Genomic DNA, 224,567 nt, shown 5'->3' on the forward strand with positions numbered 1-224,567 from the left:
AAGAATTCACGTTGCTAGCTGGCCTTCAACAGAGAGGCTCTGTCATATGAAGGGGCCTGGGGCTGTCTTATGACTTTTAAGGTGTGGCCAGGGGGGCCTCTTGACACAGTTCTGCATGACGGGGCACCCAGGCATGGTTATTCATATTTTGGAAGCTAAAGGACTCCATTGTGAAGTCCCAGGTAGCCAAACGAAGTGAGGTTCCATAGAGAGATTGCATGTGACAAGGCGATTAACTGTTGAGTGGTGTCATCAAGGAGAGAAAATGACCACGGGAGCTGCTTGAAGCTCCTCCTCTCTTTCCCAACTGGATTTTGTTTCTGACTGATACATGGTTATTGTATATTCATTGGATAGTAATTAGCTACTGATTACTGATTGTCCATCAGGACAATGGTCTGTTTGGCATGCTCTCAGCATACTGAGAAACAACCCCCTTTCTGCTTTCTGTCCTGAGAGCTAGTCCCCGAGGACTAGGAGTCCAGATTGACCCAAATTCTCAAATGACCTAGCCAAGGCCACTTAGAGTATCGGTGGCCAAGTCAGAAATAGAAGCCAGGGCTTCCTGTGACAAAGGATGTGCTGCTCTAAGGCAGCTGGGCTCTTGCCACTGGCCACATCGCTCAAGTGTCCCTAGTTTTGCCATGAAAGCAGTGGTCTGGGGAATCTGGTTCAAAGACAGGGACATTAGGAAGATAAACCAGCCACAGTTGGCTTCCAGTGCTGACAGCTAATAGTCTGGGCTTGGGTCCTAAGTTTCTACAGTCCTTACAAGTTCCCAAATGATTCTTTTTTGGTCTGGGATTGCTCTTGGAGCAGCGAGCAGCTAGAGCATGGCTCAGTAAACAGCTGAGTAAATGACCTAGATAAAGACAGGACTCACTGGCAAGCAGAGCGACGACATTTTAAATGCAGAGCGACTGAAAAGGGTGTTCCCGATAGTGGTGAGTCTTAAAGGTCATATCCTGCTTCTGCTAGAAACACCAGGACATGGGCTCACTCAACTGGCCGGAGGAAGGCTCTTCAGACACACTCTTTTAACAGTACAATTGGCTCCTTTATTGTATGGAAGAAGCCGAAGCAAGGCAGCCAGAATAGAGGCTTTAATATTCCAAAGGCGCTTCCAGTGTCCCCCAGGATCCTAATTAATCACCTGGAGAAAGACCAAAGAGTCTGGGATGTGAGGAGAGCCTCACGCCACTGCAGCGTCAGCCCTCAGCACTTAACGGGGAAAGGAGTGAAACAGAACCTGGACACTGGCGCACAACCTCGTCCTGCAAAGTGTCGGCGTTACCCGCTTGGCTTGCTGGCTCCCAAGTACAGGCAGAAGAAGTCAGCATTATTCAGGGACTGGGCATGCAGCTTCAGTAGTTGTTATTAACAGTTTTCAGGGCAAGGGGGTGGGGTTGAGGGGTGGTAGGTTGATTGGCACCATGGAGGGATGAACACAGCAGGCTCAGCAGAGCCAGTCCTGTGGCCAGAGTTGGAGGGTTGAGCCGGCTTATTATGTCTTCAGATTTAGAACCCTGAAATGCCATCATCAAAGCTAGAATATGAATCATAGGCAAGGATGGAGAGGTTGGGGAACCTGGTGTTTTTGAAACTACGCTCCCTGGATCTCCAAAGAGTTTATGGGAAGACGTGTCCGGGGCCACCGCCAGTGTTGTGTGTAGAGGAATGTGGTCCTTCATCAAGAGTTTTACATGTTTGGATTCTGAATATGATGTCTTTCTGTAGCAGGGCTTATACTTAAAAATCTTTTTATTTGACAGCTCAGAGGAGGAATGCAATTTCTCAGAGATTTATAGCCAGCTTGTGACATAGCATGGAGGTACGTGCTCTGAGGGTGTGGATGACCACAGCACTATAGGTTAAACAGGACTTTAAATGCCCTCAATACTGACATCTTTTCCTTTAGGGCAGCCTATCCATTTCCCTCCATTTCACCCAAACTCCAAATCAGTGCCATTTATACCATGATCTTGGAAGAGAACCAGCTTATACCACCTCAGAAAGGTTATCTGTGTGGTGTGATACGTGTGTCCCTCAGTCAACCCCTAATAGTTGCCCATTTAACTGGAATTCCCACGGTGGGTGGGACAAGTTTTCAGATGAATTTGTGTCAGTGCACCTGGGAAATGGTGGACTGATGTCTGATTGTCCATTACACTAAGGAGGAGCAAGTCACCAACACCGACTCTGGTTGTGTTGTAAGCATGCTGTATAACGTAGACCATACATGACTTCCTGGGACTGGTCACTCAGTTTCTGGTGGTCTTCCTTGATAAGACCAAGTACAAAGGACTTCGAGGAGACACTTTCTGAATCAGTTTAGGAGTCTCTTTGCTTCCTTCCTTGTTCTTGTATTTGTGGCGGTCTCCACCAGGCATGGCTTATGCTTACCTAGTCCTGGGTCTGAGCCACTGCAACATCAAAGGCTATCTACATCTTACCATTTTACTGTGGAGAAGACAACGGCTTAAAGGAAAAGTACCATACCTTCCGCCTGCCCACTTCAAGGCTGTACGGTTCACTGTTTAAGACAGCAATATTCTAGAATTTTATTATTGTATCATGCATGTAGCCTATCCTAACTGATATAGGTAATTTTATGAAGAATAAAACAAGAAGAGGTTACATTGGGCATTGCTGACTTAACTTTTCTGTTCATTTCATGATTAATCTCCAAGTTGGTGGTCTGCTCTGCTATTACAGAGCCATGGGATTAAAAGATTCATATTGGAAGGTATGTGTAAACTTATATCAAATAGATAATGGTTATAGATGAATTGACAAACATTAGTGAATTCTAGTTCATTAAATCACAAAGAAAGAAAGCTCAATAAACAATGACCAAAAATAAATGCCATCTGGTGCATGTGACATTCATGATCAGTGGGGTCTGGAACATCCTTGACCATCGCCCCTCACTCAGAAGACCCTCATAAGCATTATTTTCCTTAACAGTCCAGTCCTGTATTTCAGGACGGTGTCTTTCTGACTTAATGACAAAAATGTGGTTGCTATTCATCTCCCTTACGTTTCCCCTGGCACCAGAAAACTAAAATAATTAGGAGATCTAAAGCAGAAATAGTTTTGTAAAAAATCATATTTAATTTTCCTTTCAAGCTGTTTTGTAAGCATAAAATCCCAACCGTGGTCATGTCACACTTGGCTTCTAGGTGAATTTTAAATAACTTACTACCAATTTGAGTTCCAATTTCATAAAACAAGATGGTACGAATGATTGACTCAGCTTCTAAGTCTTTGAAATATTTTTTCTTGCCCAATCCTTCTTGAGGTCAGAGATCAACTTGAAGGCATTGGCTCTCTCCTATCATGTGGGCCCCAGGGATCAAAATCAGGTCAACAGGTTTTGTGCTTAGTACCCTCTGACTCTTTGCTGACCTGGCTCTAAAGTCTGTATTCTTCACTGAATCCACTGTAGTCGGCAGAGATCACATGACACGGAGACGGACTTTTCCCAGCTAAAAGGACCTTGTGGCTGACAACCTTATAGAAGCAAACTACATATTCTAGAATTCCACGAGAGATTTGGTGACAGTTTTGTTTCATTTCTTGTTTGTTTACTTCTTTGAAAGCTAGTAATCATGAGTGGAGATGAATAGCAGATGCCAAAACAGAAAACTTTGCTAAATAACTTAAAATTAAGTAAAATCATATCTGCTGCATCCATACGTGTAATGTCCAGTTAGTCAGATGTCAAAAGCAGAAGTCATATTCATGTGTCCCATGACACAAAGAGGACATGGATAAAGCTGAGATTCTGGTTCCTTCTGTTCACTGGTACCCTTCCCCCTTTTGTCTGAGGATTTCATGAGCAGTCTCTCTCTCTCTCTCTCTCTCTCTCTCTCTCTCTCTCTCTCTCTCTCTCTCTCTCTCTCTCTCTCTCTCTCTCTCTGTTTGAGACAGGGTTTCCCTGTGTAGCCCTGGCTGCCCTGGAACTCACTCTGTAGACAAGGAGTCTGCCTCTCTTTAGCTACCTTGGATGTCATCCATAACATGTGGGCTTTGTAGAGGCTTCCAATATGAAGATAGCTTGGGGTAGTGTAGTGTAGGAACAGCTTGGCTGCAGGGTTAATATGTGTGAGTGGCACCTCTCCAGTTTGCCCATCGCTGATGAGTACTGTGCAGGCTGGGCATCAGCTCTAAGAAATGACTGAGCCATGGACCATCAGTTTGCCCTCATAGGATGCTCATAAGGGCATGGTGGTGTCTCCTGGGAGCACATAAAAGATTTGTGACCTGTTACACTAGCTGGAGCAGTGATTTGGCCAAGGGTAGGACTCTCTCTTCTATGGTTCAGATACTGTGTTAGAATCAAATGTGAGAAAGAGTCTTGGATCATTCATTATGTCTGTGCACATGGTCTTCTCTCAGTGTCTAAGCTATTTTACAGAACCCAAGGATGTCTTTGGGTAGGTGAGGACAGAGGGAAGACTGGGACATCCACAGCCCAATGGCTCTGCTGATTTACTGCAATATTTAAATACTGGAATTCTGTGGGCAGATATTTGAAACTTTTTAATTCATTTACATGTGTGTTTATGTGTGTATTTGTATGCAAACACATCCACACACATGTACATGTGTGGAGACTAGAGGACAACTTTAGGGACTCTGTTCTCTTCTTCCACTATGTGGGTCCTGGGTTTGAACTCAAGTCATCAGGATTGGTGGCAAGAATCTATCTGCTGAACCATCATGCTTACATTGGAAAGGTATTGTAACCATGGTTTCCATGACTAGAATTGTTTGATGCCTCTTGACCTACTGCAAACTTCAGTTACTTTTCTTAGTGCTATGACAGAACAACACCTTTCAAGAAATTAAAGGAGGGAAAGGTTTATTACAGCTTAAAGTTTGAGCAGATTTATCCCACCATTGCAGGGAAGCTATGGTGGAAGGAACCAGAAGCTAACTGGTTAACCCTGCATCCCCAGTCAGGACACAGAGGACAAATGGGAAGTGGAGATGGGCTACAAAATCTGAAAGCCTGCTCCCAGTGAAAGCCTGCTCTCAGTGAAAGCCTGCTCCCAGTGACTCAGTTTCTTCAGCAAGGTTCCACCTACTAAAAGATGCATAGCCTTTCAAACAACTGTGACAGCTGGGGACCAAGTATTGAAACCCGTGAGCCTGTGGGGCGAGATTTCACACTCAAAACACAACAATGTCCCCTACGACTAATGTCAATCAGTGTTATCATTTTTAACTTCATTAAATGTGATCCCAAAGCCTTCCTAAGTAATCTGTGTTTAGAAAAAAATGTGCTTTATATAAGACTGGAATTCCTGGTGTGTGTGTGTGTGTGTGTGTGTGTGTGTGTGTGTGTGTGTGTGTGTGCAGTTTAAGTGTGTTCTGAAAATCTCCAAAATTGTAAGTAAAACAAGGGAGTAGTTGATGATAAAGCCAGCCCTGAGTGAACACTGTTTTCCATGTTACCAGCTGCCCTACTACCACCCCTGTGCTTCAGCTGCTGCTCCTCATCCTGAGCCCTGCCTGGACACCCTTTGAGGTCAAGGCCGTTTCCTTCACTACTGCAGAACAGTGTTGGGAGATGACATTCCTCATCTTTGAATAGCCGAAGTGCATTATTAGGAAGGAATATAAATGCAGATACATCTTCATCTATTTTTTTTTTTAAAGACTTTTACTCAGGATACCACTCCACAGTCCCCTATCTCATGTGGCAAGTTCCTGCTTGAACCATTGAAACATCTTCCTAATAGTTGGACCATTGGACTATTTGCTTTTATTCTTCCACCCTGGGAGTGAGGGCAGATTTGCGGTCCCTGATCTCCGAGAAGGATGCTTTTGCAAATTCTTTCTTTCCCTCTTCTGGCTGCCTTTTTCTAGAACTCTGCATATAAAGTGGGAGGGATGAAGGGAGCTTTGGCAAGACCTGGAGAGAAGCTCCCAGACCTTCCAGCTTAATGGAGGAACCACTCATTGATTTTTAAGTCTGCTGCAAGGTGATTTGTTCTGTTAATGTTCTATCGCTATGACAAAAATACTTGAGGAACTTATAGGAAGAAAGATTTATTTGGGTTCCTATTTCGGAGGTTTCAGTCCATGGTCCTGTGGTTTATTATTCTGAGGAAGGGTGTCGTGGTGTGAGGGTGTGGTGGAGCAAAGCCATCCACCCGTTCACAGTGGTCAGGAAAGGAGGGCAGCTACAAACCAAGTGTAGCCTTCAAGGACATACCTCAGTGACTTCCTTCCTTCAGCTGGCGTCACCTCCTACAGCTTCCAGTACCTCTCTATTTCCCATAAATCTCTGAACCCTTCATGGGATCAATCCATCAATGAGATTAGAGCCCCTGTGATTGAATTACCTGCCGAAAGTCCCCTCTGAACATGATTGCTCTGGGGTCCAAGCTTTCAGTGTTGGGGATAACGTCAGATCCAAACCACAACGCTTGCTATCTCCAAACCTCTGGGCACGATAGAGGCTGGCATCTATCTATTGTACAACTCCACTTCTCCACCTACTCCCCGACAAAACAGATCCAAACAGGTGTTAACAGCCCTCGGTGACTCACTGTGTTGGAGCTTGGGTACTCTCGCTTTTCTGCCATTTCTGCTTAGAACTTCCCTGTTTTCAGACCTGGACTCCAAGCCTTTCTCTCCCAGAAACGCTTTCCCCTCCACCCATGCTTCCAAGTTCTCCAAGCTGTCAGAGGTGGCTCAGAAACCCTCCCTTCCACCCTGCCCTTCCATCACACTTAAGTTGAAAGTCACTAAGCAAGGTCCTCTTCTTCGCCTTCCAGCCCTATTCTTTGCCTGGGTTGGGTGCTTTGCACTTCCGTGGCTGACCTGGCTTGTTGGCTGCCTGGTGAATTACTTCTGTACCCTGGAGAGTCAGTTTGGGGCTTTGTGTCTGGACTCTCCTCAGTAAAAGGAGGATGATATTAGGTCTTTGCCTTCTGTTTATTGTGAAGCCTACATGGGCTAACTCTTCCCTGGCATATAAAAAGTCAGATGTTCATTCTATACATACTTATTGTGTGCCAGACTCTGAAGTTCTTATGTCACACAGACCAAGTCATTGCCTTTCTATTTTAATGAGGAAGAAACACAATAAGCTACAAATTAATCCTAAAACCATCACACACAATGTCTGTCCATCACTGTTCGAAGTATTTCAATGGGTTTCTAGATCTTTTCCTTCACAGAAGCCCTCTGAGTTATACACAGCCATTGTCCACTTACTGATACAGAATGAAACAATGTTTCACACCAAATCCACCAGCTAGGAAGTGGTGCTGTAAGAAGAATGGCCCTGATGTGTCAAGCTGCACAGAACTCGGAGGGAGGAAAGGAAGCTAGGGATCTAGCACAGGGGCAACGGAGGTTGAAGGGCCCTGAGAAGGTCACTGCAGTTGAGGGAGGTCATGCAAGGCAGAGGGTGCAGAGGCAGAGGCAGCGAATGCAGATGCAGAGGCAGGAATGAGATAGATTGTAGGAAGCAGCACGATAGCCTAGTCCATGAAAGGCCACCACATGAATCTGAATAGCTATGAATGCTGACTATTATGAATGCTGTCTGTTCTGGACATTAAAAACACACAGCTTGTTCTTCCCACCAGCCTGTGAGGCCAGGATTGTGTTTCTTGTTTAGACTTGAATGTATCTATAGGACTTGCTAGGACTTTTTAAGATACTGGTTAGTCTTAAGAGACCAGATCTTGCAGCCTGAAGAGATCAAGCCACGAACGCATGCAGTTCTTTCTGGGTCAGAGTTAACACACAGCTTGTAATTTATGCTGCCTGGCTCTTCCATGCTCTTTGATATGTGTGCTGTGTTTTACACACACACACACACACACACACACACACACACACACACACACACACACACATCCAGTGATGAGAAATTTCCTGCTAGCTCAGTCCCCAACTTCTAAAGATCTGATATTTTCTTTGTTCTTGGGACGACTCATGGGCTTGCTCCCAGGGATTTTTTTTCTACAAAGTCTCTTCTGCCTGCACCCTTCTCTCTTTGACAGTTCTGTACACCATGCAGGCCTTGAACTTACAGAGATCAGCTTGCCTTTGCCTCTGGAATGCTGGAATTAAAGACACGCCTCCTTTTAAAGCACTCGTCATGTTTGAATCTCAAGTATGTTCTATAACTCTCTGTCTGGGGCTCTCCCGCCTACCTTGAGGCCTGATAATGGCCTGGGGGCCCTTTCTTCTAATTACCCTCCTTTCCTGGAGGGGAATTGTGTTACAAGTTTTTCTTCCCTGGACCAACCACTGCTGCTCATTTCTAGTGTTATTGTATTTAATATGACTCCATTCTATGACTTTGTTAGTAGATATTTAATCTTCTTATTGCTTTGGAGTTAGAATTTCAATTTAATTGGGCAAACCTTGGGCTGGAAAGAACCTGCTTTTCAGCCTGCCTCTGCCACTTATTAGCACCTGTGGGTAGCTGGGTTTTGTTCTTTGAGTCTGTTCCCACATTTGTCAACTGCAAAGAGGAACATTCCCTTCACGGAAGGTTGTCAGCATTGTGAGAAATACCGCATATAAAGTAGCATGGCAGACATTGCCGTGTGTGTGTGTGTGTGTGTGTGTGTGTGTGTGTGTGCGTGCGCGCGTGTGTGTATACTTTGTCTTTGAAATTTCTCTAACACTCTGATTTCTTGCCCTTAAGACTGCATAAACTGACAACTCGACCACTCCACGATATGATTAAGGGGGAAGATTTTTATTGTAGATATGAGAGAGAGAGAACAGCCAGAGGCATCTGGCAGTGTCCAGAGCAGAGGGAGAAAGGAGTAGACTGAACTCCACCAGTGGACTGGACCTGGCCATGAGAGAATCCAGAGCAGAGAGAGGGCAGGGAGAGAGGGAGAGCGTGAGACAGACAGGGAACATACGGAAACTGCAGGATTATAAGGAGAGTGAGTAGCTGGTGTGTGTGTGTGTGTGTGTGTGTGTGTGTGTGTGAGCTGGAGGGAGTTTAAAGTAGGGGAGGAGGTAAGAAGGGCTAGCATGTTAGCATAGACTGTGAAATGTCTACCAGCCACTTGTGATACTGAGGGAGCCTAGAGGCTAGCCTGGGCTTAGGTATGTTATTAGGCACCACAGTTAGCCATTTGTCCCTTCTGCCTTTTGGAATTTGGGAATAACAGAGTTTCCTTTGGGACCCACATAGACCTATCCACCAATAACTTCCCAGAAAATTTTATTTCCATTTCCCAATTCTTTAGGTGGTGTCTGCAGGCAAAATGCCCTCAAACTATGTCTGGGCCCCATGAAAGCTTAGATTAGCAGGCCCGTGACCTGTCAACACTTTCAGATTCCTTTGCAGGAAATAACCTTGTTAATGAGCCATGGTTACAGTACATTGGCACTTGGGAGATGTCACTCTCAGCTCATGGGTACAATCCTTTCAGGCTGTGTTTGTGTGTTATCCCCCCAACCTCCACCCTACTAGATTTTTCTGACAACTCAACACACTCTAGACTCACATGGGCAGAAAGAACCTCATTTGAAGAATTATCTCCCCAAATTAGCCCATGGGGAATATCTATGAGAGGCTGTCTTGAATGACCACTGATATGGGAAAGCCTAGTCCACCATCCCCAGGCAGGTGGTCCTGGGCTGTATAAGAAAGCTGGGAGAAAGCCAGTAAGTAGCATTTCTTCATAGTTTCTGCTTGAGTTTAGTTCCTGTCATGACAATTTCTTTAATTTTTTGAGATTATAATATAGTCACATCATTTCTCCTCTTTCCTTTTCTCCCCCCCCATCCCACCCATATACCATTCCTTGCTCTCTTTCAAATTTATGACCCCTTTTTAATAAGTTAATTATTATTACATATGTACACACAATACTAAATACAGGAGTACAACCTGCTCAGCCTGTATCATGCTCCTTGTATGTTTTCATGGCTGATCATTTGGTACTAGATAAGCAATTGGTGTGGTTTTCCTTGGGGAGGTTATTTTTTTTCCACTCTCAGTAATTTTTAGTTGCCTGTGGTTCTGTGTGTAGGGTTGAGGCCTCCTGGGCTTCCCACAATAGCATGTCTGTTGTTTTTGTTAACTCATGTGTAGTGGTCATGTTGATGAGGCTTTATGGGTGTGGCTTCTCACACTCCTAGTAAATATAATCTCAACACAGACTCCATCTTACTCTGGCTCTTAGAAGTTTTCTGCGCCCATTTTTCTGAAATGACCCCACTAGTTGTAGGTATTGTATTATAGATGTATCCATTGGGACTAGGCTCCACACATGTGCATTTTTACTGGTTGTGGCTTTCTGTAATGACCTCCATCTGTTGCAAAGACACATTTTCTTGCTGCCTAGGGAGGACTATTCTTATCTGTAGTTGTAAGGACAAATGTTTAGAGTGTACTTAGGGGTTATGCTGGCTTAGTAAAGTGGCAGTTGTAGGTTCTCCTCCAAGATCAATGACTTCACTAGGCCTGGCTAGTTGGCTAAGTTTCCAGTACCAGGAATGGTTACCTTCTTGTTGACCAGGTATTATGCCCAATAAGAGGGATGTTGGTTGCTGCCAAGGTATGTGTTCCACACATCATGCCATGTTGGTGGTCCATAGATATCATAGTGGGTAGGACCGCTGGTTGTCCCACTGCTTTGGAAGCTTACCTAGTGCCTTCTGGTACCATCAGAGCTAGTCCTCAGGCCAGTTCCAGCTCTGAGGCCTCTGGGCTCTGGTTCTGAAGTGCATGGTATCTTCAGCAATAGGGACTTACCTTCCTCCTCTGGGGACGGGGCACCCGAGGACAATAGCGAAAGTTTGTACTGTTTTGGGAGCCTTCTCAACAACCTAGTCAGACTGTTTTATAATAGCAACTGAAACCAAACTAGAACACTGGCCAACTCGAGACCACGGGCAAATCAGTAGTACCCACCAATCAAAAGAGAGCTGGGCTACAGCTTTTCCTGTGCTCAGAGGGAGCCCACTGAACCATGCAGTGTGATCTAACCTGCTCCCGCCAAGAGATCTTAGGATCCCTCTAGTAGATGAATGATTGTTTTAATCCTTGGTTAGCTCTTCAGTGATGGCCTTACTGGGATACTCTCTAAGGGGAGGTTCCCTAAATCTTTCACACTGGTCAGTAGTATTGTTTGGATGTGGAATTTTCTCTAACATCCCACATGTTAAAGGTTTGGTCGTATGGTGACATTATTAGGAGCTGGCAGAATGTTGAAGATGTGGGGCTTAGTGGAAGGTCTTTGGGTCGTTGGGCGTATGTCCTTGAAAGGGAGAAGATGACTCTGGTCACCTTCACTTCTTTAGCCACAAGGGACTGGTTTTGCTTTGTTAAAGTTCTTGCCATGGTAGGCTACTTTGGCTCGCACCCAAAAGCAATGAGACCAGTTGGTCATGGACTGAAACCTCCAAAATCTTTAGTCCATAAACTGGTTATCTCTGGTATTTGTTATGGTGATATGAAGTTAACCAATGATCCTACTTCTAACCTCCAAAGGAACTTGGACATTTTTTTTAGCTAGTGACCTAAATCCTAAGACTCTTTCCTTGCCTGTTCTTTCTTAACCCTGGTGGTGAATCATTCGGAGCAAATGACACCCCCTCCCACTCTCTTATCCCCCAGCTAAGCTTTGCTAGCCTGTGAGGAATTTCAGCGTGCATGTGAAATGCAGAAATGCAATTTGCAGGGATGCTCCAGGTCTCAGAGCCCAGGTTGGCCAGCGTACAAGCATTCCATTTATTTCCAAGCCTGGCCAGTAAGTTTGCCTAGCACCAGCACTGGAGAGAAACTGAGGCCAAGTCCTCTGCAGCCACTGAGTTTCACTGACTCTTTCTGGATCCACACTTGGAAACATGTGGGACTCAGAGCCAGGGACATCGGTGGGCAGGCTTTCTCTCATTTGCCTGCAAAGACATGTCTTTCCCTTGGAGCATTCTTTGACTTCTCTTTCCCATTAAAAAAAATAGTGTTCCAGTCTTTACAAAAATAGGGAAAGCCCACAATATTAATTGATTGTGAGTGCTCAGCTGGCTGCAGAGAAGTTGCCCTGTAAACATCTGTAGGCCTGAAGTTTTGTTGAACCCACTGAGCCATTTACTTCTCAGAGGTGCAGCCCAGGCTTCCTTAAGTATAACTACCTCACGGAAGACACATTCAGCCTTACTAGTAATTCTGTGGAGAGGTAGGGGACTGCTCTCTATCATCCTTCCAAAGGAGATAAAAGCTGGACTCTGATTTGACAAAGCTGTGACCAAATTTATGGCCAGATCTGTCACCTGTGAGATTAATTGTGATAGGAGGAGTGGGCTTTGACAGTGTCCCATACCAACTGGCCCTTCTGCCGTTATAATTGTGGGCCCTGGGATACTGGCAACTGTGACATTTACCAAGCAGACCAGGATAGAATGCTCTGGTTTGGCGGCTGCTGGGGGCTTGTCACTCACTTAAATTTACATCCCCTGTGCCTGAAGGATAGACAGTGTTCAGTAAACACTTGCTCAATCAGTGAGTCAATGAAAGTTAGGAAAACATGTGCAGACACCCTAGGGATTTCGGAGAGAAACATTATCGGACTTTGTCTCTCTTGGAAGGATGGACATGAGAGGACTGTGTAGTAAGTTTAGAAAACCTAAAACCATCACAGCTCAAGGAGGCTCTGAGGGGATGGACTCAGCTGGCTGCCTTGGGTCATGAAGATTCAGTCTTACATAAGCAAATATAAGCCTGGGAGACAACGGTCATTGAGAATTCTTTTATTTCAGGGCTTAGTAGCTGCTGCTTCTTCCCTGGATATGCAGAACCTTGAAGTATCACAGTCCTTACAGGGTCCCAGTTGCCCCATATCCTGTACGACACAGAGGTAAAGAGCAGCATTTCTTACATGCCAGGCTAGTTATCAGAATTTACTCTAAAGATGCATCTTGCAATTATCCCGGAGGAAGATGGGACTTAAGAGGCACTTCCCTACCATGTATCACCATGGAGCCCCTGGGAGGGAGACTCCATGGGGCTGCTTTTCCACAAAATGCCACCCCAGCAATGGCAGACTCAGGAGATCTCAGAATGGGTAGACAACAGCATCATGTGCTCAGAAAAATCCAGCCCTTTCTCTCCTACCACACTAAGAACGAGTTAGGTTTTTGTGGCCATAAAATCTAAGGGAATTTGGAAGAAGCTTCTCTGAGAATGGTTGCAAGCCCCAATTTACCGATTTCTTAGCTTCCTTTCAACCCTCAAGTTCTGTGACGCTTGTATAAATGAATGGATTCACCTCTATGTGTTGAACAGAACTCCTTCACCCTGCCCTTAAATAAAGCGTGCACACATACACACACACACACACACACACACACACACACACACCTCTAGTCAGTTCCAGAGTGAATTATTTAAAATAACTGACTGACTGAATCTCTGCTCAGTGGGTTCAGCATTTAAGTCTCACTTAGGCCCTGGCTATCTTTCTTTTATTTCAGTTTAAAAAGACATCTCCAACAGAGAAACGGCTTGAGGGCAGCGTTAGAATTCTTTTCTTTCTCTGCAGTCAGTGACAGGGCAGACGAATAGACCATCACAGAAGCGTATACCCACTCCAGATGGGGAACATGTTCCTGTTGCTTTTCCTGACTTGAGGCTAAATTTGGCTTTCACACCCAAACCACTTCAGCCTCAAAAAGAAAAAGAAATAGTGACAGCTCTCCACTTAAGTGAGGAAACTGATAATTATCTCCCAGGATGGTGTGACAGTTATGCAGACCTAAGGACTTAGCGGACAGTGGAGTTCTGTGCGAGGGAATGGATCTCAGCAGGTTTTTGCCCTCATGTTGCAGGTTGTTAAAATTACCCATCAATGTGAGGGTGTCCGTGATTGGCAGTGTCTCATTCTAAACTCGGGGTGGTGGACATTCTCGGTCTGTGGCATCTCTCTTTGTTGGAAAGCACTCTCCATCTCTGCTCCAAAGCCCAAGCCTCATGTCTCTCTGCACCAGCTATTCCTCTTTCGTTAAGAGTATTATTATGCTGTTCGGTGTAGATGGTCAACTCAGAAACTCCCTAAGTGTCTAAGATGGCAGCAGCCAAACCAGAATGTGTTGAGAAGCCCATCCAGGGCCAGGATGGCCAGATCAGTGGACTTTCAATGTAGGGCAAGGGCTGTTGTGTATGCCTTGTTATAGGACAAAGAGGAAGTCTGATCAATCAAAGTGAAATTAAAAATTAACATGCTTCTGTTTGCTCACTTATAATCTTTGAAGAGGTCAATACCCAGGGACCCGCGCCAGCAACCTGGTTTGAGGCTGGCCACAGAATATGCTTGAAGACCAGTTTGGGTAAACAGGACCGAGAGCAGCTGGGCAGGATTGGGGTTAATTACAGTGAGGATATGGATACTCACAAAGAGCTTAAACATTTCCTTCTGAGGGCTGGCGTTTGTGCTGATGGCATGGAGGGTTGGAGAGGACCTGGAGTCTTTGGATGGCATGTACTCCAGTGGTTCGCTCCAAGGAAGACCAAGGACACCAAGTGGTCTCTCTTTCTCTCTCCCCTCTCTCTCTCTCTCTCTCTCTCTCTCTCTCTCTCTCTCTCTCTCTCTCTCTCTCTCTCTCCTTTCTCTCTCCCCAGGGCAATATGTCAGTTAGAGGTGTAATGAAGCCAGCTAGAGATGAGACTGGTGTGTTATAGGAGACATATGTAACCAGACAAAATCTAGGAGTGGCTTGTTCCCATTACCCCTTTCCTTTTTTAGTGTGTGTGTGTGTGTGTGTATACCTGGGAGGTAGATATTCCCATTATAATTATTGACTTAAATATACCTATTAATGTTGTCTTAGGGTTTCTATTGCTGTGATAAAACACTATGATCAAAAATAACTCGGTGAGGAAAGGGTTTATTTCAGGTTATAGTTGCCATCCATCATCCAGGAAGGAAGGGCAGGGATGTGGAAGCAGGAACTCAATTAGTAGACATGGAAGAATAATGCTAACTGACTTGCTCCGCATGGCTTGCTTAGTCTGTTTTCTTATATCATCCAAGATCATCTTCCCAGAGATGGCACAACCCACTGTGATCTGTGCCCGAATTCCCCATCAATCATCAATCAAGAAAATGCCCCACAAGTTTGATCACAGGCACTCTGGTGAGGACCATTTTCTCAGTAGAGGTTTCCTCTTCCTAGATGACTGTAGATGGAGTCAAGTTGACATAAAACTAGCCAGCATAGCTATAAACTGAACTTCCCAGAAAAAAGAAAATTGCTCCAGTGTTGAAAACTCTACAGGCCCAAGTGACTGAATTATCCTGGAGACAATTTATCCTGGGCTATTTTTAGTCCCTCTTGAAAGCAACTCATCACTATCCTGTACCAAACCCAACACCCTTGTAGCTACCAAAGCTTTAAACGTATTTTTAGCAGACCTCTAGCCTCCACCAATCCAAAAGCTAAGAAATCATCAGACCTATAGCAGAATTTTCTCCATTCTGCGATTACACATCAGTCTGTGGCACTACCAATGTATTTAGTAAATTATTGATCTATGACTTTCTTTGTTATATAACCAATAGGCTCTCTTATAAGCACTTCCTCATGGGAGCAAGTTTTCCACAGCAGCCTGAACCCAGGTTCCAGGGCCAGGACCGTAACATCTGCATTTGGCTCTAGCATCTGTTTTTACTCCCTTTGAGGTGAAAGTTGTGGAAGTTTTTGTTTGTTTGTTTTGCATTGACAGCACAGTTACTAGTCTATAGTTACTTAATAAACATTGGATGGCTGAAGTTAAAAAAAAAAAAGCAAGTGACTGGACAAAGCTCATGTAAGACTAGGAACTGAAGAATGTGAATTTTAATTTATAGTCATTGATCCTTGTCTCTCCCTGTGTGTGTGTGTGCGCACACACACACACAGACACACAGACACAGACACAGACACAGACACAGGCACGTATGATATTTGAACCCTAGAGATAATTGACAATGTTTCAAGCTGCTTGGGGTATGCTACTGGTTTTTAGTGAATAGAGACCAGATATACAGCCAATCATACACACACACACACACACACACACACACACACACACATGCACACATGATATTTGAACCCTAGAGATAATTGACAATGTTTCAAGCTGCTTGGGGTATGCTACTGGTTTTTAGTGAATAGAGACCAAGTATACAGCCAACCATCCTACAACACTAAAATATCTTGGCCAAAGTGTCCATAGTAAAAGACTAAGAAATATTTGTATAAATGCTGTATAAGAGAACATTGCCAAATTGTTCATAGTGATAACTTATTCAGAGGAAGATGGAATAGAGTTCTGGAACACTATCTACTCACTGAATTTAATAATTTATTTATTGTTAGGATTCTTTTTTGGAGAGAGTCTGTGTATGGTCTAGAACTTAGCATCTGCCTGCTTCAACTTCCAGAGGGTTGGAATTGCAGGAACACATCATTATGCCCAGCTTCTGGAATGTATTAGTTTTTATTTTATGTGCATGTGTAGTTTAAACAAGAATGGCCAACCATAGGCCCATGTATTTGAAAGCTTACTTACCAGGGAGTAGAACTATTTATTAGGATTAGAGAGATTAGGAGGTATGGCCTTGTTGGAGAAATTTTTTCACTAGGGGTGGGCTTTGAGGTTTCTAAAGCCCATGCCAGACTCAGACTCTGTTTGCTGTCTTCAGATAAGGACATAGCTCTCAGCTAATGCTCCAACACCATGCCTGCCTGTGTGCTGCCATGCTTGCACACGGCAATGATGATAATGGACTAAACCTCTGAAACTGCAAGTATGTGGCCAATTAAATACACTCTTTTATAAGAGATGCCTTGGTCATGGTGTCTCTTCACTGCAACAGAACAGACCCTAAGCCAGTGTATGAGTGTTTGTCTACATAGATGTATCTGCAATATGTGCATGCAGTGTCCGTGGAGGCCAGAAGGGGGTGTCATATCCCCTGGAGTTAGAGATGGTTGTAAGACACTGTGTGGACCCATTGGAAGAACAGCTCTAACATTCAGGTTCTAGAATTAAAAACAAACAAACAAACAAAAATAACAAAAAGCATCAGTGAAATTACATTCATAGTCAGAAACAACTAGAAAGATGTCAAACACTTAAGCTGGACACTTAGAAAAGAGGTATTATCTAGATCCTGGCATAGAGTAATGAAGAATCAGTGGGTGTGGCCCACAACTACAGAGATGAGCGGACAAGGTCTTATTCAGCAGAGTGGAAAGCTGTCAGAGTTTCCTGAGTGTTGCTTCTCTTTTTTAATTGAAAAGAAAAAGCACTTGGGTTTCCTCAGATACAAATTACTGTTTACGTTGGTTCCAAAGCAATGTTGATAACACTTTCTGTCTTGAAAGAAGGAAGTTCAAACGGTTCTCAACCTGTGGGTCACAACCCCTTTGTGTGTGTGTGTGTGTGTGTGTGTGAAACTACCCTTTCACAGGAGTTGCTTAAGACCATCTGCATATCAAACATTACATTACAATCTGTAACAGTAGCAGAATTACAGTTATGTAGCAGCAATAAAAGTAACTTTTATGGTTGGGGGTCACTACATCATGAGGAACTGTATTAAAGGGTCGGCATTAGGAATGCTGAAAACCACTGCTTTAGACAAAAGAAACTCTAGTCTACGTCTGGCCTCTCAGGTAGCCCTCCCTCTCTACCTCGACTAATCTGGTCCAGCCTCTGCCCTCGGGGAGTGAGTTTCAGAGGAGAAAGTGATGTCAGGGAACAGACACCAGTGGAACCCTGTGCTTGTGCTGAAATTGCTCTAGAAACATCTCTGTTCACCCTTCACCTTATGGAAGAGGATGTGAGGCCCGGGAAGGTTAGGTTTGCGTGAGACTATGCAAAGGGCAAATGTCAGAGTGGTGCTGGAGCCCAGGCTTCTGCCCTTGATGCTCTGGGATATGGTGTAGCTCCAGGACACTCCTTGCTTCTCCTTTGCCACCAGAACAGCTATCAGATTGACAGGCCCTGAACTTGATCCATATTCTCAACCTGGAGATCCAAATGGGGACCCACGACATCCCAGCAGCAGGGTGCACAGCAGCACAGCCTGGGCAGAGCAGGCTACATTTGGCCACATTTGGCAAGCCAGTGAGATCTAAAGGTGACTGTGAGGGGGAAACCATACAGAAGCAAACTCATGTTTGGCAGGCTGAATTCATGAATGGGCACAGCACCAGTATGAGTTGCCTTCTGAATAAAATGGTGCGGGATGGATAAAGTATCTGTGTGTATGCATACATGTCGTGCTAGTGTACACAGATGAAGGTTACATGTGTTAACGTGACTTTGCCTCGGGAGATGAGAAGCATCATCTATTCACTTCCCAAAGGGCACCTACAGACCTAGGGAACGATTCCATTCAACCAGCAGGGTGGACCAATGAGTTTATTGGGTTTATTTATAGGGACATGAATAAGGATTACTAATAGGGAGTACTAGGGATTCATGTGGATGGAAGGTACTAGAGGAAAACTTCATCTCTCTGAAGCATCTACAAGGCTGAATGACTGACTAAGACTTTGTGGTTGTGGGGTGTTAGAATGTTGATGACCCAGCTGAAGTATCTCCATCTTTAGTACCTTTGAAAGCCATTCATACTCCACCTTTGTGTCTGACGTAATATCCTAAGACCATCACAACCCTTAACTGGGTTGAAGGGATCTTGGGATGCATGCTGCTGCTCATCTTACTTTTTCCTTCTTATTCAGTCTGTAACCCCAGCCTAGGGGATGGTGCCGCTCATATCCAAGGTGGCGTGTCTCTCCTCAGTTAAACATTTCTCCAAAACACACCAAGCTATGTGTTTCCACCCACATCAAGTTGACAATGAAGATGTCACTGGGCTACTGTCTGTTTGCCTGTATCTTTCCTATTCTCTTTCCTTTCCCCACCATTGCCTCTTGACAAACCAGTTATTCTGCATCCTTAGTCAAGCCTAGCTAAAGTAAAGACGTTCAAGACTTAGTTGTAAGATTTGAAACTTTAGAGAAACTCATTATGTAAGGAACTGATCTTAGGCCTGATGAAAATGCAGATATTAAAATTAAAGTGATAATTTGTTTATCTTGTGAAGATTTAGGTTGATTTTTATTCATGTGTGTGTGTTGTATGTGTGTGTATGTGTGTGCATATGTGTGTGCATGGATGTGTGATAACCTGCCACATTTGTGTGGGTACCAGAGGAGGCCAGTGAAGGGCATTTGATATCTTAGAGCTGGAGTTACAGGCAGTTGTGAACTGTCTGATGTTGGTGCTGGAACACCAACTCGGGTCCTCTGGAAGAACAGCGAGAAGGGATGATTTAGTAAAAGTGTTTGTTGTTCTTAGACAGGGTCTGAGTTTGCTTCCCAAGAACCCCCATGGTGGCTCACAACCATCTGTAATTCCGCTTGTGGGAGTCTGATGCTCTCTGTTTCCTTAGGCACCAGGCATGCACACAGTACACATATACACATGTACCAAACACCTTTACACATAAGATAAAAATAAAAATGTTTAAAAAGAGGAAAAAACAACCCTTCTTCACTGAGCTGTGTCTTCAGGTCTAAAACATTCACTTTGAGCTTTCTAGTGGAGTGATTGTAGTGTAAATTCTATTGGCAAACTGTCGTGTGCTGTTTGTGCTTATTGAGAGATGACTGCAAAGAACAGATGAGCTTTCTTGGCTCAGATACAAGCATGTTTGTCTCAGTGTCATGTGTTTCATGAGGCAGACTTGCCCCTTGCCTCTGTGAAAGGGAGTAAGATCTGCAAAGAAAGGTTCCTATAAGCCTTGCATTCCTGAGAGTGGCTGCATGTAAGCCCTTCCCAGCAGAGGTTGCTGACTATCCCACGGACCATTCTAGTGCAGTGCGAGTGGAAGGAAGACCTTCATCCTGGAGGATGCTCTGCTTGGCCTGGATGCTGCCCATCAGAAGCCTCAGCAAGACTGTTTTCAGCAGAAATTCCCCAGGTTTGATGACATCATTCTGCTCGCTGTCCCAGGTGGGTGACTCAGTTGGGTTTTTGCTGGATGTTGTAAGTGCTTGATTCGATTACACTTGTTCTCCATCTGCCTAGTTTTATCAGTGTATACAATGTTCTGCCTGCTTATATCTAATAATCTCACATGAGTGGGCATGGCTGTTGTGGATCATATTTCATGTATGGCAATAGTTTATATTTGGTATTTTTAAATATTATTTTTTGAAGCTATAGCAAAAAAAAACCAACCCCAGAAAACAAATAAACAAAACAACAATAACAACAACAACAAAACAAAACAAAACTCCCCATTCCAGGTTTATAAGACAAATAACTAACTTCTTACATTTAAAAGGAAACTAAATTGTTAAGATATAATCTTGTTAAATGCTCATGAAATGTCTAAACTGATTTTTGCTGGGAAGAAAAAAACATCAATTTTAAGAGTCAAGAGAACAGGCTAAGGCAACACCAGTTAGAGGAATGGATGAGTGACTTACTTGCTAACACAACTGCCCTGATCCCTAGGTTTGGTTCCCAAAGACCCACTTTACTGCCCCCACTACCACCAGTTCCACTAGCAGGACCCTCCACCAAAGGCCAAGCTAGTTGCCAGAAGTCCAGCCCCCAACCTGGTTAGATACTCCCTACTAGATGAGAGATCACCGTGGCTATCAGAAATCTAGGCCATAAAGATCAGAAGACCAAGTGGGAAACAGAAACCAAGGAACACCCATTCAACAAAGATGAAGTCAGAAATCAGCACCGAGACCTATAATTATCCCAAATCTAGATGCCTAAAGGGCAGTGTAAAACACTATCAACAATAACCAGGGCAATGTGGCACCACCACAACTCAACCATCCTATGACAGCAATATCCAAATAGTCCAGTACAGCTGACACACAATAAAATGACCTTAAAATCAACTTTATGAAGACCATAGAGGTCCTTCAAGAGAAAATGAAAAAGTTCCACATAGAAATAGAGGAAAGGACAAAAACATTGGAGGAAATCAATCCCTTAAAGAAAGGCAACAAAAAATATTTGAAAGAAATGAATAGAACTGTTCAAGACCTGACAATGGAAATAGAAATAATAAATTTAAAAAAACCCACAAACTGAAGAAATTCTGGAAATGGAAAATCTGTGTAAGTAAACAGAAACTACAAACACAAGCATCATCAACAAGAATACAAGACATGGAAGAGAGAATCTCAGGTGTTGAAGATATGATAGAAGAAATGGATTCATTGGAAAATGTTAAACCTTTAAAAAATCCTCACACAAAACATCCAGGAAAATTTGGGACACTATGAAAAGACCAAACCTAAAAATAATAGGGATAGAAGAAGGAGAAGAATTCCAGCTGGAAAGCCCAGAAAATATATTTAACAAATTCATAGAAGGAAATTTTCCTAACCTAAAGAAGGATGTGCCTATAAGGCTACAAGAAACACTAAGGGTTTATCTATCTTGTTGATTTTCTCAAAGAACCAACTCCGAGTTTGGTTAATTCTTTGAATAGTTCTTCTTGTTTCCACTTGGTTGATTTCACCCCTGAGTTTGATCATTTCCTGCCATCTACTCCTCTTGGGTGAATTTTCTTCCTTTTTTTGCTAGGGCTTTTAGATGTGCTGTCAGGCTGCTAGTGTGTGCTCTCTCCAGTTTCTTTTTGGAGGCACTCAGAGCTATGAGTTTCCCTCTTAGAAATGCTTTCATTGTGTCCCATAGGTTTGGGTATGTTGTGGCTTCATTTTCATTAAACTCTAAAAAGTCTTTAATTTCTTTCTTTATTCCTTCCTTGAACAAGGTATCATTGAGAAGTGTGTTGTTCAGTTTCCACGTGAATGTTGACTTTCCATTATTTATGTTGTTATTGAAGATCAGTCTTAGTCCATGGTGGTCTGATAGGATGCATGGGACAATTTCAATATTTTTGTATCTGTTGAGGCCTGTTTTGTGACCAAATAACCCCATTAAAAAATGGGGCTCAGAACTGAACAAAGAATTCTCACCTGAGGAATACCGAATGGCAGAGAAGCACCTGAAAAAATGTTCAACATCCTTAATCATCAGGGAAATGTAAATCAAAACAACCCTGAGATTCCACCTCACACCAGTCAGAATGGCTAAGATCAAAAATTCAGGTGACAGCAGATGCTGGTGAGGATGTGGAGAAAGAGGAACACTCCTCCATTGTTGGTGGGATTGCAAGCTTGTACAACCACTCTGGAAATCAGTCTGGCGGTTCCTTAGAAAATTGGACATAGTACTACCGGAGGATCCAGCAATACCTCTCCTGGGCATATATCCAGAAGATGTCCCAACAGGTAAGAAGGACACATGCTCCACTATGTTCATAGCAGCCTTATTTATAATAGCCAGAAGCTGGAAAGAACCCAGATGCCCCTCAACAGAGGAATGGATACAGAAAATGTGGTACATTTACACAATGGAGTACTACTCAGCTATTAAAAAGAATGAATTTATGAAATTCTTAGGCAAATGGATGGACCTGGAGGGCATCATCCTGAGTGAGGTAACACAATCACAAAGGAACTCACACAATATGTACTCAGTGATAAGTGGATATTAGCCCAAAACTTAGGATACCCAAGATATAAGATACAATTTGCTAAACGCATGAAACTCAAGAAGAATGAAGACCAAAGTGGGGACACTGTGCCCCTTCTTAGAATTGGGAACAAAACACCCATGGAAGGAGTTACAGAGACAAAGTTTGGAGCTGTGATGAAAGAATGAACCATCTAGAGACTGCCATATCCAGGGATCCACCCCATAATCAGCTTCCAAACGCTGACACCATTGCATACACTAGCAAGATTTTGCTGAAAGGTCCCAGATATAGCTGTCTCTTGTGAGACTATGCCGGGGCCTAGAAAACACAGAAGTGGATGCTCACAGTCAGCTATTGGATGGATCACAGGGCTCCCAATGGAGGAGCTAGAGAAAGTACCCAAGGAGCTAAAGGGATGCAACCCTATAGGTGGAACAACATTCTTAACTAACCAGAACCCCGGAGCTCTTGACTCTAGCTGCATATGTATCAAAAGATGGCCTAGTCGGCCATCACTGGAAAGAGAGGCCCATTGGACACACAAACTTTATATGCCCCAGTACAGGGGGAATGCCAGGGCCAAAAAATGGGAATGGGTGGGTAGGGAAGTGGGGGGGAGCGTATGGGGGACTTTTGGGAGAGCATTGGAAATGTAATTGAGGAAAATACATAAAAAAAAAAAAAGAAAAGAAACACTAAATACACTGGACCAGAAAGTTTCCATGCCACATAACAATCAAAACACTAAGCATCTAGAATGAAGAAAGAATAAAGCAACAAGGAAAAAAGGCCAAGTAGCATACATAGACAGACCTATTAGAATTGTACCTGACTTCTTAATGGAGACTCTAAAAGCCAGAAGAGCCTGGGCAGATGTCTTTCAGACTAAGAGGGCAGAGATGCCAGCCTGAACTCTACCTAGCAAATCTTTAAATAGCCATAGAAGGAGGAAAAAAAAGATATTTCATAACAAAGTTAAATTTGAACAATAACTATCCACAAATCTATCTCTACATAAAGTACTAGAAGGAAAACTCCAATCCAAGGAGGTTAACTACACTCAAGAAAACACAGGCAATAAATAATCTCACACCAGCAAGACACAGGCTAACAGAATGGATATAGAAACAGGATCTGGACCAGAAAAGAAATTCCTCCTGACACATACTAATCAAAACACCAAATGCACTAAACAAAGACAGAATATTAAAAGCAGTAAGGGAAAAAAGTCAAGTAACGTATAAAGGCAGGCCTATCAGAATTACACCAGACTTCTCACCAGAGACTATGAAAGCCAGAGGATCCTGGCCAGATGTCATACAGACCCTAAGAGAACACAAATGCCAACCCAGGCTACTATACCCAGCAAAACTCTCAATCACCATAGACAGAGAAAACAAGATATTCCATGAAAAAACCAAATCCACACAGTATCTTTCCACAAATCCAGCCCTACAAAGGATAATGGATGGAAAACACCAACACAAGGAGTGAAACTACATCCTAGAAGAAGCAAGAAAGTAATCTTTCAACAAAACCACACAAACATAATTCCATCTCTAACAAGAAAATTGACAGGGAGTAACAATCACTTTTCCTTAATATCTCTTAATATGAAAATTAATATTACCAACAAATCCTAATTGATTGAAATTCAGAAATATGAGGAATTAGAAATTTGTCAGCTGTCATCCCCCGGGCTCTCTAATTAGGTAATGGGAGAAATAGGTCCAATATTGTACAATCCATATACACTTTCTGCTTGTTTGCACATGACAGGGTCTTTCTGTGTGCCACATAATGGTCTTGAAATCATGCTTCTCCTATCTCAGCCTCTCTATTAGTAGGAGTGTTTATTTAATGTTTTTATACTATACAATGGTTTTCAGAATAGCTTCCATATTTCAAAATTATTTATACAGCCAAAAGAAAGAAACTGTCTACATTAAATGTAGACAATTAATTTGGGAGGTGGCTTGTAAGAGAACAGCAAAGAGTAAGACTGAAGGCTTTGCTTGATACTTATAATTATTGTAACAATTTTGAAGAAGAGGACTTTATAAGTTACTCTTATTCTGAGATGAATGCTTTTCAAAATCATCACAGCCAATGAACCAAACAAAATCTTACCCTCACCTAATGTCTGTGCCACCCTCCAAGCAGAACCAATGTTCATTAAAACAGTTGATGAATGACTTCATGGATAGACCATCTTAATACACACACCATTTCTTAAATGAAAGTGACCTGTTCCCTATCGGCTGAGAATGATGACAATCACTCAAGTTAAATAGCTTTGACCATAGCAGGAAATCTGTATCCAAAAATCGTGCCTACAATTCATTCCTTGGTTCAACACAACTGTCAACTCTTAGCTTATCTACTTTGGAGGTAACATCCTTTGGTGATGTGAGGGACATTCAAGTACAGCCTTATTACAATGAACTCCAATGTCTAAAAACTGTTCTTATTTTGTGTTTGTACCACAGTAAGAGCCAAGATTTTAAGCTCTACTAAAAACAAAATAAACAAAACAAAAGACTTTATCTATTTATGTTCATTAAAAACTAATAATGATATATTATTTTAAAATATCATATAGTTAATATATTTGGAGTTATTTAAAAGTTATATTGAGAAAAATGTATGTATTTTCAGTATTGCTGTATACAACTATCTACATAAGACTGTTGAATTGATTGTTGTTTTATATCAAACAACTTTTATAATACTCATTTTTATTGTTACAATATTTTATAAATTTTAAGGAATATGATAAAAAATGAAAGGTATTGTAGGTTTTGAAGGGGGGCTCTCCAGGAGGAGTTGGGGTACAAAAGGGAAAGAAAACTGTGATGTAAGTCTACTTACTCAAAGTATGTTTTTAAATGTTAACAAATTCAGATAAATTGAAATTATGAATCTTTTATCATCATAATGCAATAAAACTTAAATCAAAGGGAAAAAAAGGAAATAATCAACATCCTTAGCCATTAAGGAAATGCATATCAAGACAACTTTGAGATTCCATTTTACACCTGTTGGAATGGCTAAGATCAAAAACACACCTCCACTGTTGGTGGGAGTGCAAACTTGATCGCAGCACTTGGAAGGCAGAGTCAGGCAACAGAGTCAGAGACAGCCTCTGCTCCAATTGTTACGGGACCCACATGAAGAGCAAGTTGCACATGTGTTACAAATGTGTATGTAGGGGGCCTATGTGCAGCTCCTGCATGCTCTGTGGTTGGTGGTTCAGTCTCTGTGATCCCCCACAGGCCAAGGTTAGTTGACTCTGTGGTGTTTTTGACCCCTCAGAATCCCTCAGTCCTTCCCCCATTCTTCTACAAGTCTCCCCAAGCTCCACCTGATGTTTGGCTGTGGTCTCTGCATCTGTTTCCATTAGCTGCTGGATGAAGCCTCCCAGGAGACATTTCTGCTAGGCTCCTGTCTGCAAGTATAGCAGGCTATTGTTAGTAGTGTCAGGGGTTAGCTCTTTCACATGGGATGGGTCTCAAGTTGGGCCAGTCATTGGTTGGCCATTGCCTCAATCTCTGCTCCATCTTTATCCCTGTGCATCTTCTAATTTGGGGGTCACAGGTTTTGTGGGTGGATTGATGTCCCCCTCCTTCCACGGGCTACAGGAGGTAGCCACTTCAGTCTCCATAACCCCCACTGGTAGGGGTCTCAGCTAGGGGCACCCCCATGGACTCCCTGGAACCTCCGATTCCAGGTCTCCAGGTAATCTCAGAGATGCCCATCTGGACTGCTCTTCTCACTCCCAGCTCTCTCCCACACCTCCTCATGATAAATAGGATACTTTTATTTAGATTTTCAAGAATATTAAGAGCAGGATTGAAGTCTATCACTTTCATTTTCTTTACTTTTTGAGTCACCTGTTTATGTTTTTAGTGAGGACATCAGTCGTTTAGCAAGTATCTTACCAAAATGATCTTTATCCTGCTTTAGACCAGAGGATGCAGAGACAAGTTACTATCTCCATACACTGCAAAATACAAATGATATGAATAACATAGTAGAGCACACTAGGATCATCTTAGATGACTTCGTCTGCTTTTAAGTTAGTTAAATACGTTTTAAAATGACCATCTGTGTTAATTTAAAAATTTTAGAGTTGTATCTTGGAATTGGCTAAGATAATAACCTCGAAAAATTTTTTTTCTAAAGAATAAATAGCAATAAAAATATTCCCTAATGTTTACACACACACACACACACACACAGTGGTCACAGTTAGCTTCTTAGGACAGCTAAGTAGAAACCTTATATGTTTATATTTTAAGCCCCAGGAAGGCTTGGTGGAAGGACGGAAGGTTAAGCTTGCTGTGTAGAGTCAGACTGTTCCATCTAGAGACAGACTCAACAGAGACGCAATGTACTCTGGGGGGAAAATGGGAATTTTGATATATAATGCAGGGTCTCTCTTTCCCCTCTGGGATTTTATCCTAAAACAGCCCATAGCTGTCTTTTTCTTCGATACAGTTTTGTTCTTTCTAAAAGGAGATGGGGGGGGGGGTTGAAGTGGGGTTGGGAGCCCTTAGCTCTCAGAATGTATCTTTAGTTTATACACAACCGATAACATTGTTAAGTAGTTTCCTATCCAGTATTTCCTTTTCACTTAGACTTAATTTATTAATACATTATTAATTTGTTTCCTTTCTTTGCACATTTCTTGACTTTTTTTTGTTTGTTTTCTGTTTTTCTAATACAGTGTATCTCTGCCTAGTCCTGGCTGTCCTCAAACTCACAGAAACCCTCCTGCCTCTGGCTCTCAAGTAGTAGGATTAAAGGCATGCACCAGCACACCTGGGATGTTTTTTTAAATTCTTTATCCTAGTCTGATGTGATGGTGCATAATCTCAAGTCTTGGGAGGCAGGGGCAGGGGGATCAGGAGTTCACTTTCATCTTTAGCTATATAATGCTCACCCTATAGGTTTTAAATTTCCTAGGCTCCTCTCATGGTGTTGTAGTCTCTCACCTCATAGCATTGGGGGAGGGATTTGAATAACATTCCCAAGAAGGACCATTATGACTTATATTTCTGATTTGTGATAAAAACTTTATCATCCTTGGAATGAGTTGGAAGTCTATGGTTGTAAGAAACAAAAGCCCTACCCATATCCACAGGTATCTTGTTCTTATGATGAACGTAGCTGATTGAAGAATCAGTGTGTCTGGTGTATACTGGTATCCTGACTCAAAGCCTTTCTAATCGTCTCCATCAACAGCACTCCATGTGACTCTGGGTAGGGGGTCCTCTGACGTCCGCATCCTGTGTGCGACGTGGGTGGCTTTTCCCTTTAGGTTTCCATTGACCACGGGTCCTCTTGGTCCTCTTAGATGAAACCAGGATAAGAAGGAACCCAGCCAATGTCACTTCATTTCCTCTGAGACAGATTTAATAGTTGAACTGTTCCCAAGCCATAAAGCAGAGCCAGTGGTGGTTGCTGGGATGTAGTCAGTGGAGTCTTGGAGCACATAGCTGCTCAGTATCCAGCTTGGTTTAAACAAGGTGGGATTTAGGAAGCCAATCTGCTGAGGGTGAAACTAGGAAGAACTCATCACTCTCAGATCACAGATTCATCTGTTTGCTTATTTGTTTATGGAAGGCTTGCATAATGGTTCAGATAGGCCCTGTGAACATTCCTGCAGGCTGCACTGTGTGTACAGCACACACGATGCTATGTGCAAGGACCATATATGGTGCTCCAGGAAAGGCACGGCTTAGATTCCAGTTTGTCCTGACAATTTTCAGTTGTGTGATCTTGGGGAAGAGCTTTCATGTCTTTGTGACTCAGTAGTCAACTGGGTAGGGGTAATCCTTGCCTTAGAAGCTTGCTGGTGAACACCCTGGGGCACTTAATGATTATAATAGCTGTTCTGTTAAATGAAACGGTTGGTAGAACACTCCTGGGAAGCTATTGGGTGGAGGATGTGTGCATGCACGTGTTCTTGTTTGTGTGTGTTTGTGCACACACTTGCATGCCTGGGTGTTTGTGTGCATTTCTTGAGCATTTTAAAGTCAAAGCCCAGATAGCATATTTTTTGCACCCATAAATGCTTTTCAGTTTATACACGAAGCTGAAAGGAACGTAAACATTAAAATGAGGATTAAAAACCCAGAGAAAGCATTTGACAAAATCCAACACCCATTCATGATAAAAGTCTTGGAAAGATCAGGAATTCAAGGCCCATACCTAAACATGATAAAAGCAATCTACAGCAAACCAGTAGCCAACATCAAAGTAAATGGTGAGAAGCTTGAAGCAATCCCTCTAAAATCAGGGACTAGACAAGGCTGTCCACTTTCTCCATACCTATTCAACATTGTACTTGAAGTCCTAGCCAGAGCAATTCGACAACAAAGGAGATCAAAGGGATACAAATTGGAAAAGATGAAGTCAAAATATCACTTTTTGCAGATGATATGATAGTATATATAAGTGACCCTAAAAATTCCACCAGAGAACTCCTAAACCTGATAAACAGCTTCGGTGAAGTAGCTGGATATAAAATTAACTCAAACAAATCAATGGCCTTTCTCTACACAAAGAATAAACAGGCTTTGAAAGAAATTAGGGAAACAACACCCTTCTCAATAGTCACAAATAATATAAAATATCTTGGCGTGACTCTAACTAAGGAAGTGAAAGATCTGTATAATAAAAACTTCAAGTCTCTGAAGAAAGAAATTCTAGAAGATCTCAGAAGATGGAAAGATCTCCCATGCTCATGGATTGGCAGGATCAACATTGTAAAAATGGCTATCTTGCCAAAAGCAATCTACAGATTCAATGCAATCCCCATCAAAATTCCAAATCAATTCTTCAACGAATTAGAAAGTGCAATCTGCAAATTCATCTGGAATAACAAAAAACCTAGGATAGCAAAAACTCTTCTCAAGGATAAAAGAACCTCTGGTGGAATCACCATGCCGGACCTAAAGCTTTACTACAGAGCAATTGTGATAAAAACTGCATGGTACTGGTATAGTGACAGACAAATAGACCAATGGAATAGAATTGAAGACCCAGAAATGAATCACACACCTACGGTCACTTGATCTTCGACAAGGGAGCTAAAAACATCCAGTGGAAGAAAGACAGCATTTTCAACAAATGGTGCTGGCACAACTGGTTGTTAACATGTAGAAGAATGCGAATCGATCCATTCCTATCTCCATGTACTAAGGTCAAGTCTAAGTGGATCAAGGAACTCCACATAAAACCAGAGACACTGAAACTTATAGAGGAGAAAGTAGGGAAAAGCCTCGAAGATATGGGTACAGGGGAAAAATTCCTGAATAGAACAGTAATGGCTTGTGCTGTAAGATCAAGAATCGACAAATGGGACCTCATAAAACTGCAAAGCTTCTGCAAGGCTAAAGACACCATCAATAAGACAAAAAAACCACCAACAGATTGGGAAAGGATCTTTACCTATCCTAAATCAGATAGGGGACTAATATCCAATATATATAAAGAACTCAAGAAGGTGGACTCCAGAAAGTCAAATAACCCCATTAAAAAATGGGGCTCAGAACTGAACAAAGAATTCTCACCTGAGGAATACCGAATGGCAGAGAAGCACCTGAAAAAATGTTCAACATCCTTAATCATCAGGGAAATGCAAATCAAAACAACCCTGAGATTCCACCTCACACCAGTCAGAATGGCTAAGATCAAAAATTCAGGTGACAGCAGATGCTGGCAAGGATGTGGAGAAAGAGGAACACTCCTCCATTGTTGGTGGGATTGCAAGCTTGTACAACCACTCTGGAAATCAGTCTGGCAGTTCCTCAGAAAATTGGACATAGTACTACCGGAAGATCCAGCAATACCTCTCCTGGGCATATATCCAGAAGATGTCCCAACCGGTAAAAAGGACACATGCTCCACTATGTTCATAGCAGCCCTATTTATAATAGCCAGAAGCTGGAAAGAACCCAGATGTCCCTCAACAGAGGAATGGATACAGAAATTATGGTACATTTACACAATGGAGTACTACTCAGCTATTAAAAAGAATGAATTTATGAAATTCCTAGCCAAATGGATGGACCTGGAGGGCATCATCTTGAGTGAGGTAACACAATCACAAAAGAACTCACACAATATGTATTCACTGATAAGTGGATATTAGCCCAAAATTCAGGATACCCAAGATATAAGATACAATTTGCTAAACGCATGAAACTCAAGAAGAATGAAGACCAAAGTGTGGACACTGTGCCCCTTCTTAGAATTGGGAACAAAACACCCAGGGAAGGAGTTACAGAGACAAAGTTCGTAGCTGTGATGAAAGGATAGACCATTTAGAGACTGCCGTATCCAGGGATCCATCCCATAATCAGCTTCTAAACGCTGACACCATTGCATACACTAGCAAGATTTTGCTGAAAGGACCCAAATATAGCTGTCTCTTGTGAGACGATGCCAGGGCCTAGCAAACACAGGAGTGGATGCTCACAGTCAGCTATTGGATGTATCACAGGGCTCCCAATGGAGAAGCTAGAGAAAGTACCCAAGGAGCTAAAGAGATCTGCAACCCTATTGTTGGAACAACATGATGTACTAACCAGTACCCCGGAGCTCTTGTCTCTAGCTGCATATGTATGGAAAGATGGCCTACTCGGCCATCACTGGAAAGAGAGGCCCATTGGACTTGCAAACTTTATATGTCCCAATATAGGGGAATGCCAGGGCCAAAAGAATGGGAATGGGTGGGTAGGGAAGTGGGGGGCGCTATGGGGGACTTTTGGGATAGCATTGGAAATGTAATTGAGGAAAATATGTAATAAAAATATTAAAAATAAAAAAAATAAAAAAAAATTAACTCAAATAAGTCAATGGCCTTTCTGTACACAAAGGATAAACAGGCTGAGAAAGAAATTAGGGAAACAACACCCTTCTCAATAGTCACAAATAATATAAAATACCTTGGCATGACTCTCACTAAGGAAGTGAAAGATCTGTATGATAAGAACTTCAAGTCTCTGAAGAAAGAAATTAAAGAAGATCTCGGAAGATGGAAAGATCTCCCATGTTCATGGATTGGCAGGATCAACATTGTAAAAATGGCTATCTTGCCAAAAGCAATCTACAGATTCAATGCAATCCCCATCAAAATTCTAACTCAATTCTTCAATGAATTAGAAAGTGCAATCTGCAAATTCATCTGGAATAACAAAAAACCTAGGATAGCAAAAACTCTGCTCAAGGATAAAAAAAACCTCCAGTGGAATCACCATGCCTGACCTAAAGCTGTACTACAGAGCAATTGTGATAAAAACTGCATGGTACTGGTATAGTGACAGACAAATAGACCAATGGAATAGAATTGAAGACCCAGAAATGAACCCACACATCTATGGCCACTTGATCTTTGACAAGGAAGCAAAACCCATCCAGTGGAAAAAAGACAACATTTTCAACAAATGGTGCTGGCACAACTGGCGGTTATCATGTAGAAGAATGCGAATTGATCCATTCCTATCTCCTTGCACTAAGGTCAAATCTAAGTGGATTAAGGAACTCCATATAAAACCAGAGACACTGAAACTTATAGAGGAGAAAGTAGGGAAAAGCCTCGAAGATATGGGTACAGGGGAAAAATTCCTGAATAGAACAGTAATGGCTTGTGCTGTAAGATCAAGAATTGACAAATGGGACCTCATAAAACTGCAAAGCTTCTGCAAGGCAAAAGACACTGTCAATAAGACAAAAATGCCACCAACAGATTGGGAAAGTATCTTTACCTATCCTAAATCAGATAGGGGACTAATATCCAATATATATAAAGAATTCAAGAAGGTGGACTCCAGAAAATCAAATAACCCCATTAAAAATGGGGCTCAGAGCTAAACAAAGAATTCTCACCTGAGGAATAACGAATGGCTGAGAAGCACCTGACAAAATGTTCAACATCCTTAATCATCAGGGAGAAGCAAATCAAAACAACCCTGAGATTCCACCTCACACCAGTCAGAATGGCTAAGATCAAAAATTCAGGTGACAGCAGATGCTGGTGAGGATGTGGAGAAAGAGGAACACTCCTCCATGGTTGGTGGGATTGCAAGCTTGCACAACCACTCTGGAAATCAGTCTGGCGGTTCCTTAGAAAATTGGACATAGTATTACCGGAGGATCCCACAATACCTCTCTTGGACATATAAACAGAAGATGTTCCAACCAGTAAGGACGACACATGCTCCACTAGATTCATAGCAGCCTTATTTATAATAGCCAGAAGCTGGAAAGAACCCAGATGCCCCTCAACAGAGGAATGGATACAGAAAATGTGGTACATTTACACAATGGAGTACTACTCAGCTATTAAAAAGAATGAATTTATGAAATTCCTAGCCAAATGGATGGACCTGGAGGGCATCATCCTGAATGAGGTAACCCAATCACAAAAGAACTCACACAATATGTACTCAGTGATAAGTGGATAGTAGCTCAGAAACTTAGAATACCCAAGATATAAGATACAATTTGCTAAACACATGAAACTCAAGAAGAATGAAGACCAAAGTGGGGACACTGTGCCCCTTCTTAGAATTGGGAACAAAACACCCATGGAAGGAGTTACAGAGACAAAGTTTGGAGCTGAGACGAAAGCATGGACCATCTAGAGACTGCCATATCCAGGGATCCCCCCCATAATCAGCTTCCAAACGCTGACATCATTGCATACACTAGCAAGATTTTGCTGAAAGGTCCCAGATATAGCTGTCTCTTGTGAGACTATGCCGGGGCCTAGCAAACACAGAAGTGGATGCTCACTCTCAGCTATTGGATGGACCACAGGGCCCCCAATGGAGGAGCTAGAGAAAGTACCCAAGAAGCTAAAGGGATCTGCAACCCTATAGGTGGAACAACATTATGAACTAACCAGTACCCCCCCAACCCCGGAGCTCGTGTCTCTAGCTGCATATGAATCAGAAGATGGCCTAGTTGGCCATCAGTGGAAAGAGAGGCCCTTTGGTCTTGCAAATTTTACATGCCTCAGTACAGGGGAATGCCAGGGCCAAGAAGTGGGAGTGGGTGGGTGGGGGAGTGGGTGGGGGAGCGTGTGGGGGACTTTTGGGTTAGCATTGGAAATATAAATGAAATAAATACCCCCCCAAAAAAGAAAAAACCCAACTCTAGGCAATGCTATTATCAAACATACATACTTAATAATTCATACGTGTCACTGTATCCTAGTCACACTCAAACTTCCCTTTTCTTCTTACTTTGTAATTCTGGATGCTTCAGTACTGAGCATCCTGGAAGCCTCTTTTCCTCCTGCGGTCTGGCAGAGAATGGTGGCATCACCCCAGAGCTAGGATTTGAGTGAAGGCGGTAGTGATTGCACAGCACCCTGGCATTGCCACCAGCGATGAGGGAACTGGGGCTTTGGCCCCCTGCTCCCTGTGTCCCCTGGCTTCTACAGAGAAGGGAAGCATCCTTTGACACACATACTCTTGCCAAGAGTTCATCAGCACCAGGACGCTCAATTACTCTTTACAGCTGCTTTTCCAATCAGAATCCAAAGTCCACAAAGTGTTTACTTTATATTTTACGTAATTTGCTTTTAATCTACGTTTGTTTCCTTAATCTCTGATCTGGTCTATGAATCATTTATCCTAGACTTTTCTCTACCTTCTCAACTTTCATGATTGTTCTTCACAGGGTTCACTTTTCCTCTATCCACTTTATTTCCTGGAAAATGGTCCATTAGATCCAGAATCTTGATACTTTTAGAAGAATACTTCAAAAGCAGTGCTGAGTTACATCAGGAGGCACCTAGTGTCTCCTTGTTCTGTTTTTTTTTTTTTTTTTTTTTTGTGATGAATCAGTGGGTTCAGACATTGCCAACTTGAAAGCACTATTTCTAAAGTTGCTCCAAAAACACTCAGCCATGGACAATTGTTCCTGGATCAATCACTATTAGTTAAGTGGGGATTTTGTGTGTTTCCGTACATTTGTAATAGCTTACATTGTACATATTATTTAACTTTGTTACTGTAGCTTAGCTTAATGTGCTTGATCTAGTGCCAGGTGAGTAAAATATAAGGTAACTGAGGAAAACCACCACTGTGTCTCCTGCTTGCCGGGGCTGCCCTTTTGACGTTGAGGATCCTTGAAGCCTCGGTTGGGCCGTTCTTGCTATATCTGAAACTCTAACATGAGGACATTCTCTTCCATGTGTGCATTAAGGAAAGGTCTGCATCCCACAAAAGACCTGGTGTCAATATAATAACACTCGCACCGTGGCTTTACATCACTTCCTTTTGCAGGGATCATGTGAAGGAAAATTTTAAAAAGATGAGCTAACCTACCATGATTTGGGAATTTGAGAGACCAAAAAAAAAAAAAAAAAAAAAAGGCAACCTTAGTCCATGATTTTGTCATATGTGTCACAAATACTCATAAAATCTTGAAGATCCACGATGCAGAATCTAGTAGGGTGCCTATCATGGGTCAGTGCACCCGAAGCTCTCTTTGGAGTGTTTGCTCTGCTTAAGTTGGTTACATGCCCTTTGACTAACTTCTTTTTGTTGAGAAGAAACCTATAACAGACTTCCTATTTGTTTATAGAGTATCTTTTAATTTCCTTACATAAATAACAGTAAAACCAATGTCTTCTTTTTCTTTTGTAAGTTCCCTATTTCCTTTCCCCAGATAATTTTAGCTAATATTATTCTCCCTACTTTTCAACCTTGTTTCTTAATATTGGTTTTAAGTGTGTTACTATATTGTCATCTGGCATTAAAATTACCTTGCTTGAGCCTAGTTTTCCCCCCTTGTGTAAGTGACTTGATCTTTTCCCCTCATGGGTTTCCTAAAGAGTCTTTACCATATCTTTGAACTCAGTAGATTTACCAGGTTGAACTCAATTCTAGTTTTCTGGGTCAGGTTTTCCTGGATTACGGTGTGCCCTCTTAAGTAATATATTTAGTTTTATTTATGCAGTATAATATTTTATACTGCATCTTCCCAGTCAGAGGAGGCAGGTAATTGATGCCTTCTCACCCTACCACATTTTTCTCCAATTCTAAGAATTCCTTCTTCTGCCCTGATAGCAACAGCTTTCTGCAAGACTGGCTTTTCTGTGTGATATGTAATTTAGTCATATTCTGCTACAACTAAAAAGAAAATCAGTGTCTTTTTGTTTAATTGCAGCGTTTCTCGGCTTGCTCTTCACAGTTCCTGAAGGATTTTGTTAGTTCTCCATTACTTTTGTTACCTGAGACCCTTCTTTTCATCCTTGCTCCTCCTCTTCCTGGACAACCTGGGATGTTTCCACACCGAGACAAAGAGGAAGAGACACAGACTATCCATGACCTAAGCAATTCTCTACAGATAGTCTCACTCATCTCTGTCCTGAGTTCTCCTTGGTCTTATTTAGCTAATATCTGATGCTTGGATAGGCATGCTCCCCAAGTGCTTACACGCAGTGATGGTTTACTTCAAGGAACACACGGTGCCCCAGGACAAACTATGTAACCTAGGTATCAGCTGCATGGATGTCCTTGTCTGTTTTACCTCAGATACCACCACGATTTGTTTCCATCTATAGAGTTCTCAAACCCTTGTCCATGTACTGTGGGAAGCCCCGTGTCCTCACTCCTTCCCTAGGCATTCTCACCTCTTAGGCCAGCTCTTGCCTTTTCAAAGTCTCAACCCTGGCTTCTGAAAACGACTTTCTCCCTTTTTTGCCCACAATGGATCATTCCCATGTGCTGTATTTGTACACACCACTTTAGACATGTATTATGTATGGTGGAGTGCTGTGCAGGAACAGGGATGGTGTGGGAGAAGAACTTTCCAGGTCCTGCCTCAACATTCAGGTATGGAGCTGATGACTTCTGGCTATTTAATTCTCTCTTGCTATTCTATACCAAAGGCTGATGGCTTCTGGCAATGAACTCTCTCTTTCTATTCTGGGGGCCAGAGTGGATGGGTCTTGGCATTTAGGCTCTCTTTAGTTCTCCTAGGCTCAAAGTTGATGCCTTCTGGCTGTTGACTCTTGCTGATAGCAGTAGGGGATTAGAAAAAGAAACTTAGTTACTTGGGCTCTTTACTTTTTAACTCAGGGGTCACTGGCTCCCTGGTCTGATGAGAGGCTAGGAGTTTATTAACTCATTAGCCAGAGAGAAAGGAAAAGAAAGAGAGAGAAAGAGAGAGAGAGAGAGAGAGAGAGAGAGAGAGAGAGAGAGAGAGAGAGAGAGAGAGAGAGAGAGAGGAAGGAAGGAAGGAAGGAAGGAAGGAAGGATGAAAGAAAGAAAGAAAGAAAGAAAGAAAGAAAGAAAGAAAGAAAGAAAGGAAGGAAGGAAGGAAGGAAGGAAGGAAGGAAGGAAGGAAGGAAGGAAGGAAGGAAGGAAAGATGTCAGGCACAGACACAGACATACACACTGGATGAAACAGAAAAGGGTTACACTGCCACTTTATTTTTGTCTTTAGTCTTTATACCTTCTCAGACAAAAATTTTCTCATGGCAATTATCAGGTAGAACCGTTATAGCAGGACAATTGGTCACATGGTCTTCTAAACACTTTTACATCCACAAGTTCATAGTGAGTTTAAAGCATGCCATAGGTTGATAAGGTTTAAGGAGTTACAGCAGAATTGTTTACATGTCTTTTCATTAAGACCAATACCTGGTTAAACAATTCTTTATCTACTTCCTAGCTCCACAAGTTCATTATAAGTTTAAAGCAATAGTTTTTCTGTCACAAGTTAGCAAGATTTTGTCAAGAGACAAATCATCTGCCTTGTGTAATTATTTTGAAGTCTTGTATAGATAAACTAGTCAGTCATTTATTTTTCTGTCCTTGCACTTACAATAAACTGTTCATCCTCATTTTATGACCTTTTTATTCTACAAGGGGCTTAAAATTACTTAAATCAATTCAGGAATTCTATAAAAACATTATCAGGAATTATGAAATCATCAATTTGTTTAAACAGCATTATTACATTCATATTGATCTGCAGGAAATTTGCCCAATAAGGTGGACTGATGCTCAGGATTCATTAGGCTATGTAAAATTGGCAGGAAAGGCCTATCAGCAGTGAGAAGCAATCCTGGCATGAAGTCTCTGGGGTTGTGCCTCTCAGAGCATACACTTAGCAGCCATGCAAAAATGATGGGCCATCTCCAGACAATTCACTTGCTTGCCATAGTTTTTCTATGTGGCTCTTGTCAAAGAACTCATTAAACTGTCCAGCATGAAAGTACATCTAAGTTCTTAAACACACCTTCCCTCAGCCTAGCATCTGAAACTTCTCACTGGCTTTTGCTTTCCCAGGAATTCTGGAATTCTAGCCCCTGCCCATCTTGCTGGACACTGCTCCCAATCTTGCTGGGCCCCTCTCCATCACTCTCTGTCTTCTTCCTGTTCCCTTGCAGCAATGCTACCTATACTTGTGTCTCCTCTCTGCCCTCTTCTGAGTTGACCCTTGGGAACTCCAGTGTCTCTTTATAGTGTTAGGCCAGGGTTTCTTAGCAGTGATTCTCAAACTTTCTAGCGCTGTACTCCTTTAATACAGTTTCTATGCTGTGGTGATCCCAAACCTGCCACACCCACTCCAATGGAGTCTGTGTGACAAGTCCAAAAGCTTGGCCGCAGTCCTGAGGCAAAAAGTTTCATGGAAACTGGTATCTTGGAGTCTTTGGCGTCCCATAACACGATGTGGTCCAGATGTGTCCTGGCAATAGTCATGAAGGGTTTAGTGTGCTTTCTTTCAGTATTGTTTTAAGTGCCTCCAAGGAATGATTTGACAAATAGCTAAGTTAGATTGAACATTGCTTCCTGGACTCTACCAGTGTTCCAAAATCCTAGGAAATTGTTGAGCTGAACTTGGGCTTTGAATTTCGTAAGAATGTTACTTATTCAGACAAAATGCCTCCAGTGTTGAAAGAGAGATAGTGAAAGAAATCAGGCATTGTGGTTTACTGGTTAAGAGTAGAAATCTCAGAACAAGTTCTACAAAATAAACTTGGAATGCTCATTACAGTCAGATATGGCAGACTACATTACATATTAAAGAAAGTTGGTGGGCTCCTCTGTTAAATGGAGGTTCCCTATGGATACTTAGAATAACAACCAAGTCACACCCATATGCAGGAATTTACAATGGTCTAGGAAAAAGGAGGGTTGTGGTTTAAGAAGGAACTAGAGTAAATACTTAGAATAACAGCCGAGTCACTTCCATATACAGAAATTTACAATGGCCTAGGGAGAAGGTGGATTATACAATTGACTAGAATTGGAACTATAGCTAGGGCATGAAGCCCTTGCTCCTGGCTTCTAAGAATAAACTGACCTTAGGTAGGTATGATTTTTATCTCAGTTGCAAACACTGCCTGGTTCTTGCTAGCTTTTATGTATACATTTCTCTGTTTTGTGTCATTATGCATCAGATGACTTCAATGTATCTTGGCTGATGTGTCACCTGACTTCCTTGTTTTCTTCTGCAATATAAGTCTAATGCTTGCTTTGAGACATTACATTCAGATTCAACACTCTCTTGTGTTCGTGTCTGTTTGTCACTCGCTGACTCCTTGCCCACCTGAGTACTGGGACCCTGATTTCTCCCTTGGGTTGAAGAACCGACTGAGTCTAGCCCATGGCACCAACCATAAAATTATTTCATTGATACATCATAACCATAGTTTTGCTACTGTAATGAGTCATAATGTAAATATCTGATAGTCACCCTTGTGGGGGTCTTGACCCTCAGGTTGAGAACCACTGATGCAGCGTGCCTTCTCTGTCTCAGCAACATACCCTGGGACATCCTGTGGCCATGAAAAGACTTGTTAAAATGTTTTGCTGAACAAAAGCCAACCTTACCGCCTCTATCACCTCTGCCACTGCACTAGACCAGATCAGCGTGAGAGTTGCTTGGACTCCGGTGTCTGTCTGTCTCCAAGATGGCATTCTTGACCTTTTCCAGTTCACATTTACCCTGTACCCAGAGTGTTATTTACAAATTATAGTGTGACTACATGGCTTCTCTTCTTAAAATGCACCCTTGCACCCCACTGTCTCTCAGAGGACACCCCAGCTCCTCCAGATCCTTGCTATGTTAGATGCACCTGTGGCACCCCACTGCTTTTCAGAGAACACTTCAGCTCCCTCCTGTGTTTGATGGCTGTACAGGTCCAGCCTGGCTGCTCCTCCTCATCACATGCTGTCCTCTCTCCTCCTCTTAACAGTCACTCTGGTCTTCTGCCATTTCCTCATCCCGTTCTCTCTAGTGATTGGGTGTGGTCACTTCCTTCCCTGATATTTCTCTACTCCCTTCTCCCATGCCCATCTGCTTAGAAAAGACACCAGAGGCCTCCCCCTGTCTCCCTTTTATGCCTATCACAGTAAACAACTTTTGTCTAGCATCCATTTTTCTTTAACTTCTAGCTGGAGTATGGGCTAAGAGCAGGAGGAACGTTACTGTATCATTCATTGTTCTCTCCAACACTGTCGGGCAGAACTCCTTAATAAATGATCATAAGTTGAACTGGGCAGCCTCAAGAATACTAGGAGTGATTGCTAGTGGCATGGGGACCATGGTAAATAAAAACCTCAGTAACTAAAAAAACATGGGATCCTCGCACTTTTGAGAAAATCAGTTATGCTGTACGACATTCGTATGCAGGCATTGAGACTCACCCTCTAAAGCAGAAGGGAGGGCCACTGTATTCAGAGGTGCCCAGCTTTGTTTTCAGAATTATTCAGTTACATACGAAACTCCTCATCTCCTGCTGACAAAGTGATATCTGCAGAAATCTGGCTGCCTTCCAAGAGGAAGGAAGGACTCCTCAGATACTTCCCAAAGAGATGAAAGAATTTCCGAAATAGCAGCTTAATGTTGTGCCACATATGGGCTTTTCAAACTCACAGCTGGTCAAACAAACATTTCTGGCTTCAACCCATTTGAGTTACTGTCTCTGTGGCTTCAAACACCCCAAATGTTAACTCCTAGTTGTCAGGGATTTTCTGCCTTGGCCCAGCCGCTTCTTCCAGTTCAATACAGTATTTCTAGTGCACGAAATCAGCCTTATACCAAGTATCCACATAGGATGTAGGCTCCATGGGTGGAGGGATGTAGCTCAGTCAGCAGAATGCTTACCTAGCATACATGAAGTCTCTAGGTTTGGTCTCCGATATGGGAACACATGCCCATAATCTAAGCAGTGATATAAAGGGTTTAAGGCCATTTCCTCCACACACAAAAAAGTTCAAGGACAGCCTAGCTTACCTGACCTGGGTTCCATGGAGGTGGTGCCCTACCTGTCCTTTGTCTCTTCAGTTTTTCAACTAGTTAGGCTTTTCCTACACGGTGTTGAATGCATGAGTCACCTGTCAACCATCAATTAATATAAAGAGACATTGACACTAACTTGGACACTCCCTTTAAACGTGCTCATCCCTGCTCATATGACCCACCCTCTCCCTCTTCAGTTACTATCACCATGTAACAGTCATCCCAAGGTATACTGGCTTAAAGCAACCTTTCCTACTAGTTTTAAAGATAGAAATTTAAACAGAGAAGAACATGGCATATGTCTCGTCTCTTCATATGACACAGTTGTGTGGGCACTAAGGTGAGGGAGGTTTTGGCAGGTGGTATAGTCACACTGAGGCTCCTCCATCCACATCGCTCACATTAGGCTGCTTTGACTTGGCCTCGGTGTAGTCTTTCCATATGGTTTGAACTTCTGCACAGTGTGGCAGCATCAGGCTAATCAGGTTTCCTACATGACTGGAAGGTTAATGTCTCACGTAAGGCAAAGCGCATTATGTGGAGAACACTAAGATGCATTATGAGGGCAAGGCAGAAGCCGTGTAACTTGGAATGACTCAGTTCCAGAAACCACGGAGTCGTTCTGCTGTCCTTCATTAGCAAAAGACACAGAATACTGAGACTTAGGGGAGGGGGAAGTCATCTCCATGTGCCGATGGGACCATGAACTGCACTGTAGAGAGGAATATGGGCTGGGAGAGATCTCTGCACTCATCTTTGGAAAACACAATCTGCTGTACTCTGTATCTTTACCTACTGATAAGGAGTAATCAACTTTCATCAGTGAAGGCTGAAAGATGATTTTCAGTCAAGGTGGCCCTTTAATCATCATGGGCCTTTCAGGTTTTACTGTTTCAATAATCTGTCTGTCTGTCTGTCTGTCTGTCTGTCTACCCATCCATCTATTTCATTTTTTAAAATTACATTTATTTACTTTGTATGTATGCATGTGCATGTATGTATTTATATAGTATGTATGTATGTATGTATGTATGTATGTATGTATGTATGTATGTAGTGTGTATATGGAGGTCAGAGGACAACTTGACAAGAACTGGTTAACCTTCCACTGTATAGGTACTTGGGATTTTAATAAACTCAGGCCATCAGACTTGGCAGTATGCACCACCTGACAAGCCCCTGGGTTTGTTATCATTTAATCATGATAATTTTTGGCTTAGAAGATTATGTTTTTGGTGTAAATGTATAGGCAAGATGAAAGACTATTTTTGTTTAGTTTTTAAAAAATCAAGATATTAATAAATACGCCTTGGGGGAAATAAGAACTGAAGAGCTTGGGAAAGCTTGTAGGAATAATTTTCTTCTTAGAAATTAATGTGAGTTATTAGCATGAAGCCCAAGAAGTCTTACATCAAAGAAATCTTCTGCAGGGTTCATGAGAGGGGAAAGGAAGCTCTGAGGTACGGCAGTGGGGAGATAATAGGGCGTGTGAGAGCTGAAAACAGACACAGGGAATTCAGGGCAGGGGTGTGTCTAGAAAGGCTTACGAGGGGTGTGGGGCCCAGTGGTATAGAAGAGGGGGAGTTGCCAGGGGAGTGAATGGGGTGGCGGGGTGGGGGGAGCATCAAACTAAAATTGCAAGGTAACCTGCTACAGTGCCTGGGAGCAGCCTAAGGCCAACATAGTCGAGTTAGAGTAGATGAGCATTTGTAAGGTAATGAAAATAAAATTTAAACAGAGGGGCTTAGCCAATAAAGAACTTCTGCACAGACAGGTGGATGTGACTTGGGATCCCCAGCGCCCACATAAAAGCTGGGCAGGGCAGTACACAACTGCAACTCCAGTGCGGGAGGTTGGGGAAGCAGACAAGAGGATTCCTAGAACTCATCGACTGGCCAACCTTGTCAAACCGTTGAGTCCTAGGTTCAGTGAGAATGGAGGTACTCTGCAGGTACGTGTGTAGGTAAAGCTGCTCCTAGGCGCCATGATTAAATGAAAATCCCAGTGCCACGGGTGGGCTACTTCTCTATGAGTTCCTGGCTAGGCACCAGAGACCCCCTAAACAATGCAGGCTATTGCAGTGTGCCATGTAGGCTGCTGTGGGGACGGGGAGGGGAGGGTCATTTAAAAAAATCTTACTCAGTTGTGAGCTTATTTTCTATACTACCAATCTAATAGGCAAGGGGTGGCCACTGGTGTGGGGGGCAAGACTGTTTGGAGGAGTTGTGAATTTGAAGTCTGTCCCCCAGAAGGGAATTCACATCTGGTTCTGCAAGCCTGCTCAAAAGCCTGTGGTTGGGGAAAAGCTTGGAAGTTGTATTGCTAAACGGACATGATATGCTTGTCACGTTGTCTTCTGAGCATTTATATTGACGCCAGAGATTAGCGCTGCTGTCTGGTGTGATTAGTGTAGTGGTTATTCCTGGCTGTGAACTCGACTAATACAATTAGCAAATGTTAATATAGACACCTCACAACTCACCTAAGTGCTGAGAATAAGAGGCTGGTCAGTGCTCAGCCCTAGCAGAGGCATCTATGTCACCCCTCTGAGGCTCAGGGAACAGCAAAGAAGAAGGTACAGAAAGAATATAAAGTCCAAAGGAGACAGAATACAGTGAAAGTCAGACACGTGGTTGCAGTCTTGACCTTTCAACACACCATGACTAACTAACTACGCAGGATTGACTCTGTCTGTGTGGGTGTGGTGTCCCATGCCCTTGCCCCTAGCACCTCAGAGGCATGTGCAGGCAGATCTCTGAGTTTGAGGCTACCCTGGTCTCGATAATGAATTTCAGGTCATCCATGGCTGCATATCGAGAGCCTGTCTCAACGAATCAATCCAGTGGGTCAATGATTAAACCTATTGGCATTCTGTCTTGAATGGGGGAAGGGCTTGTAGGCCCCACTCCTCCTGAGGAGCTATAGGTATTTAATAATTGCTGGTATCCGGGAGGGTGGGGCCATTTTTTTTTCAGTGGTCTGGGAAAGTCGCCCCATGCTCCAGCAGATAGTCTCTCCCCCATGTTTCTGTAACTAACCTTGATTAAGCTTACCAGGACACCAGAACCAAACCAAAGCAAGACATGAAAGTCTGTAGAAGTGGAATAGTTAGGAAGGAGATCAGAGGGAGTCGGAGGGGACAAGAGAGGGTAATAGAGCATGAATTTGATCAAAATACATTATATACATGGATGAACACGCTATGATGAAACCCATGCTTAACAATAAAAGGGTAAAATTTTCAAATAGAGAAGAAAAAAGAAATCAAGTCTTCAGGTTCTGGAGGTAGAGGTGGAGAAGAAACCAACAAGAAAAGAATTCTCCCGTTCGATGAGTTTGGGCATCTGTTCATGACTATATTTCCAGCCCTGCTGGGATCTCTTAAAATTTACATTTATTTATTTTGGTGTATGTGTGGAAGTCAGGACAATCTGACAGAGTCTGTGGGTTTTGAGTATTGAACTCAGGTTGGTCAGGCTTGTTGGCAAGTCCTCTCCTGTGGAGCCATCTTGTCGTCCCCCCCTGCTGTGAATGTTAATGAATCAGCATTTATCAGGCCTTGATTTCTTCACCTGTGAGGTGGTGATTTCAATGTGAACTTCACAATAATGTCAGCCCATAAATGGCACCAGACAGAAAACAACTGCTATTAGCATCATTAAGCTCTTCCTGCCTCACCCTGTTCTCTCTCTCTCTCTCATTCTTCCCTAGACCTCTACAAGGGACAGAACCACACAGTTCACTTCAGTCTGTTCTTCCCCACCCTGCTCACCTCAGGGACTACACCAAATGGAATGCCCCTCTCACATAGCTGGACTTGTTTTCACAAAGACAGGTGCCTTGCTGAAAGGAAGTTGGAGGAGAAAGCTGTAAATTCCCTCTGCTTCACCTTATCCAGCCCTGCTGCCTCAGGAGCTGTGGGGCACTTTATTCTATCAATCACCCTTAGAGGACACAGCGCTCACAAACACTCATGGCTTTATATCAACCATGTTGACTTAATTCTTGTACCAAAAGATTGTCACAGAATCCAGGGGGAATGGGAGGAGGCTAGTCAGGGCACAAGTAAAGCAGAGCTTTGAGGCTCAGGCTAGGAAACAGGCTCTGTCTTTAGGCAGGGATGGAACTAGAGAGAGTGCAAAAATCTGGCATTGAAGGACCAAGGTGCCTGTCCAGCTTTGCCTTACCAGTCTGTAAGGCCTGGGAAAGTCACTTGCCTTCACAACTTTGGGTTTCCTTACCTGAAAACAGAGCTTGGGTAGAGTTCTACATGCAGATAGGGGTGAATTTGGTCTGAGCTCCTAGTGGTTAAAATATGCATACTTTATGACTGCCAAGGACACAAACAAGAGTGTTTATGGCATTTTTATAGTAGCCCAGACTGAGAATTACCTGAATATCGATTCACAGTCAAATGGATAAATATATTGAGATACATAGTGAAATCAATGAGGAAGGCAAGAGGTACATACTATAGTACATGAAAAAGAATGGATTAATCTCTCAGATATGAGGTAAAGCCCTAAAAAGCACAAATATGAATCCAGATGATGCCATTTATTTGAACATGGAAAATCTCCATTTAAGATTTTAGAAATGACAGCAGTGATGCCTAGTCTAAGTGTCTCAAGGGACTGCCCTGCACAGGACACTCTAGAGTCATGTTCTGCCTCTAGACCTGGATGTTGGTGTCTTAAACCTTATTAAAAATATACCAGACCGGGGGTGGTGGTGGAGAGATAGCACAGCAGTTAACAGCACTGACTGCTGATTTAGAGGACTTGGAGTCAACTTCTAACACCCACGTGGCAGCTCTCAACCATATGTAAGTCTAGTTCCAGAGGGTCTGTGCCCTCTCCTTCCTCATGGGCACCAGGCACACACGTGGTAAAATACTAATACACATAAATTTTAAGCTAAAATAATATATAGCAAATAAAACATTCTGAGAAGTTGGTGGAAGTGGGAGAATCTAATGGCACTTATGGACCAGAGTTCCACTCCCAACTCTGACCATCTGTGGTGGTTTGAATGACAATAGCCCCCCTAGGCATGTATGTTTGAAGCTTGGTCCCCAGTTAGTAAAACTGGGAAAGATCAGGCATGTGGCCTTGTTGGAGGAGGAGGTATGTCACTAGCAATGTGCTTTGAGGGCCAGTCCCAGTTTCTGCTCTCTGCCTGCAGATCAGGATGTAAAGCTCTCAGCTACTGCTCTAGCACCAGGCCTGTCTGCTTCCCACAATGATGATTATGGAGTCGCTCTCTAAAACTGTGAACAAGCCCTCATTAAATACTTTCCTTTATAAGAGTTGTCACGGTTGTGGTGTCTCTTCACAGCAATAGAACAGTAACTAAGACATCATCCCGTGCCCTTGATCCGTCAGGTCCCCGCTGTGGTTCATATCTTCTTCCACTCACTGAGCAAATCCCTGAATGGGATGAGAGGAAGTCTGATATTCTCTCGCACAGCCCTTACCCTCTAGCTGCTGCAAAATCCTTCCCATGCACACTGTACATCAAGACAGCCCCTTCTCCATCACTGACCCTAAACAACACCAGGTCAGAAGGCCCCAGGTGGACACCCAAAATCTGTTGGTGTTTACCACACCGGGACAATCTCTGAAATCCAGCCTCACAGGGAAGCCTGGAGGATCAAGATGCTGTGCCAGTCTGGTAGAGATTACTTATACTGTCATCATGACAGCTCAAAGGCAAGAGGCTGTCGTCTAACTGGCAGTGTGACTGAACTGAAGTGTGTGGACTATTGATGAGGCCATTGATTACTCAAAGCTGAGTGTTGAAACTGGTTATGCAAGTGAATAGCCACAAAGTCTTGGCAAAACTGGGCAGAGGCACCTCATGACGAAAGACCTCTTCAGTTGTCCTGTCTGCAGTTCCTGTGAAAGCTCTTATGCTGTGCCCCAACATATGTCTCCCATCTAAGTCTGGACCAGAGAAGCCCAGGCTACTCGAGCTACTGAGCTGGGATTGTTCCCGCATCGTGCCCGGTGTTAATCATGCTGTAAGCTTATTCTGGTCAGTCCTCCCAATAGCCTTGTCGGTTGGTTCCTGTTAACATTCTGATGGCATGGGCAAGGAGAGGTGACAGGAGAGGTGACAGGGTTCTGACAATGTCTGAGCTCTTACTATAGTCACTGGTCTCAGAGTTTATACTGTTGCTATCCCCATTGGAATGACGATAGTGTTGACTGGGCATCCACAAGAAGGCCATCACTCAATGCACAGTCCTCAGGTGTCCCACTGCCCTTAACTGGCCCTCATCATTGTTACTTTATAGGTGGGTTGATGTCTGCAGGTGTTCACATAATTCTGTCATCCAGCATGAAGAAGGTTTAAACTTGGTTGAACCAATCCAAGAGCCTTTATTCTTCTCTGTTCTCTGATCCCTTTGAGCCTTTGATCATAAAAATGACCACTCCCAACTCTACCTGATGCTCTACACACTTGGCCATGAGCTTTAGGTGAACTAGTACGTGGTCCCAGCTCCAAAAGGGTAGGACTCTGGTCATTATCTCATCTCTGTTTTCTGCATCTCTAGGCCAAGGGAGCAGAGAGGTCACCCAGAGCTGCATGGGACTCCAAGCTAAACTGGGGGAGCTGAGATTATCTGAGATTGATCCTGGGAGCTTGTTGGCTGGGGGTGTGAACTGGAAGAAACATCTTAGTTGGAGAGGGTGGTACATATTCTAATGCTTTGGAAATTAACTGCCTGAGCAAGGACTTAGAAAGGAATAGGGGAGGGGAGGAGCAAAGTTAGAGGCTCTGACTGCTTGCTGCTAACCAATAGTCATGATTTTAGCTGCTTAATAGAGGATGCTACACAAACACATGCACACACACACACACACACACACACACACACACACTATACATACATACCCCACATACCACAAACCACACACACATAGTACACACACAGCACACATACCATATACCACATACATACACACATCATACACGCAGACCACAAACACACTATATACCACACATACCACACCTCACCATACCACACACCCACAGACAGCATATACCACATGCACACACACACCCACACACACACACACACCTGTTAGGTTGCTCTTTCATAAATGTCATAAAGCTCATGGCCTCACACCACTACCACTGGTCTGTCCATATGGAAACTTGAACAGAGGCATCAAGCCAGTGAGCAGATGAAGAAGCAGAAACAGAAAGAGAACCACAGGGGAGGAAGGGCAGGGCAGTTTCCATCCTGATCACTTGAGGCATTGCCAGGTCACCCTGTCTGGGGTGCCAGGATGCCCAGCCCTCGTACAAACTCTCCGGGTGACAACTGCAGGCTTTGCTGAGAGTTGACCCCAGGAAATCTTGACAAGAGGAAGATCAGTTTGGTAAAGGCCAATGTACCTGGAGAACCAGCATGGAGCCATTGTCGGCCTGGCCAGCTGTGTGATGATGGGCAGGCCAGTCTCCTCCCCTCCCCATGCCTGGATTCCTGGAAAGCTGCACATTGACCAGGCCAATTTGATCAGTGATTTTCTTTTCTATTTCATAGAGATTTGGAGGCTCCATGAGCCTATACAGGGACCCAAGGCAAACCTGCAAGTCAGAGAGCAGGTGACTCTGAGCCCCTCACCCCCACTCCAAAGGTAGCATTCTGAGCTCACTGAGTTTTCTGAGCTGTGTGTACCACTGAAAAAATGGGACAAGTGGCCTGCCTTTCTGTTCTGTCCTTCCACAGGATGGGAACCAGCCCTCTTTCCAGTGTGTCCACCCTGTATACACTATCTGCTTGTTGTTACACAGTGGTCGGACCCTTCTGTTGTTACACCCAGTGCTGCAGTACATGGTGCTAGCATTCATTATTTTACTTAAGAATGAGCCCAAGTTGCACACACATTGCTGCTGACAACTTGGTTACGCCAAAGAGAAGCTCTTAATTTTTATTTAAAAAGTTTTATAAATGTTTCTAACCAGCTAAAAGCTGAAAGTCCTTATTTTGTTAAAGAAAAAAAAAAAAAACAATATAAAGTTGGGCACTTCATTTGAAGTTTTAGACATCCACCAGAACAGGGCTTCTTAATTTTTCCACTCATAGCCCTTTTTGGCCTAAGAAAGGTTTATACATTCCCAAGCATATGGGGACATAGAATAGGTATTAGAATTAAACATTTACTGATAATAAATCATGTGCATATTAATGGGATGAATGTCATTATTTATTTTATATAAAAATGAAGTCCTGCCTGTACTTGGTGCTGTAGGACGTACAATAGCTTCAATAGTTTTCAGTCAACATATTTTATTTCTAATTGTCAATGCTGAGAAGTCTAATTTATGCAATGTAGTCATAAACCTGGGAGAAGGATGTTTAGCGCCATTTCAGAAAGTGTTGACCATTGTATCTTAAGATAAAATGTATTTAATGAGCCGGGCATGGTGGCGCACGCCTTTAATCCCAGCACTCAGGAGGCAGAGGCAGGAGGATTTCTGAGTTCGAGGCCAGCCTGGTCTACAAAGTGAGTTCCAGGAGAGCCAGGGCAATACAGAGAAACCCTGTCTCGAAAAACCAAAAAAAAAAAAAAAAAAAAAAAAGTATTTAATAGTTTTAAAATGGAAATTAAGTTAACAATTCAAACATCAATTTAAAACTGGAACAAGATGTGGTGGGGGCAGTGAGGGGAAGGAGGGGCCAGAAGCAGAGAAGGATGGGGGCAGGGTGAGTTAGAGCAAGGTTTGTATAAAAAAGCCTTGGTGAAGTCCATTCGTCCTCAAGCTAACCTAAAAGCCAGGAAAATATTATAGGATGCTTTCCGAGGAAACTAGAAAACATTACTAAGCCAGGTGTGGAGGCGCACACCTTTAATCCCAGCACTCGGGAGGCAGAGGCAGGTGGATTTCTGAGTTTCAGGACAGCTAGGGCTATACAGGGAAACCCTGTCTCGAAAAACAAAAAGAACAAAAAACAAACAGACAAAAAAACCCCAAACCCCCCCCCCCAAAAAAAAGAAAGAACCTCCCCAAAAGAAAACATTACTAAAATAATTTGGTGTGTGTGTGAACGCGTGTGTGTTTGTGGGGGGGTCATAAACTATGAAACAAGTGTGGGGGTCAATTCTTTCCTTCCACCAAGTGGGTTCTGGGGATCCACTGAAGGTCACCAGGCTTCGTGGCAAATGCCTTCACCCAGTGAGACATCTTGCTGGTCCAATAAAAAGTTGTACCACAATGGGCTCCAAAGAGATGCTAACTTGATACACATCAAGGAACGATGGCAGAAAACATAAAAAAAAAAAAAAAAAAAAAACTTTGTTTTCTGTAATTACACCATTTTGTTTCTGCGGGAGCAGAAAACTTCCCACATGCACTGAAAACGCAGCAGCTCCTGACATGCTATAATCTTGCAGCTGAGCCCAGGTGCTCCCGGCATCTGTTGGCACCCTGTGGTCTGTTGGTACTCTGTGATTTGACGCATGTGCGGTGCAAAGTGTGTGCTCAGAGGCAAGCCTGCCGTGGAGTCACGGGACAAACACCTCAGACTCAGCACACCTTTGATTTTGAAGTTTTGGTCATTATACCCTCAGAAAACTTTAATAATGTCAAATCCCCCCCACCCCCCAATCAGTGACATGGTCCCATATGGAGTGGTGGCCCACAGTTTCAGAAACTGGGCATTAGATCCCTTGCATATTTTCCATGGATTCATTCAGACTGTAGACATTAAAAACCCAGACTTCAAAAGGGAACCTAAGTGTCAGACTCTAAGCCCTTCACCTAGATGCCCTTTGAGAGCAGCTCCATTGGCTTGGGCTCTCTGTCCAGCCCACTGGGATGCCCCAAGTGAACTAGCTGTGCCAGTTTCTCTGGGTCCCTCTTCTCCCTCACATATGTACCCTCAGGTGTTCTTACCTAGAATCCTGGACTAGTTTAGCTCCTGCCAAGATCCATGGAGAGGACCTCAAGCAGGTGTGAGGAAGACAGCGATATACACAAAGTATGATGGTTTGAGTTTGAATCCCTGGCCCCAACTCATGTGTTGGAGGCTCAATTACTAACACAGCTTGATTCAAAGTAGGGATTCAAGGGAAGTGATTGGATCCTGAGGGCGCTGACTTCATCACGGATTAGTTTCTTGATGGATTCATAACTTGGTGTACTACTGAGAGATGGTACGAGCTTGGGGGTGTGCCCTGACATACTTTGTTCCAGATATCTCCCTGTCCCTTTGCTTCCTGGATGCCACAAGGGAGAGCAGCTTTCCTCTACTGTGCACTTCTGATGTGAAGTTTCTGCCTTAGCACAGGCTTAAAATCAATGGAGCCAAATGGCCGTGGACTGAGACTCCAAAACCACCAGCCCAAATAACCCCTTCCTCCCTGAAGTAGGACTGTTCACGCATTTTGTCACAGCACTGAGAAGTGACTGACACGGGAGATGATGGCCTAACGCCTTGTGGCTGGTGACATTGAAAATGTGATGCTGCAAATGCAGTCATTCCCCTAAGAAGCCATCCAGAGTGCCTTGGACCTTTGTGGCTTTGAGATCACCTTTGTCCTTTGTGAACTTCTGCATGAAGTCCTCAATGCTCACAGGAACTCATTAGTGACAGCTTAATGACTTCTGGGCTCAGGCTTTGCTGCTAAGTCTGTGCTTGACACATGGGCCCTCGGGGTGTCACACAGCAGCATGCTGGACTCCTCACTAGAGCTGGGTTACCCACCCTTCTCTGCTGGATGTCTGTCCTAGTTGGGTGAGAGTATGAAGACCGGAGTAACTACAGAGGGGTCTAAGCAGAAGAGGCCATTAGTATCTACAGTCTCAGCACTGGCTGAGCCACCTTTCTGGGCATGCTTCTGCTCTCTGGTGAGTACTGGGGCAGTGCCTGAATCTTCCTGTCCTGAGCTGTATGGACCTCAGGCTTCTCTGCATGTGTGTCCCTGCATGGTGGGTGAGACTACTCCTGGTGATTTTGGAAGACGCTCACACTTGTCTTTCCTGGGGTTCATAAGTCATATCACCTTCTGTTGAAAGAAGAGTCTGATTACATGAGGCTGCACTGGAGGCTGTCTAACAAATTTCCCAGGAGACTGCTAACACAGATGGCACAGGGCTTCATAATAGGAGAGCCCTAGTGGTCATCAGTGTCCCAGGCCAAAGTAAAGTGGGGCCTGGGTGTGGCTGTTATTGTCATCTGGGCTTCGGTGCTCTCTCAGGAGCTCAGGTCAGGATCTTAGGAATGACAACCATGCTCCTCCCTTGGCCATGTGCAGCCTGGTAGAAGAACATGGCTTTAGGAGTCCCACCTTGGCTTTAATGGCAATCCCGTTGTTTACAGTTCAGTGACCCAGCTCTGGGCCTGAGGAATCTCCAGTCGGGGAGGGGTTTATTTGCCTTTCTCTTTTGAAAGCTCTGAATTCAACCCTGAGAAATAGGAACTGTCCTATTTTCTTTTGTTAAATGTACTGAGGATTTCCTAAAGTAAACAAACACTGGTTACTGAATAATTGACCTACATTTCTCTAGACTGCTGTGGCAGGTGCTCTGCAAAGATGGTGCTAGGAAGCAGTGATGGGGGAGAATCCCAATCCTTCAGCAAAAATCAAGAGTTTAGATGAGTCTCCCAGTCTCAAACAAACAAGCACCATCCTCACAGAGAGATATCTTCTCTTCCCAGTATCATTTCTGCTATATCTGGGGATAGAGGAACCTCAGAAATTAGTTTTCAAGAACTTTCAGATACCATTTAATTAAAAGGCCACCACATATTCATGTGGATAATACTGTAGGAAGGCTGTGGATAATTGGAAAGATTTGGTATGGCACTATGGGCACTCCTTATTACAATGTCCACTGTATCTTCAGTGGGACTGTGGGAATGACAATACTTTTGGGGATAGGCACAGCAATAAATCCTGAATATGACCAGGTATTATTCTGTAGATTCTTTGACCATTGCTTACATGGAAAGTGTAACTTTCTGAATGTAATTGAGTTTAGGATTTTGATTGAGTAACCATCCTGGATTATCTGGGTGTTGCCAGTGGTAGCCGAGAGGTTCTTATGAATCAGAGCAGAAGCAGAAGAGTTCATGCTACATGGCTGCTTTTGAAGGTGACAGACGGGGCCATGAACCAAGCAATGTAGGCAACTTTTATGACCTAAACAAGGAGAGGAATTAGAGTCTCTGTACAGCTTCCATTAGCCCCTTTCAAGACTCTGATTTTAGCTCCATAAGACAAATTTTGCATTTATGATCTCCAGAGCTCTATGCCAGGAAATAGGTGTTGTTTTAAGCCGTGTCATAATTTATTAGAGTGGCAATAGGGAACTGATATGCCTTCATTCATTTGTCTCGTGTAGAGGAGTTTTAATCAAGCAGCACGGCTGTTCTGGCAAGGAATCATATCCAAAGACTTATATGATAGCTTATATCCAAAAGTATATATGATCCTGGGGAATGCAGACATGCTCTAGATTACAGTATGATCTGTTTGGAATACTGACATGCCCTTAGTACACAACTTTAATCCCAAACAATGAAAGGAAAGTTAGTTTGTAGAAGGAAGCTGCCATGTTTGAAAGTGATGTTTAATTGAGGGTCAGACAAAGTGATGAATCAGAGAAAGATTTGACAGAACAAGTCAGAGATAGGATATACCCAGCTCTCATGAGAACAGTACATGAAAGAAGGCTACTTTGAAGAGCAGCAGGGGAGGACAGACAGACAGACAGACAGAAAGACACACACAGAGAGAGAGAGAGAGAGAGAGAGAGAGAGAGAGACAGAGACAGAGACAGAGATAGAGAGAGACACAGAGAGAGGCAGAGAGAGACAGAGAGACAGAGACAGAGAGATAGAGATGACAGAGACAGAGACAGGGGGAGCAAGCAGTTTTACTAGGACAGTTTTGCTAGGACAGGTTTACAGAGACAGGTTGTAGGTGAAAACAGAATGAGCCAGTGCAAAGGCAGTTGAAACCAGAGAATAAGAAGGAGGCAGAAGATTAGAGCAGATTGCCAGGGTTAGTTTGAGGCCAAGCAGAGCAATTCAGACAGAAGCCAACAGATGTTGGATTGAATCAGCTAGGTTGGAAGGTTAAATTCTATGGATGCTAGAAATTTCCAGGCTTAGGCCTAGGAATAGTTAGACCAGAGAAAGAAACACTCTGGGTTCAGCCCACACTGTGTATTAGCACAGCTTGGGTACAGCTCTCATCTTTTCCCATCATCTGGGGAAATAAAATGGTGATCATCATCTTGCATGTGGAGATGTCCTTTGATTGCCCTTCCCCAAACCCAGATCTAAATTCAAATGGTCTGCCTGGAGCCATGACAGCTTTTCAGTTCTTGATGGCCGGGAACTAAACTAACACTCTTGGTAACCAACACTCTTGGCCTTCTGGGTGACCTGCCACCCTGTGGGACTCTCCTTAGGTCCTTTGAATCAAGAAGAAAAATGACAGGCACATCTTCCTGACCTCCAGAATGTATTCAAGGACCTCAGAGCTCATAGACTCCAGGCTTTTAGCATTTGCCAGGGAGGTAGGTAAAGATGATGCTCTTGTCTCTCACAAGGCCCTGGAAGTCACTTGCCTAAGTTCATAGAGTAGGCTAGGACCTGAGCATGACCGGGATGGCCGTTATTCCTAGTTCTTAGCCAGCTTGTAAGGGGGAAATGATCTGGAACCTTCCACAGGGTCATCATCACACTCAGTGGAGAATCTCCCCAACCAGGACTTGACTCTGGGCCCCACTGCAGGTGGTGGTGGCAGAAGCCAGGATGGGGTCATTCTCTTCAACATGTATGTCCTGGATCAATACAGGCTGCGATGTGCCATGTTCCTTGCTGAGGGTCATCAGCAGGCAGGGGGAACACCCTCACCCTGGTCTTCAGGGTGGTCAGGACTTCGTGTGTGTTTAGGATTTCTCAATGCTTTTGTAGGAGGACCAACAGGGGGTGGAGTTGGGAACACTGGCAGCTGTATCCTAAGTTTTGCCACGCAAAGAACTTCCCAAGTGATCCTTTGACCGCCAGGCTAGTGTTTCAGAGGTGAAAGTCAAAGCAGAAAGGTAGGTCACTTGGTACAAAGTAGGGCATTCATTTAAAAGTTTCCAGATTTTTCTCTTGACTCAAGAAAGATCATAGCCTCTGAGAACCTTGGAGGTCTCTTCCCCTTCTCAGATTTAACTCCCAGATGAGCACTAGGAAGCTGGGCTTTGGCTGGAGCTGTTCATACACTCAAAAAAAAATCTTAACAACAAAACTGAAGATGGAAACTGCATTGATTAGGCAGACCTCATTGAATGAATGGGCAGGTCACAGATGTTACTGCTAGGTTTAAGTTGCTGATCCCCATCTCTCTGGCCTACTGAGCATCCTCACAGAGGAGAGGCAGTAAACGAAGGTGTCTACATGAGGACCCAAGTAACTTCTAGATCAGTGGTTCTCACCCTTGCTGCAATTGCTACAGTTCCTCATGTTGTGGTGACCACCAACAATAAGATTATTTTGTTGCTGTTTTATAACTGTAATTTTGCTACTGTCTTACATCATAATATAAATATCTGATAAGTAAGGTATTTGATACGTGGCCCCAAAGAGGTTTTCACTCATAGGTTTAGAACTGTTCTAAGATCATTGGAACTCCAAGTACAGGACCTTTGTAAAATCAGTTTTGGGGATATGGCTGAGATTCTGATTTCTAGTTGTCATCAAACTCTACTTCTTCCTCAAGTTACATGTACAGCTAGACAACATTTTGACTCCTTCACAGCCATGTATGCTATGCCTGGGAGATGTGCACAGGTGCATCCAAGGCACCCTTCAAGGAAGTCTTGCTTAGAGCTGGCCCCATCCTTTGCTGGCTGCAACTCTTGGGAGAAGAGGCCCTGCACTTTGTCTGGGCAGCACAGCAGAACTGTGGCATGGGTGAGGAAAAGCCAGCCCCAGATGGCATGAGAAAGGGAGAGCTGGCCCTGCCCCTTGTTGGGGCAGTGCTGGAGAGCTGGGGCAGTACCGGAGAGCTGGCTCTGGTGTCAATGGCACAGGAAAGCTGGTGAGCTGACCAACTTAGCTTCCATCCAGGTACAGATCCAGGGCTTTGAGTTGGCCCACCCCAACATCTACCCCATCTATAATTTGTAGGAGTGCACGAAGGGACCAGTCCTGCAGGATCTCCATGACACAGGGCAACGATAGTCCTGTGAGTCCTGGTGAGGATCCAGTATTGATAGGGTAGCAGAAGCCAGAGGCCTTGAAGCAGATCAGACTCATTGCAATGGACATTTGCAAGTAAAGCTGTTTGGGCAAAGGTCTGTGTGACACACCGTGACAGAGCACTTCCTAGGGAGAGATTTTGTTGCTGTTGCTGTTGTTTTGGTTTGTTTGCTTTGTTGTCTGCTTTTATTTTTGTTGTTTTCTTTCAGGGATGGGGGAGTCTGCAAGGGTAGAGGGTGGATATAAAGAATGGGGAGATGAGTGGGACTGGGGTGCACGATGTGAAGTTCACAAAGAATCGATATAAAGTTATTTTTTAAAAGTGCTCTCATAGGTGTGTGGTATCAGGCAGCCTTGTCATGGTCTTCAGCTGTGGAGTCTCAGCTCCTAACCATGTCAGCCTTGCAAGGGCTGCCTTATTCTTTTATCGCCGTCTTTTCACAGACCTTGATATCTATTACCTTTGTGTCTCCCCAGACCAACTGGAGTGTCTCCTTCCTGAGCATTCAGCCTACAATCCCAAGGGACTGAGTTGGCTCCAGTGCAGTGGACATGGAAGTGGTACTTGCTCTTTGGGGCTTGGCCTCAGAACTCTCCTGGGTAGGTGGATTATGCCTTCTCCTTTCGTTTCCTGGATATGGACTTCAATGATGCTCTACACCATGGTAGGCCCATAGGATGGAGGTAGCTGGAGACTAAGGACAGCCTGCTAACCTGAGCATCCTTCCAGAATTCTTTCTGAGTTAGAAATGAGCATATATTGTACACAGTCACTGAGTTTTGGCCATGTGTTTGCTAGTTCCGCTGATCTGTCCTGACTACTCCTCCTTTCTCATCTATCTCTTTAGGCACAAATGGAGGAGTTAGAGAAATATGTATCTCTAAATATGAGTGATCATTGGCAGGTATGAGTGGACACTCAAGTGCTGACTATGGCTAGACTTAGGCTTAATTAGAGAGCCTTGGATCAGATGGTTAGGCAGAAGAACAAGTCCTGGGACAGCTTTCTTGTGTGGAGATCTAAACTCCCTTAAAATGTAGTCCAATGCTACTATGTTGTTATCAATAACAAGCACCAGCCCTGATATGGGCAGCGATCATAAAGGAAGAAATTAAGTTCTCATTCTAACAAAGAGGAGACTAAAATCGTCCCTCCTCCTTTTAATAATAGACCAGGTTTGGGATGTAACATAGTCAATACCCTTGACTATGGAATTATCCATGCCTTTCAGTAGTGCACAGTGATGGATGGCAGACACATTGTATATCGTTGTATATAGGTAGGTGAGGAATGGTAGATATGTGGAGATAGAGAAGGCAGTGCCATCTGGGTGGCTGGCTGCTGGTGGGTACAGAAGCCACGGAGGCTAGAGACACTGAGATCTGTTCTCGTGGTTATGTAACTAGGATCTGGGGTGGGGGTGGGTATGTGGCTCTAGTGAGACATGGAACTCAAAACCTATCTTCACACTCTGGCCCAATAGTGGACAGCTACCAGGAGAAGACCATTCCATTGGTCCCAGACAAGGTTTTCTTTGTCTTTCAATGGTTTTACTTTTCTTTATTATGTTTAGAATTCATATACTCAAAATTTTGTCATGTAGTGGGATGGAGGAAGAGGGCACATTTAATGCTTTATTCTCAAGGTTCTGGCATGCTCAAGCATAGGCTTTTTTTTTTTCTTAACACTTTCATTGTAACACAAGTTGAGTCAGAGCATAGTTTTTAAATATTTTTTTGTAATTCTTTAATTTTTAAAATTTGTATATATCCCATATGTCATGGGATATGATATGCCCCTGGAGACCAGAGGGTGTCTAATCCCTTGGGAGTTCAAGTGACAGGAACTTGTGAACTGCCTGACATGGGTGCTAGAAATGGAGTTTGGGTCCTTTGAAGGGGCAGCAAACTGTCTTAACCACTGAGCCCTCTCCCCATCTTGCCTTTTTGAGCTCTTAGTATGGCTTTATGGATTTAGCATTGTTTGGGAGGACTGAAGGATATCATAGGAGCCAAAGTTGGACAAGTTAGACTGAACAATGAGAAGCCTTTAATGCAATGCAGTGGTAGGGTCCACAAACAGACTTGAGATGGCTTTCACAGAGATCAGATTAGAACCAGCACAGGGGTCAAGGCCTAGACTGGGACAGTGGCAGTGTAAATAGATCCACAATGGATGCCCAATTGCTGGGCCCTGGTAAGGTTATGAAAGGGGCAGGATGAAGGAGAAGGAACCATTAAATAGAATGCTTTAGATTAAGCTACTGGGGAGATGGTACCATTATACAGACAAAGGAAGAAGGAAAGGAGGGACAGGGGGAGGAAATGGGGGAAGGAGATGGTGGTGATGTTGAGTGTGTGGAATCAGTGGGAAATTCGGATGTTGAAGCCTAGGAGTGGAGTTTAGAGAAAGCAGCATGCAGGGCAGAGCAGAAGTGGGGGTTCCTAAGAGTGATGAAGATGCCCACCCTGAGCTTCTTTCCAAACATAAATCTTTACTTGCTCCTGGAAGACATGAAAATAGCCCTCCAACCTCTGTATTCTGTGCGCTGGGCGTGGTGGCGCACGCCTTTAATCCCAGCACTTGGGAGGCAGAGGCATTTCTGAGTTCAAGGCCAGCCTGGTCTACAGAGTGACAGAGAAACCCTGTCTAGATTCTGTGCATCAAGGTGGATGGGTTCTATCTAAGTGAATCATTAGGGGAATATCTAGAAAAGATAGTATTGAGTAAAAAAAAAAAAAATGTAGGAAGACCCAGAGTATCAGCAGACTATGACTAGCATCCAGTGTACAGACACACATACACACATTCCACACATAAAGGTGATGTAGGATGATTCTCAGAAACTATAGGTTAAAAGGGGAACAAAGATGAAGACTATTAGGAACAGACTAGGGCATGGCTTCATGAGCTGGCAAGACAGTGACCTGAGCTTGTCCACCTGAAACCCAGAAAGGTGGAAGGAGAGCATCTACTTATAACATTGTTCTCTGACCGCCACATGTGTTCTGTGTGCATACATACCTATACACACATGCGTGCATGAGCGCGCGCACACACGCGCGCGCACACACACACACACTATAATAATAAACAAACAAGTATTAAAGGGAGGTGCAGTTTCACCTGTACATTTTTTTTAAGATTTTATTTATTTTATGTATATGAGTACACTGTAGCTGTCTTCAGACACACCAGAAGAGGGCATCAGGTCCCATTACAGATGGTTGTGAGTCACCATGTGGTTGCTGGGACTTGAACTCAGGACCTCTGGAAGAGCACTCGGTGCTCTTAACCACCGAGGCATCTCTCTAGCCCCCAATTTTTTTTTTCACATCTTCTTTCATTTATTGAAAAAAATTTTAGAAAATGGCAGTTAATAAAGGGCACAAATCAACAGGAACATACAAGTGGAAAACAGAGAATATAAAACTAAAAATGCCACTGGCTTCTTTAATTGGTTAAGAGCACAAAAAGTAACAGGCAGGTCTATTTTAAACAAATTAAAAAGCTATTTTGTATTTTTGTAAAAAATAATTCTCCCCAAGTCAAATATATATATACACCCACAAAAATGGTGTGTAAAGGAAAGCTGTCACACTTAACAAGTTGTATCCTGGATTTAAGGAAATAGTTGCTGATGCAGGGGTCAACACAAAGTCAGCAACAAGTTAACAATGCCCACTCCCCAAGCCAGGACCTGGCTCTACTGCCCAGGATCAAATCATTCCCCCTTCCTCAGCCTGGGAAGTGCTGGGATTCTGGGTGAACACTACTGTGCCCCAGCAAGGTTAGTAGTTCTTAAGAACTGAGCATTCAAACGCTGCATGGCACAAAGCTAGACTGCATAAAGTACTATTAAGCACAAAGGAAAAAGTATGCTTAGCTCTTACAAAAGCGCTTCTTAAGGAAAGCAACAGAAAACCACTCAGCAGACCAGGGAGGCTACAGCCATCAAAGGGACAACTGCATATCTGAACTAGGAAACTCTATTCATCCAGGGTGGATTAGACAGGGGCATCTTTAACATTTTTTACTTGACCAAGCTTAAGCTTTCTGTCTCCTCCCCTACCTACCAGTGAGTCGTATGATCCAGCAGAAGGAGAGCTTTTACAAGTGGCTATTTTATTTTTCTTTCTGTGGCGAGACTGTCATGGAGCCTGGATATTTCTGGTTCATATGCATCCATGACCAATGTCCCGCTGTGGTCAAAGAATTTAGCAATGGACTTGGTGAACTCAGCTTCCCGCTGCTGCTTTGTCCTCCCACTGATGAAGGTCAACTTCAGGGTGTATTTGTCATCAAACCTTTTGAGGCTGGAGGACAGCTGCCAAATATCATCAGGATCCATTCCTGTGGGGTCTTTTCTGTGGGCCACAAGAAAGATGCTCTTCTCTTTATATGAGGTATAAATGGTCAGAATCCCCATCATCACAAAATAGGATATGACGCACAAAGCCAAAACTGGCTTGGACTCAGGAAAGGGATGCATGTAATCCCAAATCAAAGCCACGATGGCAAAAAAGCAGGAGATGGTACAGATGGTGAGGTGACCGTCAATGAGACCAAAGTTCTCCACATACTTGTACTTTTCCAGAAGTACCTTTTTGGCAGAGTCATCCAGAGAGTTCTTCACGGCTGATCCATCCCACTTATCAATTTTTACAGGCTTATCATCAATCTTCCACTTATCCAACAAACCACTGCGGCTGCTGCTTGTCCCGCAGCTGGGGCCGCCGCCAGCCCCACTACTGCCTCCGCCACCGCCGCTTCTCCCGCCCTGCGATGCCGACGCCGCCCTAAATTTTTTTTTTTTTTATTTTAAAAGTACATGGCAAAACATAAGAGCAGCTAAACAGAAGTATAGAGATGTGTTGTTTTAGTGTAGAGATGTGTTTGGTAAAATTGTTAAATCTCTATAGTTTTTTTCTGTATTTTAAAAATTTCATTAAACTGCTTAGTTTTAAATTTTTAAATACCTTGTTGCACTTGCTTAAGATCCCATAAAACGTTTGTGTAGTATGACATCAATATATATTCTTAAGCTTTGTGTCTAGAGTAAGAGTCTCCTTTTGTATGTTTCAATAGTTGCTTGTGTTCTTTAAACTCTGGGTGAACCCAGCATGTGAGAGAGATGGTTGAGAAGCCATGGGTTAGGACAGTATATGCCATACCATCTTACCTCCTTTCCAGTTGGGTTAGGACAGTATATGCCATACCATCTTACCTCCTTTCCAGTTGGCCACCATATGCCGGGCACTATGTGTCTCACACATTAACCCACTTAATCCTCCCAAAAAACCTCAGGTTGATTGAATATTTCCATCTTACAAATTATTTCTCTTTTTTGCAATTGAGGCATAGGGCAGTTAAACTGCCTCTGATTCAGAGCACTGTAGCCCTGAGGATGGATGACCAAGGTCACACAGTCACTTGTCAGATCTAGGTTCAAACTGTAGCAACAAGGTAACTTAACCCAAGGGTAGAAAATCCCCAGTAGGGCTGGGGAGAAGGCTCAGTGGGTAAAATGCTTACTGTGCAAACATGAAGACTTAAGTTTGGTTCACAGTAAAAACATCAGAGTGGAGGGCCAACTGTAATCCCAGTATTGGGAGTCAAGGGGGATTCCAGGGACTCCCTAGCCAACCAGCCTCCTGGAAGCTGTGAATTCCAGGTTCAGTCTCTCTGTGCCTCACTCTTCCCTCAGCCATAATACATAACTCCTACAGGTTATTTACAAGGAGTCAAACCCTTTAATGTTAGAAGTACATTTATTTGCATACCGATCATAACATTCTTCATTATCTCTTCTCTATCTTAAGCTCAGGCAATGTGGGCAGGAGAGAAAAGGCCAAAGGGATGATTCTCAGGAGAACACAGTATGAAGTTGCTTACCTGCAGTCAACAAAATGTCCTCAGACATCCACTGCGGGGTGTATTCCACTGCTCCTGTGTATGCATTCAGCGAGACATCTTATCTATGTGACCATTCAGGTATTGTACACAGGTTCATACCAAGAATATGCTAAGACAACTGACGATATATACTGTGTCAACTACATAGCTCTTGAAAGTGTATGATTTAGTAATTTCCTAATCACGATATCTTATAAAGAGCAGTGTGATTTTAAATTTACTGTTTTAATTAATTGTCCAGTGTTTAAAAAAATGAACTGAAGCCTGACTGATTGTATAATTTTAATATTTGAAAATGTACACAAATAAACTCAACACAATACAGATTTATACAAAAGGACTTCTAAAAACTTATACAGAAAAAATAAATAATAGGTTTTTTAAAAAAGGACAAGACATTTTATAAATACTAATAAATACTGTGCAATGCTTTAATTTACTATGGCAGATAGAAAAACTCAAGAAATCATTAATAGGTTGTATATTTAAAAAGCTACATGAATTTTCTAGCTGATTAAAATAAAATGTAACAGTAGTAGTTTTTACTTTTAAAATGAGGTATTATTACATTGTAAACCAAAACAGAGCATAAATATATGGTTTAGCAATTAATGGTTATCAACTTCAACTTAATAAAAGACAACAAAAATTCCCATTATTTATGGACTTTTGTCACCTAAAATTTGGCTTGCCTGTGTACTTGCAAAAGTGACATAGCTATCAATACACACACATCGTTAGACATGCAGACCAAACCAATACTATTTCCATGAGTCATCCCTAACAAATAAAAACTTTGTTTACATTTTACTGAAAACACTTAATTTCCTATACATAATTCTTTGTGCTTGTTAGTAGGAACCTACATTAAACATTTCTACGCAGTGCAAGAGAGAAGCAGTTTTATTTGCATTATGGATTAAAGACAATATACACACCAAACCAACTGTACCTTTAGCTGTCTTAGGCTTTCCAGATGTAAAGAAGAACTATCCTTTTGGTATACTCAAATGGGAAAGTAGTCATTTGCAGTCTCAAGCATTACAGGAAGGGAAGCTGGGTTTTCTAACACGTGTGGGTGGGCTTCGGAACTATGGGACGCTGATGAGTTACTGCACCCTTGAATTCTGCTGGTTGGGTGCAGAAAGCACAGCGACAAGGAAATGCCTAGCTCAGGGGAGCCTCAGGCCAAGTATGATTTGCACATGGGCCATATGCTGGTACTAAATGCTGGTTTCATTCTTATTGCAAATGTCACTTCAGAGTTTTCTGAAGAAAAGCTATCAAAGAATAAGTCTTGAGATGAAAATATTTGTGACATGCTAATAAAACTGCTTCACTATAAATTAAAACAAAACAAAACAAAACAAAACAAAAATCCCTGGGGCTTAAAAATACAGTTTTTACATGCTATTTTATTATAAATAGAAAACAAGGGTACTTTTGGATTTACTATATTTAGAATCCAGTGAAAAACAAACATTTTAGCCAAAATGTCAAACTACTTTTTTATATCAAGCTACATCATTTTGACATAAATGTTTTTAATTGTATTTCACTTTTGTCAAATATCCTACATTTTCCAAAAATTAGTGTTTTTATATAACTGGTGATCAAAAATTGTAGATATAAGCAGTACATCAAAATATATAAAATAGCAGGGCTTCTTTTGTGCTTGTAATTATTTTAAGTAATCAATGACTAGTTTGGTCTAGTTTGCTCTACTATATTGATTTTTAAGAAGAAATAACCATTATACAAACATTACAGAATACTCAAGTAACCAATTTACTGTCAGTGGGCATGCAGACTAACAATACTTAAAAGAATATAACCTTGAATCCAATTGGTCTGAAAATACTCTTGTACAATCATCTTTGTTGATTTGTAAAAGCTGTACACACATCTAAAACCCTAAATTTACTTTGTAAAAATAAATCTTTAGCAGTAAATGGCACTATCAAAATCCCATGATTCTTCGGCTGCTGTGCAGTGTTATTTACATGCTTTTCAGCAACGGATGGAAAGATCTTATAGGACCCCAATACCAATATATCAAAAGACCCTGTACACTGCATTGGCAGTGATACTGTTGTTACCTCTGTATGAAAATATGGCTACATGCATTATGGTAAAGATAATGTAGCTCTCTGCTTTGCTACAGTGTGCTGCCAGCACACGTCTGCCACTGGGCTCCATCATGTCAGAGATGCATTCTCACTGCACTTGTCTTTCCCAGTGGACACCTGTGACAAACTACATATGGAAAACAACAAAATGCTATAAAAAAGACTGCCGGACTCAGACCTGTTTCTGCCATAGGCTCTCACTCAATAAATTTTTGATTTATATATATATATGTATATATATTTTAAATCATGCCTTCACTATACATATTTTGTATCGGAGTAAATAAAAAAGACCCTCATTGTTTGAAAAGTGGTGAGCGTGGAGAAAGTGTCACAGAAAGTGACACAGAAGCATGAAAGTGTTAAAGGCACAGTAAGAGGGAGCTGAGTGCTACATACAGATACTGTATTTCAAGTCTTCCAGGTTACTCAAGTCCAAAACCTTCTGAATTTGAAATTCCAATAATCAGTTTCTGTTTCAGATCTTTTTTGCTCTTGTATGGAGGAAGGCAGAGTTGATTGAAACAAGTGTGTGCCACAGGTAACCTAAGGGGAAAAATAACTTTTTAAGGGTTACTAGGTCTTAAAAACAGACATGAAATGACTAAGAAACTTAAAAAACTGCATACATTGAGATCTACTTTCCTGTTCTATGATGACTCTTCTTTAGGATCAAGTGCCGTTCTAGATAACAGGAACATGTTTACAGACAAGACAACCAACACACCTGTCTTCATTAAACTCTAAGTTGAAAAGCATTTTGTTTGGAGTCAGACAGATCTGAATTTAAATACTGCTTCCCTCACTTCTATAGGATTTTGAATTGCTCAGTGTTTCCAATCTCCGTTTCCTCACTGGTATGTTAAACTGTGTAAGACTGTAATCTATGCAAAATACCTAGTAGATAGAATATTGTTATAGTTCAGTCTCGACTGTCAGAAAGTTGTAACAAGTCATTTTGGGCCTGTTTTCAAAGCTGTTGTCCTCTATGCACACTGAACATCCAGTCCTTGAATCCGTCTGTCCAGTTCCCTCCAGATCATTCTACCAGATAACACTGTTGTCTTCATCCAGAGTCTCTAGAGGCATTGCAGAGCCTTCTCTTCAGTTTTTATGAATTCCCCAGCATCATAATAGCTTTCAGCAAAGCCAGTATGTATGAGTGGAGAATAAGCCAGAGAACAGGTAAAAAGAATTCTGTACGATCAGAGTTTATACTGCAAGACCATACAAAAAGATTTACAAATACTAGGTCAGTTACCATTTATGGAGTCTCTGGATTATGATAAGAACTGTAGCATATGCTCTGATATGCATTGCTTCATTTAAGAACCAAGGCAACCTAAAAGTGGTTATTATTCCCACTGTATGGATGAGGAAAATTAGACGTGGGAATAAACAGATCAAGCATCCAAAGCTGGAAAGGAGTAAAGTTCAAATCCAGTCCGGTCTGACCCTAAAACCCGTGCATTTGCTAAGACGTAAAAAAGCATCGCCACTCACATTCAACAAAACCTATTAATCTTCAATAGTGTGCCTTACAGAAGGGATGACAGTTCTTACTTCAGACGGAATACTGTCCTTGTCTTTTGAGGAACACTGTCACTGTAGTGGGATGTCATGTGCCTTTGACAGTTATATTTAATCTTATACTTAATAAATGTGAGGTCCCTGCTGGGAATCTAGAGTCATTCCAGATTCAGAACTAAGCTATATTAGCTCCTGAAATCATCTCTGAAGTAAAAATAATTGGAGGCATTTATTTGTCACTTTTGTATTAAAATTACTTATATTACCTTTTAATTCAATCATATTTTTGCTATAAATATTCCAAAAAATTCTGTTGAGCAAATAACCCTGCAAATGCAAACCTTCTCTTGACATTTTCTCATTCTTTTAATTATGACTCATGTAGAAATTTCTTAATTACATAAAAATATTCATTTATGTTTTAAAATATAATTTTTATTTGTTGTGTGGTATATGCTCATGTGCATATATGTGTGGTGGTACACACATTCATGTGTACACATAGAGACCAGAGGAAGATATTGGGTGTCTATCCTATCACTCCCTGCCTTTACTTCATTGCAACAGGGTCTCTGACTGAACCGAAAACTTGCCTTTTCTTTGAACTTGGCTGGCAAGCCCCAGTGATCCTCATGTGTTTCCGCATCCTTACTGCAGTTCAGGGGTCACAGGCTAATGCAGCTACACCTGGCGTCTTATATGAACGGTAGGGATCTGGATTCAGGTATTTGTGCTTAACCAAAGAACAACACTATTCTGGTCCCTAAAGTATAACGCTGACATCAGTTTACATAGTCACTCAGGAAACAGTTATTCCACGTGTGCTTACATGGAGTATAAGATGCATAAGGCCTACCCTCTCTGTCCTGAAGAGAGTGCAATAACTGCAATATAAGGTGGAACGAAATTTATTAAAAAAATGAATTTTTGGCGTCACAGGAAAAGTCAACATTAAAAAAGATCTTCATGAGAGTTAGCAAGCACATACATGAAAAATGAACAAATCAAAAGAATGGAGGAAGGCAGGCAAAGTGTTTTAAGGATGAACCAAAATACTATGTGGCTGTAAAATGAAATGATGGACTCTAGGAACGGAACTGATGAGACACAAGAAAGCTACTAATGCCCAACGCGTCAGGGCCAGGTCAGCGTCATGGAGAAGGAGCTGTATAGGAGCCTGGACAGGAAAGTGGCCTTAACTCAGCTAGGCGTGAGTCGAAAAGTTACAGCACCAGGGTGGGAGCAACTGGGAAAGCACAGAACCAATTCAAGTTTGGAAATGAAAGGCCTGGAACAGGATCTGAGAAACGTTCAGTGTGTGAGCCGTAGGGCAAGGGTGATCATAATGAAAGCTGTGCCTTCTCAAAGTACTTTTTTGAAGCCACAGAATAGTGGAATAGGAGTAATGAAGACAAGAATTAATTACCCTAACACTACTAGAAAACTGTTTAACATCATGGTCTTTATCACCTCAGATGTGAGGAGCACGAGACTTGAACTTAAAAGTATTAATACAGTAGTTACCTCTGCTCCTTTCAAAAGCCCCAAGCTCATATGATTTCCTAATTATAAAAATCATTTACAGAGGGCTAGAAAATACACTACTATAAGACAGGCTGGGCTCTAAAGAAGACCACAAAGCAAATACTTGACACAGGCATTTAAAAGGAGACAGAAGGGTGTCTTAGTACTGAGATGTGTCAACACTCCAGGAACTCTCAGCCACAGTCTCCTGTTACAAGGTCATATTGACCCTGAAGAATTTTACATGAAAATGACTTCAGACTGAAAGACTCTTTTGATTCCAAAATCACTAATAAGCTACACATTAAAAATAAAGTTAGTCGGGCAGTGGGGTACAATGCCTTTAATCTCAGTACTTGGGATAGAGAGGGAGGCGGATCTCTGAGTTTGAAGCCAGCTGCCAGCCTGGTCTACAGAGTGAGTTCCAGGACAGCCAGGATTGCACAGAGAAACCCCATCTCAAAAAATCAAACCAACCATCAGACCGACCGACCGACCGACCAACCAACCAACCAACCAAATTAAATAAGTTATAACCCAGACTTTACCAGTTAGTAGAAGTTTCATTCTTTGAAATTTTAAAATTCAAATCAGCCATCCCTCCAACAGGTACTCTGTCGCTTCCTGTAGTAAAGTGTAGCAGCTTTTTCTGAAGTTCAAGTGGAAATCCAAGCACAACATCCCAAAAGTATCTACAGAAGGAAATTCACATATGATGCAATCCTTAGAGACTCTACTAAACTAAGCTCTGACAAAAATTTCTCTAATACAAATGTGTTTGATAGTAGAATAAAATAACATTTTATAACATTTTTAACATTATTTAACTAGTCTAACAATGGATAACATAGAACTCATTTTTTTTGTTTTCTATAAAATGTAAAAGTCTTTTTTTTTTTTTTAAACACGGTGCCAGTAAAATGGTATTTATGAATTTAGCATCTTTGGAAAAAATCTCTATACTTTGATAGAAAGAAACTGATATAGCTTTTTCCCAATGGGATTCTAAATTCATTCCTATTTTAGTACTCTTTTATTTTTAGAAATAAATGAAGACAGAGTGGGGCTGCAGTATATTTAACTTAAGTGATTAAAGAATTCTAAGTCGAGTTACAGAGACAAAGTTTGGCGCTGAGATGAAAGGATGGACTATCCAGAGACTGCCCCACCTGGGGATCCATCCCATAATCAGCCACCAAACGCAGACACTATTGCATATGCCAGAAAGATTTTGCTGAAGGGACCCTGATATCGCTGTCTCTTGTGAGGCTATGCCAGGGCCTAGCAAACACAGAAGTGGATGCTCACAGTCAGCTATTGGATGTAACACAGGGTCCCCAATGGAGGAGCTAGAGAAAGCACCCAAGGAGCTGAAGGGGTCTGCAACCCTATAGGTAAAACAACATTATGAACTAACCAGTACCCCCGGAGCTCGTGTCTCTAGCTGCATATGTAGCAGAAGAAGGCCTAGTCAGCCATCATTGGGAAGAGAGGCCCCTTGGTCTTGCAAACTTTATATGCCTCAGTACATGGGAACACCAGAGCCAAGAAGTGGGAGTGGGGAGTAGGAGAGCAGGGTGGGGAGAGGGTATAGGGGACTTTCAGGATAGCATTTGAAATGTAAAGGAAGAAAATAACTAATAAAAAATTGAAAAGAAAAAAGAATTCTAAGTCATATGAACAAGCAAGCCACATTCTCTTCTGTTCTGCTACAGATGGAGGTCAGAGCTTACCGTATGGTCAGGTCTGTCTTCGCATAGCCATCGTACTGTGTACTCCTCTGCAGTGCATGCATATCCAGTTCAGGACTGCCACAAACCAGGATTTCTACTTCTTCTGGACGAAGCAGCTATCAATAATCACAAAAACCATAATTCAAAACGATAGTCTTGCCGGGCTGTGGTGGTGCACTCCTTTAATCCCAGCACTCGGGAGGCAGAGGCAGGTGGATTTCTGAGTTCGAGGCCAGCCTGGTCTACAGAGTGAGTTCCAGGATCAGCCAGGGCTACACTGATAAACCCTGTCTTGAAAAACCAAATTTAAAAAAATGATAGTCTTAAATGAACTTGAACTGTTTTTTTTTTGTTTTGTTTTGTTTTGTTTTGTTTTGTTTTGTTTTTTTGGTTTTTCGAGACAGGGTTTCTCTGTGTAGCCCTGGCTGATCCTGGAACTCACTCTGTAGACTAGGCTGGCCTCGAACTCAGAAATCCACCTGCCTCTGCTTCCCGAGTGCTGGGATTAAAGGTGTGCACCACCACGCCCGGCTTGAACTGTTTTTATTGCAGAATCAAATCATAGAAATTATGACACTGTCTCAGTAAATAAAATTACTTTTTTGTTGAAGAAAATGCTTTCCATTTATGTTTTTCTGCTACAATATGTATTGTTTCAAAAGGTTTGTATCTTACAACAGTAATCAGTAGTTTGCTAGAAAACCAAGTAAACAACTCAGCATGAAGCAAACTCATTCTTCTCCAATCAGCAGGAAGCACTGATGTGTCTTGAGCTGGCTGTCCTACCACCTCTGCTGTGCTCTGTGCACTGCAGCCTGGGTAGTCTGCTAGTCTAGACATAGTCTAGACAAAGTCTGGGTCACTCACTAGCTTTCTACCTTTGAGCTCAGTGAGTTAGTTCTCATTTAAGATTAGATCTGAAAAATAGGCAATACTATGCCATGTATTTTTATTTTCCCTTTCTCCATCCTCCCACTACCAGAGTCATAAAACTTAGATACAGCTCAACAGTACATCTTTTTCAAAGGTACTTATCAGTAAACATATTACAAAGGGTATTCTAAAAGATTGATTATCGACCTTTCTAATGCCACGACTCTTTAATACAATTTCTCATGTTGTGGTGACCCTCAAACACAAAATTATATTTGTTACTACTTCATAACTGTTTGCTACTGTTATGAATCATAATCTGACATATAAGACATCTGATATGTTATTCCTGTGAAAGGGTTGTTAGACCCCCAACAGGATCATGACCTACAGGTTGAGAACCACTGCTCTGTAACAAGCCAGAAAGAAAGCTACTTGCTCCTGCCACCAATGGAACTTTGATAGTCCATTTCTTTCTTCTTTAAAAACAATTCAAAAGAAAGGCTACTCCAGACTCTCATGATAAAACAGAAGGGACATATGACAAGCATGATGGCATGTGCCTGGTTATTTAAGGTAAAAGAATCAGGACTGGAAAGATGGCTCAGTGGTGAAGAGCACTGACTGTTTTTCCAGAGGTCCTGAGTTCAAATCCCAGCAACCACATGGTGGCTCACAATCATCTGTAATGGGATCTGACCCCCTCTTCTGGTGTGTCTGAAGACAGCTACAGTGTACTCAATACATAAAATAAATAGATTTTTAAAAAAGAAAGAAATATACAATATTTACAAAATGGTATTCTAACTCCAAGTTATATGGCCAACACAAGTCAAAGCACCATAAAAGTCTACCAGGCTCTTGGAGATGAACTATAGGCTCCAGGTTGCTGGTAGACCCTTGAGTAGGCAGGGCAATGACACAGCATGCTCCCATGTCCCCCAACCCCTGGAGCTAGGCATTAACTCTCCTGCTATACTTTGCTCCTAAGTCGCAATATCCTCAGAGAGCTTTTAATGCCCTAACTTAAGGCATAGCAGAAGAGAGAAAGAGCTAAAGTCACATATTTCTCTATATATAGTAGAAAGGCTGAAAGAAGAGCACTACTGTTATTTATATTTTTAAAAACTTTTTATTGATCCTTTGTAAGGTTCCCATCATGCACCCCGTCCACCCATCTCCCCATCCTCTTGTGTCTGCCCAATGCCCCTTGAAACCTCCTCCCAAAGGAAAATAAAAAACACACAAGCAACCAAAATAAACAAACAAGGCATTTATTTCTAAAAGTAGAAAACATTTTCTACTTTTAAAAGCTTATCTACTATGATACTTAAGGAATTATCTTCTATACCATTATAAAACCTAATTGAAAGCTTAAAAATTTAAACTCACCATTAGGGCATTTGAAGCACACACACTATGAAATCCACAGTAAAATGCAGCAAATTGCTTATAGATAGATTTGTTCAACAGGAAGTCAGTATAAAGCTGTACATACTCTGGAAAGCAATTTCACATCTGTTACAGAGTCATAGTAATAAAATGGTACTAACTCACTGCAGTTTACAATGGTATCTAACTTACCTCTTCTATTCTGATTGGTAACTGGAATCTTATCACCCCCTGGTTTTAAGTTATAGGATTTAATTACTCCAAATTCTTCTTGAAAAACCTGGTGGGCGATACCATATGTTAATTGGTATTGTTGACATACCCGGAGGCTTCAGTGTTGACATACACAGTGGCTAGATCTGTAGATCAGTTCTGTCTCTCCCTTAACACACAACTGCCCAAAGCTTCAATTTTCCAGTGACAATTATACTAAGAAGAGGTGTCATTCTGAAGTAAAATAGCAGGTCTTTGATCCTTCCTGTTAAATATAGTTAATACTTTAATAAAGCCCACAAAACTTGTATGGCAAGTGAGCAAGGTGGACATGAGTGTTTCTTTTTTTGTTTTTAATCGGACTCATCACCTTCTCCTAAACTTCCCGTGTTGGGGCAATGTACGAGGTTAGCTAGCTTTTGGTAAAAGGCAAATCAGTTAGGGGAAGATGCAACTGCCTGGGGAGTACCGTGCCCTTGATGAACTCATGTTCCCATTCACTTTCAGTGCCGCAGGAGTCTGCGGCACCATCTCTATTACACCACTTGCTTTGATACTTTAAACATTAGTTAAGTGAGAAAGGGTCTTGCTGCACAGCTCAAATCACAATTCTTGTGTCTGAGACTCCCGAGTGCCAGGACCCCTAATACACTGCTACACTCAGACTTAAGATTCTTTTCTTAAGACCTTACATGTTGATTAGTTCTTGCTCATCTAACAAGTACTTAGGAACAAATGACATCTTCATATTTAAGATGTACAGCTCATTCACAGTGGAATGCTTTCATCAGTACCTGAAATGTTGAATAGAAATCTTCTTCAACGTTGCCTTCATATGATAAAAGTTCCTTTAATCCATGGGCCAGTTCCTGTAAAAATAAATCTGTGATCTGTCTTTTACAATCAACTAGCATTACTTCAAACTGTAAGGTTACAGACTGTGGGTCTCTTACCTGTGAGAATAAAAAGTAAACTCATATTTTAAAACAAATATTTGAGATGTACTTTCCAAGATCCGTGATACCTGTTAATGATTTCTACCATCCTTGGCTTGGAAAAATTGAAGTCCATGCAGGAGGGAATTATCCAGTTTATTCTACAGAGATTTAACTCTACAGCCTACTCTTAAGAAAACAGGTGTTATAGCTCTACTGTGATTTCCAGTTTAATTCCTGTTCTCGGTCGTATTACTGCTATGGATTTATAGTGCTTCTCATTTTCAAATCACATATATATTTTAAATGTGCTACTATTTTATGATGCAGTGTTTAAACATCAGACATACAGTTCACATGTTAAGGGGCTTATACATTTTAGTTTTCCTCTTCCAAGAAAAGCCTGAGAGTGCTGGGAGAAATATTTTCTTACAACTTCAGTTATGTATGAACCAAAACTTAAAAGTAGAACTGGCTCAATATTTCATTTTTTAAATCAAGCTTCATGAAAAAATACTCTTAATTTATATTAAATTGTTTGAAGAGATAAGTAATGTCTGGGTTGGAATAATCTTACTTTACATAATAAATTTTACTTTCATTAAAAGCACAGGGACCAGGGCCTCAGATCTGGCAGGGTGATGGTAATTTTATCATGATTACTGTGATTCCCCACGACCACCATCTGTAAGAAAGTCACACTTCAGTGTAGGAGCCACATAAAGAATGTGAAAGTCTGTCATCAGAACTGGATGGAAGAGCAGGCTCCGAGCCTCACTGATAAACAACAGCTGCATTTCAACATAGGATGATACCTCCAGCTCCATTCTTTGCTACTTCTCTTGGAGGGGAAATGAGCCTATCTCTTCTCCACAGTCTCCTGGGTCCTCCTCATCTGGTATGATGCCCAAACCACATATGGGAGGCCCTCCCATGATGCCCTTCTCCTAGGATGATGTCTGTGGAACTTGCTCTTAGAGGAGGCCACATGTCCAAGATGCCTGAACTTCCCATGATTAGACCTTCTGCTTGCCCTATGATGGTAGATGGTACCCTAGTATGACTCAGCTGAAGAGATAAGCAAGTTTGTATTACTTGGTCTGTTTTATCAGATCATGGTGCTGTGCCTGTGTGTTTTCTGTTAGTACAATAAAAGAAGACGTCTCCCTGTTTCTAGCAAAGAGAATAGTCTCGGATGGGAGAAGTGGGATAAAAAAGTACCGTCGTCACTTATACTGTGAAATGTGAAAATAAAATTGGCAGCTGGGTTTTCTTTTTTTAAAGCACCTATTTTATACAAATCTAGGCTGGTAGAGATTTGATATGGCTATTACCATAAACATTTATTTTAACTTATGTTTATTTGTGTCTGTGTATAAGTATGTATATAAGATTGTAGAGGCCAGAAGTGTTGGATTCCCTGGAGCTGGAGTTAGAAGTAGATGTCAGCACTCTACTATGGGCACCAAGAACTGAACTCTGAGCGTTCTACCAAAGCAGTAAGAGCTCTTAACTGCTGAGTCATCTTTCCAGCCCATTATTTGCTTTTCATTATTATTTTTAAAACAACCTAGTATTGCCATAAGGACATTCAGGCTCAGAGAGGTTAAATAACTCACCCAAGTTTACAAAGCCCATAAATGGCATGGCCGGCATTCAAATCAATGGCTATCAGACCTAAAAACCTGTACTGTTCTGTAAGAGCTCAGGCACATCGCAGAATAGGTCTCTGCAAGGAAGGGACTTTTTAAAAGTAAGACAGAGAAGAGTTCTAGAAGGAGAGCCTGCTTTTAAAGAAAGAATAGCATTAGAAGACTACAAATAAGGAAGCAGTTAGCATAACATGACCACAAGGTGGTAATAACATACTTACAGGCATAATCTGGCACAAGTCGTCAATGGTAACACTGCAGATGCCTACTGGTGTACTCTGATCACTTGGTACGACGGGAGGGCTCAGTAATTTTTTGTAACAGCAGGGAGGAAAACGAATATCCAAGGTGATGCTGTTATAAACAGCTAGTCCCATGAGCTATGAATACTAAATGTTAAGTATTAACATAAAATCCATGACAACAAATGAGTTCTGAATTATGCACCAGTCTGCTTTCAGATCTAACACCGGCTTTCAACATACCTTTTAGTCCAACATAGCTTTCTTTTTGAATTTCATTTTATTTACATACTATAAATATTTTGATTAATAAAAGCCATGGAAAGAGGTATTCATTTGATAGGATTTAATGATGTCAGGCATTCCTATAAATTATTTAATATATAAAAATTACTAAGTTTAACCAAGTATGTTGGTGGTTTTGTTAGAAGTATTTGGCTGCAGAATACAGCACTGATTTAGAAATTGCCATTTTTAGTTATTTAAAGCTTAAGTAAGACTGTGTTAAAGGAGTTGGTGTGAATAAGCATATGGATGTACAAATACTGCTAATGAGATACTAGTGTAAGCAGACTCATATATTAAAACTTGAGGGGCTAGAGTTCAGCTATCTCACTTACTTGTAAAATTCGTCTACTTCCACAGCAGCACGTAACTTATCAATTTGCCAAAGAGGACGTTCAGATCAATTTCCTAGTATTGAAAGGTCAGTTATTAAGGGTACTTAAAGAGTAATCTATTTTATAGATCCAAAAGGAAACCTAAACAGATAGGCCTAGCAAATTGGAATACTGTCAATTTAATTTGCAAAGGCTAAATGAGGGCTGAAGACATAAGAAAGAGTTATACTGTTTTCTAAGTAACTGCACAGGCTGACCAGTGTGTGTAAGAAGATAGATACCACAAATACACTCAAATACATGATCAGGATAGTAGCAAGATGGTAATCATAATATTACAGTGCTATAATTCATAATTCTCCACAATGGTGATAGCCTCTCAACATTTTTCATTTAAAAAATGTTAATGCTAAAACCTAAAAGCAGGATGTCTATAGTAAGGAAGTAGGTTATGTTGTAGGCTTATGCTACAGAGCCTCTCACAGAGAAATACTTTACTTCACACTAAATTAACCTGGTCTAGTTGAAACAGGGATGGAGTAATTTTTCTGCCAGTGTCACTGAATGCTTTGTGCTGTGGACAGTCTGAAAACCTGTATTGTACTATACTGTCTCTATACAGTTTCAATATCCTTTTGGTATAGGTATTTCTACTTTTAAAATAACAGTTATTAATACTCTATAACATTTTACCATTATTATTTTGTTTTATGGCTCTACTTCTTGAAAACACTAAAATCTTACCATATTTAAAAATAACTGTAGCCAAACACTAATTGTGTGAGTTTAATTTTAGACATACTTGTTTAACATGAAATATACACATAAGAACATGCTTAGTAAGATCTTTTAGGTACTGAGTGAGTAAAACCACCAATATTATGGAAGACAATGACTGACAAGTCACAATTTTATGAAAAGCATTATTTCAAAAGTTCAATAGCTAACTTCATTAGTGATACCAGGAAGTCAAAATATCACAACGCTAAGCTGTGACAGAGTATTGTAAAGCAAGATAACCACATGCATGAGGAAGTTCAAATAGGTCAAAGTTAGTAAAAAAGTACCCAGAAGTTGGACACACTCAAGTGAGACCTGTAAATGACAGGAAAACAGGACTGCATGGCTTGCTCATCCTTCTTGGAGAGTGTGGAACTAGTCACTCTGGCCCTTAGATAGGACAATCTAAAAGCATTTCAAATTAACCTGGCTATTTCAATGTGCAGTTTTATTTCCTGCTTTTTCTTTCATTTACTCTTTCAAATTCCATCTACACCCTCAGGATTTAACCATAGTAAATGTGACATGGCCTTATATAGATGGATGCTCAGCACTTCCCACAGTCCCAGGGTGATCACTGCTTTGTGTAACAGCTCAGCCTTTCATTCGAACCCAATCACCCTCTCAGTTAAAATCCCTACCTTCTCTGGGAAGAATACATATCACATCTCTCTACCTTACAACCTCACCACACTTATGTTATGCTAATCTTGGTTTTAACGAAGCCCCAAGCCCTCTAGTACTGATTATTAACGCATGTTACCTGGTCACCTGACTGAGGATAAACTCCCTGCATGGATGCTCATGAACAGATTTCAATGCTGAACTTGTCAATGCTGGAACTTCCCTCTGTTCTACACAGCTTCAGTTCTTGCTCATCTTTTTACTCTACTTTTATTTCCCACAATTATATTTCTGTAATTTAAAAAGCTAATATACAAGGCATCTTTGTCTAAAATCTAACCTCTCTTTGCTCCACCAGTGTAGGAATAAATTACATAACATACCTGAGATAGGGATGAGAAACAGCAAGTTGAATTTATGAAATTAAAAAAGCTTTAAAATAATTATGTACATTTTACATATTCCCCACTGCATTACCTTTTAAATTTTTAGGGTTACCTCCTTCATGTCTCAGTATTTCAGGGTACACTAAAAAAGCTAAATCTAATTCTTAAGATTTCAACTTAGTAAATTGAGTAAATTATCAGAGTGCAAGGACAGAAAGTATTCTATAACAAATGGAAAATACTCTAGATTTTAAAAACTTTTATTAAATTTGTGATAATTCTGATATATAAATAATCATTTTGAGATAAGAAAGACGTAAAAGTCAGACATTTTCTCTAAATGTATTGAGACTATGGAGGTTTGATATTGCATATATATGAATTAGAGAAAATCTAATAAATCTGATGTTTAATTTTCTAAAACAAAATTTTTCTAAACTATAGATTGGGGGAAAAAAAAAAAAACCTTTAAAAAATCCCTAGTCTAGTAGCACCTCCTAGTGGAAAGTTTAAAGGATACAATTCCAACCAATCGGAATTCAGAATAGTTATCACATTTAAAGCTGCTAAACCAATGGCAGTGTGAATCCTTGTGGTATGTAAACATGCCTGCAGAGAAAACACACGGTGTCCACAGATGAAGAGAGCAGTAAATACATATGAAATCTACCAAAGGCAAATTACTAACAACAATTCTGTTACAAATCACCTTTCATGTTAAAAATTTCACAGAATACATTTACAAATCTTAGTAAAATATTTATAGAAGGCATATTTATATCTGAGCTTTTACAAGGATGTACAAGATTTTACACATCCATCTATTTTATCCATAATATGTATGATATGTATACTCTGTAAACATAGAAATTCTCCTTTGAAGGAAACATTTAATAGATGCTAATAACTATGTAAGCATTTTCTTTAAATAAAATAAAATTGAAGATTTTTGTCTTTTTTTGAGAAGGAAAATGTTTATTTCAATTTTTTATTTTTAATTTAATTTTATTTGTAATTCATTTTTTACACTCCATATTCTATTCCCCGCCCCTTCCCATCCACCCTCTGACTGCTTCACATCCTATACCTCCTCCTCACCCCACCCCGCCTTCACGTGGATGACCCCAGCCCCCACCTGACTCTAAACTCCCTGGGGCCTCCAGTGTCTTGAGGGTTAGGTGCATCATCTCTGAATGAACACAGACGTGGAAGTCCTCTACTGTATGTGTGTTGGGGGCCTCATATCAGTTGGTGTATACTGTCTGTTTGGTGGCCCAGTGTTTGAAAGATCTTGGGGGTCCAGATTAATTAAGACTGTTGGTACTCCTGGAGGATCACCCTTCTCCTCAGCTTCTTTCAGCCTTCCCTAATTCAACAACAGGGGTCAGCTGTTTCTGTCGATTGGTTGGGTGCCAACATCTGCATCTGACTCTTTAAACCCTGAGAGCCAGCAGAAAGAATGGAACCAGGCAACCTCAGGAAATAGGAGGTTGGAGGAAACCCCCCCCCCCCTGCCCCAGAATGCTCCAGAGACCTGGGAGGTGAGAGACTCCCAGGACTCACAGGGAGAGAGACCTTTGATGAAATGCCAGACAGTAGAGAGAGGGAACTTATAGAGCAGGAAGACAGGACATCAAGTGAGGGATGGAGTTGCCATTCCACAGTCACACCTCTGACCCATAATTGTTCCTGTTTGAAAGAATTACAGGGATGGAAATGGAGAGGAACCTGAGGAAAAGAAGGTCCAGTGACAGGTCCAAAGTGGGATACAGCTCCAGGGGAGGTCCCAAGGCCTGACACTATTACTGAAGCTATGTAGCGCTCACAGTGATCTATCATGACTGCCCTCCAAAAGACCCAACAAGCAGCTGAAAGACTTTTGTCCTTAAAAAAATAACACAAATTTCTATTTCCTTTGTCTGTGGTTTATGCATGTATACATGTTTGTATGTTCACATGTTCATCTGCATGTGTGTGAATCCACAGGTTAATGTCAGGTGTCTTCCTCAGTCATGGTCCATCGTATTTTTGAAAGAGTCTCCCACTGAATCTAGAACTGACCAATTAAATTAGACTAGTCGGCCAACAAGCTCTAGGGATCTACCTGTCTCTGTCTCCATGCCGCTGTGCTGTTACAGGAGCGCTGGCAGTACCTGGCTTTACACATGGATACTTGGAACCTAAGTTGACCCTCAGGTTTACACAGCCAGCTGTTCACTGACTAAACCATCTCCCAAGACCACAGACTTCTATTTCGTAAAATGACTATTTAATGAAAGGAGCTTCACATATTAGTACAGGAAAACCCTACAGACTTGCTTCCAAATTCTCAATGTCCTTTGTTTCAATGGGACACTTCCATGCATTTCATCGACTCAAGAGAAATCTGGCTATTTCTGTACAAATTTTACATTTACAGCTGATAAAAATGTCAGGGCTACGACTGAGCTCCTACAAGTCTAGAGTGTCGATGATCACAAACAAACACTCACCATAATCTGGATGGAAAATCTGGCGAATTAGAAGAAGGAACCATTCTTTAGTCAAGCCGCCCATATCCAAACCAGCTTCACCTACAAATGTAACTTTCAACTTCTTCTTCAAGTCAGCTCTCTTCCGGGTTAACTATTTGGAGAAGTTATGTAGTACGACAGAATGAAGAGCAATGAAAAGGGAATTTATTTATTTTTTTAGGGAACAATATTATACAGACTTTAGTTTATTTTTACTTCCATAAACATCTATCCATTCATACATCTATCCATCCAATTTGCCAGACAATATAAGCTAGGTGTTATTATTCATTTTTATAGGTTATAAAAAAGAATTAAGGGGTCAGATGCCTTGACAAAGGGTATTGCCCCCAAGAATCATACTGTGTCCAAAATTTTAATTCAGTAGACTATAATATAAAATAACTTTTTATGGCCCTTTCTCTTTCAACACTAAATAAAAACCCCACATAGATAAAATAGCCATTATCTCTTAACTACATGATGGTCTGATTGCAGCAGTGTACATGCAAGAAACTTTGCAATATACATCCCCGAGTCAATGTTTGTGTGAATCCTAATAGGTCCTATATACCCTATACCCTATAGGTCCTATATACCCTATACCCTACAGGTCAGACTGGGAAGTTTAGACATGAGCAACCTGAGGAGTGGAGAACTAAACTGACTTGTTCTACACCTAATCACAAGAAAGATGGCGGGCGGGTCTAGAGTCCAGGTAGCACACTAAGAAACATGAATTACATATGTAAGCATTGTACATCAACTCCTCTGAGGAATTAACCAACTACTAATAAACTTAGAATGTTATAAAGCTTATTTATATGAAATTTATGTTAACTATATCAGAATTTATGCAAGTATACATATTTGCACAAAGAAATAATAGTTTAAAAATTTAAAGAATAAAACTAAACCATTTTGGAATAAATTATACCTCATCAAGTGAGTCGCTAACCAGATGTGTCCTCCTTACTTTCATATTTAGGAATAACATATTCATATCAGGTCTTTGTCTTCGAGATACTTTATCCACCAGACTTTGCTAATAAAATAAGAAAGCAGATATTTTTCATTTTTACTTAAAGTATAATTACATTTAAAACACTTAAGACAGTTAAAATAGCTTAATTCTTTTTATGCTTTTTCTCACATAAATAATTTCATAAATCAATTACATATATTTTAACCTGCAAAACATCTTATTTTTACTTTATTTTGGAACCCTAGTAGCCAGTAGGTACCAAAATCTTGCTCAACTTTTATAGTGAAAAGGCTGAACTGCAATTTCCACAGGCCTCAGACCTTCAATAGCAAAGTTTCCAATGCATGCATTCCTAATGCTAAGCTCAGGCTTAAACTATTGTGGATACTTAATTTGTTCTAAAAGAATAGTGTATTTATAGAAAGTAAAAAATTAATGTGTTTATTGATTCAAAGACATTATCAATGTTCAGATCTTTAAATCTAATAGTTCTACTTTGGAAAAATTTAAAGATTAGAAATAAATTTATTCCACAAGATATTTATAAAAATATTATCAATAAACTCAAAGCTTAAACTATCCTAAGTATATCTAATAAATGGGACATAATTCAGCTACTAAAAATGGGTAGGAAAACTATGCAAACAGTTCAAGCAGGGACTAAATTATGTATACAACATTGCATTACCTCTGTTGATTAAAGAGTACCAAAAGAAAATTTACCAAAATGTTAACATATATGCTGGACAATACATATATAAAAGATTTGAGAAATGCAGTTTTCATGTTCCTCCAAAAATAAGCACTGAGTATATAAAAACCAACATATTAGAATTGTAAGAAATATGTAAATGCCATTTATTATTCAAAATCAATATGCTTATATATTTACTTATCTAGATAATGATTATTAGACTACTTCATTGTCTTTGGTGACAATGAAAATGAATTCTGTGCAATTAAGGATCAGTATTTCAGACAGCTGAAGTACACTAATGTGCTATAACATAACATCTCATGCCCCAAATTGAGTTTGAGACTTAAGATTTTGTAGATTACTGGAATAGATGCCAAGTCATAGCCTCTCCCAGGCCTCCAGTCTCCAGTGTGAAGAGTCTTAGTAGAGTTTTGCTTTTCTGGGTCCTTGGGTCCTAGCTTACCAAGGAAGTCTGTATTTCTGGACAGTGTCTTGTGTAACAGATCTTTGTCTTATCTTTTCTTTCTCATCTTCTGATCCTGTTCTTGACCCTAGGTGGCTGTCACATGGTGACAGTATATTTATTTACCCCTGGATGCTAATGGAGACAAGCTCTGAGGTCCTTTTCACTGGAAATGTGTTTGCCACAAGAATGCTTCAAATGAAAGAGGCTATCAAAAGCAGAATTTTAGGCAGTCTTATGGAACTTATTTACTTAATTTTGCGATTTCAGACTATAGCAATAAGCTGTGTCACAGAGTCACCAATCATGAATTCAAGTGTCACGGCAGCTGGGAAGCAGAACCAGCGAGAACTAACTATGCTGCAGTCTTTAGTCTGTGAAAGGACAGCAGGGGCTCTCCTTTCCTGTAGGAGAATTGCTGCATCTGACACATTATGCATGAGTGGCAGCACACTGCTAGGGATTCTAGATAAACAGTGCTGTCTACTTTATTTAAACTGTAACAAACCACATAGCCAAAGTGAAAAAAATTACTTTAAAGACACATGACACAGAAATGCAACCAAGTCAAAATGTCAAGATGACTGTCTATTACAGATTAACTTTTAAGCCAGTATCTGGTGTCAAATATGCCAGTTTAATGTCATTCTTTAAGGGCAGCATGGCTTTGGAATTCTTTTTGGACCACAGGCAATAAAATTTCTTCTAATATTCCCATATTCAATGCAAGATGATTTGGGGAACTTTTCAGGCACCCAAACCTTTGTCTTTTTCTTTAACAGGAAAAAAAAATATACCCAGGAACTGAGCTGCTGAGAAATAAAATATTCTTATTTTTATATTTTGAAATATCATAATTTATATTTTGTTGTACTCTTGAACAAGACGTGGGAATAATTTCTGTCTACTCCTGTTTTTCTTTCAGTTTTAAGAAGTTAAGCAGCTCTCTCATCTTTAACACCAGACATACTCTCCTTATGCAGTAGGCACTGGATATGCACAAACATGTAGAGGAACTGTGTGAGCGCTCACTCCTGTGCTGTGCTGTTCTCAACACTGGTAGGCAGCGCAGAGGCCCAGGGAGAAACTCCACCTTGCGCTACATTTTCCTAGTCTACTACTGTCTGTGCATTTTCCATGTACTGAGAAACAATTATAAAAACTTTCACTTTCCTTGAGCACATTTCTTAGTTCTATAGACATATATTAGTGTCAACACCTAATGTCTTGGTTATTTTTGATTTTCATGAACTCCAGAAAGTGCTATAGTGTGAATGATCTGTGTTAACGCACTCCTGGTCTCATCATGGTTACACAATGAAGTCCCAACAAACTCCTCAAATTTGGGTTTATCAGAAACATTTCTGTTGCATTTATAATATACTGGGAGGCTAACTAGATGAGGAGTGTTCTATCTTCCATACTGTGAACAGGGTTACCTTGTGGGGGTAATAACACAAATGATATTTTTAACATTTCCTGATTACACTAAAACAATTCACAAGACATTTAACTTATTTATTATTTACTATATTGATTACAGTCAGCATAAACATGTTTCGTAGCTGGCTTACCCTTGCGATGCTTATCATCTGTTGTTCTGAGTCTCTTTGAATAATGATTTTTTTTGCAGCTATAGAAATAACGAATGGGTACTGACAGAAGGAAAACCTGCTTTATAAGCAAACAGAAAAAGCAAAATGGTGCATTTTTAGCAAAAGTACACTAAGGGATTCTAAGGTACCCTCCTTGCAATATAAAACATTACTTTTGTATGGTGTTTTACTATTCACAAAAGATTTTATGTGCATAAGTTCATTTCTACAAACCTATGAAAAATGTATCATCTCTTGAAGTACAGTATTTTAATTCTCTATAGGAAGCCACAACTAGTTTTCTAAATATGTGCTAGTCACTTACATTGTTCACACAAATCATTTCCATTTTCATAGTCACCTATATTATCACCTGTGATAACATGGCCATCAGCAAGACCAGGAAGCAAGTGTTGATGGTCCAGAAATAGGTCAGAATATGTACATGTTCAAATGAATATGCAATTTATTAATCAAGTACTTTTTCTGATGTGTGAGCTTCAGAAATGAATAAACACAGTGGTAATTATAGCATAAAAAGCAATCATAAATTTAAGAGCAATATGATAAAAATGAGAAAACTGTAAAATATGAAATGTACTTACTTACGAAGATATAACAGTATTATCAAAGGGCATGGAAATAACTTGTCTCCCAGATCAGAGCTAAGTCGTACACTATGTATAAAAACCACATACTACTCAGACATAAATGCATATGGAAAGAATGAATACAGCAGCAGTAACACTTTGAGAGGTTAGACTCCCATCACAAGCAGCTGCAGTGTAGGTGGGATATAGCTCAGTGGAAATAATTGCAACAAATCCATCAATTTAAGCTGTATTCCATCTGAACCTAGTAGGTGGTATATTTGTGGCCACTAGTTGTAAAGAAGACAAGGGAAAGAAGAGGTAGCCCTATATACCGAGCATTCTGATTCAAACCTGGTAATAAATACAACTTGCTCAGTACTAGTAACTAAGAATGAGTTACTAAAGCCAGCTAAAGGTTTGAAAATAAAAGAAATGCAGCAAACCTAAAAGGACATATGTTGGTTTCATTATATACTTTAAAACAGTGCTTCTCAATCTTTGCCATTTTGGTTTCATAAAAAAATAAAATACATAAAAATTACTATGTGCATGAAGTACCCAGGCAAACGCCCCACAGTCAGTGGTGACTTCCCCTGAGTTCCAGATGCCATTCTGACTCCAGCTGACCTCCCATGGCAGATGGGACCAAATGGAACACCCATGACGTGAGCTGTTGCTGTGTTGCATTGTGACTGGATGGAGCTCGTTAAAAGTTGACAATGAAATGGTCAAACTATTTGCTGACTTATGGCAAATAAGTCTACTAAAACAGGGATGAGAGCATCTTTGTAAAAGAAACTCTACCAAGAAAATATTCCTCAGACTGACTAGAGTCCTTAGAGGAAACCGTTTTTCAGTTTTGACTGTTCATATGCACACTGAGATGTGAACAGAGGGCCATTATACATTTTTGGTCAAGTCTGGTAGAATTACTGGAAAATTTTAAGTAGAAGAGACGCCATTAATTAAAACAAAACTATATTAACGTGTATAAACTGAAAATGTAGCAAAAGTTAAACCTCTTGATAGCCACAGTGACATTTTAAAGCTACACATCTAAATGACATGTTTATATAGAGAAATTATGTACATATTATTTACATAAACTTCAAATCCAGTTATTATATTAATTGCATCTGTGAGCTATTGGTCATACCTGTGAGAGTTTCCAAAGCTCTGCCAAGTGTGATACTCTTCCATGAGATCAATGTGATCCAGGGTAGAATTATAGAAATCAGTGTAAGGAACGAGGGGAGGGTGAACCAAATTGTTGGCAGTGTCTGTGAAGAGAAGGTCTCATATAGTGCTCTTTTCCACCATGCACACGATTTATTCTAATAATAAACATATTATTTAATATTTCCTGGCTAGCCTTAACTTAAACTTCTAGTTTAAATAACTACAGTTCCAATGAAAAGGCAATTTTAAACTCTGTGGTAAAAAAATATTATTTCTTGTTTTACAAAAAAGTGATGATGATCATAAAAATATTTAGAGAAAGGAGGCAATGGTCATCTACTCATCATTTCTCCACTGGTGTCATCTCTTGTAGGAGTGCCCAGTAATTAGTGGGAACTCATGTTTTCTCAGGAATGAATACTTAGTGAATCATGTGCACTTAAGACTACAATACAAACAGAAACAAAACTCTCCCCAGCTTTGTAAAACATTTATAAATAAAAATTTATAGTTTGTAAAATACATAAAATGGTAAGTTACTTTGTTTTCTTCAAAATAATGGTTTAAAAGTTAAAGCTATCTCTCTAGTATTCCACGACCCTTAAAATATGTCCCTAATACTTATCAAGAGAAAAGGAAGAATGAGTGAATGATCAAAACCTACTAAGTAAAGCCAGAACTTTAGCGGCTGATGGAATCCACCAGGAACACTTTGTTAGAGGCGGGAATTCTTCAGGTTTTGCTGGAAACAGGCGTAAAGAAACAAATTGCAGCAATCTCTCTACCAGTTGCTTGAATTTCTTCTGGGATAATCTGGTAAGTATTTTGAAAGAATTCCAATCAAAACTTTCATTTTTTTTGTCAATATATTTGTTAGAGATCAAACTACATCCTATACATGAGAAGATAGACTATTCATTCTCACAAATTATATTAAGTTGAAAACATTTCAAAAGATGTAAGATCCTACCAATACTATTTCTCAAATAAAAAATAAACACCAAAATTACTGCAGTGTCATTAATATAGTTGATAAGGCTTTCAGGATTTAGTCAGTTTCATTATTTACAGATTCTGTCTTGAAAGCTAAGATTTCTTCCTTACTCCCCAGTCAGCACTTGTGCTTTCATGGCCCCTTGTGGACAGAGAACAGTGGAGGAACCCCCGAGGCCTCGGCATGCATGAGTGAGATTCGGCAGGGTTGTGCTTTGCTCATGCTGTGCTCCTTTCCAACATGTATGTGATTTATTCTAATAATAAACACATTATTTTAATATCTACTGGCTAGCCTTAACTTAAACTTCTGTTTTAAACAACTACAGTTCCAATGAAATGTCTCTATAGTCTTCTCATAATCTAATGTCATATTTTTAATATTTTATGCTTTTTTTAATGATTCTGATATTTTAAAATGGCCCTCCAGCCAGGCATGGCATGTCCACCTGTAATCCCTATAACTGGGAGACTGAGAGAGGAGGATTGTGAGTTAGAAGTCCCCTGCGATACATGGTAAGTTCCAGGCTAGCCTGAGGTACAGACTCTCACCTGTCTCAAAACCCAAAGATCTTACACTGTAATAATTAAGTGCTGGCTAGTTCCAATGAAGAAGAAAGTTGTGATGTTATACAGTGAACAAGAAGGACGTGGTGTGTTGTACTCACAAAGTGTGTGTGTGTTATGGTTATATTGGCATTGCGTATAGTGCAACCATTATGATTTCAATTTAACTAATCAATTTCCATGGAATAAGGCATCAAGCATGAGCACTCATAGAGTGGAAGCCTGGTGAGCGGATAGGACTGCAATCAGAGGCTCCTAGTAATCCAGCCCAGCAAAGCTCAGTGATGTTAGGAGTTCAGCACTGATGGTGACTTCACAGATATTTAGTATTTGAATACTACTACCAAGAACAGGAATTATTACTACTATAATTAACAGTAATAGTAACTATTATTATAGTCATCGTGAGAACTGACAGTATTTAAAGTTTATTTTGGAATTATTTTGCCCTTTTAGTTTTTTCCCACCTTGGAGAAATGTCTATTAATGGAAATATAGTCCTGAGGGGAAGAAGTAGTGTGCTTTCATACTCTAGTATTATTAATAAGCAGAAAGTATCACATGCGCAGTAAGATATGTTAACAGAGAGAGACATAAAAAATAAATAAAAAGACACATAATAAGACAATAGCTGAGCAACTCCACTTGAAATGTATAAAAAACCAGAAATGTGCTGTATAAAAACTGCAAGTGGTCGATATTTTCAATAATTTTCACAAGAACATGCTTAATTACTTAGATTAAAAATAGATATTTATGTATCTTTTATGTATTACTAATGTATGCATTTTATAACTGGCTTTTGAAGCACTTCAGAGTATAAACATCATTCCTAAAAATCTTAAAAACATGTAAATATTATAAAGGTTTACAATAGTTTATCATAAAAGTAATAATATCACAGTTAAAATGAGAGACTATGAAAAATTCTTGTTTACTTTTTAAGCCAGTGAACTAGGAAGTGATGGTCAGCTTCCACTAAGGTAGCTATCTGTCGTAGCAAATGAGCATAGATGACATATGTAGATGTGATATTAAATTGAGGATTCTGAAAAAGATATTAAAGATAACTGTGTTAAAATTGTGTTAACAAGGAAAACACAAAGCTTAATGAATTTTAAGCGGCAAATTCAGGAAGCTACATCTGAGTATGTGTAGTTCTTTAAAAACAACTTGTCATTTAAGCAAAACTGGTTTCTGTCATAGGCGATGGAGTTAGGACAGACGTGGGTATGGGGGTGATCCTGCCACCTATATTAGCTGTGCACCATTAGGCATGGCTTTAAAGTTGAATTCTCAATTTTCTCAGTGTAACATACAAATAATATCGATCTCAGGGGTCATTTTGAGTTTAAAAAAGAAAACATATAGAGCACCTTGTTCCATTTTTCATAAATGCTGGCAATCGTTATTATCCAAGTAAATGGCAAGACAATAATGTGGGTTGTTTTCTTGATTTAAAAAAAACAAAAGGAAAACCAGGTAAATGTAAATTGTAAAACTTCTGCACTGGGAAATAAGTTGGCTTCATTTGTCACAGAGAACAACAAGCATGAACTCTGACAATTTTTAAATGTTAAAGAACTGAAAGAACGCTCCTAAGCTAAGCAAACCCCATATTTATCTTTCAAAAGCTGAAGCTCTTTTACAGTATACATTTCATAAATTTCCATAAAAGTCATACTATTAAAAATCAGGTGCCAGGTGGAGAGATGGCCCAGTGGTTTAGAGCGCCTGCTGCCCTTCCAGAGTTCGTAAGTTTGGTTCTAGCACTGAGAACTGTGTGCAATGTTAGTCCCAAGGTTTCTGACTTTAACCTTCCTGGGTACTCCACACAAGTAGCTCACACATAGACACACAAATACAAAGTAGAAATAATATTTTAGAAATTAACCCAATTGTGATAAAAAAGAGAACACTGTTTTCCCAACCTGACCAAGTACTTCATCCAGGCACAGCTCTGGGAGAGGGTGATGCGTGAGCAGGACTTACAGCTGACTAATACATGCCTTAAGACATCTAAGTGGATGCTCACAGTCAGCTATTGGATGGATCACAGGGCTCCCAATGGAGGAACTAGAGAAAGTACCCAAGGAGCTGAAGGGGTCTGCAACCCTATAGGTGGAACAACATTATGAACTAACCAGTAACTCCCAGAGCTCGTGTCTCTAGCTGCATACGAATCAGAAGATGGCCTAGTCAGCCATCACTGGAAAGAGAGGCCTATTGGTCGTGCAAACTTTATCTGCCTCAGTACAGGGGAACAACAGGGCCAAGAAGTGGGAGTGGGTGGGTGGAGGAGTGGGTGGGGGACTTTTGGGATAGCATTGGAAATGTAATTGAAATAAACACCCAATTAAAAAAAAAGAAAAAAAAGGCATCTGAGCTTTATGGGGGCATTTTATAGCTTTTCTTTATCTACACGTTTTCTACTCTATAGCTTCATATTTTTACCTTCAAGTGAGTTAATATACCTGAACAACTTTGGTAAACTATAAAGAATGATGTAAATGTAGTGTTAGCTAAGATAATATAAAATTTTTTAAAATAAAAATTTGCTTTTACTTAATACCTTAATATATTTTCATATTTTTGAATCCATCTCTCTCTCATGAGAAAGCTAGTATTAGTTTGCTTTGTAACAAATAGTAACAACTTTTATGCTTCTATCAGAATTCTAATGACCATTAGTAAAAACATAAACCTAGTATGTGAAGAAATTCTGTAGCCTATGGCAATTAGCTCAAAGGAAGGGTCTGAGTGGAAAGGGAAGAACGCCCATCTGTTCCAAACACTGGAAGCCAGGTAAGAACTCACTTAGAATTTAATCCCTCAGATAATTTAGCTTCTAAATGTTTGTTACAATGTTAGTCTCTGTGTTCCAAGTAAATATTATTCTAAAGAGTATTAATACTATCGCCATGTAATAGTTATGATATAATTTTATTTGCACATGCAGATTAACATATGAATTCAATAACTCTTAACTTACCTGCAACAGTATAAAATATGCTCTAAGATCATCTTTTGTTCGTGGACTGAAAAAGGAACATGCATGATTGATTACAGATGAGTGTTTAACTCCACAGAATCTAACAAAACAGAGCATTATGTGTTTGTAAGAACTGAGAAGCCAAAGTTAATTTAGGGCTACATGCATTACTTTTACTGAGATATGAACATGTCTCCAGTGTGGTTGGAAAATAGTAGGCTGGTTTTGAGTATCACTTAAAGGGTAAGTTACTGAGGAAAACTGTAGCATTTTAAGGTAACAGGCAGACTATGGGAATGGTTAAAAGTCTAATAAATCATCAGTAATTTAAAAACATTTTCTTTTAACAAGGATTATTTTACTTAATATTTATTTAGACATTAGAGAAAGAAACTATACTTCAGCTTATAGTCCACTCCTGAAGTGACAGAAATATCTGTAAACTGGCAACAAGCAGGTTGACAGTGGCCCCTCCTCACTCCTGCTCCTTCAGATCCAACACCTCCAGTCTTATCTCCAGCTCGGAAGCAGAAAACCTGCTCTGGTCTCTTTCCTTTTCTGGTCCAACCTCCAAACTGACACAATTTTCTCCTCCAACTCAACCCATTATCCAAGCCTCTAAAACCAGCAGGCACACCCTGGGCAAACATCAGCTGAACAGGCCATGGAAGCAGGTCCACAGAAAATTTCCTATCAGGCAGCGTACAGCAATCACACTCTGAAAAGCCAAAGAATAAACAGAAACCAAGAAACAAAACTCCCATTCAACAAAGACAAACCCAGTACAGCACCTAGACCAGTAGTGCTTGTTCTTAATCTGTGACAGGTCATGACCCCCACACAGGGATTACATATCAGATCTCTTGAATATCAGATATTTACATTGTGATTCATAACAGTAGCCAAATCATAAAAATAATTTATGGTTGGGGTCACCACATCATGAGGAACTGCATTAAAAGGTCATAGCATTAGGAAGGCCAAGAATCACTAAACTAGACCTACACTCATCCCAACTCCAGATACCTAGATGCTAAAAACACCATTAATAACACTGGGGCATTGTGTCTCCAATGGAGGCCTGCTATCCTACCACAGCAGGCCCTTTTAACATAGCTGAAATATAAGAAAAAGACTTTAAAGCCACCTGAATGAAGATAACAGAGATCCTTAAAGAGGAGATTAATAAATTGCTTAAGGAAATCTATAAAAACACAGGGGGTGGAAGGAAATGAATAAAACTGTTCAATACTTGAAAAATGGAAACAGAATCAATAAAGAAAACCCAAACTGAGGGAATTCTGAAAATGAAAAAAATTTAGAAATTGAAACAGTAACTACAGAGGCAAGCTTCACCAATAAAATATAAAAGATGGAAAAAAGAATCTCAGATGTTGTAGATACAATAGAAGAAATAAACACACCTCAAAGAAAATGTTAAATCTAAAAAGCTCCTGACACAAAACAACCAGGAAATTTGAAGCACCATGAAAAGACCAAATCTAGAGAAAAATAGGAATAGAGGAAGGAGAATTCCAGCTCAAAAGCCAGAAACTATTTTCAAAATAATGATAGGAGAAAAATTTCCTAACCTAAAGGATGAGATGCCTATAAAGGTACAAGAAGCATACAGAACACTAAGTAGATTGAACCAGAAAAGAAAGCCCCCTCAGCATTTAATAATAGAAATATTAAATGTACAGAACAAAGGGAGAATATTAAAAGCTACAAGGGGAAAAGAACAAGTAACATACAAAGACAGACCTATGAGAATTACACCTGACTTCTCAATGGACTCTAAAAGCAAGAAGATCCTGGACAGATGTGCTGCAGACTCTAAGAAACCACAGATGTCAGCCCACACTACTAAACCGAGCAAGACTCTCAATCACTACAGATGGAGGAAATAAGATATTCCATTACAAACATTTTAAGCAATATTTATCATCTACAAATCCAGTCCTGCAGAGGGTGCTGGAAGGAAAACTATAACCACAAAAACATAGGAAAAAAACAATCTCAACAACCAAAATCTAAGGAAGCGAAACACAAGCATGAACGCACACATGCACACATGAATGCACATGTGTGTATACACAATCACCACCACCACCAATAATAACAACAAAACAACAGGAATCAACATTTATTGGGCACTGATATCTCTCAATGTCAATGGTCATAATTCCCCAATAAAAAGACACATTCTAATAGAAAGGATGCCAAAACAGGACTCATCCTTTTGCTGCATCCAAGAAACATACTTCAACATCAAAGATAGAAATTCCCTAAGGGTAAAGGGTTACAAAAAAAAAAAAAAGATATTCTAAACAAATGGACCTAAGAAAAACAAGTTAGTGTAGCTATTTTGATATCAAACAAAACAGACTTCAGACCAAAACTAATTAGAAGAGACAGGGAAGGACACTACATACTCATCAAAGGAAAAATCCACCAAGATGATATTTCTATTATTAACATCTATGCCCAAACAAGGGCACCCACCTCTGTAAAAGAAACACTACTTACCCTCACACACTGACGGTGGGAGACTTCAATATACCACTATCACCAATAGACAAGTCATCTAGATAAAAGCTAAATATAGAAGTGCTAGAGCTAATAGATGCTATAAACCAAATGGACCTAATATATATTACAGAACATCTCACCCAAACACAAAAGGATATACACATTCTTCTCTATACCTTATGAGACGCTCTCTAAAATTGATCATATACTTAGAACAAAGCAAGTCTCAACAGATCAAGAACATTGAACTAACTCACTTTATTCTCTCAGGCCACCATGGATTAAAGATGGATATCAACAACAAAAGAAATAATAGAAAGTTTACAAAATCATTGGAAACTAAACAACTCTCTACTGAAAAAATGTGTCAAAACAGAAATAAAACAATTAAAGACTTTCTAAAACTGAATGGTAATGAATATACATCATACCCAAACTTAAGGAATACATGAAAGTTGTTCTGAGAGGCAAATGAAATAAGATACAGACATAAACCTGCACACCCATGGACACCTGATATTTGATAAAGAGGCCAGAAATATATACTGGTAAAAAGATAGCATCTCCACCAAATGGTGCTGATCAAACTGAAAAGTTGAATGTAGAATAATGCAAATTGATACAGACTTAACACCCTGCATAACACCCAATTCCAAATGGATCAAAGACCTCAACATAAAATAGGGTAAACTGAACCTGATAAAAGAGAAAGTGGAGGATAGCCTTGAACTCACTAGCATGAGAGAAGACTTGCTGATCAAAACACTGATAGTGCTGAAACTAATACCAACAATTAATAAATAGGACCTCATGAAAAATAGGAATAGAGGAAGGAGAATTCCAGCTCAAAAGCCAGAAACTATTTTCAAAATAATGATAGGAGAAAAATTTCCTAACCTAAAGGATGAGATGCCTATAAAGGTACAAGAAGCATACAGAACACTAAGTAGATTGAACCAGAAAAGAAAGCCCCCTCAGCATTTAATAATAGAAATATTAAATGTACAGAACAAAGGGAGAATATTAAAAGCTACAAGGGGAAAAGAACAAGTAACATACAAAGACAGACCTATGAGAATTACACCTGACTTCTCAATGGACTCTAAAAGCAAGAAGATCCTGGACAGATGTGCTGCAGACTCTAAGAAACCACAGATGTCAGCCCACACAAAAGAATGGATAAAGAAAATATGGTATGTTTACATAATCAGGTATTTTAAAAAATGGCATCATCGCCGGGCGTGGTGGCGCACGCCTTTAATCCCAGCACTTGGGAGGCAGAGGCAGGCGGATTTCTGAGTTTGAGGCCAGCCTGGTCTACAAAGTGAGTTCTAGGACAGCCAGGACTATACAGAGAAACCCTGTCTCGAAAAACCAAAAAAAAAAAAAAAAAAAAAAAAAAGGCATCATGAAATTTGCAGGCAAATAAATGGAACTAGAAAGAAAGAAGAAACCACACCCTCATCCTCAGGACGGAAACTCAGAGCCCAGAAAGATAAGTGTGCTATGTTTTCCCTTCTATCTGCATATGAACCACTGAGTAAATGGTAACCAAGATACACTCTATAGAGCTCGAAGGGAGAAAGGAACTGGGGAGGAGGAGGAGGCACAGGACCTCCCTGGGAAGGAAAACAGAATGATTTTATGGATGGACTGGAGTAGGGGCAGGGAACAATGCGAGGGTCAGGTGAGAACTGGGAGGTGAGATGAGGCTGAGGAAGGGAATGAGACAGCTGGAACTGAAGGGCATTTGAGGGGCACCATGGAAACCTGGTATAAGATAGGAAGGTGATCCTAACAAAGTCTCCAAATAATGAAGAAGCCGAAACCCCCACTGGCCCAGTGCTGGGGATGGGTTTCATCTAATTGAGCTGCTCCTGAAAGGGTTCCACAGACATTCCCAAACCCCAAACTGCTGCCTAGACAATACGCTGTTCTCCACAAACTGACATCACTGAACATGGAAAGGCTGAGCTGGTGCCTACAAAGAACCTTCACCACTATGTTCTAGTGTCTATGACACAGAAAGGTACTCTGCTGGCTACCAAGAGAGAATGGTAAACACCAACTCAATCACAAAGCCTTTGAACTACAATCTGTCTTTCCTGAAAAGTATGCTAGGGCAATGGTGGCATAAAGCTTGGGAGTAACCAACCAATGTCTGGTCTGACTTAAGGCCCACTCCATGAGAAGGAACTCACACCTGACACTGCTTGGGTGGCCAAGAACCAGAGACTAGATAGTCCAGAGACCTAGGGTAAAACCAAATGCTATTTGTCTTTAAAAAAATAACAATAAAGGGAGTCCTAATGATATTCTGCTATATTCATAGATCAGTGCCTTATTCAGCCCTCACCACAGAGGCAAATACAGAGACTCACAGCCAGACATTATGCAGAAAGTGAGAGACCTTAGAATACACAGCTCTAAATGAGATATCTCCATCAAATCCCTCCCTCAGAGCTCAGGGGACTCTGTGGAAGAGGAGGCAGATGGAATGGGGAACAAAGAATGGACAAAGGGCCCCAGGAGAACAAAGCCCTCTAAAGCAACTGAGCAAAACTCATGTGAACTTACAGAGACTGAAGCAGCAATCACAGGGCCTCCAACATGGGTCCTCTGGACACCAGTCCCCTGCATACACGCATGCACGTACATACACTATAGCTTTCGGTTTATGGGACTCCTGAATGTGTAAACCTGTGGGTCTCCGATTCTTGTGCTTTCTCTTAGGGATCTTTCATTTTCAATTGTCCAACTTCAACTTTCTTCAAATATTTTACTCTGTTATTATCTCCTAGAAGCCTATTCTTTGCTAATGAGAGATAGAAAGGGAATGGATCTGGATAGAAGAGGCGGTGGAAAGGATCTGGGAGGGGTTGAGGGAGGGGAAACTGTATTCAGAGTATATTGTATGAGAAAGGAATCTATGTTTAATAAAAGGGGAAGAATGTCTATAAGCCAACTCACATCCAACTGCTAATTAAAAGAATTTTACTTTGGACATCCTGAAATATCTTGATTTTAACATTATCAGTTTTGTCCAGGGGAGTTTTAGTCCCAAATCTGACCACCATCTCTCACTTGTTCCAAGTTTATAGTACACAGATACACAGATGTAACTTTCTAATTTAAAAATGATTCATGAGCATGAAATCCAGGATCTTTCACTGGATGCCAGATTAAAGGCAAAGCTCAGACACTGAAGCCCCTGGGAACACTCAACCCCAATGAGTTTTCTCTCTGCTCAAGACTTAGGTGTCTGTCCACCCATCACTCTGTGTGAAGTCTCTTTCCACTCCATCTGAGACGTCACCACACTGGCCGTGCCATTCATGTTCACATGAGTTTTTAGGCATAAGCAACAGAGAGTGTGCTTGGGCTTGACGTCTCAGTGTTGCTGAGGAGGTATTTGTTGTCATGCTCAGGAAGTAGTCAAGGCCCAGTTTGGCTTCAACTCTTCTGGCCTGAGGTGTTTACTTGAGGTAGCAAAAGTTTTCTTTAACTAGTAACTTATTTTCTGAAATAAAATATACTGGCTACAAAGAAGCCCAAGATTATGGACCAGTTCTCATCCTATATCTGCATAGTGCATACAAATATACACATAATTTTAAGCACACAAAAATACACATAATGTTAAAAGATTCATTGATTTCCTTTTGAATATTTACAGATCTCAAGAAATCCAAATCTCAGTACACTAAATAGCTTTGCTTCAAGTATTCTATAATTAATCCCTTAGAAGGGGGAGCAAAATAATCAAGGGAAACAGAGAGTGGGAGGGAATTGGGTGGGATGGAAAAGGCGGGGGGAGAGAGGAAGAATCAAGTATGGGAGGAGATAGAGGAGATGCACAGAGGGGCAGGAAATTGAACAGAGGTATGTAGCAATGTGAGATGGGGAACGGGGAGGTAGCAACCAGAAAGACCAGGCTGTCAGGAAAGCAAGAGCCTCCCAAGACCCCACGGGGATGACATTAGCTGAAATACCCCACAAAGGAGAAGGAGAACCTTTCAGAGACCATATCCAGAGGCATGGTCCCCCTGTTGAGGGAATGGGGCCACCCACCCATCTCCAAAATTTAACCCAGGATTGCTTCTGTCTAAAGGAAATACAGGAACCTGGGAATCCATCCCACATGCAGACACCAAACTCAGACACTATTGTGGATGCCAAGAAGTGCTTGCTGACAGGAGCTGACATCTGTCTCCTGAGAGGCTCTGCCAGATCCTGACCAATACAGATGTGGATGCTCGAAGCCAACCATCTGACTGAGCACAGGGACCCCAATGGAGGAGTTAGGGGAAGGACTGAAGGAGCTGAAGGGGCCTTATCCGGCATCAATGGGAGGGGAGGCCCTTGGTCCTGTGAAGGTTTGATGCCCCAGTGTAGAGAAATGCTAGGGCAGAGAGGCGGGAGTGGGTAGGTGGGTGGGGGAGCACCCTCATAGAATCAGGCAAGGGGGGATGGGATAGGGAGTTTGCAGAGGGGAAACTGGGAAAGGGGATAACATTTGAAATGTAAATAAATAAAATATCCAATTAAAAAAAAGATATTTCCTAAGAGTAAAACACACATAAAGAAACACGAGATACACATCTAAGTCATCTATACAGATTAAATACCAGTTACAATTACCCTTTCCATTCTTGTAACAAGCTGTTAATGATTCCCTTCAATACTGACTTCTGGATATCTTGAGGCTAGAGATAAAAGAAAATAATTAAGAGAAATAATTATTAGGATATTTTGTGATTTTTACATTAATTTTACTTGCATATCTGTTTGAATAATGACTTAGTGACTAGAGAGCGACACTAAGAGCAGTATCCGATTCACTCCTGAGACCTCCAGGGAGCACCAGCGATGTAGACTGCCATGAGGATGCTCTCTGGGATGTGCAGTATACAGTTTGCAGAAATACACAAGGTGATCTTTTGATGACCAGCAACAATTTTTGTAACTGAAAAAATTCATTTTTTCCTTGAGAGGACAAAATTGTAAGTCTAACAGTATTGTATTTATTAATTTAAAATGTTTGGCATATATTTTAGATATGTACACACTGATTCAAGTTATACGTTTTTGTGCCAAGGGTTTCAGTATGTAAAACAGGCTGGCCAAGATCTTTTGATCTTCCTCAGCCTCTTAATTGCTGGGATTACAAATTGCACAATTGTATCTGGCCATTAGGGATGCATTTAATTCCAATAAGTTAGTCTTGGTAACTCAGCAAGTGCTACCAAGCTATGTTCTATTAAAATTACATTTTTCTTTTAAGATGATAATGTAATTATGTCATCCCTCTTTCCCTTTCTTTCCTCAAAAACCTCCTAAATAGCCCTGTTTTCTCTCTTTCTAATTCATGGTGTCATCTTCATTAATTACTATGCATGTATAGGTAATATGGTACACACACACACACACAGTTGGTATAATGTTATTATGTGTATGCATGTTCTCAGGGAAGATCTTTGGTAGTGAATAACCAAATAAAGAAAAACTGTTTTATCCTAGTGCCCCAAAGTCATAAGAAAGGAAAGTATAGGCCAGTGATTCTCAACCAATGGGTCACAACTCCTTCGGCAAGCCTCTATCTGCAAAAGTATTTACATTAGGATTCATAACAGTAGCAACATTAGTTATGAAGAAGCGATGGAAATAATTTTACGGCTGGGGTCACCACAACATGAGGAACTGTCTTTAAGAGTGTCAGCTTTAGGAAGGTTGACAACCACTAGGATAGACCAGTATCTCTCTTAAGCACATATGTAAAACAGTCAACAAAATACTAGCAAATTGAGCCAAAAATATTTTTAAAAATTATGCACTATGGCCATGTAAGATTTAGTTCAACTTTACAAGGGTGATTTGACCTTTGGAAATACATGAATATAACTAATCACATTAGAACTGAATTCTTGATCTCTACTTAAAACCTACTGTCTCTGAGCATGTGTCACTTCCTGTGACTGATTCAGAACTGAACTTTAAGAATCACTCAGGTCACCTAAGTAAAACAGGTTTTAGAAAGTCTTTCTAAATACATATTAGATACAGAGGTATTTTCTGTTTAATTCTCAGATAATTAGAAAAAGAATGACCTAATTTTCTGAAAATTCTATTTACCATAAAATTATATCTGATTGTTTCGTGTAATTATATTACAAAGTGGCTGCATCTGAAAAAGAGGAGCTGTAGAGATGCATCCGAAGTCAAGAACACCTGCTAATCTTCCAGAAGACCGAAAATCAGTTCTTAGCTCCCTGTATTCACCTGTACACCACACACCACCCATCACCACCTGTAATTCCAGCCCCAGGGCATCAGGTGCCCTCTGCTGGCCTCTGTGGGCTCCCTTATACATATGCACACTTTCATTCACACAAACACACATAAATTAAAAATTAAAATGAATCTTTTTAAAAAACAAGAGTTGTACAATAAAGAAGAGACATAGAATTATACTACTCAAATATGTCCGTAAACAATACTTACAGTATTAAGTAAGGCATCAAACACAGCATTCACCAAATTGGCATTAACCCCAGAGTCCTCAATAGTATTAAATGAGGCTGTGGCATCTTTCTGCAAATTCAATTAAGGAATTAAAGATGTTTAACATTTCATGGATTATTCTTAATAATATCTGAATTATACTTTTTTTTATAATCTCAACTAATCTTATTGTCTGATGACCAAAAAAGAATTAAGGCAATTATTGAAAATAAAATTAATGTATAAGAATGATTTTAGTAATTTTTAAAAATTGAAAGAAATCAAACATTAATAACAGCAAAATAAAATATCTAGTAAATATCTAGTATTTTGGTACTTATAATTTAAAAATACACTTTTTAAGTCAATACTGACTATAAAATGGATATCTAGTAAATCACAAATAGTATTTTGATACTTATAACTTAAAAATAAATACACTGTTTAAGTCAATACTGACTATAAAATGGAGTCTCTTTTTTTAAATTTAAAATAAGGGAATGAAAAGTATCTTTTATATACCATTTATTACCTTAAATGCAGTGTTTAGTTCTGTGAAAGAATCAAATGCTGTTATGTAAAAAGCATGTACTGTCTTCCAATTTCCTGTGGCCTCAGCTTTTTCTAAATCTTCCCTAAAAAATAAACAAAATCATATATTAATCATAAGTGGAGAGAAACATTATTCAGACAAACAGCATTTCTTTAAAAATGAATATCATACTAAATACATAATTTTAATACTGAAAACAATAAAAATCAGTTATAGTTGATACAAACAGTATATAAATGTGTAGTTCATAATTATATTAAAATAGTAATTCACTGTTTCTATTGACTTTTTTCCTATAATAGTCTTGTTCTGTAGCACATGTTGGCCTCAAACTTGGGGTATTCCTCCTGCCTCAGACTCCTGAGCACTAGAATTACTGGTGAGTAATACCACATCCAGCTAAGAATCATCACCTCACCCTGACACGCGCCCTTTCTCAGGCTGTCCTCTTCCTCCACAGTCCTCCTTCTGGAGCTTTATACTTTATGGCCTGAGTCTCTCCTTTCCCATCCCCCATGTAAGTGCTTCAAATTATGCAGTTTGATTTTCTGAATGGTGACACAGCTTTTAGAGAATGGTTACATAGCAGATGAATTTGTGTGTGTGTGTGTGTGTGTGTGTGTGTGTGTGTGTGTGTTTTAATGGTAAACTTAATTTCTGCCAATGTTTTGGGACAATTCTGACTCATTCTCTTGGTGTTTGCTGTCTTTTGCTATAACATATCCACTCTTCATTATTCACACATTTATTTATACCTTCAACTTGAGATATCTTTTGTCTAGTATGTTATAAAAATCTACAAGTTCAGCTAATTTTTCAGGGAAAGATGTTAACCGATGCATAGCCCTGACATGCAGATGACTGTCAATCTACACAGAAGAGAGTTACAACTTACTCAAAGTCTTTTACAGTTTTGGGCTGGCTAGGAAGAGTAGGTTCTGGAAGGGGTGGGACCTTCACTTCAGATGATAATGCTTCCACAGACATGCGCTGCTTTTGTCTAACATCAAGACAAATTGGTGGTAGGTCTCTCACTGTGAAGTGTAAGAGAACATTCCATGTAATGAATCAAAGCGTTTTCAAGTTAGCAAATAACAGAATAACTCAACGTGAACAGGAAATAAGCATTTTATAATGCATTCACTTTGGATTAGGCACCTTCCAGGCACTTCATTCCTAACAGCTATTAGACTGTGCTTTCCATAAACTCAGAACCTTTAACAGCTATTTGACTATACCTTGCATAAAGTTAGAGTTGACTACCATTCATCTCCATTCCTCCCCAAAGCCCTTCATAGATGAAATGTATAGTTCTTTCTCTCCTTCTCTTTTAAAGGTGCCTTTCAAGGAATAGTTCAGTGAAACTTAACATTATCAACACTTACTAACTTTTCAGAAATATGCAAATCACTTACATATGCGTTCTTATCAGAGTGCACAGTCACTAAGGCTTTATTTGCTTGCCTCTGCCCTCTGGTCTGGAGTCTTGCACTGGCCCACATTTACTCTCCCACTTCCTTGAAGTAGTTGCATGTATTTAAGATCTTACTTTCTTATTCTGGCCATGCATTTCTCCTGTGTTTTCATGGTCTTCCTGGCTGTTCCTTAGTTCCTCATTATAATAAAAATTTGTAATTGATCCTTTTTGCTGCTAATTTTTACTTGAACATGTTATTTTTGAGCTCTCAGAACCAAGTACAGTTCTGTCCTTGGCTATTTCTGTGTAGAACCCAAACAAAGAGACCTCTATGACCCATGTGCCCCCCACCCCCCTTCTACTTGCACTCAGGTGTTAGTTTTCTTCAGTGCTATGCTGCTCAGTTTGACTGTAAACTCAGTATGGGGTGCCCTGGGATAAGAAGGGCTGTCAGTTATCTCTGAGAATTCTCAGGAATCTCATTGCTTCCCTTTGCTGGACCTCTTTGTTTACCCTTCAGCTTCAGCAGGTTCTGTTCTAGAATCTGCCTTCTGAGCTTAACAATGAATATCTATTACTTATTTTGAAACTCTCTTATTCCACGGCTCACCAAACAGCTTCACTTAGTTCTCCTGATACCTCCTGCCCAGCAGCTCACACCAGGGAGAACTTACATTTTTGGTTATTTATTCTGTTTATTTTTAGGGGTTTAAGAGGCTACTTTTATCAGTTTACTTTAGTGTAAATTATGCTCATGATTTTAAACATTGATACATAGTTAACCTATGTTTTACATAATGACTTAAGGAGACTGAAAAACTTTTGTTTGTTTCTGCTGCTATATTCACAGAATCTAGCACTTGCCCTTTTTTATCTTAGAAAATTGGAAAATTCTCTCACAACTCCATTAGCTAATTTTACCTAACTTTCCCTGTAGTACTTTGTGTTTTTATAATTGGGAACTTGCGATTTAAATCTCTTTTATTGTGTTTTTCTTCACGGAAACATACGCAGACACTAAGAACAATGTTCAGTAAGTAGTAAATGAACATCAGAGTACTCATGCCATCAATAGATTAATTGACTGGTAAGAGTTGAATGGGATATTAGAAGGTGGGGCCTAACTAGATCAAGGTTACTGTTTTAGTCAGCGTTCTATTGCTGTTATGAAACACCATGGCCACAGCAACTTTTATAAGGAAAACATTTAACTGGGGTTTGCTTCAAGTTTCAGAGGCTTTGTTATCCATTTTCATGGTGGGAAGCATGGCTACATGCAAGCATACATGGTGCTGGACAAGCTGCTGTGAGTTCTATATTCAGGTTTGCAGGCAGCAGGAAGAGAGAGTCACTGGCCCTGGCTTGAGCTTTTGAAAACCTCAAAGCCCACCTGCATTGACATACTTCATCCAACAATGCCACTCCTCCTAATCCTTTCCAACAGTGCTACTCCCTGGTGACCAGGCATTCAAATCTATGAGCCTAGGAGGGCCATTCTCATTCAAACCACCAGTTACTTACTGAAGTGTGCCTTTGAAGGGTTTATCTTATCACCAGACCATTGTCTCTCTCACCTTCCAGCAGCCTTGAGGTGAGCAACCCTACTTGTCTGTATTTGTCCCGTGTATAATGGGGCTAAGTAATAATGGATTAAGACAGTAACTCAAATTGAATCTTCCTTTCCCTTAAGTTGATTTTCTCAGGTATTTTGTTCCGGTTATAAGAAAACTAGCTAACACAGTGTATTTTAAAATAAAATTTTCCTGTTAGAAGATAGTTGAATTTTCAAATTTTCATATGTCATAGAGTATGGCTTTCATGTTTTACAAGCTTGAAACACTGATGGCTGAGCCCTCCTTAGGGTCTGGGTGAAGCCGGTGGGGGCAAGACATAAATTCATTTCTAACATGCTCCTAGGTGACGCTGATGTTGCTTGTCTAGGGATGTACTATGTGATGTTCTATTTATTCAGTGATGTGAGGTGAGAAGGCAGTGATTCTGAAAACACAGTCTATAGATTATTACATTTCTAAGTTTCTATAATTATTTTATACCTCTCATTAACTATGCAAATATTAAAGATCTAGCAGTTTGTACTATAAACAAAGATTTGATTAAGACTTAATTTATTATCAAGTAAAATTAAATATTTCCAAAAATAATTTCTTATGTTTAAACATTTTTATTAATAGTGAGGGACATGTTTTACAATGATCTTTTGTGACTCTTCCATCTTTCCTTGTTCTTCACTAGAATTACCCTTTCCTATCCCTTCCCACACACTTTTCCCAATCTGGCTATAAACACCCTCTATTAAACACAAACAGACTCATTCAAATATAAATCAGCTTATTCACAAATTAAGCTTATATGCATGCACATTTTTATACCCACTCACTTTTATTAATACCATGCTGAGGTAGAACAGTGAAATACAAGTTAGTAAGAGAACTTGGTTTTGGCAGAGGCTGAGAGTAGGAGAGTCTTATATAAGAGAGACAGTAACGCTGAGGCTGGGAGGATGTCCAGTGAGGTAGCACCAGAGGCCAACAGCAGGTTCTATTTTTAGTTCCAAAGGTAATGTGACTGATGAAAACTACAGAATGTTAACATGCATGTTAATGAAGTCTCAGAATCCTTTGCTCATATCAGTGAATGGAAGCCAAATTACAGGATGTGACATTCAGCTATTAAGGGAAGAAAAATAACAGCTCACAGCTGCTCTTATGTCCCTAAATATCAAAGCATTGTTTCTAGAGAGTGGTTTTCTGCCTTTTCTCACAGATGGCTTTTATTAAAGTTCAACTCAAATGAGAGAACCAATAAGTATGGTGATTAATTAAACCTCATATCAATATCATAAATAAAACAGGAAAATCTTCGTTCTGACATATGCAACTGCAATATATGAGGATATTGTACTACAGTATAAAAAAGCAAAAATACATTTGTGAAAACATGCCATTTAGGTTTCATTCAGTCAATACTTGGAACACACCATACTAAATTGATAAGCAGTAATAATTTTCCTTCCTTTTAATAAACTGCTGCCTATTTTAGCTTGTTGCTTAGAAACATTAAGTAAGACACTTGAAGCCAATGTAAAAAGAATACAAGCATGATGAGGGCTGGTAGGTAGTATATTAAAATGCGTGTAGACTGTAATATTGTTATGTATAAAGGAGTGAGATTATTAGCAAAATTTTGCCATCTCACTATTTATGGATTGACTCTGGTTGAAAAATGGCATATGTAGCTTTCTGCAACTTCTGCAACTGCAACTTCGGTTGGTTATATAAAGACTCTTCCTGCATAGCTGTTGAATATAGTAACAGTAGCTCAGAGATAATCAAAAGTATCTATGTAGATTGTTCAAGAGAAGCAACCTAGGTCTCTGTGCTGCTGACACGGAAGTCCTGACAGACAGAGTGGTTGCTTTAATGCACAACTGCAAAACATCATCCCCTAGGTCTCATGAATAATGGGAAAGCCCCAGCTTGAAAATCAGGAACTTAATCTACTGCTTGTTGAGTTACTCAGTTAACCTTAGTCACTGAGGCTCCTAGAACATTAGCTTTGATATAAAATTATTGAAATGGTCAGTCATTCCTAAGGCTGCAGAGAACTTGAAAGGCCAACCTGGGGGTGTAAGGGCTGCTTGACCAGGAGTACTTACCTTCCTTTGCTCACACTATCAGCTCTTTGGAATTTTTCACATTGTAAATATCTGTTACTGCTCTAGTTGGTGGGAACCTGGGAAAATGTGGCCTAAAATGAGGGGGTCTACAGTTTCATGAATAGGCAACTCTATACAGAACATCAGACAATTATACTCTGAGGGTTAAGACGAGTCACCCAAGTAAAGTACACAACCACAAAGACAGGCCAAAATGTTCTTTTTCATAGAGGTTCTGGTGGTTCAAATGAAAATGGCCCTCGTAGGGAATGGCACTATTAGGAGGTGTGGCCTTGATGGAGGAAGTGTGTCTCTGGGGTAGGCAATGAGGCTCAAGATGCTCAAGCCACGCCTAGTGTCTCACCCTCTTCCTGTTGCCTGCTGATCCAGATGAAGAACTACTAGCTACTTCTCTAGTGCCATGACTGCCTGTGTGGCCACCACACTTTCTGCCATAATGAAAATGGATTAAACCTCTGAGCTGTAAGCCAACTCCAATGAAATGTTTTCCTTTGTAAGAGTTGCCATGTCATGGGTCCCTTCACAGCAATAGAAACCCTAACCAAGACAGGCATATGAGTAACAACAGCTGAAGTAAACTCACTCTTATCTGCTACACCTAGAAGGAGCATGAAAACACATTTCAACAACAGTTCTGTGTTTTGAAGAAACTGAGGTCACAAGACTCTTGTCTTATTTTCGGTTCCAACAACAATTCAAAAACAAAGTAGACAGGACTTAGAAAACAATCAAATATAAAAAAATCTCTCAGCAGTGTGATTAATATCGTGACCTGCTGTAGAGTAGCAAAGAAAAGTAAAATGTGCATGTTATCTAAAAGCCTCCTTTCAGGTCTGGGGTCCTGCTCTACAACATGCTCTACAGACAGTTTTGGAAGAATCAAAAGCCCTATCTTCTTTTCCTCGATCTACATATTATATCCACATATATGGTGGTTTTTTAATATGCCCATAAGTTCTTTGATATTTCTTCAATCAAAAGAAGGAGTCTAGTTGCAATCCTTTTGAATATGGGCCAGCCTTAATGAATCCCTGATAATAAAACTTAGTACAAGTCATGACTTGATTATAAAAAGCCATGCAAGTCTTGTTTGGCTTCCTCCTTGGGGATATTCAGTTTGTAATTCAGTCATTATGCTGTACAGAAGTTAGGAAGCCACATTAAAAAGGCCACAGGTAGGTAGGTACCTAGTCCCAGCCCCATCTACAGTCTAAGACTCCAGACACATAAATGTTCAGCAAGCTCTCAGAGGTAACTCTAGGTCCCCATTTTTCAAGCCACCTCAGATGATGTTCAGGAGAAAAAAAAAAGATTCCCTTCCAATAACTACTAAATTTTGAGGTGGTTGTTATAATACAAATAAATAATGGAAAATGTAACATTGGGAAAATCAAGTCATCTCTCAGAATTTTATGTCTCATCTCTTAAACAAATAAAGGGGCTGAAGGGATGGCTCAGCAGTTAAGGAAAGCTTGCTGCCCTTGCAGAAGACCTGGGTGTGGTTCCCAACAACCACACCTGGCAATCACAACTTCTTGGCATGGTTCAAGGGATATGATGAGGCTCTGGGAGCTTGCATGTATGTGATAGGTTTATACATATATACAATATTTACATACATTTAGATATATACACAATAAATTTAAAAAACACAAAAGAACAAATGGATGCTTTTGAAGATAAATGGTCAGTTGAGAAGACTTTTAATTCCTCTCAAAATTCCATTAAAACTTCAACAAAAAGTTTTCTTATTTTTATGACATAACCTGCAGATTCAAAAGGCTATATAGCCTCAAAATTAAAAAGAATGTGTAAACACTGACTTAGATTCATGACAGCTAAACACGAAGGCTCAATGAAGTAAGATGAAATGGAACTTCATTTACACTACTGAATTCCTGAAGGAGAGGAAATCTGGACATGGCTATTTAAATAGGGAGGTCATAGAAACTAAAGTGAAAACTGAAGACAAGCTGAAGACTAGATCCCTAGTTGGTCTCTCTTTGTCACAGGGTCACAATGCCTCTCCATTCCTACTCCAGTGGAAATCCAGGAATTTACATTCTTTGGAGAGAATACAATTGGCACTTTGGCCTGGGAGAAACGTTATCTGAGGTGATAAGAGCAGCGAGAATACGGGAAGAAAATGCTAAATGCTAAATTCTAAAAATTATCAAGAGACCACTTTCATTTCCATTTTCCTACTAAATCACTCAATTCAGCTTCACTTCATAAGGTCTCCCTACCCCCACACCACAAGAGACGATTACAGCTTTCTTGGAGAATCTGGCATCGTTATTAAAAGAAATAATGATGTTAATTAATCAAACGTCCCTAAACAGAAGCCTACCCATATCATCTTATGATAAAGCTTAAGTCTAATAACCTTACCCAGGCCTCAGATTTCAATTATTTTTTTCCTTAGGGCAAATGATAGGCAGAAAACTAAATATAAATTTCTGATCGAAAGTCTCCAATGTGGAAAAGACAAAAACAAAGACAAATAAAACTTGACTTTAAAATCCATGAAAGAAGGCAGGGTGGAAACCTATCTTAGAAAGCTATCGGTTTTTCTTCTGATGGATTAAAAAAAATCATGACATAAGAAAGTTCTGTAAAAGAAATATGCAGGGTGTGTCAAAGAAGTCTTAATAACTAAAGACACGGCTACAAAAATTACATGCCTATAATCCCAGCTAGTCAGGAAGTTGAAGGAGAAATATCATAAATTTGGGGTTAGTCTAGACAACTTGGCTAGATTCTGTATAGTGCATGCCTCTTATACTCAAAACCCTACATTCAATCCTTGGTGGTGGGAGGGAGAAAAAGGGAGACAGGGTCAGGGGAGAAAAGAAAGAATTTAAAGATATTCCCCCAAAGACAAAACAATGTAAAAGGTCTTCAGTTCTATTCCACTGATCTTCCTGCCTGTTTCTGTACCAATACCATGCAGTTTTTATCACTATTGCTCTGTAATACAGCTTGAGGTCAGGGATGGTTCTTTTATTGTTGAGAATAGTCTTCACTACCCTGGCTTTTTTGTTATTCCAAATGAATGTGCAAATTGCTCTTTCTACCTTGGTGAAGAATTGAGTTGGAATGTTGGTGGGGATTGCACTGAATCTGTAGATTGCTTTCGGCAAGATAGCCATTTTTACTATATTAACCTTTACAATCCATGAGCATGTGAGATCTTTCCATCTTCTGAGAGTTTTTTCGATTTCTTTCTTCAGAGACTTGAAGTTCTTGTCATATAGATCTTTCACCTGCTTGGTTCGAGTTACACTAAGGTATGTAATATTATTTGTGACTATTGTGTGTGTGTGTTTTCCCTAATTTCTTTCTCAGCCTGTTTATCCTTTGAGTAGAGGAAGGCTACTGATTTGAGTTAATTTCATGTCCAGCCACTTTGCTGAGTTATTTATCAGCTTTAGGAGTTCTCTGGTGGAATTTTTAGGGTCACTTAAGTATAGAATCATATCATCTGCAAATAGTGATATTTTGACTTCTTCCTTTCCAGTTTGTACCCCTTTGACCTCCTTTTGTTGTCTAATTGCTCTAGCTAGAACTTTGAGTACTATATTGAATAGATAGGGAGAGAGTGGGCAGCCTTGTCTAGTCCCTGATTTTAGTGGGATTGATTTAAGTTTCTCTCCATTTAGTTTGATGTTGGCTACTGGTTTGCTGCATATTGTTTTTACTATGTTTAGGTATGGGCCTTGAATTCCTGATCTTTCTAAGACTTTTAACATGAAAGGGTGCTGAATTTTGTCAAATGCTTTCTCGGCATTTAATGAAATAATCATGTGGGGTTTGGGGTTTTTTTTGAGTTTGTTTATATAGTGGATTACATTGATGGGTTTCTGTATATTGAACCACCCACCCCTGCATCCCTGGGATGAAGCCTACTTGATCATGATGGATGATCATTTTGATGTGTTCTTGGATTCGGTTTGCGAGACTTTTATTGAGTATTTTTCCAATATTGAACAATGGCCAATCTTTGACCATGAATGAAGTCAAGTAGCAGAAGGCACACCTATGAGAAACAGGCGCTAATAAACTGTAAATGTATCCAAAATATCACCCTAGCAAAACCAGAAACATCCTTCAACGATCAATCAAAATCATTATACTGACAAATTCTATCTTAGCTATTACTTATAAAACTTAGGTACAGAAGACGTTTATAGTTCATTAGTCATAACTGCCCCATTTTGTGACCATAAAACAAAGCCCTATGAGGGTTAGATGGTTAAGAGTGCACAGAGGTGTAGGCAGTCAGCTGACAGCGTGAGCACCATGCAAGGCATAATGGAACAATTTAAAGGTTCCCTAACTCAGTTCAGCTCTTGTGCTGTTTTTGACTACTTCAGTTGTAGCGTGAAGCAGAAGCCAGGAAAGACCAGAGAACATTAGTTATGACAGGTGGTGTTTACATCACTGCCTGTAAGAGGACTTTTCTGAACATTTAGCAAAAAGAAAGCTGAAGGAGGGAGAAAGGAAAAAGAGGAGGGAACCCTATGATTCACAGAACTTTAGCCATCTGAGCCAAAAAAAGTAACACATTCACTGGGTTGGGGAGATGGACTTTTTACCAAGTGCAGTGAAGTGTATGTAAAACTCTTAAGCATGACTGAAGTGTTCTTTGCATTAAAAATACAAGTTATTTCTGTAGAAGCTCATCTTTAATGAACTAGATGTTTCATACTAGATGTTTCCTACAGAATTAAAGACCAGAGAAGGATGAGGTATCTTACTAGGGCAAACAAGCCAGCACAGAAGATTTATCTCCTACTCCTTTCTTTACTCAGAAAATCACTTAACAATTACAGACTACATAAAACACAGATGCTAGGCCCTAGAGATGCCTGGATTGGAAACTCAAGAAACCTAGAAATATATGCATGCTCAGATCTGACAGTTACACTTCCAGGAATATCTTACAAACACTTTGCAGATGAACAAAATGGAATATATATATAAAGTCACTTGTTGTGGTACTGTTTCTGCTCTTTAAAAAAGGATGGACACAACTCATTCTTTTTAATGAGGTCTGAATAAACATATAAGTCTAATATAATGGAATATAATTATAAAGAACAAGAAAGATACCTCAAATAAGACAGCTAAAAATAACAATCCAAGGTGCTGGATGATGTACATGTAGGAAAAAATATGTATGTATGAGAATATATATATATTAATTTTTTAAAAAGAATTACTTATTTAATATATGTGTGTGCACTAAAGCTGTCCTCAGACACACCAGAAGAGGGCATTGGATCCCATTACAGATGGTTGTGAGCCCCCATGTGGTGGCTGGGAATTGACTCAGGACCTCTGGAAGAGCAGTCAGTGCTCTTAACCGCTGAGCCATCTCTGCAGCCTGAGAAAATACCTATGTTCCTATTTACACAATAGAATACAGGAGATGGAAAACAATGTGACAGTGACACATAGGAAGCTACTAATTCTTAGCTGTGTTTTCTAAGCTCTGGAACAATTCTATTAGTGTTTAACAGAAAAGCCCCAGACAGACAAACTATAAACTTCAGCAGTTGCCCAGAGGCAGACTGGAGAGGAAAAGGAAAACAGCTGAGCTCTTTGAGTTTGGGTGGCAGGAAGGTCGGCTGCATGGTGGTAGGCAGTCATGTGGCTGGGAGGCGAAGGTGTAGAGGAGTGAAGTCAACGTGCTGGGGAAGCCCAATGAGTCAGGAGAGCAGGCTCAGAAAAGAGAAGGAATAAAAGAGAAAACTGTTTTCCAAGTAGTTCAGAAAAGCAGACAGACTTCTAAGCTGCATGTCTGTGGCTCTGGTAAGACAGTGCCTGCTCTGGGGGTAGGAATTCTAGGATGGAGAAGTTCACTAACTCATTAAATGGATAATTATTTTACCATCTCTTTAGGGTGGCTTAAAGTGAGCCCACTTTTGAATCATATAAATGTGCTATTCAGAAAGTTATTCTGATCTAAAACAATAGCTTGTCCCCTCTCCAAAAGAAACATTTTAGGAGCAGACAGTAGTAAAAAAGATAAGTGAACTAATACAGCAAAATATTTTTTTTTTCAGATGCACTTTTCTTCAGGAATAGTTAAGAAAATAATGAAGGCACTGACTGGCTTAGAAGATCTTAGAGATTTAGTCCAGGAAAGCTGAAGACCAGGGTTGAGGCCTTAGAGATACTTCCAAAGTAAAAATCCTCAAGTGGCAAGTCCTTTACTCACCCCAAACAGCAACCCCTGCCCCAGGTTTCCTCTAACCACCTATTTCTGTCTGCCGTTCACAGTGCTCTTAAATGGAAACTGCACTGCTTTACCTGCAAATACATCACAGGCCTTTCATGCAGACCTAACCATCGAGTTCAGACAACCTTTCTTCCCTTTGGCTGTTTCAGAGTGACATGTATTCCTCAAGTAAGAACTGCAGAGTTCAGGCCACACCAAGGCTCTGCTAAGAATAAACTCATAATATCAGCTGAGCTTGGAATCAAATACTGGCTTCTAGGGAAAATGGGAGTTCATATCCACTCTTTCTTGAATTACCAACAAAACAGAGACATCTCAAAAGGCTTACGGAAGAACTGCTTTGCTTCTTTTAAAGGTATTTTGTGAAGTTTTTAAAAAAATGTTTTAGGTAAGTCTAAAAGGGGGAAAGAAAAATACAAAAAGAGAAAGAGAAAGAAGGAAGGAAGGAAAGTTAAGTTGTTTTACCCACACAATTCTACTCCTACTTTACTTACCTTCTAGGCCTTTTCCTTTCTTTCTTTCTTTCTTTCTTTCTTTCTTTCTTTCTTTCTTTCTTTCTTTCTTTCTTTCTTTTTTGAAGATGCTGCATCATCCCTAGCAGCTGCTATAGTAGGTAAAACGCCTACACTTCTCAGCTTTTTCAAAAGACAGCCAACTTGACAGGCTTACCTAGCCATGCGATCTCCAGGGAGGAATGGATCCCTCAGCTGTTAGGGAACCCACACTGGGGGAACCCACACTGGGCTGCCACAGCTTCTCTAACTCCACTTGGAGATCATATGGGAGATAAGCTGTTAAGAGAATGCCTGGCCATAAGAAGAAAATTATAACAATTGCTAAGAATTATAAACTTCTGAAGAAATAATCTTAATTGACAAGTGAGAAAGACTTCTCAAAAAACCCAAGGAATTATATGCACGCCTACATAAAGACTCAGTCTAATTCCCATTCAATAAAAGCGTTCTTTCTGTAGCACCCGTGACATGTGAGCATACCAGAACTAAGGTGGTATCCAGACAGAACAGCCAGACGTCTAGACTGGAGTTCTATTAAGGTAAAAAAGTCTGCTCAACTGTTCAAGTAGAGTGATGTATGCAAAAACTCCAAGTTGAGTGAGTTTGGTGTTAAGTCCAGATTCCACAAGACTGGCTCTTATGAGAAAAAAAAAAGGCAAGAGGTGGAAATTTAGCTAGTTGGAACATAATTAGAGTAAAAAATGTATTTGAAAACCTATAGGCACATGAGCTGACAAGCCAAGTTCACAAATCAAAGTATCTGTACTGATAAGAAAGCAAGGGACAAGCCGGGCGTGGTGGCCCACGCCTTTAATCCCAGCACTCCGGAGGCAGAGGCAGGCGGATTTCTGAGTTTGGGGCCAGCCTGGTCTACAAAGTGAGTTCCAGGACAACCAGGGCTACACAGAGAAACCCTGTCTCAAAAAAAACAACCCCTCCCCCAAAAAAAGAGAGAGAGAGAAAGCAAGGGACAGGCATGCACAAAAAAATGAAACAAAGGTTACTGCTATCCACCACACTCTGACTTTGTCATACTCCATAAGTTTACAGCTCTCTGTTGTGCTTGGTCTCTGTATCTCCTTAAATGTTAACACTCCTAAACCAGGAACCTGTAGATGTGACCTTAAAACAAATAGACAATCCAGGTAGACAAAACCAATTACACAAATCTCTTACAAGTGGATCTTACACTGGCTGCAAAAGGCAAAGCTGAAGAACTCAAGAAGGTTAACATGCCTTCTGGGTGGGAGAGAAGACAGGGAGGGGAAGGGGGAACATCATCAGCTATTGGGGGAGGAGGACTGAAGCCCTGAGGGCCAGCAGAAAAATGGAAACAGGCAACCATGGGAGGCAGGAGGTGGAGGGACCCTCTAGAATGTACCAGAGATCTGGGAGGTGAGAGACGCTCAGGACTCAAAGGGAGGGACCTTAGATGAAATGCCCTACAGTAGGGAGAGGGAACTTGTAGAGTCTACCTCCAGCAGAAAGATAGGTATCAAGTGGAGGGTTGAGGTTGCCATCCCACAGTCAAAAACTCTGACCCAGAATTGTTCCTGTCTAAAAGAACTGCAGGGACAAAAATGGAGACCAAAATTGGGGTCCAGCTCAAGGGGAGGCTCCAAGGCCTGACACTATTAAAAATGCTATAATGTGCTTATGGATGCCTACCACCCCACCTGCCACCCTCTGTTTGAGAGCTCCAATAAGCAGCTTAAAGAGTCAGATGCAGATATTTATATCTAACCAACGGACAGAAGCCAAGAGACCCCTATGGTTGAATTAGGGAAAGGCTGGAAGAAGCTGAAGAAGGGGGCAGGCCCCACAGGAAGACCAGCAGTCTCATGTAATCTGGACCCCCCCTGCCACACACACACACAAGATCTCAAAACCAGGCAGTATACACTAGCTGATATGAGGCCCCCGACACATATACAGCTGAGGACTGCCTGGTCTGGCCTCAATGAGGGGAAAAAGCAGCTAATGCTTGAGAGACTTGAGGCCCCAGGGAGTGGGGAGGTCTGGTGGAGCAGGGTAGAGGTTGGGGGTGGGGACACCCTCTTGGAAATGGGGAGTGGGGAGGAGGGAGGAAAAATGGGATGAGAAACTGTCGGAGGGCAGACCAAGAGGGGGATAATGACTGGACTGTAAAAAAATGATTAAAGAATAATGATTTTAAAAAAGAGAAAGAAGGGGCTGGAGAGATGGCTCAGTGGTTAAGAGCACTGACTGCTCTTCCAAAGGTCCTGAGTTCAAATCCCAGCAACCACATGGCGACTTACAACCATCTGTAATGAGATATGACACCCTCTTCTGATGTGTCTGAAGTCAGCTACAGTGTACTTAGATAAGAATAAATAAATCTTTAGACTGGAGCAAGCAGAGGACCTGAATTCAAATTTCCAGCAACCACATGATGTCTCACAACCATCAGTACAGCTACAGTGTATTCATTTACATAAAATAAATAAATAAATAAATAAATCCTTTTTTTTAAAAAAGGAGAAAGAAGCAAAAAGAAAAAAATAAATCAAGAAAAGAACCCTGCTACTGGCCTTGAAAGAATAGCTTTGATATTATTAAGAACCAGTAAGAAGACATGTGGGAAGGAACTGTATATGTCTATATGACAGTCAGGAAAGGTGTTGGCATATCAACAAAAATCAATTTTGCCAGGAGGAGGAGGAAAAGGAGGTTGGAAAAGAATATTTGTGTAGAGTCCAGCCCAACCAACGTCTTGATTCCAACCTTGCAGGGGGTCTAAGTAGAGAACCTAGCAACATCCACCCTGACTTCTGACCTAAAGAACTGTGAGTTAATACCTGAGTGCACTTTTAAAGCCACGACATTGTGACAATTCATTATGCAGCAACGGAAGATAAATATGATGAGATTTTGACTACTGTGAGGGTGCAATGAAATGGTCTTCTAAACTATATAAATAAGTGTCATTATCCAGTCTTCTCAACTATATAAATAAGTTTCGTTATTCAGTTGACATGTCCAAGTAGAAATCAATATATATGTTGGAACAAATATGTGTGGGTGTAGGTATAAATAAATCAAAGGAAGAAAGACGTTATTGAAGATAGAGGTTCAGAAATAAAGTTCTAGGGATCTAACCTCTAAAACTGTACAGTAGGTCTAACGTTAGTATGCATTTCTTTTTTTTTTTTTAAAGATTTATTTATTTATTATATATAAGTACACTGTAGCTGTCTTCAGACACTCCAGAAGAGGGCGCCAGATCTCGTTACGGATGGTTGTGAGCCACCATGTGGTTGCCGGGAGTTGAACTCTGGACCTTCAGAAGAGCAGTCGGGTGCTCTTACCCACTGAGCCATCTCACCAGCCCTAGTATGCATTTCTATAAAGAAAGATTTTGTAAGACTAAGTCATCACATAAGTTGTTTGGCTAGAGTATGAGGGCATTCCAAACTTCAAAGATTTGTGTCTTCACAGGGAAAGCTATCCTGAAGAAACATAAGCAATCTATATTTTCTATGATAAAATAAGCTATACAAAGAAACACTAAATATTTACATAGTTTATTGCTCTTTTGTAATAAACTTATTCACAAACGCTAAATAATTAAAGTACATTTTAGGTAGTTTAATACTATACTAGACTTTTAGCCAAGACACACAGACTATTACCATTCCTGATGTTAGGGAGAGCAAGGTGTGTAGGTGAGTTTCTGTTCTCAGCGGCTTCCTTCTTCTGGGTGACAGTCGAGACAAAGCTGCTGAAGGTGGAAATCTGGCCTTTGGATCCTCTGTCCAAGCCCTAAAGACAAAGTGTTTTAAAGATTTAGATTTCATGTCAGAAAGACGATGAAACTGTCGTACATGCAACTGACCAAATCATCATAAGCATAGAGAGCCGCAGCAATCATCTGACTACTTATATGCCGGTGAGGTTTGCAAAGGTGATGGCAACAATATACCTACTTCACAGTTATTATGAGTTTAACAAGGTCTACTCATAAAATAATTAACACCATTTCTTGTACATAGTATATAGTCCACCAATATTAACCACTTTAATTAAATATTTAAATAATACTGCTTTTATGATCACTAAAACTATAAATTCTAATAATTTAAGAGTTATAAGTTGATTTACTAAAGTCTTTACAGTGATTTGATTTAAAAATTCATATAAAATGACAAATCATTGAGTGTTGCTTTTTTCCAAAGCATTATAATTAAATTGTAGGTACACCAGGATTTCTAACCATATAGGGATCCTTAGGTATAGACCATAGAACATGCTAAAGAAGCTATCCATTAACATATTTTCCATCTCAACAACTCCAAAAATTCCTAAAACATTTAATTAATCTGTATTTTGTAAAAATAAAATATAATTTATAAAAAACAAAGTAAGAAGTAAGCTCAGTGCTGACTTCAGGCCTTTTCTTAGTTCTTGGATTCTTTTGACCTGATGTTCCAGATCTTGAGACAAGGCCTCTTTACATCCCTGGTGGCCTAAACTTGCTCTGTAGCTTAGCGTGGCCTTGACCTGTCTCAGCCTCTCCAATGCTAAGATCATCGATCTACACCACATGCCCCACTTTTCAGTTCCCAGAATCGTGAGAAAAGTAGTTAACTTACTTAACTCACACTGTGTGTACACGTGCACGTACACATGCCCATGTAAATGTGTGCCATGCTGCACAGGTGGAGGTCAGAGGGTAACCTCAGAGAAGCTGCGCTCTTCTGCACATGTAGATCCTAGTGACTGAACTCAGGTCATCAATCTCCATAGCAAGCACCTTCACCCAGTGAGGCATCTCTCCAGCCCAACATCTCTTTTTAACCTAATGGTAGTTTACTTTCATAGTAAAAGAAGAGGTTCTTTTTCACTTCTTTATTTAGTCACCAGATTGATTCCATTTACTCTTTTAGAAACAACTCATACATAATATAGCAGATATATTTTTGCTCACCAAATATTCGTGTGTTCTCTCCATATTTGCTTCCCTTTTACAGAGTCATCTGATTAACTCTGATAGGCTAGAAGCAGAAATCACATCTATAAGTTCTGGAAAGGAGTGATGACACATTTAAGACTGGTGGGGAAAATCCCAGCTCTTGCTGTTCTCCAGCACTCTAACAATGCCAGATGCTAAGAGCTGAGGCTCTGGATTGTTCATGAGCTTGGGTCTAGAGTGATAGATTATATAAAGCAGACCCACTCCTGACCCACAAGCTATATACACTAACAATAGTAAAACCTTTTAGAGCTTTTATACACTGGAATTGGGCTGTGTAACTGAAACAACAACTCATAACAACTCTGTTCCATGTTTTACTTTTCTGTAAAGCCAATCACTTTTGTTAAATCTTACAATGTATCTAAACTACTCCAGAGAAAGTAACTGTCCTTAGATTGGTCCATTATGCCGCACTAGAGTCCTTACTCATTACAGGGCTTGACATAACTTGTGCACAGGCCCTAAATCTACTTGTGTTTTTCTTTTTAAAAGGTTATTAGTATTGAGGGCTGGAGAGATGGCTCAGAAGTTTAAAGAGCACTGACTGCTCTTCCAGAGATCCTGAGTTCAATTCCCAGCAACCACATAGTGGCTCACAACCATCTGTAATGGGATCCGACGCCCTCTTTTGGTGTCGGAAGACAGCTACAGTGTACTCATAAGTATAAAATAAATAAATCTTTTTTAAAAAAGGTTATTAGTATTAAAAGGGCCTAAAGAAAATGAATTCCAGATACTATACACATAGTATTTAAAAGTGTCTGGATTTAAGTGACTTTTGGAAATCATTTAATTCCTATTTCACAGGTAAGGACAGTGGAGTCACTTGAGAGTCATAAAAGTCGGAAGCTGACAAGTAACAGAAGGGTGCTGGCTGGGCTATGGAGATGGCTCAGCCATACAGTAGACTTAAATTTGATTCTCATGGTAGTACAGGCTTTTAATCCTAGCATTGAGGAGGTGGACACAGGCAGGTCTCTGGAATTTGCTGGCCAAACTCCAGATCAGTTGAGAGAGACCCTGAAGTGTAGAAAATGCCTTGAAAGTTGTCCACTGACATCCACTGCATGAGTATACATGTGCATACATGTACACACTTGAACTTGTACACACATGTGTATCCAAACACACAAAAAATGTACACACATGCACACAGGCTTTGCCCAAAATGAAATCAGACATGAGAATCTGAAGAATATATCTCCACAAGTACACAGATGCAATTTTCTTATATGCAATATCTTTGGCTGCTCATTGACTTTGCTAATGTTATTTGTTTTTGCTGCTTAGTGAATCCCAAGTTAATATTTCTGTGTTAGATTTAGTGAAGAGAACACTATTTATAAAAGTTCAACATATCTGGACTGAGAAGATGCCTCAGTTGGTAAAGTGTTTGATGCATAGGCAGGAGAACTGGGGTTTGTATCCAGACACCCAGGTAATTGGCCAGTGTAGCTAAGTGGTGAGGGGAGACCTTTTCTTACAAACTAACATGGAGAACAAATGAGGAAGTGTAGCAGGAATGGCAGGGCTGCTTCTACACCCAAGAACACAGACATCAAAAATCTACACTTCATTATGTAACTGAAAATATAGGCTTTAATAGATATGGGAAAGGAATCAGAAGTCTCAGAATCATACATATTAAAGGTTAGAACTACAAAGAAGAATTACTCAAATTACTTGTTATAAAAACATACTTGAACAGATCACTTGTTGAGTGGCTGTATACCCCTTCTACTATATTTGATATTTTACTATATTAAAACGTTCTTATGATACAGGTACTTGTGGTGGCTACTCTTGGTTGCCAACTTGACACATGTGGAAAAGAGAACTTCAGCTGAAGTACTGCCTCCATCAGACTGGTCTGTGAGCACATCTATGATGCATTTCCTTGATTGCTAATTAATGCAGGAGGGCTCAGCCTACTGTGAGGAGTACTATCCCTAGGCAGGTGGGAGTGAGCTGTTCAAGGAAAAGAGCTGAACATGAGCCTGGGAACAAGCCAGTAAGACAGCTCCTCCATAGTTTCTGCTCCAGGTTCCTTCCTGTCTATGTTCCTAACTGGTTTGCACTGATGATGGGCTATAAGATATAACAAACCTTTTCCTCTCCCACCTTGTCTATGGAGTTTATCATAGCAACAGCAAAGCAAACTAGAACAATACCTACACTTCACTGTACAGATGAGGAACCTGAAATGCCATTCATTCTCAAGTTCACAGACCATGAGAAACAGTTAAAAATTCCACTCTAATGAGTATCAAGTCTATACCTGTAAATCACTACATCACAGAATCTCTAGCTATAGTAGCCTTCATAGAGGCAGACTTCCAATATCCTAACAATTTGGGGAAGACTTCCGGGTGTTTTCCCTTCTCCCTTCCTTTATTATCCTGTCTTAATAAAAACAAAGCCTCTAGGAACACTGTTTAGTTCACTTGTGAGATTTTGAAATAATACTAAAATAATTTAGTTAAATTGCTATGCAACTGCTAAAGAGAGAAACATAGTGTTGGAAGCTAAATCAATCCAATTCCAAGAAATGAAACCTGAGCTGATATAGTTGAAACAGCCTGGCTAGCCAAGGACAAAATGGAAAGCAGTACTTCCAGCCTAAGTCTGATGCACAGTGAGGATGAAGAAACTGTCGAATAAGTTATGCGAGAAATAGACAATGTAAAATGTTTCAAATTTCAAAAAACATCTTGGCACCTCACTCTAAGTCAGAGGGCTTATTGGAAGAACATCTTAGGATGATTTAGACACATATACAGTTTGTGAGTAACTAGACAAGGAGCCAAGGCTCACTAACAAACATGTTTTATATGATAAATTAATTGGCGTTTTCTAATGGGGCTTTGTATACAGCAATGAACAATACAAGGGTAAAACTGTATGTGAGATACTATAGGAAGTAAAGAATAAGTGATGAAAGTAGGAAAATCCAGAAGAAAGCAGTGTATTAAAAACGAAGTGGGAGGGCTAGAGACATGATTCAGTAGTTAAGAGCACTGATTGCTCTTCCAAAGACCCAGCATTGATTCCCAAAACCCACGTGGCAGCTTACAACCATCTGTATGTAACCCCAGTTTCAAGGGATCTGACACTCTCTTCTGGCCTCCATGAATACCAGGCAAACACATGGTGCACAGACATTCATGCATGCATAAAACACACAAGATAATTTAAAAGAAAAAGAAAACTAAGAAAGTTATAAAAACTCAAGAATATGAAATAATAGAGAATGTGTCTATCCCAATGATTACAAAATCTTCAAACAGATTCAATGGAATGGCATGGCAGAAATCACCTGAATGAACTGACAAATGAATGGGAAGCTAGAGAATGAAGGCAGTGACAAGAACTGCCAATAAACTTGGCTAAAGTTAGGGGCTGGGGGGTGGGGAGGATGGAGACGGGAAAGTTAAAGAATATTACACCTTCTTAAACTTAAGACTACAACTGACTTGCAGGGTGTTCAGTCTTCTTAACTGGAGTTCTACAGTTGACTACTAGAGATGAAATCTTGGAACACGGCCAGCCTGCAAACAGTGGGCTGTGTGTGTTGAAGAATAGACAGTAGGAGGATACTCAACCAGCTGTTACAGAGTGAAGCACAAAGACCTGGGAGCTGGAGGGGCAGGGAACTGAACTTTAACAGCTCATTGAGAGAAAAATACACTAAGAACACTTCAAGCTAGCACACTAAGTAATAGAATTCATTCCCTGGGCAGAGATTGCCCAGGAATTTATTAGAAAGTTCAGTATTTCAAGCAGCAGCAAAGTGTTATGTAGTAACTACACTAAATTGCATTTTGCTAACACATAAGGGCCTCCATAAATTTCTGATCATAAAAATCATAAAAATATGTAGGTAATATGTAAGATTATAATATTAAATAATCTTAAAAAGTTAAATACAAAAATATTTACAATACCTGTTCCACTTGTAATAACATGTAATCATATATATTCAAGCTTATTTTCATTGAATATTTGAATTACCACTTTCAAAATTTACTGAGGAACAGTATCTGAGTCAAATTTCTAATTTCTTAAATCATATTTTTCTTTTATACACCAGAGGAGGGGTATTCAGTTTTCATTAAGTGCCAATTTCTGTTGTACACAAAATTTTAGTACAATTTACTTTGATTATCCTCCATCCTCCAAAACTGCTTTAGAAGATAGACATTTCTGTTTACACTCTAACATACACAATACCTGATAAAGGTATAGTTGCCTCTGTTCCATCACACACTGCTATAATATGGTAACATCTCCCCCCATCTTACAGTCTCTGGAATAAAATATTTTAAATTGAATTTCTAGGGTCTACAAAATCCAACCTTCAGCCTCAAGGAATCAGGATGGACTACCTATACCTATGATGAGTATAAAAACCACTTTTACAAAAGAATAAATGACTTCCTGAGGTATTCAGTAAAGGCTATTATGTCAAATGAGTAGTGTTTTATGTTTTAAATTATTGTCAATTTCTAAAATAAACTCTCCTAGTTACCAGTCAGGATCATATGAGACATAAGACCTCAAGTGCATTTAGAATCTGTTAAAGAATTATTTCAGGTCTTGAAACCAGGCAAAAATATGTTCTTTTCCCACAGCTAAGATGCTAGATCCAAAGTACTAATTTTACAATCTTCCTTTAAAATATGGAGTCAGCTACTCTTAAGTTGTAAATGTTCTTCTTAAGCTAAATAGCACCAGCACAAAGTAGAATTTTAGTATGAACCATATCTTTTAAAGGACACTAAGAAATAAAGATAATATTCTTTAAAATAACTTTTATTATTGCCTAATTGGCACAAGGTAGTTCACTTTCATCTTAACAAGACTCTAAGCCCAAAATAACATTATTTTCCACTATAAAGGTCACAATGCAATTAATCTAGAGACACCTGATAAGTGACCATCAGTCCTGAAGCACTGAGCTCCAGTGTTCATTGACCATCAGAAAGTAAGGCTCTCTGAGCTTTATTCATTCACTTCAGAACACACACACACACACAAGCACTGAAGCTTCAGCAAGATACTTCTTTTAGGCTTTAGGTTTGTGTGTACCTCTGTGCATAGGTGTGTACACATTTGTGCAAGTATTCCAAGACAAGAGAGCATCAGATCCTCTGCAGCTGGAGTCATAGGAAATTGTGAGCCATCTGACTTGGATGCTGGGAAATGAATTCCAGTCCTCTGGAAGAGCAGTCAGTGCTCTTACCCACTGAGCCATCTCTCTAGACCCAAACACTCCTTTTAGAATAAGGTCACAATTCTACATCTAATTATTAAGAATCATGTTGTTCTTTAATAAAAGCATATGAATTAACTTCAAATTAACTATTGTACCTCTTATAACAACTTCAAGAATGATTTTTTCAATTCAGCCTAATTAGTAAAATTTCTATTAGTTTTATATTTAAATCATACATTCAAATGTATTCATTCCAGTCTGTGATCTGCACACCTGCCCTCCTGGTACTGGGGATGGAACATGACTTTGTGCATGCTAGCAAAGTGCTCTACCATTGGGCTACACGCCACCCCCGCCCTAAACAATATTTTAACTGTGCCACACTGATCTCTCTTAATGTTGGGATATCAACTTAAAACAAGTAGTTATTTATACAAGGCTAACCATAAAACATTTTAACCAGGGCTGGAGAGTTGGCTCAATGGTCAAAGGGCACTTGTTCTTGTTGAAGACCCAGGTTCGATCGATTCCTACCACCACATTGAGGCTTACCACCTCCTTAGGCGAGCACATAAATGGTGTACAAATGCAGACACATAAAATAATAAAACAAAAGACACAAAAATATTTTAATTCAATTATTCTTTAATTTAAAAAATTTATTAGATATTTTCTTTATTTACATTTCAAATGTTATCCCCTTTCCTGGTTTCCCCTCTGAAAACCCCCTATCCCCTATGTGCTCTCCCCTTCCCCTGCTCACCAACCCACCCACTCCTGCTTCCCTGCCCTGGCATTCCCCTACACAGGAGCATTGAGCCTTCACAGGACCAAGGGCTTCTCCTCCCACTGATGATCAACAAGGCCATCTTCTGCTACATATGCAGCTAGAGCCATGTGTACTCTTTGCTTAGTGGTTTAGTTCCTGGGAGCTCTGGGGGTACTGGTTGGTTCATACTGTTGTTCCTCCTATGGGGTTGCAAACCCCTTCAACTCCTTCAGTCCTTTCTCTAGCTTCTCCATTGGGGACCCCGTGCTTAGTCCAATGTTCGGCTACAAGCATCCGCTTCTGTATATGTCAGGCACTGGCAGAGCCTCTCAGGAGACAGCAATAATCAGGATCCTGTCAGCAAGCACTTGTTGGCATCCACAATAGTGTCTGGGTTTGGTAACTATATATGGGATGGATCCCCAGGTGGGGCAGTCTCTGGATGGCCTATCCTTCAGTCTCTGCTCCACACTTTGTCTCTGTAACTCCTCCCATGGGTATTTTGTTCCCCCTTCTAAGAAGGACTTAAGTATCCACACTTTGGTCTTCCTTCCTCTTGAACTTCACATGGTCTGTGAATTGTATCTTGGGTATTCTGAGCTTTTGGGCTAATATCCACTTATCAGTGAGTACATACCATGTGTACTTTTTGACAGAAAACTATTTTAAAACAAAAATTTAATCCATACATACGACTGTAATGCTAGAAAAAAGTAGGTGAAAAACAGAAACCAAAGCTTCCCAGAGTCTTCTCAGCTCCACCCACTTCCTCATTCATCCACTGTTGATCTTTTTCTTCTCAACTCTAAAAATAAGCAAGTTAATTTTAAAATGCAACAGAGAAGTTGCTAATTTTGATAACACTAGGCTATATTCCCCTATGGAGTTATTTTTCTTCTTCAAAAAGAAATTCATCTAAACTCTTACATTGAAGAGTTCAGATTGCAAGGTATCCCTTAATTTTGTGTGGACTGGAACGAGATAGATGGGTAAAGGCAACAGATACAGATCTTGAGACTTGATACAGAGGGCTGGTAAGAAAAATGCCCAAATAATAGGAATAGATTTCTCACTACAGATGTAGCTTTTTCATGTGCATTATTCTAGATTTCATATCTATTATGTGAGAGGTAGGTATTAGTATTGTTTTCCTCATTTTATAGACAAAGAATTAAAAATAGCAAAGTGGTCTCACAGTTGACATTTTGGGGGCATTCTCTGGTTCACAATTTACAAGCATGTTTTTCTCCAATTGCTAAATATAGTCGAATTATTTGTGTTCTAAATCCTGAATTAAACATGAATGGGAGAATGAGCAGATGTGCATTCTGGCCTTGCAGCCAAAAGAAAAAAAAAGAAAAAGAGTTGAGAGACTTTATAATCCACTCAAAATTAGACATCCAGAATATGTATTTATATAGCTACCAGCCTTCTTTTCTTAACTGAAAACTCTTTAAGTACTATTTTAATCTCTCTTTAAGAGGTTATTTTTACTTTATCAGATTGCTTTGTTTTATATAGAACTTAAAACTACATATTCATAACATTAAAACCAAATGATCATATATCTAGAATATATTTATTTGACATAATATTCCTACATTTGGAAAAAAAATTGAATTAATATATTGCTGGACCACATCCTCTTTTTCAAATTGGAATTACTGCTTTAGGTAGAGGCTCTGTGTGCCACATCTTGCCACCAGAGAGCGCTCAGAATTGGGGAGAGAATTTTGAAACAACCTTTGCAGCTCACTATCATTTTACCCTTTGGCAATATACAAGAAATCTGATTCCCACATCTGTCCCAGAAGATGGGATAATACTCTATCCATGAGGTTGTCGTGTGGCTTTCTATTGTATTAACTGACTAAATGACACATGAAAAATGTATAGTACAGAATATGCACTCAACAGTTATATTATTTACATATGCTTTTTTGAAAAAGAGGAGAGACAGATAGACTGACTGATTCACTGACAGACTGGCTCACTATGTAGTCTTGACTGTCCTACAGCTCAAGAGTCTGGTCTACCTTTATCTCCCAAAAGTGCTAGGCTGGAAGCATGGACCACTAAGTCAGGTCATATGTATTTTAAAAAATCTTTAGTTTATTAAATTATGTAAGATACATTCACTATTATTTTTTCATTCTCTCCCTACATCACCTCATTTAGAATATGATAGACAAAATGCACAAAAGGTTACATATATAAGACTGTTCAAAATGCTAAGCTGTGCAGAGTTTAGGTAAACACACACACACACACACACACACACAACATTTTTTAAAAATGTTACTGGCTAGACTGTTTTATTTTAATATGCTTCCTCTTCCTCTTCCTCTTTTCCTCTTCTTCTTCCTTCTCTTCCTCCTTTTTCTGCCTTCTTTTCCTTTCCATCCTCTTCCTCCTCTTCCTCTTCTTCTTCCTCCTGAGAAACCCTTTCTGAAACTAAGTCTTTTTTCCCCTGTATTCATCCTTCTATCTTTCATTACTGTCACCGAGGTTCCACACTGTGTGGGTTCTTTTACTCTGTACAGTTAATCCTGTGGTCAGCACTCCAGTGGGTGTGCTCACCATCTCAATCGTGAACCACAACCCTCCTTCCTTCACTTTCTTCCTCCTACTTCCTCCAGTTTAACTACACACTACCAGCAACTTCATTATGTTGTTCCTCTATTCAAGGAATTCCAAAGGCTTCCCATTAACCACAGTGGAAATGTCCAACCTTCTCCAGCCCTCTCGCATCCTTACATAACTCCTCGGCAAGTTTCCATTGGGCTTGTTTTATTGTTACTTAATTTATTTTTCTCTTTAAGGCCTCTCAAGTTATTTTCCCCACTGTTTACATATTCCTTTTGCTCGTTCAGATTCTATCATTCCTTCAATGGCCAGCCAGCTTAAATAATTACCTTTACTTCAAGGCCTTTCTTCATGGTTCTGCACACACTGATCATCTCCATATTGCAAACTGTTTCTGTAGCTTATTGTGGCTTTTTCTGGGGAGGGGGGAGTTCCAGTGGGCTTTTATTGAGATCATTTAACAAAAAGAAATAAGATTTTACCAACCATCTTTTCTGAACCATGTATAAACTTTGTAAGGACTCTGGTCCATAGACATGTACATACAATGTAACACATCCCAACAAAAACATACTACACCCCCACCCCCCTGAACATTTGCCAATTAAACAGAAAGCCAAGTTTCCCTTTCCCCTAATCGTTTTCAGAATTTTCAGTCCCCACTGTTTAAAGTGGGACTGGTCCTGTGTAACTAGGAACATTAGAATTACTGTGGCTTTGACATACTGATGTGTTTGCTATCCATTAGCCCCAGGTCACCGGAGGTGCGACATTCTGGTTAAGCCTTGTCTGTGTTTCTACCCCAGTTAGTGCAAAGCTAAGCATGACATATGTTCAGTGACTGGTAGCTCCATCGTGGTCCAGAGGTTCCAGCAAGCCCATTCATACACAACACAAACTTGTCACTCTTGTCCTCTGCATACACCTTGTGTTTTCCCTTAAATGCTTCTACTGCTTACTTGACACAGTTCCTCATCTTCTATTTGAGGGCAAGCTTCCCTTTGAATTCCAAACTAGGGATGGAAATGTAGCTCAGTGATAGAATGCATGTGCACAAAGCCCTGAGTTTGATCTTCAGCAAAATACATATGTACACACACGTACATTCACACTCACGCATGTGCACACACATAGTTTAAACTGATTTCACCTCTCTAGTTATATAAAATTTATCTTTTTTTGAATCTATTTAATTCCTTGGTATATTCCATTCCATTGAGAACTGCTCTTTCCCATTCAGCTCATTTAATACTGAAGGAAGCAATAAAACTCATCCCTACTTGCCACAGTTAATTCTGCTTCTCCTTTGTGTATTTTTTCCTTTATTTACCATGTTTTTCTAATATTTGTATTAAATCACTAATTTACATATTTGTCTTCATTTCAGTCTGCCAGCCTTAGTGAATTCAGTATGTCTAATTTCCATCACCTGGGGCCTCTTGAGCATCTCTCACTGAGACACTTAAACAGCCATTCCTTTCACTAACCCCTGTCCCCCATCTTTCATAGAATCACTTTGACAGCTATTGCTAAACAGATTTGGGATGAGGATGTAGTTTTAAAACACAGATTGCTGAGCTGTGCTCATAGCTTTTAATTCAGTACATTAGAGCATCAGTGTTCACTCTTAGTTTTATCAAGAAGTTAAAAGAAAAATATGTCTCCAGTCTCAGAAATTCTGATTTAAAAAGCTTGCATTTGGGCCGGGCGTGGTGGCGCATGCCTTTAGTCCCAGCACTTGGGAGGCAGAGGCAGGCAGATTTCTGAGTTCGAGGCCAGCCTGGTCTACAAAGTGAGTTCCAGGACAGCTAGGGCTATACAGAGAAACCCTGTCTCGAAAAAACAAAACAAACAAACAACAACAACAACAAAAAAAAAGCTTGCATTTAGGCTGTCATAGTGCTTCCCAGTTGATTTTTACTGTACATCAAATTGAAAACTGGTGTCTTAGGGTGGGATGTGAGTCAGGACCAACATCCTACCAAAGTAACTCTCCAGTCAGTCTCGTTTGAGGCCTGTGTCAGGAATCTTCTGAATGGAATTTGGCATAGAGGTAGTATCAGAATTTACAGTTTCTACCATTCTCTCTCCCATCATGGCACCCCTCTTTAAATATTCAGAATATAGCTTATATTTTTTGGCCTTATTAGGATCAGCATAATCTGACCTCTGTTTTAGTGAGCTGTCACTCTTACTTGTTTCTACACCGTCATAACCATGGCACAGTAATTTTCTGGGAAAAAAAAACCCCACATGATTACAGGGCCACTTGAATTGAAATATAAACTCAAGTTGGAAGGGTGGAGCTACTAATTTGGGTAAAAAGGAAGGATCACTAAAAGGGCCCCCAAAGTTCCTGATGTCAATTAGGATACTAAACAAACCTTGAGTTCTACTTAAGCCCTACAGAGTCTGGAAATAAACTAGGAGGCAATAAACTGTCTTTCTCTTTTCACCACATTCCATCAAGCCTTCCCCACTCCACTGGAGAATCCGGTCATCCCAGATACCCTGGCTTTCCTCATCTTCAGATGTCAGCATATTTTTTCCTTAGGCTTTTTATCATGATGCCTCAAAATTTCAGCTCTGAAAATCCTCTTGAAAAATATGCAATACATACTTGCATTTTTCTCTTAAAATTCCCATTGAAAAATCCAACAGCAGTATCAATGTCAAAAGAAAATTTAAGGCACCACCAGAAACTGCCTCAGAATCCCAAGTTTTCTATTCCAAACTGTTTTTATCCTCCATGTTCAAAGATTTTTAAAAAATTCTTAAACTATAGGCTTTTTGACTAGTCCACATCCTGAAAAAGAGTGTCTTTGCAATTCACTTGGTAGCACAAATGTGGATATGCCTTGAAATGCCATAAGGCAAGTAAAAGTTTTTTAACCTTATTCCACTGAACAGAACAGACAATACATTGTCTACAGTTCTAGATAGTACTGATGCCAGGAAATTGGCCAGGACTTCACTGTAGTTATTACATGTGGTAATACTTAAAAGGATTACTTTCTTAAAATCTGAAAAACTTGAAATTACTAAGACCTATGTGCTTCAGAGAACAAATGTTAGACTTCCAGCCACACTGTATCAGCTTCTGAAAGTTCCAAACCTTTCTTTCAGTTCCACTGAAATTATATGTAAATAATATAGATAAATAATAGACATTATTTGCTATATATAATATATTCTTCATTATATATAAATAATCTGGGGAAAGGTACTAGCTGTTAGAAACTAAACTCATTGCTTCTAAAAGCAGGTGATACCTTTTCCCTCTTAATAACCACCTTAGGAAAAAACTGCCAAAGTGTAGGGTGACGACCAACACCAGGTCACATGTATATATGACCTCCATACACATAGACCCATACTCACACGTATACACACACTAGACACATACCCAGACTTGAAACAAACAAACTACATTGGCATTAAGAAATCCTACATAAAAAGCTGTGAAAACCCTGTGCACCAACAGACTACAATGTGAATGACAAATTGCTTCAAAGCATCTCCCAAGGTAATTCCTAACTACAGCTGCAATTTACCAATCAGTTGTAGTTATGCTTTTAAAATGTGTGTCATTGCTGTCCACAATTTGCTGCGCTGACTTAGGATAAAAGAGTTGTCTTTAACAATTTCCAGTCATTACAGGCTTCAGACATTTTTGAGAAACCTACCAAATCATAACATTATTCTGATACTAATACTTTATAAAGAAGAGTGAGCTATTTTAGTGAGTTCTTAGTCATTTAGGAGGGCGGCTTCTAGAAACTAATTGCAAGTAGAAAATTTTCAAATGTATAATATTCCCTAAACTTTTACTATTTTGTCACGTACAGATGCGTTGACAAGTCATAATCTTTAAATACATGAAAGCAAACTTGCCCAAAGTATTTAAATACTATGTCAAATAAAAATGTCAAAACCAGAAGTTAATCATAAAGCAACCAGATTCCCAACCACTAAGTACAAACAGGGGGAAGGGAGAGAGGGGATGATGTCCCATGACATCATTTGGCAGTATGGAGTTTGAAGGCTGAGGGCGCCTTCCAAATTAACCCTTGCAAAAACCAGCTGGGAAATTACCACGCTTAAGCTTGGATAGCCGAGTTTTAAAAGAAGAAAAAGCCTCGCTCCTTCAAATCACACGTCAGTACCGTATGAAAAAAAAAATAAATAAAAGCATCCAGGGAGGCATCTGCCTCCCACTACCCGGATAGCAACGGAAAGGTCAGAATTAGGAGGAAACTCCTCTCTGAGACTGTTCAACCCGAGGGGAGAAAGGACCGCAAAAGCGAAGGGAAGCGCTGCCTTGGCGCCCACGGGCAGGCTCTCCCCCTCAGGGAAAACCTCCCTGACGCCCAACTGGCACCCATGCTCATCCAACAGAGGATGCCGACCCTCCGCAGAAAGTCGGGAGCCAGACCCCCGAAAACAAGCAAACACCCAGCATCAGGCAGCGGACCCCACTCCCAGAGCGTGGAAGGCGCGGTTCCCAAGTGGTGGCCGTTGCCCTCGAGGCGCGACTTCCCTGTCGTCCCCTCTCCAGGCCGCCTTCAACCCACCGCCCGGGGCGCCCCCCGGCCCCCGCCGCACCTACCGCGGCTGCGCCGGCCGTCACGATGGGCGGCAGCTTCTCGCGCTCCGGCTCTTTCCCCTTCTTCTCCTCCGCGGCGGCCGCGGCTACCGCCGGCGGCGCTCTGGGCGAGAGATCCCGAGCCGCCTCACTCATGTCTGGCCGGGCGGCTGAGGCGCGAGGCGGCGGCGGCAGCGGCGGCCGGACTGCAGCCGGGGCGGGCGCTGCTGCTGCTGCTGCTGCCGCGGCCGCGAGAGGGCTCCTTCCAACCGCCGCCGCCGCGCCGCCCCCGCCCCCGCGCGCGCCCGCGGCCCGTCGCGCGCCCGCCGCGCGTGCGCGCGCCCCCCGGGCCGGCCGCCAGGCTCCGCCGCCCCCTGCGTGCGCCCGGCTCGCGCCCTCGGCCGCGCTCCGCTCCCGCGGGTCCGCCAGCCGGGGCTCAGGCCGCGGCCCCGCGTCACGCGCGAGGACCGCTGAGGAGACGGCGCGGGGCGGGAGCTGGGGGGCGCCTGGCCGCCATGTTGGTCGCGGGCTGGGGTGCGAGGGCGAACAGGCCTTGTAGAGGCTGTGACACGGATTCTAACCCTAGCTTTCCCTTCACCTGGAGCGGCAGGTGAGCCGGGGACCTTTGACCCAGCTGGTGGCCTTTGACCTTTAAACTCGCGCTCAGGAAGCGGACTCGGGGTCACGTCTGCCCCCTGATCTTGCCTCCAGTGCCTCCAGCGCCAAGGAGACTGGGAGACCGCTTACCTGAGCATCCTTATGACTAACCCTTCCCCCGTGTCCTCTCCTGGCCTCATCCTACGGGAGAAGCGCTTAGGGTCGGGAGAGGACAATGCGACACCGTGCTCCCCTCCCACACACTCTCCAGGGCAGGACGGCCAGGCCACACTTTCCATTTCTGAGCCGCGGTCCCTCTTGACTGCCAAGTCCGCCTCTCCCTTCCGTGCCCACGCGCCTACATTTTGCTCTCCCCGCCCCCTCCCGCCATCCCTCGTTCCCTCTAATCCCTTGTCCCCTTCCGTTTATAAGTTACAGATGGACAGATCCAAACTGCTGAGTAATTCATAATAAACCTCGTAATAAATTCTGGGTAGGAACGTTTAAAAACTGAATTACTTTAAATCGTCGTGTTAAAATATCCCCACCTCCACCACCCGACGACGACTTAGACAATTTCCTTTCTCCTCGCCCCCTCCTTTTCCTTTTATCAGTCTGCTGGAATGGCAGAGACACCTGCTGATGGAGGAGAAGGGAGAGAGGAAGTATTCACTGTACCACTTACTAAAAATAGAGAATTTCTCGACATTGAGGTCTTGGGATTTTTAGTTGAGACTTCGTTATTTTATTCATGGTGAAGTGAATTTTCTAATCCAAGAATACTCAGCTCCAAATACAAGAAGCAAGACTATCTCTGAAACAAATTCAGAAGGGATTTGGTGACTGTCATTTTATATAATTCAAGAGTCCGCAGAACTAAATAAATAGTTACAGTTCTTCCTGGCATGAGGTTGCTTTTCAAGCCCAGAATTTGTAGCAAGCAATAAAGTGAATAGGATAGTGCCTACTGTATTACTTTGGAAATTATAAAGTTTGCTTCTATTTCTAGGAAGTATTTGTAGTTTTAATAGACTTGCTGTCACCATCATTTCTCTATTAATAACAAAAGGTGTAGAATAAATAGAATAAAGTAGCCAAGTATTTCAGTCCTGATAATCTTTAGAGCCAAATGACCCAGGAACTACTTTGCAACATCCTTTTCTGTCTCCTTTTTCTTGAATTTTTGTTTTTAGACCTCTCTTCTTAAATCTCTGGACTATCTCATAGACATCTGTTTTCTTTTAGCAGGCCAGCATGCTGAAAACTGGTAACAAACATTGTAAAGCCAACCTTTCATTTTAAATACAATTCAAGATGTACCGTGCTACTGTGTCTAGACTGGTAGAATAAATTCTGAAATGGTGGTGGGTTATCTCGCCTATTGTCTACAAGCAAATTTAGTAATTTGCTATTAAAATACTTGGATCAGAAACGAGTTGGATCGCATGCCTTATGCTTTCACTTTTCATGTGTGAGACAAAATAAAAGTGTGTCTGTACATCTAGTCACATTCAATAGAACAAAAATATTTAGATATTGGCAAAAAAAAACCCTGGCAAGTCAGAAGTGTTCATTTCTACTGCTCCAGACGAGATAAGCCAACGGAAACAAGCCCATTGGTTTATTCTGCCGGGAGCTCTATATAGGAAAGATAAGCATCATGATGAATTTGTTTCCACTTCCTACTAAATACATGATTCATAATGTACCACTTAAAGTCTCTTTCATACAAGCCCCGGGTGAGGACTGGGAGGTAGATGGGGGTGCTCTTGGTAAGCTAGAATGATAACTCTAGCAGAACTTGTAAAGCAGCTGTCACGAAAAACTTTCTGTGTATATCCACTGGATCTGGGGGTTGAGGGGAGTCAGACAGAGCTCTGGCTGCTATGCATAAAGATGTGCAGAAGACGCTTTTCAGCGTCACCAAATGTAATGGTCAAGTGTGGGGACCTTTCTAAATCCAGATGCAACTGGACTTGATCAATCAGGTTTTTCATCTGATTTAGGAAGGCAAAAGACCTAAAGGGGAACAGGGTTGCATGGAGCAATGAAATGGGATTTAGAGACATTATATCCAAAGAGGAATGAATGTCAACAATAGAGTTGGAAGGCAATGGAAAGTCTAGCTGACAGAGCACCCCTTTAATTACACACAGTAATAATAGTGTACTGAGCAACAGCAAAATTGGTTCTGAAAGAGCATTTAAGAATGGTTCCTAACCAATCATTATGATCATGTGCTCTATTTTAAATTCGTGCTTCCGACTTACTTTTAAGGTTCTATCACATTAATTTACCGCTTGATGTGCCATGTTGCACATGTGGAGGTCAGAAGGCAGCATGAGGCAGTTCTCTCATTCTATTGTCTAAGTCCCTGAGGATGGAGCTCAGGTGTGAAGCTGGGCAGCCAGCTCCTTAATCTAGTGAGCCATCTCATCAGCCTTGCGACACACTTTTTAAGGAAAGCGTCTTTTTCATATTCCAATTGAGTATTGGTCCTGAAGTAGTGAAGTCGATAAATATACTTCTTTTAACCGTGTTTGGCATACTTCCTTGGGTACAATGATTGTAACTTTTTGGAGAAAAATGCATCCAATCTGTTGCATTACAGAAGAAAGTAGAACACACTGGCCGTCAAAATGAAGCAAACACGCAGTAAAGGTTCTATTCAACTAGAGATGTTCTCTAAGACCCTGTTCACGACTTCTGTTTTCACATACACAAAGATAGAACATTTCTTACTTATTTTTATTAAAAACAAAAGCCAAACTGTACCCAGACACTGTTTTAAACCTATACAACTCTTTCTTTAGAAGCTTCTAATGGTGGGATTATCATGAAAGAAAAATAAAAGAATGTGACATTTGGGGTGCAGGGTAAGAAGATGGAGAGGACCTGGGAGGAGTAGGAGCAGGGGAAAGAATATGACCAAAATATGTTATATTAAAAAGTATAATACAAATGTACGAAACAGACATCTATGGTAATAGAGAGCGGGACAGTGATGACTTAGGGACAGAGGTCAGAGGATGCAGGGATGGAAAGGACAGAGTTGGAAGAGTGACAAAGCCACTTTCGTAGTAGAAGATGGATTGACTTGCAATGGCCATATTCACTTCTGTGTGTGGGACCTTTATGTGAGCTGTATGATACGGAAATAGGTTTCAAATGTATAAAACTGTTTAGAAAGACTGTAGTGCAGCAAATCAGAAGAGAGGATGGAGTTTTGAAAAAAAGTATACACTGTTGCATAGATCTAAGACTGAAGAATGCAGCGGTGATCGTCAAGCTTGGCACCTTAAAGCTGGATGCCCCTTGTCACGGACTCCTCAATGCCCCTGTCACGGACTCCTCAATGCCCTCAACATCTTAAAGATTATGCTTTGTCTGCCTTAGGTCTTACCTTCAGTTTCTTACCTACTCTAATTGCCACCAGAATGACCTCTTAAAATATATATATAATTCTTTGCCGGTCCTTTGTTTAAAAATACCTCAATAGCCTTTCAGAGCCTTTACAATAAAAATCCAAACCCCCTGCTCTGGCATTCACCTGAATTCTTTGCCAAAAAAAAAAAAAAAAAAAGGATTTTCAGAATGCCCTAATTAGAGTCATTTTTTTTCTTCCTGCTCCCAGAACATATTGTACATATTTACTTGGCATTCACAGACCACATTGCGTCTTTGTTATTTGTTCCACAATAAATCCATGGAGAAGAGGGAAAGCGCCATGTCTAATTACTCCTTGAATCCCCGCCTGCAGGGAGCATACTATCTGAAGTGTGCTGTTGAGGTAACTCAATAAGCTCATATTAACAAAGCAAGATGTTTCTGTGACGAGGCTTGTAAAGGCACTCTGATACTGCTCCCAAAGAGGAATTAGAAAAATACTCTGCATGATAGGTTACACTCATGTAGAGGATTTGATCCTAGGATTGCTGCTATTTAATTTTAAATTGTATTAATTCATTTTGGAAACAAGTCTTACTTCATAACCCAAGCTGCTCCAGAACTCACTCTGAAGATCAACCTGGTTATCAAACTTATGTTAATTTCCCTGTCTCTTGTTTCCCAAACACTGTAATAACAGGTATACACCACCTAATAACAGGTATACACCACCCTGGTCTTGCTTCTTAAGCATCCCAATGGTAAGAACAAGGCTATCAAAAGAACTTTCCATAAAGCTGGAAATGGCCAATATCTATACTGCTCCATGGAGCAGCTACTAAGTTGGTTTCATATCTGAATAATTATGTGTGACTGGTGGTTCTAGGATGAGATCTCAATTACAAAAGAGTTTCTCCAAGTTAGTGGGCCTTGTCTAAACGGCTCCATGTTTAACCATATTCTTCCAAGTGTAGGCAAGCCAACCTTCATCAAAGGAATGGAGACAGATCTAAAGGCTCTGACAAGTCCCAAGAAGCTAAATTACTCCTCCACTTTTGGGATGTCTTTTAAGATGTGTACTGTTTTCACAGGAGTGTGCATTTATGGCTAAAGCAAATTACATTTGACCATGTCTTATATATGCTAATTCTTTGGAGAAATGATCTAAACTAAAAGTATTAACAGCGGAAAATGTTGAGATGGTTGTACCTGTTCTCAAGTTGATTTTGGTTACTTTCTTTAGACACACCTAAAGGGCTGTGCATGTGTATGTATGTGTACATGTGTGTACACATATATTACAAATACTTAGTAGAGGGTTCTCCTTGAATACAGCATGTATTATTCTAATTGTCTTACCTGTATATATTGATCGCTTCTAAATCTTAAACCTAATTTTACACTTGTTTTTTTTTTTTACTTGCAAGGGATAAAAACAACTATAAAATAATAAACAACAAATCAGAAGCACCCTGTACAGAGTATGCCTATTTATAATTCTTTTTGAGTTTATAGAAATAAATATTCTAATGTAGGGTTAAATGGGGGGGGGGTCCCTGCTTCTGCTCTGCCACAGGACTCGGCACAGCAGGAGTTTTGACTGCACTTACCCCACACTAGCACTGGTCCCTGAGGGACACTGCTGAGAGGTGGGAGAGCGAAGTCTGTGGTCCCAGGGACAGCTGGAGCTGGCACAGGGGTCCCCGGGCCTGCAGGAAGGCCAGGGCCATCTGGTCCTTAGGCTCTTGGGCACCCAGGCACTGCTGGGTGGCATTGAAGAGCTGAGAATTGAGTGGGGCCCATGGGCTGGATCTAGCTCAGGGCTGAAGGGGAAAGGCAGGGAGAGCTCTGGCTGAGTATCTCAGGGATTGAGTCCTTGGCTTGTTGAATGAGTGGCTTGGCTTGGTGGAGGCCCTGGCTGGGAGAACTGAGAGGCCTTCTGCAGGGAATTAGTCAGCCTGCTCTTTAGGCAAAGGCCTGTTCCATTACTCCCCATGGCGGATCCCCATGAAAAGAAACAGTCCATGGTTTTTGACATTTATTGTCATGAATAAAAACTGTACCCCACTTCTCAGGGTGGGCCTGAGGTTAAATACCTTTTGCAGGAGGTATGTCTGGGAAGGAAAGCCTAATTGGCTAAGCCCTTCAGGCCTTTAGGTACCTCACTAAAATGGAGATCTGTCTTGAGGCTACGTAACCACAGGTCACGTCCTCTATCTGTGGAGGAGCTTGGGGCATTGCCCCTATGTGACTGGTGGTCACAAATCTATGGAAGGCAGCCTAGTGTCAGGAGCATGGCAAAATGCCTGCCGTTCCTCAGGGTCACCGGGGTTTCCAGCCTGTACTTGAAACCATATATTTCATGGTCCTACATTCTAAGGTAGCTAAAGACATCAAAATGGCAGCCATTGCTATTCCTTCTTCCTCTTGCCTTGTTAAGATGCTCAGTTAAAACTGGTTTCTTCTCTGGACTTCCTTTTAGCTCGTGATGAGCATGTGATTTAATTCTGATCAATGAAATGTGCTTTAGTCTTTAGCGGGAGTCTGGAACATTGTTGAAACTGAAACTGCTATAGCAGCTTTGACTGCTTGTATTTTCATTTCTTGTTTTACTATTCAATTAAATCCTTACCTTGTTGAATGCTCTTCTCATCATTTGCCATTAAATATATTCCTATTGTTTTCAACATGTGTATGCATGTACATGAACACACACATACTTCACAAACACATATACATGACCACACACACTCCACAAAGTACATATATATACCACATAACACATACATAAGACACACACCGATTTACACACTTTGCACACATACAGGTACATACACACTCCATGTATATACAAATGAACACACTCCACAAACACAAATTTTTCAATTTCATCTTAATTTAACCCAAACCATTCAGTTAAATTTTGACCGATAAACCTTGTTTCAAATCATGACTCTAGTTAAGTAAATTATCTTAATTGTATCTATGTTAAAGCTCAGAAAAATCTAACAACCTTTATAACTCACTGAACTTCCATGTACAGAGTTAGAAAAGATGCCTATGAATTTTAACTCCATGCATTGGAAATAGCAAGCTGAGAAAAACTGACTTTAGTTCTATCTTTTGCAATTTTTAACTAGTTTATGGGGCTTTGGCAAAACTACTCTCCAAGTTAATTTCCTTACACTTGAATGGGTGTTATGAAGAAAAATGAGAAACATACAAAAGGACTTAGAGAGGTAGGGTGCATTTTAATAACTGCACCTTAATGGGCACTGCTGGGTACCAGAGCCTGTGCTAAGCACCCTTAGCTGATTGGCAGTTGTATTGTCTTCAGAGTTCCATTTTAGCAGGTATTGTTGTAGAAAATTCTTGTTTCCATTTTATAGATGAGAGAAATAAGAGGTCACATCTGGAATACCGTTTGTCCAGAGTCATCTTGTCACTCTCCAGTTCTATTGAAAAATAATTTATTGAGGCAAGGCTGATAGATAATCAGGCATTTAAAGATATATAATGTGTTGTTTTGATATACATAGGCATACATACACTTTGTGAAACAATTACCAGAAAATCCCCATATTAGGATAAGAGATGCCCAGGTACAGGAAGCATTTAGATTACTAAACAGACAAGACCAAAAAAATAATCTCTTCATATTATAGTTTCATGTTAAAATATGAAATAGACAGGCAGAGAAAGCATACAGAACGCTGTAAGAGAAACAGCAAGTCTCATGGAAAGGCAGACCCATTGGAATAACAATTGGCTTCTCACCAAAACAACTAACCAGTCGGGAGGACTCAGAGTGATGCAGTTGAAGCTCTAAAAGCCCAGGAAAGTGATGGCATAATTAAGGATGAAGAAAGCCTTTCCATGATAAGAGCAGGCTAATGGAAGTCATAACCACTAGCAGCCACTACAGAAGGCACTTGAAGGAATCCTTCGGACTGAAGAGAAATATAAACATGCCTATGCTGTTACAGAAGAGAACAAGCCATGCAAGAACAGTAATTAAGCAATTGAGGCCATGGAAAACACAAAGCACTACAAAAAAATCAACAAAATGACAGTAGTTAGTATAGGCCTTTCAATAATGATTCCAAATTAATGATCTCTTCTCTTCACCTAAAAGACGCAGGCTGGCACGTTAGATTTAAAGCAGACTCTTATGAAAGACTTCCTCGTGTCCCGTTAAGTAACTGAGTTCTAAGGGATGTTGAGAAGAATGGGTCCTGAAGTGTTTGGATCTTGTTATGCCAAGAAGCACACCTCATCATCAAAGCTTGGAGCGATCTTGGCCTCAGAGGATGGGAAGAAGGGTATTCCAGGCAGAGAGAACAGGGAACAAGGTTTCACTGTGAATAAGAGAACACGATTTCACTGGTCTAATATCTAAAAAAAGAGATGTTAAAACCGCTTTTAGTCAAAAGATGCAAAGAAAGTCACTTCATGTTAATTAAGAGAGCAATCTACCACGGGGACATTACAATTTTAAACATATACACACCAAATACAGCTATCACAGAGTTAACCCAATGCAATAATTGTGGGTGACTTCCATATATTCTCCAAAAGCTAAGTCATTCTGACAAATATTGAAAAAGAAATATGAACTCAATGATACTGTCATTCATATGGATCCAATAGACATCTAGGAAGAGTCCATCCAAACACTGAAGGATGCATATTCTTTTAGGCAGCTCACAAAACTTTTAAAAACACTAATAATAGCAATAATAATAATAATAATAATACATAAAGTATGTATCAAAAAATCCGTGAAAATTGAAGCCATTTTTATATTCTTTCTGATAGGATGGAATAAAACTAGAAATCAGCAGCAGGCTGGGCAGTGGTGGCACACGCCTTTGATCCCAGCACTTGGGAGGCAGAGGCAGGCGGATTTCTGAGTTCGAGGCCAGCCTGGTCTATAGAGTGAGTTCCAGGACAGCCAGGGCTACACAGAGAAACCCTGTCTCAAAAAATCAAAACCAAACCAAAAAAAAAAAAAAAAAAATAGAAAAGAAAAGAAAAGAAAAAGAAAAAAGAAAAAGAAAAGAAAAGAAAAGCAAGCAGCTGCAGGAGAAACCACAGGAGGCACAGAAACGCATGATTACAAGACACGTTGCTAAATGGTGATTGGGCCATCAAATGATAACAAAAACACAGCAACCCAAAGCTATGGATTCCTTGACAGCAGTCTTAAGAGGGAAGCTTACGTTTGAAAAATCTGATCTTAAATAAATAGCAGTGCATCTTAAGCTCTTCAAAAAGCAATAACAAATCAAACCCCAAACCAGTAGATGGAAAGAAGTCATTAAAGTCAAGAAAAATTTTAGTGAAATGGAAATTTGTAATGCAAAAAAAAAATCTATCTAAAAAAATCAAAGAGTTTGTTTATTGAACAGATACACAAGAAGCAAACTCTTACCCAAACTAAGCAAAAGGAGAGAGGGAAAAACCCTCAGATTAATGAAATTAACAGACGCCAACGAAATTCAGAAAACCATGGGACATACTTTTACAACTTATATTCCACTAAATTTAGAAATGGATGATTTTTCTGCCAAAATTAAATGAAAGTAAGATAAATTAATTAAACAAACATAGCAAGCAATGTGATTGAAGTGACAATCAAAACATCTCCCAACCAAAAAAAGTCCAAGCTCAGATGTAGTCACTGCTGAAATCTACCAGACATTTAAAGAACTATGGGTTGGCGAGCAGGGCACATACAACTCTTATAGAGGTCTTGGGGTTAGTCCCTAGCGCCTATGGCAGTTTTACAATTGCCTGTAACTCCAGCTCCAGGGTATCTGAACTTAAGGACCTGCATGCATGTGCATGCACACACACCCATACACACACACACACACACACACACACACACACACACACCTACACATATCCACACGAACATACATACACATACATAACCACACACACATGCACACAGAGAAGGCATTTAAAAAATGAAGAACAGCATGCTTCTCAATTTATGTCTATGAAACAGAAAACCACAAAACCTTATATATATGTGTATATATATATATATATATATATATATACACACACACACATATATATATATATATATATATATATAAAAGGTTTTGTGGTATATATATATATATATATATATATATATATAAAAGGTTTCTTGGTAATTCCAGCTTTATATATATATATATATAAAAAGCTGGAATTACCAAGATACCTAAACCAGACAAAGACACAACTACAAAAAATACCATGCATCAATCTCCCTGATGAACATAGATGTAAAAGTTCTCATTAAAATGCAAACCAAATTCAAGAGCACATTAATCACCATGATCAAGTTGGCATCATTTTAGAAGCCCAGTAGTGGTTTTACACATGCAAATCAATAAACACAGTAAGAACATTGTACACAAACTACTGAAATCACATGGTTATCTCAATAGGTACACTAAAGTCTTTTTGACAAAATTTAACATATATTTCTTCAGGATAAGAGTCCGAGGGAACCAGGAATAGAGGAACATGTATCAACATAATAAAGGCTATATATGACAAACATAACCAACATTATACCGACAGAGGGGCACTCAGCATTTCCATTACAATCAGGAACAAGATAAGGTTTTCTGCTCTATCCACTTTTACTCAACACAGTTTTCAAAGCCTTAACTAGAGTAATAAGACTAGGAAACAAAAGAGATAAACAGGGGGAAAAAAGTATCCTTACTTGCAGATAATATGATTCCATAGATAAGACACCCTAAAATTCCTCAAGAGAATGACACACATTTTAAGCAAAGTGACAGGATGCAAAATCCACGTCTAAAAAAAGCCGTAATCTTCCAAATACTAATAGCAAGCATGCTAAGGAATAACCAGGAAAATAGTCCCATCACAACTATAGAAAAAGGAAGAAAGGGAGGCAGGCAGGCAGGGAGGGAGGGAGGGAGGGAGGGAGGGAGGGAGGGAGGGAGGGAGGGAGGGAGGAGAGGAAGGAGGGAATAGAGAAGAAAGAGAGGAAGGAAAAAAAAATAAAGATCCTAGAATTGACAAAACCAAGGAAGTAAAAGACCTCGATAATGAAAACGTCATCATGCTGAAGAAAGAAGTTGAAGAAGATAGTGGAAGACTGAAGAACCTTGCATGCTCATGGATGTTTTCACTTAACAGGATCATTTTCAGTCCCATCCATTTTCCTGCAAGTGACAAGATTTCATTCTTCATAGTTAAACAAGATACTATCCTGTATGCATACCATCATGTTTTATTCATTCATCTTTTAAAGGACGTCTAAGCTGAATCCATGATTACCTCACATCGTGATCTTTGAGAGTGTGAGTGTACTACCTGAGTGGCTAAAGAGTCAGACGAGTGTAGTGGGTGCTGTGGTGTCTTCTCATTGGCTGTTTCTCCTTATCTTCCACACCCTCCTGCCGGGTTCTCCTCTGATGCAGAGAAAAGATGTTTTAGGAAAAGAAGTCTCCATGTCTCATGCTAAACGTGAGTGTGCTACTTGTGGCCAATCAATGAAAGTCCATCTTTTATCCACAATGATTAATTTAAAGCTGGGGGCTTAACCCAACTCAAGTTAGCAAAAGGCAAGGGAAGTATTTTCAGAACTTTTAAGGGAGAATGCTTCTTTGCATAGAGAACTTGGGAGAGAGGGGACAAGCTCTTCTCTCTCTCCCTCCCTTCCTTCCTCTTTCACCCAACCCCAGCCCCTGCATGGAGGTTCTGGGGAATATGCTCTGTGGAATAAAGTTGATGCCATTGATGGCAGCAAGAGAGAAAAGAAAGAAAGATTAGGTTTTCTTGTATGATTCATGATCCACAGAACTTGACTGACTACATCATCTTCCTCATAAGAAATGGCCTGTATTGCTGCTATTATTATATATAGCCCAAAAAATGTCCTATTTTGGTTTGATAACTTTGGGGGTTGGCCCAGGAATCGTTGTTTGACATAAGCTCTAACAAGTGATTCTGGATTAGTTGGTAGTGAGCCCAGGGCCATGTATTTAGAGAAATCACATTTTCAGAGAGCAAAGGTACTTGCTTCATTAACTCAGTACTCTGAACTTTTAAGTAAAATATGTATGTTAACAAGAGTTTAACTAATCACATTTAATGAATTGTATTTTGACAGCTTAAGTCATTTGTCTATTATATATCTGCCAAAGAGAAATGCTCTTGAAACCTAAAAATCATACATTTTCTGCCTTTTCCATCATAAATGATTTCATTGCAGCAACAATGACACCAATTTTATGCCTTTTATGTGGCAAAGTAGAGAAAATGGGTCTTAAATAGTCATTACCCAGTAAAAGTGGAGTTGTCACCCCAAATAGTCAACAGTCAGAGCAGAGAGTTTAAACAAACCCAGCAGCTCCTATATCCTTCCCTACACATGAGCTAAGGGGCTTAGCAGGGACATCAGCCTTACAACTGTAAAGAGTTGCATTCTGTCAACAGAGCTCAGGCAGCTGATCCTTCACCTCAGCCTTGTGAACCCCTCAGTAGAGAATCCAACCAGACGCGTCTCAGCTTCTAACCAACAGAATCATGAACTCATACATGACTGCTGTTTTAAGCTGTTAAATCTGCCCTGTTTTTATATCTGTGAAGTGTGGTGTGTGTATGTATGTGTGAGTGTGTTTGTGCACGTGCATGCCATGAGAGCACATGGGGGGTTGTTGCATACACTCCTGAACATGCAGAAGTCAGAAGATGATGTTGGGCATCCTGCTCTACTATTCTCCATCTTAATTTCTTGATATAGAGTCTGTCATTGAACCTGGAGCTAGCCTGGCAGGCAACAACAAGCATCAGTAATCTTTGAGGCCAGGCTACCCACATCACCAGGGTTGCAGGCATGTGTGGCTGTGCCTAGATTTGTATGTGGGCCTTAAGGATTTGAATTTATGCCTGTACAGCAAGTATTACATATGGAGTCATCTCCTTAGTCTTGGGCTAAATTCGATACCATGGTAAAAAAAAATTAATAGAGTCAAGAGCAAAGTTCAAAGTAGGGAGAGAACCTCCATCCGGAGTATCCCTAACAAAGTGATGGGGGAGAGGATACTGGAAATTGTGTTAAACACAAACCATTAAAAAAATCTCTCTTTCTCTCTCTCTCTCTCTCTCTCTCTCTCTCTCTCTCTCTCTCTCTCTCTCTCTCTCTCTCTCTCTTTGTGTGTGTGTGTGTGTGTGTGTGGTGTGATGTTTTGCATGAATATGTACCTGTCTGTATACCACTTCCATGCCTGGTGCCTCTGGAGGACAAAAGAGGGTGTCAGATCCTATGGAACTGGGGTCACCAATAGCTGTGAGCTGTTGTGTGGGTGCTGGGAATCAAAGTTGGTCCTCTGGAAGAACATCCAGTGTTCTTAACCACTGAGCAATCTCTCCCCCCTTTATTTTTAAAACTTTTAAAGTCCTTCATTAAGTCGCACATGTATGGCCAAGCGATACTGCACAGGCTTACCGACTCCTGACACACTGTGTCTCTCTGTTCTCACCTTGGCTAGAATGTCAACACCACCGGGCAGCAAACAACAGTCCTTTTTCACCCTATACCAATGCCAAGAGCGGAGCATGACTCCCAGTAGGCACTTAATGAACATTTACAGAATAAACAAATACATTATTAGGAGTAGAATTATATCAGCCAGCATTACAACAACACTCAGCTGCTGGCAATTATTTATGCTTGAATTCGTTAGAAAGATTATAATAAGCTTCTTTGAATGTGCAAATAGAGTTAAATTGGCCAAATCATTCAAAACATAAATCTGGGAAGTCATGGCATATACTTTTCGTCGTAGCACTGGGGAGGTAGAGGCATGTGGATCTCCGTGAGTTCCAGGACATCCTGTTCGACATAACAAGTTCCAGGGCAGCCAGAGCTGCCTAGAGAGACCATGTTAAAAAAAAGGGGGGGGGATGAAAAATAAATAAACAAAAATGGCTTTATGAGCAACATAAAAGAATAAAAGGGACACTGCTGCTTTCTTTGGAAAGTCATTTGTATCAGATGGTGTCCTGCTGGGGCAAACACATGAAGGAGTGTTTTCCTGAAGCAGACAGGTGAAAGGATGGTCTGCTAAAGCCAGCACATGAAAGGACACGTGATGAAGGATTCTTTGCTAATGACACACACGTCTTGGTTCACCTTACATGCATTGTTGAGCTCCATTTGTCAGGAGTCCATAGAAAGAAACACACTAAAAACCTCTGATGATATGCTGGTGGCTTTTTGCTGTTTCTGTGGACCCAGGCCAGTGGGCGGTGATGTCAGCTGATACTACTGACTCACATGGAAGTTTGCTAAGACAGACTAATGTGCTGAGGCAAGACACATGTGAGGCAAGAGATGTGGAGCACACATGATGTTTGGTAGGAATATAAATAGGACTCAATGGACTGTGGGAGGGGATTGCTTGTAGAACAATCTATGCAACACTTCTTGGTCTCACGTCTTTGCTAAGAGAGGCACAGCAAAGAACTTCTCCTGGCATCCCCGTTGGCCCTGGTCTCACCGGCTGACTCCTGCCGACTTGACTAAGGTCTGACTGTTTCTGCTAGGTCATGCCATCACTGCTGCTATCCCGACATTACTGAACCGGACTGCTGGTATGTGCGTGAAGTGCAAGTGGATCGAGCTGCCACAGCTGACCGGTGAACGGAACTGCTGATTTCCTGACAGCGCAGAAGGGATTTGCTCCAAAGAACCATTTCTAAACAGGTTCACTTCCCCTGTATCCTAATAACCTTTCTTTTCCACAACCTCTGGTGGGTGGTGGGCGAGAAGGGAGGTTAAAGCATTTAAGGACCATTATTAAAAATAGGGTGAGAAAAGAATTAAAGCCAGCAAATAAGTATGTAACTGTGAATTCAATTACATGTTAGTTCTAAATGTTTATCAAGTCCTTCAGTCACATACAAATCCACTTTTAGAAGTGGTGAGTACAGCTGCTAAGTCAGATGGAGTCAAAACAGACTAAAAAAACCAGACAGACAGACACCAAACAAGGTTCAAATTTATAGTTGCTGGAAAATAAATACAATTCCAACCTTTTCCGTAAAGAAAGAGACTGTTAGGTTCTACCAAGATTGTATTATATGTGAGACTCTGGGTTATACATATGAGCAAACATGCCTGGCCTTCTAGCGGTTCCAATCATGGCGGGGCCCTAAGGCAGATTAAGTACAGTACAAGGCTGTGTGTTAGGCCTTATCAGAAAGGTCAAAGCAATGAATCATGGGAGTAAAACTGACAGAGTAATGCTTGTGGCTTTCTGTTTTGTTTTTGTTTTTGTTTTTGTTTTTTTTCTTGGAAGGTTGAACAAAGGTCTCTGGGTGAAGGCTTTGTATAGAAGTTTCATCTGACATCATGACAATGGGGGGGGGGGGGGGTAGAAGGTGACCCGCCAGAAACCTACCCTTTGTCCTTTGTCTCATTAGTGGCTCTGAATCCATGCCTCAGAAGCAAACTCTGTGTGTGTGTGTGTGTGTGTGTGTGTGTGTGTGTGTGTATGTGTGTGTGTGTGTATGTGTGTGTGTATGTGTGTGTGTGTATGTGTGTGTGTATGTGTGTGTATGTGTGTGTGTATGTGTGTGTATGTGTGTGTGTATGTGTGTGTGTATGTGTGTGTGTATGTGTGTGTGTATGTGTGTGTGTATGTGTGTGTATGTGTATGTGTGTGTATGTGTGTGTGTATGTGTGTGTGTATGTGTGTGTGTGTATGTGTGTGTGTATTGTGTATGTGTGTGTGTGTATGTGTGTGTGTATGTGTGTGTATGTGTGTGTGTATGTGTGTGTGTATGTGTGTGTGTGTGTGTGTATGTGTGTGTGTATGTGTGTGTGTATGTGTGTGTATGTGTGTGTATGTGTGTGTGTATGTGTGTGTGTGTATGTGTGTGTATGTGTGTGTATGTGTGTGTGTATATGTGTGTATGTATGTGTGTATGTGTGTGTGTGTATGTGTGTGTGTATGTGTGTGTGTGTGTGTGTGTGTATGTGTGTGTGTGTGTGTGTGTGTGTGAGTGTTGATGTCTGTGTGGTCGTAGGGACTAAACTCATGTCCTATGCATTTGCTAAGCATATGGCAAGTATTCTTCAAACTAGCTATACCTCAAGACCCACCTCAGAGAGAAATACATAGAACCTTCCTAGACTGAAAGTTGTAATATATTCCACCCTCCTAGGACTCACGGGTGCTTAGTCTTGTGTATGTGAGTTTTTCATACACACAGTGGAGAAACATGTGGGACCTTGGACAGTTCAAAAGTGTTAAAGAAATTCTACTGATGTTATCAGAGAGGGCAATACAGAAGAGCCTGCAATCCACTGGCAATTTCTTCTCTCCAGGCCAAGGAATTAATCTACAGGCTTTTTGATTCTCTGGCAAGCCTCTATTAGAAGTGTTCTTTTTATGTAGTGAAATGTCTTTTTGAACTTAAATATAGAATCTATATTTTAAAAGTATGGTGAAATACACAAAGAATGAGAAATAAGTTTTTTTAAAGCTGTTTTTGTGACCCCCCTGGAACCCCTTTAGAGGTGTATAGTGTCTAGTGGTATAGCGTGTATAGTGGTGAATAGTGACTACATTGCCCTCTAGTGGCAGCTTGAGGTTATTAGGCATAAAACTCGGTTCCCTTTAGGTAGGAAGATAATTGATTGTTTCCCAGTGAGGTTGTGCTGAAGATGCTCAGAGGATGAAGACTCTTGTTGATTTCATGGGCTAAAAAAATCTTCCTTTCATCACAGCACAGTGTGATAAAGAAACTAGATCAGCAGGTTGAAAGATGGAGGAGCACTTTGAGGGAGCACTCAGTTCTCCCGGAGTCTTGGGGCGACTTTTAAAAATATCTTACATTTTTAAAATGTACTTTAAAAAAAAATGTACCTCATTAGCTGTCTGTCTGTGTCTATCCACAGAAACCAGAAAAAGATGTCAGATCTCTTCAAGCTGGAGTTACAGGCCACCCAGCCTGGGTGCAGGGAACCAAACCCAGGTCCTCTTCAAATATAGCAAGTGTGCTTGTCTGCTAGGAGGGACATACCTCTAGCCCTTTAAACATGTTATATTTGAAAAGCACTTTGAAAAACCACAAGGGAGTTTTCCGAGGGTGTGTGCGAATGCATGCATTCACATATGTGTGTGTGCGTTGTTCTGGGATGAAGAGGCTTTTCAAGGAAGGGACATTAGTCAGCCAAATGCACAGCACAGCTTACAGTCAGGCATCTTCCATGTGACTTTTACAACATGCCTCAGCCCAGTATTGTCATCCTGGCTCCCCAGAATACCCACAACATATAAACTCTGTGCACATCCTATATTAAAAAGGCTTAGGCAAGCAGACGGACTAGGTATCTTCCCCAGTCACTTGCTGTGTGATACTGGCAAGTGTCTTGGCCCCTCTGAGCTCCAGGTTCCTCATATGTGAGGAAGAGATTAATGCTCATCTCCATAGCTAGAGGAATTAGTAGAATGTATGGGGGGGCGGAGCTTGGAACAGAAAAAGTAATCAGAGAAGATCACTCCCCTCCCCGAACCCCCTCACTCTTTGAAACAAGCATTAGCTGCCCCACTTAAACACAAGCACAGCGAAACAACTGGCATGTGCATTCCGTTTCATGCAAACAACCTTACAACGAGAAAGGGCTTCAGTGTCTGGGACTCTACAGCCTATGCCTCAGTTCATTGGCTTCTCAGGCAACCTACATGTCAGGGCATCTTACCATGGTCTGCCCTCCATCTGCTGAGGCTCTGTCTTATGTGGAGCACAGCCCTAAGATGAAGCATTCACCAATGCTTCCCAAAGCCCAAGCACAGGTAGGAAGAGGCAGCTGACAGTGCCAGTTACAGCTCAAATAACTAGTGTTATTTGACCCAGGCAAGGGGAGGGCACTAAGTGGGCAGGGTAGGCGGGGTGGGGAGGAGGGAGGGACGGCATTTTTCCCAGAAGAGGAAAGGAGTTAGCGATGTGAAAAGACTAGGTGTGTACATTTAGATCAAATGGGTCTCCAAGGTCACCACATCACCCCCAGCAGTCTTTCCTTTGGACACTCAGGAAGAGGTAAAAGTGTTCTGTAGCCCAGGCAACTGGATGTCTTTAAGATGCTGCCTCTCTCTAAAGTAACTTAGCCATGTACCTGCTGAAGACAAAGCAAACTCATTGGTTAAATTAGCAGCATGATTTTAGGGGATGAGTCGTGGCTGGTGGAGATGATCTAGCCACAGGTTTCACTTGGACCAGTGTTTCCTGTCCTGTGGGTTTCCTTAAAGACAATGAAAAGAAATGAGTGTGTTTTCTAGATCACAAACCCCTTTTAAAATTGTTTGTTTGTTTGTTTGTTTGTTTGTTTGTTTAAATTGCCACCTCACGCATGTGGAAGTGAGAGGACAACTTTATGGAGTTGATTCTCTCCTTACACCTTACTTGGGTTCTGGGGATCAATCTTGGGTTGCTGGAGTTGCACAGCAAATGCTTTATCAGCTGGGCCATTTCACTGGCCCAGGACCTGATCTATCTATCTGTCTGTCTGTCTGCCTATCTATTTTGAGGCAATCTTACTGTGTATCCCTGAATGGCCTGGAACTTGCTATGTATTCCAGGTTGGCCTCAAAGTCACAGAGGTCCACTTGCTGCTGCCTTGCTGGGTTTAAAGGAATAAATCCAGGCCCAGTCAAATCCCCACTTTTTAAAATGGGAAACTTAACATCTTGTTTGTTTGTTGCTAAACAACTTTAGGGTACACTATGATGTATAACCCGTTCTCTCCTCCCAGATTTCCTCTCTGGGCAAGCCAACTCTGCAGCAGATGAGGAAGTCTCCCTTTTTCTTAGCTGAACAGGACACTCCAAATACCAGTATGCAGCAGTGAGGGAGAGGACACACATAGTGTCCAATGTGGTTTCCAGGCAGAGCAGCTATGGAGACGTGTTGAGAGGTGCATACAGATTTCTGCTCCCTAATTGGGCAGAGTTGAATTATCCAGCCCTGACTACCAGCACGGATGATGAAACAATGCATTTTTAGACTCTTCTCCGGGGTATGTATGAATATGTGGTGTGTAGGACTTTTCCTCCAAGGATAATTTTAGCCCTGAAAACTCATCAAATTATTTCAAATCCTGGCAAGTTTCAAAACATGAGTGGGTGACTTAGGAAAGGTCTATTCTCAAGAAGTAACAATGGTGTCAGCACCATCCAAGGGACTTGAAAAAGAATGCACACACACACACACACACACACACACACACTCTTACACATACGCACTGAATCACTTTTTCTCTCCCTCTCCCTCCTCCACTCTCCTCCTTCCCTCCCTCTGTTCTTTTGCTTCCCAGAAATTAAGATGGATTGACCACATTGAGAGTTACTTGGGTATTTCTTTTCAAAGCCAAGGAATACATTTATATTGGCATTAGAGACAAACAGTTCTATCCCACAGAAAAGCGGGCAGAGTTTAGGCTTAAAACAACCAGCACCACGGGAGCTGGAGGGATCACTCAGTGTTAAGAGCACTGACTGCTCTTCCAGAGGTCCTGAATTCAATTCCTGACAACCACATGGTGGCTCACAACCATCTGTAATGGGATCCGATGCCCTCTTCTGGTGTATCTGAAGACAGCTACACTGTACTCCTATACAATAAATAAATCTTAAACAAACAAACAAACAAACAAAACCAGCACCACGACCATGATTATTGCTGACCTGAGACCACCATTTCTACTTGCCACTTCTCTCTTTCCTTTCTCCCAAGTCTTCCTTTCACAGAACAACACAGTCAATGGGGGCAGTAATATATATCTGTCAGACATCCCGGGTGGTTTCAGACCCTGCCTTTGTAGGGATGAAAAAGAAACGCTCTAAAGGAATAAGTAACTACACATCGTATGAGTAGGTCTTCCTACTTCCCTTCCCCTTGGCCTCGTTTTAATTCTCCCTCCTGCCTCCGACCAAACACATCTTTCCAGGTGGACTGCCATTAGCTTGATGTGATTGCTTTCCTTCTGCTTAGCAACTGGCTAGAGAAACATCATCAAAAGACCCCCACCTTTCTCTGCCATAACCAAAGCATGACTCTCCCTGTCTGTTCATCTGTGCTAGAGAGGATTAGACTGAACCTCGGGTGGCAAAGAGCAAATGCCTTGACATCCCTTCCCAGAGAATTGATAGCCCTCCGAGAACAGCACAATGTGCTCATGAGACAATCAGAAAGCATCACACAGAAGTATAATAGACTCTAATGTGAATATAATTAATGATCAGGCCGGAGGAAATGAGCCAGCCAGTTAAATAAATATTTATTTAAGCAACTGTGGCAGACCCACCTGCACTCATGGATTTTTTTTTGTTAGCTTCATTAAAAACCTAAATTATATACATCCAAGAGACCAAATGGGTTAATATACATCAGACCTATGTGCAGGTTATAGGTACACAAGCTAAGAGAGTCCCAGCATTAAATTACCTTAAATGCACTCGGCTTTTGTCTATGGAGCATCCGCACCTTTGAATTCAATTGACTTCATGCCTAAAATATTCAGAAAATATTGTGTTAGCAATGATTATTTTCAGACTTTTTTTCTTTCTTGTCTCTCTTCCCAAAACCCTAACAGTACAAGGCTGATGAAGGAAATGAGAGAGGATAAAGGTTGGAGCTCTGCAGATGGTCTTGGGACACTGGCCTGAGGAGGGCCTGAGTATAGATGGAGTCTTAGACATGTTGGCTAGGCTATAGGAATCTGCGAGATTGCTCTAGTAGAGGTGAGGGGAGACTTGAAACAGAAATCAAACCCTGCCAGGAGCTGGGATGTGAGAGATAATGAAGGCAAGAACAATGAAGGAGGCAGCAGAAATTGGCAGGACGTAATGGTGGTGGGAATAAAAGAGAAACTTAAGTGCTGAGTTACTAAAGAAAAGAAGCTGTTTGCGGCTGCCCCTAATCTAATGAGGTAAATAGCTCAAAGGGCAACTGCCAGTCATGGCTGCTGTTAAGAGCTCCATTGCTCCGGGAGGAAGATTGGTCTAATCTAGTTTAGCTTTTCTTCTGTACTTTTCCTTGAATGCTGTGAATGGAGTTCAGGCGATTCACAGGGGTATCGCCCTGGAAAACCAGTTGGCTGCCAAGACACCGCACAGAGTGACATTCACTGCCGGTGACTCGAACAGAGAAGGATCTGGCATCAGTCCCGTTGGCAGGATGAGGCTTTTTATCCCTCTCTCTTTCCTTTCCCTGGGGCATGGCACACACCCAAGTCCCCTCTCGGATCAGGCACGCAGTAAGTAAGAACTAGAAAGGGGTCTTTTGTCAAACCAGACCTTCATCCACCAGCAGGGACTGGAAACTCTTGGAAATTCTTCTATTCCAGGCTAGGAAAGAAAGAAAAGCAGATGGAATGGAGTGATTGACAACCTAGACCGGAAACTAAGGAGGAGAAGGGCTGAGATCAGAGATCTAGGCGCAGAGCAATTTAAAATACTAAGAGGTGGAAGGGAACAAAAACCCCCTTCCGTACAGGGGAGGGGCTCCCAGGACCCTGGGAAAGAGGTGACAGTGTGGGTGGCCTTGGGAGTTAAGAACAAAGGGCAGGCGGGGGTGGAGCCCTGGGAAGCAGAGCTGCGGTTAGGACTAGAGCAGATGGTTTGAGCAGGAAGTCGCTGTTCTGAACGTTCTTCTGGACCTGTCATTGCATGAGATTGATCAGCTCGGCTCTGTCTGCATCCAGAGAGAAGCTCTGCCTTTCCGCAGAGGCACGCGGTAGCCAAAGCCACCGAAATGAGAGGATGAGCCAAGTGACGGATCGCATCTCATAATGAGAAACGCAGGGGTCCACTGCAAAGTTCAGAGTCACCACCTTGCTGGCCAGCCAGGAGAGAAGTCAAATGATAGCCCAGGGGTGCTGATGAGCCCACAACCAGAACACAGGTGGCCTGCCGTATAACTCATAGCATAGAGGCAACCTACGCAAAGACACGTCCCCTACATACAGTATTTAAATGACTCCAGCAGCCTTTGCAGCTTAAACTTTCCTCCTTTTATTTGTCTAGGCCACTGAAACTACCTGCACCCACATTCACTGGGGGATCTGAAGTGTCCATATATCATCAAGGTGTTATCCAGGCTTTCCAGAATCAATGTCTTAAGAGATTGCCTGGAATCAGCAGTTTTTAAGAAGTCTGCACGGAATTTATGGACCCTAAATACAGTTGCATGATAATCACTCAGTTTCTATAACTAGGTTTGTCTGATTGTATTTGTGATCTGAGGTCTGAAAAGCCAATCATTCGTCTCTTTCCCCGTTTGGGAACTTGTGCCTATTAAATTGTCAGTGTAAGAGGGGAAGTGGGAAGCTAAGTGTTGGCTTTGTTTCATGCTCTCTGGTCAGTCTTTTGACGGATAATAGGACTTCTCAGCTCTCCGTTAGAGCTCAGACCTAGGCCTGTCAGCTGGAGGATGTGAGGAAGGCCCTGCCCATTGGAGTTTCTGCATGGAGAGCTTGGGTAGTTCTTCAACAAGTTCTGTCAGTTACTTTTCTGTTACTATGATGAAACACCAGGACAGAACCAACTTAAAAAGTAGTTTATTTTGGCGTATAGTTCTGAGGAATAAGTGTCCATCAGGCCAGGCACGGCAGCAGGGTCAGGAAGCAGGGGGGGTCACATAATCCTCCACATTCCAGAGGCAGAAGGAATGGACTGCAGGTGGAGTGAGACTTTTCAAGTCTTAAATCCCACCCTTAGCAATGTATTTCTCCATCAGGGCTGTAGCATCTCCCACAACAGCGCCACCAACTGGGGACCAACTGTTCAAACACCTGAGCCTGTAAGAGACATTTCTCACTCAAATTACCACACATTGTAACCCTGCCTGGCAGACAGCATGACCTCCTGAGCCTCTCTCTGTTCCTCGTCTCCAAAAGGGTACAAGTTGCTGAGTTTCCCTCTAGGATCACACTGAAGCTCTGCTTCTCCGACCTACTTGAAACAGGCTTCTAGCAGACTTCTCCAGGAAGTTGTGACCTCCCCAGCCTGGCCTTATTTTTGACTTAGCTTTTTCTTCAGCACTGTTTCTGCCATTGTCCCCCGCCTCCACTCCCGACAAGAACTTCTGCTTCTTTCTCCCCACAGAGCAACCAGCCTAAGTGTCAGGAAGACCACCAGTTATGGCATAGGGAGAGCCAGGCACAGGCTGGACCTGCATCTCAATCACTTCCTCCTATGCCTCATTCTGAAGTCTCCCCCTCACTGCAGACAGTTACAGAAAGATCTTCAGTCAAAGGAAGAGGCTCAGTTGTGCTCGCTTACCAGACTCTCCTCAAAGAGCTGGTTTTGGTGGTTTTAATATTGCCCTTCAGTCCTTAGACATGGCTGGGGTCAGTTGGAGAAAATCAGTGTGGCCACACAGAGGAGAGATTTCTTTTAGAAGATGTAGGGGTAGATGTAGGTATAGGACATGGTGGCAGTGTGTTGCATAAGAGATGAAACAGAGGAGCAGGAAGAGCAGCTGAGCCAGGGGACAAGTGACACGAGATGTGGCTGGAGCGTGGACAGAGGCCATCCTGATGGGTCCTCCCCTATGCCGTGCTAAATCTCAGAGCTTTATCCTGTTGACAACAGTTACCAAAGTAGATTCTGTATATTTCCCATTGGGGGCAAGCTGGCTAAGCTGCTGCTAGTGCATTTTAAAAGATTATTAGTTATAGTCACTAATAAACATAATTATTGATGTACTTATATATTTTTTAGTCTTAAAAATGGAAATAATGAGCTGGACTTGGTGGTGCACGCCTTTAATCCCAGCACTCGGGAGGCAGAGGCAGGAAGATTGCTGAGTTTGAGGCCAGCCTGGTCTACAAAGTGAGTTCCAGGACAACCAGGGCTATGCAGAGAAACCCTGTCTCAAAAAAAAAAAAAAAAAAGGAAATAATGAAACTACCAATTTGTGGTAGCTGGGTGTTTGAAATATGCTCCCCAGGCTTATGTGTTTGGACACCCGATCTGCAACCTGTGTCATTCAGGTTGTGGGGCCCATGTGGTTTGCTAGGTCAGTAGGACAGAAACAGTTCATGATGCTCTTGCCTCACTAGGCTAAGAAGTTCCACTCAGCTTTTAAGGACCTCAACACAGGCTGAACTGAACTGAGAACTTCAGGACTTGCTGGTATAGTGAAGCAAAGTTGGACATTTTATTAAAGATATTTAGATACAGGCTTAAGCATGAGAGTTAAGAGGCACCCAGAAGAAAATAAGATACACCCAAGTGGCAGGATGTGTTTCCCAAGGTAGAAACGACGCATCCAAGTGGTGGCTGGGTACAGGCTCTTCAAGATAGAGTATGCAATTAATTCGTAGCCTTAACCATATATACCATTTTGATGGCTCTCAACTTGTATTTCCAATGTTTGCTAAGAAATCACCCCCCCCCCATTTTCTTTTCTATTTCTTTTGATAAGTAAGGTGGCTCTGAAGATGCCTTGGATGAAATTACAGTCTCATAAGGTCAAGTCAAGAGTCAGTAGGGTTGCTCAAAGGGTTTACTGTGTGTCATTTTCCTGTAAATGGGGTCTCTGGTAAGATTCCTAGAAAACTGCTGGTTTGTAGCTGAGAAGAGAGAAAAAATAGAAGCCACAAGCAGTATTAAAGCTGCCGCCACCATGTCTTCTATGCCACAGTGGGCTGTGTCTTAGGGTCACTGTTGCTATGACAACACACCATGACAAAAGCAACTTGGGGAGAAAAGGGTTTATTTGGCTGACACTTCCATGTTGTAGTCTGTCACTGAAGGAAGCCAGGACAGGATTCAAACAGGGCAGCTATCTGGAGGCAGGAGCTGATACAGAGACTGTGGAGTGGTGCTGCTTACTGGCTTGCTCCCCATGGGCTGCTCAGTCTGCTCTCTTATAGAACCCAGGACCACCAGCCCAGGGATGGCTCCACCCACAATGGGCTGAGCCCTTCCCCATCAATCACTAATTAAGAAATTACCTTACAGCTACATCTTATGGAGGTCTTTTCTTTTTCTTTTTCTTTTTTAAAATTTTAAATTAGGTATTTTCTTCATTTACATTTCCAATGCTACCCCAAAAGTCCCCCATACACCCCCCACTCCCCTCCCCACCCACTCCCACTTCTTGGCCCTGGCGTTCCCCTGTACTGAGGCATATAAAGTTTGCATGACCAATGGGCCTCTCTTTCCACTGATGGCCGTCTAGGCCATCTTCTGATACATATGCAGCTAGAGACACGAGCTCCGGGGCAAGGGGTAGTGGTTAGTTCATGTTGTTGTTCCACCTATAGGGTTGCAGACCCCTTTAGCTCCTTGGGTACTTTCTCTAGCTCCTCCATTGGGGGTCCTGTGGTCCATCCAATAGCTAACTGTGAGCATCCACTTCTGTGTTTGCTAGGCCCCGGTATAGCCTCACAAGAGACAGCTATATCTGGGTCCTTTCAGCAAAATCTTGCTAGTGTGTGCAATGGTGTCAGCTTTGGAGGCTGATTATGGGATGGATGCTTGGGTATGGCAGTCTCTAGATGGTCCAAACTTGTCTCAGCTCCAAACTTTGTCTCTGTAACTCCTTCCATGGGTGTTTTGTTCCCAGTTCTAAGAAGAGGCAAAGTGTGCACCCTTTGGTCTTCATTCTTCTTGAGTTTCATGTGTTTTGCAAATTGTATCTAATATCTTGGCTATCCTAAGTTTCTGGGCTAATATCCACTTATCAGTGAGTACATATTGTGTGAGTTCTTTTGTGATTGGGTTACCTCACTCAGGATGATGCCCTCCAGGTCCATCCATTTGCTTAGGAATTTCATAAATTCATTCTTTTTAATAGCTGAGTAGTACTCCATTGTGTAAATGTACCACATTTTCTGTATCCATTCCTCTGTTGAGGGACATCTGGGTTCTTTCCAGCTTCTGGCCATTAAAAATAAGGCTGCTATGAACATAGTGGAGCATGTGTCCTTCTTACTGGTTGGTACATCTTCTGGATATATGCCCAGGAGAGGTATTGCTGGATCCTCCAGTAGTACTATGTCCAATTTTCTGAGGAACTGCCAGACTGATTTCCAGAGTGGTTGTACAAGCTTGCAATCCCACCAACAATGGAGGAGTGTTCCTCTTTCTCCACATCCTCGCCAGCATCTGCTGTCACCTGAATTTTTGATCTTAGCCATTCTGGCTGGTGTGAAGTGGAATCTCAGGGTTGTTTTGATTTGCATTTCCCTGATGATTAAGGATGCTGAACATTTTTTCAGGTGCTTCTCAGCCATTTGGTATTCCTCAGGTGAGAATTCTTTGTTCAGTTCTGAGCCCCATTTTTTAATGGGGTTATTTAATTTTCTGGAGTCCACCTTCTTGAGTTCTTTATATATATTGGATATTAGTCCCCTATCTGATTTAGGATAGGTAAAGATCCTTTCCCAATCTGTTGGTGGCCTTTTTGTCTTATTGATGTTGTCTTTTGCCTTACAGAAGCTTTGCAATTTTATGAGGTTCCATTTGTCGATTCTTGATCTTACAGCACAAGCCATTGCTGTTCTATTCAGGAATTTTTCCCCTGTACCCATATCTTCGAGGCTTTTCCCCACTTTCTCCTCTATAAGTTTCACTGTCTCTGGTTTTATGTGGAGTTCTTTGATCCACTTAGATTTGACCTTAGTACAAGGAGATAGGAATGGGTCAATTCACATTCTTCTACATGGTAACCGCCAGTTGTGCCAGCACCATTTGTTGAAAATGCTGTCCTTTTTCCACTGGATGGTTTTTGCTCTCTTGTCAAAGATCAAGTGACCATAGGTCTGTGGGTTCATTTCTAGGTCTTCAATTCTATTCCATTGGTCTACTTGTCTGTCGATGGAGGCCTTTTCTTAATTGACAACTTTCCCAGACCTCTAGCTGTGTCAACTTGACACAAGAGCAGCTAGCACAGACTATCTCCTGAAACCCTGAGCCCAAACAAACTTCTCCTCCCTGCGGTTGCGTCTGCTGAGTATTTTGTCACAGTGACAGCAAACATAACTAATATAGATTTTTTTTTAAACCACAATGTCCAGGTTGACCTTCACTTTCCCATTCACCCTATGTATCTGATGTGTTACATATAGAGGGCTAGGCATCCCGAGAGTTAGTGAGATGGGAACTCTGTAACTCTCAGAAGCTATGGGTGGTGTCTCTAGCCTCTGTTTGCTTTTACCATGTGACATGTGGCCTGGATTAATTTATATTGCCTGGATAAATGGCCTTTCAAATTACTTTGTGTCCTGATTAACTTTGCAAAGTGGGCATATGGCTTAGGGTAGTCTTCCAAGGAAATTACAGTTTGCTTAAGAACATTTTGCAAAATGGTCTGGGGTACAGACCGCTCACAGCGAATGACTTTTAACCATATGTAGAAATGTTCAGTTTAACAGTGATAAGTTCAAATTAACACTACAAAGCTATGATTTCTCACACCTATCAGATCTGTGAAAACCCAGAAACTTGACTCAATATTCTGCCCTATTTTTCTATTGCTGTGATAATAACACCATGACCAAAAGCAACTTGGAGAATAAAGGCTTTATTTGACTTATATGTCCTGATCATAGTTCATTGTTGAAGAAAGCCAAGACAGGAATCCAAGTGGGGTAGGAACCTAGAGGCAACACTGAGACAGAGATATGGAGGACTGCTACTTACTGGCTTGCTCAACATGGCCTGCTCAGTTTGCTTTCTTATATTACTTAGTTCCATCTACCCCAGTGGACTGGGTCCTCTCACTTTAATAACTGAGAAAATGCACTACAGACTTATTCACGGGTAACCTGATGGAGGTAATGAGAATCTTTTTACCAGATGACTCTAGCTTATGTATATCCAGAGGGAATGAAAAATGGTACCACCCCTACAGAGAAGACTCAATCATATCTAGTATAGTCACATAAGCCTTATTTTATCAAAGCAGATAATAAAGTCAACCAGGGTCATGTCATACGGATGCAGAAGAAAACATGAATAGGTTACCACTGGCCAGGTAGAAGACATATTGAGTATCAGTAAGAATCACAAATTCAGAAACTGAAGCATATCGAACAAGTCTGTGAGTTTATAATGACACAAAAAACCCAAACCAAACCAAAACAACAACAAAACTTTGGTACCGAGAGCTTTGCCCCAGGTTTGATCCTCTCTGGGAGGTAGCAGAGGGGGTAAAGCGATGGCAGGGGCAAGACTTGGTCTTGTGAGAGAGTAGGGTTGCCTTTTATAATAACATTTACCTTGACTCTAAGTTATTCTGAAGCCAGAAGCTGCAGGCCTCTGGGCAAATTACCTCCTGTTGCTTAGCATGGGGATGGGGGGGTTAACTAAAGGATTAAATGCTAGGGCTCCTTTCTCTCCTGCCCAGAAGACTTGCCTCTTGCTGGCCAGGGAGGAGGGAGGTTTAGAGCAATTGACTTTTATTGAACCAGGAGAAGAGATTCACACCGGAAAAGGAAAGACTTTTACATAAGCAAATATGCATAAGTAAACACCCATATATTCATACATACATTTATCTTTTGTTGGGCCCAACAATCTGTCTCATCAACTTATATACTTACACACACACACACACACACATATGTGTGTGTGTATATATATTTATATTTATATTTATATTTATATTTATATTTATATTTATATTTATATTTATATTTATATTTATATTTATATTTATATTTATATTTATGGTGGAGCAAATGCCCAATCAAGCACCAGCATAGAAAGTATTTACTCATTGTGGATGAAAAAATAAGCTTCGCTTTTTGCATACTCCTTTATTGCATAGAGAAAGAAAAAGCTTCTACTTTTCTATTGAGTATGAAAGAGCCCTGTCCTTGTCAGTGAGAAGAAACCTGCCGTTAAGAGAAAACCCTATCCCATGGTGAGAAGAAGCCTTCCTGCTTTCTGTGCTCTCCTGAAGCTCCTCCTGCTCTGTTCTCTGAGTCCTGTCTCACCTCTCTCCTCTGCTCTATCACATGCTGCTGTCTCTTCTGCATCAATTTTTCTTCTACTCTGCTTCTCTTCTCCTTCTGCATCCTTAACTCTGCTCTCTTCATTGCCTCCCCTCATCTGCTCAGCTTCTTATCTCTGAAATGCTTCCAGTCTTAATCTCTTGTCTCCTTAATGTCATCATGCCAGAGAATAGATCACACAATATTCCAAAAGTTCACAACAATGTCAAACATAAATTCAAATCTTAAATTGAACAAGAAGTCACAACAGAAATGTTTACATGTGTTTCCATTAAGACTAGTTATCTAACAGGCCATTTATTATCTGTCTCTAGCTCCACAGGTTCATTGGGAGCCTAAAACTATATTTTTTTATGTTTAAACTAACACAGGATGTCAAAGGGCAAATTAGTATTGATATTTTTTAATAGATAAACTCAAGCAATAGTTTATCTTCTATCCTTGTACCTACAATATATCCTTTGTTCCTTTTACAACCTTTAGTTAATGGTTTTATAGCCTAAATGAATGTATTCTTAAGTACTAAATTTGTATTAATGCCTGTTTTTCATCTGGTGCAATTAGCCTGTGACATGTGAAGATTGGCAGAGTTCTAATTGCAGTTTTCAAATCAGAGAGGGCCTTAATTGCAGCCCTTATTATAAAGGGCTCAATAATTATCTATATTGATATATTTAGGAATTCTTATAGAATCATCATTAGGAATTAAAAAATCATCTATTTTGTGTATATAGCATCACTATAAGACAGTACATCTTCATTAACTTGCAGAAAATCTGCCCAATGGGGTGGGCTAATGCCCAGGAATTGTTATATTAACTTAATAATGACAGGAAAAACATATCAGCCATAAGAATCAATCCTGAGATGAGGCTTCTAAGAGCCTTGCAATTCAGAATTATCCATTACAGCCATGTGAAACAATCTTGCCATCACCAGGAAAGTCACATGAATGCCTTTAGCATTTTCTAGATGGCTCTTGATACTTTGGTTAATGAATAGAGAAATTTGCAAAGAAAGGAAAACGTCAAACTGACATGTGGACTCTTGTATTAGTCAGGGTTCTACTGCTGTGAACAGACACCATGACCAAGGCAAATCTTATAAAAACAACATTTAATTGGGGCTGGCTTACAGGTTCAGAGGTTCAGTCCATTATCATCAAGGAGGGTGCATGGCAGCATCAAGGCAGGCATGGCACAGGCAGAGCTGACTTACAGGCAACTAGGGTGAGAGTTTTAAGCCCACACCCACAGTGACACACCTACTCCAACCAGGTCTCACCTCTTCCAACAAGGCCCCACCTCCAAATGGTGCCACTCCCTGGTCCAAGAAGATATAAACCACGATAACTCTATTAGAAGTTTTTCTTTTTCCGGTCATTTACCAAAATGAAAACAATGATAATGATTAGTGGTAAAATAGTTCAGGAAAATATGTAATATAAACATATATATATATATATATATATATATATAGAGAGAGAGAGAGAGAGAGAGAGATGTTAATGATTAAAAACATATTTACAATGATAAAACTAGTTGTCCAGAAATTTCTGGTCATGATGGAGTAACATGGATTGATCGAATGGACTTTAACTCTTGGGTGGAACTGATTAAAAGGCACACGAATACATTGGTTAATGATCCTTAGACATTTGACAGGAAGGAGTACAGGATAGTGAGCCTTTAGATTATGGAAATGAATAGAATGGGTTCTATTGTTACCAAGCAAGCTTCTTGTTCAAGGTTTCTGGGCTGCTGGATATGGAAGAAATCTCAAAGAGTAACAGAATTAAGAATTTGTAGGGACCACAGTGGCTGGAATTCACGAGGTAATTTAGCATGAATTTTGCCTTCAGTTCTTTCTTTAAATGTTTCTGGTTTTATGTTCATTTTATTGATATCAGTTTCTTGGTTCAATTGCAAATGCATATTACTTATAAGCAGAAAAATACAGACAATTTCACTATTTTTTTCTGGCAAGGATGAATAAGTAAAATCTTGGAGATGGTCATTTTGGCTGATAAAGACTAATTAGAATGTTTTGAATAGAGAAAGATATCTTAGTTTTTGATTTGGCTCTTAGACAATTACTTGAAGCAGTGGGGAACCTGGGATGAGATTAAGCTATTGAATATGAGCTCTCGAAATTTGTTGTGATTCAAGATCCTGCCTATTTACATATTGTATAATCTGGAGACTAGATTCAAATAAGAAGCACGTGTCATATCTGGTAGTTGTCTTTAAACTTTTGAACTAGCCATAGTTTCTAAGAGCTTATCAATGAGTACATCTTATGGCTTTGGAAACGGAAGCCCACAGAATTTGTTATTTGTCTGAAATCATGAAGCCAGTTAGATTGTAGTTGTCAGGCAATGAAGATACTAAGATGCATTTCTAATAGCTAGATTACTCTTAATTGTGACATTCTCAAGGCTTCCCGTCCACTGTGCAGAATCTTTGTCACTATATGACAACATATGTCATATATGACATAGCATATGTCTCTATATGATAGATATAGCAGCCCCAGCTAATCCTGTGGCCTCTCCAGTTTTGAATACACTTAAAGCAAGCTAATGCTGTTTTTCATTTTCATTGATAAGGAAATTTATTTAGCCTTAAAGAATTAGATAAACATGATATTTGAATAGGAGAGATAAAACTCTGACAAACCCTTCTAGAAAGGGTTGTTGCTTGGTATATGACATTGGCATCTCACCCCAAATAAACATTTAAAATTCCCATATACTCAGATGGAGAGACATGGAGCCTTCCAACTTCTCCATGAGTACGACTTAACTGACCTTCTACTAAAAGGACTCTTCAGGCCTCCTACTTCATAAACTCGACTAGCCTGTTTCTTCCCCAAAGTCTCCATGAATGCTTCCTGGTCCCAGTCTTGGTCCCAGTGCCATGTGTTCCTTATCCTACTTTGAACTTATTTTCTACAGAGTAGAATTTTTTCCTCGGGCTTAAAATAGGAATTTCTGAGTCACTCATCACTAGGAAAACACAAAAAGTGATTCTGAAATATTTATTAGCTGTTGTCATTTCGAATGAAACCTTGAGGCAGAACCACAAGGCTGTTCTCCAATATCACATTCAATTCCAAGATTGACATTAAGGGCTTATGGGGATGTGCATAGTAGTAGGAATGGAGGTGAGGAAGGGAAAGAACGAAAGGGAATGAAGGAAGGAGGGAGGAAGGGAGGAGGAAGAGAAACAAAGAGTAAGAAAGACAGAGAGACAGAGTAAGAGAGAGAACCCTATAGTATATGCATTTTTAGCCATCCTCGGGGGTACCCACTCTTATCCCCAGTTTCTGACAGCATAAGGAGTTGGCTGGGAGCACCTGTATTTGGCATATGAACTTGGTTGTTTCAAGGGATTGAATCTGAAAGGATGACTTCTGAAAGAAAAGATATATAGAGAGTTTCAAAGAACTCTGGGATAAACTCCAGTCCTCGTGGGAACACAATCAGGCAAACGACACCAGAAGATGCTTGAAGACCAAGAATTTATACCAAATAAAGGGTTTAGAAAACATCAACATGGGAAAGTGGACTGCATAGAGAGAAAGAAAGACAGTGAGAGAGAGAGAGAGAGAGAGAGAGAGAGAGAGAGAGAGAGAGCACTAAGATGAGAAGATAGAACACCAAGGCGTTCTTAGCCCTCACCAGGGAAGCTGCTTTTCTCAGAGGCTCATGGTTAATATGAAGTCACAACTGTTCAAAGTGCAGAGAACAAGATACTGCAGAGCTCTCAGCCACAGATGGGGATCTCTGTCACTCTGTCCCTCCACCATCTTCATGCCCAAAGCTCAGGGAACATTAAGGAAGAGGTGATGAGCAGTTGACTCAGAGTAGGGGCAGACTGCTGAGAGTCTGAGGCTTCTGGACACGACAGAGCGGATGCACTCAGGAAGCCGTGGCAGCTGTGGTTTCCCGTGCAAGAGTTAAGTCACCTTTATTTTATTAATAGCAATTCCATCTCTCTCTCTCTTTCTCTCTCTCTCTCTCTCTCTCTCTCTCTCTCTCTCTCTCTCACACACACACACACACATGCACACGCACACGCACACGCACACACACACACACACACAAGGGTGGTAATGTTAGCAATTCAGAGTCACAAAGTGCTGCTTTCAGGTATCAGTCACATCCTCACATCAGTGGTGTGAGCAGTGAAGGAAGAGAGACATCAGAGCCATACAACAATTGTAGTGTAGTACAGTGAGTAGACTTCTTATGTCTTTATGAATTGCTGGTGTTAATCTTTCTGCGTTGTTACTCTTTGAATATGGATGGAAGACATATATGCAATAGGTTGCAGGGCCACAGGGACAGGACTGCAGAGGCCACTGAGACTTATATAATGGCCCCATGTGCTCCAGAGGCTGGACATAGCCCCCATTAGGCTCCTGGTTTGAGCACTTGGCCTCCAGCTTGTTGCTCCACTTGGAGGGCTTTGGAGCCCTTAGAATGTGCAGTGGCTTTACACTAGGTGACATAACTTGATATCCTCCATGGTGTTGACTTTGAGACCTGAAGAATTCAAGTCGTGGTGTCAAGAGGATTTATACCAGGTTGTGGAGAAAAGCCTGTGCGGCTAGTCAATGTCTAACAAAGTGTGATTCTCTGCAGGGAGCCTTTGTGCAGGCGATGTATGAAACTCTGATGCTCGTGATTAAGTTGCAAAGGAGGCCCCAGAGTCCTAGAGATGTCAGGAGAAGTGTCTCAGGTTCTAAACAGAGCCATCAGTAGAGGGAAGTCATGTATACGACAAATGGCAGGGCCACAGGCATGGTACTGTAAAGGCCCCTGGAGCTTATATAATACCACCGTGAGCTCCAGAGGCTGGACATAGAAGCACAGGATTCTGATACTACTTTGCCTAAATCCATCCTTGCTATCTTCTTGCTGCTCCCCTTTTGGATTGCAGTAAATGCTTTGTACACACACACATACACACACACACACACACACACACACACACACACACGGGTATGCTTGTACTGCATGCACATGGCTATCCTCATCTGGGACACTGCCATCCAGACTTCCAGCCATTGTACATCAGATGTACAATCATTTCTTTTCTGCCTTACAGAGTTTGCCTAAGTCTAAAAGAGACTTTGGACTTTTGAACAGAGTTGGGACAGTTAGGACTACAAAGCCATTCCAAGTGGTTTAAATGCATTCTGCGATGTGAGATAACCAAGAGCCTATGGAGAATGTGTTGAGGTTGAAAAGTTCTGGCTTGAACCTGTGCTATCCATGGGCTCCTGTTTTGTGTGCACAGCAATCAACTCATGGCACTATCTGAAGCTTTGTGGAGCTTTTTAGAGCTAGGGTCTGGCTTATAAAAGTATATTACAAGAGGTGTGCCAGCTGGGGTAATACCTGGTTCATACAAGCATTCTGCTTCCTGGCACCTGACTTGTGAGAAGCCTGAACCCTAAGCTCCCATCGCCATTGAGTTAAGCTACCACGACTTCCCCACACAAAGGGAGACAACTCTATGAATGAAGTTGGTAGACCTTATTTATTTTTAACATGAAAGGAGACTCAGGTCTTTCTCTTTAGAAAATAGGCCTACAGTAGTTGCTACTTTTCTGAAGGACAAAGGAGGAGATAAAAAGAACTCCCCCATGAAGACCTCCTCCGCCAGCCCTGAGCATTCAAAGTCCAAATCCATTTTGCTATCTTCAGGCTGGCACAGAGTTGGGGTTGAAAACTGCACACAGCGGTGTGCCATCACTTGGGCTAAAGAGGAATATGCAACAGAGGGATGCCACTGAGCCTGGTACAATCTGGTGGCCAGGTAAACACTTCTGCATTGTACAAAGGCTCACCTGTAACTAGGTAAGGTTTTTAGGGTTGAAGTCCTCAGCGGTGGGTATCTCCTTATGTGCATCAAGTCTGTAGATAGTGAACTGCCTCAGCCAGGATGACAGACAGTGATAAGCTACCTCATTACTACTGACTAGTAGAGACCCATGAGAGAATAGAGCTAATAACCAACAGATCAGTGGTCACCCACTTCCCAGGAAGAGAATCCTTACCCTGTCCCAGCTGAGGGACTGTTGGAAGGACAAGGCTGAGGGCAAGGGAGTGTAATGAGCAGTAAGGGACCATGCTGGTGACACTTTGTCACAAAACACAGTAAGTGAAGTTCCAGCCTGGACTGAGGGAGGTGAGGAGAGACTGATTTTTCTCAACACCCTAGTAAGGAGTGTGAGACGCAAGATCAAAGCGAGACACTGTGAGGACTGTTCTGCTCAGCTGACAACAGTTATTTGTGTAATAAGGCAGTTCCTTGTTTATACCCTCCATGAGTCAGTATGCCTCAATCAAAATTCTTTAGAAAAGAAAGGGCCCCTTGTCAGATTGGCACGCCGTTCAAACGAAATCGCAATCCCAGGGAAAGAGTGAAATCTGTTTTATTTTGATCAAATGTAATTTCCTCAATGAAGAGGTCCTCATGAGCTTCAGGCACCAAAATGACATGCAGTGAAGATTTGCAAGGAAGATATGTTGAAGGATGACAGGAAGAAAATGTATAACACTGTACATGTAAGAGCCTTTAGTACATGCTCAAGCAATTGAAGCTTAATAATGAATTTGCTTACTCACAGATGTGCAGCAGAGCCTAACCTAGCGTGTAGCCCTGCTGACAACTAGTAATGAAACAGGTTCACTTTATACTGGTGACCCACCTGAATCCCTGAAAAAGAACGTACAAACTCTAAGTTAGACAAGGTGAGTTTATTAAGCTGCCATGATGTCCCCACTATAAGGGACTCAAATATCCAAAATCATGAGGCAAAGCAAACCCCTCCTCAGTTACACTGTTTCTGTCGGGTAGCATATGAAAAGCATTAACACGTGGATGTGTAACTGCAAAACCCATACACATGAGCTCAGTTCTATCCATTAGTGGGTGGGATAAAAGGACAAAAGGATCGACTGTGAGCCAAGCCTAAGGTCAAGAGAAAGAGGCTGTTCCCATTGAGACCCTCTATTGGCTATTCCATGCAGCTCCTCCCTCACTCGGGCTGCTACATAGCCTAAGAGGAATGGGATCCTGACTCAGAGAGTTCAAAGCAGTTTCTCTCTCAGCACATTGCATTACCAGCACACTCTAACCATTCTTGAGATGTGCAACCCTTTGGGGGTCTGTATTTTTTGTATTCTAGAATCTGGTTTGCCTGTGCGTGCCCTGGAGTGGATGAAACATCTGTATTCTCCAGTCCAAGACTCAGGGAACATCTCAGAAGAGAAGGTAGAAAGGATAAAGGAGTGGGAGGCTGGGGAGGAGGGACATGAAATGCTCTCTGTCCTATACTCATGTCATGGCTGTCACACTCTTGAACTCACAACAGCTGTGACTACCTGCACAAGACCAAGCCAGTAAGGAATTCTCACACAAAGTGAGCAGGGCTCCTGAGGCCCATGTCTAGCAGAGGAGTTAGTGGTACTTGATGAGTGTTGGAGGGTGATGTCTCTTTAGGGCTGTTCATGCCCAAGTGGCCATGGCAAACACAAATTGGACTCAGTGGGTTATTAAGAGAGGAGGTTATTAAGAGAGAGTGAACATGAGCTGGGAGGGAGGAGAAGTGTGGGAGATGCAGGGGAGCTGGAGGGGGTGAGAGTGCTTACGATTAAGATGTGATATTGTAGACAAGTATGATATTTTCAAAGAATAAACAAACAAAAATCTCAAGGAGCTGATTTTCCTCTTTGGCCTGTGCACAAGCTGAAAAAAACGAAACACATCCCTGTAACCAAAGTCAGATGCTTCAGGGATATTTTTTGTTGATTACAAGACAGGACAAAGAATGCTCTGTGATTAGGCATAGAGGATACTGTCACACACACACGCACACACACACGCACACACAAAGAAGACAAAGTATCTTTGAGAGGCAGATTAATTCTTGGATTTCAGAAATAATTCTCTCTCTCCTTAAAACAAAAGCAAAGAAATAGCTACGTAGCCATTGAAGGTGGCATCACCTCCCTGAGTGTGACAGCGTCCTAAGTACATGAGTTGCACACCAACTCTTTCCCTTCCATCAGCTGCACCCTGTCTCTTTCCCTTCCCTTCCTCCTCTCTCTTTTAGACAGTTGGAGAGAGAGAGAAAAAAACCAAACAGGGGGAAATGTTTTCCTCTGGTCCCCAGAGCCTTGTAATACCATAGTAGTCTGGCAATCACAGTCACAGACCAGATGCTGATAAGCACACTGTCTCTTCAGCTGTTTTTAGAATGTACCAAAAGAACAAACTGCTCTCCGGGTAACAACAAAAGTACTGGCCTGAGGAAAGCATTCTCTTTGTACAGTCTTTTCCATTTATGAAGTCAGCACTTGGCAGTCATGCAAATTACAGTAAAGGAAGGAAGAAATAAATGGAATCATTTAGTACATAAAGCATTGGGAACGTATCAGAAGCAACCATCGAAAACTTCTAAGTGGCATGAAATGAAGTAAGAAGCAGGCAACCCAATTGTATTAATGCTGTGAACTGCATTTGAATTTTCGGATCGTTGGCATTTCTGGGGAGGATAGGGGAGGACGTTGTGACGCTTGTGCTTTAACAGAAAGTGAAAAAGTTCTGGAAAGTTCTGGACCTATGTTCTACTTGCTATCTGTTATTCATTAATCTAACTGTGAGCCCAGCCTTCCCATTAGTCACTGGGATGGGTCTTGTGTCAGGGTCTGGGTTTGCCTAGAGTGTAAGGTCTTAGTGTTCTATCTATGAAAGATGACAACACTTGGTCCCTGCAGGTGTTTGTGACTAAGGCTTACTGGGGTTAATAACATCACAGGCCAGTAGGATATACTTTGTGCTCTTGTTCTGAAAACTTCCTATCTGGAGATGTGGTGACACCCCGTACTTTGACTGCTTCCCCTGAATAGCCCGATTTTCCCGAGACAACACTACCACGTCTTAGTCTGATTTCTTGTGTTGTAATGTTGTTATTATAGATAGGGTATTTCGTAATGATGTAACTCATTCTCATAGTTCTGGAGGCTGGGAAGTCCTTAATCAAGGCACTTGTTGCTGCATCAGCTCATGGCAAGGTAGAAGTGGAGGAGAGGGCAGACAGGCATTGTAAAGGTCTATCAAGATGGTGGTGCCTAAACACCCAAACACCATCCCAAAGGCCCCACTCTCAATCCAGTTGCATTTGGGATTAAGATTTTGGACAAAAATATTCAAGCATAGTTCATACATTGTGTATATCAAGTATCAAGTAATTAGATTGCTTAATTTCTATCATGCAGTCTCATGGCTGGATAATGGACTGTTTCTTAGGTAGCCTCTGGAGGAATACTGAACACGTGAAAATATATAACATTCACTCTCTTTTAAACACAGATAGAAACCAAATCAAGTGCTTCCATAACCGAATAAAAATATCAAAACATAGAAATTAAATCAGTTTGTCTGTTCATCTGTCTGTCTGTCTGTGTCTGTCTGTCTCTAGCAAAGACCTCAATAGATTTATAATGTATCTAGAAAACTTTAATAAAAAGCTTCAGAGTTAAGTTTCCACATCTGTGGATTAAAGTATAGGAACTACATTTTACCTTATCATTAAAGGAGAAGTTTTGTCCGGAAATGAGATCTGGTGGTTTGAGTACCATCAAGGAGGCTAACTTCCAGTGGTAACTTGTTCTTAAAATACCCTGCACTTTACTTCTATAAATCTGGCTCTGTTATCTTTTAGGGAGCAGAGGGGGTGGGGTGGGGGGTGACTCAGGCGTGCAGGAATAGGAAAGAACAGTGATTTCTTAGAAATGAAAAGTTGAAATCAATTTTTTTGAGCCAACAGGGAAGTTGCTACAATTGTGGGCATGTGCACACATGCAGCTCTATGTTTAGAGCTGTGATTCATAGCCAGGAAGATTCAAGATTTTATAATCATACCTGTGAGATCGCTCCTCTCCTGGCTTCCCGTGGATCAGGATAAGGGAACAGGCATTTTTTGTTTGTTTGTTTCTTGTATAACATGCACATCATATTTTGTTCACACCTTCCTCACAGTCCTCAGTAACTAACAGAATGCTAAGAATTTGTTCAAAGTGTGCTCCCAAAGTAACTCCAGACATGTTCAGCTGTCTCTTCTCAATGGCAATGATGCCATTTTATAGTAACATTCTTATCTACACTGTAAAGTCTTACTGATCTTGTTTTTTTTTCCTCTAAGATAATTTATCTTCCTCTTAAAAGTGATAACTTCACAATAGCCTTTTCAGCTTGCTCTACTCCCAGGCCAGACAAAATCTATAAGGAGTGAATTCAATCTGAGAAAAGCTAAAGAGAAGTCAGACTCAAGAGGTTGGAATCCCATAGGCTACAACCAGAAAGTAGAGTTGATTTAGGGTCAGTGAGGGAGTTCAGCTCGCATTGCAGGGCTGACTAAGGCAAAACACTGGATTGAATCCAAGCCTGAGGCTAGAAATGCTCTAGATTCGATATTTTACCCCTGTCATTACACTGGTTTCTAGGTTCTTTCAGCTATGAACCAAACCATCCATGACCTGCTTGGACATCCATGTAATCTCTCAGAGACGTTTCCCCTAAGCTCCCACCCCCAAGCCTATTTATATTTGCTCTGTCACTGAGAAAAGTTATGCAGAGTAGAATGAATCCACATTCAGGTGCAGCAGCCCAGGGACCCAGAGACCTCTCACCTACTTAAAGGCGTAGGATAGGGTTAGTTCATCTGGGAAATGGGACCTTCCCAGCCTCCTTATTGCAGACTGAGATCCCCAGAAAGCAGACTCTGAGATGAAAGTTGGAAAGCAGGAAAAGTTTTAAGGAATTGCCTGGAGAAAAATCTGTGAGAGGGAGGAAAAGAAAGGAGGATTGGGCCGAGGGAGAGAATGAGCCATGGGCAGTGTTAGCAGGCATAGAGCCAGCCTCATGAGGGATTTAAGAGGTGGAACAAAAGAGGAAAAGTATCCTAAAATGGGAATCCTCCTACTGCATGAACCAGTCATTAGAAACAAGGACACATGCTCCACCATGTTCATAGCAGCCTTATTTATAATAGCAAGAAGCTGGAAACAACCCAGATGTCCCTCAACAGAGGAATGGATACAGAAACTACGGTATATTTACACAATGGAGTACTACTCAGCTATTAAAAAGAATGAATTTATGAAATTCGCAGGCAAATGGATGGAACTTGAAAATATCATCCTGAGTGAGGTAATCTAATCGCAAAAGAACACACATGGTATGCACTCACTGATAAGTAGATATTAGCCCAAAAGCTTGGAATACCCAAGATACAATTCACAGACCATATGAAGCTCAAGAAGAAGGAAGACCAAATTGTGGATGCTTCAGTGCTTCTTAGAAGGGGGAGCAAAATACTCACAGGAGCAAATATGAAGACAACATGTAGAGCAGAGACTGAAGGAAAGTCAATCCAGAGACTGCCCCACCTGGGGATCCATCCCATATACAGTCACCAAACCCTGATGCTATTGCGAATGTCGGGAAGTGCTTGCTGAAGGGAGCCTATCTCCTAAGAGGTTCTGCCAGAGCCTGACAAATACAGATGCTCACAGCCAACCCTTGAACTGAGCTCAGGGTCCCCAGTGGAAGAGTTAGAGAAGGGACTGAAGGAGCTGAGAGATTTCATAGCCCTGTGCAGGGAGCAACAATATCAACTGGCCAGATTCCCCATCCTCATCCAGCCATGGGGACTGGACCACTAACCAGAGAGTACACATGGAGAGACCCACGGCTCTGGCTGCATATGTGGCAGAGGATGGCCTTGTTGATCATCAGTGGGAGGAGCAGCCCTTGGTCCTGTGGGGGTTTGATGCCCCAGTATAGGGGAATGCCAGGGAGGGAAGGTGGGAGTGAGTGGGTGGGTGGGGAACACTCTTATAGAGGCAGGGGAAGGGGGATGGGATAGGGGGTCTCTGGAGGGGAGACCTGGAGAGGGGATAACTTTTGAAATGTAAATAAAGAAAACATCCAAACAAAACAAAACAAAACAAAAAACCTCAAGAAAGAAACACAAATTCTTCCGGGAAGCAGATGTGACCTTGGCAAAGGCGGTTTCTTTCAGCTGAGTGACTTACAAAGTGGGGGATGATGGGTGAGAGTTGGGTGTTTGGGCCATCTCAGGTGCTGGGGGAGACTGGTCTTTCATTCTTGAAGAGTGATCTTGCCAGTTCATCCAGGGATCTCCCAGACTCACTTTCCCCTCCACCTCTAGTTCCCTTGCTAACCTAGTTCCCTTGCTAACCGACAACAGAAGATAGCAGATTAATACTTGGGCTCTGGCTAATCAAAGACTGTGTGACTCCATTGACAAGTTCAAGACCAGCCTAGGAAAATTGAAGAGGTGACAGATTTCTTATTTCAAACCTGCTTTTGCTTCCTTGAACTCTTTTGTTCCCTCAATACCCCATTCCTTCCCTTAGTTCTTCCTTCCTTGACCCATCCCTTTACATTTCATCTTCTGCAGATCCACCTTCTGGGCAGAAATGACCTAATTAATTAATTAATTAATTCCCCAAACCTTCAGTGACAGAGGTTTGATCTGTTTTTCAGGGTAAAACTTGACATTAGACCAATAAAGTGGCATCCTCTGGAATTCCAAGTTGTCTTGGGTGAAGCGAAGAGCCTCTTCCATATAGGAAGAAAGTGATTTTGTGACTTATCTCTCTCAAGAAAGTTAAGGGTTGTCCTAGGGAAACCTGTAAAAGTTGGTGTGGATTAGACAGCAAACAATAAGGCAGAAAACAGCCTTGTGTGAGGTTCTTCCCTTCTGGGTATGGCTGACCAGTGCTGACAGAGCAAGAGCTCGAGGCCTCAGAGTGGGAACCGCTGTACCCAACCATTCAGGCTAAAGCTTCAAAACTGAGTGGCTTCTACCCTGGACTGAGCAAAACTCCATCTCTCGTCACATTTGTGGGGTTTGTAGAAGTTATTCTGAGTAGAGAACTGGAGGTGCTAGATCTTGTTAAAATTATGATGGTGAAGGGAGTTTTTATAAAAAGGACCATTGTCAGCTCCACCGCCTGTGTCCTCGTGTGAATCCCATCTGTCTGTCAATCTACTTTCCAGTAGCAAGAGCTATTGAGACTCTAAATGAAGACTCTGAGTAAAAAGTCTCTAAATATTTTCTTTATGTTTCATAACTTTTTTATTGTTCAAGGCCAAGGCAGTATTCTTTAAGGTCTTATTAATGCAAACATGCTATCAAATAGGCTTTTATTGCTTCATCTATCTATCCTGTCTTATTGTCTGTGATATCCTAACTCTTCTTTTGATAGTGTGTAATTTATACCATCAAATAAGTTTTTGCGAGGTGTTTTGGAATATCTCATTATGTCTATTTTATGTACTAGTGAGTTGTGTTGTAGATACATAACACAATGCGCTAAATAAGTGAGCCATTGAAGTAGTCTTGGACAAAACCGAAAACAAATTTTGATTCCAGTTCAATTCTGCTTCACACACGCCTCTTTCTTCCCACTCTGAGTGTTCTGTATCTGAAGTGATTATCTCCTTACGTCATCGCACTAAATGAAAGTTCTATAAAGGCGAGGACTTTGCTTGGTTTGTAGACATACCTCTGCACCAAGAATAATGTTTGGAACATAGTTAGTAAATAAGTAAATATTTTCAGAGTAAAAATTCTTTCCACTACATCCTAGAAGATTAAAAATCTTATAGATTAGTCCTCAGCACTAGTAATAATATGTAATAACTTCCTGCCTTTGTCCCAGCCTTTTTCTTACTGACAACGACCTAACTAGTGGCCCTTTGGCTTAGTATATTGTAAAGAATTCTCCCACACTGAGTAGCATCATTCCCTAAGCATGGGATCCTGGACTTTTGGGTAAGAAGCCCCTGAGAGCTAACCTTCATGGGTTCATTGCTCTTTTTAATTTTTTATTTTATTTTATTTTGCTGACTACAGACACAATGTGAACAGCTTCATCAAGTTCCTGCTGCCTTGACTTTTCTGCCACGATAGATTATCTTTCTCCTTTAAGGTGCTTTTGCCAGAATATTTTGTCACAGCAAAGGAAAAGAAACTAAGAGACCATTATGAACTTTAGAGAGGCTATTATAAATATATTAAGACAAAAAAGACAAAAGAGTTATAGAAAATACGTCTTAATGAGTAAGTAAAGAATTTTAGCAGAAAATGGAATAAATACATGCATATATTTATAAATAAAAATTCTAAATTTGAAAGGAACTCCACAGGAAAACCAACAGAGTCAACTAACCTGGACCTTTGGGGGATCTTAGAGACTGAACCACCAACCAAAAAGCATACAGGGGCTGGATCTAAGCCCCTCACACATATGTAGAAAATGTGTACCTTGGTCTTCATGTGGGTCCCCCAACAACTGGTGAGGGGGCTATGCCTAAAGCTGTTGCCTGTCTGTAGATATGTTCCCCCTAACTGGACTTCCTTGTCTGACTTTAAATGGAAGAGAATGCACCTTGCCTGCAGAGACTTGATGTGCCAGGGTTAAGGGATACGCAAGGGGCCTCCACCCTCTCGGAGGAGGGGAGATATGAGGAGGATCTGGAGGGAGCAGGGATTGGGATGTAAAGTGAATAAAACATTGCTAGAAAAAAGCACAGTAACTTTTTAAGTATAAAGTACAAAAAGGAAAATTCATAAAAAACATTGACAGAACCTTAATGAAAGTCTTAGAAGGAAAAATAGCTTAAAGGGGGTAGACAGAAAAAAATTGAAAAAATAAGGACCAAAAAATATTCTAAAATTAAAAATTCTTTAAATTAGATGGGAATTGCAGATTTAGGAGAGAAGCCTAACTCCAGGCAGTGAAATCACACAGGCAAACTGAGGCCCATTCGACCGTGTAGAACCTTGATTCACGATACACAAAAGAATGGCAAGGATAATACACTAATGCTGAATAAACACTGAAAGACAAAAGAGAGGCAAGGAAAACCCCAATCAAGCCTCGGTTCTGGGTCTAGAAAGATGTGTTTCAATAAAGTAGAGAAATGGAATGTAAATAAAAGCTCGAGGAAGCCATCATTAGGAATCCAGCGTCTGCACCATGGACGAGCTAGAGGACATGCTTTGGCCCAGCAGGAAGTGGTTTAGAAGAAATGGATCTAAGTGAGGAGAGAGGAGGCCTAGAAAAGGTAAATAAGGCAGTGTATTTAAAATGTGGCTATTTTTCACCTTGTAATTTCTCATTAAAGCAAAATTAATTATTATATACTGTCAGTACAAAGGAAAAGACGTTACAACGGTAGTACAGTGGACAGGGTGTATCAGGGGTGGAATTATCCTTTCCTAAGGTTATTGCATCTATGGAGTGATAAGTGGGAGACACAAAATGGGATGTGAAGGCATCAGGTGTAAAATGGGACGGATAAAGAAGGAAGGTGGAAGGTCAGATGTGAAGAAGTGAAATATAGGCTCCAAGTAGACTTTGTCCAGAATACATGTTATCAGCCTTTGAACAATCAACCAAAGTTAGACAGATGGTGAGCCATGAAATACATCTCAGAGGCACTTGCTGCTCTTGCAGAGGACCTGAGTTCTGTTTGCAGCCCCCACATCAGATGGCTCACAACCTCTGGTGATTCCAGTGTCTCTAATCCTCTCTTTTGGCCTCAGCAGGCACCTGCACTCACACATGCACATACTCACATACAGACACGCACATGTGCACAAGGCAATAGCTGCTTTTCCTTGCATTTACTTGCATAATTTAAAAATTAAACACTTTTGTCTGATCTTACTATGTCAGTAGGATATATTGTATACATATACTATAGGTTTTAGTATTTATATTTAGCATATAAACTAAATATCTTGTTTATGTCTCTTACTTCTCCTTATTCTTCCAACATAGATTTATTATAATTTAAAGTATTAGTATTCAGTTTTTAAAATTTAATTATTTATTATATGTAAGTACACTGTAGCTGTCCTCAGACAACCCAGAAGGGGGCATCAGATCTCATTATGGATAGTTGTGAGCCACCATGTGGTTGCTGGGATTTGAACTCAGTACCTTCGGAATAGCAGTCAGTGCTCTTAACCACTGAGCCATCTCTCCAGCCCAGTATTCAGGTTTTATAATGTAAGAACTTTAGTGCAATATATAGTTGAAGTGTAATCATATTATATGTAATTATCAGTGTTGTTTCTTTCATAACTTTATGCTAATTCTGGGTTTAATGATTGCCAGATTCTTATAAAGCTTCTACATACAAATTTTCCACTGTCAGTTTTCTATCCTTTTCTTCTGAAGGGGGGGGGGGGCGGAGCAGGAAAGGGAGAGAGAAGGAAGGAAATAAAAAAGGAAGAAGGAAGGGGGAGAGAGAGAGAGAGAGAGAGAGAGAGAGAGAGAGAGAGAGAGAGAGAGAGATCTCCTGGAGTGCCTATCTGTTCCCAACTCCCTGTTAGTGTCACTGCCATGCTGGGCTTTCCCTTGACATCCCCCAGAGAGTTCTTCTCACCTCTCTCCTATGTTTGATGCCAGAAAATTTCAGATCTTTAATCATCTTCTTCTTCATGTACTTTATTGTGTTAACCTTGTAGAAACCATAGCAACCTCTGAGAGAGAGAGAGAGTCATAAGGAATTACTTTTGCTTAGACTGTGCATATGCAAAATTTTAACTTCATCTTCTTGTTTTATTGCTTAGAAGGATATGGAATTTAAATTTAGAAATAATTTTATTTAGGCTTTCGAAGGCATCCTTGTGCTGCTGGTACCACGTTTAACCATTGAGAAGTCCCAACACACTCTGATGCTTCGATCTGCTGTGGCCTTGAAATTTTCTTAAGCGCTTATGTTTTGGGGAGATATTTATTTTTATGTGGCTATGTAAAGGCAGCAGAGCAGCTCTCCCTATTTTTAAACCCGACAGCAAAGTTGGCGGACTTGTCCTTTTACTGGAAAATGAGACTGAGGTGAGATAGAGGCCAGGAAGGACTGGGGTGACTCAAGATAGAGGCCAGGAAGGACTGGGGTGACTCAAGATAGAGGCCAGGAAGGATTGGGGTGACTCAGCCAGAGCAGCATCTTCTGGACAACACCGGGTGGCTGCACTGGGGCACTCCCGCAGCCTGAGTGAGATCTGCACGGGACAAGCCAGTCAACATTTCAGCGTGGGCCTGATGCCTTTTGATTTCAGGACTTATTCATTCACGGAGTCACTGTAATCAAGAAAGTCTGTTAGTGGTGTACAGACACCGATCAATGGAATAGCGTGGAGACTTTAAAGCAGATTCACATGTCACTTTCAGGCACATGAACAAAGTACACACATTCTCAACAAATGCTGCCTAAGCCATGCGGATAGTCTCATGGACAAGAGAGGGTCTTTCCTTACTCCACAGACATATTTTTTTTTCTTTAAATGGGCCACATATCTAGGAAAAGGCTAAAAGTATAAAGTTATACCACAGAACCTGGAGCAAAGAAAGATCTCTTAGCTAGTGCACACAGAGAGCAAAGTGTGAAAACATCTGACAAATTGGATTTTAAAAACTAGGCTTTTTTTTTTTCCATTTAGAAACTAAAAAGGCAAGCCCATGACTGGGAGAAAAAAAAATTAATGATCCATACATTTGGCAAAGAATTATATCCAGACTGCATGAAGAGCTAGTAAGAAGTCAGACAGCCTAACCTAAAAAGAACAGAAGAGTCAGATGCCTCATGAAAGGAGATACACAAACGTGGTGATAAGTATGTGGCACAGGCTTCACCACACTCATCCTTGAAATGTGACATAAAACTCCAGGGTGTGACTCTAATGAAAAGACAGAAGCAGTGAGTGTTGTGAGTACCCAGCATCTCTGCAGCTCTCTTGCACAAACTCATCTGAAATTTCCTATAGGAACTTCAGGTTTGTTAACGTGAATATGCAATGGCATGCTTTGAAAGCTTCAGAATGGTAGTCGTTAGTTATGCAAATGAATGCAGAGAAACCCATTCCTTAGAGAGATAAGCTGGTATCCTATCCTGGCAGGTACAAAGATACAATTCATGTCCTTGCCAGAAGTTCCTGTCTTAGGATTTTACCCATAAGAACTGAAAGCATATGTAGATACAGACTTGTATGCATTTGTTTAAACAGCATCATTCGCAATAACCAAGAACTGGATGAAATATAAACGCTCAGCAAAAGGCAAATGTGTGAATGAATTATGATATGTTGAAATCATCTAACACTTTTTAGAAATAAAAAGAAACACACTGAATACACACAGTCAGACAGACAAATCCCAGCAGCTTTATACAGAACAATGAAGTGAGGCACACGAGAGTCTATCTCTTATGGTTTCATTCATTACCTCTCACACCAGCTCCCATTAACCTCATTGCCAGGAAGGGGATTGACAGTTGCTGAGAGCCAGGCATAGGATGAATGATATCAAAGAGACATAAGGGAAGGTGTGGGAGTGATGGAAACATCCTATATCTGTCTTGACTGCTATGGGAATGTACATATTTGTCAAAATTCATTGAACTTTATCCATAAATGGGTACAATTTACAGTATATGAATTATATCTTAATAAGGTGACTAAAAATCCACACAGGGACATTACACCATAAGTTGCTGCCACTCAGGTCTCTAGTCTGTGACACATCTTTTGCCACCTTTATAACTTGAAATACAGATAAAATGGCAAAACAACAGAGAAGAAAAAGCAAAGCTGATGTTTTCCACACGCTTGTTAGCTTGCATACGCAGTGACACGCTTTGAAACCTTTGAAGGAAGGGTAAAAGGACAGCAAATGGTGTTAGGAGTCTCTGCTCACGCAAATGGATTTAGAAAACCCCATTCTACAAGTAAACCAGTGTCCTGCCCTGGCACGGACTAGGACACAGAGAGCAGCACGGCGTGCTTTATCTGTTTTCTAAGCCCAAAGAGTCAGCCAAATGCATCTACATGGAAACCCTGCTGCAGAGTTGACTCTGGCAAATCACCAGCCCTGTCTCTCCCTGAGACATTATTTATAAACATCACGCAAGAGAATGTCACCAAGAGGCATGGACTTCCTCCTAACAAAGACCTTTGTCATGGTCATCTCAAGGATGAAGCAGGCCAGCGTGGGGGCTGATGTCATCACCCTTGGCCTTCCCTAGAATGAAGCCCCCACCACACCTGCTGATGCCAGGAGATACTTTTCCTGGGTTAGTGAGCAAGTTGAAATAAATAATTTTTTCTTAGAAATAGTCCATTATTTTTAGAAGAGTTTGAGTTTACCTTTAAGCACAGAAAAAGAAAAAGATGGGGGAATTTAGAAATGAAAATGAGAGATCAAGAGAGTAAAATGTATTAAAATATAGTTAACATAGTAAAATGTTTGGCCTTAGTCATCTGTACTCTGATTAGAAATAAAGCATAAAAACAAATGAGATGTTTATAGAATAAATAGAGAAAAAAATTAGTATTAACTGACTATTGGATGGGTAGATATATTTTAAATACGGCAATATGTTAGCTTTTTTTCAAAAGTTTTCATATGTATATAATTATGTATGTATTATATTGTATGTATGTAATTGTATATATTGTATATACTATAGATGAGCTAGTTCAATATCTGGAATTTACTGCTGTGTAGTACTGGACAGGAAAAGAATACAACTTGAGAAAGTGTGATTTGATTCTTAAAGGGTAGTAGGTCATGAAATTCACTGGTATGGGTGAATAGGAAGGCTGGTAGTAGTGTGTTGCTCTGGGGAACAGCTTAGAGCTGCCTCTCAAGTGTGGGAAGTGTGCTAGCCAAGGCCACAGAACAGGAAAGGAGGCTCACAGCTTCTCACTCTGCCTGGGGAATCCCTGTGTGCAGGCTTCCTTTGCCTCTGTCCACGGTTTTATATCTCCATCTCCATAGCTTGATTCCTGGCTCCTCTCTTTCTCTGGGGCTGACTCAGAGTGGTGGCTGTGGTAGTGCTCCACTTTCTTAGCCTCGTCTCTCCAGTAGAGTCGCCCATGTCGCCTCTTGTTTCCAGAAACACGTTTAGACAGCAAGCACTAAGTCCTCCAGCCCCCTGGATATAACATTTCTACAGGACCTTCTGAAGACGTTGGCTATTTTATGATGTACAAGGGAAACTGATAAACAGGCTTTTGTGTTAATTGATCAATTTATTTTTTGATTTTTCTTATCTGATTTTATAGCTTTTTTCAATTTTTATTATTTGTTTATTTACTTTCCTGTAGTTACTCCCCCATTGCTCCCCCTCCCCCAACACACACAGTTCCTCATCCCATTCCTCTTCCCCTTGCCTCTGAGAGAGTGCTCCTCACCCCCCATCAGGCCTCTCCCTTCCCTGGGGCCTGACTTTTCTCTCAAGGATTAAGTTCATCTTCTACTAAGGCCTGACCAGGCAGACTTCTGCTATATATGTGCCCGGTGGGAGAGGCGGTAGGGAGAGGGCCTCAGACTGGCTTATGTATACTCGTGGTTGGTGGCTTAGTCTCTGGGAACTTCCTGGGGTCTGGGTTAGTTGAGACTGTTGCTCTTCCTATGGGGTTGCTCTCTCTTTCAGCTTCTTTAATCTGTCCCTTAATTCAACCATTGGGGTCTCTGACTTCAGTTCAGGGTTGGGTGTAAGTATTTGCATCTGTCTCAGTCAGCTGCTGGTAGGGCCTTTCAGGGGACAGCCATGCCAGGCTCCCATCTGTAAGCACACCATAGGATCAGTAATAGTGTCAGGCCTTGGTGCCCCAAACATGAGATGGATCCGAAATTGGGCCTATCATTAGACCACCACCTTTCCTTCAGTCTCTTCTCCATTTTTGTCCCTGAAGTTCTTTTAGACAGGAACAGTTCTGAGTCAGAAATTTTGACTGTGGGTTAGTAACCCTGTCCCTCTGCTTGAGGTCCTGTCTATCTACTGGAGGTGGGCTCTTTGAGTTCCCTCTCCGCAGTGTTGGGCATTTTGGCTAAGGTCACCCCCACTGAGTCTTTAGAGTCTCTCACATCCCAGATCTCTGGTACTTTTTATAGGGTCCTCCCACCCAACTCCACCCTGAGGCTGCTTATCTTCATTCATTTTCTTGGCGTTCTGGGCTTCTCTCCTGTCCCCCACCATACCTAATCCTGTCCCCCCTTCCCCCTCTCTCACCCAGGCCCCTCCCTCCCTCTGCCTCTCGTGATTATTTCCTTCCCCCTTCTAAATGGAATTGAAACATCCTCATTTGGGCCTTTCTGCTTGTTATACCTCTTACGGTCTGTGGGTTTTGTCTAGGTATTCTGTACTTTTTGATTAATATCCACTAATCAGTGAGTACACACCATGCATGTCCTTTTGAGTCTGAGTTACCTCACTCAGGATGATATTTTGTTTTCCTTTTTTTTTTTTAATGTTTTTTATTAGATATTTTCTTCATTTACATTTCCAATGCTATCCCAAAAGTCTCGCATGCCCTCACCCCACACTCCCCTACCCACCCACTCCCACTTCTTGGCCCTGGCGTTCCCCCGTACTGAGGCATATAAAGTTTGCAAGACCAATGGGCCTCTCTTTCCAGTGATGGCCTACTAGGCCATCTTCTGATACATATGCAGCTAGAGACATGAGCTCCAGGGGTTACTGGTTAGTTCTCATTATTGTTCCACCCATAGGGTTGCAGATCCCTTTAGCTCCTTGGGTACTTTCTCTAGCTCCTCCATTGGGGGCCCTGTGATCTATCCAATAGTTGACTGTGAGCATCCACTTCTGTGTTTGCTAGGCCCCGGCATAGACTCACAAGAGACAGCTATATCAGAGTCCTTTCAGCAAAATCTTGCTAGTGTGTGCAATAGTGTCAGCGTTTGGAGGCTGATTATGGGATGGATCCCCGGGTATGGCAGTCTCTAGATGGTCCATCCTTTTGTCTCAGCTCCAAACTTTGTCTCTGTAACTCCTTCCATGGGTGTTTTGTTCCCAATTCTAAGAAGGGGCAAAGTGTCCACACTTTGGTCTTTGTTCTTCTTGAGTTTCATGCGTTTTGCAAATTGTATCTTATATCTTGCGTATTGTAAGTTTCTGGGCTAATATCCACTTATCAGTGAGTACATATCATGTGAGTTCTTTTGTGATTGTGTTACCTCACTCAGGATGATGCCCTCCAGGTCCATCCATTTGCCTAGGAATTTCATAAATTCATTGTTTTTAATAGCTGAGTAGTACTCTATTGTGTAAATGTACCACATTTTCTGTATCCATTCCTCTGTTGAGGGACATCTGGGTTCTTTCCAGCTTCTGGCTATTACAAATAAGGCTGCTATGAACATAGTGGAGCATGTGTCCTTCTTACCGGTTGGAACATCTTCTGGATATATGCCCAGGAGAGGTATTGCTGGATCCTCCGGTAGTACTATGTCCAATTTTCTGAGGAACTGCCAGACTGATTTCTAAAGTGGTTGTACAAGCTTGCAATCCCACCAACAACGGAGGAGTGTTCCTCTTTCTCCACATCCTTGCCAGCATCTGCTGTCACCTGAATTTTTGATCTTAGCCATTCTGACTGGTGTGAGGTAGAATCTCAGGGTTGTTTTGATTTGCATTTCCCTGATGATTAAGGATGCTGAACATTTTTTCAGGTGCTTCTCAGCCATTTGGTATTCCTCAGGTGAGAATTCTTTGTTTAGCTCTGAGCCCCATTTTTTAATGGGGTTATTTGATTTTCTGGAGTCCACCTTCTTGAGTTCTTTATATATATTGGATATTAGTCCCCTATCTGATTTAGGATAGGTAAAGATCCTTTCCCAATCTGTTGGTGGCCTTTTTGTCTTATTGACGGTGTCTTTTGCCTTACAGAAGCTTTGCAATTTTATGAGGTACCATTTGTCAATTCTCGATCTTACAGCACAAGCCATTGCTGTTCTATTTAGGAATTTTTCCCCTGTGCCCATATCTTCGAGGCTTTTCCCCACTTTCTCCTCTATAAGTTTCATTGTCTCTGGTTTTATGTGGAGTTCCTTGATCCACTTAGATTTGACCTGCACAGACTAGTCTCAGAGGGATCTGGGAACCAAGATGGCTCCTGCGGGTGCTCTGTCAAAACCCTCCCGGGTGGGGCAGACACCTCTCCTCTGGCAAGGAAGGTGCCCAGAAGTCTGGAGCTCCAAACGGGGTCTGCCTCAAAAGCTCTGTGGCTTCCACCTGTCCCAGAATCTGTTAGCTTCTGTAGTCCACACTCTCACCTGCGCAGACTAGTCTCCGCCGAATCCGGGAACCAAGATGTCTCTCCTGGGTGCTCCGTCAAAGCCCTTCTGGGCGGGGTGGACACCTCTCCTCTCAGGATGATATTTTCTAGTTCCATCCATTTACCTGCAAAATTCATGTCTTCATTTTAATAGCTGAATAGTATTCCACTATGTAAATGCACCACATTTTCTGCATCCATTTTTATGTTGAGGGACATGGGGATTGTTTCCAGCTTCTGACTATTACAAACAAGGTTACTACGAACATAGTGGAGCATGTGTTCTTATTACTTTTTGGAGCATCTTCTGGGTCTATGCCCAGGAGTGGTATAGCTGGGTCTTTAGGTAGAACTATTTCCAATTTTCTGAGGAACCTCCAAATTGATTTCCAGAGTGGTTGTACCAGCTTGCAAACCCACCAGCAATGGAGGAGTGTTTCTCTTTCTTCACATCCTTGCCAGCATGTACTGTCAACTTGAGTTTTTGATCTTAGCCATTCTGATTTGTATGAGGTGAAATCTCAGGGCCATTCTGATTTGCATGTCTCTGATGACTAAGGACTTTGGACAGTTCTTTAAGTGCTTCTTGGCCACTTGAGGTTCTTCTGTTGTGATTAGTTCTGTACCTCATGTTTTAATTGGGTGACATGTGGTTTTATTGGGTTTATTTGAGTTTATATATATATATATATATATATATATATATATATATATATATATTGGCTATTAGCCCTCTGTCAGATGTAGGGTTAGTGAAGTTTTTTTTTCCCAATCCGTAAGTTGCCAATTTGTGCTATTGATGGTGTCTTTTGCCTTACAGAATCTTTTCAGCTTCATGAGGTCCCATTTATCAATTGTTGTTCAGGAAATTTCTCCCTGTGTTAATGTGTTTAAGGTTATTTCCCAGTTTCTCTTCTATTAGATTCAGTGTATCTGGTTTTATGGTGAGGTCCCTGACTCACTTGAACTTGAGCTTTGTGCAAGGTGATAAATATGGATCTGTTTTCATTTTCCTCCATACAGACCACCAGTTAGACCAGCACCATTTATTGAAGATGTTTTCTTTTTTCCATTGTATGTTTTTGGCTTCTTTGTCAAAGATCAAGTGTCCATAGGTGTGTGGGTTTACTTCTGGGTCTTTGAATTCTATTCCATTGATTGACCTGTCTGTTTCTATACCAATACCATGCGGTTTTTATCACTATTGCTTTGTAGTACAGCTTGAAGTCAGGGATAGTGATTCCCCTGGAAGTTCTTTTATTGTTGAGAATTGTTTTGGCTATCCTGGAATTTTTGTTTTTCCATATGAAGTTGAGAATTGCTCTTTCCATATCTGTGAAGAGTTGTGTTGGAATTTTGATAGGGATTGCATTGAATCTGTAGATTGCTTTTGGTAAGATGACCATTTTTACCATGTTAATCCTGCCAGTCCATGAGCATGGGACATCTTTCCATCTTCTGAGACCTTCTTTGATTTCTTTTGTCAGGGATTTGTAGTTCTTGTATAGATCTTTCACTTGCTTGGTAAGAGTTGCACCAAGCTATTTTATTTATTTGTGACTATTGTGAAGGGTGTTGTTACCCTAACTTCTTTCTCAGCCTGTTTATCATTTGGGTAAAGGATGGCTACTGTTTATTTGTTTTGAGTTAATTTTATATCCTGCCACTTTGCTGAAGTTGTTTATCGGCTGTAAGAGTTCTCTGGTGGAATTTGGGAGTCGCTTATATATACTGTCATATCTTCTGCAAATACTGATACTTTGTCGTCTTCGTTTCCAATTTGTATCCCCTTGATCTCCTTTGTTATCTAATTGCTCTGGCTAGAACTTCAAGTACTATTTTGAATAGATAGGCAGAAAGTAGACAACCTTGTCTTGCTCTGGAATTTTAGTGAGATTGCTTCTAGTTCTGGCTTTTAGAGTCTCTGTTGAGAAGTCTGGTGTAGTTCTGATAGGTCTGCCTTTATATGACCTTTTCCCCTTACTGCTTTTAATATTCCTTCTTTGTTCTGTGCATTTAGTGTTTTGATTATTATGTGATGGGAGGATTTTCTTTTCTGGTCCAATCTATTTGGTGTTCTGTAGGCTTCTTGTACATTTATGGCTACCTCTTTCCTTAGGTTAGGGAAGTTTTCCTCTATGATTTCATTGCAGATACTTTCTGGCCCTCTGAGCTGAGATTCTTCATCCTCTTCTATTCCTCTGATTCTTAGGTTTGATCCTTTCATTGTGTCTTGAATTTCCTGGATATTTTGAGTTAGGAGCTTTTTACACTTTGTATTTTCTTTGATGGATGTGTCAATATTTTCTATGGTATCTTCTACAAAAGAAAATTCTTTCTTTTATCTCTTGTATTCTGTTGGTGATGCATGCATATGTAGCTCCTGGTCACTTTCCTAGGTTTTCTATCTCCAGGGTTGCCTCCCTTTGTGTTTTCTTTATTGTTTCTATTTCCTTTTTTAGTTCTTGGGCCATTTTGGTCAATTCCTTCACCTGCTTGGTTGTATTTTCCTATATTTCTTTGTTTCCTCTTTAAGGGCTTCTACCTGTTTACCTGTGTTTTTCTGTATTTCTTTAAGGGAGTTTTTTTATATCCTCCTTAAAGGCCTCTATCATCTTCATGTCGTGGGATTTTAGGTCACTATCTTGATTTTCAGGTGTGTTAGGCTATCCAGGGCTTGCTGTGGTAGCAGACATGGATTCTCGTGCTGCCAGATTGCATTAGGTTCTGATGCTTATGATCTTCTGGCCATCTTGTTATCTCTGGTGTTAACTGGTCTGGATGTCTCTGACTAGAACTGACCTCCTTGGAGGCAGGTAGAGCTGTCTCTGGTTAGGGTGTGCCTTTTGTGTCTCTGGTTAGAGCAGACTTCATGTGTCCCTGGTTACTGCAGACCTCCTGGGGGGTGGGGGGTGGGGGCAGGCAGGCTGTGTCCCTGGTTACTTTGAGTCTCCTTGGAGACAGACAGACTGTGGGGTGTGGGAGGGTATTGGGCCCGATGATCTGGCCTGGGTGGAGAAGTGGACCAGTAGGAAGGTGGAGCTCTGCAGGGCAGGTGGGCACCATGTCAACTGGGCTGTGTTGCTGTGGACCTCCTTGGAGGCAAGCAGGCTGTGGCATATTCATGGGTTCTGGCTGCTGATCTGGCCTGGTTAGGAAGCTCCTTAGAATAAAGGTGAAGCTCAGGGGATGAGGGTGGGGGCAGGGAAGATGGGTCCCAAATCAGCTGTGCCCTGTGGTTGCCCCAGCTGGTGTGGCTATTTGGGCGAGGTTCTCACCCATGTCTTTGATTTCTGTGGACCTCCTGGGAGGCATGCAGGCTATAGGTGTAGCTGGGTATCTGGCTGCTGATCTGGCCTGGGTAGGAAGCAATAAACAGGTTTTATAGCTAACACTTAGAATTAAGAGAAAGGGTGAAATTAGGAGTTGCTAATATTTGTAATATTACAAATTCCATGTAAAACAATCCCACAAATGTTACTCACATTCACTTTGAATTTCCTCAGAATGCTATAAGTTGGCATTGTTTTGTGTCACAACATAAGACCAGTTGGTTTGTGTTGTGGATAGCCCTGGGACTAATTATATTTGATGTTAATTCCATTCTCCTGTGAGTGGCTGCAAACAAGGACTGAGTCAGCACTCAGGTGATTTCCTGTAAACCTGCTTCCACCTTAATCTGTAAAATAAAGGAGAGCTGATGATTAGGCAGATAAAGGGAAGGTGAAGCAGAAGGTGGAGAGAGAGAAGAAGAAGAAAATGGGAGAGAGAGAGAGAGAGAGAGAGAGAGAGGTCGCAGAGGAGGAGGAAGAAGAAAAGCAGAGAAGCACATGGCCTGGAGAAAACTGCAAGTTCTAAGGGGCCTCATAGATGTGGAAGATGGTAGTGTAGCAGTAGATCTGCCCAATCTAGGCACACAGCATGCATTCATATTGTGTTGTGTTTTCATTGCTGGGGCTTATTTGGGATGGAGACATTTGCCGCAATACGTTTGTTATTGTTGCAACTGCTCAGAAATCAGAAATAATCTATAAAAAAGAATGCATTTCTCACTGTCACCCGATGGGCTGTTCTTTCTGAGTGGCTTTACTTACTGTGCTTTTGGCTTTTAAAACCCCACACATTTTTGTTGTTTTCATTGCTTCATCATTGCCATTTTTACGGTGCAATCTATTTCTAGGAGCCGCTCAGATGATACCAGCCAACAGCAAGAGGACTGAGTGAGGCTGTGAAAATCTGAACCACGACCCCTAATGAAGAACCCACTTCTCACCCAACCCAAAGCTTAGGTCCTGGTAAGATGGAGGTCACATGACCTCAGTCAGGCTGAAGGTGAGATACTGTGAGCCCCCATGAGCCTGGCTGCATGCCAAGGCCATATTTGGCTAAAGAAAGTATGCCCTTTAAAAGCCCAGCATGTGTGTACCTACACGTGCTCAGCTAATGAAAGGTGCGCTTATTCTTGCAGCCCTGGTGAGGAACAAACAATTCCACTCCTGATAGACAAGACCTTTCACAGTGCCCACGTCTCTGGAAGCTGTTAATATAAATTCTCTAAAGGTCTGTGACACTTGAGGGCTCTTCTTGTTTGGTGTTAGTTTGAATTGAATTTACATGCTCCTGGACCTTTAAACAAAGGAGTTATCCCTGAGCTGGAGGCAGAAGGGTAGTGCAGTGTAGCATCTAAGTTCTTGAGGCTCTCGGTTTCAAACCCAGGGTCACATTAAGAAAACCAAAGAAGTCAGTTTCCAGCTGGCATGGTACTTTGAAGAGCATAATTAAGATGGAGAATCTACCTCGGAAGAACAGGATCGCTTAGCAAATGTTCAAGCTTCATTTGAGAGGCTATGGGGTGAAAAATATGAACTTATTGACGGAAGGAAAGGGGAGGGAACAAGTTAGACCTCATGAAGAATGTGAATTACACTTACCAGATGGCTTCATAAGGTGACCTTATTGGCAGTGAGTCACAGGGCACGCAGGAGGCTAGGCCTGCCATACCAAAGGCAGAATGGAGAGGAGTTTGGCATGGTTCCCCCAAGCTGAAGGCCATGATTCATTGGGAATACAGCTGGGGCCTCGGGCAGATGGGAGATAGCTCAGCAGTGTAGGCACTGTGGGCTCCCGGGACTAGAGTCACATCTCCATCATCTCTGATGTAGAGCAGGATCTTGTTAAGCTATCTTCGCCAAGGGAGCAGAGACTGCTCAAGGTCACATTTTCCCCTCTTTGCAGATTTCAAATGAGGTGACACGCGGGTGGCATTGGAACATTCCTGGCAGGGAGGGCATCCCCCAGTCCCTGTTCCCTTTCTTAGACCTTGCTCTCTTTCAACTCCTTCTGTTCCTGCTTTACACTGCAAGAACCCGGAAGGGCTTTGAACTGACCTGTGTTCAAGTTCACCCTCACTCCTTGCTTGCTGTGTGTCTTGGAGGAAGCCACTGTAAGCCCCAATGCCTCAGCCACCAGACAGAAGAGCTAATGACTATTGTAGGAGGAACGATAGTATTTATGAAAGACTCTGACATTCAGTGCCCACTCCAGTCGATCTCGGCACTTTTGATATTTTGTCCAAATGCAGCTGTGGGGCGTGGTCCTGTGTGATGTGTAGGGTTTAGTAACATGTCTGGTCTCTACAAACTTGATGTCAGAAATGCCTCACCTCCAGCTGGAACAATGAAAAATGAGTCCAAGCACAGTCAAATGTCTCCTAATGGTTTCTGGCTAAGTATGACTTCCAACTCATTGGCTTCTTAGTTTGGGGAAAGCAATCTGCTGTGTAAGGGACAGTCCAAGTAGCTTTTAGCTGGGTGTGTAAGTTAAGAAGTGAGCTATTAGAGTGGGCTTAAGGTGTTGGAGCGATGGCTCAGCAGTCCAGAGCATGTACTGCTCACATAGAGAACTCAGCTGTCATGTCAGGTGGCTCACATGCGCCTGCGATTCCAACTGGAGGAGATTCAAATACCTTCTGGCTTTGCGAGGCACTGTAATCACACACACACACACACACACACACACACACACACACACACACACACACAGAGAGAGAGAGAGAGAGAGAGAGAGAGAGAGATTGAGAGGACTATTTCTCTTCAGGGAGCCCACATAACTTTGTCACATCTGAGAGCAAGCAGGCAGACTCCCCCAGGTTGTAGCCTCTGTCCAGCTCCCTCTCCTCTGACAGACAGTGGGCAGAAGAACTCCATCAAATAAGCCTGCATCCAAGCAGAAAACAAAACATGGCGACCCCTCTTGTCCGCACCATGGTCACACTCTGTCTCTTTTAATGATGTTTCTTTCACAGGCACAGAAGGGGAGCTGAGCCCTCCCTAAGGTCTGACACTCTGAGGCTCAGAACGGTTTCCCACAGTGGCCTATATAGTCCACAGAGATAGGAAAGAATCATATGCTGCAAGCTGAGTGAGTGAGCCAGCTGTTCTTATTTTCCCCAAGGAAGTGCCAGGCCCCCTGTGTGATGCAGGCTACTTATCAGCCTGGTGGCTAGCCAGTTCTGCAACACCAGGAAAAGCCTTGCTCAAGATCTTACTACAGTTTAGTCTCCCTAAAATAAGTTTCCTTTTTATCTATATATGGCAGTTTTGCCTGCATGTTTGTATGTGCATCAGAAGGTGTCAGATCCCTCGGAACAGATGGTTGTGAGCCACCATGTGGGTGTTGGGAGCCAAACTCCAGTCCTTTGGAAGATCAGTAAGTGTTCTGAGCTGCTGATCCATTCCTCCAGACCCTTAAAATATATCTTAACAAGGCTAGTGAGCTGGCTTCTCTCTCTGGCTTGCACTTTGACCTAACTCAGGGTTCAAGTTGGATCAAAATTAGACAGAACTGATTCTTCTTTTCCCTTCTTTTTATTGTTCTTAAGGACTGATTTTATTTATCTTTGTGGGGGGTGTTGTGCCAATGCCTCTGGCTTTGCCATCCATATGGTGGGTAAACCGAGGCAGGCAACCTTAGGCGGTCAGTGCTTAGAGCCGATGACTAGGTGGATCTAGATAAAACTCTAGGGGCTGCTGCCAAAAGTGCCAGTGATTAGAGGATTAGAGAAGCTACTCAACAGAATTTTTTTCTGAGGAAACAAAGCTTAATTTCCTGGGGCTGGCAGTCTCTGTGGCCAGTGGAAAAACTATGAACTCTTTTAACTCCTTGGAAATGGCAAGAAAAAGAAGGAAAAAGAGAGAATTCATACACACACACACACACACACACAGAGTTGATGGATGGGAGGAACAATTTTCCAGCTACATCAAACTTTATTCCTTCTTTCACAGCTTATATATTCCAGCAAAATCTTTCAATCAGTATACAATTATAATGTGATTATGTTTTAGTTTTCTTCTGATAAATGATTATGAAAAAACAATGTATTTTCCAATACCTATACAAGAAATAACATAATGTAGTACAGGTAAAGAAAACAAATTATTCTCAGAAACCCACATACATTCAGATTAACAAAGTGTAAGCAAGCAAGGTAGTTTTCTCAGCTAGCTTCTCTTACTGGCAGGCAGCAATTTGAGGTTACAAAGAAAGGAGTAATAATTTTATTATCTTTAAAACTAATCTTATAAAATCTTAAAAGAATCATATATCTAAACTTTTATATAAAAATCAATCATATCTATCTTAAACCCTCAAAATGTACATCTACTCATCAACAATTCTCTTTTTTTTGGGGGGGGGTAGATTTTTTGAGACAGGGTTTCTCTGTGTAGCCCTGGCTGTCCTGGAACTCACTTTGTAGACCAGGCTGGCCTCAAACTCAGAAATCCACCTGCCTCTGCCTCCCAAGTGCTGGGATTAAAGGCGTGCACCACTATGCCTGGCTTCATCAACAATTCTTTTTTTTTTAAAGATTTATTTATTTTATTTTATTATATTTGAGTACACTGTAGCTGTCTTCAGACACTCCAGAAGAGGGCATCAGATCTTGTTCCGGATGGTTGTGAGCCACCATGTGGCTGCTGGGATTTGAACTCAGGACTTTCGGAAGAGGAGTCAGTGCTCTTAACCATGGAGCCATCTCACCAGCCACAAATAAATAAATCTTTTTTGTTTGTTTGTTTTGTTTTGTTTTTGAGACAGGGTTTCTCTGTGTAGTTTTGGCTGTCCTGGAACTCACTCTGTAGACCAGGCTGGCCTCGAACTCAGAAATCCGCCTGCCTCTGCCTCCCAAGTGCTATGATTAAAGGCGTGCACCACCACGCCCGGCAACAATTCTTAATAAATCATATCAGGAAGCTGAGGGGAAAAAACGAGTATAAGAAATCAGTGAGAGTCATGTCAGCCAGTGCTGCACTGTTCTTGTTCCCTGACCATAAAAGGCCCCTAGCTTAACTAACAAGAACACACCTTCCTGAACTTCAAATTCTTCCCTAAGATTTTCTACATCAGAACCAGTGGTGAAAACATCTTAACACAGCTTCACTAACAATTTTATTTTTCCAAATGTTTTCTAAGGGTGGTTGTCACTGTTGCCAATCTATGTCTCTAAGTTCTTCTCTAGGGTGGTGATTGAATCATTAATCCGCTCCAGCAGCAATGCCTGAAAGAGATCAAACATCAGTATTGTGAGTGCAGGAGATACTGCCCAGTGAGGGACTTGAAGCCCCCTTAAAGTTTTCATATAATTCTTAAATTAAGAGGGATGTGAGGACAGCAAGCAGAGCAGAACTCCATAACAGCACGAAGTCCTCAGGACACCGTCCTCTGGGCCATGCCTCATGTAGGACCCCATGTGGCTGTGGTATCCTGTGGGCTTCATTCCATGAGTTCTAAAGCCATTTGTTGTTTGTACTGCATGGCCCTTGTCAGTGTTGAATTGTGTGTGTGTGTGTGTGTGTGTGTGTGTGTGTGTGTGTAAACCAGAGGACAATGTCTTCTTCAATTTCTCTCTATCATATGTTTTTAGATAGAGTCTTGCACTGAACCTGAAGTTTACAGATTCATTGAGGTTGGTTGGATGGCAAGTTCCATGGACCCACCAGTTTCTTTCTTCCTAACACTGAGATCATAGGCGCACACTGCTGTGCTTTTATGTGGCTGCCAGGGGTTCGAACTCAGGTCCTCATGTTTGCATGTCCAGTATTTTCCCACTGGAACCAAATCTCCAACCCCAGAACCAATTGTGCTGGTTGTAAGTCCAATCCTTTAAAGCAGCATTTCTCAACCTGCTGGCTGTGACCCTTGTGGGAGTCAAATGACCCTTCACGGGAGTTGACTAAGATCATCAGAAAACATGGATATTTACATTAAGACTCATAACAGCAGCAAAATTATATTATACCACAACCTAAGGAACTGTATTGAAGGGTCTCAGCATTAGGAAGGCTGAGAATCACTGCTTTTAAAGCTAAACCATCTCTCTGGCCTCAAAACTGAGTTTTCTAAGAAAAATCATCAGCCATACTTAGGTTTCCATTTACTGGAGAGGATACATTTAAAACAGGAATCTACAACTTGGTAAGAGACTCTAGTTTGACTTGACAGGGACAGAAGGGCAAGGAGCAGAGTGGTCATGATAAAACTATTTTGGTGCAGACTCTCAGTGATGGGGAAGGTGTCTTGCTTCAAGGTCACTGAAGAGGGACCGCCACCATGAACTGAGAGCCAGGGACAGCAGAGAACATCCATAGGCCTCTACCAGGTGTACATTCTCAGGAAAGAACAGATCAATTGGGTTAGATGTTCCATCATCATGCTATACATGTGAGAAAACAACTCAAAGGCAGAATCTGCCTTTTCTGCTGCTAATGGGATACTCAGATGAGTTCCAGATTCTAGTACGTCACTGCAGGGAAGTCAAGGCAGCAGGAACTTGAAGCAATTGGTTGCATCACATCCATAATCAAGAGCAGAGAGCAAGGAACTAATGCTGCATGCTTGCGCTCAGTTCACTTCCTCTACTCCTATGTAATCCAGGACTCCCTGCCCAGGGAACAGTGACACCCACAGTGGCACTTTCTCTTATCTCAAGTAAGGTAATCAAAGTCATTCCTGCTGTAGATAATTCCTCATTGAGACTTCCAACAAAACTGATCACCACAGGCAATAAAGATTTGTTTTGGCTCATGATTTCAGAAGTATCAGTCCATGATCAAGTGGCTCTTTGATTTCTTGGCAATGGACATGCAGCACATCATGGCAGAGGGCATGGCAGAGCAGAGCTGATCACCTTGTGGCATCCAGAAAGTAGAGAGGTAATAGGAAGGACCAGGGCTAAGATATGACTTCAATGGCATACCTCTAGCCACTCATCTCCTCCAAGAATATTCTTCCCCAGTGTCCTCACCTCTCAACTGTCTATTCAAATTCAAATTCACCAATGGATCAATCAATTCATTAGACCCAAGATCTCATAAGCTGTGTCTTAAAGCTCCCTCATAGACACAGAAACAAATTTCACTGATCTTCTAGAAATTTCTTAATTCAAAGGATTTAACAATAACCTCAAACTCACAGCAATCCTCTTCTACAAGTACCAGTGTTCATCATAAAGCCAACTATGATTCCATGTGTGCCTGATAAATGTCAGTTGACACAATATCTACCCAATAAAGAGCTTAATTGGTCAGTTCTTAGTATTGTGAATTTTGAGAGAAAAACCCTCAAAGTGATTCCTTTTTAATGACAAGATACTTAACAACAACAAAATAACAATTCAGGATCCTTAGTTGGAACCAACCATATGGATGGACACACACACACACACACACACACACACCTCTCTCTGTCTCTCTGTCTCTGTCTCTGTCTCTCTGTCTCTCTGTCTCTGTCTCTCTCTGTCTCTCTCTGTCTGTCTCTGTCTGTCTGTCTGTCTGTCTCTCTCTCTCTCTCTCTCTGTCTGTCTCTCTCTCTCATGTTCTGTGTTTTGTGGAGTGATACCAGAACACAACGACAATACCTATGATGATGGCAAAATAAATTACAGGTCTTTTTGGAAGGATGTGGTAGAGTTACCATGTTTCTAGTATGAAAATACACAGAGAAATATATATGAAATAACACCAAAAGAAGAAAGTGGGATGCTACCGATTGCATTGACCATCATGAGTAATAGAAGTCATATAATCCTTGTCAGACATCCCACCAAATACACACACACACACACACACCAGTCCATAGAAACTAACTTGTTCCAATGAGATAGCTGTGGGAACATCTCTTGCATTCATCCCTGGTGATCAGGTTGGCTCCCAGCTTTGTTCTTGAATTTAGTCTTTGTCATAATTTCTCTCACTCTGATTCTGTACATGGTGTTACCTGGCTACCTCTGGCCTATGATATTTCTGTCCAGAGGATATCTAGCACCCATATATGCTCCAGAAGACATCAAGGGAGGATGAGGCCTGATGGCAGGGTACTTCCAAATCAACAGGACCTCCTCAAGGGTGAGCATAGACCACCACATGGAGGACTGGGCTCGTGCCAGGACTTGGTGTGGTATGTAGGACAGAGAATCTGATTCTATATGCCCACGGAGTCCTGGGTACCTGGATTTCTACTTCCTTGCCATATCGCTGTTTCGCAAGGCAGAGTCAGCTGTAGCTCACATCTGAGTAACCGACATTTTCATCCAGGCCTGGCAACAACGTGAGTGTGAAATCTGAGTCACTTGTTTTATTCCACTTCCTAGCAGAGAGAGACAGTGCCTCATCCCTTGTGAATGGAGTCACTCAGGAAGACTCTCTTCCACAGTATTACTCAGGCAGAGGTCAGGACTGCTCCTAATTAAGTGAAAGCTGACTCGGGAGGCTGGGACCTCACATAGCTAGCCAGCTGAAGCAAAGTGGCTCATTCCCGGCCATCTCATGGGGTTAGCTTCTTACTCAGGTTTCTAGCACCTATATCTGTCCCTTTTGCCAACAATCACAATGATATACAGTATTTTTGCTGAGGTGTGTTCTTTCTCTGGGGTTTTGTTAGGACTTCATTATAAGATTCATGTAGGAGATTTTGTATGGGACTTTTCCTGCACAAAATCTTGGTCAGCATCTCTGTTATCCACTAGTGTTTTTGGTACAGAGCTGAAAATTCATTTGTTGGGTTGCAGTAAAGTAAGCCAGAAGTGAAAAGAGAGGCCATTTGTGTAATTCACAGGATCTGTTTCACATTGGCTTCCCATCACATGAGGATCAAGGTTGTGTCTTGTTAGCATATCCCTAGAGCCCAGCACAATGTGGGCATCTAACAAATGTCTAAGTGTTTGTAAAATGAGTCCATTTTTAAAATGCCCCCACCAATGGCTCCATACCACTTCTGATCATCTACTGAACTATAAAGGAACATCTCCGGTGGCTTTTCTTTGGGTACACAAGAGGGCTGATGACTTAGGGAATGATAGGTTGATCAGCTGGAGCTTTTAGGATATCCCTTCTAGAAGGATACAGTTCTGTCCTAATGAGGTGATGCTGTTGGTTGACAACATAGCTGAGAACCATATCCAGGAAGTAATCTGGGCTATGAGATACCCACCTCATTTACTAGGGAAGAGGCCGACTTGATTTCTGTAATTGCAGGAGTCACAACACCTTTAGGCATATCACATGCTGATCTTCAACAAAGACAATAAAGCTGCACTCAAAGAAATACATAATCCAGTTCCTGTTGACCCTTTGGGAACTTCTATTGTAAGGAGAGATTGAGCTTTAGTCATATAGGAACGTGTAGGAACAAGTACCAAGTGTTTGTTGTTATAACAACCTTTAATTTTTTCCCCTTTATGCTAAGATAAAACACATTAGACTGGAAGGGAAACTCTATAGCTTTTGTGGTAGAACTGGAAGAAAATGGTTGTTCGAATCAGAAAGCAGGGTTGAAGAGTAGCTTAACTGCTTACTAGGAAGAGAACTTGGAGACATAATGGAACGTTTTGGCTTTGGCTTCCTCATCTGTGATAAGGGAGTATAACAGTCATGGTTTGCTTTGATGGGGTGGCTTTGGCAGAAGCTTTGGTTTGCCCCTTTCGAAAGGGTTCTAAAACATAACCTATCCTCGAAATGTCTGCCTTTCCCCACTTTGGAAGTTTTCACGCAATGTATGCGTAAGCATCCCACCCATTCGTAAGGACCACTCCATGGCTGGTTCAGCATGCTTTCTGTGCTTCTCTAAGAGATTGCTCAGGACTGGGTGATTTATAAAGAACATGCATTTATTTCTCATAGTTCTAGAGCCTTGGACAATATCAAGGATCTGGCAGTTGGAAAGGGCTTTCTTGGGGAAGGGTGAAAGGGAAGGGGGAGAAGTTGGAGAGAGAGTAGGAAGAAGGAGGAATAAAGAGGGGTCAGATGCCCCTTCTCACAGAGAACACTCTTTTATGATAATGAGTCTACTCTAGTGATAATTCTATCCATTTGCTCCACCTATGGGATCTAACCACCTACCAGTGGATTCCACTTCCTACCATCATGACACTGGGGACTAAGTTTAATGCTTGATGGGAGTGGGGACAATAAGCCGAACAGTACCCTGCTTAGGATATTAGGGGTCAGGATGACTAAAATCTGGTGATCCCTATTATACACAGAACTTGATCACTAAGGGGAAAATCATTGTCACCAAAAACCTCCAATAAAAACAAAAACAAAACAAAACAAAAACAAACAAACAAAAAAAACCCTGCAGCTGAAATCTCATCTTCTGTAGTGGTGTCAGAATTTGTAACAGGTGAGATGTTTCGCTTCATAAAGGGCTCTGTGGGAGTAGTCTTGGTCTTAAAAGAAAGAGAAAACCCAAATCAAAATGAAATAAACCAAGCCAAACCAAACCAAACCAAACCAAACCAACTTTTCCTTAGCAAACTAAGTTAGGGAAATTGTGGCCCTCTTAAAGGGCTATTTAGAAGAGAGAAGGCAGATGGCTTAGACCCGAGAAAGGGCAGAAAGACCTCAGGAGGCAGCTGTCTGAGTCCCAAGGAGTTAAGACAGATAAGAAATCCCCATAATGGAGAAAAAGACATCAAGACTCTTCGGAGTCTTTGGTAACTGATTTTGGTTTTGTGTAAGTTCTTCACTTCAGAAAGAAACGGGAAAAGTATTATTTTAATGCAAAGCCAGAAATAGTTGAAATGTGAGAAGACAAATAAATAAATAGCAAGCAAAGTGTTCCTAAGTAGCAATATTTCTTATGTTTAGTTTTCAACCTTGTGTCTAGGGGCAACCTTAGGTTTAGACTTTGGTATAGACCCAGTATAGTGTAGACATACTTCCTCAGGGTGAAGACTCAGGCTTCCCCTTAATTTTGAAAAGGTCTCAGACTGTCTCCTTTCTGAATTCTCCCTATTCTTTCTACTTTGTGCTTCTTGAATGCCCAGTTGGACAACATGGAACTTTCTCCGAGATCTGTGTTTCTGGGACTCACAGACATGATGCTCCAATCTCCCCGTTCTCTTGTGCATTACAAGGAGTTAACTTTGTGTAGTCCCACAGAAGCCTTATGCCCACCTTCTTTGAGATGCCCCTCAGACTCTTAGAGACTTTCTTGTTTATGTAGTGACACAAATGCTCCGTTCCCTTCCTTTTTTACTGTGACACCCTTCTTATTAACCATTCATCTATCTCAGTGGTCTGATCCAAACTTCTCTCGACTTTCTGGTGCACTTCGTATTTGGCAGGTTAGCTATAATAGATACATATTAGATGAGACTTCTCCCTAATTTCTCCATAATTTCTAGGGTATGGGACCCGAAGGATAATGATTCCACTGGAAAAAAATTAATGCTGGGAATGAAGACAGACTACCTGTGGGATCTCCAGGGTCAGAGGAAAGGCCTGTATCAGTACTTGAGAGGGCTTAGGGGAGGAGAGGGTTCATAGTTTTGGAAAGTTTAGGGCATCTGGTCAGGGACACACGTTATCACAGAGCTCATGGTGATGCAGGCAAGGTAGGCCAAGTCTTTCTGTGCTAGCAAACACAAGTAGAGAAAGCTAGGCTGCAACCAGGAGACTACCCAAAGGTCTACCCCAGTGACCTACTTCCTGTAACAGGCCCACTTCCTAAAGGCTCCACAGCTGTCAAAAAGCTCCAGAAACTGGACCCTGAGCATTTAAAACACGAGCCTGTGAGGGACACATTAGAGTCAAAGGTATGGTTATACTTTTATTCTAAAAGTTCTATTTGTCCTCTGCCTATCCTTTCCACAGTCTGTAGTCTTTACTTATTTTAAGCATACTTTTATTTTAGTTTCATAAATTGTTATATTTCCTTCATACCATAAAAATGCTGCTTCTTCATTTTCCTATGTCTGTCATCTCCTTTAAGGCAGATTGCTTCCTCAAGCTAGCATTGACAAAAGCGACCAACCTAGCCTTCTAATGCTAAGCAGGGGAGAGGACGCCTCCTAGGGAGCAGACTCTTGAAACCTCCCCATCACAGTATCAGCCACTCCACAACACTCTTCCCCACCCCCACTCCTCAACCACCCACACCCCACCCCACCCCACCCCAACAGACAGGGAGCAAACCACATCTGACTAACCCATACTCAGGCATTACACAGGATGCCTACTTAAGCCTCAGCTAGAAGAACAGACATATTTAGTTAGTTAGTTGCCCCATATATTTGATGAAACATGCTTACACTAACATTTTGCTGTTCGTCTGTATCCAAATCAACAAAGGCATTCATTCTGGTTCTGTTGCTTGGCTGGTTGTTTTGCTCAATCTTGCAACCCTGTCCATATGGATTCTTTTAGATTTGGGGGTTCATCAGCCAATCCCACCCCAAGCAGAACTCCCCCCTGAGTCTGTTAGAAACACATTCTCCTAACATGTTCCTCTACCTTTTGCCTTTTTTTCTCAAACCTGCTCTTGTCAGGTCCGCCCTGAGCTCTGTATATTTTTTAGATTTTGTGAATACAGATTGATTATGAGACCAGAGGAAGCTACTCCCTTTTCATTCCTTACTAGACAACAGTTGTCATGTCAAGTAGTGCTGGTTCCTTCCTACAATTCACACATCAGTGTATGACATGTGACATGTGCCTGTGAAGAGAAACAGAGCTAGCAGTAGAGAAGTAGAGGTATATCTGAGGATTTATCTGCAAAGTGAAAGACCTCCGTGGGGATACCCCCACCCGAGTCTCGAGATAGCACACACCCAAAGAATCATGAGAGACCGTCTTGATGCAAACACAGGAGGTAGTTTAATGATGGAGCTCCAGGCCGACATGTATCTCACACAGGAGACAGGGGTGTCAACCATGAGGCTCAAAAGTTAGGGGTTTATATAGGAAAAGAGGGGGGGTAGGGGAAGAATTGGCACAGCTTCACACAATTGGACAGTTTAAACATCAGCAAACTGTACGTGAAAATCGAGGTAACAGCAGAGCATTAACATTTAACCCATGTCAGAAGGGCAGGAGATAGGGAGGTGCCAGGCCAGTCCAGACATTCTTGTATGTCTTCCCTATCTTTATGGCTAGTTGGTTCCTGGGATGACTTTACAGCCTTTGTTCTTTGCTCTAGGCCCAAAAAGCCCTCCTAACTAGCAAGCCGCGTGAGTCATGGACCTTGAATTTTAATTTTCTTTCAAAAGCTCCATTTAAAATATGCTCCATGCTCCTGAGTTATTTATTTCACAGGTATACATATATAGATATCACCAGTGTGCAACTCAGAACAAGTTTTCAAATAAATCTTGAATTTTTAACACAGTTAAGTTGAAAAAAATTTCCCTTCTTATGTTTCCCCAAATCCTTAAAGATCACATTTTCTCCCCAGATCCTAGAATTTCTCTCATTACATTGAGAGAGAGAGAGAGAGAGAGAGAGAGAGAGAGAGAGAGAGAGAGAGAGAGAATATGCACAAACATATATTAGAGATCTAATATAAAATTTATGTTGTGACTTTTGTGTTCTATTCCTCTCATGTTTGAACACTATTTTCAGACCTAGGAAAATCTAGTCTAGAGTTCTCACGTGCCAAGTGAAGCCTAAGGGGACTGCTTTTACTTCATCAGGAAAACCTTAATTTTAAAAGCAAATTAACTTTACATTTTCTATAGCATCAAACTAAAGTGCCTTCTAAATATATAAATATGATACCCAAGAACAAAAGCTACTCTCAGCCTCAATCAGAGAAGCCTCTGTTAACAGACACATATCTGCCAAAGTTGCTGAAAATATGCGACAGCTGAGCCCCCACCCCTAAACAAGACACTTCACAGTACCCCCACCTAAGGCTCAGCAAGCACTGCAGCAGAACGTTAAGAGCCAGAAGGCAGAGAGAGGGGCTGCAGAGTGTCACTTTCTAGGCCCAGCACAACCCTTGCAAATCACAGGCTCACAGCAGTTGTGGTTACTTGCACTGGGCATACAGAAGACTGGGCCTGATCACAATCATTTGTGAATGGCATAAGGCTCACAGGGCTTCCCCCTTACTGAATATCTGTTATTGACTATTGATAGATTCCTGCAGAGAGAGAATCACTATCTTTAGTCGTACACCCACTGTTGAGGCCACCAGGTTTCAATGGATAGCTCCAAACCCGTGACCATACATGGTGTCTAGTTATTAAAAACAAAATGAAATAAATACACATATATGCATATATACACATATACATACAAGTATGGATATAATATATAGGTATGTATATGTGTACATTCATATATATATAATATGTATGAACACACACACACACACATATACATACGCAGGGAAGAAGGGTGACAGTAGACAGCAATGGAGTGAATTGAGTAAGAGATGAGAGTAACCAGAATATATGGTATACATTTGTGGATTGTCAATGAACAAATTAAATAAATAAAAAATATTTTTCTGTCCATTTATATGTCAGCTGGTTTTCTGGTTTGAATAATGATCTATCTTTTATATGGCTATATCTTAAGTCTCCGATTTACTGCGAGCTTCTCAGTGTCCAAAGCTCCTGTGTTCACCTTTACACTTCTAGTCCCACCGATGGCACCCAACAACAACAGGGATCATTAAATGAAAACAGTGATAACTGGCATTGATACACAACACAAAGAACCAGCCTCAGGGTAGCCTGTGGTCCACCCAATCTTGCCTCTATTTCTGTCAAACAAAATTCCTCGCAAGTTCCTCTTAGCTTTAGGCTTGTTTTTATTCTAATGAGACAAGAAACAGAACCAAGAGTTTGATGTGACCATAAAGTGTTCCTACGTTACTTCCAAAGCACCTCCTCCAACCTCACAGGGAAGTTTGTTTCTGATTAAGCAATAGGAAAATTCCGAACAAACAAGACTTGTTTGAAGCAATTTATATTCAGGGACCCAAAGGATTCTGATGGACTGAACCCTGTATAATGATGATTTGAAAACAGCTACGTGATACAATTGACAGGTGAGACTTTCACCCCACAGCAACTCAGTTTTTGGAAGACAAGCATTTTCAAATAAAAATGCATCCAGAAAATTTTGTCTTGAATTATCTAGTAGGAGTCTATGTTTCTATTGTCAGGCCTTCCATTCCTAGCAGGCTATTAGGAATCGGGTTGTTGGATGTCTTGCCTTTGTAATGGAGACCAGAGTTTTATGCCAGCCCTGGGTGTATAAAACATATTCTAAGCTTGGAAACCAGGGTTGGTCCATGTGATGCTTAGAATATGCTCAGCCCAGGGAGTGTCACTATTATTAGGATGTGTGGCCTTGTTGGAGGAAGTGTGTCACCGTGGGAGTGGCTTTGAGATCTTCTTCCTAGATGCCTAGAGAACAGTCATTTCCTGGCTTCTTTTGGATGATGATATAGAACTCTCAGCTCCTTCTCCAGCACTATGCCTGCCTGGATGCTGCCACGAGCCTACCTGGATGATAATGGACTGAACCTCTGAACCTGTAAGCCAGCACCAATTAAAATGTTGTCCCTTATAAGACTTGCCTTGGTCATAGTATCTGTTAACTAAGACAGGTTGTTTTCCATACAGCAACGTAGAGGCTAATCTATTGTGTGCCCCTTGGTGGGAACAACTTTCTGCTGTAGAGTTTGTGTATGTGTTATGTATATGTGTATCTCATTTCTAATCTTTCCTATAAGCTGAGGAGGATGTTGCCTCCAGCAAGAGGAAAAATTCCCAAATAGTTCTGTTGTTGCCTAAACCCTTCATATCCAGTAGGGCACAGAAAGACTTCTATTAAAAAAACAAAAACAAAAAACAAAAACAAAAAAACAAAGACAAAAAACCAAAAAACTGAACATAAATTGTATTTAAATTTCTCAAAAGTAAGAATGATGTCCACATATTCTGACACTTCAGGGGGGTAGGTTCCTTGAATTTAAGCACAGCCATGTATTCTCATACCTTGGAGTCAGGGCCCCAAGCTGAGCAGAAATTTGTACTTGTCAGCTCTGTGTTTCATGCTGAGTTATCTATCTCATGACTTTTAGTTTGTCCCTCTATAAATGATGGTTCTATCTGTCCTAATTATATTGACATGGGGGAAGTAATGAATGTGAGTAATGAGATCTAGTTCTTATCACGCTCTACTCAGTAAGTTTGACGAAGTTTATGCTATTTTCACAAATTGGGGCCTCTTTTTGAAGTCCATTTAGCTTTTTGGAACTAGAAGAGGTTCAGGGAAAATCCATAGTCAAAGAGAACCGCCAACACATCTTTTGTCCCCATAAATACTCATATTTCTGCTGAGACCTTGTTGTCCGTCAAATCATGAACACTATGCACAGTCTCCCATAGACACAGCTATTTTCTTTTCCATTTATTTAACTGAGCAAAATTCTTCTAGAAAAAAAAAATACTAAGAAAAGGGAATAATATAAAACTAGACCAAAATAAACTAAATACCCATTTTCTCTTTTCCAAGTATTTTGGCACCATGAGACTAGTTTCATACCAGTTAAAATGAATGTTTTCAGAGGTATGAGTAAAATTCCCATTGTCACACTGGGTTAAATGTCTTCATCTCAGTGTGGCATAGATACATCACACACTGTGACATTGGAGTGAGCAGTTGGTATTCTCCCAAGATTAATCTTCATGTTAAAAGAGGCTGGAGAGTTATTATAAACCCCTTTTAAAAATCTGAATAGGTTCTAGGCACCATGTTCCCTGGGGTGATTAGAAACCCGGTGAGTCAGGGAGCAGAGTGTGGGTCCTTGTAAGACAACAGGAGTTAAATGCACCCACCAACAAATACCACGAACAACAACTAAAATGCACGCTTTAAAAACTACCCCGAAGGTTTACACAAATGTATAACGGAGTTTATGTAAGATGACCCTGTTGTCCATTCTGTTCTGTTCTGTTCTGTTTGGGGAGCAGCCATTCCAGATGAAGATAGTAACAGAGAGCTCCCTACCCTGCAGCAGTGAGTCATGTTGTCACTTTGACTATCGTGGATTCATCTGTCTGCCATTTCACATATATCTATCTCCTAGAAAATTCCTTATCAGGGTATAATCAAGACTAAATAGGACATATTTTCTCTTTGGATCCATTCCCAGTGGATGCTTCACTTTGTACTGATGATGATGATGATGATGATAAATCAGTGGCTTTGTTGTCTGACCTATGGAAATGTCAGGATTTATCATTAGAAACTGCCAAGGACCAGCCTCAGCTTGGAGAAGGTTCCTGAGAGAAGGTGTGTTCGACAGTACTGAAATAAATGACTCTGAAGTCACTTCCTGGGTCCAAGCTGATGGCCTATGCTCTGCTCGAGTCAGCTTTCCAGACCGCTCTTTCTCTGAGTTCTGCTCAAAACCGTTTTCTCTTGCTAGTCTAAAAACTCTCTGGATAGCTCATCTCTTTCTTGCAGATCAAAACCCCAATTTTTTATTTACATATCAATTCAGTCATTACCCCAGGTTCCCTTTTGATTATCCCATAAATCCCTTTTGAGCATCCCATGGCCCCAGCCCCTTGATTCTTAAAAAAGAGACAGCAGGCACAAGTACAGTCAATAAGATAGCTGGGTGGAACCTGGTCCTGAAATTACCATTCCTACCATGCCTGAGCCTGGGCCTAAGCTCTTTTTGTCCCAGGCTGGGCTGATCTTGAACTCAGCAATCTACCTGCCTTTGTAAGTATAAACAAACACTTAGCTGAACAGGGATCTTGCCCTGCAATCACCACTCCCCAAATCTCTTTATCTCCTTCCTAAGCATCTTTCTGACAAGCCGGCTCATAGTGCAGCTGACTTTGTTCTTTTAGATCTGTGAAGCTCTTTATACAATTCATATCGCATCCTTAAATTTTGCATATGGTTGAGAAACTATATATTTTCAAACTCATGTTTTCAGCATTCATTCACACAGTTTTAAGGGCTGTCTTGAAGGTCACAGTGTTCTACCATTTTGCTGAGACACACCCTCGCCTCCCAGACTCAGGCTGTCTCTGATTATCATGGAGTTATTAACCTTGGCAGAGAGGACATTCCTCGAAGGAGGAATGTGAAAATATGTACACTATTATACAAACAAGACTATGCCCACAACAACCACCAACACTCGTGAAGGCCCATACCCTGCTGGCTCTGTTCCAGGGACAGAAAACCATGTCATACTGTCACTCACACAGGCAAGCCAGACTCAGCAAGAAAGCAATAAAAAAAAGTATGATAAGTAGAGTCATTTATAATTGATATGCAGTGAACATGCATATCAATAGGTGATAGCTCTGGGTGACTTGTAAATGTTAGGAGTAAGTTATATTAATATATAATTTTATATAAAATAATATATCAAGTTTCATGAAGTGAGTTTATATGATTTATCCCTTTCCTTACACATATCTACTTAGGATTTTCTTTTCTGCAGAGGAGTCATACATTTTACATAGAAGCCCCTGCCCTGGTGGAAGCCAGCAAATTTTTACCTGTGATAGTGGGTAGACAAATTTAACTCTGGAATGTAGTATTTGAAAGCCCTCTGCTGGCATGGAGCTAGATCTTGTCCTGCAAACAGCTAGCTCCTTGGGGGTTTTATCTTTTGATATTTTGAATCTTTTCATAATGGATTTCGGATGCGAGCAGAAGAAAAGAGATAATGCTGACCTTTTACTAATTTTGCATAGTTGCAATTCAAGACTTGATACTTAAAAAAAAAAAAAAAACCACAGCATCAATTTTCAGCCAATCTGAATTTGAGAGAACCCAAATTAATAAAATTGGAGGCGAAAAAGGTTATAATTGATTCTAATGGGATCTGAGGGTTTAGCAAATATTTTGAATATTCATAGTCTAAGCAAACTGGGACTTTTAGTAGAAATGGATAAACTCCTAGACACATACAACCTACCAAATTAAATCAAGAAGATGCAAACAAGTAAATAGATCCAAAACAACCAACACGATTGAAACAGTAATGAAGTCTAATAGCAAAAACTAGTTCAGGACTTAATGAATTTACTGTTGTGTCCTACCAGACCTTCCCTCAAAGAAGACCCAATGCTAACACCCCTCAAAGTGTTCCATAAAAAAGAAACCTATTCATAGCACCACCTGATACAAAACCAGGTAAGAATTTAACTATTAAAAAAAATAGGAATAAAGTCAAATTATCTTAATTTTCAGATGACAGGAGCCTACAGTTGAAATGACCTAAATATTCCACCAGAAAACTTTTTGTTCTGATAAAGCTCTTCAAGAAAATAGCAGGATACAAAGTCAACACAAAAGGAAATCAGTAACTTCGTTATATATTAATAATGAAAATGTTGAGGAAGAAATTATTAAAAGATAATCCCATCCGAAATATCACTACAAACAAACAGTCCAGGAACAAATCTAACCAAGAAGGTAAAAGACTTTTACAGTGATAACTTTAAAACGCGGAAGAAAGACATTGAAGAAGACACTAGAAAGTACTAGAAGATGGGAAGATTTCCCATGCTCATGGGTTGGCAGAATTAACACCATGAAGCCAGCAATCTTACTAAAATTCCAATGATATTTTTTACAGAACTAGGAAAAAAAATCCTCAAATTCACATGGAAGCACACAAGAGCCTAAATGCTCAAAGACATCTTAAGCAGAAAGAGAATTCTTGAAGGCACCACAGTGCCTGATCTCAAACTATACTACAGATCTATAGTAGCAAAAGACACACTAGTACTGGCACAAAAACAGACATGTAGAGCAAAAGAATAGAAGAAAGGACTCTAAAATAACACCCTATGCTTACAGCCCCTGAACCGTTAACAGAAATGTTTAAAAAAGGTGCATTTGGAAAAGGTTTCTTTAGCAAACAGTGCTGGATAATGCATAAAAGTGAAAGTAGATCTCTATCTCCTCCCCACATAAAATCAAATGAAAGATGGATGGGCGATCTTACTATAGACCCGAGACCCTGAAACTGCCAGGGGGGAAACACTTGAAGGTTTAGGCATAAGCAACAACTTTCTAAAAGGATTCTCATAAACCTGAAATAATCCCAAGAACTGACAAATGGGGTCACTTGAAATTAAAAATCTCTTGCCGGGCAGTGGTGGTGCATGCCTTTAATCCCAGCACTTGGGAGGCAGAGGCAGGCAGATTTCTGAGTTCGAGGCCAGCCTGATCTACAGAGTGAGTTCCAGGACAGCCAGGGCTACACAGAGAAACCCTGTCTCGAAACAACAACAACAAAGAAAGAAAAGAAAAGAAAAAAGAAAAGATAAGAAATTAAAAACCTCCTGGACAGCAAAGGAAACTGTTCAGAGTGAAGAGCCAGTCTACAGAATGGGAAGAAGTCTTTCCTGGGTCTCATATGATTGACCATCTGATGTTTGGATCTTTAATTTGAATCCAGTTTAAATTTGGGCATCATATATATGATATGCAGGTGGAAAGGGGCCTAGGAGGGGAAAATTAGGTTTAAAGGGAGGAAGGGGAATAAGAAAGGATAATGGAAAGTGTGTATCCTCTGGGCAGGACAGCGAATGTTTTGGGAGGTGGGGGGATGGGCAAGAGGAAGATGGAGTGAAGACAGTGGGGGGGGGGGGGAGGGGAGCACTGACAATGGGAGCAAGCCGAAAGGAGAGCACTGTGTGAAAAATGTCTCAAAGAACCCCATTCCTGTGTACACAACCTACCTCCAAAGAGACAAAACACTGGCCCCTTCACAGCTCGGAATTTTGGTACTTCTCAGTTTGGTTACATCTCGTTTGATCTCTGTGCCTGTGAAGTTGGCATCTTTACATTCATCTTACAGAGGAAATGAGAAGACAGTCAGTGAGAGTTAGTAAAGGATGGGGCTTAGGACCGCGGCCCCTTGACTCCAAAGTTCCTCCGCTTTCTACTCTGCAGGGCTTTGCAAACAGTTTTTAGAAAAAAAAATTTTTTTTCTGGAAATGAAATATTTCATGCCAAAAAGGCACACCAAGAAAAAGTTGAGGTGTTTTTGTTGTTGCGTGGGTGGGACGGGTGTAAGGAGACTTGTCTCCATACCCAACTCTTACTCTCTGTGGTAACCTGTAGATATGTCTTTGTGGCTTCTCTGACTACAGTTTTTAAGCTGTCGCCTCCGAGTTTCTAACACATCTCAACAAGATTGCTCAGGTGGGGGTAGGGGTGGTCATGGTGCCCAAGTACAGTTTCCAGTTTCAGGAACAGCCATAGGGAGCTGCCAACTAGCAGTTCCTCGGAGAATTAGAGCTCTGTTATGGAAGGTCCTGGCTTCAGGGTGCCCTGGTTTAGCATGCCAGGCTGTGGAGAAAAATGACCTGTGATGATAGCACAGATCTCTTAAAAAGTGCCACGCAGTCCAAGCTACTCCTGCCAAATCCAGTGTGCTGAGCAATGAATGGCAAAAAGCAGGGTCCGCAACAAGGGCACACTCCAAGAAGCCTCCACTTTGCAGCTGGACAAGGACAGGCACACGCAAAGAACGCGGCGTGATTCAGATGGAAGGGAACGAAGCGAGGGAGGACAAAACGGTCCCATGCGCAATTCTCTCCCTTTATACAAGTGAAAGGTCTAATTTACGAATCCTGTAAACACTACCGACTGTGGAAAGATTTGGCCATATGGAAAGGTTTCCTACTGCTGTCTTGGCTGGGGGGAATATTCAGAAGTTTGGAGTAATTGTCAGAAATTAGTCACTGCGATGTTGCAGGGGATGAAGTCAGCATTGCAGCCCGGTGTGGGGGCGGAGCTGCCTTCAATCACAAGATGTTTCCGTGAAGGTTTTCTTCCCCCCTTCATTTCCTTTCCGAGGAGAAGAATTTCAGCACCTTTCTAGTAACCAAGTCTTTGTTCAGTAACTAGGAAACATCACTTTGCGGAAGCCTCTGATAATTACAGCTCCTGATTTAGGCAGGTTTTGTCTTTCTTGCCTTCATTAAGCAGGGACTGCCCCCTTCATCTTGGTGGGCTATGCATGTGCAGGCTCCAGAATTTGTTGGAGTGATGGGCTACTCGGTCCTTCTGTACTCTGGCTATGAAAACTGAGAAAGGGCTCAATTCCCTGATTAGGGAACAGAGAAGCAGAATTCATAGGCTTTGTAGAATACCAACCTGCAGAGGTAACAGGCCATGTTATTATTAATTCGCAGTGTGTCCTTGCCAAATTTAGTGGTTGGAATTAATTATTAAACCATGAGAGTCAGATTTAGAAACAGTCTGGCAGGACTCAGTGTCTCTCATGGGGCTGCAGTCACATGGTGGCTCGCTGATGGAACGAGATATCCACATTGGCTCCTGTATGTGGCTGGCAATTGGCAATGGCTGTTGACTGGAAAGTCAGTTGAGCTGTGGTTGGCCAAAAGTTCATGCGCCTGGCTTCAGAGGCACAGAAGTCCCAGGGTCACTAGGGTTCTTACATGGCGGTAGGAGCAGGCTCCCGTAGAATAAGTAACTGGAGGGAACATGGCAGAGGCTGTGTGGCCTGACAGTCCCAGAGCCTGTGTCTCATGGCTTCTGCTACCTTGATTTACTTGCAGCAGAGTCACTTACAGAGGCCCAGATTCAAGGAGACGAGGTGTAGTTAACACATCTTGATGGGAAGAGTTCCCAGGTGGTTCTACTTGCTAGGCATGTTCTCCCAAAGGACCAGTATCCTCTCTCTCTTCCACTCATTGTGTGGGTAAGTGCCGAATTTCCTCCAGCTTTCCTCTTCTTTGTCTACTCCCAAGGAAAGAGACTCTCTGCAGGTTTCCCCTCTTTACCTTTAAATTCTGAATTCAAAAGAGAGAAAGAACCGCCTCTCAGCTGTTTACTTGTGAGTGACCATGTGTGTAGTCCTGTCCTCGAGTGTTCATGACACTGCTCAGTGAGGAACAAAGTCACGCTCTAGTCCAAATGTATATATACAATGTGCAGCACTTATGACCAAGCCAGTGGGACAAACAATGTCCCTTGCAGAAGAGGAGACAGATTCCAAGTGGCAGAGGCTGGAGAAAAAAAAATGTTTTGAAAGAATATCCTCTAGCTATGACAGAACTGTGGACTCATGGACTCACCACAGCTGCGACTGGCAGCAGCAGACATGCTCAATCAAGATCAAGCCAGTGAGCGTGACAGTCGGATCAGGGAAGGGCTCAGGAGGTCCCATCCCTGGCTGCGGAATGTGATCCCTGGCCATTGGCAGGTGATGGCTGTTGGGGGTAGGGGGGAGGGACAATCTGTTGTTTTTTTCCTTCTTCTGTTTGAAGTATTGGGTAAGGGTGTATGTAGATATGATCTAACTACATTGTAATTATGTATGAAGTTACCAAGAAAACACAAAAAATTTAAGAAAAAGAACAATTCTGGGGGAAACGTGGGAATTTCTGAGACTTGAGGAAGGACCGTGGAGAAGAGAAGCTTCCTCGGCCCCGCTGGGGTTGATCACCAAGAGGTTTCTAGGCTGAATCTCATCCCTGGATGGAAGAAGAACAACAAACATTGATTCACACGTTTTCACTGTCTGCATTTTGTCTAGAACTCTACCTGGAAGGGAGCAGATGTTGACAGCTGTTACTGGACAAGAAAAGCAAGACTCAAAGTTTAATAAAGTTATAAACTACTTCAAATAAACAAAACTCTCGCCGCCGTCTCTCACATCCACATCCATGGTTTAGTAAACTGCAAACAACTTGAGGAGACTAGAGAAGTAGCCAACGTCCAGGCTGGCTGGGCAGCCAAGTGGGCATGCCTCTCTTGTTTCTCTCTACTGTGAGTAGCTATTGAGAGCCTTCTGTGTGTCAGGAACATGCTAACCACAAAGGACAGACTGTTAACACTGTACTAGATCAACCCTATTCGGGATTATGGCTCTGTTATATTCAGAAATACTGGGCATGTGTGAAGAGAATTGACTTACATCTAACCAATACCACATCATGCATTATCTGACCCATACCCCATCAGATATTTTTTTAAGAAAAGGAGTTGTTAGGAGTTAAATTATGTCAAACACATGGTGGGGACTGAAAGGCCAGCCTTGGGATGCCAGTGTCGGTGTTTACACCATGAGGACTCCCTGGCTCTGTGAGGTGCCATGTGCACCCAATGGTTAGAATTTTGATCTTGGGTAGGAATGTGAAGATTAGAGCTATCAACAGTGTCCACTTCCTTGTATTTCACCTGGGGGTGGGGTGATGGCAAATAACCACTATCAGTGAAACATAAAGACAGTTTTCCTCTTGAAAACAACGAGAACAAGGACTGTCAACAGAGCAGAACTTCCTATCTTCTTATCTAAAAGTTAAAATCCCCAATGGGTGAGGAAACTCTAGACAGTAATTATATTCTCTTTGATTCTTCTAATCAAACTGTGTCCTAGTTTTATAAGAATATGTCTTGGCCTATTCTCACATGTACATTTTACATCATTTGTTTGGGACTCCTGTTGCTTTCAAAACATGTATTCAATTCCCCCTTTTGAACATTGGAGAGGTGATGGCAGAGCTGGAGTTCCTTTATGTATAAAAGGGGAAATGTCCTTGATTAGTTCTGATGTTTACTTCTCCTTAAATGCAGTTTTTTATGCGAGTCATGTCTCAAAACCTCAGAATCAGTGATATTTTGGTCCAGCTACCATCTGATGAATCTAGGGACTTTGGTCATGTGTCCACAGAGGCTGTAGGATAAGAAGTTATGGTAGAGAGAGAATTGTGTGCTTGTCACAGGCCTTGGGTGGCAGCTAGTCTAAGTGACAAGTCAGGAGAATATGGGGGAAAAAAGGGGAGTTTTGACAATATGAACTCTTTCTACTTGGAACCTTTAATCTATGGCAATTTAAAGGTCACAGCTTGGAAGTGTTCAAGCTTAAAAAGTTAGTTCTATATATTAAAAAAATATTCCAGCCTCTAAATATAGGGAGAAAATGTAGTGGGAGGCAGGACTGACCATACTGGGATGAGGACAAATCTGACCCTCACGGATCCCTTCAGTACGCCGCAGTATTTCTGAAGGAGCAGAGGAAAGGCCTTATTGATTGTGTTGAGCTGAGCTGCTTCTCTGAGTCTGACAGGAAAAACTCAGGCATCAGGCAGCATTAAAGCAGCTTTCTTACTTTTTTTTTTTTGTGGTGGAAAATATTGCCCACATGTCTGTTATCTGCATCCCAAGTGACAGGGCATCAAGAAGGGCATCTGTAGGTGTTGGGAGAGACTGTGGTGAGAGTCAATATCCCAGGACTATTGAAGCAAGGTTTGCCAGGCTGGCCCTGGGGGGTAAATCACTGTCTGCTTGTTTGATGAAAATTAGAATGTGGTCTTCCAGAAATTATGATACAAATTGCAGCCAGGGTTACTGGTCCTGAGATTCACCGAACATCATTTGCTGAGATGAACAATATGTGTCCTGATGAGGCTTTGAAGAGAGCCGCTTCTAGGGAAAACGGTGCCAGGTTTTTCTTTCAGAGACTCCATTTGAAGGAAAGCAGGGAAGAGGTCATTCGTTGTTGTTGTTTTTTTTTTTTTTTTTCCTTCAGAAAGAGAAAACAGCTCGTATTTCCACTTGAGTAGAGCAGTGAATAATCTGGATAGGACTCCAGTCTTCCTAAGACCAAGTACTATCTAGTGGCAGACTCTAGGCAACATGGCTGCATTAGATCGTCTACCACTAAGGATTGATTTGTTACCAGGAGAATAAATAGCTATGTCTCCTAGCTCCACAGCCTACTTTATGTAAGTAAAAAATGACATTAAAAATTCAAACTTGGGGATCCCATAAAGCAATGGAAATGGGTAGGAGCTGCGCACATCACCGGAATACATCTTACCAATAATAGGGCAGGCACACAAGAAAGCAAATATCCTATATAAGCTCCCTTAAAGCTCAGAATACAAAAGCACATCAGCAAAGGGGTTTTATTTTGAACTCATAGTCTGAAGTACACAATGTCACAACCTGGAAGTCATGGTAATGCTGAAATCCCAGCCAAGAGACCAACACAAAGCATCAAGAACATTTTTATTATTTTATTATTTATTTTACTCTTTGGCGAGTGTGTGTGTGTGTGTGTGTGTGTGTGTGTGTGTGTGTGTGTGTGCGTGTGCACAAGTTACATGTGTGTGGTGATCAGCAGACAGCTTACAGGAATCAGTTCTCTCATTCACAAGATGGGTCAAGGAAGACAGAACTCAGGTCTTCATGCCTAGAGGAAAGTGCCTTTACCCACTGAGCCATCTCAGCAGCCCACAGTAGAATGGGAATGTTGGTATGCTCTTTCTGTTCTTTAGATAATTTGTTTGTTTTATTGAGTCTAGGACCCTAGCCCATGGACTTCAGTTAAACAACCTCACAGACATAGTGATTTGTTTCCTAGGTGACTCTTAAGTCTGGTCAACTTGATGATGAAAATTAGCCCTTGTGGCACCCTGTTCATTCCCTCAGTCCACACATACATACATCTAAGTCAACACCAAGGTGCTTTGTTACAGTGGCTCTATGGGATAATTTGGAATTGGGTTTTGTGATACTTCAAGCATTGCTTCCCCCCTCTCTCCACCCCCTTTCTCTTTTTGACTGTTTGAGCAACTTAAGGTCTTTTGGACTTTTGTGTAAATGTTTGGATTGCTACTTCTGTCGCTAGGAAGAAAGTCATTGGTAGTGTTTGATGGTGATTACAGCAAATCTGTAGATCACTGGAGACTGGACACAGTATGGTCTTTTACCAGAGCAAACCTGACATTCCATGAACATAGGAAATCTCTCCATCTTCTGGAAATCTCTCTATCTTCTGGAAATCTCTCCATCTTTTGGTTTTGTTTTCAGTTTCGTTCTTCACTGTTTTGTGGTGGAGTTGTAGAGATCTGTCACTGCCTTGGTTCTGTGCATTCCTACGTATCCTTTCCTTTTTGAGGATGTGACTATCATTAATGTGACTATTTTCGTTTTGAAGGGTTGTTACTGGTATAGGAAGGAGCCTCTGAGGTCATTATGTTGGCTTTGTCTCCTACCTATCAGCTCTAAAAGTGTTTTAGTGTAGTTTGTTTTGGTCTTAGAAGTGGAACCCAGGGCCTCATGAATGCAGGCAAGCACTCTACCACTGAGCCATGCCTCAACTCCCACAGTGTCTTTAGGGCTTTCTAAGTATAGAATCATGTCATTTGCAAATATAACTTCTTCCATCCTATTTGCATACTTTTAGTTTTGTCTCATTATCATGGCTAAAACTTCAAGTACGCTAGTGAATGATACTGCTGACCAAGGACAGTCTGTTTCATTCCTGGATTTAGAAGAAATACGTTCATTCACACTACCACCCACCTACCACCCCCAATTCAGTATGGCGTTGGCTGTGGGCTTTTCAAACACACCCTTTGTTATGTTGTGGTACAAACTTGCTGGGCCTATTTTCCTCCACAGACGATGCTTCCTTTTAAGTTGTGAAGAAAACTTGAGAGAGTGCCACTGCCTGGGCTCTGCTCCCATTCTGACTTGTGGTCCCTCTGTCCCTCAGGTATGTGCCTTTCATAAATAGTCATGATTTGTAGTTGTGTGTGTGCTAGTTTTAGTTTAATAAAAAAAAACTACTAAGGAAATATAAAAACTCACTCTTTGAGAATAGCTACTAAAATTCACATGTTTAAGGAAGATATGGGGGAGGGCTGGAGAGATGGCTCAACAGTTAAGAACACTTGCTGCTCTTGAAACTGACCAGTGTTTGGTTCTCAGCACACATATCTGGCAGCTCACAAACCTGTAACTCTGACATGCTGATGTAACCACGGTCTAGATTTCAAGTGAATTGTCCAGAGCCCACACCGGAATGATTCATAGTATTGGTTTTGGCTCTGATGCCAGTTTCTATAGTTTTTGATTCTCAGCAGAGATATACAGACAAGGGGAACTCTGAAGTTTCCCCAAGGGTGTTCCTAGATTACCAAAGGCTGCAGGATACCATCTTTCTTCTTGCTGTAGGTCATTGTTGCAGAGAAAGAAGGCTAACTCACCTGGGGGTTTTGGAATCTTGCCCTCAATGTTCCTGTGCCCACACAAAGTTCTCTCATTTAGAAACTGTGCTTTTTGCAGAGTGTTTCAAATGGAACAAATGCATTGCAATCAGCATGGAGCTGCAATCAGCAATCAGCTCCCCATTCATGCCAGCAGGTGACCCAGAGGCTCCAGGCCCCCCCATGGATGCAGCCATTTGACAGGGGCACTATGGAGTTTCATGGAGGCCTGGGCACAGCCTTTAGCAGCTTCACAGTTCTTCCTCCCAAGGATGCAGGTCTGCTAGTGACTGATTGCTGGAGTGATGCCTCATTCTTTCCAAGGGAAAGGAGGGAGACTGGCCAAGTAAAAGGGGTAAGACAGTTTAGTCCGAGCAGGGTGAGGTGCTCACTGCAGCTGGGGTTACAAGGATCTTCAGGCTGGCCTCTGAGGTGTAAAGACCTCATTCTTGCATACCCCATTCCCTAGCTATATCGCACCCCTTGTTTCTACACCCTCAAGGTGCTTCCTCCTGTTTGCCTCTAAAGGCAATAGAACTATTGCGGGTTGACTGCGCCCCCTGCAGGACAGGATTGGGGAGCTGTGTGGTGCAATTTCACATCTATAACTACTTCCCAGTTTTTCTGCATTTTCTTGGGACTCCAGCTGAGGTCAGACTTCTTGACTGTTTCTTTCCTAGTCTCCTTCTTTCTCCCTCTGCCCCCTCCCTTTCCCATAGGAGCACAGTAAAGCTCACAAGGGCCAAATGGTAGTGTCAAACTCTACCAAGGTTAGGGATCGTCACTGGCTTGAAGTGGAGGTGTCCAACCCCAGCATGCATGGGACTGAAAGTGTTCTTGGATTTTAAAGTGTTAGAGTGGGGACACTCCCAGGAAAACCTCTACGTTTGTCACCTTACTCCCATGACTGGAGACACAGACTGAAGGCTTGAGGTCTCCTTCAGGTTCTCCACTCAATTACAAGAAATAGAAGAACTCTGACCATGGAGAGAGGAGAGCTAGTAGCTCCTACGAGTTATGGGCATTTATTTGGAAGAGATGCACACTCGCACATTTGGGGAAATGCACACAGCAGCTGATTTAGATTTAACTAATAGCCCAACTATTATGGGTTCTGATTTTGACTCATTCATATTATGGACTTCCCTTAAGTAACATACAAAGCAATCCAGAGCCTTTGTCCAATAAGTGTCAATAATTTTCACTTGTATGTTATTTTATAATTTTTTTTATTATTTGAAACAGCATATGTATATCATAAAAGCTAAAAGCTGGTAGCTATTTCTTAACTGAGTGCTTTCATGTCCTCTTCATAACAACACTGTACTTATGGTTTATCAATTTGATAAATGAGGAATCTGGGTCTGTGAGAAGCAGATAAGAAGCCCAGGGTCAATGTCAGAGAAAGATGTACACCCTGGTCTCTGGCCACAAAGCCTAGTTCTACTCCACACATATCTGGTTTATTTTGTATGTTGGCTTCTTCACACAGCGACACATTGTCTGAAATTTTATAATTATCTATTCATTCCCATCCTAACAATATTTCCAGTTCATCATTCAGCCATGTTTATGGTTTAGATTTTTGTTCTCTGATGCCATTGTTCCCTGTCTATTTTCCATTTGTCCAACAGAGCTCAGAACCAAGCTGTTGTTACCCTGCCAGGGTGCTTTTGTGGGGAACCATTAGAGAGAGAGAGAGAGAGAGAGAGAGAGAGAGAGAGAGAGAGAGAGAGAGAGAGACGCCACAGTCCCTGGCTGTCAGAGCCAGGAAAAAGGATCCCAGGGGCCTCTGGGGCAATGCTAACAACTGCAGTCTGAGAAAACACGGATTTTTATCTCTTCTGAGCTTGTTTCATATGCAGCGCATGCCCCTCGTTTGCTCCTTGGCATGGTCAAATGTTCTTTGGTGGGAGCTCACATTTTGAATGAGTTAACTATTAACTGGTATCCAGATTTCTTCAGACAACCCTTGCTTTGAGGCATAAGGCTTTATCACTTAGTAATTTTGATTTTTTTTTTTTAAATTTCAGTTCAACAATAAAGAGCCGGGAGTGTTGAGAGGGATGGGAATGATAGATTTGTTAAAATAGAATTTTCTTGAACGATCCACCCGTCAGAGGACTGGATCAGAGCAGCGTCTTCTCGACATGGCAGGATGGCTGCTCATACAAACCTGACAGGAGACCTGTGCACGATCAGGCCAGCTCTGACTGTGAAGGAGTTCATGAGTCTCCACCTCTGAGGAGCTACATACAACTGATGCTTTCTGGGGTAGGAAGAGACAGTTTTCTCTAAGGGTGTGGCCCCTCGTAGGTAAGTAGACTACACTCCAGTGGATGGCACCACACCAAGAAGTATGTGGAGAACACAAATTAGAATCAGTGTGTCATTAAAATGGAGAGGAAGGGAAGGAAAGAGGGAGAAAGGGAGAAAGAGAGAGACGGAGATAGAGAGACACACAGAGAAAGATTCTTTTGTTTTGTTTTGTTTTGTTTTTCCGAGACAGGGTTTCTCTGTGTAGCCCTGGCTGTCCTGGAACTCACTTTGTAGACCAGGCTGGCCTTGAACTCAGAAATCCGCCTGCCTCTGCCTCCCAAGCACTGGGATTAAAGGCGTGCGCTACCACGACTGGCAAGAAAGATTCTTAATATAAAATTGAGAAAGAAGAAGGAGAGGAGATCTGGGAGGAGTCAAGGGGAAGAGTTGGTGTGAATATGATCTAAATTCATTATATGAAATTCTCAATTAAAAACTCCACTTAAAAGTAGATTTTTTTTCTTGATAAAAAATTATGTGCTAAATGACATTATATGCCTGTCACTATTCTAATCATGGGCCCTGTGACAGTGAAAAGAGATGAGGTCCTTGTAGATGTAGTTTACATCTCAGTGAAGCCAGAGAAGCAGACATCTCATTTGCATTATTGTAGCTTTTGATTAAAAATTCTTATTTTTAATAATGTGTCTATGTGTGTGCCTGAGTTTGGATTTGTGCATATAAGCGAAATACCCATGGAGTCTGGGAGAGCATGCTGGGTTCTCTGGAATCTGGAAGAGAGCACTGGGTCCTCTGGAGCTGGAGATTCAAGTGGTCCTGAGCCACGCAAGGTGGATGCTGGAACCGGAATCAGGATCTCTGGAAGAGCAGTGTGCACTCTCAACTCAGGCGCCATCTTTCCACTCCTGTTGCATATGTATTTAAAGTCAGAGATGTGGCACACTTTTGCATACCTTAACTCGGATAATCCAAGGGAATAGAGTAGGCACCACCAATGTACCCACATAACTGGCTCTTAGATAGAAGGGTTGAAAACCATAAGGCCCTTTGACTATAAGCATGAAAATCTTTTGTAAGCTCTCTGCACTCTTTCCTCAAAGACAACCATTCTTAAACAGTAACGATTCTCTCCAGCAATGCACTAATGGACTTATGGTTGAGAGGAATCATGATGCATATATAACACTACAAATACTCCCTCCTCTTAGCAAGACAGTAGGTACCATTTCCCTCCCCGGAACACAGATGTAAATTTATGAATCCTCTTCAGGTGAGCTTTTACATGGCCTCTATTCTCTTGCCATTACAAACAACACTACTGTGAATTTCATTTATATGGCACACTTGCCATTATGGCAGTGGTCCTGTAAGCTGGTGTTCTTCATCTGGAATGTCACCATACAAGAACGTACATAGTTATTAGAGAGTGAAGTAATTCGTAGAGCACTATAATGGCTGTTCCTGGTTGTCAACTTGACTCTATCTGGAATGAACTACAATCCAGAATTGGAGGGCTCACCTGTGATCCAGATCTTGAGGCTGGAAGACACAAGTCTCTGACCTGGATCTTGACATGGAGATCTTGAGGCATAGTGGCCATGAAAAGCTTAGGCCCAGGCAAGGTAGTGCATGCCTTTAATTCCAAGAGACTAGGGCAAAGAGATCTCTGAGTTCAAGGTCAGTCTGGGACAAAGCAAGTCCCAGATCCAGGTATGGTGGTGAACGCCTTTAATCTGGGCCACACCCTCTGCTTGAGACCTACATAAGGACATTGGGAAATGGAAGATTTGCTCTTCTCCTCCTCCTTGCATTTGCTTGCCAGCACATGTAGTTGACTGAGCAACTACTAGATTCTTAGACTTCCCATTCACAGCTGACCATTGTTGGGAGAGTTGGACAACAAGACTGTAAGTCGTCACAATAAATTCCCTCAATATTGTGGGACATTCCATACATCCTGTGACTCTAGAGAACCCTAACTAATACAGACACATAGGAAAGGCAGAGAGCTGAAGATTAATAAAAGGAAAGTATCGGCCAAATGACCTTTCTGGGAGAGCTCAAACAGCCTGATAGGAATGTGACTGTCTACAGAACGGATTGCACAGTGTGTTAGTGTCTCACCAATCTGAAATGTCCCCACAGGCTCATGTGTTTGAACACTGGGTCCCTGAACTGCAGTGTTCTTTTGGGAAGTTGTAGAACCATTATGCTATGGGGCCTAACTGATAGAAGTTAGTTACGGAAGTGGGGGCGGGGAGTTTTTAGAGTTACACTCACTCTTGGTCCCTGCCCATGTTCTCTACTTCCCGGCTGACTACCATCGAGTAGCATCTGCTGTGTGCTCCTGTCACTCTGGATGGGGCCACTTCAGCCCCAATGTCTTCTTCACTATGATGGACTATACCCTTTGAAACTGTGAACCCAAATTAACATTTCCTCCTTTGAACTGTTCCCATCAAAATGTGTTTTGCCACTGAAGAGGAAGGTAAATGATGCAGATGATCACACAGGGAGAGAAGAGAGATGATTCTGGTTGTGGGAATGTGAGTCAGCACGGCCTTAGCCTCCAGCTTCTCAGAGGAGAGAACAGAAGCTTCTCCCCCCATCCCAACAACCACCTCTGGCCAGAGGAGCCTAACTGTCTGGCATTTTTCTTTCCTCCGATGCTCACGCTCATTCAACTGTTTGTTAAAGATTCTTTGTGTGTTTGTGTATTTGGCATTTGTGTGTATGGTAGACAGATGCCTAAACTAGAGGTCTTTCTCAGTCATTTGGCATCTAATGTTTTGAGACAGAGCTCACCGTTTAGGTTAGACTGGTCAGAGAGCCCACCTGGCTCTGACCCCTGTCTCCTAGTGCTTGGCTTGAAGATGGGTACCATCATACCAGGATTTATTTGACATGGGTGCAGGGGAACTGGACTCAGGTCTTCACGCTTGCATGGCACCATCTCTCTAGTCTTACAAGAGTTTCTTAAAAGAACAGGAGAAGACATGCATGGCCTGGTGTTGTGATGTCTGTGACAGGCATCTTTAGAACATTCCATGAGCAGACCCAGGTCTAGGTACAGGTCGGTACCTAGGACTCCCCTTGGCAAATGAGCAGGAGGCCAATGATGTTGTGTGTTCGTAGTGGAGTATCTTGGTATTCACTTAGGAATTTCTTTTCTTGCTGAGCATCGCTGTAGACAAAGCCGTAGCTGTGACTGACAGCTAAACACTACAGACCAGCTGTGTGCTAAAGACATTGCAGTATAGCCTGGTTGACAGGAGGGACACAGCAAAGGTAGCAGTTTATCAGAAGGGATGTCCCAGGAGAAGTCAAGAAAGGGACTAGAGGGAGATGTGACCTGCTGGGAACCACTCAGTTGGAGTGGTCAAATGAAAAATAAAGCCATCCATAGTCTGACTCCAGGATCCTTGCTCTGTTCCTGTAACAAGCTTCAAGCCAGAACTCTGGGTTGCTTAGGATGGGAGCTATCTCAGAGCAGGGCCAGGAAAGGTGTTTGGCAGAGTCATTGGTGGTGTGGAATTTAAAGATTTATTTATTTTCTATGAGTACACTGTTGCTGTCTTCAGACACACCAGAAGAGGGCATTAGATCCCTATTACAGATGGTTGTGAGCCACCATGTGGTTGCTGGGAATTGAACTCAGGACCTCCGGTAGAGCAGTCAGTGCTCTTAACCACTGAGCCATCTCTCCAGCCCCAAGTGAAGGCTTTTTAAGATCTTTCCTTCCATCTTCTTCATGTTGAACCCAGCTCCCTGCCCCTCCAGGCTTCCTAAAGCAGCAATGAGGCTTTGTCTGTAGCTCCTCCTCTCAGGTTTCGTGTCACCTCCCCACCTTCTTGGTCTGAATTTTCCCTACCTCCTATCTAGACTTTAACTAGAGTCCAGTAAATTAGATTATACTGGAGATGGTTTGCATGGTGTTTGTGATATAGTAATGGCGATGGAGGCAGTGGTAAGGAAGGTGGTGATGGGGCAGGGTGGGGGTGTTTGATATCGGTAGATGGGATGATGGTGGTAGCACTAATAGCTATAGTGATGGTGGAAATGGTTAAAGTAGAGGTAATGACGGTGGTTGTGATGGTTATAGTGACGGTGGGTGGAAATGATGGTGGTCGTGTGGTGACAGTCTTGATGGGGGTGGTATGGAGGTGTGGTGACAGTCTTGATGGGGGTGGTATGGAGGTGTAGTGACAGTCTTGATGGGGGTGGTATGGAGGTGTGGTGACAGTCTTGATGGGGGTGGTATGGAGGTGGTACCTGTGATGGTTGTGGTTTGGGTGGTTATTGTGAGCTGTCAAAGAAACCCCCTTCCTCATCCATACTTCTACTCGTCTTGGATCTCATTGATGTTGCCCTGGACCCTTTTGTGTTTTCCAGCCTGGAATACCGCACTAGGAGTGTGCATTGTGGCATACCTGGTGCTGGTGAGGTCAGAAGAGGGCCCTGGATCAGCTCTAAGTGGAGACATGGGTGGCTGTGAGCTGCCATGTATGTGCTGAGACTCAAACCTGCCTCCTCTGCAAGAGCAACACATGTTTTTAAGGGCTGGTCCAGTCCCATTTTTATAGTGCTGGGGGGAAGAGTGGGAACAGGCAGGCAGATCCTGCCTCCATATGCACTTATATAGAAATCGTATCTCAAAGGAACAATGTGTTATGAACTGAAGAGATGCTCACTGGCACCTCTCCTAGAGACCACGTAGAAATTCTGATGTAGAGATGGAGCCCACGTCAGCAAGGGAGGGAATGAACAAAGCCTCACTCCTGTGGGCATCACTCGCTCTGAAACCAGCTTCATTCACCACTGGTCACTTTTGGTCACGGCACACCAGTTCTGTGTGTCACATGAACAACACTCGTCTAGGCTCGTGATCTACTGAAAAGCAATCAGTGGTTTTGAGGGAAGTGCTATGGGAAAAAGACAAAATGTGGCCAAGTGTGCTTGACAGGACACAAGCTGTGCTGGAGGAGAAACGGGGCAGTGTAAGACGGTAAAGGGGTTTGTAGGATAGACAGTGGCTTCCAGGGATGAGAGAGGTTTTAGTATTTTTCTTTGAGTCAGGGCTTGTCTATGTTGGTCTCAAACTACTGGGCTCACTCAGTCTTCTGCCCTCACTCAGTCTTCTGCCTCAGTCTTCTAAGTAATGTCCCTTCAGGCACACACCACTTCTTCAGGTTAGGACATTTCAACAGGATCAGGGGCTTGGAGGGAGAAACGGGGCTTGGTAGGGAGGTCTCTACCTTGGTAGGCAAGGCTTTCATGGAGGACTGGATCTCATGAGAGGCAGGGCTCGTGGAGAGCAGAACTTTCTAGAAAGCACAGGAGTTTATAGCAGGTGAGAGCTTGCTAGGAGGAACAAAGGCTTTCTAGAAAGCAGCCATGGTGTGTAGAATGAGCAGAGCTTCTAAGGATGGGCCTGGCCATGCTTGTGAACAGGGCTTTCTACCAGGGTCCAGGCCGTGCAGGCAGCACGGGATTTTGTAGACTCCTCAAGTCAGGTAGGGGACTAGGAGGAACAGAGACAGATGAGGATAGGTGCTATATGGGGGCATGGAGGCGTTGAAGAAGGGACAGCAGTTTCATAAGGGGAGCAGGGATCTGTGGGTAGACGAAGTATAACCTTGAAATGTGCGGTTTTATAAAAACTCTTCCTAAAGAAAACCCCAGGAAGCCCCGGATGAGATCAGCACGCAGCCTGGGCACATGCTGGAGCCCTGCGGGATAGACAGTTCCGACTTCATATACATGTACTTATTGCCTGGCTTTTCTTCCTCTTCTTTCCTCTAAGCTGAACCACTACTGCAGCTAACACAAACTAAACAGTTTCTCTCCTCAGTTCTGGCCCCAGATCACGAATAAACTCACCTGCATTTACCATTGTCTCCTGGTCTGCTCCCGAAGAGGCAGCAGGTAGTGGACTTCAGATCCCACGGCTCATCTGGGAGCACGGCTTCTCAGGAGGGGCAGCATTTGTGAGGAGCAGGGCTCAGTATGAGGACTGGGCTTTGTGTGGAGGAGCTACTTGAAGCATAGAAGTAGCCCTTCCCTAGCAAACACAGGAGTGGATGTTCACAGTCAGCTATTGGATGTATCACAGGGCTCCCAATGGAGAAGCTAGAGAAAGTACCCAAGGAGCTAAAGGGATCTGCAACCCTATTGTTGGAACAACATGATGTACTAACCAGAACCCTGGAGCTCTTGTCTCTAGCTGCATATGTATCGAAAGATGGTCTAGTCGGCCATCAATGGAAAGAGAGGCCCATTGGACTTGCAAACTTTATATGCCCCAATATAGGGGAATGCCAGGGCCAAAAGAATGGGAATGGGTGGGTAGGGAAGTGGGGGGCGCTATGGGGGACTTTTGGGATAACATTGGAAATGTAATTGAGGAAAATATGTAATAAAAATATTAAAAATTAAAAAAAAAAAAAGAAGTAGCCCTTCATGAGAGCAGAGACTGAGGGTGAGGGCTGCAGACAGTAGGGTCTCCTCTTCATGAGGAAGAGGCTTTCTAGAGCCAGGTGGGTTTCCCGGTGGAAAGGGACAACTTAAGGCGGAACAGGCTTCAGGGAGAAAAGCAGGGCATTGTAGGAGGGTTATGCTGTTTTGTGAGTAAACATGGGGTGGGAAAGAGGAGCCTGGCTTGTAGAAGAGCGGACTGTGGGAGCAATAGGGTATCATGGGAAAACCATCCTCTGCAAGGAGGGACCAGCTTTGCGGAAGCAGGATGCTGTAGATGTAGGGAAGCAGGATGCTGTAGATGCAGGGAAGCAGGATGCTGTAGATGCAGGGAAGCAGGATGCTGTAGATGCAGGGCCCTGTTATTTCCAGAGGCTTTGAGGATGGGTGGGGCTGTTCAGGATAGAGGGTTTTCAGAATGAGCAGGGTAAAAAGCGGGGTTCTGATAGGTGGGATGGGGCTCGAAGGGAAGTTTGTGGCTTTGGGAGAAGGAAGGCCAAGTAATCACTAGGTTTGAGAGTTAACTGGAGCTATGGAAAGGATGTTGTGCTAGCCAGAGCTCGGGGAGGTCCACGTATGATTACGAGGTACAGGCCACTGTCTGAAGACATGCGAGGAGGGTGAAGTGTGCCATACTCCATATACCCTCTGTGCAGATTCTCCATGCTCTTTCCCATTCTGAGCATCCCTGGAGAAAGCAGAGGGCTTGGGCTATACTTTTGTAGTTCACTGGAGTACATGGAAGAGCCTTGGGCAACTTTCTGACTTAGAGGTCTGTCTTTCTTATTACCAGAATCTCTGAAAAATGTTGGCCCAAGTCCCACCGTTCCTGACTTGTTCAGTGGGGCTAACAGAACGTATTTCAGAGGGCTATCAGAACGAAATGTGCTAACACACATACTTCCAGTGGCAGTACACCAGAAACGTCTTAATGCTCGTTGTCCTTGTCATCCTTATCTTTCTGTAAGCCTTGTGTTGTCACCATAGAAAGGTAAAAGCTAGGCATAATCCCTAAATACAAGTCAAGCTTTGTGTCATCAGTTATTAGAACCCCTAGGTCATTAAGCATTGTTTTTAAGACATTAAAAAGAAAATCCACCTCCAACCAAGCAAGCAGTCAAACCACCACCCAAGAAACTAGCCCAGGAAAGTTCAAGGCCAAGTTCTCTAGCTGGTAGTGGAAGTCTTTCAAATGTTTTGAGACTCTTTTATCCATAGTTACTTTTTCTAAAGATTCCCTGGATTTGAATAATTTGGTGTGTTTAGACACCTGGACTATTAGCGAAGGGGCAGACTCATCTTTAGAAAATCTCAGTAACACTCTCACTTCTAATCTCAAACATTCAAATAAATCTCAATAAAACTTGCTTTGGAAATGGTACTAAAACAGTTTTTAACAGAGGTAGGGTTTTTTTTTCTTTCCAAGTGTAAACATTAACAGGCCAACAATAAATATACAACCAAAAATTTAATAACAAAGATACTATTTCCAACATGGTCAATATACACAGCTAAGCCCAGAGTTAAAAAAAAAATGTATCCAGCTCAACAGTACAGTCAGACAGTTTTGTACAGAACATTCAAAAGATCAACAGAAAATACACGAGCACAAAAATAAAAAAATATTTAAAGAGAATCTCTAAGCAGCATTTTCTTCCTGCAAAACAGACATAGACCTTGTACTGATTAAATATCTACAAGTGCTTTTCCTTTACAAAAATACATAAGATTCTTAATAGACTAAGTCATTAACAATGACCTGGTAATTCTTTCAATTTGAATGATTCATAAGCTAAATCTTACAACCACAAAAAGGTTTTCATTTGTATTAAGATGTTAACCACTTTTGACAAAAAGCTTAAAATAGTTCATATTTCAAAATAAAACTAGCAATGTAACTTTACAATATATTCTGTGCTAGATTTAATAACCATGAGGGCTAGTCTAAGAAACAATCGCTGTTGAGTTGCCAGACACAGGAAAGTGAAGGAACACACCCCCACCCCCACCCCCACGCTCTTGTCCTGGATCACAGCTTCATAAGGACACTTAGGCCCCCAACCCCATTCTGAAAAAGACAGCAAAAGAAAAATGGCCTCCAACAGAGCCAGGCGGACCTCCAATGATGTGAATGTGTAGAAGGAGCGCCTGCTCCTGGACTTATGTCAACACACTAGGCTTTGTAGAGATGCTCCAGAATGGCTAGTCTTCGTTTGTGCTACAATTGGTTCTTTTTCTAGCAAGTGCTACAAAACAGAAGAAAACTAGACCTAGTATTTAATGTATCTCTGGAAAACTGCTGTTGTGTATCATGGACAAGTGGCCTGAGGGTAGATACAGTTGCACAAGAATTTACAGCAATTATTTTGAAATTTAACTTTTTATCATTTTCTGAAGAGAATGCCCAAACCTTTTAAACCTACTAGAAAATACGATGGCCAGTAAACTTACTCCCTGTGAAAATCATATTCCAGGAAGAGAAGCACTTTCAAATGGCCCAAGGAGCAGCACTGAACATAAAACACTAAGGTCCCTGTTGTGTAAGGACATTTCGTGTTTCATCTTAATTTCATGTTTTTGTTTTATTAAAACACATTGAGCAAAGCTTATCAAGTAAATCCAAACAACTGGCAATTCTGATCTTTGAAGTGCTTCGAAGTCTTTAGCGCATTTGACAACTGTTCACTTTGTCATGACCCAGACCTAGCAGACATGTCCCTTATTGCTCCCCAGAGGAGTTCCATGCTGGAAACAATGGTAGTTGCATTTCAAGTTTTGTGATTCTAATTCAGAAAAGAAGTTTTGGCAAATTCTACTGGTATAAAGCTTAGCATTCTAGAGAATTCCTACCCAATCAGAGGGATGGATGAGGGATGGGGCTCAGTTGTACAGTGCTTGCATACACAGGATGGCTGGGATGGTTTGTCCACTCTGCAGAGGCTGACCTCAGGCTCATTTCATCTCAGTGCAGTGCAAAGCAGATTGCCAACCCAAAAGAAAGAATGGCATACTGGGTTATTTTTCAGTGCTCCATTTTGTCAAAATTTGGCCACATGGCTAAGTTTAGTGACAATGAGGTGGCTGCTGAGAAACACTTAGAGAAAATATAATCACAGGCCCTTGAGGAAAAACCAACAAAAGGACTTCTGTAAATCCTGTGGAATGTACTGTGTGCTACACAGTTGTCAGTACTTCTACTATCTGCAAACCCAGCAGACTGCTGTACTGTGGGCCACACTGACAGGCCTGTCTTCAATGGAGCTAGATAGGCATAATTCCCTTCATACCACCTCCACAGAATAAAAGGCTTTTTAAAATTTAGAATCTCAATTTCAAGTTTTTTTAGTACGTTTGTATTTCTCCCATTTTTCATGGGGAGGATATTTGCATTGTTTATTTTTCTTATATTTGAGGATTTCCTAAGACCTGCCAGATGGTGCTGAAAATGAACGAACAAAAAAACCAAACCAAACCAGTGAAGGTATCTGAA

At 41.4% G+C, this 224,567-nt stretch overlaps 1 protein-coding gene, 4 long non-coding RNA genes and 1 pseudogene across 11 annotated transcripts; 4 read left to right on the forward strand and 2 right to left on the reverse strand.

Annotated features, from left to right (window-relative positions):
- Positions 1 to 55,855: 55,855 nt before the first annotated feature.
- On the forward strand, positions 55,856 to 62,359 carry LOC147000141 (uncharacterized). Of its 2 annotated transcripts, none has more exons than XR_015046197.1 (3): positions 55,856 to 55,932; positions 56,542 to 56,664; positions 61,888 to 62,346. It is a non-coding gene; the product is annotated as an uncharacterized LOC147000141 (long non-coding RNA). The 2 variants fall into 2 exon arrangements; XR_015046198.1 differs by having other exon boundaries at positions 55,886 to 56,050; positions 61,888 to 62,359.
- On the reverse strand, positions 59,493 to 61,282 carry LOC110285398 (signal peptidase complex subunit 2 pseudogene; annotated as a pseudogene).
- A 9-nt stretch (positions 62,360 to 62,368) lies between the features above and the next one.
- Positions 62,369 to 159,014, reverse strand: Hectd2 (HECT domain E3 ubiquitin protein ligase 2). 6 transcript variants are annotated; one of them, XM_085834093.1, is made up of 23 exons: positions 158,942 to 159,014; positions 150,134 to 150,184; positions 149,283 to 149,345; positions 114,307 to 114,436; positions 99,673 to 99,811; positions 98,757 to 98,859; positions 98,225 to 98,314; positions 96,365 to 96,429; positions 89,192 to 89,237; positions 87,138 to 87,247; positions 85,304 to 85,452; positions 84,617 to 84,740; positions 82,847 to 82,946; positions 80,065 to 80,172; positions 79,107 to 79,239; positions 77,135 to 77,223; positions 74,184 to 74,342; positions 72,170 to 72,244; positions 71,355 to 71,442; positions 71,163 to 71,269; positions 68,898 to 69,013; positions 67,713 to 67,856; positions 62,369 to 64,656 (listed from the first exon to the last, which is right to left on the reverse strand). In XM_085834093.1, exons 3-23 carry the CDS (start codon positions 149,313 to 149,315, stop codon positions 64,536 to 64,538), a joined length of 2,229 nt encoding a protein of 742 aa, XP_085690219.1. In that variant the 5' UTR covers positions 149,316 to 149,345; positions 150,134 to 150,184; positions 158,942 to 159,014; the 3' UTR covers positions 62,369 to 64,535. The 6 variants fall into 6 exon arrangements, with proteins under 6 accessions (XP_085690219.1, XP_029328450.1, XP_021007186.1 ...); XM_029472590.2 differs by lacking the exon at positions 150,134 to 150,184 and having other exon boundaries at positions 158,942 to 159,001; XM_021151527.2 differs by lacking the exons at positions 149,283 to 149,345; positions 150,134 to 150,184; positions 158,942 to 159,014 and adding an exon at positions 128,829 to 129,072 and having other exon boundaries at positions 82,847 to 82,943.
- Positions 101,645 to 110,028, forward strand: LOC110285399 (uncharacterized). The gene is made up of 3 exons (XR_003835565.1): positions 101,645 to 101,785; positions 107,125 to 107,181; positions 109,963 to 110,028. It is a non-coding gene; the product is annotated as an uncharacterized LOC110285399 (long non-coding RNA).
- LOC147000142 (uncharacterized) lies at positions 129,161 to 220,724 on the forward strand. Its single transcript, XR_015046199.1, has 3 exons — positions 129,161 to 129,414; positions 143,379 to 143,538; positions 211,737 to 220,724. It is a non-coding gene; the product is annotated as an uncharacterized LOC147000142 (long non-coding RNA).
- Positions 159,476 to 188,547, forward strand: LOC115029995 (uncharacterized). Its single transcript, XR_003835589.2, has 3 exons — positions 159,476 to 159,640; positions 165,010 to 165,095; positions 185,192 to 188,547. It is a non-coding gene; the product is annotated as an uncharacterized LOC115029995 (long non-coding RNA).
- Positions 220,725 to 224,567: the final 3,843 nt, after the last annotated feature.

Source organism: Mus caroli, unplaced genomic scaffold (assembly GCF_978045245.1).
Source record: "Mus caroli unplaced genomic scaffold, Mus_caroli_1 scaffold_20, whole genome shotgun sequence".
In the NCBI taxonomy this organism is placed as follows: Eukaryota; Metazoa; Chordata; class Mammalia; order Rodentia; family Muridae; genus Mus; species Mus caroli.

What these genes read in the sequence shown, in the direction of transcription:
- Hectd2 (XM_021151526.2), bottom strand. Translation starts at nt 128,960, where the DNA reads ATGAGTGAGGCGGCTCGGGATCTCTCGCCCAGAGCGCCGCCGGCGGTA. An exon ending in AACTAAACACTGCATTTAAG is followed by an intron (nt 98,315 to 98,756) that starts GTAATAAATGGT and finishes TTGAATTTGCAG; the next exon opens with AAAGATGCCACAGCCTCATT. An exon ending in AATGAAACTTCTACTAACTG is followed by an intron (nt 64,657 to 67,712) that starts GTAAAGTCTGGG and finishes TTTTCCCCTTAG; the next exon opens with GTTACCTGTGGCACACACTT.